The sequence below is a fragment of the Eptesicus fuscus genome, chromosome 2, assembly GCF_027574615.1.
Source record: "Eptesicus fuscus isolate TK198812 chromosome 2, DD_ASM_mEF_20220401, whole genome shotgun sequence".
NCBI lineage: Eukaryota > Metazoa > Chordata > Mammalia > Chiroptera > Vespertilionidae > Eptesicus > Eptesicus fuscus.
Genome location: NC_072474.1, coordinates 71,525,560 through 71,756,089, shown reverse-complemented (window position 1 = coordinate 71,756,089; position 230,530 = coordinate 71,525,560). Strand labels below are relative to the sequence as shown.

General features: G+C 38.6%; 2 protein-coding genes and 1 pseudogene across 6 annotated transcripts; 1 reads left to right on the top strand and 2 right to left on the bottom strand.

Moving 5' to 3' along the window:
* Positions 1–4,218: 4,218 nt before the first annotated feature.
* ANKRD17 (ankyrin repeat domain 17) lies at positions 4,219–169,631 on the bottom strand. 5 transcript variants are annotated; one of them, XM_054728424.1, is made up of 34 exons: positions 169,067–169,631; positions 101,490–101,643; positions 95,183–95,339; positions 90,781–90,928; positions 90,419–90,566; positions 89,533–89,766; positions 86,432–86,526; positions 84,123–84,360; positions 82,035–82,226; positions 81,539–81,648; positions 77,621–77,708; positions 76,376–76,503; positions 76,011–76,154; positions 75,493–75,595; positions 73,336–74,082; positions 68,943–69,091; positions 61,064–61,175; positions 60,776–60,921; positions 59,042–59,184; positions 58,256–58,469; positions 57,595–57,770; positions 56,199–56,361; positions 52,727–52,822; positions 51,347–51,463; positions 36,080–36,251; positions 34,518–34,968; positions 30,816–30,971; positions 29,005–29,154; positions 25,943–27,573; positions 17,096–17,293; positions 7,981–8,229; positions 6,770–6,948; positions 5,973–6,137; positions 4,219–5,267 (listed from the first exon to the last, which is right to left on the bottom strand). In XM_054728424.1, the coding sequence occupies exons 1-34, from the start codon at positions 169,484–169,486 to the stop codon at positions 5,208–5,210; spliced, it is 7,833 nt and encodes a 2,610-aa protein (XP_054584399.1). In that variant the 5' UTR covers positions 169,487–169,631; the 3' UTR covers positions 4,219–5,207. The 5 variants fall into 5 exon arrangements, with proteins under 5 accessions (XP_054584399.1, XP_027989702.2, XP_008155684.2 ...); XM_028133901.2 differs by having other exon boundaries at positions 68,943–69,088; XM_008157462.3 differs by lacking the exon at positions 169,067–169,631 and adding an exon at positions 134,812–134,857.
* Positions 18,949–19,645, top strand: LOC129151017 (proline-rich protein 3-like; annotated as a pseudogene).
* A 30,307-nt stretch (positions 169,632–199,938) lies between the features above and the next one.
* Positions 199,939–200,212, bottom strand: LOC129150798 (mitochondrial import receptor subunit TOM6 homolog). Its single transcript, XM_054723506.1, has one exon. It carries the CDS (start codon positions 200,210–200,212, stop codon positions 199,988–199,990), a length of 225 nt encoding a protein of 74 aa, XP_054579481.1. The 3' UTR covers positions 199,939–199,987.
* Positions 200,213–230,530: the final 30,318 nt, after the last annotated feature.

Genomic DNA, 230,530 nt, shown 5'->3' with positions numbered 1-230,530 from the left:
AATGGGGATGATTAGAACTTGCTACCTACTTCATAGAGCAAGTTGGGGGGGAAATATCTACTATAAAGCTCAGTACAAAAGCATTAATGTGTATGTATGTACTGGTCATCCAGCAGTGTTATCTTTTGAGTTGCAGAGTACAGTATAAATTCAACATACAAATATTGAGCAAACCAACCAAAACCCTGTTAACCCTAACACTTTGCAAATGAACTTGTGCAACATAGTAAAACATTGTTATATTATTTATAATTAATCAATTCCCATCATTAATATTACTATGTCACATGACTAATTTTTATTAAAGCTCCTTAAAAACAGACTATGTAATTTTTCTACAGCTTCTGAAATTCTTATCACAGTGCTGAACAAAGGACTGGAGCTCAAAATATGAATATAAGCCTAATATGCTTTCTTTAATGTTTGACAAAAGAAACTTTAAAAGTTATTTTCATGAGCAATTGTTAAAGTGATCTCTGGGATCAGATTTAGGTTTTTCTTTATTTCTTTAAGGCCTTACTTTGCAAAACCAAAACTGCCTAATGTAGTTAGCTTCTTTCTCTTTACTGAAAACAAAATCTTCTTGTATAATCTTGCTCATGATTAGTTTGTAAGCATTTAAGCATGCAAAATTGGCTTTTACCTTTCAGAAGTGTGAATTCATTTAAAAGCAATAATATGAAACCTCTTACATTAGTCCTGTATTCCAACTGTCACATTATGAAGGAATTCTTCCTCTTGTCAAAGCCACAGAGGCCCAGTTTTCTCTATATTCACTTACCCACATACAAGTGATGGTATTTTTGCCATCCATCAAGGTGTGTAATATAGGTAACATAGGTTATATTAAAGTACTTAATGATGCTGTCATGCTAAATTCCAGTCACCTGGAATTAACACCAGTTAATTCTCAGTAACACTAGCTCCTTGAGTATTGTGACTTAAGCATTTATCAATGGGATGTATATTTCCAGAGACTCAGGAGAATCCAGAATTTATAGAGTGTAACATAAGCCGAAACCGGTTTGGCTTAGTGGATAGAGCGTCGGTCTGCGGACTGAAGGGTCCCAGGTAAGATTCCGGTTTAAGGGCATGTACATTGGTTGCGGGCACATCCCCGGTGGGGGCTGTGCAGGAGGCAGCTGGTCGATGTTCTCTCTCATCGATGTTTCTCTCTCATGATGTTTCTAGCTCTCTATCCCTCTCCTTTCCTCTCTGTAAAAAATCAATAAAATATATTAAAAAAATAAAATAACATAAGTATACCAAACATTAATATTAAAGAAAAATCTGGACAGGTTCACTTACTCTGGTTAATAGAATACTGACTGCATGTAGTGACTTAAAACAATAAATTAAGACAATGACCAGGTGTAGATCAGTGGTTGAGTGTCGACCCATGAAACAGAAGCTCATTGTTAGAATTCCCTGACATGCATACCCAGATTGTTGGGTGGAGTTCAGTCCCCACTAGGAGGCCTGCAGGAGGCAGCTTATGGATGTTTCTCTCTCATCGATGTTTCTCTCTATCCCTCTCCCTTCCTCTAAAATCAACTTTAAAAATTAAAAAGAAAACAATGAATTAGTTTTCCTTTGATATTTTAATCATTTCAAACTAATTTTTATTTTAAAAATTGCTATTTTAAGTTTTGGCATGCTTTATTTTTTATTTTTTTTTAAATTTTAATTTCTTTATTAAGGTATATATTTGTCCTCGTCCCCCCATTCCCATCCCACCCCCCTGTTGTCCTTAACCGCCGGTTAGGCTCATATGCCTGCACACAAGTCCTTTGGTTGATCTCCCCCTTTACCCCCACCCTTCCCTACCCTCCCCCAGAGGCCCGACAGTCTGATCCATGCCTCCTTGTTTCTGGGTCTGTTCTTGTTCATCAGTCTATGTTGTTCATTATTTCCCCTAGATGAGTGAGATCATGTGCTATTAGAAATACACTTATAAGATCCGAAAATGAGACAAGCAATAATGGTTATGTGACAGGCAAATGAATCAGTGTGTAGTGAGTTTCTTTCTGGAAGTTTTGGCATGCTTTAAATGTTCTGTTCTGTAATGCCAGATCTGCGGGAATGTTTCTGAAAAATAACAAAATGAAAATAGATTGAAAAAAATCAAAGGATCTTAAAGAGATTTTGTGATTTTAAGTTTCCCTGTTTAGTCTAACACTTTATATTGTTTTAATAAAGTAAATAATGTAGGTTGCAAAATAATTTTTATGAAATGTGTATTTAGGGTCATTTGAATAAAAAAAAGATGGAATGGTATTTTCATAAAGAACAAGGCAGGCTCATTTAGTAAACTATCTCCAGTTTCCTTTTTTACCCCCTAAGAGGATAAATGACTATAAGTCCTTTTCAATTAGCAATAAAAGGATTTAACCCTTTGCACTCGCTTGCTTTTTTCTCGATTCCTTTATTCTAATGCTAACCGTGTCGAGTCACACTCGACATCCGAGTTTAAAAGGTTAACTTTACAGTAATGAGAAACAGAAAGGGAAAATAATTTTTCAAATAGATACCAAAATGAATTTTTGTGAATATGTTGAGTATTGTGACTTAAGCATTGTGAAATATGTTTGAGAGGCATGAAGTGGGTATTCTATTGGCACAGGTAAACAAAATCATTTCTAAAGTAAAATGGTTACTATAAACAGTTTACAAAACAACTACAATATTAACTATTTTGGGATATAAGGTCTAAACTAACTTAAGTGTTACTTCCAAGAATTAAGTAACTGTGAGAGACACACATCGATTGGTTGCCTGCCAAAGGCGCCCCGACTGGGGCAGGGGATAGAACCTACAGTCCAGGTACATGCCCTTGACCTAAGACCCTTCTCCCTTTGGTGCAAGGGGCCCATGTTCTAACCACTGAGCCATGCTAGCCAGGACTTAAGTCACTTCTTAAAAGAATTAGAGAAAAGAAGTACATTGGATCATCTGCAATTACCAATACCACATACTTTCAAAAGGGGGGGAAAGACCTGAATGGTCCCAAAAGATAATGCTTTGTAACGTTCAAATAAAAATGCACTGCATTACATCTGAGATTTAAAAAAATGTATTTGAAAAATGTGTCTAATACAGGCTTCTAAAAGCATGTTATTGTATATAATAAGCTCAATCTCCAAAATTAAATATGGTGCATCCCAATCTATATCCCCATACCAGAGCTTGAAACTTAAGAAAATATAAGACTTTTTCTCTTCTTTTTCAGTAAGATCCTGAATTTTAAGAAATTCAGTTTTGTGAATCAATAGCACTCATGTGTTGTAATAAATATGGCGTGGTATCTGTTACCTAGCAGGGTAATTTTAATTGGAAAATAACCCTAGTTAATACAGGAAAGAAATTAACCAAAAATTATAGGGTAGGGCCAAAAGTCATATATAAAACATTCTATTAAACAGCATTATATCCCTTTCTTAGTAAAGTGCTACAATTTTATTTCATAGCTGAATTTATTTGTAGGGTCGTATTTAGTCTTTCCTTTAAATTTGGTCATCAATCAGTCAGATATAAAAACAAATTTAGCTATTTTAAGACCACCCCCTAAATTATAAAATAAAAGTATGTTTGTTTACAGACCTCAAGATATGTTTGAGAAATTTTTTATTCTTTATTCATGCCAGAGGTTAAAAAAAATGTTTTTCATTTACTTGAAGAGCCAAGGAACCATTATTAATATTGTCAATGCTGGTGATTTATCTGAATTTTAGTTTGTTTGTTGTGGAATTTGTCTAATTAAAAAAACAAACAAACAGATTGATACATACATTACTTGACTTTTATGATTACCTTCTTTTACATTTCAACCATACAAATTTATTTTTCCATATGAGACAGGGTAGGACACATTCTTCTTGGATACGTTATTGTTTATTGTTTCAAGTGAATGGAATAAATTCCACTGAATAGTTTAGTGTGGCCCTGTATCCTATATAAACAGGTTAAAAGAAGACTTTATTTTATAATCTGTATATTCACATCTACCATAAATTGTCTTCATGACAAGTGCAGAATTTCTTTAATTACTTGCCCCAAGTTAGCTGTTGATCCTTTTCACTGATAATACACAAGTGTAGAGAACAAGAAGCCTTTAAAATTGGGGGGAAAATACTTTCCCCTATATTACTGAAAATTGGAATTTTATGTTGACTCTGGATGACCAGGAAAGCCAGTGTTAAGAATCAATATTATCCAATATAAAATAGTACACTGAATTGTTTAATAATAAACAGTACATTAAGAGCTTGTATATGCTGACTGGGAACCAGTGGTGGCTTTTAAATTCTCAGAAAGGCTAATAAACATTTTATGGTTAGCAGAAACCACAGGTGATGATGAAGGTGCTCCATGTCTCTGTAGCAGCCATTACATTAAAAATGTTTACAAATTATCTCATGAGCAGTAAGAGAATTTTACTGGTGTTAGTGATAAAGGTGAAGAGAGAAGAAAGAGTGAAGTGTGCATTAGTTAAGTGTGGCAAGGCAATAAAAAGACATAGAAAAGTGATAAATTTCTTCTATACGTGCTTTGCTGCAAACAAATTCAAGAGCAATATGGATATTTAAAAAGCCAATGTTGGGAAACATCCACTGATAATGCCCATTGTTTTACTCTATACTTAAATTACACAAGCAGAAAAGTTATGCTTATTAATAGTTTAATGTATGAAGGAAACATCCAGATTTCTGAATATGAAGGTACATATCTCACATTAATTTAAGTCTACATAAAGTAGAGCCTCTATACTGACATATTGAAATTTACTTTCTGCTTAGCCTTTTCTGTTATGTAAACAATTGTACATTTATTTGCCATTCTAAAACTTCAGGATCAAGTTTACATAATTTTGCTAAATTTCCGTGTTTGCTCAGAAGCAGTTTACAGTACTAATACCAACCAGCCAAAGAACAGCTTCAACAGAAAGTTATGTCCAAAGGGGAAGAGGGAGAGCAAAAAAGAAAAATGATAAGAAAAATGCTAACTAAGGTAAAACAGATGATGATGGGGAATGGGCAGTCACAAATGTTCACAGAAAATAGGTCAGTTAGTAAGTTCTTCTGCAAAAAGCCTACACACTTCAGTCAAGCACATCAGTAGAATGATTTGGGAGCATAAAAATAGTTTTCCGGCCACTTGTGATTTCCTCTGTATGAAAAGGAATCTGCAGGCTAACAAGCTGATCCTTATCAGCCAAGCTGGTTCATATGCACACTGTTCATGTGAGGTGCCCAGGGTCCAGTCCACACCTATGAATAAAGAACATGCATTTTATTAAATGTGTATTTAACATATAGTTGACTAAAATAAAACTCTAGCTATGGACTAAAATAGCTAAATCTCATTTAACTTGCAACATACTTGAAAACAGTGAAGAAAAACAATGATAAACCACTTTTACCAATTATTTCCTTGCCTCTCCTCTTATCCCTCAAAGAGGATCCATCATCATCATCATCATCATTTATTTATTTATTTATTTCATCATCATTTTTTTAAAACCATTACCTGGATACATAGATTTATGACTGTAGAAGGAAAATGAGTCAAAGATATTAAACATACACACACACACACAAAAAAAAACATCAACACTAGAATATACAATGTATCTATGAATTTGTTATAATTATACATAGTTTTGACATTTATGATTCTCTCAATAACCTCTATATGGCCCTTTTCATAACAGTAGTAAATTTTGATCTATAAAATTATAAAACTTTGCAACTTAAAATCTTTTAATTACCATCTACTGCCCAATGAAATACTTTATGCCTTTCATAATTTTAGCACAAATTATGTACCATTTTCATCATCCCTCTGCTATATTAAATTTCCTTAACTGCCCATATTCACCATAATATCTCACTACCGTGATTTACCTATATCCTATTTGTCCCAGCAACTCATACACATTAATACATAAATGTTCACTTAATGATCAGCCTTACCGTTTGAGGGCCATTATTTTCTGTGGAGCTTGAAACCATCTTTATTAGGGAGTTCCAAGAGGGGTCTGCAGCATGAGGGCCATTAAATATGGGTCCTGTAGCACCATCAGGAATAGGTGCTACTGAAGGAATCATTGCATTCCCATACACAGAAAAAGGCATTCCCTTAAAAAAGGAGGAAAACAATTATTATGCACATTCAAGTCACTTCTCACTTTCCCCAATATAATTAATAGACTTAAAATTAATATTTGAGCCCTGGCTGGTTTGGCTCAGTGGACAGAGCATAATAGGCCTGTGGACTGAAGAGTCCTGGGTTCAATTCTGGTTAAGGGCACATGCCCGGGTTGCTCAATTCCCAGTAGGGGATGAGCAGGATGCAGCCTATCAACGATACTCTCCCATCATTGATGCTTCTCTCTCTCCCTTTCCCTTCCTCTCTAAAATAAATAAAAATATATTTAAAAAAAATTAATATTTGAAACTTCACCTCAATTTGGAAAAGTGTAAGTTATCTAGGTAATCTAAAAATTACTTTCCATAATAATGATTTCTTCTAGCATTAGATTATACATAAGCCTATTATATCCAAAATATTTTGTCAAAAAACATTTCTCTGAATTGAGAAAAAAAATTAAGATTTATAAATATTTATATTTTAGCCAGATTTTGACCTATAATTGTAGGCCGAAGCCCCAGAATCATTCCACAAATGCTTATCCCCTCTTGAAAGTAAAATAAGACTAAGAAGAAAAACATCTGGAAATAATGAAAATGTTTATTTAAATCACCATTACCCCAACTTTAGGAAAGTCCATGTATCCTGCAGGAACATGCTGATGGAATGTGCCAGAAGGAGTTACAATTCCTGTACTCTCTCGCTCCATTGCTTGATGCTGTGAAAACACTCCTGGATCAGACATTGGCCTATGAATCATAGGATTTCCCATCCCAGGGTTACACCAGTCAACTTTGTCTGAGGGAAAAACAAAGAGGCAGGAGAAAATAATTGGTTACATCAGAAGACAGCAAAATAAAATGTTTTATATATTTCTAGTATTTACTCCATTAAATTATGAATTCCTTCAGAATAATGACCTACTTTTATATAATTACTGCAGTATTTCTATGTTTGTAGGTAGTGATGTAATACTCTAACAAAATAACTTAAACACTTTGTGTTACAAAAGAAAAAAAAGCCAACCTAAGGTAAAGGCTAAAGAACCCCAAAGGGAATATTAACATCTCTTTAATATGAAATGAAGAAAAGAATATGCTTACATTAGACCAAGCATGTCAAACATGCGGCCCACAACGAATATTTCTGCAGCCCAGCCAATGTAATGGTATATAAGAAACGTTTTAATAAAATTTTCATAACTTAATTTTTACAATATCCTGTTATACATAATTATTAACAGCGAACTACAACGTTTGCTAATGACTGATTACTATAATTGTGTTGCATTCATTTTCCTTACGCGCCTTAACACCCAGGCACACCATTTCTCTCCATTAATACTAGCAGCAAATATTTTAGCAGCCAATTGCCACGTCACTATGACTTGTTTTACTGTGCACAACAGGAAATATTTTGCTTTCAGAGAACAAGAAAAATAGGTTAATTTGCATTACGCTTATTAATCTGTGCAGTTATTCAGTGTCTGGCAAGTTAATGTTCAAGAAAAAATATTTTTATTAAAATGTTCTATTATTTTATGTTAACGATTACTCATTTATTTCAGCCCTTTGTATTCAGCATGTCTCTATAGAAATAAACCTACGTGTCTATGAAAATTGAAGCTTTTGTTTTTTTGCGGCCCACACAAACTTAAACCTTGTTTATTTAGCCCGTGTTAGCCTTTGAGTTTGACATGCTTGCATTAGACTATTTTCAAAAAGCAATGATAAATTTGATGGGAGGAGGTAATATGGGAATAGTAAGTGTTCTGAACTGTTAAATAAAAGTGATTACTTAATTTCCTGTAAGCAGAAAAGCGTATCATACCTTGATTGCCACCAATCCCTTCAAAAGACCAGATGCCACTATGCCCTACTGATGTGGACAAATTACTCCCAATAACAGATGGAGCTGAAGTTCCAGTTTGCCTGATACGTGCAGAACGTTCAGTCCCAATAGGGACTGGAACTTTTCTGTCCTGAGAGACGTTGCTGGGCTTTTCTGACCCTAAAGGTACTGATGATGGGGCAGGAGAAGGTGCACGAACTCCGGAGGATACTGACTGTGCAGGAGAATCTAGAGAAAAGATATTTTGAAATAGTATACATGTCATCTATATAGCATGAAATTTTGTAAAACCAAATCTTAAATTCTAAAGATGCCTTAAATATGCATTCTGAAGAAAAATAAAATATGAGAAAAATGTTTAAATAATAAGTAATGCATGTTAAAATTTGGTTAAAGTTCCATGACTTTATAGTCATTTTTTTAATGTGGTGCACCTGGTGCACAATTTTTCCATTTAGTTATTTGATAATTGAATGTGAAGATGTAAATGCTGCAACTACACATGTAATAAACCATCAAACTACTTAATATTTAAATTAATTAATCCTTGACATTGAGTAAAATATACCAGAGCAATGAGAAGAAAATGATTAAATATTTTTAAAAATGGAGGTAGGGAAAATCATGCCTATATTGGCAAGTCCCAATCCCGAGGATATTTTTCCATTGATTTTGAGAGAGAGTGAAAGAGAGAGGAGGGAAAGACAGAAATATCGATGTGAGAGAAACACATTGATTGGTTGCCTTCTGCAGAGGCCTGACCAGGGCCCAGGCCGGGGAGGAGCCTGCAACCCAGGTATGTGCCCTTGACCAGAGGCCAACACGCTATCCACTGAGCCAAATCACCTAAGGCCCTTGGTATCCTATATGATAAAAGCCTAATAATGCTAAGTGTCCGGTCATCTGGTCATCCATTCAACCAATCAAAGCGTAATATGCTAATGATATGCTAAGGCCACTCAACTGCTCACTATGGTGTGCATTGACCACCAGGGGGCAGACAGCTGACTGGTCGACCGGTCACTATGACGTGCACTGACCACCAGGGGGCAGATGCTCCGACCGGTAGGTTAGCTTGCTGCTGGGGTCTGGCCCATCGGGACTGAGTGAGATGGGCCAGATATGTCTGGAGCCCTCCTGCGGTCCCTCCCGGCTAGCCAACCTCTTGTGACCCTCCCCAGCCCTGATCATGCACCAGTGGGGTCCCTTGGCGTGGCGTGTGCCCTCTCGCAATCCAGGACCCCTTGGGGTATGTCAGAGAGCAGGTTTTGGACTGATCCCGGAGGCCAGGCCGAGGGACCCCACTGGTGCATGAATTCGTGCACCGGGCCTCTAGTATTATGATAAAAAACAAAGGACTCAGTTATCTAGCAAGTCTGGAAAAACTAGCTGAAGAAAAAAGTAAGTTTCTTTAAATCAGTACTTCACAGAATCTTAATACGCTTATAAACTATCAAAATACTATGTGGTATACCTGAAACTAATACAAATTAACATTGACTGTAAACTATAATTAAAAAAATAAAAAACAAGAAAAAGCTACCCAACTTTTACTGTATAGTGTGTGTGTGTATGTGTATGTGTCTATACCCAAAGGAATTCAGGTAGTTAATAAATTTGCAAAAATCTCTCTTTCTACATTCATGCAGAGAGACACAAAAGCATAATGCTTCTATTTCCTGAAGCACTTTCCCAGGAATTTGGAAGACTAAGAAAAATTCAGTAAGATTAGCCTGAATGTGTTTTAAAAAAGACTTCTCATATATAGTTTATAATCATACTAGAAAATACTGTGAAGATCAAGTCCATCTTACTAAGGCTTGCAGAGGTCTATTTTTTGGTTAAGTTGATAGGATCGCCTATCTAAGAGTTATAGTGACTATTAACTAAAAACAGTGAATGTGAAAGTACTTCATAAATTATACCTTATTATACAGATATTGTTATTATTGGGGACCAAACACATGAAACATGATAGGCTTATCTATATATACAGAAGGCTAATATGCAAAGTGTCCCCTTAGGAGTTAGCCTGGGAGACTGTGGAGTTGACCACCTGCCTATGACGAGCACTGACCACCAGGGGGTGGCGCAGAATGAAGGGAGGCCCCGGCCGGCAGCCAGCAGCTGGGGAAGAGAGGCCCCAATCGGCCCTGATCGCCAGCCAGGACTAGAGACCCTATCCGTGCACAAATGTTGTGCACCGGGCCTCTAATCCTATCTAATAATAGAGTAACATGTAAATTACCATCACTCCGCTTCGCCCACGATTGGGTGGCGGGAGGCTGGGGGGCAGGACTCGGGGTGGCCTATCCGGCCATTGAGAGGCGCAGGGGGCGGGACTCCCGCCCCCTGCGCCTCTCAACAGCAGGGTAGCCCCCCTCAGCGGCCGCGGACCATCAAAAGTGGGGGAGCTGGGTGCCTGTCTGCTCTGGCACCAGGCCTTTCAGAAGCCTCCGCTGAGCCGGAGGCTTCTAAAAGGCCTGGTGCACCAGCAGACAGGCACCCAGCTCCACCGCGAAAAGTGAAAGCGTGTAGGGGACCCTACACGTGCATGATTCAATCATGCACTGGGCCTCTAGTTATTTATAAAAGTAAATCAAGAAAAATGTTGTGCACCGGGCCTCTAATTATTTATAAAAGTAAACCATATTATCCTCTAATGACAAGTTGAAGTATACCTTGTGTGGTCATGGATCTACTAGCATTACTTGACAGCATTTACTTTTAACAAATCAAGAAAATAGAAAATCCTTGCCCTGACTGGTTTGGCTCAGTGGATAGAGCGTTGGCCTGCAGACTGAAAGGTCCCAGGTTCGATTCCGGTCAAGGGCATGTACCTTGGTTGCGGGCACATCCCCAATAGGGGGTTTGCAGGAGGCAGCTGATCGATGTTTCTCTCTCATCGATGTTTCTAACTCTCTATCCCTCTCCCTTCCCTCTGTAAAAAATCAATAAAATATATTTTAAAAAAAGAAAAAGAAAATCCAGGTAAGTATTTTTAAAGCAATTATAAATATTTGAAAATTCAACTTAAAATTATAATGGTATAAGAGGGAATTCTAGGATGATCTCTCCCATAAAATAAAATCCACTAAGTTAGCAAAGTCAAAACAAAAAACATGGGTAACATAAAACAAAACAGACAAGGTATCCAAAGTGAATCCAAAGATACAAGTGAATGGGGACAAATCACCAACAGCTGTAAGATTTATGTAGTATCAGCATCTGTGTGGAAAGAAGCAATATGAGAACCACAAAACATTCAAAGAAACTAAAAGGAAAGCAGGGCAGGCCAATATGAGAATAGGTGAAACTGGGAGAGTTCTGCTTATGTGTGGATGATTACAAGGGATTCACAATAAGGTCTAAAAAAGCTGGTGCAATATAAGCCCTATGAACTCTCAAAAGTACCTGCTGAAGCTTCCTTCCAGGATAAAGCCCCATACTGATAAGAAACTTCTGGGAACAGATTCCAAACTGAGCAGGAAAGGACAACAGATGCAAAGAGAACGTCCAGTCAAGAACAGGGCAGAGGGGTAAGGGTGGGTGGATAAGGACAACAAAGCCAGCACATGAAGTATAAGACTATATTTTTGCACACTTCCCTACAAGAGGGAATTCTGGCACCTTTAAGCTAGAAAACATATCCTGATCCACATATTGCTCTATAAATTCAGGAAAACTAATTTCATTTAAAACTGCAAAACACAATAGAAATCAGTCAAATTCCATAGAAAGCTATTATATGAAATAAAAGATAGGGGTTCTTGTAGACAACAAAAGCATGCCAGAAAGAAAGCTATGTCCTAATATTCCAAAGGCACATTAAAAAGAAACTACTCTAAAATTCCAAAGTGAGCCATAAGAAAAAAAATAAAAAAGAACTAACAGCATAATTCTAAATTAGTAAAACTGGAAACAAGATGACAAAACTCAGGAAAGTATTAAAATGAAAGACTCCAGAAAAGACTAATAAATTCAATTATATATAAGGAATGCAAGATGGTATAAAGACCAGGGATAAACAAAATTTTGTTTATTGTTTTTTATACCATGTATTGAAAGGGCATAATTACATTCCTGTGAAAAATGAACTCAGAACAATTAAAACCAAGACACAGTCAAAGGAAGCAGGCAGGAAGGATGGTCAGAAGGAGGGATGAATGAACCTTACCTTCCCCGAGGCCCATTCCCAGGAACCTGCCCTAACTCCTATGTATGATCTAATTTCTCTTTCCTTTCCTCTATCCTACCAAAAACAAAAGCAAAACAAAATGAGAGCAACTCCCTAACATTCTGTTTAAATAAACAGAATAACTAGGCTTGCCTGCTGACCTGCCCCATTTAGACATTTGCCCTTTTCACAGATTCTGCCACTACACTAATCATAGTTTTTAGCACATTACTGTTTTCTGCTTTCTCCCTGCAGGTTTACTGGACTAAGGACAAGCATCTGACTAAAGAATGATCCATTTCAGGCTCGCCAGCAATCAATGACTGACCTGGCCTGACTTGAACATATGAGCTGAACCAATCATATTTCTCATTCAGGAAGATGCTATTAATAAACAGAGAAAAACTGGTTAATTATGAACTGAATCTTTGAAAACCACACACAAGATGAGATTATTAAAAAGCATAGGTATAAAGAGAGTAAACAAAGGAGACTCACAAGAAACAACACGAGTAAGAGACCATAAATCCTCTAAAGAGAGAGATGGAGAGAATAGCTGTCCCAAACCCTTGATGGTTCTGACAATGTCCCTGCATAGCCTTATTTTTGTTGTTATTGTTAATCCCCTCCCCAGGATGTTTTCCCATTGATTTTTAGAGAGTGGAAGGGAGGGAAGAGAGACACAGAGAGAGAAACATCAATGTGAGAGAGAGACATCCATTGGCTGCCTCCCGCAAGCGCCCTAACCTGGCCAGGGATCTATCCTGCAACCAAGGTGGACGTCCTTAACAGGAATCGAACCTGGGACCCTTCAGAATGAGGGCTAACACTCTATCCACTTAGCCAAACCAACTAGGGACCTGTATAGCCTTAAAGTAAACACCATTTTCCTTAAGATTCCTTGGGTAGATCTATATTCCTTCCCATGAAAAGAGGCTAATTTATAATTTCTTTGATTAGAAAACAGCAAAATCTAATTCAGAGCCATGTTATTTTAAAATATGCCAGCTTATATATATTGGAGAAAAAACAGGTGTTAGAAGTTTTGTGGGGCCTTATACAATCTTGGGAACCTTTTTCAGAAAAATAATACAAAATTAAGTACAAGACCTTGTCAGGACCCCTTGCAAATGAGGTACTCTGAAGCTTAAGCTTCACTGGCTTCATGGTAAATCCACTTTAGCTTTGAAATGACAACAGAGTTCTGAATTCAAATCGAAAGAGCAATAGGACTTACAAATTGAAAAAGTGCTCCTGCAGGAAAATTACACTGGTTTTCTTCATTCAGTGTTTACTAAACTATAGTAGATCATGCGATGAATGTGGTTGGTCATGACTAGCATAAAAATTTTTAAAGGTTAAAGAAAACAGAATAGAAAATACCAATGTGAAACATACAAGAATAAGTTTTGTAAATATATTATTTCAACTATATACAACATGTACATGCATAGTGAATGTAAAATTAGTTTCTTCCTTTCAAAATTGTAATGCTTTTTTATTGCTTTTTGATCTGACATTTTTATAAGATTGAACGTCAAAATGGCCCATTGACTAATTTGCCAAGGACTGAAACTCACAGACCAGACCCAGTGATTAGTAATCAATGCACGAACTGGCTGAGTGTTGGTAGGATAGACTTTAGCAGTGTGAGTGAGATAAGGACTCAGCTCTGCCCATCTGGGATGCAGAGACTCTTAGACATCACCAATCTGTTGTGGGGCCTCAAGAAGGGGTTCTTTTCATGTGAACCAACTGCCTAAAGAAGAGTTGGGGTCAGACAAAACAAACTAAATAGTCATTAAAAAGCAATAATATTTAGATTTATATTAGGTAAGGAAAGTGAAAATTAGTTAAAAATTGAGTATCAGAGGTAAAAGTGCGAGGGTCTTGCCTGAATCAATCATTCTAAAAGTTGCAAAACGATGACTATAAATTCCTTGTACTTTTATGAGTCGTTATTATATTCTAAGGAATAGTGTTCCCTTCTCCTGCACTTTAAAATTTTATGTATAGCCGAAACCGGTTTGGCTCAGTGGATGGAGCGTCGGCCTGCGGACTGAAGGGTCCCAGGTTCGATTCTGGTCAAGGGCATGTACCTTGGTTGCGGGCACATCCCCAGTAGGGGGTGTGCAAAAGGCAGCTGATCGATGTTTCTCTATCATCGATGTTTCTAACTCTCTATCCCTCTCTCTTCCACTCTGTAATAAAATTAATAAAATATAAATATATATATATATAAAAATTTTATGTATAATCATTATGGACTCATGGATTGCTTTATCCAATGAGCTGCCATTATTCATTTTGGTGGTCAAATTGTCCTGAATTTGGCCAGTGGGACCCCTTCAAGCTGTCTCTTGTCTCCTTCTGACATGTCCCTATGATTCTGAGCATTTAATTACTCTCTGACATGATAAGACTTTGTTACATTATAAAGCTCTCCTTACACTTTCTATGCCCTAGGTATTTCTCCATGAAGCTCTAGCCTTTTTTAGTGGAAAAAAATTATTTAACAGAAAGATCTGGACACTAAGTATGCTCACTGCTGCTGTTGATTCATTGCTTTCAGTAGACAGAGCTAGGGGGAAAATTACAATTTTATATGATTCCATCCAATACATATATAACTGAAAAATCATGAATTCACATTGATCCTCTAATTCGATATGGTTTTGCTTGCCTTCCTCCATTTCCACACTTCTGTCTTCTCACAGTGAGAACCTTAGATCACATTTTCATCAGTATATTTATTTATTCATTTCTCAATCCTACATTATATCTCATGTAGTTTTAGAGCTGCATATCCAGAATATTACTAAAAAAAACAACTGTCCTAAGTAGAATTGAAGATCTGTTTGTTGAAATCCATTTGTCTTTTGAATGAAGGGTCCATTATTTTCTTCTTATACTGGTACATTATTTTCATACTTCTTACATTATTTCTGGCATGTTTCTATCACAATCACTTTGAATGCTTTCTTAAACCATTCTCATTTAGTGACATCTGTGCAAGGATAATCAATATTCTTTATTTGTGACAGTCCTCATTATTTGACAAACACAAAAAAACTATACAGCATGTAAATTAACAATTCCATGCTTTAAGTGGCAATGCACGTTTTAAATTTTTTATTTATTGACTGATTTTAGAGAGGAAAGGAAGCGACAGGGAGAAAGAGATAGAGATAGTGAGAGAAATAGAAAGAAATATCCATTTGTTGTTCCACTTATTTATGCATTCATTGGTTAATTCTTATATGTGCCCTGACCAGGTATTGAACCCTCAAACCTTGGCATATTAGGACAACGCTCTAACTAACTGAGGAACCCAGGCAGGGCCAGCAATGTACTTTGATATGCTCTTAAATATTTAATATTTTAAAAATATGTTTTTATCCAGTTTAGAGAGTGAGGAAGGGAGAGGGAGAGAGAAACAAACATAGATGAAAGAGAAATATCAACATCGATCAGCTGCCTCCTGTATGCCCCTACTGGGGATTGAGCCTGCAATCTGGCCATGTGCCCTGATTGGGAACAAACATGTAAGACCTCGTGGTGCATGGGTTGATGCTCAATGAACCACACCAGCTGGGTTAATTTTTTTTTTTTTTAATTCTATTAACCAGGCTCTCTTACCTGGGTTCTAACGCTCAGGAGAAATTCATAGTTTAAAAAATTGTTCTTACTATAATTTCCTCAAGGAGAAAGTAATTTGATGTCTTTATTCTCACATACAGAAAATTAAAAACCACAAACACAAAAACCCAATAACCTTACTACAGAATTCTGTTAATATGACTTGAATTCCCTATTTATGACAGATCTTCCTTAGTTTGAAAATCTAACTACTGCCTCCAAAATTTGATTACAATTAAAAATACACATGTGATAATGTGAAATCAGTTGGGCTGTTAAATACAGTAAATGAGACTTAACGGTGGACAAAAAACATACGATGTTTATACTTAAAAAATTTTTTAAAATCCTCAACCAAGGGTATCTTTGTTATTGATTTTAGGAAGAGAGAAAGGGGGAGGAAGAGAGAAACATCTATTGGTTGCCTCCCATCAGGGATGGAACCTGCAACCTAGATATGTGCCCTAACTGGAACTGAACCCACAACCCTTTGGTACACGGGACAATGCTCTAACCAACTGAGACATACAGCCCAGGGCATTATTTATGCTTTTAAGGTTAGAAATCTTTCTCCTTGGTAGCTGTATCCTCAAATAAAACTGAAAAGTTAAGGTAAATCAATAGGTGGTACAGTAAGATATATTTTTCCCCCTCAGATCCCTCTTATAAACGTCAATAAAATATTCTAGGTTTGATATAACTAAGGTTGATTTCAGTAATTTAAAAACGTGGAAATTCTATTGAAATTTTTCCTCCCATAGATGAATACAAATTACATTTTTTAAAAATCCTCACCTGAGGATATGTTTATTGATTTTAGAGGGAGAGGAAGGAAGGGAGAGAGAAACATTGATTGGTTGCCTCCTGTATGTGCCCCACGTGGGATCAAACCTGCAACCTTTCGGTGTATAGGATGACGCTCTGACCAACTGAGTCACCCATTCAGGGCCCAATTACATTTGTATAGTATTAAAATTATGATAAGGTTTAAAAGTTAAAAATTCTGAACTTTAAAAATTTAAATCCTTTTGTTTTTAAGAAAGCATATATGTTGCCCTGGCCAGTGTAGCTCAGGTGACTGAGCATTGTCCCATGAACTAAGAGGTCGCTTGTTTGCTTCCTGGTCAGGGCTTGATCCCCAGTAGGGGGCATGCAGAAGGCAGCTGATAAGTGTTTCTCTCATTGATGTTTCTCCCTTCTCCTCTCTCTAAAGACAAAGAAAAGAAAAAAACACAACAACAAACATCTTCTTAGGAAATTACAGTGTATATTACTCACCATTTGATGCTGATGAACCTGGGGTCAACAAACTAAGTGGGGAAAAATGTTGTCTATTAAAGTTAGCAGCTGCAGGTGCTCCTCCAAGGGGTGCCCCAGGTCCATACATCTGACCTCCTGAAAGGTTTGAGGCAAAGTTTCCCAAATGTGTAGAAGAAGGTGTTACAGAACCATATGGCGAGTCCATATTGACAATACCTATAATGAAGAAGATAATCATAATTTATAAGAGTTATCCCACCCCAGGAAAAACAATTAGAAAAACTTAAAATTCCAAGAATCCCCCTAAATATATAAAAAATGTTTAAATATATTTTTTATTGATTTCAGAGAGGAAGGGAAAGGGAGAGATAGAAACATCAATGTTGAGAATCATTGATCGGCTGCCTCTTGCACACCGCCCCCACTGGGGATCAAGCCTGCAACCCAGGCATGTGCCCCTGACCAGAATCAAACCCGGGTCCCTTCAGTCCGCAGGCTGATGCTCTATCCACTAAGCCAGTGGTCGGCAAACCACGGCTCGTGAGCCATATGCGGCTCTTTGGCCCCTTGAGTGTTCTAACGCCACTTCTTCAAAATATACTCGCCTAGGCCGAAAACCGACTTCTGCGCATGGGCCACGAAGTTTCAATCGCACTGTACGTGCGCGCCCGCAGGTGGTATTTTGTGGAAGAGCCACACTCAAGGGGCCAAAGAGCCGCATGTGGCTTGTGAGCTGCGGTTTGCCAACCACTGCACTAAGCCAAACCAGCTAGGGCTAAAAAAAAATTGTAGATGAAAAAGTCTCCTTGCTTACTTCTTTGTCCATTGACCACCATTTTCCCCTTTATTTCATAAACAACTACAAAAATAATTATCAAGAAAAATATAATTCTAATAGTTGATATTTTATTATTTATTATAAAATACATGCACATTTAATATCAACACTGGAATTTAAATAAGTTAATGGCCAAGGAGTTACATAAAATTTTATCTTTAAGAAATTTGGGAAAAGCCCTGGCCGTTGTGGCTCAGTTGATTGGGCATCGTCCCATCCACTGAAAGGTTGCTGGTTCAATTTCAGGTCAGGGCACATGCCTGGATAGCAGGCTGGATGCCTGTTGGGGGGCATGCAGGAGGCAGCCGATGATGTTCTCCTCTCACATTGATGTTTCTCTGTCTCCCTTGCCCTTCCTCTCTCTCTAAAAATCATAAAAAATATTTAAGAAAACAAACAAAACTTAGGGGGGAGGAAGGAGTGAATAGGCAAAACAGAAAATTTTTAAGACATGGAGAATACTTTGTATGATACTATAATTGTAGATTCTGATCATTAAACATTTGTTCAAATCCACAGGAATATACATCAGTCACTAACAGTGAATCCTAATGTAAGCTAAGGACTCTGATAAGGATGTGTTGATGAAGGTTCATCAATTGTAACAATGTTCCACTCTAGTGGGGAATGCTGATGGGAGAGGCTATGCCTTTGTGGAGACAGGGGTATACAGAAAATCTGTACTTTTCTCTCAATTTTACTGTGAACCTAAAAGTACTATAAAAATTAAATAAACTCTTAACAAGAAAACTATAGGGGAAAAAGAAAAAGCTGTAGCTATACTTCTGCAACAGAGAAATCTGATGGTTAGCACCTTAACTAATTGGCCATACTTTCCATAGCCAACAGTGGGACAATGTCATTGAGTGCCTCCTGATGTAAGGCAGTCAAAACATCACCTCTCTGATGTTCCTGCTAGAAATGTTTGACTTTAATGTAATCATGGATTGAAGAAACAGTGAATCTGAAATGTGGGACATTTTTTAGGACAACTGGGCTCTTCAAAGGATTCAACGTCAAGAAGAACAAAGGAAGGTAGTAAGATGTTTTAGACAGGGGAGAGTAAAGAGATATAGCAGGCCACAACCACGATGCCGAAACGAAAGAAGAATCAGCTGCAGCCACTGCTGTCGCAGCCCCAGATGCCCAAGCGGGAAGAGACTGGGGACAAAGATAATGCGAGTCCTGTGGGAAGGCCCTCCCCACATGGCCAATGGAAAGCCTGATGACCTCAAATCTGCCCCAAACTGGAATCCACCCACATGTCCAACATTAGTAGAATGGTAAGTTATTGCATGTGCATGCAATGAATGGGATACTACACTGCAATAAAAACGAGCAAACTCCTGTTACAGGCAACCTGGATGAATCTCACAAACATGATGTTGAGTGAAAGGAGCCAGAAATAAAAGAATGCAGATTCTTTTCACAGAGGTTCCCTCAGATCAAGGGGACTGATGATTCCACCACTGCTGAGTCCCTCACCTCCTCCCGGGACAGAGGCCCAGTTTGGGGAGGCTTAGGCCTCAGGTCTGGCCCATATGGTGTGGTTGGTGGGAGGTCAATGCTGAGTGCCCTTTTACTGAGCCAGACCATGGTAGTCTTTCACAAAGAACAGAGACATCCTCAAAGGCTCACAAGCTGGTCACTTGTCAAGATTATCTGCTCCCCTCCCTCACCCTAAGGATGAACCCCAGGATATAGAAGACAAATCTGACGGCCACTGTTGATATGAGGACCTCTGTGCCTTCTGCCACCAGGCCTCAACAGATCTCCTCTGGGAGACTGTGCCTTCCCAGCTCAGCAGGAGGGAGCCCTCTGTGATCTAGTAGCCATATATTTCCCTGTGGCCCTGTGACAGCTACTATGACAGTTACCATCCTTAGTCAGTAACACCCACCCCTGTCCATCACATCCCCCATATGGAGTCCAGTGTTTCATCACTGGGGTGAGGTGTACACTATTTCTGCTGATCCAGCCTCCTGGACCCCATCTTTGCTCCCTCAACTGCCTCCTGGGTCCTCTTTCCCCTTGCCAACAGACTGCTGAGCAGGAAACTTATTTGGTGCTGTTTCTTGTGCATCTATCCACACAGACCCCAGTACTGCCCTCAATTCCTGAGCCCTGGAGCAGTTTCCTTCTATTCCCTTCTTCTGGATGCTTGTTTTAAGTCTTTTTTATGTGATAACCCCTGCTCCCAATGTTGGCAGCTGCTCTGTGAAACTCCTCATGTTTTCTGACCTGGGGTCAAGTCTGGATGACTGGGACAGAGTCACTTCCTGAAAGGCCACTTTCCCTGCTTTTGGGTTTCGTAGTTTTGCCATCAGTAGCATGGCCGACACTGCTGTGGTCTGTGATCGTTGTGCTTGGTAAATGTGCAGTGTCTGTGGCATTTCTGTGGCTTCCCCACACTAGAGTGTTTCTGCCCAAAATGAGTGAGGCTCTTGGTGCCCTCGAGGCTCTCCCCACCTCCCAACATGGGAGAACTGGGAAACTTTCCACAAGACTTCCTCCCTGGCCTCCCCATTCTTCCGGTGTCACTTTTTCTGGGTTTGACACAGGCCCATTAGATGTACTCTAAAGCCTCTGGTGTGCCTACCCTATTTCCTCTATAGCCCATTTTACTTAAACTATGTCATTGTGAGGACACCAGCCCTTTCATTTGAATTTTGTGGCTCTCCACCTGGGCCTATCTTTGGGTGGAAGTTGAACAATCCTGACACGCTCTCCCAACCTCTGTCCCTGGGTCACTGCCACTGGTTGTTTTCTGTAAAAACGGTGTGAGCAGGCTCAGTATTGAACTGGCCCTGAGGAAATGGATCAGGAATTGTGTGGGCAAGAGGGAGGGATGAGACCCATTGGAGATCTGAAAATGAATTCTTTTCTTTTTAACAATTTTTATGTTAATAAATAAATGCAGTGGAGAAAAAAAGAAAAAAAGACATAACAGCCAAAGGCAATGTGTGAACCTAGATTTGATCTTGGCTCAAAAGGAAAGCAATCCCCCCCCCCCCCCCCCCGCACTCCCCCCCGCCCCAGGCATAAAGGATATATCTGGGATGAAGGTAATGCATATTTGGTGCTATTACTGAATTAATGTTAATTTTCTTGGTTGTAATAATAGTGAAACAGAGCTATAAAGGCAAACATACCTGTTTTAACTTGAATCTAATAAATTATCTTCTGATGGACTCTCAAGTTAAACTTCAATACTAATTTTGACTCTTCTCCACTGTACACCCCCCTAAATCTTGCCTCCCTTATAGAGCTTACTATATCTTTCCACAAAATAAGAATTTAATTCCTTTTTCTCTAAATCTTAATTTTACTCTTTCTCAACATATCACCTAGACTTTCATATTTTGAAAGGTCAAATATAAATTCCAATTATTAAAAATGAAATATAAAAACATTTCCAATACATTAATATATTATGATCTTTCCAAATCAAATTATAGATTCTATTATTTTAGTACAAGATAAATTATTTTTGAAAGTACACAGAAATATTTCAGTGAACCCCCAGCAAAGAAGTATTTATTGATGTAAATGTCCATTGCACTATAGTCACACGTTATAGAAATAGGTAAAAATAACAATCATTTCCCATTAAATTTAGAATTTTTTTGTTAGAGAATGTCATCCTATATAATAAAAGGCTAATATGCAAATCGACCAAACGGCGGAACCACCAGTTGCTATGACGTGCACTGACCACCAGGGGGCAGACGCTCAACGTAGGAGCTACCCCCTGGTGGTCAGTGCGCTCCCACAGAGGGAACGCCACTCAGCCAGAAGCTCATGGCTGGCAAGCACAATGGCAGTGCTGGGAGCCTCTCCTGCCTCCGCGGCAGTGCTAATGATGTCAGACTGCTGGCTTAAGCCTGCTCCCCATGGAGAATGGGCCTAAGCCATCAGTCGGGAGCAGGCCTAAGCCAGCAGTTGGATATCCCCCGAGGGCTCCTGGACTGTGAGAAGGCACAGGCTGGGCTGAGGGCCACCCCCACCAAGTGCATGAATTTCGTGCACCGGGCCTCTGGTGTCTTTAATAAAACAGATCAGGTTGGCAACCTTTCGGTAAAGGGCTAAATAGTAAGTATTTATAGGCTGTCATTAGAGCAGAAAAGCAGCTATAACAATCATAATAATAAAGAGTTAAGATGCTAATGGTCGGGATGCTGTAATGCGTAATGACCAATCGCAGGAGGCTGCCTGCGCATGCATGGTGGGGCACTGCTCCAGAGATGGGGCAGAAGTGGAGAGGCACCTGGAGGAGGAGGGATCATCCCGTGGCGGGAGGGCGGGGGTGAGAGCCCATAGAGCCCTCACCAGTCCTTCGCCACCCACCGCTCGCACTCAGAGCGCCCTGCCACCCACCTGCCAGGGGAGGGAGCACAGCACAACAGGCAGGAGGCTTCCACGCTCTCCTCCAGCACCATGACGGGGGCGGAGCCGCTGCATTGCTCCAGAGATGGGGCGGAAGAGGTGAGGCGCCCGGAGAAGGCGGAACCAGCCCAAGGCGACTCGAGGGACTGAGGGCGGGGCTTGAAGCGGCCAGAGAAGGCCAGAGGGGTCAGGGGTTGGGCCAGGCACAATAGAGCTCTGCATGGAGAGGATCGAGTGTTAAGGCAGGGCGGTGGGTGGGTGAGCAGGGCTGCGTGATTTCACACGCTGGGCTCCTAGTGTTAAATAAATGGGCATGGCTGATTTCAACAAAGCTTTGTGAAGACTAAAATTAAAATTTCTTACTTTTTGTGTTACTAATATTATTCTTTAAAAGTTTTTTTTGCTTTTTAAAATTTTTTTAAATATATTTTATTGATTTTTTACAGAGAGGAAGGGAGAGGGAGAGTCAGAAACATCAATGAGAGAGAAACATCAATCAGCTGCTTCCTGCACAACGCCTACTGGGGGTGTGACCGCAACCAAGGTACATGCCCTTGACCGGAATCAAATCTGGGCCCTTGAGTCCACAGGCTGATGCTTTATCCACTGAGCCAAACCAGTTAGGGCTAAAAGCTTTTTTCAAAATACACTTAAAAAATCTTATACAATCTTATATATTATATCTCAGTTTTAAAAAAATTACAAATGTAATAAAACAGGTAGCACCCTAGCTGGTTTGGCTCAGTGGATAGAGCATCAGCCTGCGGATTGAAGGGTCCCAGGTTGGATTCTGGCCAAGGGTACATGCCCGGGTTGTGGGCTCAATCCCCAATAAAGGGCGTGCAGGAGGCAGCCGATCAATGATTCTCTCTCATCATTGATGTTTTTATCTCTCTTCCTCTTCCTTCCTCTCTGAAATCAATAAAGAAATATATATATTTATTTTTAAAAAGAATGTGATTCTTAAAAAATAAAAAACAAAAACAGGTAGCCAGCCATACTTGGCCCATGGACCACAGTTTATCTATCACTAGCATGGATCCTCTTAAATTGCTTGAAATTTTCATATTAAAACATATAGCTCTAAATGCAATTTGGTATTATGGATTAAACACTACAACAGAGAAAGGATATCATTGAAAAAAACTGATAAAATCTGAACAAAGTTTGCAGTTTAATTATATTGCATATTATTTTCTTAGTTTTAATAAATGTGCCATGATTAGTTCCATAGATATTTAACATTAGAGAAAGCTGCAGTAGTTACAAAAGAACTCTTCTATAAATATAAAATTATTTCAAAGTAAATAGTTAAGAAAATAGTCACTCACAAATATACTCTATAAATATCAGCACTTTCTAACAGAAGTTTCTATGATAATGTAATGTTTTCGACATCTGTACACATGTACAGATGTCGAACACATAGTCCAATATTTTAACCACTAGAGATAAGTGCTTATAAAGCATTTGAAATATGGCCAACTTACAGCCACTAAGGAAAACAGTATGGAGGATCCTCAAAAAAACTGAAAACAGAACTACCATACAGATCCAGCAATTCCATTTCTGGGAATATATCCAAAGGGAACAAACAAACAAAAAAATTAACTCAAAAAGATATCTACAATCCCAAATTCATAGCAGCATTATTCATAACAGTGAAGATATGGGAAAATCCTAAGTGTCCATTTGGCAGATAAATGAATAAACAGGTTGTGACATATATACTTATATATACACTAGAGGCCCAGTGCACGGCACTTGTGCACGGGTGTGGGTGTGTGTGTGTGTGTGTGCGCGCGTGCGCTCGGGGAGGAGGAGGGGTCCCTCAGCCTGGCCTGCACCCTCTCGCAGTCCAGGATCCCCCCAAGGGGTCCTTAGCGCTGCCTTGGAGGCAGGAGAGGCTCCCACCACCACCGCTGCGCTTGCCATAGCTGAGCGGTGCGCCCCCTGTGGGAGCGCACTGACCACCAGGGGGCAGCTTCTGCATTGAGCATCTGTCCCCTGGTGGTCAGTGTGCGTCATAGCGACCGGTCGTTCAGCTGTTCGGTCGATTTGGATATTAGCCTTTTATTATATAGGATACACACACACACACACACACACACACACACACAAACACACACGAATCTTATTCAGCCATAAAAAAGAAAATCCTGCCATTTTTGACTACATGGGTGGACACTGACGGAATTATACTGAGTGAAATAAGTGAGACAGAGAAAAACCAATACTGTGAATCCACGTATATGTGGAATTTTAAAATAAACAAACTCTAGAAAAAGAGATCAAATTTTGGAGTAGGGTAATGGTAGGAGGTGGTCAAAGATACAAACCTGTAGCATAAGATAAATAAGTACTAGGAATGTAATGTACAGCATGATGACTACACTTAACATTGGCATATATATATATATATATATATATATATATACACACACACATATATATATATGACAGTTATTAACCCTTTGCACTTGCTTGCTTTTTTCATCGAGCTGCTACCGATGCTAACCATGTCGAGTCACACTCGACATCTGAGTGCAAAAGTCACACTCGACATCTGAGTCACACTCGACATCTTAAAGTAAATCCTAAGAGCTCTCAACACAAAAAAACTAATTTTTTGCTTTTTTAATTATATCTATCTACACTAATAAAAGAGAAATATGCAAACTGACCATACCTCTGCAACGGCCACCAGCCAATCATGAGCGAGTATGCAAATTAACCCAATAAAGATGGCAGGTTAATTTGCATGCGCAGACGCAAAGCGAAGACTGAAGGCTCCAGTCCGTGCAAAGACTGAAGACTGAAGACTGAAGAGGCTTGGCTTCTCTGCTGCAGCCGGAGTGGAGAAGCCAAGCCTCGTTGCAGCCAGAGTGGAGAAGCCAAGCCTCGCTGCAGCTGGAGTGGAGAAGCCTAGCCTCAAGGCTTGGCTTGTCTGCTGCAGCCGGAGCGAAGGCCTGGGTCCCGGGTGCCAGAGGAAAACCGGTGCTGGCAGCCAGGGGAAGGAAGGCCTATTGCACGAATCCTAGTGCAACAGGCCTCTAGTATGAAATGATGCATGCTAACTAACAACAGCAGTAATGAATTCACAATATATGTAAGTCAAACCATTATGCTGTACAGCTTAAACTTACACAGTAATGTATGTCAATTATACTTAAATGAAAATGGAAAAACAAATTAAAATAAAAATATGACCAGCTTGACTACCATCTTCAATTTTATTTAACTTTAAATAGTACATGTGGTTAGAAGCAACCCTATTAAACTATGTACCTGTATATTTTTCTCATTGTTTTAAAAAAAGACAATCAAATGAAATCAAATATTAAAATTCTTTTGTTAATTATATTTTATTTGAAATAAAATACAATTTGAAATAAAATGTAATTAACAAAATGGTATTACCTTATTAAATTAAAACATAAGAGACTTTTTTACATTGAGAGAAAAATATACCTGATAAATTTATGGGAAATTCAAAATAAAATCCACTGTACTTCTAAAAAGATTAAAACAATTTCTGTCTATCTGGCCCAGTCAGAGTAAAAATATTAGAAAATGGCTATGAGTTTTCATATCAGTTGTGTAAATGAGCAGCTGCAGAATATCAGAAAATACAAACTTACCTGAGGGACTTGGAGCAGGTCTCTGTAATGGTGGTCTAAAACCTGGAGCTTTGGAAGTATCAGACTGATGTAAAGGATCTGAATTTGGCAAATATGAGGATTTTCCTGATAGCATAGATTCTGGTGTTGACTGAGATGAAACAACAGATCCTCCCCAGAAGGCATGAGCAGAAGTAGGGCTGTTTTCAAACAATGTGCTAAAGGGCCCAAATGGTAAGGATGCACTGAAATTGGGAGCAATAGGCTTATTTGCTGGATGTACTGAATTTTGACAAGCACTTTGTGTACTTAAGGTCGAAGGTAGCTGAACAGAAGAGGGAACACTGTGAGGTCTTTTAATGTGATTGACACTGAGGACTGCAACAGATGAATTTTGAACTGGAGCTGGATTCTTATGAGGGGCAGTTGTGCCATGAGAGGGTGGTCTAATAGCAGGGGTTTCCATTTTAGGAGCAGGCTGGGAGCATCCCATTTGTGTCTGAGGCATAGGGTAAGTCACTGGGGCAGTAGAAGGCACTGCCACCGGAGCAGAACTTGTTGCTAAAGGAGGAACAGTCATTCTAACCTCCGGAGGAGGAGGAACCTGAGACTGCTGAAGAGGTGGTCTTGGCTCCTGAGAAACAGATCCTGGAGGTTGTTGCTGAACAGAATGAACTGATGAACTCCCAGAACTGCTGCTGTTTGAAGGTCTACTATTTACTGTTTCTACTACTGGAGGACTACCTGCTTCCTGTTCAGAGGAAGATGCCCCTTTATTTGGAGATGCTGTTCCACAGTCCAAAGGGCTATTTCTAGAAACCCCTCCTGGCTGAGCTGGTGGTGATGGGGAAGATGGGGATGATACGGGGTAGTGTTCTTTGGCAGTAGGCATGGGATATGTGGCATTTGTGGGTGCAGTGCTGTTGTTGCTTGCTGTGGTTGTTACTGTTGTGGTGGTGGCATTGGATGTCTTCACAACTGTGACAAAAAGCTGCCTTCTGACGGAAGGTGAACTTGGACTGCCATTTGTAGATGTACCAGGCACCGTTGAAGCTGATGAACTGGTTGTAGTTGTTGGACTTGAAGTTAAAGAACCTGCTGAATTCACCTGAGAACCACTGCTATTCTGATTGCTATGGCGAGGCACCATGTGAGGCTTAGGTGAGTTAGTAGCTCTGGCAGGGCTCAAAGGCCTGACAGGAAAAGGACCCCAAGTGGATTGAGCTGGTGGAAAAGTACCTCCAAAGTGGGTCATGGGCAACCTTGGTGGACGGATCTGCTGGAAAGTCTGAGCAGCAAGCAAAGCATGTGCAAACTGTGGAGGAGGATATGCTAATGGAAGAGAAACTGGAAAACCAGGCCTCACATTATTCACTGGATTCTTAATGGTTTTGTGAGTAGATGCAGAAGAAATTGCAGGCACAGTGAGTGCTGTGGCAGTTTGAGATGTTGATGACAGAGCTACAGTCGTCATTTTAATTCCCATTAAGGAACTGTTAGCAGCAGTGGTGGTAGGTGCTGAGGACCCTATTTTGGAATTTGCTGAGCTTTTCAAACGATTCTTTGGAATAAGTTCATCAATTTCTTTGTCTGGATCCTTGATCAGAGCATTGATCAACTGAGTTGCTTGTCTTGTTGATTCAGTGCCACCCCTGTAGGTTGACAAAAAAAATTAGGTCTATATTTAAATACGTAAAGCCTGATTTCATTAGCATGTGTGTATATACGTACATACAGAGAACAATAGCCAACTCTTGAGGTATTCTGCAAATAAAGCCATACACTGTTCTGACAAGTCACTATATTTTTTAAAGGCATAGAGAAATTCCATTTACTATTGTTTCCTTAGATTAAAAAATAATTTTCCTACGATAAAACACATTAGTTAGAAAAACCACTGCACTTAAATAAACATATTTAACCTATAATGTTTCTGTAAGTTAAACAGTTGATCGATACTAAAAGGAAAGTAAACAAGGAAAATAATACAACTGAGCAAGAAAACAGTATTTTATTTTAAATCCTGGTACTTAAGGTAACTCCATCTATGACATATTTATTGATGGTTTCTCTAGTAGAACAATTATTATAATTCCTCTGGAATGATGTCTCAAAATGAGAGGAATCCTGATAATACAAACAATGGTAACAAGGTCAAACCCTAAGTGTTGGTTCTTCAGGAAAATATTTGATAGCAAAACCCCTAAAGGGGCCCAGCTGGCGTGGCTCAGTGGTTGAGTGTCAACCTATGACCCAGGAGATCACAGTTCATGTCCCACTCAGGGCACATGCCTGGGTTGTAGGCTCAATCCCCAGTGTGGGCCGTGCAGGAGGCAGCCACTCGATGTTCTCTCTCATCACTGATGTTTCTATCTCTCTCTCCCTCTATCTTCTTCTCTGAAATAAATAAAAATATGTTTAAAAAAATAAACAAAAAAAACCTAAAGGGGAAATTACTTATAAAGGGTTTCTGCTTCCCTCTGCTCTAGATAAGGCAGGTTGTGACCACCGACCTATTCCAGGAGAGAGAAAACAAGATAGGAGAGGAGAATAAACACAGGTAAGCTATAAAACTATCAGTTCTCCTATCATTGTGAAGGGCACCAAACTTATGATTCCTTAGACTATCATCTTTATTTTAAGGGTATTCAGGTACACACATATTCAATTCAAGACAAATATCTATTTCAAGTTTAAATCTATTATGAGCTCATATTCTAAGGACACAATCTCAGAATAACAAAGCTCAAATGGTAACTTAAAAGAAAGATAAAAACCTACTGCTTAAAATGTGTTAAGAATTCCTTTTTTAAAGTCTCAGAATAAATTTTAAGAACGTCATATGAACAGTTTATGTAAGGAAAAAATAATCTAAACTTTTGCCACACACATGAAATATGCCTTTAAAGCCCTTTAAAATACTTCATGTGAAAAAAATTATAAAGATTATCTTCTAAAATTCCAATTTTTAAAAAGTATGCTATTAAATGCAAAATTCCATTGAAAAAATCAAATGCTTGTATTTCATTAATCTATAGTGCAATAAAACACAAAGGAAGAAAACATAAGAGACAAAATTTTGCCTTATAGTTATTATCCGGTCTCCCGTCTTGTCTTTCTGCTTATCAATATCTATGTGTGCACCCGTGAACTCCCGAATAGCATTAATATTACAGCCTCCTCTTCCAATCACTCTGGATATCACCGTTGATGGAACAGATACTTTCTTCGACCTGTTTAAAAGTTGCAAAGATAAATTAAAATAAATTAGTTTCAGTGGTTGTCATTAAAATAAGAGAGAGTACTACTAAAATATGTTTTTGAAAATACAGAATAGATTTTTGTTGAATAAGCGTTTCCTACCTATCAACTAGTAATTACAGGTAAAGGAGGGGAGTAGGGGATTGGAGGGAAGAAAAAAGGAGGGGAGGGGAGAAAGAGATAAAATATCATGACAAAAGATTGTTTTGTTGATTTTCATCCTTCATAAATATGTGTAAAGTACATACTATGTAGACATGCACTGTGCCAATGCAAATAAAATAGCAAATAAGAGAGACATGGGTTTCTGCCCATATGTATATTGACTATGTAGATACCAAGTTAGAGCTATAATACCATGCCATGAGTGACTTAATTAAGATATACTAAATAAACAGTGGTTAGAGCATCTAATCCAGCCCAAGGAGTTAAGAATGGTTTCTTGTGGGCACATTTGGGTAACTGGTTCACATTCTTCTTTTTATTCTCTAATATATAAGTGAAAGGATGACATTAAAAATTTGTTTCCCTGCATTCTTCTGGAGGCATTAAAATTATCCAGACATAGAGACTCACTAAAAGAATGTTCAGTAATATGAGAAAAAGAAGAGCCCACTGAGATTTCACAAAAAGCAAAACAGCCTGGCTGACATGGCTCAGTGACTGAGCGTCAACCTATGAACCAGGAGGTCACAGTTCAATTCCCGGTTAAGGCACATGCCCGGGTTGCAGGTTCAATGCCCATGTAGGGCGTGTGCAGGAAGCAGCCAATCCATGACTTACTGATGTTTCTATCTCTCTCTTTCTCCCTTCCTCTCTCTAAAATCAATGAAAACATATTTAAAAGTTATATTTGAAAAAGGTAAGATATTATCCCTGCCCTTTTATATATATAACTAAATTACTTGACAATTCCTTCTTCCCTAAAGTGAATAATGAGTCAGCGATTATTATTTGGAAATGCTAGGAATGTCTTTGTAATCACGATATAAAATGTACATGGAAAAAGTGAATTACTTTATTTTCGTACAGAGAGTACTCGGATGTTGTGATTTCAATGACTACAATAGTGTATGTGAATAAGTTAATGTGTATGTGTGAGACAAAACAGTGATAAAGCTGTTGCTTCAAACAATCAAAAGTTTAATTTTTTTTATGGAATTTCTAGGTAGTTCTTTAACATAGGTTATCAAAGATTTAAAATCCTTTCTGGGTGTGTAGTAAAGTTTAAAACCAATATTTACTCATTCTTCAAATACTTACAAGCATGCTTTAGACATTACCTGGGCTCTGAGATTACAAAGCTGAACAAAACACCATCTATCTATCACTTTAAAGAACTTAAATTAGTTCTCTACCAAATATCACTACCTATAAGGATTAAGCAGATAACAGTCATCTTTTCATGTAAAAAGTTCCCAACTCTTAAGAATATTAACATACTGTTGTGTGTTTTTATCGTCTAAAATATGATGTAGATTGTCTCTGTTAGCTAGATTCAGCCTTGGGCCACCAGTCTGCAACCTTTGAAATACTTGGGAGGAATTTAATTGTAAGGTAATAATCCATATTTCAATTTGAAATAGAGCATATTTAAAAACTGAGAAAAACAATCAGGTAAACCCTTACTCACCTTCTTACAACTTCTTTCCATCCTTCTTCCCTCTTTTGTCCTCGCTTAGGACTTGCTACGGTTAACTTCCCATTTGGAGAAGAAAGGGGAGATGGACCCGATTTTGTGCAAGTGGACAGAGAATTACTGGTCACTTCAGTGACAGTCTCTGACAATCTTTAACAAAGAAAGGAAAATTACATTAAATACAGAGCAGATGTAGAATTTTTAAATGATAAAGGCAATCATTTACATCATTTTATTGTTTTATTTATTGATTTTAAAATATATTTTTATTGATTTCAGAGAGGAAGGGAGAGGAAAAGAGAGACAGAAACATCAATGATGAGAGAGAATCATTGATCAGTTGCCTCCTGCATGCCTCCTACTGGGGATCAAGCCAACAACCCAAGCATATGCCCTGACCGGGAATCAAACTGTGAGTTCCAGGTTCATAGGTTGATGCTCAACCACTGAATCATACCCTCTGGACAATTGTTTTATTTATTTTTAGAATGAAGATGGTACTCAAATAAGAAATTTACTTTTATTTTTCAATACTTAGCATAAAATGAAAATATTTTAAAAGACAGTTTCTAGAAAATAACTATATGCCAACATATTGGATAATCTGGAAGAAACAGATAAAATTCCTAGAAATATACAATCTTCTAAAACTAGATCAAGAAGAGTCAGAGCATCTGAATAGACAGATTACAACTAATGAAATTGAAGCAGTAATTAAAAAACAAAACAAAAAAAACACCTCCCAATAAACAAAACTCCTGGACCAGATGGCTTCACAGATGAATTTTGCCAAATATTCAAAGAACTAACACCTATCCTTCTCAAACTATTAAAAAAATTCAAGAGGACGGAAGAGTCCCACGCTCATTTTATGAGGACAGCATTATCCTAATTCTAAAACTAGATAAAGCCATTACAAAGAAAGAAAATTATAGGCCAATATCCCTGATGAATTTAGATGCTAAAATCCTCAACACAATATTAGCAAACTTGATCCAGCAACACATTAAAAAGACCATACACCATGACTAGGTGGGATTTGTTCTGGAGATGCAAGGTTGATAAAATATCAGTAAATCAGTAAATGGGATACACCACTTAAACAAAATGGAAGATAAAAACCACATGATCATATCATTAGACACAGAAAAAGTATTTGATAAAATCCAGCAACCATCCTATCTAATAAAAAGGGAATATGCTAATAGAGCCTCATGCCACTGCAAAGATGGCGGCGCCCACAGCCAATAAGGAGGGAATATGCTAATTGACTGCCACACCCTCAAAGATGGCAGTGCCCAGAGCCACAAGATGGCGGCACCCAGCCCCCTCAGCCCCCTAGCCACCCAGGGCCGGCCCAAGGTGAAGGCAAGCCTTTGATGGCGGCTGCCCAGCCTCCCAGGGCCACCCAAGGCTTAGGTAACCAGGGCCGGTGGAAGTTTGCGCTGCTGGCAGTGGCAGCAGCAGAGGTGTGATGGGGGTATCTCCTTCCCCTGATTGCCAGGTGGCCTCCCGCCCCTAAGGGCCCCCAGACTGTGAGAGGGGGCAGGCCGGGCTGAGGGACACCCCCCCTCCAGTGCATGAGAGTTAGAGAAAGAGAGATAGAGAGACTTCCATACATAGATTGGTTGATTCCCCCACATACCCATACCAGGGGAGGGATCGAACCTACAACCCAGGTACGTGCCCTTGACCAGGAATCGAACCAGAGACCCCTTGATGTACGGGCAGACATTCTAACCACTGAGACACACCAGCCAGGGCTATGGTCAATATTTGACAAAGGAGGCAAAAACAGTGGGGTAAAGATAATCTATTCAATAAATGGTATTAGAAATATTGGACAGATACATGGAAAAAAAAGAAACCAGACTACCTTCTTACACCATACACAAGAATTAAACTCAAAATGGATTTAAGATTTAGATGTTAGACTCGAAACCATAAAAATCCTATAAGAAAACATAGGCAGTAAAATCTTGGACATTTCTCATAACATTTTTTCTTATAGATCTCTTAGGGCAAGGAAAAACAAAAGAAAAAATTTAAACAAAGGGGACTACATGACTAATTAAAAAGTTTTTACACAGCAAGGAAACCTTCAACAAACTGAAAAGACAACCCACTGAATGGGAGAACATATTCGCCGATATATCGGATAATGGGTTAATAGCCCAAAATTTATGAAGAATTTATACAACTCACCACATAAAAAACAATCCAATTAAAAAATGGGTAAAAGATTTGAATAGACCAGTGATGGCGAACCTATGACACGCGTAGCCATTTCTGATGACACGCGGCCGCTGAGGCTGCCGCATGCCGAGGATGAAACATTTGCTGCTCCTGAGGATGAAACATTTGCGAAATAATGTTTTTTCCTCAAAGTGACACACTACCGGAGTTATGCTCAGTTTTTTGGCGAAGTTTGACACACCAAGCTCAAAAGGTTGTCTATCACTGGAATAGACACTTCTCCAAAGAGGACATACAGAAGGCAAATAGACCTATGAAAACATGCTCAAGGTCATTAATCATCAGAGAAATGCAAATTAAAACCACAAGGAGATATCACCTCACACCTGTCAGAATGGCTGTCATCAATAAACCAACAAACAAGTGTTGGCCAGATGTGAAAAAAGGGAACCTTCGTGCACTGTTAGTGGAAATGCAGATTGGTGCAGCCACTGTGGAAAGCTGTGTGGAGTTACGTCAAAAAATTTAAAAAACCAAACTGCCTTAACACCCAGCGATTCCACATCTGGGAATTTATACAAAGAAACCTGAAACACTAATTCAAAAAAATATATGCACACCTATGTTCATTGCAGCATTATATTTACAATAGCCAAGATTTGGAAGCAGCCCAAGCGTCCATCAGTAAATGAGTGGATAAAAAAAGCTGTGGTATATTTACACAATGGAATACTACTTGGCTGTAAAAAGCTAACCTTACACTTTGCAACAGCAAAGATGAACCTGAAGAGCATTATGCTAAGTGAAATAAGCCAGTCAGGGACAGACAAATAGAATATAATTTCACTCATATGTGGAATCTAATGAACTTACAAGCAAAATAGAGACTCACAGAGAGCAGGCTGACAGATGTTGGTGGGGTAGGGACTGGGGGTGCTGGAGGGAATGAGCAAAAAAAAAAAAGGGAAAAAAATAGCCCTGGCCAGTGTGTTCAGAGGTTAGAGCATCAGCCTGAGCACCTAAGGGTTGTTGGTTCAATTTCCGGTCAAGGGTATATACTTCGGTTTAGGGTTCGTCCCCTTCCCCCAGTTGGGGCATGTGCATACAGGAGGTGGTTTTCTCTCTCCACCCCCCATCTTCCACTTTCTCTAAAAATCAATGGAAAAATATTCCCCTGTGAGGATTAACAACAAAAAAAGATGCTATCTAGAGTTAAAATTTAGCAGAGTTTAATCACAATAATAATCACTGAGTACCCATAATCAATACTTTGCATGGGCTAAGTTTAACAAAATGAATAAATTACATAGTAAAAATAATTTTATCTCTCATTAATATAAAATCTAAAAAGTAGCGTATTTTTCAAATCAAATGAAATTGTGTCGTCAAAACAAAGGCAAATTCTTGTTCTGCTGTTCTTTACTGGATTGATTTATAAAAAAATTTAGCAACAAGCATTTCATGATACTATAAATTATAAAAATAAAAATTGGAACTAACTTTATTGAAGCCTTGCCAGAAACAGATTTTCTCTCCTCCTTTGGAAATGTAACCAGAACTGATGGCTGTTTCTTGTTGGTCACAGTGGTAGTAACCACAGCAGGTGAATGATTGTCACTCTTTCGGCTGCTATTGCTGTTACTACTTTCATCACTGCAGCTGGAAATCCTCATGTTATCACTGTCCCCACTCTCGCTGGTACTGCTACTTTTTGACTCTCCTCCGTTCACCTTCTCTGGCTGACTGTATGAGATTGGTAGTGGATCATCAAATATAATTTGAACGTTTTCTGGAGTCATTTTATTTTTCCTGTTTTTCCTCTTTGAACTGGTTGTAGTTATGGTATTATTTCTTTTACCATGGGAACCTGCCAAAGTTGTCCAGGTTGCTGATATACCTATAGTAGTAGTGGTTGTGGCACTTGGAGGCTCTGTCAAGACTTCAGGCTCATCTATAAAAGTACCAATAATGAATTAGCAAATTCTAAGAATTCTTAGAATATATTTAGCTTTAAGCACTTCAAGAAAAAAAGAAAAAGAAAACCAGGAGTTATTTGCTTCTATTAGATATAAAGTCATCAGTCATTCCAGCATTCATCATAAGGAGATAAATATGACTGATCTATGTCCCTAAGTCCTAACTAAACAATGCATAGTAGGCAAGTGTAAGAATTATTTGGGGGACAATCTTATAAATGTGACTATATACTGTATATTAAATGTTTTATATAATTAAATTTCTTGGGTGTTATAATGTTATTGTGGTTATGTAAAATATGTCATTTTTCTGGGAAATACGTAATCAAGTATTTAGGGGCGGTTTCGCATGTTATATACATCTTACATGCAAACTGTTCAAAAAGAGAGGAAAAAAGATAAACAAATGTGCCCAAATGTTATAACAATCTAGGTGATATTCAGGTGTTCAACATACTAATCCTTAAACATTTCTTTAGTTCAAATTTTTTTCAAAATAAAAGGCTGGAGGAGGGAGAACATACACATACACACACACACTGCATACATAATTGGTAATTTAGTAGTGATGGTTCTTCCTCAGAATATCATTTCAAATAATCTTTAACTAGAACCTCATTAAAAATAATTCCCTCATTTGAGAAAAATCTGAATATGGTCTGGATTACAGATAATAATATTACCAAATTACTGTTAGTAATTTTTTTAGGTAGTACCATTATGTAAGCAAATGTCAGGTGTATGTTGAAGTTTTACAAGTACAATGTCAGAATGCAATTTACTTTCAGATAGCTTAGAAAAAATCTGTATGCATATTTATAGGAAAAGAAGTTGAAGTAAATGGGTAAAATGCTTATTTTTATTAAAATCTAGGTAAAGTGTATTCAGGTGTTTTATCATTCCTTTAATTTATCTTCATAATAAAAAAGCTAGGGAGAAGTCTATAAATAAAAATAGCATATAAATACTTTAAGGACTTTATAATTTAGAAATCTAATTTTACCTAAGTTACTGATATTTTAAAAATATAATTTTCAATAGAATGTATTATATGAAACAAATTAGATGGTTTGTAGAGAAAAATACCTTCAACTTTATGCTTTTCTTTTTCTTGAGCAGCTTGGAGTTCAAAGTTCTCTTTATTTTTCGCTTCAATTTCTTCTAGTTTTCTTCTTTGTTCTTCCTTTTTCTTTCTTCTCTTCTCCTTTCGCTTTTCTCTTTTGGCAGCCAACGCCAGCCTCCGGCTTTCTTCTCTTAACTGTTAAAGGATCAATAAAACAGAATAACACTGGAATTTACCATGGAAAAAAATTGTTCTATAATATCATGTTGTCAAAAACTGGGATATCATAAAATTCAAAATCATACAGCTTAAGTCATTATTTGACCGAGATCATATTCTAATCACTGTAAAGAGAAAATACTTTTAAAGGATCAAGATCAAATTAATGATAAAAATCTAATTTTAAAAGGGGTGCCCTGGACTGTGTTTCTCAGTGGTTAGAGCCTGCACACCAACCAATCTCTCCGGCTCAATTCCCAGCCAAGGGCACGTACCTCAGTTACAGGCTTGCTCCCTGGCCCAGGTTAGGCACCTGTGGGAGGCGGCCAATCAATGTGTCTCTCCGATCTATGTTTCTCTCTCTCTCATTCTCTCCCCCTTCTCCCTCCCTTCCACACTCTCTAAAAATCAATGGGAAAATATTCTCAGGTGAGGATATAAAAAAAAAAAAAGAATAAAAATAACAAGATACCATGGGTCATTCGTTAATTTGGCAAAAATAAAAAAGATATTGTTACCAGGGAATTGACAAGACCTGGGTTCTTATCTTCTTGAAGGAAAGATTTCAATCACAAGACAAAGTGTAGAAAAGCAAGCAAGAATTTATTGACTGCAACAAAAACACACTTAAGACAGTGCAATAAGGAAGGGCATAGAAGAAGCAACAGGAGAGCCTAGGCTGGGTTGCTTTGGCTTACAGGGAAGTCAGAGAAAGGAGAGCCTTGGAGACAGGTTCAGATTAGCCTGGGAAGAGCTGCCACTGCCAATTGCTTCCCTGGTTCAAAGTCTCCTGAGGTTCCTTGGAATTTAGGAGATAGGAGCCTGTGGGGGGAAAGGGAGAGGCAAGGGAATGGCATGGGCATCCTCACTGGAATGAGAGCTTGTTGGGATCTTCCTTTTCAGTTTAAAAGGCTGGCATTTTAGGGGAGGTCTTAAGGGAGCATATTCATCAACTTTATGTTGATAAACCAAAAAGTGAGATTTATTCTCTTAATTTTCTGTCCTTGGGTGTGGTTGGCAAATGGCACTAATTTCTGTTTCTGTCTCCCTGAGTATGGTGATTTAAACTATTTACCCTCTGGTTGGGGAGGAGAAGTGAAAACCTTTTACTAAGTAAGTATCCTTGGTTTAGGGAAGATAGAATTTACTAGGTGGCTGCAAACTGCCATTTAACTATCTTAGTTTCCCTATTCTGCTTGTCCTGAAATTTTCCTAGCTTCTTACTATCCTACAACATACTGTAAAGAGAAAGTATTTTCAAAGGATCAAGATGAAATTAATGATAAAAATCTAATTTTAAAATTGGTGAATGATAAAGAAATACGTAGCTTCCTAATTACTAAACATATACCCATAGCATGTGTCGTTCATTAATTTGGCAAAAATAAAAAAATATCACATATCAGCATAAGTTTTGGAAAATAAGTTGTTTCCTATACTGCTATGGGTATATATATTTACATTTTAGGAAAGGTAATTTGGAAACATCCTATGAAAATTACAAACTGTTTATCCTAAGAATTTATTCTTCATATAATGACTATCTCTGGTGAAAAGATATAGGTTCAATAATGTCCACCATAAAATTAATTATAATGGCAGTAAAAAAAAAAAAAGATAAATCCATCAAATGGTGGGGACAAATTAACAATACACCTTCACAGAATACTAGGCAGCCATGAAAAGTATCTAAATATATACTTGGGAAAATGCTCACAATTTATATTTGTTAGGAGAGAAAAAAGGCACAGTGGAGACGAATTCTCCCATTTATAGGGGAAGGCCACCTTCATGTGAGTCTATTTTTAGAAGTAGGAAAAAAAAAAAAACCACTAAGGATAAATATCAAAGGCTTACTAGTGACTATCTCTAGAGAGTGGGACTGGAGAGGTGTAGCTGAAAGATGGCGACTTTTAATTTTACTTTATATATAAACTGTACGTTGTTTCTATTTGTAAAAATGAGTACATATTACTTTCATAGGTAAAAAAAGTTAAGCATAAGTTTAAAAGTCCAATAATATCTCTTAAGAAGCTATTTTAACTATTACATTTTCCTCTTTGGTTCATAAAGTGGGAAAAACCTTCAAACTCCTTTTGTTTGTATATACTCTTACAGATGTTTTCAAACTAAAAAAATGTACTCCCTGCCCATAACCTTGCATTCTATATATTTTATATTTTAAATATTAGATGTCAAAACAATGATACTCAATTTATAGAAAATATCACAATGTCCTAACTAATGAAACCAGAGCTCAAAGACAAGTTCATAAGCCAAATCAACATTATTTTTCATCAGAAAATGTCTAACTTCATTCTTTAGGTCTTCTGCTTTTGCTAGATACTCATCCTGCCTTTTCTTTTTCTTTTAATTTTTCTTAAAAATTGATTTGAGAGAGGAAGGGAGAGGGGAGATAGAGATAGAAACATCAATAATGAGCCAAAACCGGTTTGGCTCAGTGGATAGAGCGTCGGCCTGCGGACTCAAGGGCCCCAGGTTCGATTCCGGTCAGGGGCATGTACCTTGGTTGCGGGCACATCCCCAGTAGGGGGTGTGCAAGAGGCAGCTGATCGATGTTTCTCTCTCATCGATGTTTCTTTTTTTTTTTTTTTTTTTTTAATATATCTTATTGATTTTTTACAGAGAAGAAGGGAGAGGGATAAGAGAGTTAGAAACATCGATGATAGAGAAACACCGATCAGCTGCCTCTTGCACACCCGCTACTGGGGATGTGCCCGCAACCCAGGTACATGCCCCTGACCGGAATCGAACCCGGGACCTTTCAGTCCGCAGGCCGACGCTCTATCCACTGAGCCAAACCGGTTTCGGCGATGTTTCTAACTCTCTATCCCTCTCTCTTCCTCCCTGTAAAAAATCAATAAAATATATATATATATAAAGATAAGGACTAATACATAAATCAAATTAAAAAAAAGAAAAAAAGAAACATCAATAATAAGAGAATCAATGACTGGCTGCCTCCTGCCCACCTCCTACACCCAGGTATGTGCCCTTGACCAGAATTGAACCTGAGACCCTTCAATCCTCAGGCCAACATTCTATGCACTGAGCCAAACCAGCTAGGGCTCACCCTTCCTTTTCAAGTTATCCCTATTTGGTGTCTGAAAGGTTTTGCACAGCTTTGAAGTTTTTACACCCTAGGGCAATGCACCATAATTACATTCTCTTTGGGGGTAGAGATAAGACTTTTATTCCTGAAAAGGAAAACAGTTAAGGAGAATCTGTGGAAAACTGATACTTTCTAAGGCAGATAGACTTCAGGAAAGAATACAAATGGAAGATGAAATTGTAGAAACTGTCTTAGCACCCCCTAGAAATTTTTGCTGGGCCTCTAGAAACTCCAGTCTGAAGAAGGGGAGAGGAACTTTTGACTTTTCAGAAGGACTAAGAAGAAAACAGTATTTGTTTGGTGACTTTCACTCCCTAGGTCACTGTCTGGGAGGAGGAGTAATATGTGATTGGTGGTTTTAAAAGAAGGAACTGAGCATGTGCTGACTCAGCTCATTGCTTTACTGGGGCTACCGGTAGATTGGTTGATTCTCAGGAAAAATGCTTTCTCCGCCTGAACTCCAGTGAGGGAGGCTGTTGTCCTCTTTTGCTCTGATTTTGACAGAAAGAATGGGTAAGTGCCAGGGGAAGAGGAAAAGTGGAAGTGGGGGTGAAGGGTGTGGCAGAAAAATATTTTCAAAGCAACTGAGGCTGTAGATATAAAGCCTCTCTAATTCAGTTAGGAATAATACATATTTTAATCTATATTATGTCTATATGAACAGAAAAACCTTGAGAAAGGTACAGGAAATAGCTTTTGGGGGATCAAAATAACAAGTGAAGTTCAAGACTTTTGACTAGGTCAGGATGGATGTGTTTTTTGGGGGGCTAGACTTTTAAATTTGTCCAGCGGCAGGAGATAATTGTAATTACTATTCAAGGGAGGGAAAGAAGTTTTTTGTTTGTTTGTTTTGTTTTCTATTGCATACATCTTCCATTTACTTTTTATTTTTTAATTTATCTTTATCGTTGTTAAGTATACAGATGTCCCCATTTACCCCCATGGACCCTCTCTATTCCACTCCTGCTCCCAGGAAGGACTTTTTAAAAACAGACAAGTATAAATCAGAAAGCAAGCTTTCATCTAAGCCCAGGTGGCCAAGATGTGGGGGGGATGGGCCAGGGTAGGTCTTAGTGTTAGGGTGTGGCTGTTTCAGGTATGCTAATGCCTCGAGCTTTAGAGTTCAGTGAAAGCTGGCCCTCTGGCAACAGGAAGAGCCTAGATAACAAACTTTTATAGTTTAGCCTTAGGATTAAGACTTTCTTGTTTCTCAATTTTGAAGTTCTAAAGCTAGTATTTTGATAACCTCATAGATCTTACTAACTTTGGAATCACTAAAAAATGGGGCACAAATTCACAGGTCCTAGTGAAATTCTTTTTCTTATTTTATTTTATTTTATTTATTTATTATTATTATTTTTTACAGAGAGGAAGGGAGAGGGATAGAAAGCTAGAAACATCGATGAGAGAGAAACATCGATCAACTGCCTCCTGCACACCCCCTACTGGGGATGTGCCCGCAACCAAGGTACATGCCCCTGACCGGAATCGAACCTGGGGCCCTTGAGTCCACAGGCCGACGCTCTATCCACTGAGCCAAACCGGTTTGGGCCTAGTGAAATTCTTTAGGGGAGACCTGAGACTATGACCGCAAAGGCATGGCGCACTCTAAAACTTAAGAATTAGACAAGATAGATACAGATTTAAGAGGCATCATAAATTTGTAGGATGTAGTTGAATTTAATGAATTAAATGAGGTTACTAAAAGGAAGAAATTATAGCTATACAAGTGTATAATTATGTGTGCCTGAGGAGGAAGGGGGAGAGAATATTCAATATTTAAAAGGGAGAGTAAATGAAACTATAGGAAGGCCTTAACAGGGCACAGGAAGACAATGAGAAGAAAGCAGCTTCAATGAGAAAAGTTTCATGAAGGAAGGCAAATCACAAAGTATCAATAAGAACTGAAAAGAGGTAAAAGGATTGGGCAATAAAGATGGCATTGGTGATCTCTGCCACAGTTCATTGGAAAAATGGGGGAGCAGGCAAATGATCCTGGACTGAGGATTAAAAATATATAGTAGAGACAGGCTAATAAGGCAGGAAAAGTAGAATAGGGAAAATGAGATAGAGCTAAACTGCAGTTTTCAGCCATCTATTAAATCCTATTTTCCCTTAAGAGTAAATGGTTTGCACTTCTCCCCAACCAGGGTAAATCACCGTCCTCAGGGAGACAGTAAGTGCCACTTGCCAACTACACCCAAGGACAGATGAAGATAATAAACCTCATTTTGGTTTATCAGCATAAAGATGATGAATATTTTATTGAGATCCACCCCAGGACTTCCCCTAAATGCCCAGCCTTTCTTTAGTGGAAGGGACAGGGAGGGGACAGAGAGAAACATATAGGCAGGATCTTACCTGCAACCCAGGTACCTGCCCTTGACCAGAAATCAAGCCCAGGACCCTTCAGTGTGGGGGCCAACTTTCCAACTACTGAGCCACACCAGTCAGGCTAAATGCCCAGCCTTTAACCCCCCCCACCAAAAAAAAAAAAAAACCCAAGGTCCAGCACAGAGCATGCTCTCCATCCCGGGAGCATGCCCGTGCCCCACATTGCCCCCTGTCCTTCCCTACAGGCATGCATCTCCTAAACTCTAAACAAGGCTTGCAACCAGGGCAGCAAGGGGCAGTGGCAGTTCATCCTGGGCAAATCCCTTGCTCTTGTCCCCAAGACCCCCTTTTCTCTGACTCCTTAGTGAAACAAAGCAGACCAGCCTAGGCTCATTTCCCCAGCCCTTCCTGTTTCACTGCCCCCAGCTTTAATACTAGTCCTCTAAAACTCACCCGGATTGTGTTGTGATTTTTTTTTTTTTGCATGAAGTCAAGAACTCACACTCTACCAGCTGGCCCTAGAGGCAGACCCACTCAGAGCCAGGTCCCCTTTCTGGTAACAGAGTCAGTGAGATTATTCTCTTAAAATATTTGGAGAAGGAAATAAAATATTAAGTTTGAGGTAAAGTTTCATTAGGATAGTTACTGTAAGTTGTAGGCAGAGGGTAGTATAGTACTTGATAAAATAGCAGATACTCAAGGTAAAGATAAAGGTGTATGGGGGAGGTGGTAAAAACTGATACAAGATCCCAAAGAGAACAAACAGATGAAAACCATAAAGACTCAAATAAGTCTGGAGGTACAGGAAAACAGTAAGATATTTAGTCTACATCCTAAATTTGTTCACAAGAAACCTGCCTGGGCCTCATTTCACTTACTGGGGATTAGGAGTGGGGGGGTGGGGGTGGGGAATTGAGGCTTTGAAGAGTCAAGTTGTAGAATAACCTCACTGTGGAAAAGGAAAAAACACCCGTTGGGTTGGTGCCCTTTAAGTGAGGAATCAGGAACAAGGTACCATTTAAGAGTTAAGATTTTTAAAATCAGAACGTAAGGATTTAGGAAGAGGTAATCCAGACTAAAGAAATGCCACCTGCACAAATGTAGATATATGAAAGTGAATGAGATATGCGAGTAGAAAACCACAGTGAATGATAGGCCTGGAAAATTAAGATAGGAGAACCTGAATGTTCGGAATGTCCCATGTAGACAATGAAGTGACGGAAGGTTTTCTGAAAAGGGAGTGAGGCAATCCCACCTGTGTATTAGAAAACTAAGGGAACTGTGAAAGAATTACACTAAGATGAAGAAGGATTAGAATGAAGGCAAAAGGTGACAGAGGCAAAACTAGTTATTTAAAAGCAAGACTGTTAAGAAGCCTACTGCAATAATGAGAAGGGATGACTCAAGAGGATGGAACAGAAGCTAATACAGAGATTGCCAAAGCTCAGTAAAAAGTGATGATGATGACATTGATACAGTTAGTATGTAGGGCAGTGATGGGCAACCTTTTGAGCTTGGTGTGTCAAACTTCGCCAAAAAACTGAGCATAACTCGGGTAGTGTGTCACTTTGAGGAAAAAACATTATTTCGCAAATGTTTCATCCACAGGAGCAGCAAATGTTTCATCCTCGGCATGCGGCCACCTCAGCGGCCGCGTGTCATCAGAAATGGCTACGCGTGTCAGTGCTGACACGCGTGTCATAGGTTCGCCTTCACTGATGTAGGGGGTTACTATGTTTTAGGCACTGGATTAAGTTAATTTACAACACTAAGTCATTAAGTGGATGTAGGGAATGGGAAGCAAGTAAGTAAGAAGATGAAAGTGACATTAAGAGTTCATTTCTGGCCCTGACCAGTGTGGCTCAGTGGATAGAGCGTTGGCCTGCGGACTAAAGGGTCCCAGGTTCGATTCCAGTCAAGGGCACGTACCTTGGTTGCGGGCACATCCCCAGTAGGGGGTATGCAGGAGGCAGCTGATCGATGTTTCTCTCTCATCGATGTTTCTAACTCTCCCTCTCCCTTCCTCTCTATAAAAAAATCAATAAAATACATATATTTTTAAAAAAGAGTTCATTTCTGAATAATGGGAAGTGTTATCAACAGAAAAAGAGATAAAAATGTGAGGAGCAAAATCAAACAAGAATTTATTGATAACTTGTATGTACTCAGCATGGTTCAGGTCTTTTAAAACTCTTCAGTAAACTAGACAAAACTATCCCTGCTCTCATGAACTGAAGAAGCTAACATTTAATTGGGGGTTGGGAAGGTATGTGGACGATAATCATAAAAAACATTACAGTTGCCCCTGGGTATTCTGGGTATTCATGGGGGATTGGTTCGATGACACGCTCCCCCCTACCTCCGGTAACAAAATCTGAGAATGCTTAAGTCCCTTACATAACATGGCTTAGTATTTGCATTTAACCTACACACATTCTCTCGTATACTTTAAATCATCCCTAGATGACTTATAATACTTAATACAATGTAAATGCTATGCAAATAGTTGTTATACTGTAATTTTTAGAAAATAATTATAAGGAAAAAAAAGCACGTACATGTTTGGTACAGACGCAACTATGGTAGGCCTAAGTGTGTACATATACACACTTCTCTTCCCCCTGTTCTAGTATTCCTGTTTTACATTATATGTAACCTCTTTAAAAACTAGGTACAGTGTATGTGAGCAACAACATAATAGTTCCCTCCACAAATATGTTCCATCCATAGTGGCTGTATTTACATATGCAAAATCTGCCCACTGTACCTAGTTTTTAAAGAGGTGTTACATATAATGTAAAACAGGAATACTAGAACAGGGGGAAGAGAAGTGTGTATATGTAAACAGTTAATCCTCACCTGAGGATATTTTTTCTACTGATTTTTTTTTTTTTAGAATGAAAGACACAGAGAGAGAAATGTTGATACGAGAGAGACACATGGACTGGTTGCATAGGTGCCCTGACTGGGCCTGGGGAACCTGCAACCGAGGTAAGTGCCTATGACTGGAACGGAACCCGTGACCCTTCAGTCCGCACACTGACGCTCTAACCACTAAGAAAAACTGGCTACGGCAAGGGGTTCTGATTTTAAACAGGGTGATCAGTGTAAACCTCATGAAAGTGAAGTTTAAGCAAACATCTACAAGGTATGAAGCATTTCAGGCAAAGAAAACAGCCAGTGCATAAGTTGTATTTTCAAGTAGGTCTGCAATGTTCAAGTAGGCCAGTGTAGCTCAGAATAGTAACTGACTGTCAAGAGTATTAGCGGGCTTGTTCACCTAAGGCCTGGCAGGCGTTTTAAAGAACTGATCTTCTTATTCTGAGGGTTTTGGCAGAAGAGTGATGATTTGATTTAAATGATGTCAGAGGATTACTCTAAGCACTAAACAGAGAATAAGGAGCAATAATGGAATCAGAAAGACCAGTTAAATAACTACTGAAGTAGTACATGTAAGAACTGATGTTAATGACTTCAACCAGGGTGAGGAGTGATGAAAAGTGTTTAAGATTCTAGATATAGTTCTAAGGCAAAGGTAACAAGATTTTCCAACACATTAGAGAATAGACAGAAATCAAAAATGACTTCAAGGTTTTAGCCTGAGACAAGACAGAGTTGTGGGTTAAGGATACAAGTATGAGAGGTCTAATTAAGTATCCAAATGGGCATGTTGAATAGCAAGTTTAATATACGAAAATAGTGTTTAGGGAAGGTGTCTGGGCTAATGAAGCAAATTAGGGATCAGCTGGTATGTATTTAAAGCTAAGAAGATGAAATGACCAGACGATAAAGTAGATCACTAATGAGCTAAGGGGCTCACCAACGAAGAGGGGAGACGAGGAGGAATAAGCAAAGCAGACGGGTATTATAATGAAAGTGAAATGAAGCAAGTGATAAGGATAGAGAAGTAATCACTGGATTTAGCTACATGAAAATCACCGGAGACCATAAAAGCACAGTTTATTTTGGTGGAATTGTGGGAGAACATGGCAGGAGTAGATTCAAGAGAAAGAATTGAAGATAGGCAAAATAGACAAGGGGAGTAAAGAAATGGGTTTGTAGCTAAAAACTGGCGAGAATGAGGACTGGAAGAATCAGTGTGTGTGTTTTTAATGGGATAAATAAGCTTGTGTGATGATAATAATCCAGGAGTGGGGGGTAAATGACATAGAAAAGATAATTGCTACAACAGTGTTTTGCAAGAGAGACCAGATGGGATCTAGTTCACAAATGCAGGGACTGGTCACAAAGTTTATTTAGTAACTGGTAGAAAGTATATGGGTACAGGGATTTGTGGTTGGGTAGATGGAGTGGGATAAGTCTTGGCAGTTTTCTGATACTTCAGTTTTCTCACTGATGTAGGATGCTAGGTTATTAACTGAGAATGAAGAAGAGGATGTACTTGAAGCCAGAGGCTAAAGAAGAAATTAATAAATAGTGGTATAGATGGCTGGGAGAATGAATCAAACTAGGGGAATACAGAATGACTCCTGGGCAGCATTGATGGGTTCGCTGTCACACATTTAGAGTAAAATTAGTCATCAAGGTTGAATGTTGTTTTTCTACACACATTTAGTTACTAAGGTACAGATGAGAAAAAGGAAAAAGAAAAGAATAAGGAACTGTGAAGGGTAGTAGGATAAGTGGGTCCTGTATTTTATTGGTAAGCAGAGTATTGCCAGAATTACAGGAGGTAGAATTCTAGAGGGAGTCAAGCTGAAAAGATAGGAAGCTCAATCAGAGAAAGAAATGTATAAAATTGAGATTGTGGGATGGGCATATTAATAGCTTTAGGTAATAGCAACAAAACAACTGAAAATATCTATTTTGAATATTTTAAAAACGTACCCCACATTTCTCCCTAAAAGGCTATGAATGTTTATAAAGAAAAAGGTAGGAAGAGCAACAGTAAGTAGTAAAGTGGAAGCGTGAAACAAATATCAAAAATGCAAACCAACAATAGACTAAGGGTTCTAACAGCCAAGAACAAAACCTAGTTGTTAATGTCCTAAAAGAACAAGCAATGAACTGTTCCAAAGTGGAGACTCTGCCACATAGTAGATGCTCAGTAAATAAATGTTTGCTGAATAATGATAAGGGAATGAATCTGGTAAATATAATGGGGAGCATGCTCAGCAGCAGTTCTATTAACCTATAAACCAAAATTTTCAAATTAGGCTGGTCAGAAAAGCATTTTTATATAAGCAGTAAGTTACCCATGTAGAAATTCAGCTTAGACCAAATAAGAACAACTCCAGTGATGTTTCTAAATCAGAAATGATGGAGCCTAAATGTACTATCTCTCAAAAGGCAGAAAGTATTATTTTCCTAGATTTAAATCATAACTAAAAAATAATGAACCAAACCCTATCAGATCCCAATCTGGTAATTCTTCAAATAGAAATACTGAAATTATAGAACCTTCTCCATAATTTAGAATTCTATGTACCACCTCCATTCAAAACTGTTTATAAAGTGCATATGGAATAATCAACTTAACGTTTAATTTATACGTTTAATAACGTTTAATTAACGTTTAATAATCAACTTAACGTTTAATTCTATGTACCACCTCCATTCAAAACTGTTTATAAAGTACATATGGAATAATCAACTTAACGTTAAATATTATTTATCACCTTTGAGGTTTAATATGATGGAAACATGTACAGTTTGAAAATTCCTTTTGACTTGCTTTAAATCTGAGGTTCTTGAAAGCATGAACATCAAGGTAAAGGTTGGCAAGAATTCAAGCCCCAGCTGATTTGGCTCAATGGAAAAGCATCAGCCTGGGAACCAAAAGGTCCCAGGTTCAGGACAAGGGCACATACCTGGTTGCAGGCTCCTCCCTAGCCCAGGCCCTGGTCAGGGCTCATGCAGGAGGCAACCAATCAATGTGTTTCTCTCACATAGATATTTCTCTCTGTCTTTCTCTCTCTCTTCCATTCTCCCTCTTAAAAAAAAAAAAAAAAAAAATCAATGGAAAAATATCCTCAGGTGAGGATTTAAAAAATGAATTCAAGACAGACACTGATGTATTGCTAATGGTATAGTAAGAAAATACTCTGAAAGTATAAAATTTAAAATACATCGGCCCAAGTGAAGAAACTTACTCTGTAAAAATAAAAGCACCAAAATAAAAGAAATTATGCATAAGGATGTTTATTGCAACATTATTTGTAGTGATAAAAAGCTGGAAACAAACTTACTCTGGGGTATATTCTGCAGTTATTTAAATCACTATCATTTGACAATATCCATCAGTTACTGAGAGGAGGAAAAGCAAGTATTATAATAATATGCTTGCACAATTCCTTTTTAAGATTTTTTTTATTGAGTTTTAGAGAGAGAGAAGAATGGAGAGAGAGTGTGTGTGTGTTTTGATGTGAAAGCAGAACACTTATCGGCTGCCTCCTGCACACCCTCACTAAGGATCAGCTGCAACCTTGACATATGCCCTGACCAGGAATTGAACCGGCAACCGTTGGATGCATGGGACGATGCCCAACCAACTGTACCACACTGGCCAGGGCTTGCATAATTTTTTTTTTTAATTGATTTCAGAGAGGAAGGGAGAGGGGGAGAGATAGAAACATCAATGATGAGAGAGAATCATTGACTGACTGCCTCCTGCACGCCCCCTATTGGGGAACAAGCCCATAAACCCGGAGGGCATGTGCCCTTGAACGTAATCGAACCCAGAACCCTTTAGTCCAAAGGCTGATGTTTTATTCACTGAGCCAAACCAGCGAGGGCTTGCATGATTTTTTTAAAAAGTATACAATCTCCATATATGTAAAGATTTAATTGTTCACCAAATATTTATTGAGTACCTACAACATGCCAGGCATCCTTTTGCGGTACATACATCCTAGTAGTAGAGAGAGATAAACAAAACAACTAAATAAAATACAGTATTTAGAATGTTCGAAAGTAAAAATAAGTTAGAAGAGTAGGAAGAGTATTTGTGGAAGGCAGAATAAAATATGAGGCATCTGCATGAGACATTCAAGGCAGAAGGCACAGCAAGGGCAAAAAAAGAATGGACAATGGATGGAGCAAAGTGATCAAAAGAAAGGAATAAAAAAAGAAGACCATAGAGGTGTAAGGAGTAGTGTGGGTGGATATACCATGTAGGCTCTTAGAAGACTTTATAGGTAATTATAGAGTTGAGAACTTTAGTTACCATACAAGGTTTATAACTTAAGTTATTAACTTATGATGACTATGTTTTTCGTTAGTTATCTTTGCATATTTCAGTTTACACTGAACACAATATTGTAATACAGAAAAAGGAAAAACAATGAAGTTGACTGAGAACAGACCTTAATAGATATCTCCTAAAAGCTGCTTCCTACTTTGTAATCCATATGTATGCAATAAATTCTAAATGTATTTAATGTAATGTATGAACATCAAAGGTATGAAAAAAATAAAGATTTTATTTAAAAATAGATGTCTATGTTCAGCTATAATGTTTTTTAGATTCACAAAAATGAAAGGAACTGTCAAATCTCAGAGGAAAGGTAGGGGTGGGTGGGTGGGTAGAGATCTACCAAAGAACTTGTATGCATATATGCATAGCCCAGACAATAGGGTGGTGGAGGCCTGGGGTGGGGGTGGGCTATAAGGGGCCAATGGGAGAAAAAGGGGACATATGTAATACTTTCAACAATAAAGATTTTTAATAAATAAATAAAATGTGAAAATAGGTCAATAATTACAGTATTTTTCATAATAATTACTCTAAATGTTCTCCTTTAAAAAAAAAAAAAAAAAAAAACTTCAAAATGGCCAAAAAGCTAACTTTTGATTAGAATCTAAATCAGAAATTTTTTAAAATGAAGAATACCCAATATTAAATACATTTTTCCAGAAAATAACTGGATATTTTCACACTTAAATTAGAATAAAGTGTCTAGAATACTTCATATTTTCTTTATTTTTATTAATTTCAGAGAGAAAGGGAGAGGGGACAGAGAGAGAGATAGAAACATCAATGATGGCTCTAGTCGGTTTGGCTCAGTGAATAGAGCATGGGCCTGTGGGCCAAAGGGTCTCAGGTTCAATTCTGGTCAAGGGCACATACCTTGGTTGCAGGCTCTTCTCCTGCCTGGGCCCTAGTCAGAGCTCCTGCAGGAGACAACCAATCAATGTGTTTCTCTCATATTGGTTGAAGATTAAAAAAAAAAAAATTTAATTTACATTTAATATGTAAAGATTTAATTGTTTACCAAAAATTTATTGAGTACCTACAACATGCCTGGCATCCTTTTGTGATTAAAAAAATCTCTGTTTTCCCTCTCTCTTGTACTCTCCCTAAAAATCAATGGAAAAATATCCTGGGGTGAGGATTAACAAAACAAAACAAAAAAATGATGAGAGAGACATCTCAATTTCTTGCCTCTTGCATGCGCCCCAACTAGGGCCAGGGATGGAGCCTGCAAACAAGGTACGTGCCCTTGACCAGAATCAAACCCAGGACCTTTCACTCTGCGGACCAATGCTCTACCCACTGAGTCAAACCAGCCAGGGCCATATTTTCTTTATGCAAAATGAAATAATGAAATATATAGCTTAACAAAGTCTGCAAATATAATAGTAAAAATGCACCTGACTCAAATCCAAAAGGTTGCAATTATCACTATTTATAAATTTAAACAGTATATGTTAAATTTTATAGAATTTTTAATTTTATAGACGATAAAATATGACAGTGTATATATTCCATAATATTCATGGCCAACCAATTCTTTTCCTGAATGATTACTATTTCTATTACATTCTTTTTTTTAAAATATATTTTTATTGATTTCAGAGAGAAGGGAGAAAGAGAGATAGAAACATCAATGATGAGAGAGAATCATTGATCGGCTGCCTCCTGCATTGCATGCCACCCATTGGGGATCGAGCCCGCAACTCGGGCATATGCCCTTGACTGGAATCGAACCCAGGACCCTTCAGTCCGCAGGCTGACGCTCTGTCCACTGAGCTAAACCAGCCAGGGCTCTATTACATTCTGGAGGACAGAGTTATTGATAGGAAGGGGGAGTAAAGAAGGAGCTATGAGACTGCCCAAACTATATGTTGTTTGGAGTATTATATTCCCCTTGGGAAGACGGAAATGATGTAGTCTGCCTGAAAGAGAAAAGTACATGAGAATTCACCCATTTAAAAAATATACTTATTAAACATTCCACCAAGTTGTATTTTACTAGTTGATTATGCCTCAGTACTGCATTTGGAACTTCTAGTAAATATATGGGCAACAAATTACAAGGTCTAAGATCATTTAAGTATAGATTTGGATGGGAATTAAGAGCTCATTAGTTGAGATAAGACTAAAGCTCAGCATTAGCAGCTAGGTTTTCTGACTTCCAGGTCAATGCAATTCCTATAATTTGATTACAAAGAAAATTCTTTTAATGATATTTAAAATACTCATAATTCTCTCTGAGCCAAACTTGGAGGGAAAACCATGTACATAATTTAAAGCAAAAGCAACAAAATGAAACAAGAAAAAAAGAAGTGATTACAAACTAAAGGGAATAAAGCAGAAAGGGGGAGAAAAGTAGGTATTTTCACATGTAAAGGTTATCATTACCTTTTCCAAGTCTAACTCTTCTAATAAAATACTGGCATTTTTGTTTGCTTCAGCAGCCTGTCTATCTTTGGCTTGTACTATTGATTCCATACAAAGATGACACTTCTTCAGCATCTCCTAAAATAAAAAATTAAGATGTTTCCAGCCTCAAAAAATAATTCATGTTTAGAGAGATTCCTGAAAACATTAAAATATTAATTAAGGTACTTCACTGAATGAACATAAGCTATTAAGATCAATGGTAAGGCAAAAAATAATGCAAATAAAAATACACAAGAGCCTCTAATGTTTTTCAAAATAATATAAATTTGACTGGTACTTTGGAAAGTAAAATTATTTACTCCTATAAATTGAATATAAATCATACAGCAAATGGAAGTGTAATAATTTATGTCAGCTGGTTAATAGGCTTAAGGAAAAGGTCACTGTTAATCAAGAAAACGGATTTTAAATTTTGTGAAGTTCTTAACTGATAATTGTCACATATTTAAGCTTTGTTGCTAAAACTTCATGTTCAAGAATCACTGATGAAAAGTCAAAGGCATATGTACTATAAATTTTTCTCAGTGATTTCATTCTCAGAACACTTTTTAACAGAAAAAAACTATTTCCCTATAAAGACAAAAAGTCTTAATTTTAATCTTCCCCTCTCCTCCAAAAAACCTAGTGGTACCCAGGAGTGTTAATTATCAGAGAAATCTAGAGGCAGGCAAGACAGTGAAAGTTAAATAAAACTTTCTATGAGAAAAATCTGCTCACTCTTATGTAATAACTGCTGAGAAAATTATATGTATTGACCTCTTTGGATTTCCAGAGTATGTCTTATAAACTCAAAATAAAAATGGCACCAGGGGAAAACCTCAATTAAATCTCTAATAGGAAAGTAAGATATTTTATCTTTCCTACCTTTTCAGCAAAAATCCTAACCAGTTCATTCTTAAGATGATAGTTACTCTCACTTTTATATCATGTTGAAGACATTAAAGTTTTCTTCCCACAATTAAAGGTACTGTGTTCATTTGTGTTTAGGTATTAAAAAAATCCACTGAGCTTGTTCTTTTCAGAATATATTATCAGTCTGAATACACATATATAGATTATAACACTAATAAATAATAACATTTGCTTTAATTGCTTAGTGTTCACATAAAATTAAATTAGTTTAGTACTTTTCAAAAAGATAAAGTAAATTGATCACAAAGCATGTTTTATTACTTCATTAGGTTAAATAAATAATCCTAAGAGTCTCTTAAACAGCATACTTCATTCCTAAATAATAGATAAATGAAAATTGTTATATAGCACATATTACTGCTCAAAGTAAGACTTTTTTCTTAGTCTCTAGCTCATATAGTGGGATGAATGTGATCAATACATTACCTTATCAGTGATGGTTGCTATGTATCTCATGCATTCAGAATCTGATGGAAACTGATTGACTTCTTTGACTAAGTAACGCACCACCTTCACATGACCCTAGAAAATAGATATTAATGTCAGATTTAAAACCCACACTAAAAGAATTCAGTAAATCTACAGTCTGTCTTTTTTGTTGTTATTGTTAATCCTCACCCGATGATATTTTTTCTATTGATTTTTAGAGAGTGGGAGAGAGACAGAAACGACAATGTGAGAGAGACACATCGATTTAGTTGCCTCCTACATGCGCCCCAGATGGAGCCTGCAACCAAGGTACGTGCCATTGATGGGAATCAAACCTGAGACCTTTCAAATCCTCCAGCTGACACTCTAACCACTGAGACAAACTGAGTAGGGCTGCAGTCTGTCTTATGTAAGATTCCTTTGGCATTCATGCTACAAAATGAAGACTTAATTGGGTATTTTTTTTCACTGTAAATGAAAAACAGGCTTTGGTTCCCATAAGTTAAATTTACACTGTTCATTTTCATCCCACTCTCCAAAAAGAGTAGAGAATAACCTGACTTAAGATCTAAATTATTCTAAATAATTTAAATAAAAAACCAAACCCAAAAATCAGTATGAAGAAATGAAGATATGTCTGAAAGGGAAAAAAACCCCCACAAACTCATCATTTTTTTTCCTCTAGCTAATTCAATAAAAATGAACATTTTGTTCAATTCTAAGTATTAAAAGAGTAGAAATATATATTTTGTTTTTTCAGATAAAAACTGAAAGCAGAGCACTATATTAGGTAGTGTGGAAAAAATAAAATACACTTTCCTAAAACATGAGCTATGATTATATTATTCACTATAATACTGTCCACTAACTAAGTGCAAAATCTTCAGACCAACATTCAAAAGGCTTTCCACTTTCTTCAATTACACTACTGCTTTCTGACACAGCACCTGTAAGTTAGCCAGTCTGGATAAACAGCTGTTTATATTTAATATACTTCCTAATTGCATTTATTTCTTTTCATCTGCAACTTTTAAAACTATCCTTATCTTTTAGTGCATAGCTCAAATGCCATTTGTATCACTGTTTGATATCTTGCCAAGACATCTACATTACTTAAATTATTTATACGGGGCAACTCATAGTTACCCGACTTTATGGTAACTATGTGTAGATTTTACTTCCCTGATTAAATCACTCCTTTAAAAAGTAGCTGCTGCACCCTATATAAGGTAATATCCCAACCATTACAGTTGCACATGGTAGGTACTACAAAAATAATGGAATTAATAAAAGATAAGCACTATTCTTAAGTAGCTAAGTCTAATTTAGAAGGATAAATTATATGCATTTCAGACAGTAGAGTAGTAAAAAGATATATATTTGTCAAATTGAATGATGACGATAATAACGGATTGCAGAACTTCTACAACTTTTAGATGATTACATACCTCAATGTGAGCTCAAATAGGATAGGAAGAGGTTTTGTAGAAGAGGAGATTTAAACTATATCCAAAGAATGAGTACATTTGGAAAAATTAGGAGGGGCATGGGCATTCCTGAGATGAGAACAAACGTGATGTGAGAGAGGGCTAAAGGAAAGACCAAGCAAGAAGACTTTCCACATTAGAGGCTCATAATGGGAGATGAACTCTGAAAGCACTAGAGTGTGGTGGCTTTAAATAACAAACTAAAAGTGGATTTCAGCGTATTACAGAAACTGGAGAGACAGAAGAAGGTTCTTGAGACTGAGGTTAACAAAACAGAGTGGTTAGAAAGATTAATTTGATAATGATATGCTAACTTGCTTAAAGAAGAGGTAGGTAGGCAGTGAGAAAGAGTAAGTTTGAATGCTAAGAAAAAAGAAATAGTCAGTGGCTTCATAGTCTAGAACAGTGGTTGGCAAACCGCGGCTCTCGAGCCACATGCGGCTCTTGGGCCCCTTGAGTGTTCTAATGCCACTTCTTCAAAATAGACTCGCCCAGGCCAAAAACCGACTTCTGCGCATGGGCCACGAAGTTTCAATCGCACTGTACATGCGCACCCGCACGTGGTATTTTGTGGAAGAGCCACACTCAAGGGGCCAAAGAGCCGCATGTGGCTCGAGAGCCGCGGTTTGCCGACCACTGGTCTAGACTACCAGGGAAGAGGTGGTCTAAAGCAGCAGTCGCCAAACTTTCGAACCTCGCGGATCACCAGTTGGCGACCACTGGTCTAAAAAACCAAAGTCAGAGAGAGTAATGAGAACAAAAAAGATGATTTCTTGCAATTTATACAGTAAAAGTTTTCAATACAACAAAATATTTGGAATCTAAAAGAAATTTTACCTACATGTCTCAGAATGACAAAACTCAAAATTATAATCCTGAAATATCAATCTCATTTTCCCAGCAACAAACTGAAACTGCATTTAAGAAATCAACCAAATCATTAAATTACTTATACACAGCTCTATACTATGCACTATAGAAAAAGGAAAAAGTTTCTCTCGCTTTCACAAAATGTATTCCTAATTCTGAATTCATATACTTGACTTTCAGTAGTTTTAATACTAGCAGCTGGGTTTTCATTTAATGCCTTTTTTTCTCTTTATTTTTTCTTTTTTTCCCCCCCACTATCTTTACCCGAGGACATTTTTTCCATTGATATTTTAGACAGAGTAGAAGGGAGTGATGAGAGAGAGAGAGAGGAACATCAATGTTTCGGGGCTGGGAATTGAACCTGCAACCCAGGTACATGCCTTTGACTAGGAATCGAACCCGCCACTCTTCAGTGTGCAAGACGATGTTCTATCCACTGAGCAAAACCAGTCAGGACTTAATTCCTTTTTTCTTAGTAATGAAAGTCAATGATAAATATAAAATCAATTTAAGGTAAATTTTTATATGTTGTACTAATACAAGAAAATATTCATAAACAAGTAATTTGTTACTCTTACTTGGATTTACATTTTATGCAAGATTAAGTTTATACCTAGATTCTGAAAATACTTAGAACAACTTTTTACACTTAAATAATTTTTCTTGTTGTTAATCCTCACCAGAGCACATTCCTCCATTGATTTTTTAGAGAGTGGAAAGGAATGGGAGAGAAATAGAGACACAGAAGAGAGAGAGAAACATTGATGTGAGAGAGACACATCGATTGGCTGCCTCCTGCACATACCCTCACCAGTGCTGGGAATCGAGCCTGCAACTGAGGTACATGCCCTTGACGGGAATTGAACCCAGGACTCTTCAGTCCACTGGCCAACGTTCTATCCCCTGAACCAAACTGATTTAAAATGTAGTTTTTATGTTCTATATGGGTTATATCTACCTTTCAATGTTGCCATCAGAGTGATTATTTGCTTATAATTTTATGACTTTCATCACTGTTGTTAAATCCTAAAAATGAGAGTAGTGATCACTGAACTACGCATTTCTAGCCTAAATGAAAAACACCCATGTGAATGAGGATAAAAGACTTCTACCTTTCTAAATGCTGCCATAAGAGGAGTTATCTTGCGGTTATCTGCTGCATCCACATCTGCACTTGCTTGCACCAATAACTGAACCACATCGAGGTGTCCACCATTTGCTGCTAGCCACAATGGAGTGTTCCCCTTCTTGTTACGCACATCAATGTGAGCTCCCCTAAATGAATGACACAGATATCACTGTTTAAAATGAAATGGAATGACATAGCTAACAATAACAATCAACTATTAACTTGTGAAAATATTTTGTAAAACTAAAAATTGTTTAACATTCAAGGACTAAAATTCATTTTTCTCTCAAAATAACATTACAAAGAATTTCCATTTGTTAAATTTAAAAACAATGGTACAGCAATAATTACTTTTTATTTTAAAGACTAGAAGCCCAGTGCATGGGCAGCTGCCGGCTGGGGCCTCCCTTCCCTGGCTGCTGGTCACCAGCAGGGGCCTTCCTTTGTCCCACACTACCCCCTGGTGGACAGTGCCGTCATAGTAAGCAATCGATCTCCTGGTCGGTCAAACTCCCAAGGGGACACTTTGCATATTAGGCTTTTATATATAGATATATAGATAATGACTTGGTATAATTATGAGTTTCAAACCCCGAGAAAACGTGAAATTTAGTGAAAAATAAAAGTACATCATGTTAATATCATAATCAATATATTAAATAAACAGTATCCTAGAAACACAAATAGTATCTATGAGGCAACTGCATCAGTTTCAGATTATTTGTATTCATGTATTTGTATTTAGCTTCAGAATAACATGTAGGTTTAGAACTCAGTGGGCATAATAATAGATAAAACTCACAGTGAATAATAGTTGTTAGTAGCTAGTACTACTAAATACTACTTCTTAAAACACCATGCAAAGGTTTTTAGGAAATCCAATTAAGCAGGCAAGCATTTTGGAAAACTGGCAGGCAACTTCTAACTGACAGTAGAAACGATCCAGGATATTTTCTGATAACTTGGAACAATACCTTAACTGTCATTTAAAAGCCCAAGTTAATTTAAAGAATAAGAAAATCAACAATGAAGACTAGATTATTGCCAGATTTTAGGACTTGAAGTGGTCCTCTTTGTAAAACTCAAACTTTGGGAGATGTAAATGTGGATGACAACAGCTGGATATTCAGATAGCTTATTATAGTTCTTTAAAAGTGTGTACACAAGAAAGGAAGAGAAATATTTCTAGGTTGCATTGAAATAAATCAACATAGCATAGCTCTGGATGGGTGGAAAATAACAGAGGTAGGTTTAAAAAATAAAACATGTAGTTTATAGAAGTAGTCATATTTTATTTCTTAATAGTACAATCTGCCCAGAGAGAACAGTAATCACTAGTAACACCAGGGTCACATATGAAGGGTATGGTAACATCATACCTGCCAATGAGAAGCTCACAGAATTTATAATGCCCTTTATCTGCTGCTATGGTTAAAGCTGTATCTCTTGAAGAGGGCACTGGAGGGGCATTAACATCAGCACCTTTATCCAAAAGAACTCGGCCCACCTCTGCATATCCACCAGAGGCAGCTTCCATTAGTGGTGTGAGTCCAGTCTAAGTTTAGTGAAAAATAAAAAACAACACACAAGAGAAAGGAAAGAGCTAAAATGTTAAAGAATAAAAATCTGGGAGCAATATAATATGTTACAAAGACTCACAACTAAATTTCAACACTAACACTGCTAGCCTCTCTGAGTTACAATGTGATCTATTAAAAGAAGATAATTCTACCTAATGACAATTTGTTGAAAAAAAAAAAATCTGTAAGATGCAAGCAAGCATTTGGCATATAACTGGCACTTAATAAATGTTCCCCATCTTCTCTTTCATAATGGTACATATTTACAGCTGGTAATTCTAATGTCATTATTACCTCTAAAATTTATTGTTGAGGTATTTTCAAGAGTTAATGTTTGAATGAGTTCTACAGAGTGATAAATGTTACTAGCAAATACTAAGATTATATTTAGCATACTGCTGCTAGACACCTTAAATATCAAACCAATAAATCCATGTACAAATTTTGAACTTTTTCTTACCTTAGCTCTGTGTTCCACATTTGCTTTTCTATCAAGCAAAAGACTAACCACTTCAGTTCTTCCTTGGAAGCAGGCTAAGGTAAGGGCAGTGTTCCGATTGGTTTCTATTTGAGCATTTATGTCAGAGCCCATGTCTAACAGGAGTTTAACTGCAGCTGTGTGCCCATTCATAGCTGCTAACATCAGAGGAGAAATGCCCAATTTGCTACCAGTTCTGGGGGTAGAGGTATGAGGAGAACAAAACAGAAAATACACATTTTAAATGTTCCAGAAAAACTGGATGGCAATATAAAATTCTATTTCAGGATATATTTAAGAATCTTTATTTTGCAGGATTATTTAAAATACTATAATCATTTTTTCTTAGCCCTAGTCTAATACTTCTTTGAGATAATATCAAGACACCATTAGAAATATTTTACCACCCAGATCTAGAATACTTTCTGTATCTCATTCAACATAATGACTTGGGCTAAAAAATAATTATTAAATCATTAGACTATTAAGATGGACTTTCCATTTTAAAGGACATACTTGCTTAATAAAAGCTCCTAAGATGTATTTACTTTTAGTACCATAAGAAATACAGTAATTGATAGTTTTTCAAGTTCTATGTCAACAGTTTTAAATATGTAAATAAAATTAATCTTAAAAATCTCTAGCAATTTAGATTCTAAACTTGTAATGAAGGCATTTCCTTTTTAATATAACAATAAGATAATTGTTCTACAAATACCATTTAACACAACACTTTTAAAGGTCTTATAGAGAGAGAATAAAACTTGCCTAGAATTAATTTCGGCTCCTGCATTTAGTAATATTTTGATAATGTTCACATAGCCGCCAGAAGCAGCCAGGCTTAGAGGTGTGTAATCAGAAACATTCCTGTGCTCTTTATTTGCTCCTCGAGCTAACAATAGCTCCACCACCTGGGGGGGAGGGAGGGAGAGAAGGGGGAAGGAAGGAAGAAATAGATTTTTTTTTACAGTGAGACAATTTGCAAGGTACATATTTAACTTTTTTTTTTTTTTTTAATTTCAGAGAGAGGAAAGGAAAGGGAGAGAGAGATAGAAACATCAATGATGAGAGAAAATAATTGATTGGCTGCCTCCTGTACGCCCCCTCACTGGGGATGGATTCTGAAACCTGGGCATCTTAATTTCTTTTTGTGTTCTGGTCTATGTATAACAAAAGAAGGAAAAACCTTCTTTGATCTTTTGCACAAACTCAGTCTCAAATGACAGCAAGAAGTCTTAGAAGCCAAAAAGAAACTTTTCAAGTAAAACCCACTTTGGAGTCTGTTGAAACGGCATTGTATTCATGAAATCTGGATCTCATGTGTTGTTGTACAATGCTATTTTGGAAATAGTATTTCTGTGTTATTCTACCAAATAGTGGTAAAAAAAAAAGCATGCAAATGTCTTTAAAATCTCACCACCTAGATTCTACAAATAATATTCTACTATACTTACTTTTTCACATTTCTTCATAATTTTTTTGCATTTCATCTCAAAGTAAATTGCAGACATTTGCCATTTTTCTTACATACATCAGCAAGTGTATCATCTAGACTTTTATGTACTTGTTTTCAGGTTTTTTTGGGTGAAATTTCACGTAAAGTTTTTTTAGGTGAAACAATAAATGCTCAAAACTTAAGTGTACATTCAATGAATACTGACATTCATAAACATAATGTAATTTAAATTCCTATTATTTACTCATGCCCTTTCCCAGTCAACCCCACCCACAGATTAATCTATTTTAGATCTTCATATACATGAAATCAGTGTTTGAGAGTCATTTGTGTATACTGTGTAGCAATCCATTAAATGAATATGTGATAAACTATCTAATATCCCAATGATGAACACCTTTGCCTTTCTAGTTTTTGAGAATTTTGAATAAAGCTGCTTAAAGTGGTTCTACTACTTACACTCTCATCGACAATGAGTGAGTTCTAGTTGCTCCACACCCTTGGCAACATTTGGTATTGTCAGTCTTTATGATCTTAGCCATTCTAGTGGCTGTGTGGTGGTATCTTAATTTGCATTATCTGATAGCCAAAAATATTTAGCATTTAAATGCTTATTGGCCATTTATAAATCTTTTGTCCGTTATGTCACTTAATGTACCAAAGAAGTCTAACAACAGGTACTAGTATTTTCATCTTCCTTTTACAAATAAGACCCAGAAGTTAAGGATTGTTTAAGATCATAACTCCTACCCTTGCTCTTACTATTAAACTATATCCTAAAATACTAACTGGAAAATAACAAATAAATGTTAATAAACAGACTGGCAAATATAGACTCAAATATATGAAGATATAAGATAGTATAAACCTTTTCCCAGTAGTTCAAAACCAGAGTTAGGAATAGTGGAGTCACTTAGGAAGGCATGCTTCATGCTCGTGATAAATCTAAATGTCAATCGATTGTTACCATACAATCATATAAGTTAAGGCATAAATTTACTAAATAAATAGATGGAGAGAAAAAGTTACACTGGAGAAATTGTTACCTCCTGCCTTCCCCCAGAACAAGCCAAAGATAGTGGTGTGTCCTTGGTTCTTTCCGACTGGGCTTCAATGTCTGCACCATTGTCCAGCAATATTTCCACAACACCAACATGACCAGCTGTAGCAGCCAAGATGAGTGGAGTAAAACCTGGAGAAAAATAATGATCTCACTACATACTAAGCAAAGGAACAATACTATTTTCCATCAAAATAGACCTAGAAGTAGTAGTATTTCTTCACATAACACAAATATTCCAGAAGAAAAAAGTATTAACAAAAGTTGGCCATACCTTTCTTATCTCGGTGCTCAATACTAGCTCCTCTCTCTAGCAATGTTTGTACCAGTTCCTCATGACCACCAGCACAGGCAAGTGTTAGTGCTGTGTCATGATTACTTTCAGTCTGTAAAAAATTAATTTTATGATTAGCTCAGTATATAATTTTAAAATGTTAACATCAATTCCATAATCTATACATGTACCAAATACACACAAATAAATATGTATCACTCTACTATAGCAAACATTGGATAGTAAAAGTTGTCTTTTATCCATTAGTGATCAACCTGTGACTTTTTTTAAAGGCTACAAATATTTGAACTTCATGAGCAATTCTTGAAGCAAACATGAAGAAAAGCAGCATGATTTTCAACCATATACTGTTTTCAGCTCCACAATTAAAAGAAATACTGTGGATTCACTTTCGATTCCAGCCATTAATGGCAGTTATGTGACAGTAATCCCTGAGGACAGAAATTATTTACTCAATTTATTGCCTAGAGTTTCCAGGCTTTAGTGCAGAAAGAGGGTATTCAAACACAGCCTGGCAATCTCCCTGAGTTGAGAAGACAGAGTTTGTAGAGGTTAAGGTGACTAGAACCTCTGGGGCAGAGTACTGGAGAGGAAATTGCTACAGAGAATGAAAACTACAAAGATCTGTAGAGGGTTTCCCTGGAGTCTTCAGCTGAGTTTTGATCAGCACATTTGCATGAAGTCAGGGAAAGACCACCAGAAGGTATTATCAGGCTGAACAACACCCAGAGCTTACACAGGGCCAGGAATAGTTTGGTTCCGACCAGCCAGAGTTGAAAGACTTCAAAACACAAAGGATATTAAGTAAAATCCTCAGCAGTGAGGCTATATTAACTGTTCTGGACCCAGTTAAAAAAGTTGAAATCAAGCCTTGTACTGAAAAAAATTTTTTCCACAGAACTTTACTGCATTAGAGAACAAAGCCCCAAAATACCTAAAGAGAAAAAAAGAAAAGAAAAAAAAAGAGTATTTGGAAAGGAAAACTATAATAATTGAGACAGGACACTATTTATACACAGTTGATCTCTGACTTCTGCTAATGATAGTAACCAATAATGGATTAGCCAGTTGTCATCTCTACCATGCTTAAAATGCTTATTTAGTGAACTAACAAAGTCCTCATATTTTTAGTACTCTAATTTGTGTGATATAAAAAAGGTAACTACTGGCAACATGTACAGTGTGAATGAGGAACTAAATTTTAAATTTTATCTAATTTAATATAAATTTTAAAATTGATATTTGATTTTGTTATTAGAAAGCTTTTTAGTATATGCCTGGAGCAATGTGAGTATATGAATCTACTTTTTCAACTTAATCAAATCTATGCAATCTACTTAATCAAACTGAAGTACAAATCAAATATTTCCAATGATGTCCAAGTTGAGATATTTTCTAAACAGGGTGACAAAACATCCTGATTAGTCTGGGACTGACTTATTTGATCACTTTAAGCTGTAAGTGTAACATTCACACCAAATTTGGAAGATTTTAGTATGAAATAAAAATGTAAAACAACAATTTGTTATATTGATTACATATTTAAATAACAGCGTTATGGATATATTAAGTTAAAATACATTCTTAAAATTCATTCCATCTATTTGTTTGCTTTTTTAAATATGGCTATTAGAAAACTTTAAATTACATATATATCTTACATTATTTTTCTATTATACAGTGCTGTTCTAAAACATCTTACATATGTACCTCTATTATAGCACTTAATGCCAATCTTACTTATACTAACATTAGTTATGTGTCTACCACCCTCAGAAGACTATTGATTCCTAGAAGGTAATAAACATGTCTTATTTATGTCTGTACCTTCCATCTATAATTGTTGCTTTGTTAGGGAAAAAAAAAAAATTAAGTTAAATGAATGGCAATAGGGTCACACATTCGAAGACTATTACTAATGAAATAAAGAATTAGAGGGTGGGGCAAAAGTAGGTTTACAATTGTTCATATGAAAAATAATAGATTAGTAAATGTTAATATAAAAATAAACTCTGCATTCCACATACAACTGTAAACCTACTTTTTTCCCATATGAACAACTGTACCTACTTTTGCCCCACCCTGTATATATGAAATACACTATATTTAATGTATTTGTGTATTTATATACTACTTATTATATTTATGTAATAAATATTAAAAGGAAAGGTATATTCTCCCAGAAGGTCAATAGCTCTAAAAAACAAATTCCATTACAAAAAAATAAAATAAAATAACAAGAAATAAAAGACAAAACTGATAAAGATTCAAGAAATAAGAAAAGCCTACTAGTCAGTGATGAAGAGGGAGACCGCAAAAGCTGCTCTGCAGAAGAGGCTGGCAGAGAGCAGAGCTACTGACTGCAGAGATCAGGGATGGCCACAAGGGAGAGATGCACCAACTACAACAACGGAGAAGGACATGAATACTTAAATGAGTGACAGCTCTGATTGTGAAAGTATTTGATCTTCATTTCAGGTTTATAAGAAGAAATTATTGTCTGATTTCAGAGAAAAGGAGACAAAGGCTCAGAGTAACAACCTTCCGATGGTCACACAAAATCCTGCTTTTCTATTACATCCCAGCTAAAACACAACTAAGGTCAATGTAACATAAGCCCATCTGTCTTATGTGCTCTCAATGAGTAGAAGACTCAATTTTATAAAGTTTATGACGTTTCTAAAAATCTTGGGGTTAAAGATTAAAGAGTAATTTAGGAAATTGGTATCAATCTTAAAAATAGAGAATGAAGAGACAAAATTTGAAAAAGATAAGCATGAAAATTTTAGGGGATTAATAAAATACTGGTTTTTTAAATCATATTATAAAACATCATTTCAACTGATATTTATTAAGTACCTTTTATATCAAAGTACTCTGCTAAGTACTCTAGGGTTGACCCTGATCACTAGAAACTTACTGGTTACTATACAGGGCAAATGTAGTGGCTCAAACTATGAGAGAAATATTGAATAATGTATTTTGAGATTTGAAGAAATAGTATATTTAAACCTGAGAAAGGAGGGTTGGTCAAATTCCTTGGGGAACTTAAGAGTTGGTAACTGCACTGTATAACATTTTGTGGCAATCATTTAAAGATAAGAATGAAAGTTTATTTTTGTTAATCCTCACTTGAGGATATATTTTTCCCATTGATTTTTAGAGTGGAATGGAGGGAGGGAAAGGGAAAGGAAGAAGAAAAAGAGAGAGAGAAAGAGAAAGACAGAGAGGCATCAATTGGTTACTTCCCACATGCACCCGAACCCCAGGGCCAGGGATCAAACCTGTAACCTAGGTATGTACCCTTGACCAAGAACCGAACCTGCAGACTGATGCTCTAACCACTGAGAAAAACCAGCCAGGGCAAAATATTTTTTTTTTTTAAAGAATAGTCTAGAGCAGTGATGGTGAACCTATGACACGCGTGTCAGCACTGACACGCGTAGCCATTTCTAATGACACGCGGCTGCTGAGGCGGCCGCATGCCGAGGATGAAACATTTGCTGCTCCTGAGGAAGAAACATTTGCGAAATAATGTTTTTTCCTCAAAGTGACACACTACCCGAGTTATGCTCAGTTTTTTGGCGAAGTTTGACACACCAAGCTCAAAAGGTTGCCCATCACTGGTCTAGAGAGAAGGGAAGGGAGAGAGAGAAACATTGATGCGAGATCATATCATCTACCAGCTGCCTCCTGCACGCCCTGTACCAGGGATAGAGCCTGCAACCCCAACATGTGCCCTTGACTGGGGATAGAACAGGTAACCTCCTGGTGCATGGGAGGACACCCAACCAACTGAGCCATACCAGCCAGGGCAAGAATGAAGTAATTTCTGAAATGAGGTTTCCACTCTCCCCGCCTCCCCCGCCAAATAGAGACCTACCCCAGCCCAAATTGATAAGGATGCTGTCAAAAGTTATAGTAAAACAGCCCAAGTAATTCTTTCAAACTATCATTTATGAATGTTTCCTAAAATAAATTCTAATGTGGTATCAATCTTGTTTTGAAAATATTCAGACCTGATTCAATAAAACCATTACATGAGAGTTGAAAAGCCCATGGTAAACACTTGCACACCTAAGGTTATTTCTATTTATGTAAGATTTGAGGAACCTTACAAAAAATATAAACTCCTCTCTAAAGCATTCAGCAATGTCTGGGAATTAAACATAATTTCTGCTAATTCTTGTTAAAAATATTAGTTCCTGAGCATCTGAATCAATAAAAGGAGTTTAAGGTATGACCATTTTAAGAATCATTAACATTTTAAAAAGGAGACATACTAGTATACTGAGGCTTTGAAAAAAATTCACATTTCTTTTGTTCTTTCTTAAATTAAGATTTGATATAAATATTCAGTATGGCCAAGGGAACATGCAGAAAAGATGCAAATATGAAGGACACATGATCTTTTGCCATGTAGGTGGTGGGCTCATTTTCTAGAATCTAATTCACCAGGTTAAAACAGATAGCATAGGCAATATTTTAAAAGCATAGATTCTAGAGCCTGAATGCAGGGGTTGTTTGAAAGCTGGCGCTACCATAAATTAGCTGTTGGGCAAGGTAGTTATTATCTCTTAAGTCTCACTTTTCTCATATGTAAAATGTTAATAACAGTATCTACTTCATGGGATTGTTATATAGATTAGATTAAATTAAAAGTTATAAAGTGAAAAATGTACATGTCAAGGCTTATTGAATAAACAAATAAAGGCTTGAATATTAGAGAATATTTCATCTTTCAAAACAGGAAGGAAGTTTATCATATCACTTGTCTATTATGGCACAGTACTTGCACACATAAACCAAAATATCCAGTAAGTAAAATCTCAAGGAATTTTCATTTTAGAATCTAGAAAAAAATTCAGACCAATTTAGTATAAAGGAATCTTTATCACTTAACATACCTGCTTGGTATCATAAAAACTAGATTAAACACAAAGTTAACATTAAAATTAACAAAAAAATGGTGAACAATTATTTCTGAATATTCATTTTATTTTGTTTCCCAAAGAAGAAATTTCCTAATGTCTAAGCAATTATGGTAAACTCCATGAAAAGTAGTATTAATTCATGCTAGGCTACTGGAAAAACCTCCATGTAGAGACCAGGTAAAGAAGGAGCAGATTCTTAAGGAACCACAGTTAAATCTTTTTATATAAGCATGTCTATGACATTTAAAATATAAATTACACTTTTTAAAATTAACTAATACTATTTTTTAAAGTATCTACGTGTCTAACTCCTCAGAGATTAATTTACAATACAATGATGGTTGGGTGGTATAGTCAGGTAAAATTTCACTGTCACTATAATAATTTCAAATTCAATAAAATCATGATCATATATGGAGGAACTATTCCTGTGGCTGCTTTATTGAAAAGCATTTTTTAAAAGAAATCCTTTTACTTTTGCTTATAGATTAATTCTTGATCCCACAAAAACTAGAAAATATACTTCTGGTTAAAACATAACAGCCTCTGCCCGGCTAGTGTGGTGCAGGTTTGACTTCTTGTCAGAGCATATGCCAGGGTTGCAGGCTTGATCCCTGGTGAGGCAGCAGATAGATGTTTCTCTCTCATCAATGTTTCTAACTATCTATCTCTCTCCTCTCCTATCTCTCTAAAAATCAATAAAAACGTATTTTAAAAAACATAACCTCAGGAGTAAAAGAAATTGGAGGAAAATAATACAAATTCAAGACCAAGTTCAATCCAATTCTACAACACTATCAATATTAAAAGTAAGCCATTATTGCCGAAACCGGTGTGGCTCAGTGGATAGAGCTTAGGCCTGCGGACTGAAGGGTACCGGGTTCGATTCCGATCAAGGGCATGTACCTTGGTTGCGGGCACATCCCCAGTAGGGGGCGTGCAGGAGGCAGCTGATGGATGTGTCTAACTCTCTCTCCCTTCCTCTCTGTAAAAAATCAATAATATATATATTTTAATATATTTTAAAAAAAAAGCCATTATAGTTCAAATAAATGTCTCATATTTTTAAAGAAGGCTGTATAGTATGTTATGTAAGAAGGTTGTCTTTGAAGTCAAACTGACCTAAGTATGACCCCCAGCCCCGTTACTTAGCTAAATTAAGTGATTGTAAGCAAAATGAATAATCTCTTAGCCTCAGTTTCTTCATCAGGGAAATGAGTATTTAAGAGCAGCTACCTCCCTTCAGCCATCAACCTATGAACCAGGAGGTCATGGTTTGATTCCTAGTCAGGGCATATGCCTGGGTTGGGGGCTCGATCCCCAGTGTGGGGTGTGCAGGAGGCAGCCAATCAATGATTCTCTCTCATCACTGATGTTTCTATCTCTCCCTCTCTCTTCCACTCTGAAATCAATAAAAAATATATATATTAAAAAAACAAGAGTAGATACCTTGTATATGCAGTCTGAAGATTAGATAATTCCTTAAAAACATTCCCTGACAATTTTAAGTGCTAAAAAATAAAAGTTAAAACAATAGAAAATAGAAAATAAACATTTGGGAAGCAAGTAAGAATGGAACTGAAATTCCTTTTCACAGTATTACCAAGAAGCATTTTAATGACAAGCTATATATTTTTATATCACAACAGTTTATTTTTTATTTTTTAAATCTTTGTTGTTGTAAGTATTACGTATGTCCCCTTTTACCCCTATTGACCTCTTCCAGTCTGCCCCTGCCCCCAACAAGCTATATTTTAAATAGGTTAAGAGTGCATGTTCTTAATGGTCCAATAACACACATACATACATCCTGAAATTCAAGTTTAATAAAAACTAATCATTTATAAAACAAGGTTTAATCATGTACGACTTCACCCCAAATACACATTCAATCAAAATATAAAACTAAATGAACTGGAAACATTTCTCAGTCCTAAAGTAGGCCATATACCCTTACCTTGCTCAACTGTTTTCTAAGCTAGATCTCTTAGCATTTCTTTAGAATAAAACACAGCTATCCTCTCCTCTCTAACCTCACCTTGCCTTGAGATTCCATAGTAAACTACCTTTTTTAAGAAGTGGGTTTGTTTGTTCGTTTGTTTTTTACTTAACAGTGTTTAACACACACACACACACACACACACACACACGCACACAGACTCACTACATGTCAGTCAGCAAGATCACAATTTTCAAAGATGATATAAATGTAACATTTTTTTACTATTTTATTTTTTAATTTCTCCCCCCACACTATTTATCCCCACTATGCCTTCTTCCACTTCCACTCACCCTCTGCCCCTGTCAGCACCACCCTCAATCTTTTCTTTTATATGCAATCCATTATGAATTTTAAAGCATATCTTTTCATTTAAGAGTAGAAAAAAAACACACACACACAAATCTTAAGTTATTTCTTTCTATATCCTCTGTAAACTAAAGTGTTTTAAAAGGATTATTTGATGACCTTAGAAATTAGACCATCACGTAATTATTAGTAATAATCCATATTTGATGCTTTTAATTTTTTTCTATCTTTTTAAAAAATTTATTTTATTGATTTTTTACAGAGAGGAAGGGAGAGGGATAGAGAGTTAGAAACATTGATGAGAGAGAAACATTGATCAGTTGCCTCCTGCACACCTCCTACTGGGGATGTGCCTGCAACCAAGGTACGTGCCCGCAACCAAGGTACATGCCCTTGACCAGAATCGAACCTGGGACCTTTCAGTCCACAGGCCGAAGCTCTATCCACTGAGCCAAACTGATTAAGGCTGTTTTTATTTTATTTTTTTTAATGTAGATTCTAATTTATTTCGAATTGTGGCTCAAGTCTCTGCCCAGAGACAAAGCATTCTAAGATCATTTAAATCACTGATTAATGTGTCTAATGAAGATATATACTTCCATCATTTGAAGCTTACCTGTGCATCAATATCAATGGCAGGGTAGATAGGAAGCATGGCTGAAGGAGAGATGATGGGACTTGGAGTTGGAGTCTGAGGTTGGGAAATGGAAGCAGCAATACTGTGGGTAGGAGTGTTTGACATTGCAGATGCTCTTCCACTGACTGCTGTTGAACAAAATAACTGCACTTAATAAGGATAAAACATTGTTAGGTAACAGTAAGAAATAATTATTGGAAAATATCTATAGACTTCTTAAAAAACAGAATGTCTAGAGGTAGACTGCCACAGTACTAGTAACTCATTATCCTGGTTATTTCTGACTTTGGACAACAGTCCAAAATTATAATGTATACTGAGAGTAACCCATTTTCTAATTAATCATCTGAAAAACAAATTCCTCTCTTATGGTATGTAATCATAAAAGCTTAATTCAAAATAACCCTGAAAATAAAAATATTTTTATGAATGTAAATTAAATATAAATGCAAATGGATTAAGTTGTCCATTATACTTTCCTAGTCAGAAAAGGAATAAAAGGTAAAATAGTCATGTTCAGAAGGAGAAGAATGTGATTTTTACTTGACAATTCCACACCTTATATTCTATAACTAATATAAGTAATATCACTGTTTGGGAGAACCTTGCTATCCAATCATTTAAAATGCTTCCTACTATTTAACTGCAGACGGGGATAATTATATTCTGAATTGTAGTCCTTACTACGACAGCATAGTCAAATATAAAAATTTGATCCTCGCACAGAAATACAGTTTCTCACATGTAGAAGTATTCTGAGGGGATAAAATGTCCACCAATCAATCCAGCAATCACACTGACTTACAAGGACAAAATTAAAAGATTAGGGTAGAAATAAATGTATGCACGCACACAAACATCCTTCAGATACAGATTATTGTTAGTTCTTCTAAGTATAATTTCACATGATATTTTCACAAAAATATGCAAATTGAGAGGGGCTAATTTAATTAGGTCAGTACTTGATGTGGGAGAATTCCAAAGGTGGTGGCTGTTAAGGGTACTTTATTCCTGCATCGACTCACTTCTGGAGTTGATATGTGAACACCAATCCTTTTTTCCCCTATGAAAAATGCTACAGCACTAAAGTTTGGGCATTAATCTTTGAATGATCAACAGTAGTGTAGATTTATGTTACCAACTTAGTTACCAACTACATCAGACAGAAAACAATCATGATACACAACTGGATCTGAAACCAGGCAAAAGAGGTTATAATCCCACCAAAAACAAAACTAAAATTGATCTCATAACAATTATAAACATGATTGTCAATTAAGAAATCTATTTTACAAAAATCCTTAGTTCAGGCACAAACATGTACTATACATTATAGTAACACACATTCTAAAATTACACATTTTTTAAGTCCACTTAAAAGCCAAAGGAAAAACAAAGAAGGGAACAAAACAAAACAAATCAAATCAAAACACAAAACACTGTTTGAAGCCTTATGGAATCAGATCAATAGAAAAAGGCTTATACTTAATTGATCATCTAATGACCTTGATATTATTACTCCATATTGATAGCTTGTACATTAATTTTTAAAAAATCAAGATAATTTAAATGTACATGTTCTATTTCAAAAATATAAAATTTATGGCTCTTACATTTCAATTGGAATAAGTTCCTTAAAGAACATACTTAAATTAGTTTTCTTATTTTTGGTCAAATTATTATTATCACCTCATCTAAGAGGAGATAGGAAAAAACAATTCCCTCATTTTCATTTCCTTATTTAAAACTAAATAATTGCCTTTCATCCATTCTCTATAGTTAAAAGTAATAATTATAAATATGTAGGTATGTGAAGAAACTCTGGTACAGATCTTTACATGTGGGACTTTACATTTAGGGTTAGATTTTAGAGAGGGAGACAAGATGTTTAGAAAATTTTTAATATCAGGTAAGAAAAGAGGGAACCTGAGAGCACAGCAAAGGTAAGGTACTAAGACTAGTTAAACAGAGAACGGATTTTGCTTTGGCAAGTACGTAGGGCAGGGAAGACAGAATTTGGCCACCCAAGTACTAGAGAAAAAGATACTGAACCTTATAAAAGCAGTCTAATAAATGGTCATAAGGGAAAAAGAACAGAGTTTAATCTGAATGAAGGACTACTGAGCCTAATGAGGTTGTAAGATATTAAGAAACCCAAAGAAACACAAAATGGTCATTAGTCAACTGAAAGAACAAGTACCACCACAAACTTTAAAGATTGCAGAAATGACTGCAGGAGTATATATGCATGTGCACATGCATGACAGGGATAGGTTTCACGTAGGTAGCTGGGCTTTTAAACCTGTTCTTCCTTCTGCCATTTCTTCTATCCCTATGCAAATAAGCATAATAAAGAAGTAAAGTATTTTCATAATATGACAAGTATTTGTCATATATCCTGAAAAGTTATGTGCTTAAATTTTTTTTTATATTTAAAAATCTGGAACACATAGGCAGAATCTAATGTTTTTGGTAAAAAAAAAATCAACAGAAAAACTATGTTACAAACCTCAAATAATTCTGATCAGCACAAACACCATACAACTAGCTGACAACCAGGGGCTAATTTAATTAGGTCAGTACTTGATGTGGGAGAACTCCAAAGGTGGTGGCAGTTAAGGGTATTTTATTCCTGCATCGACTCACTTCTGGAGTCGATATGTGAACACCAATCCTTTTTTCCCCTATTAAAAATGCTGTAGCACTAAAGTTTGGGCATTAATCTTTGAATGATCAACAGTAGTGTAGATATTGATCATAGACAACTATGCCCAAGAACATCAGGTAAATTCTGGTGGCACATAAAAAATATTAAATATTCTTTGATATACAATGTCCATTCTTCATTTAATTGGAAAAGTAACACTTAACTCTATACATTCATTGGTAGATCAACTGACATAACAGAACACCACTATGATCTAGATTAATGGCTAAGGAAGTAATTATCAAATTTGGAATTTGGGGCTACTGTGCTCCAATTTTCATAAAATACCTAATCCCTTTAAATTGTATTCCCAATTATTATAACCAGCTAATGGTGATTAGTAGTAATTTTCAAATCTATAGAAAAATTAAATTCTTATCAAGAGAAACTTTACAATTCTTAATGATTAATACCATTTCCCCCCAAGATAATTATTGTACCCTATAAGACTAGCAGAGACTTTCATTCCGTATATTACTGTTGAGGTGATATTAAAAGGGAACTGGGAAACTATAATGCAGATTTTAAGTATACAAAATCTGTCTCATTAGCTGGTTTCTTAGTTTCTGAATGTTAGCTAAATATGTCAACACTATACAATTTAGTTTATTCTTTCAAAAGGTCAACGTTAAATTACATAGAATCTCACCATAATATGTAATGCTACTAAATATAATTTCAAAATCAGAAAAATTCATGTCTTTTAAAGTACAGACCGAAGAGTAAAAATAGGGGGAAAGAACTATTTAACTCTTTGTTTTTCCCTTTTCCTTCTTCTTCAAATTTTCTCTTTTTCATTTATTTTTAATGAAGAAAATGATCTGTCTCAGTATAACATTCTTATAGTTTATAATCCTGTAAAATGTCACTGCACTAGTTTACAGAATTTATGAAAAAGTAGGTACCAAAAACGGAAACCATTAAAACAACCTTCTAAAATATTTCTTGCCAATGAAACTATAATGAAATAAAATTTCTCTGACTACACATTTTCTTTCTTCTCTGATTACACATTTAAAGAGATATTTATGATACTGTGAGGGAACCCGACCATACCTTCCCATAATACAATTAGAAACAGACTACACATTAACATTCACAGGGGATAAAATCACTGACATACAGTATAATCAAACCCTATTTGGTTTGGTACGTTATTATTGTTGTAAAGGTGTTTTAACTTTTTTTTTAAATATCCATCAGGTTAGAAGTCTGATCCATTAGGATATAAAGTATTTCTGTTTACAAATAAGCTTCCTAATATCCTACTAAGTTTTGCACTTCAACTTCTATCAATTTCCCAGTTTATTGGTGTGAATACAGAAGCAAAAAATATAAAATTCAATTTTAGTATTCTGAACTTAAAGAGAAAAAACAAAAAAGAAAACCAGAGATCAAACATCAACCCCACTCCTGAAAAACCTAGATACCCAGCCTACTCAGCTAAGTCAGAGTTTCAGTCACTTGTATTGAACGAGCTAATCTTTAATTTGACCTATATCCATTTGGAAACTTCTGAGATTGAACTAATATTTCTAACGATATACATGGGTCAAGAGTCCAAAAATAGTTCTCAAGTTGGGCAATGGCAAAAAATTGTGGCACACTCTTACTCGCCTTAAGCAAATCATATTTTGATACCTGCTCATAACAATATAAACCCACCTGCCATGATGTCATCCAGCGTGTCATTGAGGGTCTGAGCAGGGCTGGCTACCATTAACCCTTGCTGTGTTTCTGTCAGAATTCCTTGCCCCAGCCCTGCCAACTGTGCTTGGCCCAGTACTGGCTGTCCAACTATTACTCCTTGCAGTTCGGTAAGATTTGCGATGGACCCTGGAGGCAATGGACCTGCCGCCAGAGGCAAAGCTTGAGGCATGGCCAGAGGCTGGATTGGTGCAAAACCCATCTGAGCAGCAGTCTGCTGGGGATCATCTTGAAGCAAAACGGGATCCACTTGCTGTAATCGTGCATAGTCTCCTTCGGAAAGCTGTTCTCCAAGAGGAGTTAGTAATCCCAGATGTTGGCAAGATTGTTGCTGCTGCTGCTGAAGTTGAATTCTTTGAGCTTTAACCTCTAGATACTGCTTTTTTAGCTGCTGCTGAGTTTTCAGTTGTAACTCTCGTTCTACTTTCTGTAGTTCCTCCAAAATCTTTTGTTTCTTCTGAATTTGCTCCTCCCTTGTTTTGTTCAGCTCCTCGATCTTCTCCTTGGTAAGTTGATCAGCATGAGCCAGTTCCAAGGACTGCAGCTGTGCATTCTTTTCTATGGCTTCTTTTATCCTCTGTTCCAGTTCTGTTAACTTTCCCTGAGCCTCTTCTACAATGCTCTCTGGAGACTGATTGGTGATGTAACCCTGTACATCCTGGCTGTTTGCTGGCAAATGGCTGCTGGACTTTTGTTTAGAAGCAGCTGTGTAAAAAAGAAACCCCCTCAGAAGTGCACATGAATGGCATCCTCATTACAGAGTTACTGTTGGGAGGTTTAGTGCCAACAGTTATGCACCAAGTTATCATAGCCATAGAAGGTGAAAATGCACTGTGTTAAGGAGTTAAAAACAAATTCACCTTCTTTATCATAAACATAAAATGTATGTATTTTATGTGCTAGAGTCATCTTTGGAAAATTAATTTCAGAATTTTTAAAATAATCACATGGCTAAAATTAGACAATAGAGGAATGCAGGTTTGTGATATCTAAGGGGTGTAATTAAAGTAAAATATAAGACTATGTGTAATCTGGTCATGATGTAAAAATTTATCAGAAGAATAAAAAAATAATGCTAAACTAGTAAGATGTAGGGAAAATTTAGACCTCTAAGTCAAGGTTTTTCCACATTTAATAGTTGTGCCTTACACACACACATACACACAAAGAATACCCAAACCACTGAGAGGTGCCAGGAAATTAAAATCCAACTAAAATATGTCTTTGTTGGGGCCTACCATCTTCAAGACTGATAAAATCAAGACATAAATTCACATATTCCCACAGCTACCTGGCCAGTAGAGAATTGGGATTCAGTTTCTCTGGAAGAAAAGATGTTGGACTACACCATCCACTGTATCTTCTGATAGCCAGATGAAAAAAACAGACCTGGCTACAGGTACAGCAATCAGTATTGGTAATAGTGATTGGAAAGAGCTGGTGAAAATACTTAGAATTCTTGTTGGTAAAATAATATGGGTAACCAAAAACCAAAAATTAAAACCACATTGGTTCTTCAGATAAAACTCTTTAAAAAGAAAAACTGATTAAAACTAGTAGCTGTAAGGTTTTGGGACATAACTTATGAACATGCATGGTGTAACATCCACAAGTCAAATATGGACCTCCAGAATTCTAGGGAAACAAACAAGCATATCTGAAGTAACTCTGAGTTATTGGTTGAGAAAAGATATTCCAGATATGAAATATATATTATACCAGTTATTATAAAATAAATTTTAATCTAATTTTTTAATTTCATGCTTCATATCACTACAGAAATTTAATTTTACAAAAAAAAAACATTAATCAACTAATACCCAGCCTAACATTTTGACATGGATAGAAATGACCAGTTATTAGAGGAAATCATGGATAATCAGAACTGCATCAAAGATGAACATCTGAATCTCTCTTGCTAATACTTCTAATTCTAGCACAAGTTAGTGCTATTAATTATCTTCTCTTGCAATAAGCTTTTTTCATTGGTAAAAATTTTTTTAATTATGCCAATAAAATGCAATTTTATGCAAAAATAATTTTAAATGGCTAGGCTTTTGCAATCTTATCATTTTTACCTCAACAACATGTTAAGTCTTTAGAAGTATAACTGACCTTTATTCCTGATGGGAAGTGTAGTGGCAACATTGGCAGGTGGTTTATCAGGCTCCTGAGGGGGGACAACCATGGGCAGTGCTTGAACTGGTACACGAGGAGCCTAAGACAAAGGAAAGCAATTATGTTTCTGCTTTTCCTATACACGTCATTAAATAACATGCTTTAAATGAACAATAAGTTACAAAGACTTATTCAAAATATTTTTTCTTTTTTCAAAATATTTTTAATATGGCTTTATTCTCAGACAATAACATATTTACTTAAAATATGTTGATACCCAATTATTTTTCATGACATTTATGAACTTTAACTTCAAATGTTTATTCTGGCCTTAAAGAGAAAAATCCTATCAACCTAGAATCTGCATATTATACCAGATATTCATTAGCCACTTCAAGTATATCTACAAAGAGAACTACCTATCACAACAAAAAATAATCTAGTTTAAACTGAAACTCTGAGCAATAGGGGAATAAAGAAGATATAATATAAAATGCTTTTGTTTTCAGTCTTACCCTATTCAAATCGTGGGATGGGGGGGTTAACTGAGTGACATCTGGTGGAGGGGCTGAAAGCAAGTTATTAGGATAGTCCAAAAGATAGCAAACAACACTTGTATGGCCACCTTTTGCTGCTTCTATCAACATAGTCGAGCCATCCTAAAAGAGTAGATATGGAAGGGAAAAGAAACATTTTTTAAAACAAGTTAATTTACAGAACTATTTAAGGAAGATAAAGCCAAAAGTCCAGGACACAATAAAATCATAGATTTAGTAAATGAATACACTAAGAATGCCATTATAAATGCAACTTGTAGATATTTTCTAGTATTCAAGAATAAAGAATCCACAGTGCTACCTGAAACATATGAGTTACATACTTTTAAACGATGAGTAGGATCTGCCCCATGAGCCAAAAGTAGTTCCACCACAGCCAGATGACCCCCTGCGCAAGCCAGGGACAATACAGTATGGTCATTATTAGCTGTAGTTCTATTCACATTTGCTCCTGAAACAGACAAGTCACCGAAAATCGTATTATTAGTGTGTGGTTTCTTAAATTATGGTAAATTTCAAAATCATAAAGTAAAGAGAACAGTATAATAAAGCCCCATATAGCCATTACCCAGCTTCAATGATTATAAATAAATGGCCAATCTCATTTCACATATACATCAATTCTCCTCTGCCATCTTGAATATTCTAAAATAAATCCCAGACAAACGTGATACGATTTCATTTATAAACACTTCAGTATGTGCCAGTAGAAGATAATAAAAGAACATACTACTAACATAATCAGTTTTTAAAAATTAAGAAATGAAATTTTATTTACATTTTAAGTTATTCAGTAGAGAAGTGGACGAAAAACCAAGGGATAGCTAAGTGTGTAGAGAATGAACATGGCATAGAAAGTAATAATATCATCTTTTTCCAATGGGAATATCTGAGAATGAAAACAAGTATTCGTCTTGGATTTGGAGCATTGTGCTAAGCAATGTGGAAAATGGAAATAAAATAGCAGAAAAAAGCTGAAGTCGAATTCATTAAAATTAAGCAAAGAAGAGAGTATACTGAATATGCAAATAATTCCATTTTTGAAAAAACTATGGTATAGACATCCATCACAAGTGTAGTGTTCAAATAATTGAATCACAAAATATTTCTGATTTTTTGTCTTTAAGTATAAACAATTACAAACTGTACATTTCTTTAGTATTTTTTGGTAAACTGCCTTTTTAATTGTGTAAAGTCTTTCTATATACAGTCTTCCTCTTTTTTTCTTACCAAGTTAATCAGTGGCATAAATATAAAAATCCAGATTTCAAGATATATTATTACATGAACAGAACAGACTTTACTAGTAAGTTATCTAAACCCCTAAAGTATTACATAGAGAAATTTTTAATTTTTATAAAAGTGTTTCTTGACAAAGGTAATATTCATCATTCATAGTTTGGACCTATTCTATGTATTGCAGGATGTTTATCAAATACCCACTCACAAAATCTCAGCACACCAAAAAAAATGTCCTTTATCCCTTAATCTTTAAATACCTGAGTGCAGGGATAGACACCTTTGATTAAAAAACAAAACAAACAAAAACTATTTTTACACAAACCTACCTTTACTAATTAAGAACTGAACAGTACAAACATGACCGGCTCTTGCAGCTTTCATTAAAGGAGTTCTTCCACCTTCAGATTCATGCTCCTATTTAAAAAAACACATACTTAATTGATATTTAATTGCTAGTGAAGTTATTCTTTCTCATGATAGACTAATTTCTGAATCTAAATATATTAAACATCATTCTTCGAAGGAAATTAAGAAATACATATTTCAATTTAAGAAATCTAAATTTAGAAACATGTCCTATGGAAATAATTTAAGAACTAGAGATATATTCATGTGATTGTGATGTCCTCGTTTAAATCCATCTGGGTAATTTTTCCTTCTTTCTCTACAAAAAGAATTGTGAAACCTGAACAGTGAATGGCACTCTAGCATAGCCCTCTAGAAACGATCATTATTAGCATTAATCATCCACTCCAAGTGATTTTAGTTTCATGAGTTTTTATCCTATCTGTATGAACTTCTGTAAGTACATCTCTCTCTTTGACTTTCTATTATCTCTACTTTACCTTATACAAAAACAAAAGGCTAGGGAACTTAACTCTACAATCATCCTTCCTATATAATAAAGAGATAATATGCAAATTGACCGTCAATCCAACACACAAGATGGCTGCCCCCATGTGGTCAAAGATGGCCGCCCCCATGTGGATACAAGATGGCCGCCACAAGATGGCCGGCAGGGGAGGGCAGTTGGGAGAGACCAGTCCTGCAAGGGAGGGCAGTTAGGGGTAACCAGGCTGTAGAAATCCCTTTTCCACATCCCGCGTGGTCCAGGGTTCTGGTTCAGGGTTTGAGTTCTGGAGAAGGGCCGCACACAAATGAAAGGAGACTTGAAGAAATTCAATTTGGCAAAATGGGGGGCCAGGTGGTAGTCCAACTCTAGTGGGAGAACTACCCACTGCTCTGGCCCTGCCATCCCTTTTATTGAGGCTTTGGGGAAAACATCTTAGCCAGGATAAACAGAAATTTACATGGGAAAAACAAAGGTGGAGGCTGCTTCAGCTAACAATGTCTCAACTAAAGAGTGAGTGGTTAGAGCAATTAAGGTTGTTGACCAGCCTTCCTGGCTTCCTGTCAACATCTCTCTTAGTGAAACTGATTTGTTTCCGGCACCAGGCCGACAGAGGAGGGCAGTTGGGGACAACCAACCCTGCAGGGGAGGACAGTTGGGGGGGGGGGGGGGAGAGATCAGGCCAGCAGGGGAGGACAGTTGGGGGGGACCAGGCCTGCAGGGGAGGGCAGTTAGGGGCGACCCAGGCTGGCAAAGGAGGGCAATTAGGGACACCTGGCCCTGTGGGCGACCAGGCCTGCAGGGGAAGGCAGTTGGGGAGGGAGGGACCAGGCCTGCAGGGGAGGGCAGTTGGGGGTGGTGGGGGGGGCCAGGCCGGCAGGGGAGGGCAGTTAGGCATTGACCAGGCTGCAGGGGAGCGGTTAGGGGGTGATCAGGCTGGCAGGCAGACGAGCGGTTGGGAGCCAGCAGTCCTGGATTGTGACTGGGATCGGGCCTAAACGGGTAGTCGTACATCCCTCAGGGGGTCCCAGATTGGAGAGGATACAGGCTGGGCTGATGAACACCCCACCGCCCCTGTGTATGAATTTCATGTACCGGACCTCTAGATTATAAGATATTACTAGAGATTTCTAGATTTCAAAAGGATGGAGACTCTATTGCATCCTTGTGATTGCTGGGTAATTGAGAATGCTACAGGAAACGTTTTCAGATCTTAGAATATACAGGTTTGATAAAAATACTTTGATAAAGTTTTTTTTTTTTTTTAAATATGATTTTATTGATTTCAGAGAGAGGAAGGGAGAGGGTGAGAAACATCAATGAGAATATAAAGTATTTTATATATGTACTAGAGGCCCGGTTCATGACATTTGTGCACTGGGGGAGAGAAGAGGGATCCCTCAGCCTGGCCTGAATCCTTTCGCAGTTTGGGACCCCTCGGGGGATGTCCAATTGCCAGCTTAGGGCCGCTCCCCGCTGGCAGTCGGACATCCCCTGAGGGGTCCTTAGTGCTGCTGAGGAGGCAGGAGACTGCAGCTGCGCTTGCCAGCCGTGAGCCCAGCTTCTGGCTGAGCGGCACTCCCCTTGTGGGAGTGCACTGACCACCAGGGGGCAGCTCCTTTGAACATCTGCCCCCTGGTGGTCAGTGCACGTCATAGCGACCGGTTGTTTCATCATTCAGTCGATTTGCATATTACCCTTTTACTATATAGGATTTTTAAGACTCACATCTGATGAACAACCTTTGGGTTTTCTCTTAAGCCATATATTAGGTTATTCCAATTGCAATGAACTAAGCCAGTGGTCGTCAAACTCATTAGTCAACAGAGCCAAATATCAACAGTACAATGATTGAAATTTCTTTTGAGAGCCAAATTTTTTAAACTTAAACTTCTTCTAACACCACTTCTTCAAAATAGACTCGCACAGGCCATGGTATTTTGTGGAAGAGCCACACTCAAGGGGCCAAAGAGCCGCATGTGGCTAGCGAGCCATAGTTTGCCGACCACGGGACTAAGCAATATTACATTGCTGCATGTTTCATAGCCCTGTGGTAAATATTGAAAATATAGTTCCTAACTGAAGAAGCTCAAATTCTAATAAGAAAGTAATATACACACAACTAATTAGAATATAATGTGTTACAAGTGTTCTAAGAGTTCTACCAACACATGCAGAGCTGAAAGAGAACACAATAATAATCTAATTCAACCCTCTCCTTTCAAGGAGAAGTTAAATCAAGTTTGCAAAACTAATTACGGACGAGCCCATTTTAGCCTGTACGAGAATTTGTCATAAACTATGAACTTCTTCAGGAAAACTCATTTATTTGTTAATATCAATCCCAAGAACATATGAGAGCATGTATTTTAATTGAAACTAATACCACCTTTTCATGTCTCACTTCTAGCCTCTCATAGGCTAAATTGAAGACTAGTTACTTTCACCACGCACATCTGCTTTATGCTTCTCTACCTCCAAAGCTATACCCATCCTATACTATTTCTTCCAACTAGAATGTCTCTTTTGTCACAACATTGCCATATCTACCTTTCTTAATTTTACCCAGCCCCAAATATAATCTCAGATGACTTCTTTAGCTCTCCCGACCTTATTTACTCTCTGTAATTTCTCTATTACATCTCTTTATAATCTTAATTATGACCTCAATATTTAATCCTTCTTTAAAAAAAATATATGTATATATACTTTTTTTTTTATTGATTTCAGAGAGGAAGGGAGAGGGAGAGATAGAAACATCAATGAGAGAGAATCATTGATAGGCTGCCTCCTGCATGTGCCCTACTGGGAATCAAGTCCGTAACCCAGGCATGTGCCCTTGACTGGAATCGAATCTGGGACCCTTCAGTCCACAGGCTAGTGCTCTAACCGCTGAGCCAAACCAGCTAGGGCTTTCATCCTTCCTACTAATTAAAAATTATTTGAGGGAAAATATTCTTTATTAAATATACATCTTTTAAATTTCTTTTATTTAATAATGCTTTGAATAGTGTAAGAACAATTTATTTTCTAAGTTCAGTGAAATACCTCTAAACCATATTTGCCTTTTTATACCAAATCAGAAAAGCTTCTAGAAATAGTTAAATATCTAAGAGAAAATTATTTTGTACTAATATATTGAACACATGGTTTTCCCTTTTTTGTGTGTGTGGAGAATGAGAGGTAGTAGATCATATAGTCCTGCTAACAAGGAAAATACTAATGGACACCAAACAGTGTAGAAAGAAAAAACATGTCTAAATGAGATAATTATGGTAAAGAAGCTAACATAAAATCAGAAATAAATACCTTTTGTCTATATTCTCCATAAAATTTTAAATTAATTTTTTGTATTAGTTTTAAGTATTAGGATTTAAAATGTGACATAGCTTACCAGATCTGCTCCTGCCTGAAGCAACACATCTGCTACATCAGTATGACCATTTTCACAGGCATATGTTAGTGCTGTATCCCCTGTTGCTGTTGTTGCATGCACATTAGCTCCTGTAACAGTATTACACAATACATAGACTTAATAAAACAATCGTAAGATATAAATGAAGACACAGAAATTTCTTCCAGATAAGCCATATTTCCTCTAATTAGACAAAGTATCTTTATTCATTTCTAGAAAACTGAGAATATTGTCAGCATCTTTACAAGCAAAACAAACAAACAAACAAACAAACAAACATCACTGCTAGAAATTTAAGTTGCAGATACCTTAAACAGTAATAAGGTAATATTTACTCAGAATACACACAAATATTATCACATCATTTTTCACACACATATTAGTGTACCATAAGATCAGAAAAATTATTTGCATTATAACATTTTTACTTAAATAAATCATGTAAAAAACTCTTCCCAAATGCAAAAATGCCTACCTGCTGCTAATAAGTATTTAACTAACTCCAAATGACCCTCTTGAGCAGCTTCCATTAAGGGAGTAGAACACCCTAGTTCTATATCAGCTCCTGCCTTAATTAGAAAGTCTGCCACTTCCAGAAAGCCTCCACAGCAAGCCAGAGTCAAGGCAGTTTCTTGAGTTTCTTCTGTCTGTGCATTGATATTTGCTCCTAAAATAAGTATTTAAAGAAAGTCATTAATTTATTCCAGAGATAAGCAAAACATGTTTATTTCCTAATGAACTATAGTTTAAAAATGAACATTTACATTACTTTATTAAATAATAAAGTGCCTCTCCCTTACTCTGAGAAGCAGTTAAAAATAAACTATCAAAACCATATCCACTAGTGGATATTTGATGTACATAGCTGAAGCAAGCTTTATTCAGCCAGAAGGTACAAATCAGGTGCAATATTCAAAGCATTCTACATATTATTAGCTCCATTTTACACCTAAGAAAATTGAGGTTAATTAATTTGTCCAAGGTCACAACATTATCATTATCACTATTACCACCATCATCACAGCTAACACTTAACAGGTACTATATGATAAATAGTGTGTGTGTGTGTACCGTACTTTCCGGCATATAAGACGACTGGGTGTATAAGATTTTCCTGGGTTAAAAAGTCATTTTATACGCCAGAAAATACGGTATATTGGACTATATTGACGGGATTAGATATAATGGATTAGATATATTGGACTACCGTATTTTCCGGCGTATAAGACGACTTTTTAACCCAGGAAAATCTTATACGCCCAGTCGTCTTATACGCCAGAAAATACGGAATATATATCTATATATCTATCTATATCTATCTATACCTATCTATATCTATATCTATATATATATATATTTTTTTTCCCTCACAAAAAAACCCTAAAGATGATAAAATTAAGGCACAGGTTAGAAAGTTGCCTAAGTAACAAAATTGACAAGCAGTGGAGTTGTGATTCAAACCTAAAAAGTCTGCTGAAACTATGTTTTTAAATTTCTAGTCAATATTACCTCTCAATAAAAAGGTTTTAATAAAATGTGCCATTCCTCTTAAATTTGTCCAAACAAAAACCTTACTATTAAAATGTATATAAAAATTAGACTAAAAGTATGGATAGAGATGGGAGATTACTCTAAACCAGTGGTTCTCAACCTTTTTAATGCCGCGACCCTTTAATACAGTTCCTCATGTGGTGATCCCCAACCATAAAATTATTTTCGTTGCTACTTCATAAATGTAATTTTGCTACTGTTAATGAATCATAATGTAAATATCTGTGTTTTCTGATGGTCTTAGGCTCTACAGCAGCGGTTCTCAACCTGTGGGTCACGACTCACAGGATGAGAACCACTAGCAGGGTTAAGGTATCTTAATACAATAAAGTAACTCTTTTATTTTTCCCAAGAGAAGTCCATGTGTACTGGGCTCTTCGATACTTTTGTACATGCGCATTCTAGCATTTTTATCAAGTTAATTTTTATGGCAGGATTTCTCATACTGTTTCATGAAACAATAGATATATGAAATATTAACAGGTATCCTACCCCAAGAGAAATTTTCTTGTATTAGCTTGAGAAGTACCCCACCTCCACTTCTCTATTGTGGGTTTTGGTTTTTTTGTTTCTTTTAATCACCTGAGGATATGTTTTTATTGATTTTAGAGAGGGAGAGAAACATCCATGTGTAAGAGAAACGCTGATTGGCTGCCTCCTATAAAGGGATTGAACCTGCAACCTGGGTATGTGCCCTGACCAGGAATTGAACCTGAGACCTTTTGGTATATAGGACACCGCTCCAACCAACTGAGCCACACTGGCCAGAGCCAGTTCTCTGTTTTTAAAAACACAGCATTCAATGACTCTGAAAGCTTTATATTTAAAAAGTCTATTTGATTTTGTTGAGCATAGTATAGAAGCCATTTTCAAAGCAAATATTTTATCATTTGTTTTTGTGACAATCCTCATTTCAAATCTATTAGAAAGATGAAATACTGAATTTAATTTTATAAAATTATAATTTACATTTTGCACATTTATGCTTTAGTGTCATAATCGGAATGGTTACCTTGGCCTAGCAGTAATGCCACCATTTCTTCATGTCCTTCACGAGCTGCTTCCATCAATGGTGTATAACCTTCATCATTGACCTCTTCCAGGCTAGCTCCTCTTTCAATAAGTAAGGCCGCAAGTTCCACATGCCCACCACATGCAGCCAATGTCAATGGTGACTCAAATGAATCTGCAGGCATGTTCACTTGGGCACCACTGTCAAGAAGTAACCTAGCAACTTCAACATGGCCATCCTAATTACAATGCAATTAAAAAATTAAATCAACACCATTAAAGAAGCTTTAAATATGAATATTTCTCATTTACTATACAAATGAAACTTACTGATCTCCATTCAAATAAAAATTAATCTATACTTAACAGTTGAGTAAGCAAGTATTATTAAGACCTATCTATATTTCTTCAGTATAGAGTAGAAAAAAGAGATTGAGGATATAAAACATGCAGGAAAATGATGTATTCAATCAAAAAGTTTATTAACCATTAGGGGAAAAAACCAGTAAGCACATGAAACAAGAGACTACTATAAGATAATATCAACACTGTATGGTATAAACTTGAATGCTAAAAGGATAAAGATTAGAAAGCGAAAATTGGATTTTTTGTAGAAACCTTAAGAACAAGCAATCTTTAGATTAGGTAAAGAAAAATGCAATACTGTTAGGAGTGGGACAATTGTGCATGTGTTAGGGGAAGGGGAACACAATATGCATATGGGTACTTCCTTTGTTGTTCAACATTCAAATGCCAAAGAAAATTAAGAAAAAGGAAAAAAAGAAGTGCTCTCTGATTATCTTCTGTCCCCTTTACCATAGGTTTCCTAACTATTAGCAACTCCAAGGTTCCTTTTTCCATTACTTTTGTTTCCTTTTACCTTCTATGTATTACCTCAGAGGCATTTCGTCTTTTTTTTTTAATGTCATACTCATTTTTGCCTCCGTGTTTGCCATATGATACCACTTTAATGTCTTATTACTAAGGTTACTTTGGTGTTCCTCCAGCTCAGAATTTTCTCCCTCCATAGTCAAGTCCTACATTGCCTGGCCCCTACTAATATCTTTCACCTACTTAATAACACTTCCAGTGCCTACTGGTTAGATCTATAGAACATTCCATTTTAAATTCTTAATCTATTTATGGGTTGTTTCTTTAGTGGGAGTGGCAGATGTTTTAAGTTCCTTATCATGAGGATATTATTGATGTGTTTTACACATATTATCTTATTTAATCTTCATAACAACCCCAAAGAAAGGTATTATTTCTCATCATAGAAAATAAGTAACTCAAAAGCTTTGGAGAAAACTTATGTTTGTTTAAAAGAATAATTCACTAAAGCAAACACTGGCATGGCAATAAAAACAACAACAACAACAAAAACACACACAAAGATAACTCAAGTCTTAAATGGCTACCTAATATTTTTAAATTAGTAATTAAAAGTTAACATCCTTTTAACAATCATTCTCTGAAGGGAAGTTGAGAACAGAAACTTCAAATTCATTTGAAGCCTTTATCTATCTTGGGCATCTTTTTCTCATCAATCTGTCTATAATGTCACTTTGATCCATTTTTGTGCCACAAATCATAGACTGAGATACAGAAGTTTAAGAGTACTATTATTACCCATCCCTACGTACAAACTCTAAAACAGAGTTCTTACAAAAGGAACTCAGGGCCCAGAAAAACCATGTTAGAGAGGGAAAAACATAACACAAATAATAGTCTAATTTCAAATTTCTCATAAATAAAATTACTGGTTTCATGAACATGTTATGATTAGTAATATGTATATACTCTGTGAATTATATTCTCCTCTTTAATATCTTTGATCAACCTTCTTAAAAGTCACTTTTAACTTGTATGCATATATGCATAACCCATGGACACAGACAATAGTATGGTGAAGGCTTGGGGCGGGGGTGGGCTAGAAGGGATCAATGGGGGGGGAGGGGACATATATAAAAGTTTCATCAATAAAGATTTAAAAGCAAAATAAAAGATAAATAAATAAATGCAAAAACTACAAAAAAAGTCGTTTTGTGCCAACCACATAAAACCAGTATCGTTATGTGAGCCTAACAAAATGAAGGTAATGCTGTAAAGCTTCAGAAAGCACTTCTAATAGAAGTCAATGTTGTGTAACTGGCTCTGAAAACTATTGATAATTCAAGACAGCTGAGGTTCTGTTCCATAATAAGTCTATAATAACAGAAATTTTGAGCCCAAGAAAAAGACACTCAATGTACATTATATATTATTTATATAAAATATATAAATATATTTCATGTATTTCACCAATCTTACCATGCAAGCCTCCATTAGAGCAGTATGCATTTCATCTGTTTTATGCTCTTGATCTGCGCCTGCTTCCAAAAGAAATCGCACCATCTCTAGGTGTCCTAGACCAAAAGTGTATTAAGATAACTTAAAAATCTTATTCCAAAAATGTATGACAAATTATATTTTAATAAGTTTTATTTAAGTTATAGCAATACATTATATCAAGTCAGCTACAAGTTATCCTCAACAGCTGAATATAACTTATACCAGTGATCTTTGGTGTTCTACTCCTTACCCCATTGCCCTACAACTGTTGCTACTAGCATCCTTGCAGCAGATGGTCAAAGATGCCATTAAAATCCAACACCCAGAATACCCCCTCTACAACCTTTTAAGAGCCCAGGCATGCTATAGTTATTTTATTTATGGTGTGGAATAAATTAACTATCATGAACTAGCAGCCTAGGATGATTATAATCCTTGAAGTTATTTCTATGAGGAAATGTGTTTTAAACTTAAATAACTAAAATTTTTTAGGAACAACCTGCATATACATTGAGAACTGCATACATAATAATATTCTTGAAATAACAGCATTTATTCAATATTTATTCATTCTTTTATTTATTATTTTTGTTAATCCTCACCCAAGGATATTTTTCCTTTTTTTTTTTCGAGAGAGTAGAAGGGAGGGTTAGAGAGAGTGGAAGGGAGAGAGAGAAACATCTATATGAGAGACACATCGATTGGTTGCCTCCTGCACACATCCTGGGTGCATCAAGCCTGCAACTGAGGTATGTGCCCTTGACAGTAATCGAACCTGGGACCCTTCAGTCCCAGGCCGAGGCTCTATCCACTGAGCCAAACCGGCCAGTGCTATTCAGTTATTTAGATATAAACATACTATACCCACACACATACACATATTTATGTAGTCTCAAATAAACCATATGCTTCAGTTCAGATAAAGACAACACATAAGTAGTTATAAAGACAAATTTTAGAAATTACTTCAGATATAATAAATAGAAAAATTAATAATTTCCCCCCAAAATTATTTGGAATGAGCTTCAGTCAATTTTCAATCAACTGGAACTAGAGAGCAGTGGATGGTTGAATCACATATAAACAATTTAAACAAAACTAACTTGCCGAAACTGGTTTGGCTCAGTGGATAGAGCGTCGGCCTGCGGACTGAAAGGTCCCAGGTTCGATTCCGGTCAAGGGCATGTACCTTGGTTGCGGGCATATCCCCAGTAGGGGGTGTGCAAGAGGCAGCTGATCGATGTTTCTTTCTCTCTCATCGATGTTTCTAACTCTCTAGATCTCTCCCTTCCTCTCTGTAAAAAAATCAATAAAATATATTAAAAAAAAAAAAAAAAAAACTAACTTTGGTGAGTAAGTGCAATATCTGCCACATCTTGTTTTTGCTATCTTTTCTCTATCATTCTCCCTTCCCAAATAAACACGTCAATATTCAGCCTGAGTTCTATCCCATCTCCCATCTCTTCCTTGTCAATCTGTGGCCTAAGAGACCTCACCAGAAATAGAGGAAAGGGAGAGAGTTCTTGGATCATGAACCCTCTATATCCAGCTTCTAATTAAAGCGTGTAAGCCGTAACTACAGGTGCCCCTTTTGGAAAGCAGGGTGGGGCTACAAGCAAAGGAGAGAGGGAAGAGAGGGAAGAGTAGCTATATATAGCCCATCTCAATGCTCTTCTGGCTACCTGGGACTTAGTAGTAAAACACAACCAGGTTCAAAAAGTATTTGTGAAAAGGGCAGCGAGCCACCAAACCAGCCTGCTTAATTTTTCTCCTCCCAGAAGAATGGCCTCTGCCTAATTACCCAACAGAATTGGGGAACTAATGGATCTCAGCTGTGCTTCCTAATCCCCCTATATCTGAAAATTTGTTACTACCAGATAATCAAAAACACTTTAGATAGACTTTATTTTCATATTTAACTTCTATTTTAGTCATTTATGTATCTAAGCATTATCTTAACCATATTTTAAAGAAAATTATTCCAGAAGAACTCACACAATCTTGGGCACTCTGAAATAGAATGAAACAAAACACCAGGGCCAGGAGTAGGGTGAGGCAACAAAGTCCTGAGTACAAAATTTAAGGAGGTATTCACTCAAATGCTTGGGTAAGTGAAGATTCAGCCACTGGAAGTATCTCCTTAAACTTTATTTTCACCTTGCAAGAGCTTTTTCTTGATACCTCAAAGTCAAGAATTCATCACTTATTTTATGAAACAAGCATGGCATAGCTGTAGATATGGAGCAATGAATTGAATGGCTATGCAGACATCAAATTTCACGAAATTTGCTTTTTTAAAGTTTTAGTTTATAGCCATTTATCTGTCATAAAGGTGAAGTTTGAAAAATATCTGCTTCCGTGGGCTGTCTTTTTAGAATGCAGAATCTAGAGCATTGCTAGTTGAAGACTAAAGCATCTTTTCAAACAATTGTGTTGCCATCCCAAGAGTATTTTTCTGTATTATCAATATTTTCAGTTGGTTTACATCACTTAAAATATTATGAACCTCCTTTGTACAGCTATATATGGGGAGGCATTCTCAATCTCAACCAGCTCCTACTTCTAACTTTACTAAATGATACTCTAAAATTGTTCTTTTGAATTCAAACTCCCTTCATACCACTTCTCATTCTTCTTCTCATATCTCCTCCTTTTTCTTCAATTTTTCTCTTTTCTTCTTGGTATCATAAGAAATACCTTAAGTACCTTCTTATTAGGTCATTCTGGCTACTTTCATTATGTTTTCTTTTAAACTCACAGACTGAATACTTCTGGTTTCAATAGAATTCTTTTGTTTGAACCAGGAAAAATATTCTAACATGCAACACTATTTAAAAGTGCATATTAAAATTAAATGACTTTCTGATAAAGTAACTAGAATAGTCATTCTTTATTGATAATACTAAGTCTATAGTTTAAAAAAAGTTTACTTATTAGACTTTTACTTCAAAAGACTTTAAACACCTACCAATTAATTACATGCTATACACCATTACATTTTAATTTTACTTTTTATTTTAATTAAAAAAACAAACTGTTTACATTTAAAACTTTAAAAAAATATATTTTATATACTGTACCTTTATAACAAGCTAATGTAAGGGCACTCTCTTTAAATTCATTGGAATGCGTATTAATGCCAGCCCCATTTTCTAGCAGCAATCTGGCTACTTCCACATGTCCAGCACTTCCAGCTTCCATAAGAGGAGTGTGACCATTTTCATTGTGGTCCTCAATACTAGCACCGGATTCCAAGAGCACCTTTACAACATCTACATAGCCTCCAGCACAAGCATATGTAAGTGCTGTATTGCCTATTTTAGTGAGAACAAAAAGACATTAACATAAAATACTAAAATAAAACAATCTAATTAAGCATAAAAAAGAAACTGAAATGGGAGACTATAGCCTTTATACACTGAGTGGCCAGATTATTATGATCTCTGAAGGCATAATAATCTGGCCACTCAGTGTAAATTTAGATAATATACTTATATATAACTCTGTTCCTTACTGCATTTTATCTTACTGAAATCAACTTTCTACTCTTTCCATTTAAATTCAGGGTCAAATACATGTGGAAAATCAGATACACTCCACCATGATTGTAGAGTTATAAAAAAACTGAGCAATTCTGAAACTAACTTTTCAGATAAGAAATAGGTTATGTCCATTCTAACTTTAATCAGAGAAATGTTTCACAAGCTTTATTTTCTGGGATTTTAATTATTCATCATTTATAGACACACCTCATACCATTCTTTTAATCATACATATTTGTTTTCTCTACAATTTCAATTATCAGTTAACCAATGAAAGTTCAAGTAATTTAAAAAATATTTTTTCTCCCATATTAAGGGGGGGTGGGGGAGGGAGATAAAAAACCAACTTTCTGGGTAAAATAAGAATTTCTAAAATACCTTCAAACCAGAATCTATAGATCTTAAACTAAAAAATACACATAACCTGTTGAAGACTGTGCATTGACGTCGGCTTTATGAGCTAGCAACAACTTCACAATTTTGACATGTCCTCCATTAGCAGCAGCCATTAAAGGCGTAATGTCACCTTTGATTCCCCTATCTTCCACATTTGCATGCATCGCCAACAAAACCTTATGGGAAAAAAATGTTTAGAAAATAATTTCATTTAAAAATTTGAACATGTTTCTACTTAAATAGAAGAGCCAATAAACACAAAATGTAGCTAACAAAACTATTGGTTGAAACAATCATAATGGCTGCCTTTATTATTTCCCTACTAAGCAGGCCAGATTAAAAACAAAACAAAATTTAAAAACTCATGAGCTTTATTTTGATAATACAAACCTGTGCAAGCTCATAGTATCCAGCAGAACAAGCCAAACAAAGGAGGCTCTCCCCTTCCTCAGTGTGTTCATTTACACTTCGCCCTTCAATGAGTAACTTTCGCACAGCATTTACATCTCCTTCTGAACAGGCTTCTGCCAAACTGCGGCTATTAGGGAAAGAATATTGCAATATCAGGGTATGATATTATAAAACACTGAACAGCCTAAGTACATAGTGTTAAGCTAGAATAATTATTTCAATAGGATCTATAGGAAAAAAACTGAAAATAATTCAGTTCATTAAGTTTTTTAATCTCAATATAAAAGTCACTGAATTCAATTCTTTTAACATTATAAATGTTATCTGTTATATAAAAACAGAGGCCTGGTGCATGAAATTCATGCACGGGGGGGGGGGGGTTGGGGGGGGGGAAGGGGGGGTTGGTGTTCCCTCAGCCAGGCCTGCACTTTCTCACAATCCAGGACCCCTCAGGAGATGTCTGACTACCAGTTTAGGCCCGATAAACTGGCAGTCAAGTCAGGACATCCCTCTTGCAATCTGGGACCGCTGGCTCCTAACTGCTCACCTGCCTGCCTGCCTGATCGCCACTAACCACTCACCTGCCTGCCTGATCGCCCCTAACCACTCTGCCTGCCTGCCTGATCGCCCCTAACCACTCGTCTGCCTGCTTGACCACCCCTAACCGCCTCTGCCTAGACCCACGCCGTGGCGGCTTCATCCGGAAGGTCGTTCAGCTGTCCGGTCTAATTAGCATATTACGCTTTTATTATTATAGATTATTATAGATAAAGTCAAATTTACTGTAAGTGTAAAGAAACCAAAATTTTAAAACATAAAACTTTACAGAATATCACATGAGTAAAATAAAATTTATAAGTACACTTCATTTTGTTTAGGAACTGGAATTTGCTTCTTTTTTTTTTAATCGTCACCTGAAGACAGACTTCATGAGAGAAACACTGATGCAAGAGAAAGAAAGATCAGATCAATCTATCAGTTGCTTTCTGTACGTGCCCCAACCCCACCTGCAACCCAGGTATGTGCCCTGAGCTCCTTCAGGTTCTTTTGAATGAGAAAGCCAGAGATCTGTTTTAAGAAAAGTAGATCATGTCATTCCTGCTCAGAATCTTCCAATAGCCTCTAATCTCACAATAAAGGCCAAAATTTATACAACATCTGTCCAGTGGTAACATCCACACTCTTCCTTTTTATCTTCTTGTTTCATCACTTACTATACTCACTCTTGCTCTTTCTACTTTAGCCACATTGATTTTCCTGCTTGTTATAAAAAATGCTAATTAAGCTCCTTTTACCAAGAGAACCTCTCTCAGACACAGCTCACTCACTCCCTTGACTATTTCAGATTTTTACTAAAAGGCCACCTTTTTTTATTTTATTTTATTTTTTTAATTTCTTTATTGATTAAGGTGTCACATATTTGTCCTCATCCCCCCATTCCCATCCCACACCCCTCCCCCCGGATGCCCCAACCCCCTCCCTCTGAGGCCCGATAGTCCGATCGATGCCTCCTTGTTTCTGGTTCTGTTCTTGTTCCTCAGTCTATGTTGTTCATCATTTCCCCTAGATGAGCGAGATCATATGTCACTAGGTATATACTTATAAGAACTGAATGTGAGACGAGCAATAATAGTTATGCTGACAGGCAAATGAATCAGTCTGTAGTGAGTTTCTTTCTGGACCAACAGTTCTTTTGAGACCCAATTTCAATGTCCACCAGTTCCTTATGTGTACATGTCAGCACTGACCCCTCAGCTCTGGATGGTGGACAAATGGTGGTAACGGAGGTCCGACTCCCTCTGGTTTGGTCTCGGCCGGACCCAGGGGCACGGCTTCACCCGGACTAGGGGCACGTGGCCTCACCCAGACCCAAGGGGCGCGTGGCTTCACCCGGGCCCAGGACCCAGCCTCACCCGGATGGATCCAGGGGCACACGGCCTCACCCGGACCCAGGATGCGGCTTCACCCGTACCCAGGGGTGCAAGGCCTCACCAGGACCCAGGGGCACATGGCCTCACCCGGGTAAAAGGCCACCTTTTAAGTGAGGATCTCTGACCATTAAAAATGCAGTGTGACCTCCAACACCACACACTGCCCTAGCACTTCCCCACTCAATTACCTGACCCATAATTCTTACTATTCATTGTGTGCCATACTAAGTATTTCACCTACTTGTTAATTTTGTTTCCTTACCAAAGTCAGTCTTGAATAGCAGTTAGCAGTTAGTAAGCTTATCTCTTATCTTCCATTCTATAGGATACTGACTGTTCCTAAACTGTCAGTGTTCTCTATCCTTTTTAAACATATCCTTCCCACAAGACACTTTCTATATAAGAACATACCCTACCTTTCTCTCTTTCAAGTGGTCTCTTATTCTCTCCCCCCATCAGGCACACACCACCCTCTACCTTCCCACTTAAATTTCATTCAATTTCCACATGTGTTTGCTAGCTTTAAAACAACCTTATTGGAATTACTCTAGCAACAGCTGAATTTAAGAACTCATGACAAAGGGTATGCTAAATATGGCACATGATACTGCACTTACCTAATGTAAAATCTGGAATGAAGCACTCACTGTAGTCCACTATATTTCTCATGCCTTGCTGAATAAATATCACTGTCACAAACATGTTCTACTGCTTTGTTGATAACTTCTAGTATTTTCAATGCCCCAAAGATCTATAATTGTTTTTTTCTATTTTATTTCCAGTTTGAATTAACACATTAAGGTATTTTAATTTTCTCTTCAAGATGTTTTATAATTTTCTCATTTTCTCTCTTGCCAGTCTCAGCAGGCACCACATCAAAATATATCTAGAGATTGCCTGGCCGGAGTGGCTCAGAGGTTGAGCATCGACCCATGAATCAAGAGGTCACCGGTTTCTATTCCTGGTCAGGGCACATGGCCAGGTTGCAGGCTCAATCCCCAGTAAGTGGCGTGCAGGAGGCAGCTAATCGATGTTTCTATCTCTGCCTTTCCCTTCCTCTCCCTCTGAAAATCAATAAAGTAAAAACAATTTTTTTAAATATCTGGAAATCAATAATACTGTAGGCCAGAAAAACTGAACTGTTAACTAAGGAACAGAATCTGAGGATACCTAAAGAAGAATTAATATATGAGAAGATTGGTAAAGTAAATTAATAAGAACACAAAAATCTACATAAATAAAGACAATACAGAGTAAAGAGAAATAGCAAATTCATACTCTTGGTAATACTATATAACTTATTTTACATTCTTAAAAGTAGAACTGGCTTTGTACAGCCCGGTCGACATGGCTCAGTGGTTGAGCGCTGACCTATGAACCAAGAGATCAGAGGTTCGATTCCCGGTCAGGGCACATGCCTTGATTGTAGGCTCCATCCCAGGTAGGGGGCATGCGTGAGGCAGCCAATCAATGATTTTTCCCTCATCACTGATGTTTATACCTCTCTCTCCCTCTCCTTTCCTCTCTGAAATCAATAAAAATAAATATAAAAATATATTAAAAAACAAAAACTAAACTATTATACAAAAACCAATTCTTAAATGCTATTTTTAATTCTCTAAATATATATAAAAGAGAATATTCCCATTTTCTCAATTGTTTAAAGGCAACTGCTAAAATAAACAAAATAGCTTCCTTTTAAAGAAAAAAAAGGAAGCTTCTAAGGATATAAGGAACACGTATTAATGATTTTCCCCCAGCCATTTCTTTGGAGTTTACATCCATTTTTCACACTGCTATATATATAATTACTTTCATATATGAGATAGTGTAATTTTTATTGCATAGCATCATCAGAAAAACTTAAAAAGCTAAGTCACAACCAATTTAGTGAATGAGCCCTTACTATACTATATAGAAGGAATTGTAGAACATACAAAAATAAATGTACATGCTACAATGTGCTTGAATGTAAGTGTTACATTCAAGTAATGGAACTAAATCTATGACATTTTTTGTACATTTATAAAGCAAACAAATAAAAACCATGTCCTTTAAAACAGAACTATGTACATGAACTGGAAAATGGCATGACTAATTAGAAAGCATTTACTTCTTTGTCACCAAAACATTAAAAGAAAATCTAAATCAGCAAAATATCTTTTATAATGTTATCAGCTAAGAAGTTAGCTTTGCAGATCGGCAGACACAATGGTGTCCCAGCTCTGCCACTTGTCACCTATTTGAACTTAAGTTATTCACTTCTCTTAAGCTTTTCTTAAGTAAAATGGGTATAAAAACAAAACCCATGATTAAGACTTTTTGTTAGTATAAACAAGATAACACATGTAAAATGTCTAGTATAGTTCCAGGAACAAAATAAATGTTAATTATTCTATTATTTTTAAGAAAATGTTTTTTTATATTGATTACAATGAAAATGTACTTACTTGTCCGACTGCCCTGCATTGGCTGTGCTTTCAGCTCTCATACGGGTAAGTGCAGCAGCAGCTTCATCCAACGCACAACTAACAGATGATGTCAACCTCCGAAGCACTTCAGGATCTGCAAAGGCTTTACCATCAGCCGTAGATAATTTGCCTATTCCTATATATTATTGTCACACCAAAATGAATGCACCCAAAAGGAGAAATAAAGCAAAATTCAAGTTATTTAACTCTATATATGTTATCAAATAACCTACAAATGGTACATTATAAGTATATGTTGTCTGCTCTGAATCTTTTGGAAAAACACTCTTCTCCAATTCTCTGATAATCTTCCTATTCCTTCCAAGTGACCTATAACTGCTTAATTCCATGATTCTCCTGTGCCAGAAATGGGTGTTTGGCTTTACTGAGACAATTAAACAACCTATGTTCAAAGGATGTTAAATTGCTAAGATGAGGATCTTGAATATTTTGGTCACTTTTCTCACCTTAGTGAAAAAGACTACCCCAAAAATAAGTCAACAAAGAAAAGAACAGAACAGATAAGTAAGAAAGGAAACAGAATTCTGATAAAGTTATTTTGACTCAATGGTGCCAGAAGCCAGCACCAAACCTATACTTTTGGTAAATACCCACTTTTATTTAAGAACTAGAGGCTTGATGCACAAAATTCGTGCAAGGGGCTTGGCCCTTGCAACCGCATGGCTTGCCTCGGCCCTCGCAGCTCCGGGTTCATCCGGAAGGATGTCTGGAAGGTGTTCAGCTGTCCGGTCTAATTAGCATATTATGCTTTTATTATTATAGATGTTTAGTTGGGCTACTATCACGTGACTAAAAATGGACTAATAAAACATTATAGGCTATAATAACCTATATCTGAATACCTATTACCTATTTATTTCAAATTAGGACTGCAACTTATTATACTCAAAATCCTATCTAAATGTACCATATTTTCAAAATTCAGAATAACATTTCAAAAAGAAAAACATTTCAAAAGCAGAAATGGTTAGTAACCATTTCCACGAAATATAACTTGTTCTTTTCCAGATGTTATTATAAAGAAAGCTTATCTCTAACCTTTATAATTCTAACTTAGTAGTGCTTAATCCAGATTGTCCATCAGGGAACAAAGCTTTACAAAAATATAGATGCTGAGCTCTCCTATATCTAAAGATGACATTTATTAGGAAGTGGGGCGAGGGCATCTACATATTTTAAAAGCTCTAAGAAAATTCTGATACACAGCCAGGATTAAGGACCTTTACTCTAACTGTAAGATAAACATCTGATATTATGATGGATATTATAGAACCTCCCATTACTGAACATGTGGTACACGAAATGGAAGCACTGCTATCACTTAGGAGCTTGCTAGAAATGCAGAATCTCGAGCCCTAAGAATTACTGGTACAAAAACCTGCATTTTTTAAAAAAAGATCCTAAAGTGATTTAGATGCACATTAAAGTTTAAGAAACACTACTATAGGTTTTAAAACAAACTATTTAACTAAGATATAGACCAAAAAGACCATTCATCCAGAAATAACAAACATATTTGTGCAGGTTTCTCATAACAGAAGGGTTTTAGGGTTAGGATTATGTTATATGGCACAGAAGACCTGAAGACAGGGATTATCTTGGTAGGCCTGACCTCATCACATGACCCATAAAGAGATTGGCTGATTAGAATGGAGAAAAGGAAGTTAAGTCAGAGGTGCAAAGCACGAGGAGTCAAAGATAGAGGATGCCACATGTAAAAAAATGTGGGCAACCTCAAGGAAGTGAGAGCAGCCCCAGCTAATAGTCCATGAGGAAACTGGAACCTAAGTCCTACTACAACTCCAAGGAACTGAATTCTGTTATCAACAACAATAAACTTGGAAGCAGACTTTTTCCTACGGCCTAGTCAACTCAGGTGACATCTTAATTTCAGTCCATGAGACAATGAACAAGACAATCTAGCCCCACTGTGTGCCCTGATGTCTCATCTACAGAAATTAAAGGATAGTAAATGGGCACTGTGTCACATTGCTATGTTTATTGTAAATTGTTATGCTCCAATAGGAAATTAGTTATATTACACATATAATATATAATAAACTATATATATAGTAAAACCCACCAGTTGACAACATATTAATGTACACCTTTGAATTTATCTTTCAATGGCATTGCTACTAACTATAAACAAAACACAGGATTCATCAGGCATTTGAAATCTTAAATTCAAAATAAGATCAAAACCTTAAAATGCCAAAACCTGTAATGCTTTGGAGAAGGAAGAATAAGGAAAAATAGAGTTAGAAGAATATCCTAAATAAGTGTGGCATCAAACTTCTGAACTGCAATAGCAAAAATTAGGAGACAATGGAGAATGAACTTCAAAAGTTTTTAAAAAAGTGATTTTTAAACTAACCTTCTATGCCTAGTCAAACTATCAATTATGAAGATAGTGTAAAAGGCATTTTGGACAAGGTCTCAAAAACTTTTCTCAAGAGGCCTAAACTGTAATCAATCTCAACATCATTAAAAGAGAAACAACCAAAGTACCTATGTGATACAAAAGGAAACATAAACACCAGGAATGACTATTCTTGCCAAATGAACAGAAATCTGGTCAAATATCTGGATCTGAATTCTGATTCAGGAAATGATAACACACAGAGGTACAACTGGGAAAATCCATAGAGTGAGACAAATGACTCATTTCTTCAAAAATAAGTAGGAGCCCAGCCTGCATGACTAAGTGGCTGAGCATTGACCTATGAACCAGGGGATCACGGTTCAATTCCTGGCAAGGGCATATGCCCGGGTTGCAGCTCAATACCCAGTGGGGGACGTGCAGGAGGCAGCTGATCAATGATTCTCTTCCATCAATGATGTTTCTAGCTCTCTCTCCCTCTCCCTTCCTCTCTGAAATCAATTAAAAAATTTAAAAAATTAAAAAGTAGGATAAAAAGCCCTAGATGGTGCTGCTCAATGGTTAAGAGTGTTGACCCATGAACAGCAGGTTTAATTCCTGGTCAAGGGGATGTAAATGGGTTGCAGGTTCAATCGCCAGCTCTGGTCGGACAGTGTGCAGGAGGCAACCAATCAATATGTCTCTCTCATATAGATGTTTCTCTTTCTCTCTCTTCCCCTCCTCTCGTCCCTTCCACTCTCTCTCTCTCTAAAAAAAAAAAAAAAAAAAATCAATAGAAAAAAATATCCTCAAGTGAGGATTAACAAAACAAAACAAAACAAAAAAAAAGAGGAAAAAGGAACTGTTATGACTAAGGCACACAAAAAAATTCATTAACATAAAAAATAATTTCTGAACACTGACAGGATATCCGGCAATATTAAGGAATTACTGTTATTTTTTTCCTTAGATATGTAATGGTATTATGGTTTTATTTCTCTCTTTTTAAGACATTTTTATTGATTTCAGAGAGGAAGGGAGGAGGGACAGAAACATCAATGATGAGAGTGAATCATTGATCGGTTGCCTCCTGCATGCCCCACACTGGGGATCGAGCCCACAACCCTGACATGTGCCCTGACAGGGAATTGAAACATGATCTCCTGGTTCATAGGTCAACACTCAACCACTGAACCATGCCAGCCGGGCTTATTTCTCTTTTTTAAAGTTCTTAATTTAGAAGTACATATTGCATTATTTATATATAAAATAATATGATGCTTAGATTTGCTTTAAATTAACATGTGGGGTGGGTGGTCAGCAAGGAGGTAATCCTATCTAATAATAGACAAATATGCAAATTGACCGCACCTTCGCTATGCCCAAGCCACGCCCACCAACCAAGCCACGCCCACCAACCAATCAGGACAAATGTGCAAATTACCCAACAAAGATGGCGGCTAATTTGCATATCAAGACAGCACAGAAAGAAGCCAAGAGCTGCAGAAGGGAGCAAAGCTGCAGAGAAGCAAGCAAGCCAGGGGGAGGAGAAGGGAGGAGCGGAGGCGGAGGCGGGGCCGGGGGAGAAGGAAGTTGAGCAGGCGGGGCCGGGGGAGAAGGGGCGGGGCCGGGGGGAGAAGGAGGAGCGGGAGCGGAGGCGGGGCCGGGGGAGAAGGGAGGAGCGGAGGCGGGGCCAGGGGAGAAGGAAGGAGAGCGGGCTGGCGGAGAAGTTAGAAAAGCAGGGGGGCTGGCGGAGAACGCGGGGCAGGGAACAAGGGAGGAGAGCAGGCAGGGCGGGGTAGAGTGCAGCAGGAAACCCTATTGCAGGATTTTTCCTGCAATGGAAACGCTAGTGTGTAAAGATGAAACAAAGTGTCCATACATCCCAGCAGGTGAATGAGTGTCAACCTATGAACCAGGAGGTCATGGTTTGATTCCTGGTCAGGGAACATGTCTAGGTTGTGGGCTTGATCACTAGTAGGGGGTGTGCATGAGGCAGCCAATCAATGATTCCCCTCATCATTGATGTTTCTATCTCTCCCTTTTTCTCTGAAATCAATAAAAATATTTTTTAAAATGTGTCCATACATTGGTGGCTGTTGAAGCTGGATGATGGATATGCCAAGGATGTACTATGCTATTCTTTCTGGATTTGTTTATGAAATTTTTTCATATAAAAAGGGAAGGAGATACATGAGGAGGGAGAGGAGAAGTGAGAGAAAGAAAGAGAGGGAGGGGGCAGGCTAGCTTGTTAACTTCTATAAGTAAAATAAAATGGTACTCTACCTCCAAAAGTAGAGTACCTTTTGGCTGCAATCAACTTGCATGTAGCAACATCTTTGTACCTGATTTTGCCTCTTGGAGCCCCAGAAAACAAACATCCCTCTTCTATTCAACCTGAGTTTTCTCATCTTCAGGAGAAACAATCCCTGTTCCTCTTATGACATGTTTTCAAATTATTTTACAATCCCCATTTCCCTCACACAGACTTCTACAGCAACATCAATTTCTGGCAAATGCTAAATTATATCTCTACTATACTGTAACAAAGAGTTGTCTATACTCAAGGACAGGACCTTCCATGTGTCCCTACTATGTTTTCATCTGTTTCTGGCTAAGAAACTTTTAATACCAGGTTACGCATTCTAGAATTTTACCCAGGATAGAAAACTTAACTATGAGTCCTTCAAATATTTAGATGCTGTGTTAAAAGATATTTATTCAAAGGATTACCAAACAGTAGGTCAGTTTTATTCTATAATTAAGTAGCAGTTTACATGCATTGCATGTACAATATATAGCACAGCGAGGTGCTCAAACCATGAACACAGTACAATTATTTAAATAATCAAGAGTTACTATTCCCTTATAGTTAAGACATATATAGATATACACACAGCTAAATCTTTTATCATGTCATGTAATCTCCTATAGGAACAATATAATGATGATCCACTTTACAAAAATAATAATTCACTTCACAGGGTTTTAAGAGACAGTCTCTGACAAAAAAGTGGGGGGAATTATATACAGTCGATTCTCGTTATTCATGGTATTTATGTTCTGTAGAGTTGCTGGGAACCCTGAATTCATGAATACTGAACTACTGCTTCTACAGGAAAACAGGACTAGGTTCCTTCAAGCCTCTGATAACAACATTTGCATTAACTAGTCAATATATTTTTGTTTTATGTGTTTTTTTGTTTAAAGACAACCTTATTTAATATTTAGTTGATTCATTAACATTAAACTCATGACTAATAACTCGTGTATGAAAGAAGCTTATCTAACATGTATTTTTCTTAAGGCACATCACAGCCTTCTCACATTTAGAAACACTAGGCAGCATTTCAGCATTATACTTTGGGGCCATTTTAAACAGTGAAATTACCAACAAAATGTACACAAATTTGAAAAACGTGGCACTAAGTAGATTGTGAAAAGGACACTTGTTTACAGTATGAAAGCTGAAACAAGAAGGCAGAACATCACCTTATTCCACCTCAGCGGGGAACATGTGTGTAGGACGACTCAAATTTTTCACCATTCTGTGCATTTCTATGAAAGACTGAGAAAGTGCTGTGAGTACTAATTTTGGGGTACAAATACATTTTATCAAGTAGGCAAATTCACAAATATGGAATTCAGGACTAATGAAAATCGACTGTATAAGAAGTCCCTCTTTATAAAAAGGTTGACAACAACCTTGTATTTTACTCTGGTAATAAAAATATTCTTTAATGAAATGTTCCATGTAATTCTCTAAAAAATAATACATTAACCTTTATGAACAGTATTATACTAAATATCCAAGGTCATACATTGATAATGACAGAAATTTTTTAGATTTATTGTAACTTTAATTAGGTAGACTTAATACATATGTGGACTTTGTGGACTTACCTGCAGCTTCTAGTAAAGCTTCCAGTCTAGCTTGTGTTTCTGGATCTACTGTCCTGAGGTCTGCACCATCAGCAGTACCTGACAAGAGCAATTTGGAAGCCGTTTCCAGCATTGGATTTTCCAAGTCATCCTGATCCAAAATGAAAGACTCCACCTAGAAAACAAATACAAACAGAAAGGAAGGGAGGAATGAAAGGAGAAAGGGAAAGTGGAAAGAGAAATAAACAGAAGAAAAAGGGAGGGGAGAGAAAAAATATTTTAACATAAATATCAACGATAATAAATTCAATGCAATCCTAAATAAATTCAATGGGGTTATATAAGCCCACTGTATAACTAAAGGAGAAAATCACAATTGTAAAAGAATTTTAAAATATATTATTACCATGCAATCTAAATTTTTTACAGAAATCATAGTATTCTTTTCTATTTTAATTTGGTGGGATGAGGGTCATGCAGGAGGAGGATATAAGGTTAAACTGTGAAACCTTTGACTTAGGCAGAGGATCTATATCAGCTGTTCTTAGATTTTTTGCTCTCAGGACCCCCTTTACTACACATATAAAGTACTGCACTCCCAAGGACTTCATATAAAGGTTAAATTTATTAACATTTACCATATTAAAAATTAAACTACAATATAAAAAAACACAGCCCACATTCATTAACATCACCCACCACTGATTTCATCAGAAAAGATTTTAAGTTCTGGAAAGCTTTTAAGCCCAGGCAAATAAACTTCCAAAATTCTAATTTGTACTTAAAAACTTACTTTTATCATTGGCAAAAAAATAACCACCAATCATTTTCCTTAAAGTGACAGGCTCACTTCTATTATTTCCAAGAACTTTTGCCAAATATCTAAATTTGATCAGTGTAATGTGTCTGTCTGTCAGTTATGTTTTTCTAGCAAAAATGGCATTTCATGAGAGAAAAGAAGGAGCTAAAAGATGTCATTACCTGACACCTAAAATACACACAAATGCTTTATGTGTATTTCCCATTTTTGTCACACACAATATTAAAAGGATGTATTCAAAATGAAGATTTCATAAAATAAATATTTATTGCTTCAAGATTTTCTTGTTGTTGCTGTTAATCCTCACCTGAGGATATTTTCTTCATTGGTTTTTAGAGAGAATGGAAGGGAGGAGGACAGAGAAAGAAACAGATGGGAGAGAGACACATTGATTGGTTGCCTCCCCCACACGCACTGACCCGGGGCCTGGGATCGAGCCAGCAACCAAGGTATGTACCCTTGACTGGAAATGAACCCATGACCCTTCAAGTCTGCGGGCCAATGCTCTAACCACTGAGCCACAGGCTAGGGCTCAAGATTATTCTTAAAGTAAAACTGGCTTTTTTAAAACTGTGAGTACATGGCAGTGAAGAATATAATGATAGTAGTGCAAATTAAAGAATTAGAAAATAACAAACTTATAACACTCAGGGAAAAGTTTGTTTTGACATCCTTTGTCATAGTGCTACTTACAAATAGGTACTACAATATACTTTCTTAGTTTCTGATAAAACATCACTATTTAACATGATCAGGGAAACCTTATTTTAAAAATCTAAGGTACTCCTAACACTGCAATAACTAAAATAGATTTTAAAAAATTTACTAACCTATAACACAATTACATTCATGCCTAGTATCTAGATGTCAGAAATAAGGAGAAAAAAAAAAAACACCTTAAGGAACACATTCTTAACTTTCAAAAACATCAGAAACTCTGTATTGTTCCATCTTTTGAAAGTCATCTGTCTTGTAACAGGCATAACTGCTATATTTAATCAACACATTTAATATTAAAGGTTAAATTTAGAGGGAAACAATATGTTTCTCTCTAAATTTCCTAAGCTAATGCAGTTTACCATTAAGTAACATTTCAGATTTCTAATATTTCAAATACAAATACACAGAACACTCTGAAAATAATCTAAGTAAATATTTGAAGAATTTCACAGTATGTTAATTTTAACCAGCCAATACTCTTAAGAGCATTAAGAAAATGAGTTTCTAAAGAAAAGTTGCTTCACAATGAAATTTTCTGCTAAACAATATTACAATCCAATGGGAGGAGACAAAGTAAAGGAAATAAACATGGAAAAAGAAACACGAAAACAATATTTTAAAGTTTTAGAAAACCCAAGTTCTCAAAGAGTAGTGCATGGTTAATGCCAAATTAAAAGTTCAGGTCAGAGGTATTAAAATTGTTCAAAAAAGATACTGCATGCAGAAAGAATAATATGAAAGGCTTTTTACTAGAGTAACTAATTTGTATAAGATATAAGAGAAGAGAAGAATGTGTCACTGATAGACAAATATACAAAGTCCCCTATTGATAGATTGTACCTTCACTAAGCTTGGTAAAAATTTACTAAGAAGAATGCATGTCAATATCTTCATGAGGAAGACTAAGTACAGAAATAGTTTCTAACTGACTTAAAAATTTAATCCATAAACTCTTAGGTTGCTTTTTAAGTCCACTATTCAAACTATGTGAAAAATGTGGTAATTTAAAAAACAGTACACTTAAATGTCTAGTAAATTCTATATATGTAAATTTTTGAAAGGTATAAGGATAAAAAAAATAGGAATGAATATCCTATATAATAAAAGGGTGATATGCAAATCGACCAAACAGCATAACGACCGGTCTCTATGATGCACACTGACCTCCAGGGGGCAGACACTCAACACAGGAGCTGCCCCCTGGTGGTCAGTGCACTTCCACAGGGGGAGTGCTGCTTAGCCACAAGCTGGGCTGACAGTTGCGCTAGAGGCGGTGGCGGGAGCCTCTCCTGCCTCCACACCAGCGCTAAGGATATCCCACCGCTGTCAGTCCGACATCCCCTAAGGGCTCCTGGACTGCAAAAGGGCACAGGCTGTGCTGAGGGAGGCTCCCTCCCCCCGCCCATTCAGTGCACAAATGTTGTGTACCGGGCCTCTAGTCTATTATATCCTCCACACTCCCAGTTTAAGATAAATGAAGAAAACTAATTTCTAGGATACTGTTTGAATCTAAAGACCAAAACTACTTCAGCTGCTTCCTGTGAGATCTAACCAAGTCTCTCAAGTCATCTCTAGGTTTTCATTCTGCATAATTTTTCACAAATTCATCACATGACTTACTACATATATTTATTGCCTTTCTAACATCCATGGAAACAGGAACTTGTTTGGTTCACTGATATATATCCAGCAAGTAGAACTGTGCCCATCACATGAGAGGACTTACATAATTCTAGAGTAATTAAAGGTGGTTAGGGGATCCTTCCCTTTCTGATTATGAAAGGCTAAAGTGCATTTGGAGAAGAAGACATAGTTAGCTACAAAAAATAAATTCAAGGATATATTTATTACATATAGAAAAATTGTACATTAGGTAGCAGCTAAAGCAAAATGCTATCTTCATTGACTTATTATTCTTAGATTGATTACACTAGTCTCTATACTTAAGTGCATATTAAATCCTTTTGGGTTTGAATGATTAAAAGTGATGTTTTACTGCAGAGATTGTGTTTGTTTAAAAAATGATTCTTTTAACAGTAATACTATTAGATTAGCAAAGTAATTATAATCATTTTTTTGTTTGTTTGTTTTGTTTTTACTTTCTTCCCCCCCAAAAAACATAAAATAAACCAAGGTCTGGATTTGTTTGTGCCATTAATGGTACATGTCTATACTCAAAACACAAAGGCACATAGAAATTTGAAAATGCACGGATATCCATCTATACCAACAGTGAATATTAATTAGCATTACATTTCAAACTAACTCCTCTTCAAAAGACAAATTATCAATGCCATTACAAAAGAGCAGAACATTTTGTAGTGTAATAAACTGGCATTTATTTCAAAGAATAAAAATATAGTATATTCTGATTGACTGGACATCATATATACAAATTTCATTCAACTTACCAAATATTCATCACCAATTACATATTATATGAGAACAGTAAGATAGCCAAAAGAGAATGGAAATGCAATAGTTGTTTTATAATCAATTTTTTCCACAAATATAGGCTACAAAGTCAATTCTCAGTGCAAACAGCTAACTATATCAAACAAGATTTTAAAGTAGTACTAAACAGATACTAATACAGTGATTACACAGAGAAAAAAATCCTGAATGAGAGTGGTAAAAGAATAATGCTATGCCCTAACTAGTTTGGCTCAGTGGATAGAGCGTCGGCCTGCGGACTCAAGGGTCCCAGGTTCGATTCCAGTCAAGGGCATGTACCTTGGTTGCGGGCACATACCCAGTAGGGAGTGTGCAGGAGGCGGCTGATCTATGTTTCTCTCTCATCGATGTTTCTGACTCTCTATCCCTCTCCCTTCCTCTCTGTAAAAAATCAATAAAATATATTAAAAAAAAAAGAATAATGCTAAAGAAAGATGGGGCCTTTGAACACTGTGCTGGGAAGCTTAGAATATATACTAGAGGCCCTGTGCATGCAATTGGTACACTGGGGGGGAGTGGGGATCCCTCAGCCTGGCCTGTGCCCTCTCACAGTCCGGGATCCCTGGGGGGATGTCAGCCTGCCAGCAGTCAGACATCCCTCTTACAGTCCAGGACCCCTAGCTCCTTACCACCCACCTGCAGCGGAGGTGGGAGAGGTGCTCACCAACTGTGAGCCCGGCTTCTGGCTGCGCGGAGCTCCCCCTGTGGGAGTGCATTGACCACCATGGGGCAGCTCCTGCATTGAGCATCTGCCCCCTGGTGGTCAGTGCACATCATAGCAACCAGTTGTTCCACCAGTCATTCCACTGTTCGGTCGATTTGCATATTAGGATTTTATTAGATAGGATGCAATTTCATTTAATTGCACCTTGCAGGCACTGCATTTGTAAAAATATATATTTGTGGCAACCCTGTGTCAAGCAAGTCCATCAGCACCATTTTCCCAACAGCATTTGACTACTTCATGTGTCTCTATATCAAAGTTTGGTAATTCTTGCAATATTTCACACCTTTTTATTATTATTACATTTATTATGATGATCTGTGATCAATGACCTTTGATATTACAATTGTAATTGTTGTGGTATACCACAAACTGCATATAAATGGGATAACTTATTCAATAAATGTCACATGTGCCCTGGCTGGTGTGGTTCAGTTGCTTGGGCATCATCCCATGCACTGAAAGGTTGCCAGTTTGATTCAGGGTCAGGGTACATGCCCAGGTTGCAGGCTCAATCCCCAGAGTGTAAAGGAGGCAGCCAAAAAATGTTTTGCTTTCGTATCGCTGTTTCTCTCTCTTTCTCTGCCCCTCTCACTTTCTCTAAAAATCAATAAATATTTTTTAAAATGTCTTGTGTGTTATAACTCCTCCACCAACAATGTCTACTCTCTCCCTCTCGTTGGAACTCCCTACTCAATGAGATTTGGTCAATTAATAACCCTACAATGGCCTCTAAGTGTTCAAATGAAAAGAAAGAGTCAAAAACAGCTCTCACTGTAAATCAAAAGCTAGAAATTATTAAGCTTAGTAAGGCATGTCAAAAAGCCGAGATAGGCCAAAAGCTAGGCCTCTTGTACCAAACAGTTAGTCAAGTTATGAATGCAAAGGAAAAGTTCTTGAAGGAAATAATAACTTCACTGCAGTGAACACACAAATAAGAAAGTGAAACAGCCTTATTGCCAACATGGAGAAAGTTATAGCGGTCTAGATAGATCAAACCAGCCATAACATTCCCTTAAGCCAAGCCTAATCCACAGCAATGCCTAACTCGCTTCAATTCTATGAAGACTGAGAGATGTGAGGAAGCTACAGAAGAAAAGTTTGAAGCTAGCACAGGATGGCCCATTAGGTTGAAGGAAAGAAGTTGTCTCCATAATATAAAAATACAAGGTGAACAGTAAGTGCTGATGTAAAAGTTGCAGCAAAAACCCCCCACAAAACAACAAAAAAGAAATAGAAGTTGGAGGAAGATATCTAAAATATTTAGCTAATGAAGGCTGTTACAAAACAGCCTTACATTGGAAGAAGATGACATCTAAAACTTTCATAGCTAGAAAGAAAATGTCAATGCCTGACTTCAAAGCTTCAAATGACAAGTTGACTCCCTTGTTAGGAGTTAATGCAGCTGGTTACCTTAAGTAGAAGCCAATGCTCATTTACTATTCTAAAAATCCTAGGATTCTTAAGAATTAGGTAAAATCTACTCTGCCTGTGTTCTATCAATGGAACAAAGCAAGCCTGGGTAACTAACAGCACATGTTTACAACATGGTTGACTCAAACTTTTAAGCTAACTGGTGAGACCTCTGCTCAGAAAATAAGACTCCTTTCAAAATATTACTGCTCACTGACAATGCACCTGGTCATTAAAGAGTGCTGATAGAGATGTACAATAAGACTGATGTTGTTTTCTTTTTTCTTTTTTTAGATTGATGTTATTTTCAAACTTGCTAACAAAACATCCATTCTGAAACCCATAACTCAAGGAGTAATTCTAACTTTCAAATCTTATTTAAGACTAGAGGCCCGGTGCATGAAAATTCATGCACTGGAGGGGAGCTCCCTCAGCCCGGCCTGCCCCCTCACAATGCGGGAGCCCGGCGATCAGGGAAAGGCGACCCGGCAATCAGGGAAAGGCGACCCGGCAATCAGGGAAAGGCGACGCCCCATCACACCTGTGCTGCTGCCACTGCCAGCAGTGCAAGCCTCGGCCGGCACTGGTTACCTGAACCTCGGGCAGCCCTGGGCGGCTGGACAGTTGCCATCCGAAGCTTGCCTGTGCCTCGGGCTCGCCCTGGGCGGCTGGGCAGCCGCCATCCGAGGCTTGCCTGCACCTTGGGCTGGCTGGCCCTGGGCAGCTGGGGGGCTGAAGGGACTCTGGAGGCAGGCGCGCAGCAGAGGTGGGCCCAGCCTTGCTGCACCTGCAGCCCGGGTGGGGCTGAGGGGACTGGGTTGACATCTTGTGGCTGTGGGCGCTGCTATCTTTGAGGGCATGGCAATTAGCATATTCCCTCCTTATTGGCTGTGGGCGCCACCATCTTTGTGACGATGTAAGGGCCAATTAGCACATTCCCTCTTTATTAGATAGGATATAGATTCTGTAAGGCTATAGCTGCCTTCCATGTTGATTCCTCTGATGATTCTGGGCAAAGTAAATAGAAAACCTCTGTAAATGATTTACCACTCTAAATGCCATTAACGACATTCCTGATTCACAGGAACGGTCAAAATATCAACATTAACAGTTTGGAAGAAGCTGATTCTAAGCCTCAGGGATGACTGTAGACATGATGGAATCAGCAAAAGAACTAGAATTGAAGTGAAGACTGAAATGTGACTGAACTGTTGCAACCTCATGATAAAACTTTAACAGATGCTTCTTATGGATGAGCAATGAAACTGGATTCTTGAGATGAAATCTGCTGGTGATAACATAAAACGATTTAGAATATTACATAAACTTTGTTGATAGAGCAGCAACAGGGTTTGAGAGGATCGACTTCAATTCTGAAAGTCTGTGGGTAAAATGCTATCAAACAGCATTGCATGCTATAGCAAAATCCTTTGTGGAAAAGGAAGAGTCAATCGATAAGTCAAACTAAATTGCTGTCTTATTTTAAGAAATTGCCACAGCCATCCCAATCTTCAGCAACCACCATGATTAGTCAGCAGCAAGACCTTTCACCAACAAAAAGATTATGACTTGCTGACGGTTTAGATAATGGTTAACATTTTTTAGCAATAGAGTATTTTTTTCAATTTTTTTATTGGTTTCAGAGAGGAAGGGAGTGGGAGAAAGAGATAGAAACATCAATGATGACAAAGAATCATTGCATCCTACATGTCCCCAACTGGGGATGAAGTCACAACCTGGGCATGTACCCTGGTTGAGAAACAAACAGTAAAATCCTGGTTCACAGATCAACACTCAACCACCAAGCCACACCAGCCAGACAGCAATAAAGTTATTTAAGTGCTTTTTTGGACAAAATGCTATTGAACACTTAATAGACTAATGTAAATATAACTTTACATGTACTGAGAAACCGAAAAATTCACAACTATCGCGATATTCACTTTATTGTGGTGGTCTGGAACCAAAGTTGCAATATCTCTGAGAAATGCTATAGTAAGATAAATAAGCAGTATTTGAGAAAGGTAATATTAAAGATGGTTTTGGATAGACTGTTGACAAAAAAATCTGTTAGGAACTTATTACTTCAATATGTCAAATGACATATTATGCAAGGTGGGGATAGAAAAAAGGGTCAATCTCTGAGCATAAAAATAACTTAGAAAATGAGAATCCAGTAACTCCAGAATTTGAACTTCTTGTCCTGGAACACTCCCCCATCCTCCCAATCCACCCCTATCCACCAATTTATTATTGCTTCTGTTATTCTAGAAACTTCCCTGTTCATTTATTCTTGAAATTCTCTGAATTTCAAGAAGCTAATCTATATTTCAAGAAACGGTATCTAAATCTTGAATATAACAAGTGTTTGTAAAATAATAAAGACTTCCCACTCTTGCTCCAGAAAAACAAGATACCTTCAATCCAAAATTCACCATGCTTAAAATTTGAAGATTTCTTAATCCAGTCAATGAGAAAAATCTCTCCAAAAGAATTTTTGTTTTTTCATGATTTTTTCTCTTAGTAAATGTTGTTTTTATTTTATAACCAATTTTGTCATTTCTATGACATAAAGTGATTTTAAAGACATAGGTCATACTTGATACCCCTTTACCTACAAAAAATAGAAGTTCATTAGAATAACTTGACTTAAAGGCCATCATCATAATAAACTCAAGTGTTGTCACTTATCCAGTGACTACAGGCCCAGTGCACAAAATTCGTGCATGGGGGGGGGGGGGGGGAGGAAGTGTCCCTCAGTCCAGCCTGCACCCTCTCCAATCTGGGACCCCTCGAGGGATGTTCGACTGCCCATTTACAGGGATCGGGCCATGGGGGTCCCCGCTGGGGTGTCTGGCCAGCCTGGGTGAGGGGCTGAGGGCTGTTTTCAGGATGGCCACACCCCCTTCAGGATGGGGGTCCCTGCTGGGGTGCCTGGCCAGCCTGGGTGAGGGGCTGATGGCTGTTTGCAGGCTGGCCACACACCCCGGGGACCCAAGCTCCCAGCCCCTCCTTTTTTTCTTTTTTCAGCGCCTCCTTGAACGGAGGCCAGGGCTGGCTGGAAGCAGGTATCTGGGATTTATTTATCTTCTATAATTGAAACTTTGTAGCCTTGAGCAGAGGCCAGGGCCAGCCAGGGCAGGCAGGAAGCTTGGCTTCCTCCATCACTGGAGGCAACGCAAGCCTCCTGCTCGCTCCAGCTCTGTGGCCACCGCCATCTTTGTTGGGTTAACTTGCATACTCGCTCCTGATTGGCTGGTGGGTATAGCGGAATAATGGTCAATTTGCATGTTTCTCTTTTATTAGTGTAGATATTCAGAGAATAGCCTACATAAACATTAATTCAAAGCAACAATCGTTTTTGAATCTTGTTATTACTTATCATTATGAAAGTACCTGTTGCATATAAAATATATTGAAAAGCTGCATATAAGAAGGAGGGTATTAAAAAGTTGACGAACTTGAATCTATTAATTTATTAATACTGACTGAATAAATTCTTTTTTTTAAAAACATTATACTTTTTAAAATATACTTTTATTGATTTCAGAGAGAGACAGACAGACAAACATCAGTGATGAGAGAGAGTCATCAATTGGCTACCTCCTGCATGCCCCCTACTAGGGAATCAAGCCTACAACCTGGGCACGTGCCCTTGACCAGAATCAAACCTGGGACCCACTAAGCCAAACCAGCTAGGACAATAAATTCTTAATAGTTTACATTATGTCTCTCAAACAAGCCCAGAAAAATAGGGTATTTGTTCTTCCTTGTTTTTTGAATACAGACACACGATTATATGTAACATAAAACATTCATAATTATAGCCGTAATTATTTATTTTCTTTTGCACATGGCTCTGAAACCTAATAAAATCTTTGGTCTGTTCTTAAATACAATAAACTTCAGCTAAAATACTACAATTCTTAATAAAGAGTAAAATATTCAAAATTTAATATATTTTTCTGTACAATTAAGATAAAATCTTTAGTAGTTACTGAACGCTGATCTATGTATATACTGAAATGAGATAAAAACTGTCTTGTAAAAGGTGTCAATTCTGAATTTAGACAATTTATGTTTTCAACAACAAAAATTACTTGAAAAAAAGAGTAGCGTTGGAATAACAAGACTAAGCAGATACAAAAGAAGCTAGAATATTACTCTCTATCTCTAACATCTCAGGTAGTTAATAAAAAATGATACCTTGCCCTAGCGGGTTTGGCTCAGTGGATAGAGCGCCAGCCTGTGGACTGAAGGGTCCTGGGTTCAATTCCGGTCAAAGGCACATGCCAGGGCTGTGGGCTCCATCCCCAGTAGGGGCTTGTAGGAGGCAGCTGATCAATGATTCTCATCATTGATGTTTCTATCTCTCTCTCCTACCTACATCTCTGAAATCAATAAAAATATATTTAAAACAAAATAAAACATACTACCTTAAAATTAGAAAATTAAAAACTTATTACAATATAATAAAGATATTACTAAAATGTCAGATTACTTAAAAAATAGGAAAGTCAAGACTGAATGAAATAATGCCAAAAGTCTACTTTCAGAGAAAGGGAGCAACTAGTTACAAATACTGTTTAGTTCAATTTAATGCCCGCAGAAAAACTGGAATAAAACATATAGTTTTCAAACTAGAAATGAAACAAAATCAAGGAAACTCAGTTAAATTCAGCAAAAGACAAGGGATGGGATGGAGGATAAGAAAACACAATATCTATGCCATAGCCTTCAATGTCAGGAAAAAGACCAAAGGCAAAAAGATCAAGTTACTATAAAAGTCAGTGAGAAATCTTCTCTTGTTTTAAGAAGGAAAACAAATAGTTATGCAATGATACGAAAGATCCAGAAATAAATTAATAAACTATACTTCTATTTTAAAGTGACATGGAACTTAGTATATATGAATAGAAAATATAGTCTTTGAAAACAAAAACCTGACCATACCTTAAGGAAAGAAAAGTCTAGCAAATTAAAAATAATAACAACACAGATTATATTCTTGGTTTACAAAGCTAAAATAAACTAAAAATTAACAATAAAAAGATGATATTCTACTTGGAAAAAAAAAGTCTACTAATTAACTCACAGAGTACAGAGGAAATGAAAATTTAAATTGTGAGCATATCTCTTATGGGATTTAGCCAGAGTTGCCCAAAAAGAAAAAAATTTGAGTCTCAAATGTATTCATTAGAACACAAGAAACATTTAAAATACATAAAATAAAACACTTCAAAAATAAAATACAAACCAAATTATATCAATATAATTTATAATAAAAATAGAAATGAAAAAAACTAAAGAGGCACAGAATTAATAAAACCAAAAACTGATTCTTGGGTAAGTCTAGAAAGAGACAAGCGTTGGCAAATATGATGATAAAAATGAGAGAAAGAAACAATATTAAAGTTTGAAAACTGAACACTATAAAAATCAGTAAATACGAAACTCTAATCAAAATGGTTTTCTAAGAAAAAGAGCTATAAAAATTAACTAAAGAAAACATAGAAACATAATAGAATATGTCCATAGAAGAAATCTTAAGGATAGTCATAGATCTACCCTTGAAAAGAAACAGAGTATTAGGTTCCTTACAAAGTTCAGAAAACAGATGAGAAAACTCCCTAGCCTAAATAAGTATAAATAATCCTATTAGCAAACTGAAAAGGAATGGCAAAACAAAAACAAAAACAAAACACAAAAAACTAAACAAGAACTTAAACCAAATCATTAGAAAATTAAATTCGGCAGTTATATAAAAGAGTATCATACAACACATACAAGAAAGGGGATAAAGAGAATACTCAGAAAGACAATTAATTGTATATAAAGAAATAGTTATCTTCCCCTGCCTAGAATGCTTTTTCCTCTTTTCTTTTCTTTTTTCCCCTCTTTCTTTCTTCCTTATTTTTCTCTCTTTTCTCCCTCCCTCCCTCCCTCCTTCCCTTGCTCTCTCTCTTCCTTTCTCTTCTCTCTCTCTTTCTTTAGGTCATAGTTTATATTTTATCTTCTCAAATGATAGTATAAAAGAAAGTTCTTTCCTCACCTCTCTACCACACCATCCTGTTTTCTCCATAAAACTATCACAGCCTAAAATTATCTTATTCTTGGATACTTGTTTATTTTCTTTCTTCTCCATATTAAAAAAAAAGAGAGAGAGAGGAACCATTCAGACAAAGAGCTCTCACCAGTGTGAGGCAAAGTTCCTACCACAATACAATATCCAAATAAACACTAGCTGAATAAATATTAAAAATGAAAACATCATGATCAATATTAGGTAAATGTATTATGTAATTCCTTACATTAAATTATTAGAGGTGAAAAATAATATGTATCATTTCAGCAAAAACACATGATAAACCACAATACCCATAACCATAAAAATACTTGTTAAGCCAAGAAAACTGCTGTTCTTGATACTATAATCTACCAGAAATCTAAGGTATAAATAAATAGAAAAGTTAAAAATTAGAAGCATTCCATTTAAATCAGGAAAGATGCCCAAATGAGAACTATTAATGAACAGATCTGGAAACCTAATCAATGCAACATGACCAGAAAGAACAAACAAAAAAGCCCTAGAGAACTATATATATTTAAAAAAGGAAACAACTAAATGCTATCATTTTCAGAAAACATAATCATCCTTCTAGAAATTTCAAGAGAATTACTTGAAAACTAAGTAAATGGTAAGATCAACATACAAAAACCAACTGATTTCCTATTGACTAGCAATAACCAATTGAAAAATGAAGTGTAAAATGGAAGATGTAATTCAGAGTAAGAACAAAAATTATAAATTACCCAAGAATAAACCTAACAAGAAAAGTGTAAGACCTACATGAAAAAAAAAAAAACAACACTTTAAAACTTTACTAAAGGACATAAAAGAACACCTGAAGAAATGGAGAGGCATACCATGTTCCTGGATGGGAAGATTCAATAGTGTAAAGATGTCAATTCTCCCCAAATTAATCTGTAAATTCAATGCACTTCCAATCAAAATCCCAAAGGGATTTTTAATGGAACTTGACATGTTGATTCTAAAGTTCATCTGGAAGAGAAAATACACAGAAATTGCCAAAAAATTTTTTGAAAAAACAATTGGAGGGGTGCCCTACCAGATGTCAAATATAATATGACAATAATCAAAACAAAGTATTAAGTCTGGAATACATATAATTTGGACTTTTAAAATATGATAAAGGTAGTATTTCAAGTCAATGGGCAAAAGACATATTGTTCAATAAATTATTTTGGAAGAATGATTATGACACTGGGAAAAATAGTGAAGTCTCTACCACAGAATATATTTTTTAAAATTTCCAGATGAAATAAATTCTACTAGAAACAAAATTAAAGAAGAAGAAAATATAAGAGATTAAATTACTATAAGAAGGATTTTTCTAAAAGATACAAAACCTAGAAGCAAGGTAGGAAAAGACCGATAGATTTTGACTGTATAAAAATGAAAAATCCATAGACTATATAAAGTAAGACAACTGACAGGTCAGAAAAAATTATAAAATATAATGTACCAGTGTGTATTATAAACAGAATTATAAACAAAGCCTACAATTTCAGTAAGAAAATGACAAACCACACAATGGGTAAAATGAGTAGGCAATTTATATGAGAAATTGCAAATGATCAGTCAATATGCTAAGCTTCATTGGGAATCAGATAAATACAAATTAAAATGAGATATTATTTTTCATCTACTAACAGATAATGTCTAATGTCTCAGAGCATAATTTGGCAGAACCAAAAAGCAACATTTAAAAATACAATTTTTTGTGGATTCCTGCAACAGAGAGGAATTGACAGGAGTGCTCCAGCCATGAAGACAGAAGAGAAACAGTCCAGAGATGGAAGACACTGACCATGCCTTGCCATACTAGCAGTCAGCAGGTGTGCGTCACTGCAGATTGCCCAGGACCAAACCAGAGAGGGTCGGACCTGCATTACCACCATTTGTCCACCATTCAGAACTGAAATATCATTGCTGTTATGTACACATAAACAACTGTTGGACATAGAAATCGGGACTCAAAAGAACTGTTGGCCCAGAAAGAAACTCACTATAGATTGAAAACAAACAAACAAACAATTTTTCTTCTAGTAATCTAGTCTACAGAAATACTCATACACATATATACTCATTACAATATTGATTATAAAAAAAATGATAAATAATCCATATGATCACCAACAGAATCACTAAATAAATAATACTATGAAATAGCTATCTGAAGAAGTAGATCTCCACATAAAAGGTGTATACCACAACTACCAAATAAACCTGTCCTGCTCATTCTGTCCCATCACTTTTTATCTCTTTAAGCCTTCACTATTTACCTTTATGAAACATATCGATAGTGACACTTCCCCCAATTTGCTTATTGGCTTCCTCTTACTTGAATGTAAGTTCATTTGGGCAAGGACCCTATTTTATTCCTTGCTCTATCCTTTGCATCTAGAATAGAGCCTTATATATAAAGTACTTAAAAATATTTACTGGATTAATGCAAATATTGATACAGAAAGATATCCACATTTAGTGAAAAATGCAAGCTGGAAAAGAAACACACATGGTGTGTATCTAAGTTGATTATTTTAAAATATGCATATGCAAAAATACAAACAAAAATTTTCACTATGTACCATACCCAAGTTATTAACAGAGGGAATCGAAGAGTGAAATAAAAGAATTTTACTTTTTACTTGTCTGTACCCTTTAAAAAAATGACCACATACTCCCCTAGTGTGTGATTTTAGCAAAAAAAAAAAAAAAAAAAAAAAACTTAAAAATTAAAAAAACCAGTTTACACCTTCAAAGAAAAATATCAGGAATAACCTAACCATTTCCATATTTCTAACAAAAAAATTCCAAGAGCTATCTTAACTATTTGTATCATTTTGAGATATACAGAATTAACTTGCTATGACACATATATGTAATTCAGTATGAAGTATGCAATGTTTATAGCAATAAAGACAATTGAGCTGTAAAGCAATAAGTGCACCCTGACAATCCTCACATTATGCAAAATAGCACATCCTTCCTATATAATAAAAGCCTAGGTGGTGCCATGCCCTCACGCAACGTCACCACAAGATGGCCGGCAGGGGAGGGCAGTTGGGGATGAACAGACCAGCAGGGGAGGGCACTTGGGGGCAATCGGGCCAGCAGGGGAGGGCAGTTGGGGGTGACCAGGCCAGTAGGAGAGGGCAGTTGGGGGCGACCAGGCCTGCAGGGGAGGGCAGTTGGGGGGCACCAGGCCTGCGGGGGAGGGCAATTGGGGCAACCAGGCTGGCAGGGGAGGGCAGTTGGGGGCCATCAGGCCAGCAGGGGAGGGCAGTTGCGGGCGATTGGGCTGGCAGGGAGGGCAGTTGGGGGCAATTGGACCAGCAGGGGAAGGCAGTTAGGGGTCATCAGGCCAGTAGGGGAGGGCAGCTGGGGGTGATCGGGCCGGCAGGAGAGGGCAGTTGGGGGCTATCGGGCTGGCAGGGGAACAGTTAGGTGTCAATCAGGCCAGCAGGGGAGTGGTTAGGGGGCAATCAGGCTGGCAGGCAGAAATGGTTAGGGGCAATCAGGCAGGCAGACAGGTGGGTGAACAGTTAGGAGCCAGCAGTCCCGGATTGTGAGAGGGATGTCCCAGATTGGAGAGGGTGCAGGCCGGGCTGAGGGACACCCCCTCCCCCACCTCCCATGCACAAATTTCATGTACTGGGCCTCTAGTTGATAATAACATGGCTTAGACAAAATTGGACTAAGGACATTCTACTCAAAACTTATGCAACTCAAATCAAAACACTAGTATTGTATTAAAAATACTAGCATACTTGAAAAGACATTAAATTTCACAAATAAAAACATACTACAATAAATATTTCTTAACTTTTAAAATAAAAGAGAACCCTGTAACAAGCACTTTCAAAAGAGAACACAGCCAAATTGAATCAAGGCAAAGAAATTCAGGTAAATGAACATCATATTAAATATATTATTTACTGTTTGACTTGACATATTCAACTGTTAGTATTGTTAGTATACTTTGCATTCAGCTCCTGTTATTTAGTGGTACAAAACCTTAAAATAATGGAAAAACTGTGTATGAACCAATGTACCTTCAGAGTTAAACTGCCACCATTCCTCTAACTTTAGAGTATCAATATATGTATATAATGTAATCAAAAATTTCTGAAATTACCCCAGGAAAACAAGTGTAAACTAGAACTGCTCCAAGCAAACTGAAATGTGGTTACTCCAACCACCTACTAATTATATATAAGCATTCATTTTATAGAAATATTCAGTGGAACAGAATAGTGTTACTAAAAATATCACTGACTTAGATTCATTACCTAGAATCATGATGACAAAATATGAATAAAATGTCTTTGAAATATTATTTCTAGGCAAAATTTCATCCAAAATCCATATTTTTGTCAAAGAAAACTTGAATGTTATTAACAGTCACATGATTCAACATTAATATTTCAAAAAGCAATTCCTTTATTTGAAGAGTAATACCAGAGAAAGAAACAAATTAAACGATAATTTACTTAGCCCTGGCTGGTTTGGCTTAGGGGATACAGCATTGGCCTGTGGACTGAAGGGTGCAGGTTTTGATTCCAGTCAAGGGTACATGACTTAGACAAAATTGACTTATGGGCCATCAGGCAGCAGGGGAGGGCAGTTGGAGGCTTGATCCCCAGTGGGGGGCATGAAGGAAGCAGCCAATCAATGATTCTCTCTCATCACTGATGTTTCTCTCTCTCCCTCTTCCTTCCTCTCTGAAATCTATCTATCTATCTATCTATCTCTATCTATCTATCTATCTATATTATACATATATATATTTTTAAATAATTTACTTTAGTAATTACAACTTCGCCACAAATCACAAGATTAAACCAAAATTATAAAATTCATTTCATTGGATATCTGACATCTCTCACATATCCCCCATATCAAAGCCATCCTTTCCCCACAGTGATACCCAAATATGCTCTCCATGAATGACATAATAAATGAGTCATGAACAAAACAAATTACAAATTTTGTGAAAGTTAAACATCCTAGCTAAGGAAGGTGACTTAAAACTTGTAACATTAAAAAATATATATATAAAAATTTGGTAAGTTCAGTATCAAAAAACACAAACTCCTACTCTGGATGAAAATCCAAGAGAAAATGGCTATATACCACATTCTAAAAATTCCCCACTGTCTTCCCAACACATCTCATTCTAGTCATGGATCCAACTGCCTCAAATCATGTCTCAAAATTATGACTACAGGGCATCAGCAATCATACCACATGCTTGCCCTGGGCCCTTTCTAATAGGCTTTTCCATTCAATCTATTATTCATTCATTCATTTAAACTTTATTTTTTACTGTGGACACTTCTACAGATGTCCCCATTTCCCCCCTTTGTCCACCTCCACCCAGCCCCCATACTCCTCTTTCCACTGGCCATCACCACACTATTGCCTATGTCTATGGGTTTTATATATGTGTTCTTTAGCTAATCTCTTCACCTTCTTTCATCCAATCCCCTCGCCCCTCTTAATAAAGAGGCAACTTTACCTCCTTGGTGTTATAGACTAAATGTTTGTGTGCCCCAAGATTCATATATTGAAATCCTACTCTCCTCAATATGATGGCATTAAGAGGTGGGGCCTTTGGGGAGTAATTAGGATTATATGTCAAGAGGGCAGAGCCCTCAGGAATGAGATTAGTACCCTTATAAAAATCATGAGAGAGCATGCTTCCTCTTGCTCTCCATCACATGAGCATAAGGCAAGAAGTTGGCAGTCTACAACCTGGAAGGGGGTCCTCACCAAAACCCAACACCATGTTGGCACCCTGAGATCTCAGACTTACAGCCTCCAGAACTATAAGACATAAATTTCTGTTGTTTATAAGCCAGTCAAAGGTACTTTGTTCCAAGAACCCAAATAGACTAAGACACTTGGAAACTTTGGGGGCTCTGCTTTAAATTCTTTTGATACAGTCTTAAGAGCAGGGCTCTAAATTTTATATCTATACTAAAACTAATGTACTGATGCCCGAGTAACAATATCAGATATTCTGATTTAATCATTCTGGGGTATGGTTTGGGCATACGGAATTTTTTAAAATATGTTTTTATTGATTTCAGAGAGCAAGGGAAAGGGAGAGATAGAAACATCAATGATGAGAGAGAATCATTGATCAGCTGCCTCTAACATGCCCCCTACTAGGGTTCGAGCCAGCAACCTGGTTCATAGGTTGATGCTCAAGCACTGAGCCACGGTGGCCGGCCTGGGCAAAGGATTTTTAAAAGCTCCCTAGGTAATACTAATGCAAGACCAAGGTTAAACCAATGTTTAAAAGATAAAAATTAATATCTCTATCATGAAAGAAGTTTATTATATGAAGATAAAAATAACTTCTCTTAATTAAAAGGCATTTAGTCATTTTAACTGCTATTAGATTGGTTTATATTAAAAAAAATCCATTTTATAAGACACATAAAAGACATGAAAACTTTCCTCATGCTATTTCTTAGTTATTAAACCAACACATCTGAATACCTCAAATGTACTCAGCACTATGCTAGGCACTGATAGATAAAACTGGATCCCTGTACTCCTGTATCCATCTATACCTTTTAGGTGTCCCCAACTCAACCACCACTATCATCGCTTTCTCCTTTCCATCAGGGGTTACACTGGATCAGAGTACAACTGCAATGACAAATACAAATATACCTTTGGGGACCAATGTTCAGTTTTAACTACAGATTTGTTGATGTTTTTACTCAAGGATTATTCATTGGGCTTAGTAAGTCCTAAAAAAGAAATTCATTCTGTAAAGAACAGATATCCCAGAATATAAAAGGTATGATGTCAATAATTAATCTGCTTGCCCTAACCAGTTTGACACAGTGGATAGAGCATCGGCCTACAGACTGAAAGGTTCCAGGTTCGATCCTGGTCAAGGGCATGTACCTTGGTTGTGGGCACTCTCCAGTAGGGGTGTGCAGGAGGCAGCTGATCGATGTTTCTCTCTCATCAATGTTTCTAACTCTCTATCCCTCTCCTTTCCTCTCTGTAAAAAGTCAATAAAATATATTAAAATAAAATAATAATAATAATAATAATAATTAATCTACTTAAATGGTGCCAGGGAGTAAAAAAAAAAAAATCTTATCACATCATGTTTTACAATATAAAATAAAATGCTAGCAAGACTGAATTAAAAACATACAGATTAATATTATCTGATTTCCAGAAGGGAAAGATATTTCCAAGTATAAAAGAAGAGAAAATAATCACAAAGAAAAAGAGATGCTCATATAAAAATATTCTAAAAAATATCCTTTAAACAAGGGGTAAAGTCAGAAAAAAATTTTTTTTTATCACATTTGACTAAGATTCCCATCAATATATATTCTCTAAAAAAAAAAAAAAAAAATGGCCAAAGGACATTTAAAAAGCATTTTTGTAACAGAAAAACTAGAAATAATCCAGATATCCAATAATATAAATGCACAGTAAATTATTATTCAAGATAAAATAGTATGCAATCACTAGAAGTTATTTTCAAAAACATAAATGAAATAGAAAAAGTTCAAAACATAAATATGTTTCACAACATATTAAAAGTTAGGACATCAAATTCTCAAGCCTAGTAAAAATATTTTAGATGTGAGCATAAAGACTGGGATAAAATATTAAAACATTCATGTTTTTCCTTCATGCTTCAAAATCTTTACAATAAATATGTATTCATGTAATTAATAGAAAAAGTTTAAAGATCAATTTCTTTTAAGCTAGAAATCTACTAGACTTTTTTTTAAATACAGAGAAAACACAGAAAAATACTCAGTGCAGTATCCTATATAATAAAAGCCTAATATGCAAATTGTCCCCTGGACCAGGAGTTCTACTGGGAGTTCAACCGCTCGCTATGACGTGCGCTGACCACCAGGGGATGGTGCAGAATGTGGCGGGCATAGGCTACGTGTGCTGGCAGTGGGCGGCAGTGGAGGCGCTGCCAGCCCTGATGGGCCCCAACAAGAGCGGGACCATGGCGGGACGGTGGAGCAGGTGAGCAGGCAGCACCAGGCCAAGGCAAGTGCAAGCGGGGGCGCGACTGCCCCACCAATTGCCCTGCAGACAGTGATTAGCGGCAGTGGCAGGGGCAGGGGCCTGATTGCCCTGCCAATCGCCCCACAGATGGCAACCAGCAGGGGTGGCAGGGGGCGGGGCCGCCGCCCAGACTCAGGCGGAGGGGGGTACTCGGGGGCCCAGGTGTTGCCCAGGGCCCAGAAGTCAGCTGGGACCTGTCCTTCAACACGAGACGCTCACGCTTCGATCGCTGGCCAGGCCTAGGGACCGCACCCGTGCTTGCATTTTGTGCTATTATTTATAATAGCAAAAGAAAAAAGTAAAATTAATTTGACATATTTAATTAATATTTCCACCAAATATTAAATGATACAGAAAATATAAATGTGTGAGGGAAAACATTGAGATATATAATATGGTCCCAATGTTCAAAATGAGCATATATCTGTATTTGCATAAAGAATGGACTGAAAGAAAAATACCAAAATATAGCATCATTCATTTTAATTTTCTTTGAACCACTCTGCATTTTCCAAGTTTTCTATGAGAGTATATAATTTAAAAAGTTTTCCATCCCTTCCCTACAGAGTTAAAAATAGAGTGATTGCCATTAATAATAACCTAAAACATTTTATTTTAAATTGCTTCAAAATTCATTCACTTCTCTAAACATAGGCAAGTGCAATTTTTGAAAAAATTCACTAAACATGTTTAGGACTCCTTAAAATGCACCATGAAACATAAGTATATTAGATGCTGCTATACAAACATGGTATACTTTCAACAGTTAACATTGGCAGTCATCTGTAGTAGGAGCATCTGCAATGGAACTGCATGATACTGTGTAAGTTGAGTACACACTGCATGTGCATCATATAAAATGACTGTATAACAAAAAGATGAGAGCTACAAAGATGTGGAACTCTATTAGCTATGAAAAATATCTCATTGCAATTTGCCACAACTTAGTCTATTTTTCTGCTATATTTGGTCAAACATTTAACTCACCCCTATAGCCATGGCAGGGCCAGACCAAATGATTTCCAGGGCCTTATAAGGTTTGTGGGCTGGACTTCCCCACCCCTTGTTTAGTCATGACAAAGTAACTGGTACTTGACTAGGCTTCCTGTCTCTTTACAGACAATGAATACTAGGCAAAACAGGTATATGATAACACAACTCAAAAGAAACAAAGACCCCCATCCTCATGTCATATCCAGCAGTATTTGAGGAAAACATAGCAGAGCAGTGAAGTTTTACTTGTTCAGGAGATGAAGATCAGACATTGGAGCTGAGAAAGCTAAAATCTGTGGGGCAGAATCCTGGAAAGAAGAACTGGGAAAAGAACTACTAGGGAACTGTAAGATAAAAACTATCTGGAGTTCCTACAGGGTTGGGATGTATGGAGATCAAACCAGCCAGAGAAGAGGGATTTCATTTGGGAGTATTTGTAGAGAATCTAGAAAGGCCACATATAAGAGTAGGCAGATTACCTAACTGTACAGTACCAGGCTCCTAGAAAAGAATGCTTAAAAAGAATGAAGCTGATTCATACTGCTAAACAAAAAAACCCAATACTCTTTAAAGAAGGAAAATAACACTCAGACATTCAACAATGTAATATTATTATGTCCATCAGAAGGGGGAGACACATCAACTGATTGCCTCCTGCAAGAGCTCTAACCAGGAGCGGGGAGCGAACTCCAAACCCAGGTACATGCTCTTGAGCAGGAATCAAACCCACCACCCTTCGGAGCATAGGCCGATGCTCTAACCACTTAGCAACACCAGCCAGGGAGAACTTAAAACTCTTTTAAAACATGGTCAGAGATTTAAAGAAAAATGTGAACATAATGTAGACAGAAATAAAATATATAAAGATGAAGCAACAAATAGAATTTTCATAGTTGCAAAAATAGTCTTTGGTGCCAAAAATTTACTGGATGGCACTGCAGAAAAATGAACCTGAGACAGAACACAGAAATTATGCGAACTAAAGCACAAAGAGAGCAGAGATAGAAAAAAAATGTCCAGAGGCAACATTACCTTTAAAAGAAAATAACATCGCCCTAACCGGTTTGGCTCAGTGGATAGAGCGTAGGCATGCAAACTGAAGGGTCCCAGATTTTATTCTGGTCAAGGGCATGTACCTGGGTTTCAGGCACATCCCCAGTGGGGGGGGTGCGGGAGGCAGCTGATCGATGTTTCATCGATGTTTCTAATGCTCTATCCCTCTCCCTTCCTCTCTGTAAAAAAATCAGTAAAATATATTTTTTTAAAAAGAAAATAATATCGAGTGTAACTGTAATCCCAGGAAGAGAGTAGGTGAAAAGTAGAAAAAATATTTGAAGAAATAATGCCTGAAAATTCTCAAAATTAGACAAAAAAATATAAACTCACAAATCCAATAAATTCAACAAACTTCAAGCAGGATAATCCCTAAGAAAATTATACACAGGCATGTCACAATAAAACTACTGAAAATCCGTAATAAAAATATCTTTTAAAAAGCCAGAGGGGGGAAAAAAAGACACAATGTACAAAAGAAGAAAAGTAAGAATAATTGCTGACTTCTCATCAAAAGGAATGGAAACCAGCAGACATGGGTTAGATTCCCATTCCAGGGCACATACCTGGGTTGCAGGTTTGGGAATGGCGAGGCGAGTGTGGAAGGCAACCAATCATTTTATCTCTCTTACTTCAATGTTTCTTTGTCTCTCCATCCCTCCCTCTCTTTCTAAAATCAATGGAAAAATATCCTCGTGTGAGGATTAACAAAAAACAACAAGCATTTACTGTGTTTGAGATACAATGTTAAGTCACTGAAGACACCAAGAAGAATAAAACTATTCACAGCAGGTCATACAATAACACTAAAAGCTCAAGACAATGAAAAAAGAATGCCATAAATGTAATCTAGAAAATCATAAAAATCAATGGCAACATAATTCAGCATTCTCCCTTACCTATCACTTTATGAAAGATATACGTATGCTTTGTAATTCATAAAATATAAAATGATGATCCACCTGACAAGACTTATTAAATGACATATGTAAGGTTTAATGTTAATATTTTGTTTCTTTAAATGGGTACAGTCTTATAGAAGGGAAACCTTTCTATCTACTGTTATTTCCATTTATTTCATGAAGAATAATATAAACAATATAAAACAAACTCAGAAAAATATTTTTAGAAGATAAAGTATTATATAAATGTGACAAAATATTAAAAAGGAAAAATTTCCAATATGTGTAAACATTTAAAACACCAGCACGTTTTTAGAAAATCTTAAATAGTATTTCCTTATAAAATACAAGAATTTAGAAACTATATTTCTCAAATCTGCTTAACATTTCACACAAATATATGTTAGTCTTTGTTATGATGACAGGGCATAAACTACAAATGCAGACATGTGACAAGGACTGGGAAAGTAGACAAATTCAACGTTAGAGCCAGCTAAGAATAAACACTAGTTAGATGAATGCAGTCAACAAATGAGGTCTGTGTGAAAGCAAGGAGTTAGGCTGATCACAATATCCAAACATTAAGTAGAGGATCAGAATCTGGACAATCTATAGCTGGAAAAAGAAATCAAACTGAACTCGGCAGCAGGTATCAAAACTCAGAGAAAGAGGCTAAATGATAAAAGGTCAGAGGTTAAACAAGGAATTCAAGCAGCAGAAAACACCAACAAGCAGTTACACTAATCTCAACAGTTGCTTAGAAATTGGAGTTGGGAAGGGTTAATATTTGAAACATGGAAAGAGATGTGCAGATGTTTACTGACATTTCTCTTTTCCTATAGAAACACAGATTTCAATGCCAATTTCAAATTATGGCAAAAAATATAATACAAATATACATTTGTATATAAATATAAATACAAAAAGAAGGTACAGATTTTAAACACTTTAATTTTGCTACCAATCAAAAGAATTTGCAACAAACAGCTTACTTAGTCTTTAGATAACCAAGATATACATTATTGGAATCTTATTGTACATTTTTATAGACAATAGAAAAGATAACTAGTCTCAGAGAAAAAAAACAACCCTTGATTTATGAAAACCTCCGGGCACCTGTGATAGTATACTGAAAAGAAACAGGATTCAAATTCCTACACAAAGTTTTTCCCACTTCTTAAACCTGCTATATTGTAGTTGAAGGATAGAAATCATGGGGATCCCCACGAGTCTTTCAGAGGATCTATGAGGTCTACACACTTTTATAATCCTACAGTGTCATTTGTCTGTTTCACTGTGTTGACATTTACACTGTTGAAACAAAAGTAATGGTAGATAAAACTGTTGGCCCCCTTAATACAAATCATGACACTGATCATCATATTCTTCTCTGCCATGCACGCATAATTAAAAGAAAAAAAGGGGTGAAAAGGCTAGCTCCATTACGAAGTAGTAAAAAATACTAATTTTTACATTTTTAATCATGAGCACATGACTTTTTAATATTCTCTGTAACAAAATAAAAAAATTTCTACTGTATACCTAAGTACATAGTTATCACAACAAAAACACTTGTGTAAATGTAAGCTAAACCAGTAGCTTTTCCTGATGGAATAGAATTTTTACTTGAGACAGAGTTCAGACTTACTTGGCAGACATTTTTTTTTTGAAAATGAATGAAGTGAGCCTGTCATTTCAAGTGAACAACACTTTGTCATCAGTGATAAAAATTTCATTGGGCATTTAAATGGGTTTTAAAATTCTGTCATCCCAATGAAAATCAAGTGAACACTAAAAAGTAAATGTTAACCAACAGAATAGGATATATGATTGTGTTTTATGTGCTCTTAAATAAACTATCAACGAAAAACAAAATTAAAAATTTGGCAAACATATATGACACTGTGAATGTGACATCTTCCCAGTTTTTGACTTTTCTAAGGAGATCAGTGGTTATATTAGCAAATATGCTTTTTAAAAAAAAATATTGTAGAATAAAATACAGCAGTATTGGAAAGTCAGTAAGTAAACCAGTATTTTCCAAATGACCAATGTATGATGTTAGAAAATTGCCCTAGTCAGTTTGGCTCAGCGGTTAGACCGTTGGCCTGTGGACTGAAGGGTCGCGGGTTCAATTCTGGTATAGGGCATGTACCTCAGTGGCAGGCTCAGTGTCTGGCCCCACTAGGGGCACATGTAGGAGGCAAACATTGTCGCAATCAAGTCACTTCACATCAGAGTAAGTTCTTTGGTCAAGTGTCAGAACAAAGGCCCCTAACAATTCAGAACCAGGAAAGTGCATATGTTGTTGCACGTATATGCAGATAGTAGATGAACTTCCCTAATTCAACAACATGCATTAACCAATGAACTATGATGAATTAATGTGGGACTAGTGGCATTTGGACAACCTGGACTTTACTCTCATGTAACGGTAATAGATTAATTCATAGATGTCTAGTTACACTATCTTTTAAAAGCCATTTGAAGTCTTCATCCTCCACTAAAATATCAGTCTTCTTTACAGAAATAATTAGCTATCGTAAGTGTCTTCTACTACTTTTCCCACTTCCCCCTAAAGTTGGAGTATAAAATTAATGTTGCAACTTCTACCCCTCTCTCCAGGATAAACTTCACTTTCAAATAAGAGTATATATTCATAATGCGGACTATAGCAGAAACATGAATATGTGTATGGAGAATATATGTAAGCATATATGTGAGTGTACTGTATGTACATGTACATATACACATATATTCTGTATACTGATTTAAATGTTAATAGAAAAAACTTTAAGGATAAAAAGGTAAAAATGAGATCCAGGAAAACTTCTAGATAACCCAACATTCATGATAATGCATATTTACAAATATAAGCATAAAAAATATAACCTAAAGGTGCTTTAAAAAAAAAAATCTGTCTGTTGATAAATTCAGAATGCTGAAAACATGGGTTTCCAAATCTTCAGATTAAAAAAACAAAGTAAAATATTAGTATTCATATACATATCTGTAGGCATCCTAAATTCAAGAATGTTTCATTACCAATGGTAGACATTTTGTCTTCTGAACTTTTACCTTTGTGAAGCAAAAGTCAATCTCATTGAATTTCAAGTGCCTAGAACATTGAAGGTATTCAATTAAGTATTGGAATGGAATTGTAACATTCAATCTACCCAACATGGCTGACCTTTCCAAAACCTTTTAATAAATTGAAAATGTTATTTGTATCAATCAAATAATTTACATATTACCGAAACGTTTCTGTTTCTAATATATACACTTATGTGCAAAGAGGTGCTCTAACTCTTCCTAGTGAAAAAATGTCACCTTGGTTATACTAGTTTTAGTATAAAACTATTATACTAAATATAGGACTTTAACATTAGAAATCCACAGATTTACTGACATAATATATAATGTATATTACATAAGCTAATACATTTTATACAATAAAAATAAATATAGCAAGTATTTGTCAAAAGAGTCTATTTCAGGGAAATTTTATATCATTACTAAAAGTAACTTTATACTATCACTAAAATAACAGCAAGTGGATTTTCCCTGAACTAGAATGCACTACTTACCATTAGCCCATAATATTTGACAAATCAAAAAGAAGCAACATTCCCCTGACTCTTTCAATCTAATCCTACCTAATAAAAGAGTAATATGTAAATTGACCGCACCTTTGCTATGACCAAGCCACGCCCACCAGCCAATCAGGGTGAGTATGCAAATTAACCCAACCAAGATGACGGTTAATTTGCACTTAGAGGCGCCCTGAGCGGACCCCCTGTGACAGATCACAGGGAGCTGGGGGTTGCTTCGGCCTGGTACACGAGCGGACCCCTTGCGATTGATCGCAAGGAGCTGGGTGTGGTATCTGCTCCGGCCCCAGGCCAAAAGCCTCCAGCAGATGGAGCTGGAGCTGGGGGTTGCTTCGGCCTGGTGCACGAGCCAACCCCCTGCGATCGATCACAGGGAGCTGGGGGTCCGCTCCTGCCTAAGAGGCTTTCATTCTGGGCAGGCCTGGGCAGGGGCTGAGCCGGTGATCAGAGGGAGCTGGAGGGTCCGGCCCAGGCCTAAAGCTTCTGCTAGAGGCTTTAGGCCTGGGCAGGGCCCAGCCCTCGATTGGTGTGAACTATAGAGGAAACACCTTTTCTGACTGCACATTGGCTAAGCTTCCTGTATGCCACTGGTAATAGTCTTAGTAACTTGGGTAATAAGAATCCAAAAAGGTGATCTAGGGTTTTTCCACCACACTTCTGGAGAAAATAATGAAGGTCTGCTGCTGGAGGGCTAAGAAATGTCATACGCTGCCCTAGCCGATTTGACTCAGTGGATAATGCCTCGGCCTGTAGATAGCAGGGTCTGGGTTCGATTCTGATCAAGGGCATATACCTAGGTTGTAGGCTCCTCCCTGGAGGGGGCCCAGATCAGGGCTCATGCAAGAGGCAACCAATCAAAGTGTTCCTCTCACTTTGATGTTTCTCTGTCTTTCCCTCTCTCTTCCATGCTCTCTAAAAGTCAATGGAAACATATCCTCAGGTGAGGATAAAAAATAAATAAATAAATGCATATCCTATGAAAGACACATCTTGAAAATGCCTAAAGAAAGTTGTCATTTTTTCTTGGTGAAGGGATTTGAGTCCGTGTTGATGAAAACACCTTGGTGGCTGCAGCAGCGGGGTGATGGAGCTGGTACCTTCCCTTGATCAGCCCGGTTGCCTCCCACAAAGGGGATGTCCTACTGCAGCTTAGGCCCGCTCCTTGTAGGGCGCGGGCCTAAGCCATCAGTAGGACATCCCCTGAGGGTTCCCAGTACATGAGAGGGGGCAGGTTGGGCTGAGGGACCCCCGATCCCCGGTGCACGAATTTCATGCACCGGGCCCCTAGTATATATATATAAAAGGCTAATATGCTAAGTGTCCATCCAGGTAATGACCTCACATTATCAACGCCCAGCTTACTCTCGCTAGCGACTAGACTCCTTGCAGTTTCTTCAGCCCAGGGACATGACTTGCTTTATAGCAAGGTGGAGACATTTCATACTTTAACCAAATGTCTGTGAGGCATTTTCCCATGCCTCATCTCATTTGATCCTCACAGAAGTCCTGGAGTAGGTAGGCAGGAGACTCGGTGGAATCCTTTTTTTTTTTTTTCATTAGCCATAAAACGGAGATTTAGAAAGCTTAGAAACTTGACCTGACTAAAAAGAAGAAACGGTGGACCTTAAGAATGACTTCAGGTTTTCTCACTGAGCAGAATATAGGCAAACACTGCTGCAGTTAAATAGTTTACCTTTTGTTCTCCCTGCGTGATCTACAATAATAATCTGCTTCATGTTGATATTTACTGCTGTGTTGCTGACAATTACCTGAAAGAGAAGTCTGGATGCTTCACTGGGCTGGAAAAAGTTTAGCTAAATCAGAAAGCAGGTCTAATTAAGCAAGTTCATTCTACATACATAAAAGGCTAAGTTGACTCGCACATGCACGATACATATAAAGCTCTCGCTGGTACCAATCACATGCATGTATTTCGATCTGTCATTGTCGATTGTGAATTTGGTTGACACTTCTATTATAAAGGGCAAATAGCGATATTAAAATATTTCTTCTAATTAATTTTCTTTCAATGTGCACAAATTCGTGCACCAGGCCACTAGTTAAAAAATAAAAACCATCTGGTGTCAAGGCATGGTTCCATAATAAACCAAAAAGGGTTCAACCAAACCCTCCACCCATAGTATCTCTTACACAGCAACCATAAAGATTTGAGACTTTTATCATCTAGTAGAGGCCTGGTGCACGAAATTCGTGCACTCAGGGGGGAGTCCCTCAGCCCGGCCTGCACCCTCTCGCAGTCCGGGAGCCATCAGTGGGACATCCTTAGCACTGCTGCAGAGGCGGGAGAGGCTTCTACCACCACCGCTGTGCTCACCAGCCATGAGCCCGATTTCTGGCTGAGCAGTACTGCCCCTGTGGGAGCACACTGACCACCAAGGGGCAGCTCCTGCATTTAGCGTTGCCCCCTGGTGGTCAGTGCACATCATAGCAACCGGTCGTTCTGCTGCCGTGCCGAAACCAGCTCTCCGACATCCCCCGAGGGATCCTGGATTGCGAGAGGGCACAGGCCAGACCAAGGGACCCCACCAGGGCCAGGGAGGGACGCAGGAGGCTGGTCAGCTGGGGAGGGACCGTGGGAGGGCTCCAGGGCATGTCCAATCCATCTTCCACAGTGCCAATCTGCCAGACCCCAGCAGCAAGCTAATTTACTGGTCAGAGCATCTGCCCCCTGGTGGTCAGTGCATGTCATAGCGAGCGGTTGAGCAGTCTTAGCATATCATTAGCATACTGCACTTTGATTGGTTGAACGGCTGACTGGACACTTAGCATATTAGTCTTTTATTATATAGGATATTACAACCTGTAAAATCAAGTACAGATGAAGTCAGAAACACTTCCTTCAGCTGACAAAGGAACAAAACTGGGCATGAGAGTTGTCACTGTTAATTGTAAATATTGTTGTTTTCATAAAAATGTGCTCCCTTTTAAAGCAAACATATTATCAAATGTTATACCCTGAACAAAGATTCTGAATATAAAGATAGAAACATTTGTGACAATTTCTCAATTCTAAGACAAATCTTACAGAAAACTACTAAAACCAGTTAAATTATAAATAAAACTAAAATACAAAATAATTATGTTTCTGAAGTAATCTCTCGTTTCATGTATTCGTATAAATAAACTCACATACATATAAACTTCATGTTTATATACACAGCACTTCATTACACAAACTTGGAATACATACATACACACACACAAGCACACAGACAGTTTGGAGGACTTCCTCTTCTTATTGATCTCTCTAAAGTACTAAGATCCATCATTATATATAACTTAAAGGAAAAGTATCAAAATTCTAAAATTATAATCATGTCTCAGCAATATAAGAAAACAGATATATAAGCAGGCTCACAGCCCTTTTCTACCATTTGTATTTGACTACTTCCTTCAGTATTAGTTAAGGTTAACAAAAGGAACAGAAACACTTTGACTACTTTGCTTTGGAGGAGAAAATTACTGACTGGATTATTTGGATAACTTAAGTAACCGAGTTTTTCTATTTAACCCAGGGGTCCTCAAACTTTTTAAACAGGGGGCCAGCTCACTGTCCCTCAGACCGCTGGAGGGCCAGACTATAGTTTAAAAAAAAACTATGAACAAATTCCTATGCACACTGCACCTATCTTATTTTGAAGTAAAAAAACAAAACGGCAAAAACACCCGCATGTGGCCCGCGGGCTATAGTTTGAGGACGCCTGATTTAACCCATACCTTGGTATACCTGAGAAGCAATGATATAAGTTAAAATCAATCTCTTCCAGTTTTATAAACTCTAGACACATACAATATTTTACCTAAGTTTTTGAAGATCATTTAAAATTTCAAGTTAATGATGCTAAATAATCACCATGAACCATAGCATTATGCACTGTATTCAGTGATGATTCTGATTTAAGAATGCCTTTTAAAAATGTATGATTCAAAGAACTAAGCTACTCTGGAAGAGAAAAAAAATAGAAGGGGTCCAATGTTTAATGTAAATCAGAAGAAATCTACATAAAAGTCCATTATGTTCAATAAAGTCACAAAGATGAAAATTAAGGTAACAAACTTAAAATAGTTCAATATCAGGTACAATAATATAATTGTCACTGTGATATAAGAAGAACTTCATTACTCATTATTGACATCTGTATAAGGAGTTAATCCTTTAAACAATAATTTTCTGGAAAGCTCATTGTGTAATTGTATCTTTTCACTTGCAATATGAGCTACTTTAGAAAATGATACTTAGCTTCACAGAGTTATTAGCAAGTTTATCCTCTTTGAACTTTTTTTTTTTAACTTCTCTTTAAGTATGTTTTTATGATTTCAGAGAGAGGAAGGCAGAGGGCGAGAGAGAAACATGAATGATGAGAGAGAATAATCAGTCGGCTGCCTCCTCCATGACCCCTACACCAAGGATCAAGCCCACAACCTGGGCATGTGCCCTGAATGGGAATAGAACCATGACCTCCTGGTTCACAGGTCAATGCTCAACTACTGAGCTACACAGGCCAAGTTAAACTTTTATTTTTAGCATTAGGTCATTATAAATACTTACAACTTTAGGCATAAAAGCGTATTTTATTATTTGAAAAATTTTTACATATGGCCTACCAATATGAAAAAATCCTCAGTTAAATCAAATAATACTAAATAAAGAGAAAACTATTCAGTATGGTTTAATGCAACAGGTATATAGGAACCAAATTAAGAGATTAAAAATTAGAATAATTAAAATTACAGGCTATTTTAATAACTACTAACAATGAACAAATTAGGTACGGTAAAATCTTAACATGATATTAAACAATTTCAGTGGAAATTATAAAAAGAAAATGTATAAGATACCACTGAAAAACCTATACTTAAGGCACAAAACTATGCTTAAGTGGGTTTTCCTAGAAAGTAAATAATACTTTCAGAATCTGTTATATAATGTAATTTTAATGGCCAAAAAAAAGTCAAATAGTTCTATTAAAACCTATTAAGTACACTTTTTAAAAATCCAAAGCAAATTTTTAGAAAGCAAATGAAAATGTATCACTAGAAACTCATAATCCAATTAGACTTGTTTAAACTCAACCACTAAAGTCATGTGACCATTCCTATTTACTTAAGTTTCTTAATAAAAGTGTATATACTACTATTTCTAAGTAGATAATTCACCATACCAGAAATTTTTAAGGAAACTCACTAACAGTATTTAAAGAAAAAAAAAAAAAGGAAATAATGGAAATTAACCAGAGGATTTAAAACTCAGACAATGACCTCTTAGGAGTAAGGAGTATGTTGGCAGGTGTGTCTGCAAGAAGCTAGATAATACAATGGAATCAGTTTTCATTCTGCAGAACAACCATGAGGCTTGCTGCAATGTCAGCTCCAAGCACACACTGAGAGACTCCAGAAACTGCTCATTGATCATGCAGCACTTTATAATGCGCATAAGCTTTTTTCTCCTGCTAACCCCGCCTAGCTTCCTTTTGCAGCTTATTCTCTCAAGCCCTCTCCCCCTAATCAAATCACTTCCTGAACATAGGGAAATATTTAATAAATTATCTTAACAACTTGAATATCAGGACTACCATTCACCATCATGAAACCTCTTTATCTTAATTAGCCTGTCTTTTCTTAATGAGGGGGGGGAGGACCCTAAGAGGTATAGATAAGAAAATGGGTTTTAAATATCTATACCTATAAATACAAATGTTTGACAATATACTACACAACCAAGGCCAAAACCAATTATAGTTTCGCTCTGACATGTATTTCTCTGAATTGATTTATATACTCAAATAGGTTCTTATAAAATTGATACTACTAGGGAAAAGAGAAAACATAATTTAAAATTCTCATAACTCAAAATGTAGGTTTTACTGGGAGCTCTGAAGCTTTAGTTCCTTAAATTTTAGGATTCTTTACTTTTTATTTACTAATTTATTTTATAATAATCAAAGTCACATGAAAAATCTAGAACTAGATATATATATATGTACATATATATGTGTATACACACACACACACACACGCTTATTTTTACCCAAAAACTAAAATAACCAGCAGTTTTTAATAGTTAACTGCAAGCAGAGCTTTAGGCTTAGATATGTAAATGAATTCTAAGACATATGATACTAAACCTACTCAAAGCTTCTTTTCAGACCCCACCTTCTAATGAGTTAATCTAAAGGTCACCACAAGCACAGGCTTTTTATTAAGACCGAGGCCTGCTCTCTTTTTTAAATTTCTTATAAAAAATATATCTCACAATTTATGAAACATGAAGTTTTAACAAAACAATTCTAAACTTGTTTAGTAAACACATGAATCAGATTGCCACATTCTCACACGGGGTAAGGTCTGACTGTATCCTGCTTTTATGCTCTGCCTCTCTGCTCTCTCCTCTAATCTATTCATCTGAAAAATAATTCCGTCAGATAGACTTCTTTGTTTAGATTTCAACTTTCATTTCATTTACAAATCTAGCCCTACCTCAAGAATGTCTTCTAGAACATATGCTTCCATTTCAGCCGCTGTCTCCACCATGTTTTATCAAACTGCCATGTTTCTTACTGCACTATGATTAGATCATTGCCAGCAGGAACACTCCTCTGTGTCAGCAAGGGAACAGGAAATGGAATGTTCTATTACATGCCTAAAGCAGCTTAGCTGTTCAGCCAGGCATCTACCAAAAGAGCAGGGGGGTGACTCACTGTGTATTTTTTAAAGATACAGAAGCTCTATTCCAAAGCCAACTTCTGGCAAGTAATTTCAACAGACAAAATTGATAAAGTCTCTCACTTTATCATTTCAAAACTTAAAAATCTTAAAATTCCAAAAAAGACATAATTATATATATATATATATATTTTTTTTAAAAGCTATTTAACATGCCTGGCTTCCTGGTTGAACAAAAGAGGTTGAAGTGGGTTACGTAGTAATTTGTCCTTAGTAAAGCCTTGTAGTAAGATTAATGGCTGTATTAAATACTCAAAGGAAGCAAGTTAATACCAAATTAGGAATTTGCTACATCAGACAAATGCATTATATAACATATATACTACAGGTGTTAACATGAGGGTGTCAAAAATAATTATCTTAATGTAAATTTTTTTAAATGGCAAACTGGTTTTCTATAAACTAATCTATTTGAAAATATCTAAGAGAATGAGATCAACATTCAACTGATTTACAATTACTAAAGCAAGACATAACACATGGTTATATTCATTTTCTAGAAATGCCTTTAACTTCATTTAGTAACCAAAGACATGCTCCCGCCCACTTCATAAATAGTATAAAAGACTAAGATATTTCACATAACCGAAATTCAGAAACACTGAATCTGGACATTCAACAGCAAATACACTGAGTGGCCAGATTATTATGATCTCTGAACACATAATAATCTGGCCACTCAAGTGTGCAGTGAGTGAGTGAAGTAGAGCCAACTTATATTATATTCATTATTGTAACTGTTCCTCAGTTTAGTAAAGTTTGTTACTTTGTCAAATTTCTTCCCTATGTAATCTGAAATATGAAAAAATTCAATGAGAAAAGAATGATGTTTTATGCTCTTATGGGCATTAATAAAATAACCCTGCACTTGTAAGAGTACCACACAAACAACTGAATTTTAATGTGCAGTTTAACCAATATAATTATAATTCTAAAGTGAAGAGTTCTTCTGGTCTAAAATTTCCCAAACACACACACACACACACACACACGCACGCGCACGCGCGCACAAAAAGAAAAAAAAATTATTTTAAAACAAAAGAAAAAAATTAGAGGGAGCTGTTATTAACAAATACGGCCAAGTCTATGCTGAGAAAGATGACATGAATGACATTGCCAGTAATGCTTATGTACTGTTTATCAGAACCTGTTCAGGGTACAGTCAATAAGACATAATTTCTTCTTACAGGTTTATATGAAGATCAAATGAGATAAAGTATCTACTACTCAGTTTCTGATTATTAGGAGGCACCCAAACTGTGTCAGGCAATATGTGTTTTATTTTGTTTTTAAATATAGTTTTATTGATTTTAGAGAGAGAGGAAGAGAGAGGGATAGAGAGATAGAAACATTGCTTAGAAGCATCAATCAGCTGCCTCCTGCATGCCCCCTACTGGGGATTAAGCCTGCAGCCTGAACATGTGCCCTGACCATGGTTCATGGGTAGACAGACACTCAACCACTGAGCCATATCGGCTAGGCAGGCAATATGTTTATTTTTTCATAAATGTAATTTAACCCTTACAATAACCCTAAATGATAATTTAAAAGAAAAATAACATTAATAATTACATTGTGCTTACTATATGCCATATGCCATTGTATTAACTCATTTAATACTCACAACAACCCTAAAAGAAAGGAAGGTTTTATTATTATCATCTCTATGCTACATATATAGAAACTGAGGCACAGAGAGGTTAAGCAACTTACCCAACTTACTCCTAACTGAGCTAATTAAATTGAGAACCTAACATTTGAATCCAAGCAGTTGGTTCCAGAGTCTGTCCATCTGCTATACTTCCTCCAGGTGATATTATCCCTATTTTACAGATGAGGAAATCTAGTCTCAGATAGTACACAATTATATGGCAGAGTTGGGATTCACCCAAGAACAATCTGACTCCAAAACTGTGTGAAATTAATGGAAAACAAATGACATTAAAAATGTTTTCCTTCAGACTATATAATGCTTATGTGTGGGTATGTCTGGCATTTGGAGTGTTGTCAAAGTAATTTCCAATGTAAAGGCCTAGCTTACAAAGAACTAGCAAACTGGCTTTTACTATTTCCTGCCTTCCAGGTCAATTATTTTTATGCTTCAAATAAACTGCTTCACCCTTAGACTAAGAGAAGTCATCAATAAAGTTTCTCTTTTCTTAAACCTTCCTCTAACATAAACAAGCAAAGATAGGTTTGAGTTCAAAGAATTCTCATGTTGGAGCAATCATTTCCCATAAGCCAAAGTAGGTTTTCCAATGTTATATTACAAGAAATCCAGCACACTAGGCTCAAGTCAATCCAACAACTCACTCTCGCCTTCCCTTCTGTTCTAGGATCATTAGGGTACTTATATTTTCTGACATTTACTGTTAAGTTTCTTTCTTTCTTTTTTACCAATAAATATGTGACTATGGTTTTCTACAGAATTATAGGTGTTTATATACCATCTACCATCTCTCTCCCTTATCAAAGCAGAAGTTTGATGAAAGTAGGCAACACTTTGTTAACCTACGTATAGGCAGTAGTCTCTGGCACAGGCCAGGAACTTAAGTATTTGTTGATTAAATAACAAATGTATGAATAAAGGAATCATTTGATATCCAGTGATCTATCCTAATTCCTTTTAAATTATTTTGTTATCAGAATAATTTCTAATGACAAAGACATTTGTTCTGTGACTACTACCTATAGGTCACAACAAGAAATAGTCAATATAAGCAGAATTTATATTTTAGAATTTTGTAATTCTTTGTTACACAACAAATTATTTCCTCTTAATTTTATTATCTGGTCCGTTTGTTAATAAGATGACTTATGCCACAGCATAAGATACTCTGGGCACATAGGTGTGAAAGGAGATTCATACAATTCTGCCTTAAAACCCTACATTTTGGCACAGCTGGTGTTGCTCAGTGGTTGAGCCTCAATCTATGAACTGGGAGGTCGAGGTTTGATTCCAGATCAGGACACAAGCCCAGCAGGCTCGATCCCCAATAAGGGGTGTGAAGGAGGCAGCAGATCAATAATTCTCTCTCATCATTGATGTTTCTATCTCTATCTCCCTCTCCCTTCCTCTCTGAGCTTAAAAAAAAAAAAAAAGACCCTACATTTTAAAAGTGAGCCACCTTCCATTTCATTTTGCAGACCAAAATAACCTGTTTTTCCATTTGCCTAAAATGGATTTCAGTGTTACAGGATCTTTTATTTATGCTGATGGCAAAAGCATTAAAGGTAAATAGTAGTTAACACTAACAGTTACGCAAATACAAACCAATCCTATATAATAAAAGGATAATATACAAATTGACCCTAATGGTGGAATGATCAGGAACGACTGGTCACTATGACGCGCAATGACCACTAGGGGGCAAATGCTCAACGCAGGAGCTGCCCCTGGTGGTCAGGGTGCTCCTACAGGGGCAGCTCCGCTCAGCCACAAGCTGGACTGGTGGCTGCGAGCGCAGTAGCGGTGGCTGGGGCCTCTCAGGGCCTCCTCGGCAGTACTGAGGATGTCCCGAGCTCCCAGAGGGATGTCTGACTGCCAGCTTAGGCCTGATCCCCTGGGGAGCGGGCCTAAGCCGTCAGTCGGACATCCCCCAAGGGCTCCCGGGCTGGCTGCCAGAGGTATGTCTGACTGCCAGCTTAGGCCCGATCCCCCGGGGAGCAGACCTAAGCCAGCAGGTGGACATCCCCCAAGAGGTCTTGGACTGTGAGAGGGCACAGGCCAGGCTGAGGGACACCCTGCCTGAGTGCACGAATTTTCATACACCGGGCCTCTGGTACATCCTACCTAATAATAGACAAATATGCAAATTGACCGCACCTTCGCTATTCCCAAGCCACGCCCACCAGCCAAGCCATGCCCACCAGCCAATCAGGACAAGTATGCAAATTACCCCAACAAAGATAGCGGCTAATTTGCATACCAATACAGCAAATTGGATTTGCTTACCTTCCACATCCTATATCAGTGATGGCGAACCTATGACACACGTGTCAGCACTGACACACGTAGCTATTTCTGATGACACGTGGCCGCTGAGGCGGCCGCATGCCGAGGATGAAACATTTGTGAAATAATGTTTTTTCCTCAAAGTGACACACTACCCGAGCTATGCTCAGTTTTTTGGCGAAGTTTGACACACCAAGCTCAAAAGGTTGCCCATCACCGTCCTATATAATAAAGAGGTAATATGAAAATTGACCATCACTCCAACACACAAGATGGCTGCCCCCATGTGGTCAAAGATGGCCGCCCCCATGTGGACACAAGATGGCCACCCCCATGTGGACACAAGATGGCCGACAGGGCAGGGCAGTTTGGGCAATCAGGCCAGCAGGGGAGGGCAGTTTGAAGGGACCAGGCCTGCAAGTGAGGGCAGTTGGGGGCAATCAGGCCTGCAGGGGAGGACAGTTGGGGGCAACCAGGCTGGAAAGGAGGGAAGTTAGGGGTGACGGGGCTGGCAGAGGAGGGCAGTTGGGGGCGACAAGGCCTGCAGGGGAGGGCAGTTGGGGGGGACCAGGCATGCAGGGGAGGGCAGTTGGGGGGAACCAGACAGGCAGGGGAGGGCAGTTGGGAGGGACCAAGCCTGCAGGGAAGGGCAGTGGGGGCAACCAGGCTGGAAAGGGAGGGAAGTTAGGGGTGACGGGGCTGGCAGAGGAGGGCAGTTGGGGGCGACAAGGCCTGCAGGGGAGGGCAGTTGGGGGGGACCAGGCATGCAGGGGAGGGCAGTTGGGGGGGACCAGACAGGCAGGGGAGGGCAGTTGGGAGGGACCAAGCCTGCAGGGAAGGGCAGTTGGGGGGGACCAAGCCTGCAGGGGAGGGCAGTTGGGGGTGACCAGGCTGGCAGGGGAGGGCAGTTAGGGGGAACCAGGCCTGGAGGGGAGGGCAGTTGGGGGCGACCAGGCAGGCAGGAGAGGGCAGTTAGGGGCAATCGGGTGGACAGGGGAGCAGTTAGGCATCGATCAGGCTGGCAGGGGAGTGGTTAGAGGGTGATCAGGCTGGCAGGCAGAAGCGGTTATGGGCAATCAGGCAGGCTGGCAGGCAGGCGAGCGGTTGGAAGCCAGCAGTCCTGGATTGTGAGAGGGATCCCAGATTGGAGAGGGTGCAGGCTGGGCTGAGGAACACATGCCCCTCCCCCCCCCAGTGCACAAATTTCGTGCACCGGGCATCTAGTTCATTTCATATTATTCATTTTTAAAGTATAAAATTCTAAAGTAATCCTTCCAAAATCAAATGTATACTAAGAGGACAAGGCCACATATAAGCAGTTTTTATTAGCATAAAGATCCCTAAACAGTTTCTAGATATATATCCCAGGTCTAATTTTGATAATATTTAAAAACAATGATTAAACTTTCACCAGAACCTTTGAAATCAATGTTAATAGTTGGACACTCTTTTAAATACCTGTAGGAGTAATTAAAAGACTTAGGTAACAAAGAATTGATAATACATAAAACTATAACTTCATAAATAAAATAATACAGAGGCCATCATATACTATATTCTCCCCCCCCCCCCCCATCACGTAGAATATTGTAAATATGAGGTTAGGTGTGAATCTATGATAACAAAAGTGTAATACGCTAATTAGACTGGATGTCTCTAGACGTCCTTCCTGACAAAGCCGGGGCCAGAGGGAAGCCAACCCGGGTCCCAGGTGCCTGGGGGAGGCCCAAGGGAAGCCAGCCCAAGTCCCGGGTGCCTGCAGGCAGCCGGAGGAGGGAAGCAGTCCGGGTCCCGGGTGCCAGAGTGAAGCTGGTGCCAGCAGCTGGTGGAAGGAAGGCCTACTCTTGCACTAATTTTCGTGCATTGGGCCTCTAGTTATTTTATAATAATTTACTTAATTGCTTAAATAAAATTTTTCTCAAGGCTAATATTATTATAAGCCTAATAAACTCTTTTTTAAGATCATTATTATTTTTGATCATTCATTTATAATACAAACTAGGGGCCCAGTGCATAAATTCGTGTACCTTGAAAGGAACTGTGGGCCGCGAGGCTGCAGTGGGCACAGGGGAGGGTCTTGGCCCATCCTCCACGCCCCCACCTGGCCCCTCCACCACAGCCCCTGGTCCCCTCTCTGTTGGCAGCCCTGCCCCACCGCTGCTGCTCCCACATGCTGATGGCACTGGCCCCGCTCGCACCCAATGACAGTGCTGAGCGATTGGGGCTGGCCAGGCGCCAGCAGCAGCTGCAAGTAGGGTTGGCGCCGGCAGCAGGTGCAAGCACTGGGCAGGACTGCAGTGCACGGGAGCAAAGAATTTTCAATAACCACCAGAAGCTCATCCCGATGACAGCAACCGGCGCCCCACCTTGGTATGGTACCCCCCACTCACCTGCTCCACCATCCCACCGCAGCCGACGCCCACCATGTTCCACGCACGACCCCTGATGGTCAGCGCACATCATAGTGACCGGTTGTTCGGCTGTTCTGCCATTCGATCTATTTGCATATTAGGGTTTTATATATATAGATATTTACTGAGTGCTTACTAGGTTACAGGCTTTATACTATACAATGGATATAGAATGGCAAATAAAATCAGTACATCTCGAAGAGTCTATAATCTAGAAAAACTTGATCCTGATTCTAGACAAAGTTTAATACCAAAATTTTCAATAATTTTTCCTCTTGTCTGATTAACAGACCTTTTCATTTTCCTATAATCCAACTAATAAATAAAACCCAAAATGCCACTTGAACAATACAAAAATATTATATTTAAACAAAATATGTCATCCAAATGTGTCCTATGTACATAATGCAACACAAGCACAGTTTTGTCCAAATGTAACATACTAAGCAAAGTAAGAAACAAAGCAGCTTGCCTATCTTTTCACATCTCCAATTCTAGTCGTGCCTACTGGACATAATCATCTGTTGTCTCTACCCATGAATTAATTCTTTTCCCCAGTGTTTCACAATAGGTTCTACGTATATAAATTGATAAGATATACTTACTGTTTTTAGATCACATTCACCCCTCAAATCTGTCTGTATTATACATTTTTTAAAAAGTACATATATAACAGGAATTATTTTAATATTTTTGGTTTTACTTTAAATAGGCTATAAATATTGATAGGATAGCATTCTCCATTTGGTCAGCAATGCATTAACTATCTTCTGCTCCAAAGCAACAAGTATCTACAAATACACCACACATACCCATAGCCTCCTCACCTGCTATACACCTCACACACACACAGTGGTGGAGAGTGAAGGGACTGGGAATAAAAATACAAATTACAAGAGCCTGGTCAGTATGGCTCAGTGGTTGAGCATCTACCCATGAACCAGAAAAGAGCCTGGTCAGTATGGCTCAGTGGTTGAGCATCTACCCATGAACCAGAAGGTTACAGTTCAATTCCTGGTCAGGAGCATCTACCCATGAACCAGAGGGTTACAGTTCAATTCCTGGTCAGGAGATGACCAGGTAGCAGATCAATGATTCTCTCTCTCACTCTCTCTCTCTCTCTCTCTCTCTTTCTCTCTCTCTCTCTCTCTCTCTCCCTCTCTCTCTGAAATAAATAAAAACATATTTTAAAAAATACAAATTACAGGAAAACACTTAAATCCAAAGCCAATTTTTCAGAATCACTAATTTCCACCACCCTTTGAAAGGACAACTGTCCTACCCTAGGGGACTAAAAAAGAAGCTCCAGGAAACACTTAAGATAGCACCAAAGGCATAGAGAATAATCAGGATACAAAAACTATCCAAGTAACCTTAGATACTGTTACTGGCTTTCCTCCTGTTCCTTCAAGGTCTGGGTTTGCTGGTAACAGCTCCAATCAGTCTGGCCTCTCAAAATGCCTGTTACCACTATGCTATTTCTAGCCTAATTTATTTATACTAAATCTTGAATGGTTTGCCTGTTCCAAAGACTACTCTTTCAAACTCCTAATTGCATCTCCTAAGAAATATATTACATTAAATTGTATCTATCTTCCAAGGTCTAGGCCTAAAATTACAAAACGGGATACCATTCCCTTCTACTAATCTAATCCTGACCAGATAGAGGATCCTGAAGGGTCTTCACATGAAGAGAATCTCAGAGCCTAACTGTGACATTCCAATATTCCCAAGGTAGATATACAGAGAGGATTCCCACACAACACTCATGTAATTTTTTCATTCAATATAACTGTGAACTACCTCTTTAGCTATCATGTGGATATCTCACAACACAGCTATTTTAGAAGCAATGTTGCCATTAGCTTCAACTTCCCACCCACCTCCCATCCTGGCCCAAATTTCAGATACCCAGTGTTACTACCAAATCTCCAACAAAAACTAACACAATGTAAAAAATCTGAAGGCAATATCTACTAACTTTGATGTAAGTGATCTCACTAATATGCTTTATGAAATCAAATTTAACCCATATTCATATATTTCAACTCCTCTCACCAATTTCTTATCAGAGTCAATAATTTTTATAGAAAGCCTATTGACGCCCATCCTCTTCAAATATATAGAGCCATATCTCTCAGTGAAGATAGTTAATACTGTTTAAAGGATAGGCCACTGAATAATCTATCTATATAAAAGCCTAATATGCAAACTGTCCCCTCGGGAGTTTGACCAACCGGGAGTTCAACTGCTCGCTATGACATGTGCTGACCACCTTGAGGTGCACGCAGAACATGGTGGGCTCATCAGCAGGCGGCAGAGTTTGGAACATGGCAGGCGTCAGCCACGGCAGGATGGTGGAACAGGTGAGCAGGGGCGCCAGACCAAAGCGGGACGCTGATCGCTGTCATTGGGGCGAGCCTCTGGTGGTTACTTAAAATTCTTTGCTCCTGTGTGCCGTGGTCCCACCCAGCGCTCGCACCTGCTGCCGGTGCCGGCCCTGCTTGCACCCACTGCCAGCACCGGCCCCGAATACTCAGCGTTGTCAGCAGGTGAGTGGTAGCTACCAGCCTTGATCTCCCCTCAGGGCTTCTCCACCTACCCCTGCTCCTGAGGGGCGATCAGGGCAGCAGCCGCTGCTCATACCCACTGCTAATGCCGGCCCCCCTCGCACCCACTGCTGACGCTCGCCCCGATTGCTTGGCGTCGTCAGCAGGTGCGAGTGGCAGCTGCCGGCCTCGGTCGCCCCTCAGGGCTTCTCCATCTCCCCCTGCTCCTGATCGGGGTAGCAGCTGCCGCTCGCACCTGCTGACGGCGCTGGCCCCAAACGCCCTGCGCTGTCAGTGGGTACAAGCAGGCCTGGAGCTGTCAGCACGTGGGAGCGGCAGCAGCGGGAGCGGGGCAGCCAGCAGAGAAGAGACCAGGAGCTGTGGCAGGAGGGAACAGGTGGGGGCGCAGAGGATGGGCTGAGACTCACCCCTGTGCCCACTGCAGCCTCACAGCCCACAGTTCCTTTCAAGGTGCACGAATTCGTGCACTGGGCCCCTAATATATAACAAAACCCCAAAATGCAAATCGACCAAACGGCAGAACGACCCATCACTATGACACGCACTGACCACCAAGGGGAAGACGCTCAATGCAGAAGCTGCCCCCAGCCCGCAGACCCCAGGCCACCCAAGGTAGGTGCCAGCGGGGGTCCCCCAATCGTCCCACTGGTCACCCCACAGAGGGAGGCAACTGGTGGTAGCAGCAGGGGGCGGAGCCAGCAAGTGGGCAGCACCAGGCAGGCCAAGGTTGTCCCACAGATCAGCCCTGATCGCTGGCCAGGCCTAAGAACCCTACCCTTGCATGAATTTTGTGCACTGGGCCTCTATTCTATATATATAAAAGGCTAATATGCAAATTGTCCACTCGAGTGTTCAACCCAGAGACTAGGAGTTCGATCGCTCGCTATGACCTTTGCTGACCACCAGGGGACAGCGCGGAACATGGCAGGCACTGAGGGAGCAAGAGAAGGAGGAGGCAGGGAGGTGAGGGGAACCATGCAGAGAAGGAAGGAGGAGGCGGGGAGGCGGGAAGGCAGGGAACTTGATTGGCCCTGGTCGCCGGCCAGGCCTAGGGACCCAACCCATGCACGAATTTCATTCACCGGGCCTGTAGTAGCTTATAAAGTGCTTTAAAGCATATCTGATCTGCCAAACATCATTTTATACTTAATAATTTGTTCTTGTATGCTTGAGGAAACCATCTCCCTCTTACACAAATTCCACAATTTCTAGTAAAATGCTTAAAGTAGTTCTCATAATTAACTTATTTTAAAGGTAGCCATTTGTATAACTTGATTTTTTAGCACTCCAGCTTGCTTAAAAAAACTACATACAATTTAAGTAGATTATAGTATACCTAGGACATAGGATCTTTTCCAGTTCACATTTGCAATACTTAAAGGTGTATGATATCACAAAATATATTTTAAAAAATCAAATCTAAAAACATACAATTAGAAGTCTGCTTCCAAAACCATTATGTTTCTGATGCAACAATCCTAAAACTAAGTTTCCAAATAACATTTTACCTATGTAAAGCATAAACAGGATGCCAACCTGCCTTTAAATTGAAGTAGCATAAAAATAAAATTATTTCATTTAACAAATATTGTCTGCCTAGGGCCATAATATTAGTTTCTTTCCTTTAAAAAAAAAAAAAAAGATTTTATTGATTTTAGAGGGGTGAGAGATAGAAACATTAGTGAGAGAAACATCAACCGGCTGCCTCTTGCACACCCACCACTAGGGGCTTGAGCCTAAAACCTAGGCATGTGCCCTGACCAGTAATCAAACCTGTGATGCTCAATCCACTGAGCCACACTGGCTGGGCTCAGCTTCTTCTTTAAAAGAATTAAAAAGATCATTTCTATTTCCATCTTCTTCCTTTAAGTTCTTCCAGAAGATACACCCAGCCTCCAGTATTTGTGGCTCTCACTGACCACATGACTTCCTCCTTATGGATAAGCCAAGCTTCAAACCCAGGTCTTTGATACATCAAGAGAAAATGTCATCTTATTTAGAGGCATTGACAGGAGGAAGGACTCAGAATTTTCCCATATATCAAAATTTTTAACAATAAACTTAAAAAACAAAAAAGAATCATAGAAAGGATTCAGGAATTGACATACCAAATCAAGAATCTAAGCCAATCAAGAAATAATTATGCATACTACATATAAGTAGTCACACATATCGTATGCAACTTTCCAATTTCTGGAAAAGGTTGTTAAGAACGCAGTCATTTGATTTTCCATACATTCCCTCTCTGGCATTAAATGGGGATTTTCTTTTTATCCTTACAATTCTGAAATTTTACCAGATGTAGATCTTTTTTCATTTATCCTGCTTGGTACTAGATGGGCTCTTTCAATCTGAAATACATTATCTTTCTCCAGCTTATGAACTTTTCTTCAGTTGTTTCTTTCAATATTTTCTCCTCCGAATTGTTCCTGGTCTCTGCTTAAAGAACTCTTATGTACAGATGTGAAGACTTTGTGATGTATTTTCTATACCTCTTTAACTTTGTTTTTTCCAGATTTTTTTTTCTTTTTTGTGGCACATACAGAGTTCCTCTTTAGTTCCAAATCAACAATTCAGTCCTCATTCATGCTAAATTGTTATTTAGCCCATCCATTACATTTTTTCTTTATAATTTTCTAAATCTTTTCTGGTTCTCTGCCCCCTTTTCAGTGAAACTTTGATTAATCATTACAATACGTTCTTAAATCTTAAATGAAATACAATTGTACCTTTTCTTTGAAGTTTTCTTCTGAATTATATCTGAGGTCAATTGTTCTTTTATTATCTTAATCCTCTTCCATTGTGATTCTCCTCAATTGTCTGATTATCCCTGTTTATACTGGTGCACAAGAGACTACTTTAGAGAGTATAGGAAGCCAATGTGGGCTTTCTCTGAGGTTGTTCGGATTTATTTTCCCAATTGGAAATGTAGTACTTAAATGGAAATGTATACTATTTAAACAGACAGGGCATGTGGATAAGCAGGCACCACAGAGGAAGGCACACTTTCTATCTTCTTCAAAATTTTTGGTCCTCTAATGCAGGCGTCCTCAAACTACGGCCCGCGGGCCACATGCGGGAGTTTTTGCCGTTTTGTTTTTTTACTTCAAAATAAGATATGTGCAGTGTGCATAGGAATTTGTTGATAGTTTTTTTTAAACTATAGTCCGGCCCTCCAACGGTCTGAGGGAGAGTGAACTGGCCCCCTGTTTAAAAAGTTTGAGGACCCCCTACTCTAATGGTACCTGTAGTGGATTGTGAACTGTAATTTTACTGCTCAAACATGCTTTCCCCCAACCTCTTTTCTTTCACATAATCCCTCTTGTCTGTAGGAAAAATATTCCATGTGATTTGGGTGGGGTGATTCTTTCCAACCACCATAGGGATGGCCACATGAAGGTACCTGGACACAAAGTCGAGCTTGCTGGGTACCGCCAAAATTGGTTTTGTTCTGGAGTAACATGCTTTATTGCTTCTGCTTCTCTCAGGTTCCAACATCTCAGTAGCTGTCCTACTCAACTGTTGGTCTACATTGTTAAGAAATAGGATCTTAGACTTCAAGCCCAAGGATAGGCATCAATGCCACTGGAGTTGTTTATAGACTGTAGAAAGGGCATGAAGGAGGCCCACCTAACCTAGCACTTTGGAAAATAATTCTTTTAAAAATTCTTGATTATTACCCAATTGCCCACTACTACTCTTTGTATTTGTTGATTCCAAGCATGGAGCCTTTCTGAGATTCCCCTAGGACAGTGGTCAGCAAACTCATTAGTCAACAGAGCCAAATATCAACAGTACAACGATTGAAATTTCTTTTGAGAGCCAAATTTTTTTAAACAAACTTCTTCTAACGCCACTTCTTCAAAAGAGACTCGCCCAGGCCGTGGTATTTTGAGGAAGAGCCACACTCAAGGGGCCAAAGAGCCGCATGTGGCTCGCGAGCTGCAGTTTGCCGACCATGGCCCTAGGAAAATCTGAGCTTACCTCTGTTATCTTGGGTTCCAGTGTTGCTCAGTGATTGAGCATCAACCCATGTACCAGAAGGTCACCGGGTTTGATTCCCGGTCAGGGCATATGCCCGGGTTGCAGGGTCGATTTCCAACAGGGGAAAGCCTATAGATGTTGATGTTTCTCTCTCATCAATGCTTCTATCTCTCCCTCTCCCTTCCCCTCTCTCTAAAATCAATAGAAACATATATTTTTTAGAAATCCTCAGGACTTAAATAAGACAGAGTGACATCCAGAGAAAATAAATACTAATAGGGCTTGAAAGCTGACATTAGAGCTAGCACATCCTAAACCATTATGAAACCATTGTAGTTTTTAAAATATGGCATTGACATACATAATAAAATAAGAATTCCAGAAACAGACCAATGCACCACCTTTGGTCTAGCACTTTCATCACTGGGATGTACCTTACCGAAATATAGAAACGCATACACAAAGATAAAAGTCAAAAAGAGTCTACGGCAGTATTATTTGTAAAGGCAGAACACTGAGTACAACCAAAACACTGCCTACAAACACTGAATAAAACCAGGAAAGTCATGATACCTGACAAGGAAATCCTGCACAGCCATTAAGAAGATCTAACTTTAGGTGTATTAATATGGGCAGAGTCTATGATGAGTTATTAATGTAAAAAAAAAGCTTCAGAATATTTTTATCATGACCCCATTTTACACAAAACAAAATTTGTTTACATAAATATGCATGTGGATATATGTGTGTGTGTGTGTGTGTGTGTGTGTGTGTGTGTGTGAAAATGCAAAAAATGGGGCATGAAATATATACACTTAAAATTTGTACCTTGGGATAAAAAATAAGGGAGATTTTCAATTCTTACTGGTTTTCTTCTACTACAGTTTATATTTACTACATGTTTAATAAAAACAGGAAAAAAATGCAATCTCCCTTTAAGATTCATCCCACATAAAAGAATTAAAATAAGCAGAAATAAAACACCAGTCACACTTTAGTATCATTGCTGCATACTTTAGAATAGGTTTGGTTTAAAAGATCTATCATCCCTACAATAGAATTAAAACTCATATACCTCAGGTCTTATAGCAGCTCTTTTATTTTATTCAGGCACTTCCTGAATAGCAACTGTGTCGGTTTTAAAATATTCCCAGTTTATCTGAAATATATTTTTAAAACATGGAAACAAAACTAAAGAACACTGGAATAATAATGCAAAAGAACTAAACATATTCATAGAGTTCATAGGTCCTGCCCTAACAGTATGTAGAAATGTACAAGTCCAAAGGCAGCCCACTTAATACTAGTCTTAAGGACATTATGCTAAGTGAAATAAGGCAGTCACAAAAAGACAAAGACTGTATGATTATACTTGTACGAGGTATCTAAAAGTAAATTCATAGAAACAGAAAGTAGAATAGGTTGCCAGGAGTTGTTTAATGGGTATGAAGTTTCAGTTTTGCAAGAGAAAATGTTCTGAAGGTCTGTTGCACAATATGAACTGTACATTTATATGGTTAAAATGGTAATTTTGTGTGTTGTTTATCATAATTAAATGTTTTAATCATTAAAAAAATAAGAGGTATGAACCAAATTACATAAGCCACTTAAAAATCACTAAACTATAAAGAGATGAGATAAAGCACTTGATTAAACTCTTTTCTAACTTCTCAGTGGCCAATATAATTTAAAATATAACATGTAAGATTAAAAGTAAATATGATGCATATAAACTGAATCTATAAAGCACAAATCTTTATGAGACTGATATAAGGAAGGAAATTATTTAGTTTCTCCCAATAACTTCAAAAATATAATATTAAGTGAATAATATTCACAGAAAATATAAATTAAAATATTAACAAAATCAAATCTAACAGTGTGTTAAAAGAATAATACCATACTAGTATTTCAAAAACATTAATATTAGGAAATTTATTATTGCAATTCATTATATGAACAGACTTCAGGGGAGAGGGAGAGAAATAATCCTTTCAATAGATGCCAAAAATACATTTGATAGAATTCAATATATATTTCTGATGCTAAGAGAGATACACTAAATTGATACAGGCTATTTGCATTATACTTAATAATGGCACAACAGAACTCCCAATAAAACAAAGGAAAGAAAGACCACCTCTACTACCACTTTTATCCAATATTTAGGGAGTGTTCAAAACTGATGCAATAAAAGAAAACAAGAGGTATAAATGTTGAAAAAGAAGAGACAAAAGACAAAATCATTTACTGAGCAGTTTAGTCAGAAAAAAACACCCACAGAATAAACTGGCTTAACATGAGAATTCAGTTTAGTGGCCATATACTCAAGATGAATAGGTTCCTATACTCCAACTATAACTAATTAAAGAATGGAAGAAAACATACCATTCAAAATAGCAATAAGGACTACAAAGTAATCTAGAATAACCTTCACAAGAAATGTGAAAAACCTATATGAAAACTATAAAAGTTCATTAAAGACAGATGAAGGGCCTGAAAAAAAGAGAGGCATGCCATGTTTCTGGATACATACCTATTTCTTCCCAACTTAATCCAATTTTAATGTAATTCCAATCAAAATCTCAATGGGCATATTTTACAGCAATTTACAAAAGCTATCTGACAAGCTAAATACACAATAACCAAAAGTCTTGACAAAGGTGATCAATGAGGGAGAACTGCCTTCTAAGATATCAAAGCATGCTAACATATTAGATTGAACAATATGAAATCACATATATTTGGTAACTTTTGAGATACAAAACAAGCAATTTCAAAATGTCTACCTAATAACTAAAATTGGTACTGACTCCAGATAAGTTTACCTAGTAACAGGCATAATATGGAAGGGAGGATTGAGGAAGAGAAAAGGTGTTGAGGGGAAACGTTTCTTCTAACAATCCTGGAAAAGAAAGGATTTCTAACTTGAAACCTAAAAGCAGAGAAGAAACAAAGAGCCAAGGGAAGAACATCCCAGAAAGAAAGTAAAAAGACCTCAAGTGAGAAAGTCTGCATGTTCTAAGAACAGAAAGGTCAGACGGTAACCAAAAGATAGCAAATGAACTGAAAGGGATATAAAATGAGGATAGAACAGTAAGAAGGATCAGCCAGACAGTCTTACAAACTAAGGACTCTGGGTTTTATTCTGAGAGAAGTCAAATAATGAGTAATATTTCAGAAAGGTTAGCCTAGTTGCTGCATGAAAAATGAATGAAATATGGAGAGAGAGAAGAGCTAGGGCAAATTAGGAGGCTACTATGATACCAAGTAAGATAACAGCCTGGACTAGGGTAAGGACAGCCAAGATGGAGAGAAGTGGGAAATTTCAAGGTGTATTTTGAAGGTCTTATGTCCAATATCCTTTCCCTTCCCACTCCCCTACCTCACATTCTGGAAAAAAAAAAAAAAAAATTCTTTCTTTGGGAAACCATTCCATGAGGCCCAGGTGGAAATGACCTCTCCTAGACAGGGTGGGAAGATATGACCTAGACTAAATATGAGATGAGATGGATTGACTTCATAAAATAAGTCACAGGAATAAGTCTACAAAGAGCTGAGCAGAGCTGTTGAAGACAGGAAACATTAACGCCATCACTCATTCATAGGACTGCCAGGAGTCAGAGCCAAACTAAACAGCATGTAACACACAGCCTTAAGCAAAGCATCTTTTTCCTTAGTGACAGTGGCTGGTTCAGGAATGGACACATGACCCAAGCCAGGCCAATAAGAGTGTTTCAGAAGTGCAGAGTGACTTTTTTTCTTGTATTGATAGCAAAAAAAAACACCACACAATGTAATACTAGAATCACGTCAGCTTAAGACATTATCCCTCAATATCCACACTTCCCTTTCTTCCATTAAAACACTTCTCAAGCTCTGGCTGGGTATAATGGTCACAGAGCAAAACAAAGTCTTAGCTGTGCACATATAACTAAGTTCTGGCCAGTGTAATGTAACAAGAAGTGTTTTGGGGTTTTTTTCAATTTCTTGGTCAATTCCTTAAAAGGAAGCTCTCTGTGCTCACCTTTCTGTTTCTTATTTCACATGGGCTGTCTATTAGTTTGCTAGGACTGCCACACAAAATATCTCAGGCTAAGTGGCTTAAACAACAGAAATTTATTCTCATAGTTCTTGAGGTTAGAAGTCCAAAATCAAGGTGTCGCCAGGCTTGGTTTCTTCTGAGGACTCTCCTTTTGGCTTGCAGATTACCACCTTCTCAATATGTTCTTCACATGGCCTCGTCTCTGGTGTCCAAATTTCCTCTTATAAGGACACCTGTCAGATTGGATTAAGGCCCACCCATATCACCTGATTTAACCTTAATTACCTTTCAAACACTCTATCTCAATATTCAGTGACATTCTGAGATAACAGGGGTTAGGACTTCAACATGAATTTTGAGGGAACACAATTTGGCCCATAATAGCCTGAAAAATAGATGTGATACTGTTGAGCCATTGTAGACCTTGTAGATGAAGTTAACATCCTAAGGCAGAACTGTCCAAAAAGATTTCTGTGATGACAATGTTCTATATCTGCACCATCCAATATGGCAGTCAATAGCCACATAAGACTATTTCACTAAAATTAATTAAATTAAAAATCCAGACCCTCAGTTGTACTAGCCACATTTCAAGAGCTCAATAGCCATATGTGACTAATGGCTACTACACTGGACAGCACAAGTTAAGGGGTGATGTAACAAAACAGTAGAAACTTAGATCTACACGTGACCTGAAGACTATATCCCCAGAGCCGTTGTCGGCAAACTGCGGCTCACGAGCCATATGCGGCTCTTTGGCCCCTTGAGTGTGGCTCTTCCACAAAATACCACAGCCTGGGCAAGTCTATTTTGAAGAAGTGGCGTTAGAAGAAGTTTAAAAAATTTGGCTCTCAAAAGAAATTTCAATTGTTGTACTGTTGATATTTGGCTCTGCTGACTAATGAGTTTGCCGACCACTGCCCTAGGGTGATCATTCTTAGTGAGCCTAGTCCAACTCTTAAAGATAATGGGTTATTCCTAGCAAATTAGACTCCAAATAGCAGCTGAGTCTACAACTGCTCTCACTTCCTGGATCTTCCTTTCCTGACTGCCTATAGAGAACAGCATATGCCCATGGGTTCCAACCTGACTGAGATCTTCCCTTCCTGCGTTACAAATTTTGGACTTGCTTAGTCAGTCCCCAGAACTGTGTAAGCCAATTCCTTGTAATAAATCTCTTAATACGTATCTATCTATCATATTATAAATCTCCTTCTTCTTGTTCTGCTTCTTTCATTAAACCCTAACTGATACACTATTCAAGCCTATTATTTCAGATACCCTCAAGGTAGCCAGGTTATGGAGAGAGAGAAAGAGATTGAGAGAGAGAGAGAGAGAAACAGGCCTAGCACAAAGACTAGTAAGAGCGAGAATAACATTTTCAAAAATTATGACAAAAAGATATTGCTATAGTTATTGTCACATGGTACTGAAATAGAAATCTATGAAGCTTTTGAAAGTGTTTTACCACCAAACTATATTCCTGGCTTATGAAAACCTATGATTGAACTTTAACCCTGCAGCCCCTAAATCTATACTGAATGGTAGGAAGCTACAAAAGTTGTGCAATTTTTAGGGATGTCATATTTTTAAATGCCTACTACTTCAGATGTGGTAAAAGAAGATAACAGCCCTATCTGGTTTGGCTCAGTGGATAGTGCATCGGCTTGCAGACTAAAGGGTCCCAGGTTCGAGTCCAGTCAAGGGCATATGCCTGAGTTGTGGGCTCCATCCCCAGTGGGGGGGGGGGGGGGGGTGTGCAGGATGCAGCCGATCAATAATTCTCATCATTGATGTTTCTATCTCTCTCTCCCTTCCTCTCTGAAATCAATAAAAATATATTAAAAAAAAAAAAAAGAAGATAACAAGAAAGAATCACCTGAGAACAAAGCCAAGGCCACACATAATAGACAAAAGGGCAATTTCCCCCATAGAGCAAAAATCAGAGTTTAACCAAGTAACTTACACAGTTGCCAGGGCAAAGTATTCAGCCCAGATGGATTTCATTACTAATATGGACCATGACTGCTGTCTACCTTCTATTCTTCCCTTCTCCAAAGAAGCTTTTATTAACATTATCCTAATTCCTATTCACCACTCTACTACAATGGGTTGGGCAAAAGAGAGAGATATGTTGTTTATTATTTTACAGACTACTGAACTGAATTAGAATGAAAAGCATTATGTAGAGATTACTCACTTTGAGCTATATGAGTAACTGGATGGGACTTTGAATTGATTCTCTTGAGAAAGGAAGAGGATTGTGTTGCAAGGAAGGACTGTACAAATGTTGGGTGGCCAGTGGTTCAGGTTGGTACTCAAAAAGTAAGGTTTAAATTGGAGATTTTCAGTTGGGTCACCAGCAAATGCATGTATAAAGACAAGATTAGATAAAATCACCTAAGAAGTCAGCCCAGATACAAGACAGAAAAGGCCTAAGATTCAGCAAGGAGTTACTAAATACACAAAGGATATATAGTAAGAGAGTAGAAGGAAGCAAGAATTCCAACAAAAAGCAACTAGTAACACAGAAACAGGAGAGGGTGATATTAAAAAAGCAAAGAGAGTAGCACTTTTTAAGAGGCAAAAATGAATTTACAAAGTCAAATGCTACTGAAAAGAGTAAATAAGAAGTGAGCACAATAATTATTATACCCAAAAAGAAGTCCATGTATCTTTGGAAAATATTTCTAAAAGTTTCCTTTAAAAATATTGGGGTAGCCTGGCTGGCATGGCTCAGTGGTCACAGTTCGATTCCCCATTAGGGCACATGCCTGGGAGGAGGGCTCTATCCCCAGAGGTAGCCAATCAGTGATTCTCTCTCATCATTGGTCTTTTCATCTCTCTCTCCCTCTTCCTTCTTCTCCAAAATCAATTAAAAAAATTAAAATACTGGGGTAAAGGTCTCCAGAAGTCATCAAAGAATAATTCATTTGGTTATACAAAAATAAACATTTTTCTACATCATGAAAATACTGAAAACAGACAGAGAATATATGTAACAAATAGAACTGTGAAGAATATCCATAAATATAAATAACACCAACAAATCACTAAGAAAAAGGCAACTCTAATGGAATAAAGGATAAAACAGTAAATTTTCAAAAGAAAGCAAACTGAAAAACAAACATGAAAATTTACTCAATGTCAATAGTAATCAGAAAACTGAAAACAAAAACACTACTAGGTGTACCAGTTAATAATGCCGGATTTTGTAATCAATGGCAATAATTTCAAGAGAAACATCAAAAGTGCTTTATCCAAAGTAATGTCCATCGCTAGCTACACATTTCCCCCATCTTTCAGGTAATATGTGGATACCATCCCAATAGAACTTTTCTTGTTTTGAGGCAAACCATTCAGAGACCCAATTTTCCACTTCTTTGTACATTTTGAAGTGCTGCTCAGAAAGTGCATGTGCCATCAATCGGAACAAGTGGTAATCTGAAGGAGCAAAGTCTGGTGAATACGGCGGGTAGGTTACTTTCCAGGCAAGACCTTTTAACTATCTTTAACTGGTTTTGAAGTGTGTGATGGTGCGTTATCACGAAGCAAAATTACTTTGCTGTGTCTTCTGGCCCATTCTGGTCGTTTCACGATCAAAGCGTGGTTCAAATTGATTATTTGTTGTTGGTAGCAATAAGTATTAACGGTTTCACCTGGTTTTAGAAGCTCATAATACACCACACCTTCCTGATCCCACCAAATGAAGAGCACTGTCTTCTTTCCAAAGCGACTTGGCCTTGCAGTCGATGTTGATGGTTGACCTGGATCAACCCATGATTTTGTGCGTTTGGGATTCTCAAAATAAATCCACTTTTCATCGCCAGTCACAATTCAATGCAAAAAATGACTTTCTTTCCTGCTGTTGAAGCAACGTTTTACTGACGACTTTTCGGTTTTCCATTTGTCTTTTGTTCAGTTGATGTGGCACCCATTTTCCTTCCTTTAAAATCTTTCCTATTGCTTGGAAATGATCGGAAATTGTTTGCTGAGCAACGTTTAATCTTTCTGCAAGTTGTTCTTGAGTTTGACACGCATCTTCATCCAATAATGCTTGTAATTGTTGGTCTTCAAACTTTTTCAGTTGACCTGGACGTTTTTGTCTTTCACATAGAAAGCATCACTTTTAAAGCATTTAAACAAGCATTCAGAAGTATCTTGAGATGGAGCATGTTCACTATAAGCTTCCCGAAGTATACGATAACTTTTTCTTCCAAATAAAGTAACGAATTAAAACTTTCTGCAAATGCTCTTTTTTTTGGCATGAAATTCGACATTTTTAAGCGTAAAAATATCTATGATGTTAACACCTTCAGCAAATTTGACATATGAAATTTTGAAGCTTGCTGTCAATACAACAAAATAACATACATATCAAATTGCATATATATCAACACATGTGTAACTCCATCTACTGAAAAAAATCTGCATTATTAACTGGTACCTAGTATCTTTAAAAGATTTAAAAAACTAAGATGACTGATCATATCCAACAGCATTCTTACACACTTTTGATGGAAGTAAGACTTGGGAGTATTCCTCAAATTTAACATGTGCATAACCTCTGGTCCAGCAATTCCATTTCCAGAAATCCATCCCAAAGAAATGTTTTTATACTAAAAAATAATGTAAGAGAATGTTCAAAATTCAGCTTACATGTGCAAAACAATGTACTGAAAAACAAAACAAAACACATAAATGTCTATCAACATAAAAGATCAAACCCTGGCTAGCACTGCTCATTGTTAGAGTGTCCACCCTGAGAGTGGAGGTTTTGATTCCAGGTAAAGGGCATGTACTTGGGTTGCAGGTCTGATTCCCCGCTCCAGTAGGGGTGGTAGCCAGAGGCAACCAATCAATATGCAATTTGTCTTTCTCACATTGATGTTTCTCTCCTCCCTCTCACTCTCTCTAAAAATCAATGGAAAAAATATCCTTGGACAGGATTAACAAAACAAAAAAAGGTCAAGTATATTATGCACATTCATATTATGGAACATTCATAATAAGTTAGAATGAGGCAAATCCTAATGTACTCTCCTACACACACACACACACACACACACACACTTCCACCAAGAAAGCAGAACATTTGATATACACATACCTGTTAGCAGCATTTACACTGGGAGTGGGATAAAACCTTTTTGTATTAGAAGATTGTTTTTTAGAAGTATGAAAGCATTCATTAGTTTTTATAGTTGAATAAATATATAATCATTATCTGAAGGCTCGTCTCTTCAACCGATATATTTTGGGAATGCTCATCAATGAAATTCTTAGCAGACAAAACTTCTTTGTTAATCCTCACCCAAGGATATTTTTTTCCATTGATTTTGAGAGAGAGGGTAGAAGGGAGAAGAGACAGAGAGAAACATCGCGCACACACCCGACTGGAGCCAGGGATCAAGCCTGCAACTGAGGTACCTGCCCTTAACCAGAATCAAACCTGGGACCCTTCAGTCTAAGGGCCAACATTCCAACCACTGAGCCAAACTGGTTAGGGCAGCAGACAAAATTTCTAAGTGACAGTTCTGCTCTGTGTGATAACTTGATTAATACACCAAGAAAAAAGAAAAGACAATTTCAAACAATAATGATTAATTCTGGAGAGTAAGATTATAAGGTGATTTTTTTATTCTTTAGATCTTTTTTATCTTGTCAAATTTCCATAAATATGTATGTATAGTTTCTACAAGTATGTATGTTTAATTAATAATATTTAATTAATATTTAATAGGAACACTGTATTTAGAAATCTCATTTCAAAGCTATTTAACATTGTACCCTACCACTGTCCTTTAACTCAATTTCTCATATATTTTAACACATCTCTACCTGCAGCAACCACAAGTATACTAATATAGCTACCTCTTTAGTTACTACAAAATCTTCAGGGCAAAAATTAGAATAGATAATTCTTTGGTGTAATTTAGTTGTCAAGAACACTCTTGAGTATATCACATACAGACCTCATCTTAAAAAAAAAAAAAAACCAAAAATTATTGAGTATTCTAAAAGATACTCATAAAAAGATGTAAAGTGTACCCTACCAGTATTCTAAAACAGAAACAAATCAATCCTTGAGACCAATTTTAAAGACACACAGTTACACTGAAAACTAACATAGACTCCTAAGTAATTAATTATACAGGATTAAAATCACTTTCATAGTTTTAAATTATTATCGTGTTATCTCAACAAGACTTAAATTTTATAAAGCTAGGAATACTGTCTCATTTTCCTCAAATCCCTCATAATCTAAAGTGATTTTGCTGAATCTGAATAATGCTTCTTTAAAAAATTTAGTTAGAAAAGTATACTAATAGTGGCACTTCTAAAAATCATAAGAAAACAGAATTCCATCACTGTTCTAAGTTTTTATGTATATAAGTTTAAAAGTTTTACTAACTACAGCAGGCGTCCTCAAACTACGGCCCGCAGGCCACATGCGGGTGTTTCTGCTGTTTTGTTATTTTACTTCAAAATAAGATATGTGCAGTGTGCATAGGAATTTGTTCATAAGGTTTTTTTAAACTATAGTCCGGCCCTCCAACGATCTGAGGGACAGTGAACTGGCCCCCTGTTTAAAAAGTTTGAGGACCCCTGAACTACAGTATGCATAAAATCATTTAACTCAATACATAGAGCTATGACTTTAAATATAACTAACTTTTTCAAATTCATTGACAGGGAAATGACCGAGATTATGAACAGCCACACATAAGAAATAATCAATATTTATATCTGCCAAATAAAAGAATGAACACCTACATTGCATCTCGCACTAGTAGAAGCTATATAATCTGAGACTTTGCAACAGGACTATTTTTGTTAATAACCTGGAATAACAAATAAGAGGGAAACATGGCCTAGAGAACGGAGATAATAATGGAGTCAATGACTGAACTGGAAATACACCTGGTGCAACACAAACAAGACGACTTCCTTTTCTTCTCAGGTTTCATATTTAGGGTGATAGGAAAGAGGAAAAGAAAAATAGTACACCATGTTATTTATTCCAAATTCAAAACTGATGAAACCAATTTTTCCAAAGATCTGAACATTTCTCAATCAAAGGTTCTTTAATTAAAAGACAACCCATGCCCTGGCTGGTATGGCTAAGCAGTTAAAGAGCATCAGTTGGGCGTACCACATACCTGGGTTGCAGATTTGATCCCCTATGCGGAAGGCAACCATTTGATGTGTTTCTCTCACATCAATGTTTCTCTCTCTCTTCCCCTCCCTCCCTTCCACTCTCTCCGAATTAATTTTAGAATAGTTTTTTTTGTTTTATTATTATTATTTTTACTTATCTTTATTTTCTATTCTTTCTTTTTATTTTGGAGGGGGTGGGAGGATGATAAAAAAAAAAAAAAGATTAGATTAGACCCAATGACAGCTTAGGAAGGGATATGCCCTGGTAGAGATGCATAGCTATAGACAAGTTTCATAAAGTGTCATGTCTAGTCTGTGCTTTCAAAAAATCTCAAAAAAATGAGAAATAAGGAGTTCACTTAATTTCAAAACTGAAATATTCACTAACTAATACACCTCACATTTTTCTCCATGTTATGGTTCAGTTTGAGTAACTGATTAATTTGAACATTAATTACCTAGCAATCCTATAGAATAAAAGGCTAATATGCAAAGTGTCCCCTCAACCAGGAGTTTGACCAGCAGGCAGGCCGGCCAACCGCCCATGTCCCCTCCCCCTGGCCAGGCTGGCTGGACCCCACCCATGCACGAATTCATGCACCAGGCCTCTAATATATATCCTATCTAGTAAAGAGGGAATATGCTAATTGACCATCACTCCATCACAAAGATGGCTGCACCCACAGCTGAGACCAAGTTCCCACAAGGAGCCTTAACGAGCAATCAATAGGGACCTGAGGCTACGCCCTCCCCCACCCCTGTAGGGCTTGACAGGGGACCTCAGACCGCACCCCCTGCCCGGCAGGGCTTGATGGGGGACCTCAGGCCCTGCCCCCCGCCCCAGCACCAGGCCAGGGGACCTGAGGCTGCACCCCCCTGCCTGGCAGGGCTTAACAGGGGACCTCAGGCCATGCTCCCCACCCAGTAGGGCTTGATGGGGGACCTCAAGGTGCACCCCCAGTGCTGGGTCAGGGGAACTCAGGCTGCACCCCCCTGCCGGTGGGGCTTGACAGGGGACCTGAGGCTGCGCCCCGCCCCCCCACACCTGGTGAGGCTTGACGGGGGACCTAAAGGCATGCCCCCCACCCCGGTCTGGGCTGAGGGACCTCAGGATGTGCCTCCTATCCTGGCACCAGGCCAGGGGATCTGAAGCTATATCCCCTGCCCAGCAGGGCTTGACAAGGGTGAAACTGGCCAGGTCTGGATCTAGGCCAATGGGGGGGGGGGGGGGGTGTCCGGGTCTGCGTCACGTGATTTTGAGGCACATGTGGGTGGGCAGGGACTTGACTCTGGGTCCCATGGTGAGCCCCAGACTCTGACAGGAGGAAGGTTTTCATATACATTTTACTAATTTTCTTTCATCTCTGACACTTCTATTATAGAGAAAGGGCAAATAGCAATATTAAATTATCTCCTCTAATTAATCCCCTTTTAATGTGCACGAATTTCGTGCACCAGGCCGCTAGTCTCTATATATAAAAGTCTAAGCAACCAGAACAACCAGTCACTATGATGCACACTGACCACCAGGGGGCAGATGCTCAATGACGGAGCTGCCCCCTGGTGGTCAGTGTGCTCCCACAGCCAACCTCCACTGGCTGGCCAACCTCCCATGGTCCCTCCCACTGGCCCCAGGGCTGGGATGGGGAAGCGAGGGTTGGTGGCAGCGGATGCAGTCCCTTTCCCAGGGGGGCCGAGGGCCGGCTCCCTCCTTGCAGCCAGCAGCCAACCTCCCATGCCCCATTCCTCCCCCCCAGCTGGCAGGCCCCAATCAGCCCACCGCCTGCCCGCCCCGGCGGCAAGGGAAGAAGGGGGGGAGGCAGGAAACCACGCGGTGGTTGGGTGTCAACGATGGCGGCGGTGGCATCCAGCATCCGTTCCTTCCGCACCTGGCCCGGTGACCGTCACCTCCTCTCTGACCCAGCCCTGATCGGCCTGGCCCCCCATCAGCCCTGATCACCGGCCAGGCCTAGGGACCCCACTCGTGCATGAATTTCGTGCACCAGGCCTCTAGTAAGAACATAATTAAATATAACCTGTAGTCCTCCTTGTTCATGTTTTCCATCCCTAAACCTACAATCATTTGTAAACTATCTCTCTCTAGAAGCTCCCTAGTTTTAGTGGTCATTTTCATGGTACAACAGGCAGAAATATATATAATGTTTTATATAGCTGTATCATCACATTACTTAAATAAGGATTATGACATTTATTATCTCCAATATCTTATATAATCTTATTCAATATTATGCTTAACTTTTCCTTTAAAAGCATGCTTTGTTCCAGGCCATTTATCCAAAAAAGAACATTTTTTTTACCCAGAACTCAAAAAACCTATTTAAAATTTTCAATTTATTCCTAACAATCTTGTTATTCCCATAACCACAATTCAGTATGATCTATCTGCACACTTGGAGAGAGATTGCATCATATATCAAACTTGTTTTATAAAGAAACTAAGTAATACTGGCTCCAAAAAATATTCCTTAAGTATTGTGATTATCATATTTTTTTTCTACCTGACCCTCTTTTATTTATAGTTTCATCCAGAAGTAAATTTAAAATGTCAACTCTCTAAAAAACCAGGTAATGTTTATGAATTCTGTAAGATGACAGAAAGCAACCTCAGTTTTGCTTTCAATAATTATTCCTGTATTAATTTCGAATTTCATAGCATTCTTTGTGAAAATAAAATCCAACATGTTGCTTTCAATAATTAAAATCCCAAATTATAAATCAGGATAAATGATAACTATACTGCTCCACAATTCCACTTCCCCTCATGACTGTGTAAGAATAGTTAACAAAGACCCCCAAAAAAGTTAAGAAATTTACCACCACAAGTCAGGAAGGGTATTTTATTTCTGGATGGCAAGTGGATAAATGCAAAACTCTACTAGACAGGAAAAGTTCCAGGGATTTGAAGGGTATTCATATTTACCCATCACCTTCAATTCCCTAATGACTTGTTTTTTCCAAAAGGTGAAAGTTGAAAGTTGTTAGTCAGACTAAGCATAGTTTACCAAGGATAATGGTGCCCCCTACTGGTCCTAAAAAAAAACCATAAGTGGTACCAGCAGGTACTACTTCATATATCATTATATACCATTTTCATCTACGGTCAAGTTAAAAAATTATAAGGAAGTTCACTACATCCACATTCTCTAACACACTAAGTTATCTATCAGAATACTGTTGTATCTATCAAATACATTGCCTCAAGGACCTTAAAAAAAAATCCATCTCCTAGTCAACTGGATGCCAGTAGAAGTAGTCTAGTGAATAATCTAGTGAATTTCTGGGAGTCACATTATACTGACTTGATTATTATTCAACAATGAAAATTTTTACAATACCCCAATGAGGTTGGTGAGGTTTAACGATGACTAGAGTAAATTGAGTAAAGTCCAATTAAAACATCTGACAGAAGTCCACCATAAATAGCTGTAACCAAGTTTGGAACCTTAAGACTTGAGATCCTAAATATTTCCAGAGTATGTAAGTGGCTAAAGAAGAAACATTCATGAACTACTTCTACTTCATGAAAATGTAACAGAAGATGCTAAGACAAAGAATACACATGGTACAGTAACAGTAGGCGATATAAAGATGTATAAGACAAGGTTTCAGTCTTCAGATCGGATAGTCCATAGAAGAGAAGATGAAAACTGCTTCATTAATTAAAAGACAAAATATGACAGTCAGAGAAAGGTAAGTATCACATGATCTCACTCATATGTGGAATCTAATGAACCAAATAAACTGATGAACAAAATAAACCCAGAGACATAGAAGCATGAACAGACTGTTAAACCTCAGAGGGAAGGCAGGGGAGGGTGGGCAGGAAGAGATCAACCAATGAACTTGTATGCATATATGCATAATCAGTGGATACAGACAATGGGGTGGTGAGGGCCTGGAGGGGGCACTGGGAGAGATGGATCGGGCTGGAAGAGGTTAATGGGGAGAAAAGGGGAACCTATATAATACTTTCAACAATAAAGATTTAAAAAATTTTTTAAAAAGCCAAAATAGGAGAATTTAGGAGAAGAGAGTGTAGGTATAGGGCTAGTTTACCAGAAAAAAAAAAAAAAAGCTAAATATTTGACCCCCTACATCACAACACAAATAGACCTTCTTTGTTACCACATTACTTCAGAAGCAGTTTCCCAATTCCAAAATATCCACATAAATGCCTGCCTGGTTCCCCACTACCACTGCAGTGAGAATGTTTCAAAATAACATGGTGGGTGGGTGAGTAGGAGGGAGGGAGGGAGGGAGGGAAGGAGGGAGGGAGGGAAGGAGGGAAGGAGGGAAGGGACCATCACAGATTTCTAATGAAAGTTTTGCATACATACTATGAAGGTAAGGAAGAAAGGAAAAAAAAATAAGAACCTTCAACAAATCTTGTGTTTCATTTCAGGGTATTCACAGCCTATCAAAAACCCAAGAAACATCTCCTATTTAAAAAAGTATTTTTTAGCTTAATAAAGATAGACTTAAAAGTAAAAATCTTGAAAGGAAAGGAGAAGCAATAGGCTTCCTCTAGGGAGGGTAGTTATCACTATAAAATTTCATTATGATAACTTAATTCTAGATGGTGGGTATATGGATATATTTATTGGTACTTTTATCTATTTCTTTATCTCAATGAGTTTTTCAGAACAAAAAAAAAGGGAAAGAAAAACTCGGGATAGTCAATTTGTCTTCAGTGGTGGCCCTACTGCCAAAAAGTATATTACTCTATACTATCTAAATTTATCTTAACATTATCTGAAATGCCAATATCAAAGATGTGACTTTACACTCAACATACAGCATAACACACCAAGTAAATGAGTAAGTGAATGAGTGAATGAATGAATGAGCAAGCCTTGAATCAAACAGACATAGGTTAAGCCCCACTCTGCTATGTATTAGCTATGTGACACTAATGAAGTTACCTAAAGTCCTTCTAAACTAGTATCTTTGCCTCTAAAATAAATATCCCCTCCCAACATTTGTATACATCTGAAACATATACATATATCCAGTTAATATCATGCTTATACCTCCCCAAACCTATATTTAATCATTGGTACATTTTCATGTCAATGAGTCTTAAAAGTTTTGCTCACCATTGCTTACCCAGTATAGCAAAATGCCTGGCTTGTAGGAACTCCACTTACTGAATAATGAAACAAATATGATGACACCTATTTCATAGGGTAATGGTGAAAATGAAATGAGAATATATGAAAGCTGTATTAACTCATTTAAATCTCATAGCAATGCTGTAAGACAGGATCTACTATTATTGCCATTTACATACAAGAAAAATGAGGGGGAGAGAGTTTAAGTATCTTGCCCAAGATCTAGGTGGATGGATAAAGGATTTGAATACAAGCTCTAGGGCATGCTCTTAACCATTATGTTAGACTTGACACACAATAGGCACTGAATAAGTAATAGTTTTTATTATGTTTTTTAAATGTATATACACTGAGTGGCCAGATTATTATGATCTCTGAATGCATAATAATCTGGCCACTCAGTGTATATCCTATATAATAAAAGGCTAATATGCAAATTGTCCCCTCGACCAGGAGTTCGACCAGTAGGCAGGCCAGTCAACCGCCCATGTCACCTCCCACTGGCCAGGCTGGCTGGACCCCACCCATGCATGAATTCATGCACCGGGCCTCTATAAATATATATATATATATATATTGAGTGGACAGATTATTATGTGTTCAGAGATCATAATAATCTGGCCACTCAGTGTATATCTAGATGGCTTAAGGTACTCATCAGAAATTCAATAATCAACGTCTATTAGTTTAACTGGCTTTCCCCCTAATAACTATGGAAATCCAAACTCCAACGATTTGGCAGTCCTTGGATCCAAGAAGGAAAAAACACTATTTTTTCTCTTGGTTTCCTAAATGAATTAATGGAAAATGTTTATCAAGTATTGTGCTTAAACAGAATAGGAGACAAGGTAATTATGACACCACAACTAATGCTTCAAAGAGCTTTAACATCTAGTTTACAAATACTGCTTCTTCAATTAATAGATGAATATGGGAAACAAGCAAGCCTCTCAACTCTACCTCTTTCATGTCAATAAAGATTGTCCAAAATACTTTGGAAAGTCAGTACTAATTTATTTACTGGTTTCCTTTGTCTAAAATTTCTTCACTAGGTTTGTTCCTTAAATTTAAAGCCTTAAGTTACCTATAAAAATATATGGAATCCTGACCAACTTCTGTTAAATTTACATTTTAGGCACACGAAAATGTTATGTTTGTACATGAGTCCTACTTTAAAAATATATGTTTTTTATTTATTTCAGAGAGAGGAAGGAAGGGAGAGAGAAATAGAAACATCAATAATGAGAGATAATTATTGATCATCCCTCCTGCATGTCTTCTCCTGGGGATCAAGCCTGCAACCCCCAGCATGTACCCTGACTGGGAATCAAACCGTGACCTCCTGGTTCATAGGTCAACGCTCATCCACTGAGCAACACCAGCAATACCATGAGTCCTACTTTTAACGGCAAAATTTTCCTGTTTGAATTCTGCTTTAGCAAACACTGATGCAATTCAATTACATTTTAAAATGCATTCAGTAGAATGCAATGTTATGTTTTAAAAATATGTTTTTAATGATTTCAGAGAGAGGAAGGGAGAGAGAGGGACAGAAATAGAAACATCAATGAAGAGAGAGAATCACTGATTGTCTGCCTCCCGCACACCAGGCAGGTTTCCTGATGGGGATTGGTGTGTGACCTTCTGGTTCATAGATAGATGCTCAACCACTGAGCCATACCAGCTGGGCACATGCAATGTTATTTCTGAAATGGACTATCAACACTTGCCATTTCAACATGTTTCTCTTTGTAATATTAGAGTTAGAAATTTAACTTAGTCTACTAATTTGAAAAGAAGTGCATCACAGCAATATGGAAAACAGAAATGTATTTCCTAACATAAAAGCTGTTAGGAAATACATTTCTGTTTTCCATATTGGTCAGTTACCCACTGAAAGACAAGATAATTACACCTATTTCCATTTTTGATCTAAGGTTTTGTATCAAATGGGGAGGGAAGAGGAAGAGCTCTTGGTCTTATGTTTTTGTTTCCAGGTATATCCAAAGTTACACCAATTACCTAAAATATAATTATTCTATTCTGAAATGCTGAACAGAAAATCCCATTTCAATAACCTGTTTTAACATTTAATAAGAATTAGATACTTTTTCTTCGACACTCAAATAAAGCTATTTCCATTGCACTGCCTCTCCTTCCAACTTTTCCTCTTTCAGCAGACAGAATATACATCTAGCATTTCTTTATAGCAAATGTAGTTATGTTATCCTCCACCTTTTCAAATTAAATACCCCAAAACCATAACTTTTTATATTCCTCTTTAACCTTGTGATGATTTTTAATGGAACGATAATCTCAAGAATCATGTTATCCACTTTTTTCACTATGTAGCTAATAACATAATGAATTCGAAAAAGGACTTAAATACAAGTATTAGCCACAAAATTTCCTAGCACTAGAAATTTAAACTTCTGTCGATATGTCAATAAAATGATAATGAAGTGAAAAACATTGCACAAGTGATCCATTTAGCTTATAACATATAGTGACCATGAGGTTTATTTCTTTATTTAGGTCAAGGATGGAGGCAGCTGTAGACATACTGTACTCCTTTCTGTCTGCTCATCCCTCATCATGTATCTCTATAGATTAATGGTTGCACTTTCTTACATTTATCTTTTGACTCACTGTCATAACAAATGGCAAACCAACTATACAGAACAAAGTAAATTAAAAATAAACATACTCCTCTAATTGATAAAATTCAACATATACCCATTCCTGTGTTTTTTAAAGGAAAACCTACCTAACTCACAAAATAAGCACACCTACAAACTTAAGACTTTTCTATTTGATGTAAGAGATAACTCAAAGTTTTGCTTATCAGATCAAAATCCAATGGACTAAACTACCTAGGTATGTGAGGTTTGCAGCATAATATTCCAGTAAGTAATGCATTCAACTTGACAATGAGTTCCAAACCAGAGCTTGATATTTTGTTAGAGAATTTAAAATCTTAACATTGGTATTTTACCCACAATTACATGATTGTGTTACCATGCAATTCACTGCTTATTTTTTGAAAGAGGTCAGGAAGGGAATACAAAGAAGTTGCAAAAAGTGTCTGAACCATTAGAAAACTTTGATTTGTATTTTTGCTACTACCCACCACAATCAGTTTCCTCTAAGCCTTGTTTCTTAATCAATAAGAGTTGAACTAGGTTTCTCTAAAATGTTTCTCATCCCTGTGAAGAACCATGCAACTGAAAGTTCTACCTACTATAATAGATTTTATTGAAAACAGGATCCCATCACATCCCTCTTTTCAATGTTCCAAATGCAGCCTGAACAACAACTATCCTGAAACATCCAACTAGGTCAATACAATATCTATCAATACAAATCAATCCATAGAATTCAACAGGTTAGTGGAATAGCAGGAAATGTCCATCTCTTTGGTACACATACTTGAACTATTACTTCTCTACTTATATAACGTCATCCTGTCTGAGGTAAAAGAGAAACTGGTCTTCTACTAATAGACAAGTCTCAAGCTCTTTAAAGGGTATTTCTCTATTTGAACAGCATCCAAGATTCAATAATGCAATTTTCAGAAAAAACAGCCTTGCACCAAGTTAAGCTCTATGTTTGCAAAACAGAATAATTGGCAAGTGGTATTTCTAGACAATTCAGTTGTTCTCTCATAACTAAATTTATAACCAGACTTGAAAGCTGTTTTCCTTCAGCTGCCTTAAATTACAACTTCTTTACTCATATCAAAATTTCCTAGCTTCCATTTCAGAGAGTGCACAAGAGTTACAAAAAGAAAAGAAAAAAGAAAAGAAAACCTGCTAACCAGTAAGGCTAACCCTTAAGTTTGTTGTCAGCATGGTATGTTTTACTGAACTTTGGGGTTACACGGCCTCCTGTGAAGAACGAGGTCCTGCAACGCCGCCTGTCTGTGGACCCAGGAAAAATTACAAACAGTTATGAAACCAGATCACTAGGACAAACCAAGAGGCCTTCCTATTCCAACTCACCACAACCAAGCCTGGCTCCAAGTAGGCACTTTAGTTGCCCCATATCATCTGGAAAACATAACCTAATTCTTCCTCACTAAGGAAGCACTTGAAGAGGTAATGTGAATGCACAATGCAAGCATCAAATGTACTTTTCATCCTCTGCATTTTACATAAATGTATATGGACATAAGATCAGTTTATGCAAAAGCCTTGAAATATGGAGGAAGTGAAGGTTACTTCGGCAGCCACAATTACGAAAAAAACCTGTGGCAGAATATGGAAAAGTACAGCCTCTCACGTGCCTCTCACATACACAAACACAACTCTAAATCCATTACAAGCTTACCTCCCCCCCAAAACTGCTCCTCGAGCCTCACAATGGGGAGAAATTTACCAACTTCCAGTCATTCCCCCAGAGACTCGCCTATCCATCATCTTCCTCCTGCAGGTTTGCTCCCGCCCCCGCCCCAGGCCGACCCCACCGGGTGTTGCCAATAGGGAATCTAACCAATTTTTCCCATCCCAGGGTAATGAACTGTTCCCTAACTCCGTGGACTCTGAGGTCCTCCCACCCCCACGTGTCAGCTACCCTCCCCCACAGCCCCACACCTCACGATTTAGGCCGGGGAAAGAAAGAGGGCAGGGGAAGCCTGGTCCCCTAAGATAAATCAACCCGCAGGAATCTGTCCCACCGCAAGTGCCCTCCCACCTTCGGCCCCTACCCTTTACGGTCCCTTCCTCCCTCCTCCCTCGAAAGCAGGCCCTTGCCTCAGAAACCTCCTCCTCTTCGTCGTCGTCGTCCTCTTCTTCCTCGCTGTTGTTGCTGCTGGTGCCGCCGCCGCCTCCGCCGCCGCCGCCGCCGCCGCTGTTGTCGCTGTCGCTGCTGCTTTCGCTGCTGCTGGGGGGTCGGCAAGTCCGGTTTCGCTTGGCCTTGTGGTGCTGCTGCTGCTGCTGCGGCGGCGGCGGCTTCTTCTTGAGGAGCAGGTCGCAGACTCGCACCATCCCACGAGGAGAAGAGGCCGAGCGAGCCCCGCCGCCGCCGCCGCCGACCTCCGCCGCCGCCGCCGCCGCCGCGGGGGGGCCCGCCACAGCCGCCGCCGCCGCCGCCGCCGCCGGGGGGCTCCCTTCTCCTTCAGCAGCAGCCGCCGCTGCCGCCGCCGCCGCCACCGGAACCGTCGCCTTCTCCATCCCCAGGGAAAGAGGGAGGGCGCGGACGGGGGAGGGGCGTGGGGGCTACGCTCTACCGCGACTTCGGCTGCACCGGGGCCAACACAGCGCTCGGTGCCGCCTCCGCCGCCACCGCCTCGGTCACCTCTACTGCCGCCGCCGCCGCCGCCGCTCCGCCAGCTCTCACCTCGTCTCGCGATACTAAGGGCGGGGAGCCTGGCGAAGGGAGGGAGGAGAGAGCGTAAGGGAGCAAGGAGGGCGGGGGGGCGGTGAGACGTACAGGAAGACCCGGGTGTCGGGACACTCGGAGGAGAGGAGACTACCGTGCAGCGAGGGCAGCGCGCCTCGGACGACTTCCGAAGGGGGACAGAGCGGGGCCGCGGACACTGCCGTGGCGCCCGCGAGTGCCCCAGTTTCTTCTCTCTCCTCGCTGTTTCCCTCACTCCCTGCACTCAGCCGTCCCGTCTTCCTTCCCCACTTGAGCCCTGAACGCCGCCGCGGGCGGAAGTATTCGTGACGCCATCAGCCGGCGCCCGGACGGTGGCGCGCGCGTGGACGAAAGGGAGATTTCAAGGGCCAGTGCCCGGCTTCCCCCGGGCTGGCTGCGCCTCGGCGTGTGGCCCGGGCTGCGAGGAGCGGCTCCCGGCCGGGTCGGCGCTGGGGCGGAAGCGCGGTCCAGACACTGGGTTAGCGGGAGGCCCGGACCTCCAGATCCGGGAGATGGGGCCTCGTTTTGCACTGTTGTGCACAGTTTCGTTCCTGCCTCCTTCCCCTCCCCCCCCCCCCCCCCCCCCCCCCCGCCACTCGCGGCCAAATCGTAAGTTAGCGCTTTGGCTCTTGAGAGATGGCACTGGGGTAAGGGAGAGAGCCCTCTTTGCCTGGTTTAAGTCTCGGGCCACACTTCCTGAACCTGAGTTTACGCTTGTGTAATATGGAGGAGTTCGATTAGGTGATGTGTGATCACGACAAAGCTGAAAGTTCCAAAGGGGAGAAGAAAACAAGATCGATCGGGGCCAGACTTTGCAGACGATTCACGGGAGGACCCCCGGTTTAGTGCTTCCACCCTTCACCGAGTCAGCTTTTCCCTGTGAAGGGTGCATCATAAACACTCAACCGTGTCCCTGCACCTCTTTGAAGGAATATTGTGATGGGGGTTGTGAGGTTATGGTTGGTGTCTAAAGAACCTCCAGGACTTTCGAAATAATGGCGTGGTTTATTAAACACGGAATTACCGTTTTCTGATCCAGTAAAAGCACAGTGGCATAAGGTAAATGAAGCAAACATCAAAGGCAGATGTACTGGCACAAGATAAGTATGTCTCAGCTGACATAGTTGTCATCTTAAGACTGCTAAGTTTAGCAATTTTTTGGAGTTTTTTTTTTTTTTCTTTTTAACATTAGCATACCGAATGAAATGTGGGCAGTTGCCAGTCACTGTATAGAGTACTATGGCAGAATTGGCAATGACTGAATCAGTCCATTCAAGCAAAAATTCATCATGTGCCTACTGTGTGGATAGTTTAGGAAATCAAAGTTGGCTTCCAGAGGCTTTATAGTGTAATGAGTGCTATAGTAAGTTTACGCACCAAGTACTAACCATCTGCCTGTTCCTCTCCTACAGCGGTAGCTGAGTTCCTATGCAAAACAGTAGGGAACATTGTTTATCTTACCACTACAAATTTAAGTTCTATTAACCTCAGCTGGATTTCTCCCTCCTACTTTGCATATCCTTCAGCACCTTTATCTCCCTTCCCACCAGAATACTTTTTACAGTCTTTAAATTCTGGCCATATTGCATTATATGACTTTACTTCAAACTTTACAAGAAAATTAATGGTGTTAGGCACAAACTCCTTCAATTTTCCAAATGCTAGAAAATTAGATACTTCTTTGCTTTTCTCCAGTATCAGAGGAATGAGATACTCCCCGTTCTTATGTCAGATGAATTATTCATCTGTTCCCTGGTTCCATTCCATCTTTCTCTTCCATTTATTATCTTTCTGTCTTTAATCTTCCACATTTCTGGTTCCACTCGATTTCCTTCACAGTCAGGCTTTAAAAAATACTCTACATTCAATGTCTCTTTTTGCTATCTGAATTTCATTCTTAATTCTAAATTCTGTACATATTACGCTATCAAAAATACTCTCTTTAAAGTAATGCCATTATTTAAAAGAAAATGAGTTATTGCTCTTTTATATAGCAGTGAAATTATCTTGGTGGCACTAGTAGGATGAGGTCAAACTTAATAGATTGGAGTGACTTTCTGTTATTTTTATCTAGCATTTTTTTTCTTTTTAGAACCTTGTGACAGAGACTAGACCAGACATTCATGATACTTATTTCTTCTTCCTGGATATACAGCTAGAATAAATTTCCCAATTTTCCTTGCCATGTGGTTGACTTTTAGTCAACGAAATATGAATGGACATGATATGCTTATTTCCAGGCTTAATAGGGTCCTCCCTTTCCCGTCATCTTTCTCCATCAGATTGAAGCTAATGAGTATGGAAACCTTGAAAACTATATGTTGGAGATGTCGGAGCCAGAAGAGAGAAGGAGCATATGTGACTAAATCACTACTTGGAAGACAACCACATCCAAAATTAGAAAACACTCCTTTTGGACTTCTTATAGGAGAGAAAATTAAGATTTGAGAATTTATATCTTACAAGAACTAGAATGACCATAACTAATCCAGAAATTGGTATCAGAAGTGGGGTACTTCTAAGACAATTACCTAAAATATGTTGTATTGTTTTAGTGATGATACAGCAGATGTTAAAGAACTGATATCAGAGGCTGGAAGAAGGAAACCCATGCTTTGCAGTGGCAAAATAATTGGTAAAACTGTTACCTGTGATAATTGGAAAGCATAACACCTATCTATTGAGGCTGTAGTCCAGAGGAAATAGTTCAAAGTTATAGTGTATTTTGAATTTTACTTTTAGATAGATTTTACTAAAGAGATAAGCTTTGGAAATAATTACAGAAATTAAAGTGCATAAGAAATTTGGAAGGATTAGTAAAGATGACATTTTCTAGACCTCAAATGGTAAAAAAAAATGAAACGAAAAGGCCTTGAGTACAATTTCTTTTAAGATTTAGTTCTGGATCAAAGATCAAATGAAAGCTTTGGCCTTCCCATCCAAGATCATTATGTTGGCTGGGATGATGTTTTAGAGAAATTGACATGGGCAAGGAAGCAAAGAAGTAATTCAGTTTTGGCAATTATGTAAGAAAGAACTTTGGGAGTAATTACAAGAAGCAAATCTATATATAAAAGGCTAATATGCAAAGTGTCCCCTCTGGAGTTCGACCAGGAGTTTGATTGCTTGCTATGACATGCACTGACCACCAGGGGAAGGCACGGAACGAAGGAAGGCCCCGGCTGGCAGCGGGAAGGCCCCAGTCAGCCCTGATCCCTGGCCAGGCCTAGGGACCTCACCCGTGCATGAATTTCATGCACTGGGCCTCTAGTATATCATAAGACTTAATTTCTGAAGGAATTTTATTACTAATCAAATCATGAACCTGGTCCTGGCTGCTATTGCCTGGCCTATGCACCAAAGGGTTGTGGGTTGGATTCCCAGTCAAGGGCATGCACCTGGGTTGCAGGTTTGATCCCAGCCCCAGTAGGGGCACGTGTGGGAGACAACCAATCAATGTGTCTCACATTGATGTTTCTCTTTCTCTCTCCCTCCTTCCTTCCGGTCTCTCTAAAAAATCCATGGGAAAAAATATCCTCGGGTGAGGATTAACCCCCTCCCCAAAAAAATCATGAACTTGGTTCAAATAGTGTTCAGTTGTTAAACAGCAAGGCAACTGTTCAACCCCAAACTTGCATAAGTAGGAAATAAATGCTTTACAGCTCCCCGATACCTAAATGGGATGTGGCCATGGGAAATGATGGACAAAGAACATTTCAGAGGCTAGTATCAGGTCCGTACAGGCACAGAGAATCACAAGGGAGTTCCAAAGACTAGATTGAGGTCTCATCAAAACCTCCTCTACCCTTGAGGGAAATGCCTGTGAAATATTTCATCATTGCTGTTCATGTGTATTGCCTAGTGTCACATTTTTCTCTTTTCTAAATGAGCATTTTGTAGTTACCTGCCCATCATCATTGTGTTTCCTGGCAATGGGGTGATATGAGAGAGAACTTTTCTTTAGTTCATAGGTTTCATCTGAACCTAATGAAGATGACTGCATTACCTGAACATCTAGATTTTAGCCCAGCTGGTGTGGCTTAGTGACTGAACATCGAACCAGGAGGTCACAGTTTGATTCCTGGTCAACATGCCCAGGTTGCGGGCTCAATCCCCAGTGGAGGTGTGCAGGAGGCAGCGATCAATGATTCTCATCATTGATGTTTCTATCTCTTCCTCTCTCTCTGAAATCAATAAAAACATTTTTTTTTAATCTAGACTTTAAGCCTGACTTAGTGGCTTGGTAGAACTTTAGATTGGTGTGGGATGTGTTCTATGTATATGAAGAAGGGGAAATAAATAGTGATCATAATTGTGGACTCTTGTAGTCACTACATTCTTTTTCTGGGCACACATTCTATTTCTCAACCTCCCTTGCAATTGAGCTAACTAGTAAGATGTGCCAATTAGGTTCTAATTAACTAGAAATATGAGTAGAAGTAATGTGTTCCTATTGCAGCTCTGGTCCATAAAAGTATCACATGAGAAGTCCTCCAAGATCTCCCCATTCCCTACAACTTGAGGAAGATGAACACATTTGTATAGGAAGCCATGCATTGAAGATGGTGAAACCACAATGTAGGACTCAGGTTTCCTGAATCATTCATTACTTGGAGGATAGCTGCCTGCCTGTTAGGAATACTTATATTAGCATTCATATGCATTCTTTTGTGTTAAGCCACTGAGATGAGAGTTTATTCTAATACTAGAGGCCTGGTGCACAGCATTAGTGCACTTGGTGGTGGTGGTGGGGGGGGGGGGTTGTGCCCTCTTGCAGTCCAGGACCCCTCGGGGGATGTCCACCTGCCAGCTTAGGCCCGATCCCCCTTGGCCTAAGCCGGTAGTCAGATATCCCTCTCACAGTCGGGGATCCCTCGCTCCTTACTGCCCGCCTGCAGCGGAGGTGGGAGCAGCACTTCCCCCTGTGGGAGTGCACTGACCACCAGGGGGCAGCTCCTGCATTGAGCATCTGCCCCCTGGTGGTCAGTGTGCATCATAGCAACCCATCATTCTGCTGTTTGGTCGATTTGCATATTAGGGTTTTATTACATAGGGTAGACCTACCTTTCTTTCCCTGGGTGCAACCATCTATTACCTAGTCTTAACTCCCATACCACAGGGTGGGCCCATGAATCAGGCCAGCCAAAGTACCCTATTCCTCAATTATAATGATTGGTTCAGGAATGGGCAGGTTAATTAACAAAACGAAGCCAATCAGAGACAGTCTCATCATTTGGGCTAGCACTGTTGAGAGAAAAAAAAAAAAAAACCTCCCTCTGGAATTAAGCAAAAACTTCAACTGTGGCTTTGCCCAGCATGTGGAGTGAACTTGCTTGAGAATGAAATTATTAGAAGAAAATGGAAGCAGTCTCAATGGTATTGGAGGAGAAAAGAGTCCATGATTTGAGATATATTTTCTGGCTCTTAGAGTTGAAACCCTATGGAGTAAGGGATAGATATAGGCAGGAAGACTTCAGAATTCAAAAACAGGGAGCTTATGGCTTGTACCCAGAGTTCCACCTGGAAATTTGCCTAATGCAACAACAATCAAGTAGAAATGGCAGCATAATATGGTTAAGCTGAGAGGATCAGGCAGCATTGAAAACCACTCCTGTGTCTTACTTGACTACAGTGGGCTAAAAGGGAAATACGGAATTTCTTAGGAGGTTTATAAGTGTGATTCACAGTAAGAGCCCAATTGCTTTCCGGGGGTTTGCTGCAATACAGGATGGTGAAAACTCATGGCAGAGGCTATGGAATGAATCCATAGGTTGGATAAAGGATCCTATTGAGAGGACACTAACATCCCTCTAAGTTCTGAGCTAAGGGTAGAGGGAAAACGGCACTTTGAGAATAGATTGCAAGTTGTAGCAACAATGGACCTTTCAGCAACAAATTGAGATAGCATGCTGACCAGATGCCCCTCCATCAATGCCATGATGGTGAAGAACTTACCCTTAGCAACCAGATAAAATCTTACTAGTAGGTAAAAAGAGCCTAATAATACCTTAAACTTAAAATTCTCTGAACTTGAATCCAAAATTGATGTGAATTTCAAAACAGATTGTTAAACTGAAAGAGAGTACGAAATCTCAAAATAGCAAGGTTTGGATTTTTATTCCTGGCAAGTACATAAAATTGTTCCAATGTCAACAAAGATGCGCTGAAATGCAGAACTGGTGAGTCTAGGTGGGATGCACAGTAATAAAAACCCCTTGGTCCTTGGCAATATTTACTGTGTTGTAGCAAGCAAGCAAGCAACCCGTTTAATTTTAGGTCTTAGACAATGACTATATCAAGATTGAAGTTTTCAGGAATTTGGTATAAAAACGCCAGGATTTTGGAGTGTGTCCATTAGTGAGGTCCTACAAGAAAGAGATGCACTTCAGGTCAAGCTTAGCTAACTGAATGCAAAAGAAAGAATGTATTTTTGACACCCCGTTTCCACATGAACTCAGTAAGCCATGTGGCTGAGAATCAAATAAGCCTGCAGTTTACACGTTTGGAAAACCCACATTCTTTCTCCTGAGCTAAAGTTGATGCAAACAAAAATAGGGAGTTGGAAACACAGTAAAAGATGTCATTTGAACCCTGGAAAAAACCTGATCCAGATCACCTCATGCATCTCTTGCTGTATATAACCTGTCTGACAAAGGTTGTCAAATTAGTCCTATTGTGAGAAGCCATTCACTGAGATGGAACTTGGGGGCAAGGGACCAGATGTAAAACCTAGCATTATTTCCTTTAAACTCATTCTTCAGCTTATAATTTTGGCTCCAAAGGTCAAAAAAGAAATAGTTATGTTTAGTTGGCTGGAGGATAGACCTTACATTCCAACCTTGATGCCTATTGCTAAGGGATAGAAAACATTCACATACCATCTCTGTTTTTGGTTGCTAAACCACAGAGTTACTGAAAAACAAAGTGACCAGCAGGCAACTAAGATTGCAAGAGAATTTTACTGACAGAAACATGAAGCCTTGCAAACAAAGGCCTCTGATTGCTTAATTCCAGTACCCTTTATATGTGGGCAAGAGATAAGTGAGTGTCTTTCAGAGAGCAAACTCAAGACCACTATATTAACTAACCAAAGACCCCATCTACTAGGTAATTAGGGTACTCTTGCTCTTGTTAAGTCTATAGCACTATTTAAAATTATTTTTATTATGCTGTACCATAAAGAGTTACATCCAGACCTGACCAAAAGAAATGCAGATTATCCAGAACTCTTCGTTTTCAAGCAAGATGCAAAAATTGGATGAGACTTTGCATGTCTCCCACTGAGGAGAAGAGTTGTTCATGAGATAATTACATTGTCTTGGTCTAGGGCAGTGGTCGGCAAATCGCGGCTCGTGAGCCACATGCGGCTCTTTGGCCCCTTGAGTGTTCTAACGCCACTTTTTCAAAATAGACTCGCCAAGGCTGAAAACCGACTTCTGCGCAAGAGCCACGAAGTTTCAAACGCACTGTACGTGCGCGCCCGCACGTGGTATTTTGTGGAAGAGCCACACTCAAGGGGCCAAAGAGCTGCATATGGCTCATGAGCCGTGGTTTGCCGACCACTGGTCTAGGGCATTTAAAAAATTATATGTACTGAAAGAAGCACAATTATAGATGCTGGGTAGCCAAAGGGTGGAATGTAATAGACAACAGTTTATGTATGTCCATTCTTTCAGGAAATGCCTTCCTCTTAGCTGATTAAGCTGTTAATATGTAATTTTCCCCCTGCCCTAAAGATAGACATATGAACCAAGCTAATCTTTCCAGAGTCATCTATGAAAATTTTACTGAGGCTAGATCTGCTGTTGACTATCTTTGACACAACACGGAGAAAGCCTCTCTTACCTTATAGCAAAAACAGAAGAAAGCAGATATGAACAATAGAGAGTAGAGTCCAGATGATATCACTTGACATCCAGTATCATAGGCTCACCCATTGTTCTTCATTAATTAATTGGCCAGTGAGTTATGCCTTTTCTCCTACCCACCCCTGCCACCCTTGTTTAAGCCATTTTAAGGAAAATTTCATTAATTTGCTACTAAAATAGCACTGACTAATATTGTTCCCCTGCGAGGCAGTGTCCCATTCTTAGAGAATCTTACAGAACAAGGATTGGAGCAGTCGTTATAACTGTCCCACCCACACTGCTGGGGAGACATTTCTCAATTACATTCCTTAGAGGAACTAACTATTAAAGAAGAAACTAACTTTATTAAGGAAGATAGTGATTTGTGATTTACTTCCTAATTGCCATTAGCATCTTCAGCCCCTACTTCACCTGACCCTTGTGGGATTTGACAATTACAGCACTTTTCAAGGAGATCCCAATAAACTAATTCCTCTCTTCTTGCCCAGGTTCTGAACAATAAAACTAAGTGATATTGTTTATTGTAAAAACCAAATAGCCCTAACAACTGATTCCCATAATTAGGCAGATTTATACCTCCAATTCCTAGCAACACTTGACAAGAGAGCTTGGAAGATCAAATGAGAATTCAGACTCTAGACAATCTTGTTCTTGAAGGACAAAGCTAAATCAGATATTCTTCACAATTGTAGAGAAAGACCTGGAACTAGTTTCATAGGAAGAAAACATCAGTAGCAAGCAAGATGCTTTCTCTACTAGCATCATGGACCAAATCTTACTTGAGACCTACTCCCTTTAGTTTCTATGATAACCTCGTAGTTGCTTTCTCTTTCTAATCATTCCTACTTACGTATTTTTCCATATATAAGATGCTATTTTTTTTTAAAAAAATCATTAGACTGAAAATCGAGGGACATCTTATACACAGAAGTCAGCAGAGGAGGGAGCCATGAGGGTGCTTAGCTGCCCATACCTTGTCAAACAGGCTGCCTCCAATCATGAGCCTTATTGTTACTGATGTCAGCTGATGCCGTAGTTGGAGGTAGAGGTGGAGAGTGCACAGATGCAAATAGGGACCAGAACGTTCTGAGCCCATAAAGATGTCAAAAAATAAAAAGATAAATACAGCTAAGTGATTGTCTTATTCTGCAAAATTCAAACTGAATGTAATCAGCTATGCAAAAGAGCATGGAAATAGAGCTGCAGAGAGACAATTTGGACCTCCTCCCACTGAGTGTCTGATCAGAGAGTGGAGAAAACAGGAAGAAAATCTCAAGATGCCAAACAAGAAGAAGGAAAACCAGCAAAATGTTTACAATATTGATTTCTAAATTTTGGGTTGGAAAACTGGGGAGGCATCTGATACATGGGGTGTCTTATACATGGAAAAATATGGTAATTTTCTTTAGAGGCCTTATTCCTCTATCTGGCTTTTAAATGTTAGGAGTTCCCCATGATTCAGGCCATTGCCCTATTTCTATTTTATATATTCTCCCTAAGCAATGTCATTTAGGTTCACAATTTCAATTACCATGTTTAAGGGAAATAAATTTATAACCCTTATATCCAACCTATGTAGATCCAGGATTATCAATGGAAATAGCATGTTTAAGCTAATGTTTTCTTAACCTTTATCTTCACCCTAAACAGATCCAAGATGATCAAATCCTGTTCTTTTTATGTCCTCATATTGAATCACTTTCTTTGTTCTCACAGCCATTGCCTTAATTTGGCTTCTACCATCTTTCACCCTATTATTACAATAGTCTTAATCTCTCTGCTTCTGATACTACTCTACTTCATTTTATGCTCCATATTGCCACATAACTTCTCTACCTTATAACACAATGTATTTCTGAATGCAAAAACAATGCATGTTCATTGTACAAAATTAAGAAAATACAGAAAAACACACAGAGAGGAACATATAATTCTATCAGCCAGAGATAGTCACAGATGACATTTTTATTAATTTTTATTTTTAATCTTTACCCAAAGATATGTCTTTATTTACTTTAGAGAGAAAAGAAAGAAGAGAGAAACATTGTTGTGAGAAAGAAATATTAATCATTTGCATCCCATATGCCCCAGGACTGAAGATAGAACCCTCAACCTAGGTATGTGCCCTGACTGGGAATTGAACCCACAACCTTTTGGTGTATGGGATGATGCTCCAACCAACTGAGCTACCCAGCCGGGCTGCCACTGATGACATTGTGATACAGACATTTTCAGTGTTTCTGTGTATTTTAATTAAAATGAGAATGCTGCTGCTTTTTATTTATTTTTTATATATTTTTATTATTATTGTTACTGTTTAAAGTATTACATGTATCTCCTTTTTTCCCCCATTGACCTTCACCCAGCCTCCCCTACACCCTGTCACATGCCCTCCCCCCTCCCCCCACTGTCTTGTGTACATTATATGCATGCATACAAGTCCTTTGGTGGACCTCTCCCACTTACCCCCACCCTCTCCTACCTTCCCTCTGAGGTTTGAGCATCTGATCCATGCTTCTCTGTCTCTGGATCTGTTTTTTTTTTGTTTTGTTTTTTTTTTTTAATTTCTTTATTGATTAAGGTGTCACATATTTGTCCTCATCCCCCCATTCCCATCCCACCCCTCTCCCCACGCATGCCCCAACCCCCTGTTGAACTTAACCGTTGGATAGGCTCATATGCTTGCATACAGGTCCTTTGGTTGAACTCTCCCCCTCCCCCCACCCTCCCCTATCCTCCCTCTGAGGCCCGATAGTCCGATCGATGCCTCCTTGCTTCTGGTTCTGTTCTTGTTCCTCAGTCTATGTTGTTCATCATTTCCCCTAGATGAGCGAGATCATATGTCACTAGATATATACTTATAAGAACTGAATGTGAGACGAGCAATAATAGTTATGCTGACAGGCAAATGAATCAGTCTGTAGCGAGCTTCCCCCTGGACCAACAGTTCTTTTGAGACCCAATTTCAATGTCCAGCAGTTCCATATGTGTACATGTCAGCACTGACCCCTCAGCTCTGGATGGTGGACAAATGGTGGTAACGGAGGTCCGACTCCCTCTGGTTTGGTCTCGGCCGGACCCAGGGGCACGGCGTCACCTGGATTAAGGGGCACGTGGCCACACCCATACCCAAGGGGCGCGTGGCCTCACCCGGGCCTGAGACCCAGCCTCACCCGGATGGATCCAGGGGCACACGGCCTCACCCGGACCCAGGATCCGGCTTTACCCGTACCCAGGGACGTTTGGCCTCTCCCAGACCCAGGGGCACGTGGCCTCACCCGGGCTTAGGTGCACAAGGCCTCACCCGGATCCAGGGACACATGGTCTCTCCCGGACCCAGGGACGCTTGGCCTCTCCCAGACCCAGGGGAACGTGGCCTCACCCGGGCCTAGGTGCACGAGGTCTCACCCGGATCCAGGGACACATGGTCTCACCCGGACCCAGGGACGCTTGGCCTCTCCCAGACCCAGGGGCACGTGGCCTCACCCGGGCCTAGGTGCACGAGGCCTCACCCGGATCCAGGGACACATGGTCTCACCCGGACCCAGGGACGCTTGGCCTCTCCCAGACCCAGGGGCACGTGGCCTCTCCCGGGCCTAGGTGCACAAGGCCTCACCCGGATCCAGGGACACATGGTCTCACCCGGACCCAGGGATGCTTGGCCTCTCCCAGACCCAGGGGCACGTGGCCTCACCCGGGCCTAGGTGCACGAGGCCTCACCCGGATCCAGGGACACATGGTCTCACCCGGACCCAGGGACGCTTGGCCTCTCCCAGACCCAGGGGCACGTGGCCTCACCTGGGCCTAGGTGCACGAGGCCTCACCCGGATCCAGGGACACATGGTCTCACCCGGACCCAGGGACGCTTGGCCTCTCCCAGACCCAGGGGCACGTGGCCTCACCCGGGCCTAGGTGCACGAGGCCTCACCCGGATCCAGGGACACATGGTCTCACCCGGACCCAGGGACGCTTGGCCTCTCCCAGACCCAGGGGCACGTGGCCTCACCCTCTGGATCTGTTTTTGTTCATCAGTTTATGTTGTTCATTATATTCCACAAATGAGTGAGATCATGTGATATTTATCTTTCTCTGACTGGCTTATTTCACTTAGCATAATGCTCTCCAGTTCCATCAACACTGTTGCAAATGGTAAGAGTTTCTTCTTTTTCACAGCAGCGTAGTATTCCACTGTGTAGATGTACTACTGTTTTTTAATCCACTCATTTGTTGATGGACACTTAGGCTATTTCCAAATCTTAGCTATGGTAAATTGTGCTACTATGAATATAGGGGTACATATATCCTTTCTGATGTTTCTAGTTTCTTGGGATATAGTCCTAGAAGTGGGATTACTGGGTCAAATGGGAGTTCCATTTTTAATTTTTTGAGAAAACTCCATACTGTTTTCCACAGTGACTGCACTAGTCTGCATTCCCACAAGCAGTGCAAGAGGGTTCCTTTTTCTCCGCATCCTCACCAGCACTTGTCATTTGTTGATGATAGCCATTCTGATGGGTATGAGATGGTACCACATTGTCATTTTGATTTGCATCTCACGGATGATTAGTGACCTTAAGCAGGTATTTATATGTCTCTTTGCCTTCCTTAGGTCTGATTTTGAAAACTATTTAGGTCTGTTGCCCATTTTTTGATTGGGTTATTTATCTTCCTTTTGTTAAGTTGTATGAGTTCCCTGTAAATGTTGGAGATTAAACCCTGATCGGTGGTAACATTGGCAAATATGTTCTCCCATGCAGTGGGCTTTCTTGTTTTGTTGATGGTTTCTTTTGCTGTGCAAAAGCTTTTTATTTTGATGTAGTCCCATTTGTTTATTTTCTCCTTAGTTTTCATTGCCATAGGAGCTGTATCAGTAAAGATATTGCTACAAATGTCTGCTATTTTGCTGCCAATGGCTTCTTCTAGGATTCTTATGGTTTACTGTCTTATGTTTAAGTCCTTTATCCATTTTGAGTTTATTTTTGTGTATGGTGTAAGTTGGTGGTCTAGTTTCATTTTTTTGCATGTATCTGTCCAATTTTCCCAACAGCGTTTATTGAAGGGACTGTCTTGACTCCATTGTATGCTCTTGCCTCCTTTGTCAAATATTAATGAGCATAATGGCTTGGGTCAATCTCTGGGTTCTCTGTTCTGTTCCATTGGTCTATATGTTTGTTCTTGTGCCAGTACCAGGCAGTTTTGAATTCAGTAGCTTTGTAATATTTCTTGATATCTGATATAGTAATCCCTCAAACTTTGTTCTTCTTTCTCGAGATTGCTTTAGTTATTAAGGGTCTTTTTTTATTCCAGATGAAATTTTGGAGAGTTTGTTTTAGATCTTTGAAGTATGCCATTGGTATTTTAATGGGGAGTGCATTGAATCTATAGATTGCTTTGGGTAGTATGGGCATTTTAATGATGTTGATTCTTCCAATCCATGAACACAATATATCTGCCATTTGTTTATGCCTTCTTCTGTCTCTTTTTTCAGCATCCTGTAATTTTCTGAGTACAGGTCCTTTACCTCCTTGGTTAAATTTATTCCTAGGTATCTTAATTTTTGTTGTTGTTGCAATGGTAAATGGGATTGTTTTTTTAGTTTCTATTTCTGTGAGTTCATTATCTATAATAAGCTATAATAATAAAAGTGTAATATGCTAATTAGACTGGACAGCCAAACGACCTTCTGAATGACCTTCGGACAAAGCCAGGCTGCGAGTGCTGAGTCAAGCCACTGAGACTGCAAGGGCCAAGCCCCTTGCATGAATTTTGTGCCCAGTCGTCTTATACACCGGAAAATACGGTATATTATGCTAGAGGCCCAGTGCACGAATTCATGCACAGGTGGGGTCCGGCCAGCCTGGCCCTAATTGGTGTGGATCAGGGCCAGGCCTGATGGAAGAAGAAGATGGCAGGAGGTTGGCTTGTCAGCCCCCTCCCTTATTCGTGTGTGGGGGGGCAAGCAGGGGTGGAGCTGGCTGGGGGGAGGAGCCGCAGACTGATCAGGGTGGTGGGGGCTAATCGGGGGTAGGGCCAGCCGTGGGGAGGAACTATAAGTGGTAGGCTGGCCAGCCCCACCCTCGAATGGGGTGGGAGGTCCAATCAGAGGCCAGCAGCCTGCGGGAGGGGCCCTGCCCCTGATCGAACAGGGGGGCCAATTGAGGGCAGAGTTGGCTGGGGAGAGGGGCTATGGACCGATCGGGGTGGTGGGGGCCCATCGGGAGTGGGGCCAGCTGGGGGGAGGGGCTACAGGAGGTTGACCAGCCCCACCCCCTGATCGGGGTGGGAGAGTCCAGTCAGTGGTGGGGTTGGCTTAGGGGGTGGCGAGGGAGGTTGGCCGGTGGGCCTCACCTTCTGATCTGGCCGGTTCACTGGCTCCAGTGGGCGTCATAGCGACCGGTCGTTCTGGTCATTACGGCATTCTGGTTGCTGGCTTTTTATATATATAGATGACCTAAAAAATAGAGTTTTATTTTATTGGTTGAGTCACATAATAAGGTTCCATCTGACTGGTTAATTCTTGGTACCAGAAATCCTCATATACAAATATAGGCACTTGGTTTTTAAAAGTTATTTAAATTGATTTCAGAGAGAAAGAGAGAGGGAGAGAGGAATAGAAACATCAATGATGAAAGAGAATTATTGAATGGCTGCCTCCTGCATGCCCCCAACTTGGGATTGAACCCACAATTGGGACATATGCCCTGACCATGAATCAAACTGTGAGCTCCTAGTTCATAGGTCAACGCTTAACCACTGAACCATACCGGCAGGGCAAGGCATCTGATTTTTTAAAAAAATTACTTTGGAGCAAAAAGGGTAGGTAATTACTATTTATTTTTGTAAATCAATCAAAATTATACCTATTTTAGTCTGATCAGCAAAATGTATGAAATATTTTTTGATGTGCTGCAGAATTTTAGTAACTCATTTAAGTGTGCCATTGAGATAAAAAAGATTGAAAATCACTGGTTTAAGGGCACAGGTTCACCGGAGACAGACTTATATAGGACAACAGAACACTTGCCCTCTCCCCACATCTTACCATTACATTATTAAAGACCTATTTACCACAGTTTCTTTTACCCAGAATCATCAGAGAAATCACTGTTGAAGGCTGCTGTAGCCTTAAGAAATGTATATTCTTAAATAACTAGAGGCCAGGTGCATTAAAATTTGTGCTCTTGGGGGGTCCCTCGGCCCAGCCTGCACCCTCTCACAATCCGGGACTCCTCGGGTAGGGTCCCTAGGCCTGGCCTGAGATCAGGGCCTATTGGGGCTTTCCTCCCTCCTTCCACCCCCCACCACTGTGACTGCTTACCATCTGTGCAGCACTGCCTCCCCCTACCCTGCTACGGGTGGCCTCCCTCTACAGGTGACAGGCATGGGGTGCGATGACTTGGCTGACCTGGGCCTCCCACTGTGGGGAAATCACTAGCCAGCCATACACCTGCCACAGAGTAGCCACCGGGGGCCTGGGCCTCCCTCTTTCTTTGTGGGGGGGGGCAGCCCTGCAAGGGGCCATCTGCCTACCTGATTGCCCCTAACCACTCTGCCTGCCTGCCTGATCATCCCTAACCGCTTTCTTGGGGCTGGGGCCAGCCCAGTGAGGGGCCATATGCCTACCTGATCTTCCCTAACTGCTGGCCTGCCTACCTGATCACCTCTAACCCCTGTGCCTGCCTGCTGATAACCTCTAACTGCTTGCTGGGGGGCAGGGCCAGCCCTGCGTGGGGCCATCTGCTTACCTGATCACTCCTAACCACTTACTTGCCTACCTGATTGCCCCTAACCGCTGGCTTGCCTACCTGATCACCCTTAACCACTCTGCCTGCCTGCCTGATCGCCCTTAACCGCTTGCTTGGGGGTGGGGCCAGCCTGACCAGGGGCTGTGGTGGTTTTGGTCTCTGCTCATTCTGGTCTCTGGTTGTTCCGGTCATTATGCTTATAGAGGCTGGCCTTTTATTATATAGGATAAGACTTGAAAGTCAGAATTACTCCTTGATCCCTGGGCTGCAGAATGGATATTATGTTAGCAGGCATGAAAACAACATCAATCTCACTGTACATCTCCATCAGAGCTCTTGGGTGACTGGTTGCATTGTTAATGAGCAATAATATTTTGAAAGAAATCTTTTTTTTTTTCCTAAGCAGTAGGTCTCAACAGTGGACTTAAAAGTGTCAGTGAACCATGTTATAAACAGATGTACTGTCATCCAGGCTTTGTTGTTCCATTGATAGATCACAGTGAAAGCAGATTTCACATAATTCTTAAGGATCCTAGGATTTTTGGAACAGTAAGTGAGCATTGGTGTCAACTTAAAGTCCCCAGCTGCATTAGCACCTAACAAGGGACTCAGCCTGTCTTTTGAAGCTTAAAGCCAGGTATTGAATTTTTTTGAGCTATGAAAAGCCTAGATGACATCTTCTTTCAAAAAAAGGTGATTCATGTACATTGAAATTCTGTTGTTTAGAGTAGCCACCTTCATCAATTATCTTTAGCTAGATCTTCTGGATAACTTGCTGCAACTTCTTCCATACTTGCTGTTTCACCTTGCACTTTTATGTTATGGAGACAGCTTCTTTCCTTAAACCTCATAAACCATCCTGTACTAGCCTCGAACTTTTATTCTGCTGCTCTCTTACCTCTCTTCACAGAATTGAAGAGCGTTAGGGACCTGCTTTGGATTAAGCTTTAGCTTAAAGGAATGTTGTGGCTGGTTTGCTTTATCTAGACCATTATACATTTATCCATGTCAGCAATAAGGCTGTTTTGCTTTCTTATCTTTTATGTGTTCACTGCTGTGGCACTTTTAATTTCCTTCAAGAACTTGTTGCGTTCACAACTTGGCTAACTGGCACAAGAGGCCTAGCTTTCAGCCTATCTCAGCTTTTTTGACCTTAATAACTTTAATCACTTCTAACTTTTGATTTATAGTGAGAGATGTAGGACTCTTCTTTTCAGTTGAACACTTAGAGGCCATTACATGGTTATTAATTGGCATAGTTTCAATATTGTTGTATCTCTGGGATTAGGGATCCCAAAAGACGGAGAGAGATGGGAGAAGTGCTGATCAGTGGAGCAGTCAGAATACACACATTTATCGATTAAGTTCATTTTATATGGGTGCAGTTTGTGGTGCCCCAAAACAGTTATAATTGTAACATCAAAGTCACTGATCACAGATTATCATTACAAATATAATAATAACAGTTTGAAATACTGCAAGAATTATCATGTCACAGAGACATGAAGTAGGCAAATGCTGTTGGGAAAATGGCACCAATAGATTTTCAAGATGCAGGGTTGCCCCAAACCTTCAATATGTAGAAAATGCAATATTTGCAAAGCACAATAAAATGAAGTGTGATAAAATGAAGTATGCCTGTATATGCTTACTATAAGTAAAATGAATGACAACAATGATACAATGGATGGTAGGAAGGGATTAGGAATATTTTGCTATAAGGTACACTACAGATTAGTGTTATTTGAAAGTGGGCTTGGTTGTAAACGTATATTGCAAACCTTAGGAAAACCACTAAAAATGTTTTTAAAAAGCATAATTGATATGCTAAGACAGGAGAGAAAGTGGAATAAAATAAAATGGTCAATTAACACCACAAAAGAAAGAAAAAGCATGGAAGTCAAAAGATAGGAACAAAGAACAAAGGCAACAAATAGAAAATAATAACAAAAATGTGAGTATTAATTTAACTTTATCAATAATCACTTTAAATGTCAATGATGTCAGTATATCAATTAAAGCACATAGCTTGTCAGGGTGGATCAAAGAAAGCATGTAGTAAAATAATAGAATAAGAATAGAGAAATAGACCTATGCAATAACAAGTTCAGAATCAGAAACATACATACATGGGAACTTGGTACATGACAGAGAGGGTATTATAATTCATAAGGAGGAAATGGACTATTCAATAAGTGATGGGACAATTAGACAAAATGGGAAAATATTGAAATTAGAACTCCACTTAATACCATACGTAAGACCTAATCTAAAAAGCTCAAGTTTGAAACTTTAAAAATATGTATATATCATAGGGGAGGTTAGGATTTCTTAAGCAAGATACTAAAACACAAAAAAAGCATAATTCACAAGGAAAAATATGATAAATCTCACTAACTAAACAAGAAACATTTCACATGACCAAAGATACCTACAATGAATCTAGTGAATTTGGTGGCTCACCATTAATTCATGCACATAATGAATATTTACGTAGTCAATGGGGACCCTGCTATTAACTATTAAACCAAACTCCTGTCCATATTTAATTTTTATTCCAGTTGGAGAAGAAAACATAAAGAGATTTTTTTTAAAAAAGAGGGGAGATAGATCCCGGGTTGGTGTGGCCACTGGTTAGAGTGTCAGCCCATATACTGAAGGGTTGAGGGTTCAATTCCTGGTCAAAGGCACATACCTGGGTTGCAAATTTGATCCCCAGCCCCAGTTGGGGTACTTGTGGGAGGCAATCAATCCATGTTCACTCTCTCTCCCTTTGACTCTCTGTAAAAATCGATGGAAAAAATATCCTCAGGTAAAAACTACTTTTCCCAGCCTGCCTTGCAAATTGGGGTTCATGTCTGATATAGCTTCCTCCAATCACATACAAATCATGAAAGACTTGAAATCAGAATTGAGAAAAGGGGAGAGAAAGAGTGTAGGACATGTGCATTGCTAGTACAAATTTGGCAGAAACTTCTAAAACATAAACTTTAAGATTGTAACCAAGATGGTATATATATATTTTTTCACCCAGAAGCTTTAGCAGCAGAGGTATAATGGTTTTGGAGCCAGATGCTTCAGCTATGACTTAAATTTGGTAGGCACCTTCCTGATCTTGGCAGGAACAGTAGCTCCCCTGGTGGCCCTATTCTGAGTTGTAGACTTTAAGCTTTAATTCTGGAAGCTCACCTAAAAATCAATCTCATCTGTCCACTAAAATAGTTCTGTAAGTCACTTCATGCCCTGTAATACATCCTTCTGCTAAACTACTGTATATTCTATGCCCTTCAACTTAACTCTGACCAATAGAGTAGTACCAAAAATTGTTATAGACAGCAACTTCTCAAGAAAATGGGGTCCTGTGATTGGTTATCAGACCTGGATGGGTTTTACAGAAGCAAAAATACTCTAGTATCAGCAGGTGGGAAACCAGGAAATATTTTACTTAAGTAATCACTTGTGATCGCCAGGAATAAAGTGCCTACTGAAGGCAAGACTAGTAAACCATATGACTACAATGGGAATGGGGAGTACAAGTTTGTGGGGTGAGCTGTCTGTTTTTAAGTGTATCAAGAAAGCTTAAATATAGCTCATGACAAACCCAGGATTTTAAATCCCAGGCTCAAAGGCATGATTAGAGATTTGAGGAGCTTCTATAATTGCCCTATATGAAACTCTTGCATCTTTAGGTCCAAGGCAATCATATCTGAAAATAAAATGTAGAGTCTGATCTTCCAAAGTGCAGAATTAAGACGAAAGTTGAATTTACAGGACTTCTGGGGCTGATATGTAAAACAAAGTCTTGAGGTATGGGATATAATGGGACCCTGTGAACATTTGGGTGGATTCAGATAACTAAATGGTCCACAGAACATCAAACCTCAGTGTGTCTTCCTTGCCAGAAGACCCTCTTCCCTTTATGTTGAGACTCTCCTTTCCATGCTTGAAATCCATGAAGCAACCTCACTTGAGGGAGCTACCTCATGTCACACCACTACTACTTCTTGTATCCAGTCCAGATTATAACTAGAATCACAATCCATTAAGCGACCTTCTATACATTAAAGAGTGGCAAGATTTTGCTAATTTATATACAGCTCAAACAACTGGAATATATATAAAGATGGAGTCCATAAGTCTTAGCAAGGTCTTCAAAATTTGGCTGCTTCTAGCTCATTTTGTGCCACTCTCTGACTTTTTCTAGTTCAGTCACAAAAGCTTTCTTTCAGTAGTTCAAATTCTGCAGATACTTCTGCCTCTCCTCCCTCATGTTTTACTCTGTACTTTCTGCATCCTCCATTTACCTACTTAACTCATACCTATAATTGAGAGTTTGCCTTGAATGTCATATTTTTCAAGGAAATGGTCATTGGCTTCCCTCAATAAGTTAACTTTTTATGATTGTTCTCATAGGCTTAGACTTGCACATTAATATTAAGTAGATACTTGGTAATACATCAAGGTGTTAGGTTAAATAATTCCTGAGGGACTTTCCAATTATAAATTTATATGATTAGATAAAATGTGCATTCTTTTTAAAAAATTGATCTTAGCCTTGACCGGTTTGGCTCAGTGGATAGAGCGTTGGCCTGTGGACTCCAGGGTCCCAGGTTCGATTCCGGTCAAAGGCATGTACCTTGGTTGCGGGCACATACCCAGTGGGGAGTGTGCAGGAGGCAGCTGATCGATATTTCTCTCTTGTCGGTGTTTCTAACTCTCTGTCCCTCTCCCTTCCTCTCTGTAAAAAATCAATAAAAATATATTTAAAAAAAATTGATCTTAGAGAGAGAGGGGAGAAAAGAGAGAGAGAAAGAGAGAGAGAGAGAGAGAGAGAGAGAGAGAGAGAGAGAGAGAAACAGACAGACATGGATTTGTTGTTCCACTTATTTATGCATCTATTGGTTGCTTCTTGTATGTGCCCTGACTGGGGATTGAACCTGAAACCTTGCTGTATCTGGACGATGCTTTAAACAACTGAGCTACCCAGCCAGGGCTTATAATGTACATTCTTTAAAACAAACACATCATTTTGAAAACTATCTTACTTATTAAGACTATAGTATTTTATTAAATTTGATTATTGAAGTGTTGAGTGGGATCTGGTAGCATTTAACTTAGGCTTAAAATTGCCAAACCCATTGCACCTCATCTATAATTTGTTATTTGCAAATTCAACATACTGATTTGGTACTCATTATTACCAGAGAAGTAATATAAAATCAATCTCATTCCTCAAGAAAGTTAGTCTTTATTTAACGAGATAAGGCCTACATACAGAAAACAAAAGGAATTGGCCAATTATTTAAAAGATAATAACTAAATGCATATTAAGTTGTATATTCTATAAGTACTGCTCTTGCTACTTTGAGAGTGGGAAGGTTTAGGACATGTTGAGAGAAATCAGCCACTCAAGTTTAAGCTAGACAGGGAACTTCAGAGGCAATATCAGGTAGTTTAGTTGATTATCTGGAGTGGCTAGAAGGAAATAGAGGAAAAAATGAGTATAAAGCGTTGCCCAAGGTAAAAAGCTAGACAGCAAATTGATGAAATTGAATCTGTTGTCAGAAGCAAGGAATGGATATTGGGCCAAAGCCAGAAAATAAATCAGAGTCATGAGTTGTATCAATACCAGAATACAGTGGGAGAAAGGAACAAGACGGCAATGAGGCTAGAGTGTTTCGTACCCTAGATGTGAGAAGGGCTAGGTTACTTGAAGCTCCCTGTTAGTTACCAGAGAAGCTTGGGTGGGTCACACGCTGAGTATGTGAGGGGTCTGAATTAAAGGACCGGTTAGGAAGGATTTTCCCTCTGATCTTTACACAAACACCCAGGCTTGCCCTCTCAAGGAACAGAAGATTTTCCCAGGGCTTGCCCTGGAAGGTATCAGTTCTCTTTGGTCTGACGTTCTATTCCACCTGTATGTCTTAAATCAGTCATTTATGGTCATGGCCCCAGGCATTTGCCTGCTCTGATCTGTTCACTATAATTATAGTATACACAACTTCCTGGTTTCTGATCTACACTCATTCATTCCATAGTCCACCTGGACTCTGACAGTGGCTCCATTCCCAATTTATACTCCTGCTCCTGTCCTTTGAACTAGACTTGGTATTTGGTTTATTCTTTCTGATTCTTGGCTTGCTTTAAAAAAAAAAAAACATTCTAATGATCATTCCCACTTCAAATTACGTCATTTTCATTATTCTGTAGGGATTCAACCCCATTTCTATTGGGACCATAACCCCCATTTCTGGTTATGGAGCAGTGCCTCAACCAAAACCACTGGACCTTACAAGAGGGAATCACATCAGTGGATGTTTATATGTGTTTTCTTTTACTAAGTACTATCTCCACCAAATGAAGAGCCAGGGCTAGCTATGATAATGGCAAAGTCCAAATCATTGCCTATTGTGTATTTTGGCTCCTTGTCTCTGGCAGTTGGGGTAAGTTGCAAGGGTATATTGCTTTTAAAATGGAGTTCTAGGGCCATGTGCACAGGGATTAATTAAAATGAATTTAGGAGGCAAGAATAGTAAACCTAGAAGTGGAAGGTCTGTATTTTATGGGTCAGGTACTGTGTTCTTGTATAAGCTAAGAAGTAGTGATAGGTAGTACATATCTGTTATGAGAAGAGCCATAGAATCTGTTCTCTGTTATTGCCTCCTTCAGTATTTGAGACTCTCAAGTTAAGCTTTCATTTATTTAACAGATTCATGTTGAACATGAATATATGTATTTAGGCACTGGGCTAGAACTTGGGGATACAACGGTGAGCAAAAATAGACATGATCTCTATCGTTACTGAGCATATAAGCTAATAAGGACTATTTTACATTAGTCCAAAAATTAATGAAAATTATTTTACTAAATATAATATTACTAAAAGCCCAGTGCATGAAATTTGCACATGGGGGCGGCGGTCCCCTCAGCCTAGCCTGCACCCTCTCACAATCCTGGACTGCTGGCTCCTAATTGCTCACCTGACTGCCTGCCTGCCTGGTCACCCCTAACTGCCCCACCCTGCCAGCGTGGTTGCCCCCAACTGTTCCCCCCGCCAGCCTAGTCATCCCTCACTGCCCCCCCTGCCAGCCTAATTACCCCCAACTGCTCCCCCTGCCAGCCTGGTTGCCCTCAACTGCCCCCCCTGCCAGCCTGGTCATCCCCAACAGTCCCCCCTGCTGGCCTGGTTGCTCCCAACTGCTGCCCCTGCCAGCCTGGTCACCCCTCACAACCCCCTGCTGGCCTGGTCACCCCACGTAGTCTGCTGTTCAGTCGTTCAGTCATCCCTCACTAACCCCCCTGCCGGCTTGGTCACCCCATGCAGCGTGATTGTTCAGTCATTTGGTCATCCCTCAGGCCAGCCCTGGGCGGCTGGGAAGCTGCCATCCAAGGCTTGCCTGTACCTCAGGCCGGCCCTGGGTGGATGGGGGCGCTGAGGGGACTGAGAGACTCTGGAGGGGACTGGGTGCAGCCATCTTGTGGCTGTGGGTGCTGCCATATTTGAGGGCATGGCAGTCAATTAGCATATTTCCTCTTATTGGCTGTGGGCACTGCCATCTTTGTGAGGGCGTGATGGTCAATTAGCATATTCCCTCTTTATTAGATAGGATAAATATCGCATATAACCAAACATAAAAAAACAATCTATATAAAACCCTAATATGTAAATAGACCAAACGGCGGAACTACTGATCAATGGAACTAACAACCAGCTGCCGTGACGTGCGCTGACCACCAGGGGGCATGTGTGGAACATGGAGGGCATTAGCAGCAGGTGCAGAGTGTGAAATATGGTGGGTATTGACTGCGGCGGGATGGTGGAGCAGGTGAGCGGGGCACCAGACCAATCTGGGGTGCAGGTCGCTATCATCAGGGAGAGCCTCTGGTGGTTACTGAAAATTCTTTGCTCCCGTGTGCCATGGTCCCGCCCGGAACTTGCAACTGTTGCCGGCACCTGGAGCTGCCGCTTGCACCCGCTGCCAGTGCCCAGCACTGACCCTGATTGCTTGGCGCCGTCAGCAGGTGTGAGCAGCGGTTGCCAGCACTGATCACCCCTCAGGGCTTCTCCACCTTCCCCTGTTCCTGAGGGGCAATCTGGGCCAGCAGCTGCCTCTCACACAAGCTGCCAGCACTGGAGCTGCCACTTGCACCCACAGCTGGTGCCGGAGCCACTGCTTGCACCTGCTGCTGGTGCCTGGCGCCGGTCCTGATTGCTTGGTGCCATCAGCAGGTGCAAGCAGGGCAGGTGCCATCAGAGCATGGGAGCGGAGGCAGTGGGAGCGGGGCTGCTGGCAGAGAGGGGATGGGGGCCACGGTGGGAGGGGCCAGGGGTGGGGGGCTCAGAGGATGGGCTGAGACCTGCTTCTGTGCCCATTGCAGCCTCGCGGCCCACAGTTCCTTTCAAGGTGGACGAATTCATGCACTGGGCCCTAGTCCTAATATATAGAAACCCAGGGTCCATAACATCCAAAACTATTGAAGGCTCGACTGACTGCCATGGCTGTGGGAGCCCAGACCCAGCACTGACTGCTGAGGGGGCTGTGGATCAGGCCCCAAGAGAGGCCTGGAGAGAGAAGCAGGGTCTGATCTGGAGCCTCCGTGGCAGCTGTTGATCAGCACTTGCCTCTCTCTTTCCCTCAGGGCCTGTCCAGCAGCCACACCTCTCTTTCTCTCAGGCCTCCGCTGGGGCTGCAGATCATCCCCACCTCTCTAATCAGGCCCGTTGATAGGCCTGGAGATGCTGACTGGCATAGAAACCAACCAATCAGAACCAAATCTGGGTGAAGTGTGAGGAGCCAATGGCTGCCTAGGAGGTGGAGCTTTTGACGCTGACTAGCATAGAAACTGACCAATCAGAACCTAATCTGGGTGAACTGCAAAGGCAGAACCTAAGGTGGGGGCTGAGGAGGGGTTTTAAGGGCTACAGCTGTTTGGTGTAAGGTGTAAGCAAGTGGTTCAATTTTTTAATGACCGGTTTGGCAGTATAGTGCATATAGCTGGCTATCAGTCTAGATATAGGGATTATGTATTTTTGTCTGCCAAGAACATCTCCTCCTGATGGAAAAGGCTTTCCTACCCCATTTAAGCAATCCTATCCTATATAATCTATCTATAGTACTAAAAGGGTAATATGCTAATTAGACTGGGTTGACCAGCCATCTTCCGGATGTCCAACTTCCTTCTGAACAAAGCCATGGTGGTGGGGGCTGAGGCAGAGGCCGTTAGGGGTGATCAGGCCAGCAGGGGAGGGCAGTTGGGGGCAATATCAGGCCAGCAGGGGAGGGCAGTTAGGGGCAATCAGGAAGGCAGGCAGAGAGGTTAGGGGTGATCAGGCAGGCAGGCAGGTGAGTGGTTAGGAGCCAGTGGTCCCTGATTGGAGAGGGTGCAGGCTGGGCTGAGGGAGCCCCCTCTCCCCCCCTGTGCATGAGTTTTGTGATTGGGCCACTAGTACTATATAATCCTATATAATAAAAGGCTAATATGCAAATAGACTGACTGGTGGAACAAACGGAACAATGGAACAACAGAACAACTGGTCGCTATGATGTGCGCTGACCACCAGGAAGTGTGTGTGGAACATGGCAGGTGTTGGCCACGGTGGGATGGTGGAGCAGGTGAGCGGGGACACCAGGACAAGGCTGGGTGCCAGTTGCTGTCATCAGGGCGAGCCTCTGGTGGTTACTGAAAATTCTTTGCTCCTGTGCACTGTGGTCCTGCCCAGCGCTTCCACCTGTTGCTGGCACTGGAGCCACCACTTGCACCCATTGCCAGCGCCGGCCCCGGTCGCACCTGCTGCTGGTGCCTGGTGCCAGTCCTGATCACTTGCCACCATCAGTGGGTGTGAGAGGTGGCTGCTGGCCCTGATTTCCCTGAGGGCTTCTCCGCCTTCCCCTGCTCCTGAGGGGCGATCGGGGCAGCAATTGCTCTCACCGGCCCCAATCCCTCTATGCCATCAGTGGGTGCAAGTGGGGCTGGTGCCGTCAGCGCATGGGGACGACGGTGGCAGGAGCAAGGCTGCTGGCAGACAGGGGATAGGGGCTGCAGTGGGAAGGGCTGGGCGGGGGCGCAGAGGATGGGCCGAGACCCACTCCTATGCCTACCGCAGCCTCGCGGCCCACAGTTCCTTTCAAGGTGCACGAATTTGTGTACTGGGTTCCTAGTATAATTATAATTAAGGGAAAACTATAATTGTTATAGTGCTACTAGAGGCCTGGTACACAAAATTCATGCACAGGGCGGGGGGTCCCTCAGCCCGGCCTGCACCCTCTCCAATCTGGGACCTCTCAGACATCCCTCTCACAATCTGGGACTGCTGGCTCCTAACCACTCACCTGACTGCCTGCCTGATCATCCCTAACCACTCTGCCTGCCTGCCTGATTTCCCCCAACCCCTCTGCCTGTCAGCCTGATTGCCCCTAACCCCTCTGCCTGCTGGCCTAATTGCCCTTAACCGCTCTCCCCTGCAGGCCTGATTGCACCTAACTGCTCTCCCCTGCAGACCTGATTGCACCTAACTGCTCTCCCCTGCTGGCCTAATCACCCTAACTGCTCTCCCCTGCCAGCCTGAACACCCCTAACTGATTGCCCCTAACTGCCTCTGCCTCCAACCCCGCCACCATGGCTTTGTCTGGAAGGATGTCCGGAAGACATCTGGTCTATCCGGTCTAATTAACATATTACCCTTTTATTAGTATAGATAAGGAAGAAGCCCATGGTACTATATGAGAATATAATAATGCTTTCCTTAAAATTTATGGTTGACCTGAGATCTTAAGGGAAAGTAGGAACTAACTAGGTAAAGGTGGTATAAACTATACCCATCCAAAGCCCCTGTGGTAAAAGGAAAAATGGTGACTTCATGTAGTTGAAAGAATGTTACCATTGCTGTTGTGTCAGAAAGCTATAAAAAGCATGATGCCAGATGAGTTTAAGAAGCAAGTAAAGGTCAATCAGAGAGGACCAATGTAAGGATTTCTGTCTTCCCAAAGAAAGATGAGATGCCACTGAAATGTTTTAAGCCAGAGAGGGCTACGACCTGTGTTCAGAAAAGATCATCTTATTGTTTATGTGGAGGACACAAAAAGGATGTAGGGAGAGCAGTCAGAATGCTGATTTGGTATATTCAGGGAAGATATAATGCTGGCTTAGACTGCTTTTGGTGGAGATGGCTGGAAATGGTTGGATTAAAAAGATATTATGAAATCAGAGCAAATAATATATTTTTCTTTCTAGAACATTTATTTTATTAATAATATGCGAATGCACAAATGGACTAGAATAAATATATCATCATTTCAGCCTGCACAGCTGACACCACGGGCCCTGAGTATTCACAGATTTCCGAAGCCTAGGAAGGAGATGGAGAACGGAGGCCATAGGCCTTGACCCCATGTCCTGGCTGCTGGCTCAGTAGAAGGGCCCATGTACCCTCTCTCGCGCCCATGGCCATTCACCCAGGTGTCCCTGAAGCCAGGGTTCCCAGTTACAGAGGGGACAGGGCAGGGTCCCATGGCAGTGCTCCACAGCCTACCCACATGCCCGGTGCCATACCGCCAACCCCACCCCGGGGGCAGCAGTTCTGAGGCCTCAGAAAGGACAGCCAAGGACACAGTTGGCCTGCTGGGCCCCTCCCGCCACACAAGTCAGGGTGTTGAGTGACAATCACGAACAGAGCAAATAAAATTTGCTGATGAATTGGAAATGAGGGACAGCATTTTACTCTAATCTCTGACCATGCCCCCCACACACCTCCTTGGTCACTTTTAGAAGGTGATCTCATCTCATATTTTATTAAAAAAACAGAAGCCATTCAACAGGAACTTTCTCATTTACCTGCCACCAAACCTGCACTAGAGAGGGGCTTAGGAAAAGTGGTGTCTTCAGGGGACAGCCAGATTTCATTTAAACCAAGGGAGTAAAGTGAGAGCTCAGAGAAGTTTCTAAGGATATGGTGGAGTTTTCTGGATAAATCCTGGTAGTTGTATTGGGCTCTTCACTAAAGTTTGGAGGTCAAGGAAAGCATGGTGATGGATCTGAAGAAAGGAAATGGAAAGTGTTCTGGTGATGAATGTGAAGTAGAGAATGGGTGACCGTACAATTTGCCATATAAGCATGTGTGAAAGGTATGGTGAATTTCTTTGATGGGAGCAGATAGTGAGAAGTGGCTAAAGGATCTGACCAGGGTGGCCATAGCTATGTGAATTGGCAATCTATGTGTTAGAAGGTCTGGCTGTAGAAACTGAGAACTCACATGCTGCAGGGCATAGGTGATAGTGGAAACCACAAAGTAAAGTTTTGTATTGGATACCCATAACTCCTTTGTCCTGTTTTGGATTTCTTCCAGGAATAGACTTGTGGCAAAGGTTATGGTGCTGCTAGGCATAAAAGAAAGCGGTGGGCATGACAGTCCTATTTGTTGATGAAGGGGTACATAAAAATTGTTCAAGGTCAACTTCTCTGTTGAAGATGGATGGCCTAGTCATATTGTTTATTTGATATGTAGCCATATAAGTTTTCTTTCTATATCTAGTTGATCATTCTTTTAAAACTTCATTTGTGGATAGTGAGTAGAAGAGGGATAAATTCAGACATTGAAGAATTTGAGGAATGTACATTAGAAACATAAGACTAATTGCAATACATAGTCTCACTCTGAATTGTCAGGTACTTTATGGAGATGGAACACCTCCTTAATCAGCAAGGCAGCATGCTCTGAAGCAGAATATGATCCAACATAAAGTATACTTTGTGCCCCATCTTGGTGGAAGCACTAAGAATTATACTATATCTATATGAAAGGAGGGCTATGACAAACTATGGTAACAGTTTTTTAATGAGTTCTGAGGGATCAGACTATAATTTTTCCCCGGGAATCCTGAGCCTACTTTGATTCTAGATGCAAATCTTGTATATCTCAGAAAGTTTTGTCAGAAAAAGAACTACCAGATATCCTCATGGGTCATATTTTGGGTTTTGAATGGATCTCAGTATTCAGTCAGGTTAACATTTGTCTGGGCTTCTCTTTGGTGAAACAACACCTTTTAAATGTATTTATTTATTTAATTTTAGGGAAAGAGAGAGAAACATCAATTTTTTGTTCCACTTATTTATGCAGTCATTGCTTGATTACTGTATGTGCCCTTAACAGGGCTTGAACCTGCAACTTTGACCTACTGGGACAAAGTTCCAACCAACTGAGCTACCCAGCCATGGTGGTAAAACAACACCTTTATTTATTTTTTTTCTTTATTGGTTAAGGTATTACATATGTGTCTTTATCCCTCCATTGACCCCCCCCCCCACCCCTCTACTTATGCCCTCACCCCCCTGGTGTCTGTGTTCATTGCTTAGGCTTATATGCATGCATACAAGTCCTTTTGTTGGTCTCTCTCCCCCTTTCTCTCCCCCTCCCCTACCTTCCCTCTGAGGTTTGACAGTCTGATCGATGCTTCTCTGTCTCTGGATCTGTTTTTGTTCATCAGTTTATGTTGTTCATTATATTCCACAAATGAGTGAGATCATGTGATATTTATCTTTCTCTAACTGGCTTATTTTGCTTAGCATAATGCTCTCCAGTTCCATCCATGCTATTACAAATGGTAAGAATTCCTTCTTTTTTATCGCAGCATAGTATATCATTGTGTAGATCAGTGGTTCTCAACCTTTCTAATGCCGAGACCCTTTAATAAAGTTCCTCATGTTGTGGTGACCCCCAACCATAAAAATTATTTTCGTTGCTATTTCATAACTAATTTTGCTACTGTTAATGAATCGTAATGTAAATATCTGTTTTCCAATGGTCTTAGGCTCTACAGCAGCGGTTCTCAACCTGTGGGTCTCAACCTGTGCATTCCCACCAGCAAGGCACAAGGGTTCCTTTCTCTCTTCATCCTTGCCAGCACTTGTCATTTGTTGATGACAGCCATTCTGACAGGTGTGAGATGGTACCACATTGTCATTTTGATTTGCATCTCACAGATGATTAGTGACTTTGAGCATGTTTTCATAGGTCTTTTGGCCTTCCTTCTGTTCTCTTTCAAAAAGTATCTATTTAGGTCCATTGCCCATTTTTTGATTGGGTTGTTTTTCTTCCTTTTGTTAAATTGTATGAATTCCCTGTAAATGTTGGAGATTAAACCCTTATTGGTGATAACATTGGCAAATATGTTCTCCTATGCAGTGGGCTTTCTTGTTGTTTTGGTGATGGTTTCTTTTGCTGTGCAGAAGCTTTTTATTTTGATGTAGTCCCATTTGTTTATTTTCTCTTTAGTTTCCATTGCTCTAGGAGCTATTGCTTCGGCATATGTCTGAAATTTTGCTGCCTGTGGATTCCTCTAATATTTTTATGGTTTCCTGTCTTATGTTTATTTATTTTTATTTTTGGTGAGTTCAGTCTTTATTTCAGATAATTGTTAAAATACCATCAGGTTATTCCTCAAGAAAGAGCAAAGGTCACTCTCTACCGAAACGCAGGAATTATGTACAGAACTTTACAAAACAGTGGACAACACTTCTGCTGAAGCCTGACTGCTGACCAGAGAAGGAATTGTGAGTAGACTCAGAAGGAAAGCAGGCAGGAAACGGAAGGTAGCCATCTGTATCAAATTTCAGCTGCTATCAGGGAAAGTCTTGTGATGGTCATAGATTGGAGGCTCTGTGTTTGGAAGGTTCAAGTACATCTCGGTTCCATGTGTCTATTTGGCTACACCCCTGGCTGAGGTGCCATTAAGTCAATGTCACTCAAATTCCTGGCCAGCCAAACTCCTGCAGCGAAAAGTCCCAAATTGAGGATCAAGTTCCTCCAGAAATCATTCCTATCGGTGGCGAAGCGGTAGATGCCCTGAAGCCATTCTCCAAAGTTGTCTGGAATTTCTGGAGCTTCATTTGCTGAGCTGCCAGCATTCACACCGACCCCGCTGGAAGCCATAGCAGCACCTCCCCCTGTCTTATGTTTAAGTCCTTTATCCATTTTGAGTTTATTTTTGTGTATGGTGTAAGTTGGTGGTCTAGTTTCATTTATTTTTTGCATGTATCTGTCCAATTTTCCCAACACCATTTATTGAAGAGACTGTCTTGACTCCATTGTATGCTCTTGCCTCCTTTGTCAAATATTAATTGAGCATAATGGCTTAGGTTGATTTCTGGGTTCTCTATTCTATTCCATTGGTCTATATGTCTGTTCTTGTGCCAGTACTAGGCAGTTTTGAGAACAGTGGCTTTGTAATGCAGCCACTGTTATTGAGATCCAGTATTGAGATACCTCCTACTTTGTTCTTCTTTCTTAGGATTGCTGCAGCTATTCAGGGTCTTTCTTTTTCTTTATTAATTAACCCTTTTAGTGCCAGCGGGCCAATCTATCGGCCCATGGGGTATGTGCGAAGAATGCCACGGGCCGATCTATCAGCCGGGTGTTTTTACGCTCACGCCTTTTCTTTTCTGTGCGTCGCATAGGTTTTGTAGACATATTTTTAGTACCTGTCATGCTTCCTAATCATTATTGACTAATTTTCATTGTGAAAATTAAATATATGTTCGTTTTTTTGGCTAGAAGAACATAAGGTATTTTCTGCTTTGTAGCGTACCTGCTTTTACTGTGTAGCGGAATTTTCCACCTACCCGATACTAAAAATCTTGCTCGACCCAGTGAACCTGGATATGACCCATGTGCCAAAATCCAACCTCTCATAGATCATGCCAATATCTTGTTCAGACACCATTATACTCCACACATGCAGTTGAGTGTTGATGAGAGCTTGGTTGGAACAAAGAACCACACACAACTCTTGCAGTATCTACCAAATAAGCGGCACCATCGGTGGGGTATAAAATTTTGGATGTTGTGCGACTCTGTCGTTAACTATTGTTTGGCATTTTTTGTATACAGAGGAGCAAAATGTGTTGTAGATAAAACTGAAACCCAAAAGAACGGCCTAGGATATAGTGTAGTGATTAGATTATTGAAAATGGGGAATTACCTAAGAAAAGGTTATCATATTTTCATGGATAATTTCTTTATGTCTGTTCCATTGGCAAAGGACTTGTATGAGCTAGGTTGTTATGTTACTGGTACCATTCGTAGAAGTAGGAAATATTTACCCGAACAACTGACACAAAAATTTGCTGTAGGAGTGAAGAGGTATTTCCGCCAAGGTCCTATTCTCGCTACTGCTGTGAGGGAGAAGTCACAACGTTTTCCAGTAATATTATTATCCACCAAATCAAAAGCAGAAAGCAGTAAACACTTAAGAAAACATAGAGGTCAGAATAAAGAGGTAGTGAAACCATCAATTATACAATCGTATAATGATTGCATGGGTGGAATAGACACATCAGATATGATGTTGTACATGTATCTTGATGAGAGACTGACTGTGAAATACTGGAAAAAAATGTGTTTCAATATATTTTCACGAATGATCCTCAACAGTTACATAATTTACAAAGAAAACCTCCCCTCTGAGAAAAGCCCTATGTCTCATTTGGATTTTACTATTAGTATTGTTGAAGATCTTGGGAATGAATGGCTCCTAGAGAAAAATAACAAATGTGGGAAATCGGAGGAACATGTGAGACAAGACAAGAAGCTGTTAAAAACATTACCTGGAAAAAAGGAGAAGGACTGTTGTGTGTGCAGCAAAAGGTGTGAAACAGGGAGAGGGGAGCGAAGAAGAAGCCGTACAGTGTGTGGTAAATGTGAAAAAGGTCTTCATGGTGCATGCTATCCTGAACAGAAGTGCGCGTGTTAAATTGTGTGTGGGACATTTTAGTAAATTCAATGTTATTATTTAAAAAATAATTGCAAAAGCATAAAAATTTGTTGGTGAGCTAATAAATAGTAGTAGAAACTATTTATTAATACTGTCAAAAATATTAAAGAACAAATTTTCTAATCTGAATGTAAAAGTTTAAATTTTTTAATAATAAATTTTAAAATTTACTTTTCCCCCCATAAATTTATAGAAGAGATAACAACATAAATGAACTTTTTTATCATACCTGAAAGTATTAAGAGTGTATGTAAAAATAAACTAGCTTCAACAAATAAGTATTAAGCTTAATATAAATTTCTTAGTACAAACGTGCAAATTCGTCAAAAAAGCCGTGGCATTTTTCACGTATACCAGGCCTAAGAGGCTGGCACTAAAAGGGTTAATGTATTACATATATTTCCTTATCTCCCCATTACCCCCCCCCCCCCACCTCCCCACTCATGCCCTCACCTCGGAGTTTTTATTCCACATGAATTTTTGGAAAGTTCATTCTAGGCCTATGAAATATGCTGTTGCTATTTTAATGGGGAGTACATTGAATGTATAGATTGCTTTGGGTAATATGGACATTTTAATGGTGTTGATTCTACCAATCCATGAACATGGTGTGTTCTTCCATCTGTTTATGTCTTCCTCTATCTCTTTGTTCAGTGTCCTGTAGTTATCTGAGTACAGGTCTTTTACCTCCTTAGTTAAGTTCATTCCTAGGTATCTTAATTTTTTTGGTGCGATGGTAAATGACATTGCTTTTTTAGTCTCTCTTTCTGTAAGTTCACTATTGGTGTATAGAAATGCCATAGGTTTCTTGGCGTTAATTTTGTATCCTGCTACATTGCTGAATTCATTTATTAAGTCTAATAATTTTTTGATGGAGTCTTTCAGTTTTCTATGTACAGTATCATGTCATCTGCAAATAATAGTAGTTTTGGTCTTCTTTTCCAATTTGGATACCTTTTATTTCTTCTTCTTGTCTAATTGCTATGGCTAGCACTTCCAGTATTATGTCAAACAGGAGTGGTGAAAGTGGGCATCCCTGTCTCATTCCTGTTCTTAGGTGAAATGGTTTTAGTTTTTGCCCATTGAGTATGATGTTGACTGTAGGTTTGTCATATAAGGCTTTTATTATGTTGAAGTATGATCCCTCTATTCCCATTTTGCTGAGGGTTTTTATCAAGAAAGGGTGTTGAATTTTGTTAAATGCTTTTTCTGCATCAATTGATATGACTATGTGATTTTTATCTTTCAATTTGTTTATGTGATGTATTATGTTTATTGATTTGCAGACATTGTACCATCCTTGCATCCCCTGAATAAATCCTATTTGGTCATGGTGTATGATCTTTCTGATGTAATGCTGGATCCAATTTGCTAGAGTTTTGTTGAGGATTTTGGCATCTATGTTCATGAGGGATATTGGCCTGTAATTCTCTTTCATTGTGTTGTCTTTATCTGGTATTGGTATTAGGGTAATGCTGACTTCATAGAATGAGCTTGAAAGTGTGCCTTCCTCTTGAATTTTTTGGAATAGTCTGAGGAGGATATATTTTAGTTCTCTGAAAGTTTGATAAAACTCCCCTGTGAAGCCATCTGGCCCCGGGCTTTGGTTTGCTGGAAGCTTTTTGATAACAGCTCTAATTTCCTCCATAGTTATCGGCCTATTGAGATTTTTAGATACTTCCTGATTGAGTTTTTCTAGGAATATGTCCATTTACTCTAGGTTGTCTAGTTTGTTGGAATAGAGTTGATCATAGTATTTTTTTTTTTTTTTAACAATCCTCTGTATTTTTGTGGCATCTGTTGTTATTTCTCCTCTTTCATTTCTGATTTTGTTTATTTGGGTCCTCTCTCTTTGCTTCTTGGTGAATCTGGCTAGAGGTTCATCAATCTTATTTATTCTTTCAAAGAACCAGCTCTTGGTTTCATTGATCTTTTGTATTTTTTTTTTTGTGTGTGTTTTTTTGTTTTTTGGTCTCTATGTCATTTATTTCTGCTCTGATCTTTATTATCTCCTTCCTTCTGTTCAGTCTGGGCTTTTCTTGTTGGTCTCTTTCTAATTCTTTAATTTGTAGAGTTAGATGATTTTTTCTTTCTTTTATTTTTGAGGTAAGCCTGTAGAGCTATAAACTTCCCTCTCAGGATTGCTTTCACTGTGTCCCATAGATTTTGGAGTGTTGTGTTTTCATTGTCATTTTTTTCCAGGATGTTTTTAATTTCTTCTTTGATCTCTTTATTAACACAATCATTGTTTAATAGCATGCTACTCAGCTTCCAAGTGTTTGAATTTTTTGATTGTTTTATTGTCATTGATTTCTAATATTATGCCATTGTGGTCTGAGAAGATACTTTATATGATTTCAATCTTCTTAAATTTGGAGAGACTTTGCTTGTGACCCAATATGTGGTCTATCTTTGAAAATGTACCATGTGCACTTGAGAAGAACGTATATTCCTTGGCTTTGGGGTGAAATGTTCTGAAGATGTCAATTAATTCCATCTGATCTAGTGAGTCATTTAGGATTGCTGTTTCTTTGCTGATTTTTTTTGTCAAGAGGATTTATCCAGTGATTTCAGTGGGGTATTACAGTTCCTTACTATGATTGTATTGTTGTCAATTTCTCCCTTGATATCTTCCAGGAGATTTTTTTTTTAATGTATTTGGTGCTCCTGCATTGGGTGCATATATGTTTATCAGGGTTATATCCTCTTGTTGTATCGATCCCTTTAGGATTATGAAGTGGCCTTCCTTATCTCTTGTTATGGCCTTCACTTTGAGGTCTATTTTGTCAGATATAAATATTGCTACCCCAGCCTTTTTTTCCTTTCCATTTGCCTGAAAGATATTTTTCCATCCCTTCACTTTCAGTCTGTGTGAGTCCCTTGTTTTGAGGTGGGTCTCTTGTAGACAGCATATATATGGGTCATGTTTTTTTATGGATTCAGCCACTTCACTCGATGTCTTTTTTTTAAATTTATTTTATTTTTTTAAAATTACTTTATTGATTAAGGTATCACATATTTGTCATCAACCCCCTCCCCCCGTTACCCTCCTAATCCCCCCCACACGCAAGCCCCCCTCCCCCTGTTGTCCGTGATCACTGGCCAGGCTCACATGCAAGCACACAAGTCCTTTGGTTGATCTATCTCCCTTGTCCCCACCCTCCCCCACTTTCCCTATGAGGTCTGACAGTCTGATCATTGCTGTTCTTGTTCTTCAGTCTATGTTGTTCATCATTTCCCCTAGATGAGTGAGCTCATGTGATACTAGGAATACACTTATAGGGACTGAAAATGAGACAAGCAATAATGGTTATGCTGAGAGGCAAATGAATCAGTCTGTAGTGAGTTTCCTTCTGGGCCAACAGTTCTTTTGAGTCCCGGTTTCTATGTCCAGCAGTTGTTAATGTGTTCATAACAGCAATGATATTTCAGTTCTGGATGGTGGACAAATGGTGGTATTGCAGGTCCGACCCTCTCTGGTTTGGTCCTGGGCAATCTGCAGTGACGCATATCTGCTGACTGCTAGCATGGCAAGGCATCGTCAGCGTCTTCCATCTCTGGACTGTTTCTCTTCTGACTTCATGGCTGGAGCACTCCTGTCAATTCCTCTCTGTTGCAGGAATCCACATGTCTCGGAGTTGTTTTCTGAAAATATACAAACATATTCTCGACCAAAAGTTAATAAAGGAATATTTTCTATAAATTTGACTTGCGATCCTTTTTCATTTTTTTGCCCAAATGATTTTCCTTTGGCTTGTTTTGACACCATGTATGTTTTACCTGGGTGACTTGCTGTTAGCATTACAAATGAAAGTTAATTTTCTAAAGTAAAAATTTTCTAGATGTAATTTATTTGCAGGATATTTTTCCTTACATGATATTCTTCTACTATCCCCCCTTTTTTGGTTTAAATATTGGGAGGCTTTTGAAAATTTTATGCTGTAATTATTGGTAGTTCATCTCATGGTAAAATTGCATAACATATAATGAACCTAAAGCAGTCACATTTTAGTGCAAAAAAAGTAAAATTTAAAAGCTATCAAGATTACAGCACTCGATGTCTTTTGATTGGAGCATTTAGGCCATTTGCATTTAAAGTTATTATTGATAGGTACTTTTTTGTAGCCATTTTTATTTTTTGTGCCTGTGTTCCTTCTTCCCTTTTTATTTCTTCTTTTTACACCAGTCCCTTTAGCATTTCTTACATTGCTGGCTTGGTAGTTATAAACTCCCTTAGCCTTTTTTTTTTGTCTGTGAAGCTCCTTATTTCCCCTTCAATTAAAAAAATATATATATATTTTATTGATTTTTTTACAGAGAGGAAGGGAGGGGGATAGAGAGTTAGAAACATCGATGAGAGAGAAACATCGATCAGCTGCCTCTTGCACACCCCCTACTGGGGATGTGTCCGCAACCAAGGTACATGCCCTTGACCGGAATCGAACCTGGGATCCTTCAGTCCGCAGGCCGACGCTCTATCCACTGAGCCAAACCAGTTAGGGTTCCCCTTCAATTTTGAATGATAGTCTTGCTGGATAGAGTATTCTTGGTTTCAGTCCCTTGCTTTGCATCACTTTGTAAATTTCCTTCCATTCCTTTCTGTCCTGATGTGTTTCTGTTGAGAAATCATTTGATAATCTAATGGGAGATCCCTTGTTGGTAACTTTCTGTCTCTCTCTTGCAGTCTTTAAGATTCTCTCTTTGTCCTGAATCTTTGCCTTCTTAATTATTATGTGTCTTGGTGTGGGTCTTTTTGGGTTCATCTTGTTTGGACTCTCTGTGCTTGTGTGACTTTTTTCTTCCCCCCAACAGGGAAGTTTTCTGATATTATTTCTTCAAATAGGTTTTCTAACAGGAAGAGACTTGTGCCTCTTTCTGTCATTTTGGTACCTCTATTATTCGTATGTTGCTTCATTTCATGTTGTCCCAAATCTCCCTTAGGCTCTCCTCTTGTCTTTTAATTCTTTTCCCAATTGCAGTTCAATTTGGGTGTGTTTTGCTTGCCTGTCTTCTAATTCTCTAATTCAGTCCTCTGCTTCTCCTAGTCTACTGTTGAAACTTTCCATGGTGTTCTTTATTTCAGCTATATCACTCTTTATTTCTTCTTGATTCTTACATAAATTGTTGATTTTTTTATCCATCTGGTTTATGAACTGTATGACCTTTATTCTGAATTCTTTTTCTGACATATTGCATGCCTTCGTTTCAATATCTTGATTCTTCAAGTCTGCTTGCAGTAATTCTGGAGCCCCCTCAGATGCTGCTTGGCCCAAGTGTCTGCTTTTGTTGCCCCATGATGAAGCCATTTACTTCTATCTGTAGTTGTAGGGACATGTCAGTCTTTGAGCAAAGACTCTCAAACATTGATAGCCTTGTCAGTCAATAAATTAATAAGGTCTTCTTGCTGTATATGTAACTGGTATATACATGTTATGGAGTTAGACTTCCCAGAAGAATATGACATACTACTTAATTCTCTTGTCATTTGTGCTGTTCCTTATTAAGAATATTAGGTCATGGAAGAGTTTTAAGGTCTCTCAAGTAAGTGGATTTAGGCCTTAAAGATGCTATTTATAGTGATCATGTCCAGTCTTGTATATTGTATAAATAATTATTGTCATATCCAGCTTTTTCCAGAAATATGTACATAGGCAGAATTTACCTCACCCTGAGGTACCTTATGGCAGGCATTCATTCCTCCATGGAGATGATGGAGGCTTTTTTTTTTATGATGAGAAAAGAAAATGGACTGCAGAGTGTGATTGAGATTGAGGTAAAGAAACTCTTCCATTTTTGAAAGTAATTACCATTTGCAGACCATTGATGTCTGATTTCTTTAACTTGCTTGGCTGGAAAGGGTATCATTTAGGACTTTGTGAGGATAATAGAGCCACTATAAAATGTATGGGGATAAGGGACTTATTAAATGTGAAAAGAGCTGTGGAAATGAAATTCTGGAAGAGGGGAGTCAGAGCCTCAGAAAAATCATCACCAATTAGTACTTTAAAATACCTGTCTGGTGGACAAGTTAAAGCTTGCAGAGAAAAGCATGAAGCCAACTCCTGTAGGCTGTCAGAGTACCATAGCAAAGGGGGACTTGTGGTGAGGTCTATGGAAATTGCTGCCTCTTGGAAGTTGTTACTGCATGCAGCTATTGCCTTGGTAGGTCCACAGTCAAGCACCTGGTGGAGGGCCTGGGGTCACTGTTGGCCAACAGGGCCAGCATCTGGGAAAATGAACCAAATGCAGGGGAGAACAAGTGAGGACTTTCTAATATTGTGTGTGTTTGTCATTTTGACAATGACTTTCTGAGAGTAATGACTTCTGCCTTCCAAATTATATGCAGTTCTTCTTTCGGTGAACTCTAACCTAACACAATTCAGCATAGAAATTCAAATCCAAAGCTTTTAAAGATACATTTGTTGGAGTTACCTCAGAGGTAGAGATGGTATAGTAGTCCTAGGGCCACAAAAAACACACACACCAAAAACAGGGCATCATATGAGGCTACATTTTTGGACATGTTTAGATCATGGATAAAAAAAACCAATTGAGTGTTCCAGTGTCTAAGGGAGTATCACAAAGTACTTAGAAGACCATTTCTTTGATAACACCCTCTTGTTAAAAAATTTTTTTATTGATGAGAGAGAGATAGAGTGACATATTTGTTGTATCACTTATTTATGCATTCATTGGTTGATTCTTGTATGTGCCCTGACAGGGGATTGAATCTTCAGCCTTGGTATATTGGGACAACACTGTAACCAATTAATCTACCTGGCCAGGGCCTGATAATGCTCTCTTGAACATGATTTAGATTTTATACTCCCGCTGTTTAGTTTAAGGCCTTGGGGGCGAGCAGTCTCATACCAGGACAGCTTCGCAGTTGCGATAATTCCTGGCAGAATTGGGCTTTCTCATTTTTCTCTTAAAGAATACCAGGGCCCCAGCAAAAAAGGCAAAGAGGGTTGAGAGATTTCCATAGATATTTTATCTATGGAATTTTAAAGGACATAGAAACCTTCAAAGAGTGGAGCACATTTTATTTTTCTCTTTTGGATTTGAGCCACAGATGCTAAATAGATTATGCAGTCAACTGTTGATTCACAATTAATACTGCTTCCAGTTTTAAGAGCATCATAATATATATGTGTACATATATATGATCTCTTCTAGATATATCTGAGTGTATATATATATATATGTAAATGTTCGTTTGTTCAAAATATTAAATCTCTGAAAGTTCTTCACCGATTGCTTTGAAATTTTGACACAACGTTGCACTCGAATACGCACGTGTTTTTATATACCTTATACCTACTATTATATAGATGTCACACCTGTGACAGGTAAAAACATGCTTTTTTTTAAAAAAAACAGTGCCATCTGTTGGATGTAAAAGCAACACACACTATACTAAATATTTTACAATTCCATTTCAATGTTTCCCATTTACGATCCATTTACAATTTCCAATTTTATGATTCCATTTCAATGTTGATAATGATTGAAGATTTGTGCTTAGAAATCGTGAACAAAGTTCTCAATCAATTGGGAATGCCATCACCGAATAGATCTGCTGCTGCTTCGTTCGATGTAGAATTGCGTCGTGAACAAAATTACAACACGGGTGATCTTTTGTCGTATGTGCAATCAAATATTCCTAACGCTTGAGCAAAAAGGCATTTACGATCAAATAATGCAAACTGTCAATAACGGGGTTGGAGAAATCTTAGATGCACCAGGAGGAACTGGTAAAACGTTCCTAATTAGATTGATTCTGGCAGCAATTCGATCCCAAAATGACATAGCCTTAGCTCTTGTGTCATCCGGAATAACTGTGACATTGCTACCAGGTGGAAGAACTGCTCATTCTGCTTTGAAATTGCATTGAACATGCAATTCATTGAAACTCCCATGTGAAACATTTCCAAAGCATCTGGCATGACAAAAGTAATGCAGAAATGCAAACTTATTGTTTGGGATGAATGCACAATGGCACACAACAAATCGCTCGAGGCTCTTGATTGATCATTGCAAGATTTGCGTGGAAACATCAGACCATTTGGGAACGCATTAATATTGCTTGCAGGAGATTTCAGGCAAACATTACCTGTAATTCCTTGATCGACACCAGCGGACGAAATAAATGCTTGCCTGAAATACTCTACTTTGTGGCGACACGTAAAGACGTTAAAATTAACTACAAATATGCGTGTCCAGCTGCAAAACGATCGATCAGTTGAGATATTCTCACACCAATTGCTGGAAATTGGGAACAGAAAGGTGCTGGTTGATCTGACCTCAGGACTAATTTCATTGCCTCATAACTTCTGCTATTTAGTGATGTCAAAAGAAGAATTGGTTGAAAAAGTATTTTCCAATATTCAAACCAATTATAAAAATCACGATTGGATGAATGAACGAGCTATTCTTGCAGCCAAGAACAAAGACGTCTACGAACTTAATATTATTCAGTCTAACATTCAAAGCGAGGCAGTCACATACAAGTCGGTTGACACTGTTGTAGAAGCAGATGAAGCGGTTAATTATCCAACAGAATTTTTGAAATCACTCGATCTGCCAGGGATGCCACCACACATACTGCAACTGAAAATTGGCGTACCAATTATCACGTTGCGAAATATCAACCAGCCACGCTTTGCAACAGCACGCGGCTTGCAGTAAAAAAATTAATAAGCAACGTCGTAGAAGCAACAATCTTGACAGGACCTTTCAAAGGTGAAGATGTCCTCATTCCTCGCATTCCTATGATTCCAACAGATATGCCATTTCAGTTTAAGAGATTGCAATTCCCAATTCGATTGGCATTTGCAGTCACCATCAACAAAGCTCAGGGCCAATCTTTAGAATTGTGCGGTTTAGATCTAGACACGGATTGCTTCTCACATGGACAATTATATGTTGCGTGTTCTAGCGTTGGCAAACCAGACAATCTCTATATTTGCACAGACAATGGAACAACAAAAAATATTGTATATCCACAAGCATTGTGAAATTAAACATATTAGAAATGTGCACTTTCTCTTTTCTTTCTTTTCCATTTAACCAGACTGAGCCACAGCAATGCGTGGCCGGGTACAGCTAGTGTTTAATATAAAAAAAGTAAATATGGTAGAGTCATCTTTCTATCTCCCAGTGATAAATACAATGCCTGATTCATAGTTATTGCTCAATACATGTTTATTGGACTAAATCTTGTAGAAAGATGATCGTTCCCTGAGAAATAAAGAGAAAAATAGTTAATTCTTGCTACATCTGCCACCAACTGCAGTGACATCTCTGATTCAACATGCATATTTAGAAGATAATTACTCTGTGACTTGATGAGTAATTAGAAACATTTTTGTCTAACACATTCTTGCATCATAGGTATACCTTAAAATTCAGCTTCAAGCAAAGAATCAAATTATTGGTTAGAAATATGAATTATTAAAAGTTAATGTTTTTACCTAGTTCCAGATAACTTGTTTTGTCATTCAATCCATTAATTCATTACCTTTATTTGAGTCTATGATTCTAATTTGCCATCTATAATACTGAACTTTAAAAGTCATGGATTCTGTGTGTTATATATACTCTCTCTATGAACTACTATAAATAAATTCTGCCTTTAAATTTGGAGAAAGACATATTTGGATTATTAACTGTTAGAGATTCTGTTGCAGATGGTACTGCTAATTTATAACTATGAAGGCAGAGATCTTATTTGCCTTGTTTATTCTGTTTATCCCCAGTGAATGCCCAATACAGTCCTTGAACATGGTAGATGCTCAATAAATATTTGTTGAATAAATGAACAAAATAATGTATATTTATAGTAAGGTTAATATAGGACCAACAGTTTTGTTTATACAAGCTAGACCTTGCACAGTATCCTATTTTCAGAGCTATGTTGACATATTGTCACTCAAATAAATTGGCATCCCTTTCTCAAAGAATTTATTTTTCATTCAATAAGGCAATGTGCTAATGCAAATAAAGAAGAGGAAAGGGGTCAAGGGAACATGGAAGCAACAGATAGGTGTTTTGAAATACACCTCACTTTTTAATTACCAAATAATATAATTTCACCAGAGGTCCTTATTGCATTATGAAGTTTGTCAATAAACAGGCTGGTGGCCTGAGTAGTCAGAATACCTAGCTGCTTGCGTGTGTGTATGTGTGTGTGTGTGTATATATATATATATATATATATATATATATATATATACACACACACATATATACACACACACATATATATACACTCAAGAATGAAAGCATTGGGTAAAATGGTTATCCCATGACTTGTGGGATACTAGACTCAGGTGAAGTTCAGTGTCTAATTACTTCAGTTTATAACATGTTTATCTCTGTTAGTTGATAATAGCCTTCTAAAAGCAGTTGCCTAACATGTATGCCTAGACATATTCACCCAAAATTTTCTAGCTCAGTTTGGAGCTCAGTACAAACTTAGCTTCTTTTTCTTCTCTTCCACAGTCCTCCTCTCTACTTGTCTATTTACAGTGGAAATTCATCCTTCTTCTGAGAAGAAGGTTATAGCTACTAGATGGTATGATTAGGTTGCTATGTATGAAATTTGATTTTTTTAAAATTAATCCTCACTGAGGATATTTTTCCACTGACTTTTTAGAGAGAGAGTGGAAGGGAGAGAGATAGAGATAGATTGATATATATAGAGAGAAACATCAATGTGAGAGAGACACATCAATTGGTTGCCTCCTACATGTGCCCTGACCAGGGCCAGGGATCAAACTTGCAACCCAGCTATATGCTCTTGACTGGGAATTGAACCCACAACCCCTCTGTACTTGGGCAGACACTCTAACCACTGAGCACACCGAGCCAGGGTGAAGTTTGATATTTTTATCAGGTTGGCCTGGTTTTTTGGATAAGCAGTCCAGGCTATCTTTTCCCAGTATAGTGACATTGTGATATGCCACCTGGGTCTTCTTCAATGAAATATGAAGCCTCAGCTGCTGAAGGAGCTATGTACTGATAGCTTTCAGCTTTCAGCATCTTCAGAGATTGCCTCAGTTACAGAGTCACAGGAAGTCCTATCCCCAAGAGCTAATAGATGTGGAGAATAAGGGCCTTGCCATCTGAAAGGCCAATTTTAGCTCCAATGCTTTTCATGGGGTTGGTTAAGGCTGTTGCTTGACTTCTCCCCACTCTTGTTTCCTATCCTTCCTTTCCACAGATGTTGATCCCATGAATACTCCTTTGCTCCATGAGTACTCCTCATACACTGAACTTAATCTCAGAATGTACCTTTTAGGAATCCAACATACAGCAGCTGTATACCTTGAAAGTCTTTCTTAGAGTTGTGCTTGGAAAGATAGATGACTAATAGTCCCTCAATCTCCCTCTCCTGAGATACTGGCATTACGATGAGGTTATAGTTAAAAGTGTATTGTCAGAATAAAACATTTTCTATTGGAATTTAGAAGGAAGAAAGTGTTCAATGAGAGCTCAAGCAGTAAAGAAAGCCTTTTCAATGACTATGGTATTTATCTGGCCTTTGAAATATAGTAAACCATGTCATGATTGCAGGGCACAAGAAATGATCCTATTCTCCCTTTTCTTCTCCAATCCATTCTCTACCTTGCAGCCCTTAATTTTCAAACCAAAATATGGTCAGATTGTCTTTTTAAAAAATAAATCTTTATTGTTTGGATTATTACAATTGTTCCTATTTTTCCCCCATAGCTCCCCTCCACCCGGTTCCCACCCCACCCTCTGCCCTTACCCCCCCAACACTGTCCTCATCCATAGGTGTACGATTTTTGTCCAGTCTCTTCCCACACTCCCTTTCTTTACCCCCTAGAATTGTCAGTCCACTCCCTTCCTATGCCCCTGATTCTATTATATTCACCAGTTTATTCTGTTCATCAGATTTTTTATTCACTTGATTTTTAGATTCACTTGTTGATAGATATGTATTTGTTGTTCATAATTTTTATCTTTACCTTTTTCTTCTTCTTCCTCTTCTTAAAGAATACCTTTCAGCATTTCATATAATACTGGTTTGGCGGTGATGAACTCCTTTAGCTTTTTGTTATCTGTGAAGCTCTTTATCTGACCTTCAATTCTGAATGATAGCTTTGCTGGGTAGAGTAATCTTGGTTGTAGGTTCTTGCTATTCATCACTTTGACTATTTCTTGCCACTCCCGTCTGGCCTGCATAGTTTCTGTTGAGAAATCAGCTGACAATCGTATGGGTGCTCCCTTGTAGGTAACTAACTGTTTTTCTCTTGCTGCTTTTAATATTCTCTTTGTCTTTTGCTCTTGGAATTTTAATTATGATGTGTCTTGGTGTGGTCCTCTTTGGATTCCTTTTGTTTGGGGTTCTGTGCACTTCCTGGACTTGTAAGTCTATTTCTTTCACCAGGTAGGGGAAGTTTTCTGTCTTTATTTCTTCAAATAGGTTTTCAATATCTTGCTCTCTCTCTTCTTCTGGCATCCTCATAATTCAGATGTTGGTTTGCTTGAAGTTGTCCCAGAGGCTCTTTACACTATATTCATATTTTTGGATTCTTTTTTCTTTTTGCTTTTCTGGTTGGGTGTTTTTTGCTTCTTTGTATTTCAAATCTTTGACTTGATTCTTGCGATCCTCTAGTTGCTGTTGGATCTCTGTATATTATATTTTACTTCAGTCAGTGTATGCTTAATTTCTAGTTGGTCCTTTTTCATATCCTCGAGGGTCTCATTAAATTTATCAGCCTTTTCTAGAAAATTCTTGAAAAACCTTATAACTGTGGTTTTGAACTCTATATCCAGTAGTTTGCTTTCCTCCATTTCTTTCATTGGTGACCTGTTTCTTTGTCTCCGCATTTTGGCTGCTTCCCTGTGTTGATGGAGTGGCTTTGTGTGCTAGGTGTCCTATAAGGCCCAGTGGCTCAGCCTCCCCAGTTACCTGAGGTGGACATTCTTGGCACACCCCTTTGTGGGCTGTGTGCACAGTCTTATTGTAGTTAAGCCTTGATTGTTGTTGGTATCATTGGGAGGAATTGACCTCCAGGCCAATTGGCTGTGAGGATCAGCTGTGTCTATGATGGGAGAACTTCTGTGATGGAGACACCCTTATGAGGCAAGACTTGCTTCAGTGGGGCTTTGATGCTCACTGAGTCTGCCCCTTAGTGTGTCCCTAATGGATCTGAGGAGTTGTAATCTGGATGGTCCTACTCTGACCACTAGGTACACTGGCTCTTGGATCTCCAAGGAGGTGCTAATTTAGCCTCTGCCTGAGACCACCAGAAGGAGCTGCGGAGAGATCTGCAGATTCCTCTTCTTTGTTTGGGTTCTGGAGGTGCCCTGATGAGGCCCAGCTGTGAACCAATGCAAGCTGCTGAGGGGCCTGGGTCTTCTTTTGGATGTTCTGGGTCTCACTGACTCAGCTGCAGTTTGTTAGGTAAGTTTAGATTTCAAAGGACCAGGCCATTCATATGCAAAAGCCTCTGCACACAGCTTGGATGGGGCGGAGTCTCAGGGAGGAGCAAACAGCAATGGCTTCCTGTCAGCCCTGCCCTAAGAGGCCCCCGTGTCTCAGTGTACCAGGTAATCCCTGCACACACCTCTGAGAGTAAGCTGCCCTCGAGTTCCACCCGCTGCCAGACGGTCCAGTTTCTCCCCGTATGAGTCTGGGTCCCCAGAGTCTTGCCCAGAACTGGAGTTTAGAGTAGTTAGGAGTTTGTGTCTCCCTCCCACTTGAAAAAGATAGCCACGTACTCAGTTGCCAGCCCTCTCCGGGCGCGCGCCTCTGTACCTCTGGCTTTACTCCGCAGCTCTTCTGAGTCTCAGTGTGCTTTTCTCTTTCCTTTTAGTTGTAGAATTTCCACTCAGCCAGCCTTCTTGTGGTTCTGGATGATGTCCATTTTGTCTTTTAGTTGTAGTTTTGAACTTGTTGTGTGAGGCAGCAGTTCAGGTGTTTACCTATGCCACCATCTTGGTTTCTCCCAGATTGTCTTTTGTGCTTAGAAAAAATCCTCAAATTGCTTTCATTACTCTTGTTTTAAAGTTGAAACTCTCTTAAAGGATCTTTTGACCAGGATACTGCTCTTCTTCTCTGGCCTCATCTTGTATTCTTTAGCTCTATTGAATTTCATTCAGTTTCTTCCAAGTACCATATTAAATTTATTCCTGAGCCTTTCACAAAGATCTCTCCTTGCCTAGACCACTCCATCATCATGTTGACTCCAACTTATATTTTAGGACCTAGCTTCAATGTCATTTCCTCTGGGAAACCATTCCTGACTTTAAAGTAGTAGTTGCTTTTTTGGCCTTGTCATATAACCCTAACTTTTTCTGGAATAGCACTTACCTTATTTTGTTTTAATTTTTTGTTTGCTTTTCTTAAACACTATATACTCTCTGATAACACCTAACATTTGTTGAGGGTTTATTATTTGCTAGGAACTGTTCTTCGCACTTAACGTATATTATTTCCTTTAATATTTATAATAAACTTATACTATTACTAAGGTGACCAGACGTCCTGCTTTTGGCGGGACAGTCCCGATTTTTAACAATTTGTCCCGCATCCCGCGGTGTTTTAAAAAAGTCACGATTTTTGGAAAGAATGCACCACAAGCTAGGGAACAGCAGGAGAACAGGAAGGGAATATACGGTTTTCGGCGGCCATATGGCTATTTAGCCAGGATATGAGTTTTATATTATTTTTGTTAATTTTATAATGTTAAACTTTAATAATAACAAATAATTGTTGAGAACTGATTATCGAGAACTGCTTATCAAAGTTCGCATTGTTAATCAGTTGTTAGAATTCGACCACCATTGTTTGGACTTAATGAACAATGACATGTTTTGGGATTGGCAACGACGAAAACATTTTGTAACTGTCTCTCAGATGATACACATCGTACTGCGTGCTAGTAAGCTAGTTAAACAAGTGATGTCATTACAAATCAGCTATTCAGATAATTTAGGTAAGTAATTTATTTATTTATTTCATAAATACATAAATTTTCTTGAATTTAGCAGACAGTACTCATATTATTTATATTTTATAGTGGCGGCAAAAAGTCTAGCGCCGGCCTTGAAAGTGACACTTACGACTTAAGTTACAGCAAGTTCAGAGGAAAAATAATACAAGTTAGTAATGTTATTATTTAGAAAGAAATATAGGATTAAAATAATTTTTAAAATATAGTTACTTTATAACAATAAAATTAATTTAATTTATAAACTAACAAAATATGTTCATGTAATTATGTACCTACTTACTGTGTTTTTAAGCAATATGTATATAATAATTTATAATATAATTTTAAATTATTTTTTTTAGATTTTTAACATAATGAGTAAGAAAAGAGGATGCAAATTCAACGATGATCTAAGAAGTGAATTTCCTTTTATTAAAAAAACCAAAAGCGATTACAATATAGACCAAATTTTTAATCACGAACCCCCCCCCGGGCCGAAACCGGTTTGGCTCAGTGGATAGCGCATCAGCCTGTGGACTCAAGGGTCCCAGGTTCGATTCTGGTCAAGGGCATGTACCTTGGTTGTGGGCACATCCCCAGTAGGGGGTGTGCAAGAGGCAGCTGATCGATGTTTCTAACTCTCTATCCCTCTCTCTTCCTCTCTGTAAAAAATCAATAAAATATATTTAAAAAAAAAAAGACTCCCCCCCCCCACCCCCGGTCAATGGTGTCCCGCTTTACCAATGTTAAAATATGGTCACCTTAACTATTACCTTCTTTTGACAGATAAGGAAACAGAGGCACATGGAGGTTAAGAAACCTCATAGTAATGGTATTTTAGTCTGTGTTTTAACTTGTTCTGTTTGATTCTGGAGCCTGTGCCACCACTACATTGTGGTTTAGTGCCTTTCATCTTTGTTGCATCAATTTGCATATTCTCTTCTTATTGGCTGTGGGTGCCACCATCTTTGTTGCAGAGTGATGGTCAATTTGCATATCCCATCTTTATTATATAGGACTAGTGGCCTGGTGCATAAAATTCATGCACAAGAGGGGGTGTCCCTCAGTCCGGCCTGCACCCTTTCCAATCTGGGAACCTTGCGTGATCAGGCCTAAACCAGCAGTCAAACTTGCCTCTCACCATCCGGGACTGCTGGCTCCTAACTGCTCACCTGCCTGCTTGCCTGCCTGCCTGCCTGATTGTCCCTAACTGCTTCTGCCTGCCAACCTGATCACTCCCTTACTGCTCCCCTGCTGGCCTGATTGATGCCTAACTGCTCCCCTGCCAGACCGATTGCCCCCAACTGCCCTCCCTTGCCAGCCTGGTCATCCCCAACTGCTCTCCTCTGCCAGCCTGATCGCCCACAACTGCCCTCCCCTGCCAGCCTGATCGCCCACAACTGCCCTCCCTTGTCGCGATCCACCTCCTCTGCTGGGATCTGCCTCCTCTGCGGCATGCGGAGCCCCAGGCCTCACTATGCAAAGCAGCCACCGGGCCCCACCTCCACTGTGCCCGTGGCCATCTTGTGGCGGCCATCTTGTGATGACATCACACGCGAGGACCACCTAGGCTTTTATTAGTATAGATGACAGATTCCTCTTTTAAAAACTTTTCTTTCAATTAGGGTTTTAGAATTCATGTTAAATCTAAAATATTAAAATCAACTGTGAAAACTAAAAATAGTATTGAAGGTAAACTGTAATTGAAAAATAAAACTTAAAAAAATCAATTTTGACAATCTATAACTTTCAATACTTTTAGTTGGTTCCATGTTCAAATGGCAAAGAATACTTTTTTGTTGCAGACAAAGCCATCTATTGGCCCAAATGTTTTAACTGGAAAACTTTGTTGTTAATCTCTGTGTTAAATTCCACCTTCAAGTATGTTTGAGGGTGGTAAAGACTTAAAAATTATTGTTCTCCAAAGTGATTTGAATACATTGATTGGTTGAGTACTAGGGATCTTTTAAACACAGTCATGGGGCTTACCCAGGAATAGTGTATGTATCCTAATACTTGATTTTTTTCCTCCACCTCTCCTCCCCTTTTTACTCAAATTACACTGAGTGAGAAATTGTAGCACTATCTTCCTCTTACAAATGCTAGTTGTTGTCACCCCAAAGTGCCTTAATTATTTCAGAGCCCTTAATCTGGGATCTTTCACACTACAATTTTTTCTTTTTTTTTGCTTTCCATTTTCCCATACACCACTGATGAACATTATGACAACCTAGAAATACACATAAAAGTTTTAGTGAAACAGATGAAACCAGACTAACAGGAAAATACTTGTCTGCATAGTTGAAAGGCTTTCTTTGTTGCCCTGGGCAGTGTGTATCTAAATATACATTCCTGTTTTTAGAATTTTGGAATATAAGGGTTGGAAATTATAAAAAATCATACCTTACGGAATGTCTAAATGTGATTGAAACATAAGATAGTATTTATTCTCAGGAATGATGGAGAGCCTGGCATCTTGGAAGTGAAAACAGCAGTCATTTACAAATAATATCAGAAATACAATTTGTGCTTTAATTTATATGCTACAAAAAGTTATATGACTGTAACTCTCTTTCTCTTCTCTCCTTTAGTTTTCTATTTGCAGAGTTTGATAGCTGATGTATGTAACAGAGAGTATTTATTATACTATGAAGAATATAATTTTAAACTATTTTAATATGTGTAATGATTAGTTTTAGAATACCCTTAGACTGTTGAGATGCAAATCAAAATGCAAAATAATTAAGTGACCAAAAATATAATGTAATATATAATATGATATGATATGTACTCCCAAAAAGGAAACCTAGGAATACCCAGTCTAACTATAGATGGTCCCTGATTTACAATGGTTAACTTACAATTTTTTGACTTAGGATGGTGCAAAAGTCATGGCATTCAGTAGAAACTCTACTTCAAAATTTGAATTTTGGTATCTGGAGCTACGATACTTTCTCATGATGCTGGGCAGTGGCAGCAAGCCACAGCTCCCAGTTATCCATGTGGTCACAAGGATAAACAATCTATACTCTACAGCAGCGATTTTCAACCCTTTGCATCTCTGGGCACACACAAACTAATTACTAAAATTCTACGACACACCAAAAAAGATTATATTTTTTGCCAATCTGACAAAAATAGGTATAATTTTGATTCAGTCATACCAGACAGATATTGTTGTGTTAGCTATTGTCATTTAAAAAGAAAAAATATATATATATTGCTTTCAGAGAGGAAGGGAGAGGGAGAGAGAGATAGAAACATCAATGATGAGAGAGAATCATTGATCAGCTACCTCCTGCACACCACGCCCTGGTGGCTGAGCCCACAACCAGGACCTGTGCCCTGATGGGTTCATAGGTCAATGCTCAACCTCTGAGCCACACCAGCCAGGCAGCTGTTGTCATTGTTTAATTTGACAATCTAAGGGAAAAGAGGTCAGTCAGTGCCCCAATAGTCAGGTATTGCATGTTTTGAAAATTCTTGCAGCACACAGTGTACCATGTTGCCAGTGTTTTATGGACATTGTGTTCTTTTATGGGCATTGTGTTCTGAGCACGTTTCAGGTAGGTTAGGCTAAGCTGTGATATTCAGTAGGGTAGGTGTATTAAATGCATTTTTTACTTACTATATTTTCAACTTACAATGGGTTTATCAGGATGTAATCCATCATAAGTCAAGGAGCATCTAGAAATCCCTTTGTGGAGAGCATTTCAAAAAGATAGGCAGTAATTTTCTGGAACAACTGAAATTGAGGCCTGTTCTACTTGCAGTTGTGAGAGACAGGTCTTACATATTAAAACATCCTAAACGAAGAAAACAGACGAGAATTTTGAATGTGAGCCTCAATCAAAATTCACAAAGGAAGTAGTTTTGATTTTTGTCATTGAGTTGCTTCTCTCAGGGGCACCTCTATGTTGTATATGGTGGAATGCGAGGCTATAGGGATTTATTCATTATTAAGGATGGTTGATGAATCTCCTAATCAATACTGGAGAGGAAAACTAGCTCTACATAATTACTTATTACTAGAGGCTCAGTGCATGGATTCCTGCACATTGAAAGTAAATTAATTAGAAGGTGGCTGGTGGGGTGGGACTGGGCGGAACTGGGTGAGAGGGGCCAGACATGCCCTGGAGCCAACCTCCTGCCATCCTTCCCTGGCTGGCCACATCTGGGGCAGCACCTTGGCTCGAAGGGAGTGAACAAGGTCCTTCCGCAGGTGGGGTCCCTCAGCCTGGACTTTGGGGATCGGGCTGAAACCGGCAGCCCAACATCTCCTGAGGGGTCCTGGAGTGCTAGAGGGCCCTCTGCAAAGTTGTTGTCTCTTGGCAGCTCCTGTGTTGAGGGTCTGCTCCCTTGTGGTCAGTGAGCATCATAGCTACCGACCTTTGGCCAGTTAGCCCGTTGCTTAAGGCTTTGATATATATAGATTTTAACATATGACAAATCAGGTATTTTGAAACAATGGGGAATTGAATGAGGAAGATTTTATCAAAAAAGGAAACTTTAAAATATATTGATTAACCTGAACACAATTTGAAGAAGCTTTCAATACATGGAATATATCTGGATATTTTAAATTAAAACACAAATTGGGAAAATATTAGCTTCTATATCATATAAAGAGTTCATACAAAGTGATAAGCTAAATACCACATTCTCAAAAAAAATGAACATACAATTTATTTGGCTCATTTCACAAGAAAAAAATTAGTAATGGGACATAGAGAATGACCAGTTTCAGTAGTAAGAAAAATGCAATTTTTAAATAGCAACATGTTATAATTTTATTCCTATACTAAAACTTTTGGAGAATTAAAATGACTAATGGTGAAATTATTTTGAAATATTTATATTTTTCTGGTATCAGTATAAATAGCTCAAATCATTTTATAAAATTATTTGCCAGTAAATATAAAAGGTTATATAGTATCTTCTCCTTTTGATTTTCTAATATTCATAAAAATTTGTTCTATTAAAATTAGAAAAAACTTCTTTTTTACACCAGTGTAGTATTCCATCATGTAGATGTACCACAGTTTTCTAACCCACTCATCTACTGATGGGCACTAACTAGTAGGCTGTTTCCAAATCTTAGCTATGGTAAATTGTGCTGCTATGAACATAGGGGTGCATATATCCTTTCTGATTGGTGTTTCTAGTTTCTTGGGATATATTCCTACAAGTGGGAACTGGAGAGCATTATGCTAAGTGAAAGAAGCCAGTCAGAGAAAGATAAATATCACATGATCTCACTTATTTATGGAGTATAATGAACAACATAAACTGATGAACAAGAACAGATCCAGAGACAGAGAAGCATCGATCAGACCGTCAAACCTCAGAGGGAAGATAGGGGAAGGTGGGGGTAAGAGAGAGAGATCAACCAAAGGATTTGTATGCATGCATATAAACCTAACCAATGGACACATACACCAGCAGGGGGAGGTTTGGGGGGCATTGGGGGGATGAGGACACATATGTAATACCTTAATCAATAAAGAAAAAAAATTAGAAAAAACTTCCAAACAAAATAAAATGACATGCATTATGATTTCAAAGGTCAGAGAAGGCCAATGATAGAGAATTGCTTAAATAAATAATGTGCAGGAACTCAGTAGAATACTATGCTGCCATTTGTAAGAGGTATTTGGCATATGTGGGGACAATCCTACCTAATATAGACAAATATGAAAATTGACCATACCTCCGACACACCCATAAGCCATGCCCACAGGCCACGCCCACCATCCCATCAGAGCGAGTATGCAAATTAACCCAAACCAAGATGGCTACAGCCACAGAGAGCAAGGTTTCCTAGGTAACAGAGGAAGCCAAGCTTTCCGCCTGCCCTTGCCAGGCCTAAGCCTCCACTCAAGCTACAAAGTTTCAATTATAGAAGGTAAACAAATTCAAACAGAAATGGTGGCAGAATGGAGCTTGAGAGAGCAGGCCAGGGTTGCCCCCGGCAACAGGGGAAGCAAAGCGTTCTGCACACCCTGGCCGGGCCCACCCGCTTAAACTACAAATTTTCAATTATAACCCCAACAGAAATGGCTGCCAGCCACGGAGGGAACCCCAGGCTTGGCTCCACTCCAGGCTACAAAGTTTCAATTGTAGAAGGAGAATAAATTCCAGATACCAGGGCCTCCGCTTGGGTTGCCAGGGGGTGTGGCCAGCCTGCAAACCACCATAGGCCCCTCGCTCAGGCCGCCCCACGCCCCAAGGGAACCCCACCCTGATCAGGGACACCCTTCAGGGCAAACCAGCTGGTCCCCACCCCTGTACCAGGCCTCTATCCTATCTAATAAATGGGATCGGGCTTAAACGGGCAGTCGGACATCCCTCGAGGGGTCCCAGATTGGAGAGGGTACAGGCTGGGCTGAGGGACAACCCCCCTCTATGCACAAATTTCGTGCACCGGGCGTCTAGTAGTAAGATATTTTTCAATAACTAAGATTGAAGAAAAAAATATATTCTGTGAGAGTGAGGCAGTACAATCAAAGCTTAATGTATCAGGGCAGAAGAGGAGAATGGCTTCCAAGTCCATAGTATAATTATTATAAAAGAATAAACTTACTGATACATTTAATGAAAGACTATTAATGCAGATAGGGGGGCTCAGCAATGGAAATAACAAAAAAAGGAGAAGTCTTGAAGACAAAACAGGTGTGTCCATCCAGTGCTGATTAGGACCTTACCTTGTTTAGGAGTGCTTGAAGTTATTATGGGATAGGCATTCAAATTGCATTAGGCACCCTTTTTGTTTGTAAGTAGTTCATTCTATTTTTTAAAATAAGATTTTATTGACTTTAGAGAGAAAAATGGAGAGGGAGAGAGAGAAAGAAGCTTGGATGTGAGAGAGAAACATTGATCACTTGCCTTCTATATGCAGCCCCAAATGGGTACTGAATCTGTAACCTGGGCATGTGCTGTGACCAGGAATTGAACCAGAGACCTTTCGGTGCATGGGTCGATATTCAACCAACCTGAACCACACCACACTGGCCAGCACTGTAAGTAGTTCATTCTAATCAGGCAACCTCCCTATCATTAGCCATCCTATGTAGCTTGCTCAGAGGGACACAATGTGATAGGTGAAAGCAAATATGGGGATGTAGGCTTGTACCTTTACTTTTTATTGTAAACTAGAGGCCTGGTGCATGAAAATTCATGCACTGGAGGGGGGGTGTCCCTCACCCTGGCCTGCCCCCTCTCACAGTCCAGGAGCCCTCAGGGATGGGAGGCGACCTAGCAATCAGGGAAAGGCGACGCTCCATCACACCTCTGCTGCTGTCACTGCCGGCAGTGCAAGCCTCGGCCAGCCCTGGTTACGTGAGCCTCAGGCGGCCCTGGGTGGCTGGGCAGCTGCCATCTGAGGCTTGCCTGTGCCTCAGGCCAGCTCTGGGTGCCTGGGGGGCTGAGGAGACTGGGGGACTCCAGAGGCAGGTGCGCGTAGCTACCTTATTAGATAGGATTAATAAATTGCTGCATGCCTGCTGCCCTGATGAGACTGAGGGGACTGGGCACTGCCATCTTGTGGCTGTGGGCACTGCCATCTTTGAGAGCGGGGCAGTAAATTAGCATATTCCCTCCTTATTGGCTGTGGGCGCCGCCATCTTTGCAATGACATGAGTGTCAATTAGCATCTTCCCTCTTTATTAGATAGGATTAATAAATTGCTACCTTGGCTTCATCATATGTCAACCTCTTTGAGGTATATTAGAATTAATTGATATTCTGTATTCAATCAGTTCTAGCAGGGAACAAATTGAGTATCCCAGTCTGTAAAATTAGAGGACAGTGAAGAGTTTACCAAGGTGAGTGATACCTGTGGACATACTAGTTATGTGGCCTTCCACAGGTGATACCCTATCTCATTTTACAAAGTCTTTGAGTATCTACACAATAAGATGATAAATATGAATCCATGGAGCAAGTAGAAAAACAGTTTTGATATAATTTTAAGTGAAAAATTTAAAGTATAACATTTTGCCTATCATAAAAGCAACCATTTAAAATATACATGAATATGGGCACAATAATAAGGGAACAAAGGAAAAGAAAGTAACTGTAGAAAAGGGCATATCAAGAATATTTATTTTTCTTTATTTCCATTTTGTTTACTTCATAAATATCATGAGAAAAACAAAGTTCTGCATTATATGTGTGTAAAATTTTATAATGATACTTAATAGTATAAATAGTAGCATATCCTAAATAATAAGAGGTAATATGCAAATTGACCCTCATGCCTTCGCACAAGATGGCCGCCTCCCAGGTAGTCAAAGATGGCTGGCAGGGGAGGGTAGTTGTGGGCAATCAGGCCAGCAGGGGAGGGCAGTTAGGGGCAACAAGGCCTACAGGGGAGGGCAGTTGGGGGCGACCAGGCTGGCAGGGGAGGGCAGTTGGGGGTGACCTGGCTGGCAAGGGAGGGCAGTTGGGGGTGATCGGGCTGGCAGGGGAAGGCATTTGGGGGCAATTGGGCTGGCAGGGGAGCAGTTAGGTATCAATCAGGCTAGCAGGGGAGTGGTTAGGGGGTGATCAGGCTGGCAGGCAGAAGCAGTTAGGGGCAATCAGGAAGGCAGGCAGGTGAGCAGTTGGGAGCCAGCAGTCCTGGATTGTGAGAGGGATGTCCAACTGCTCGTTTAGGCCCAATCCTACAGGCAGTCGGACATCCTCCGAGGGGTCCCAGCAGATTGGAGAGGGTACAGACTGGGCTAAGGGACACCCTGCCCCCTCAGTGCACGAATTTCATGCACCGGGCCTCCAGTTTAATAATAATTAAATTATAATACATATTAAAAAATACTAATTGTATAGGCATTTTCATTTCTTGCTGACCCATGTATCTACTATGGTCAATACATGGTAACAGAAAACTCAAATTCAAAATTAAGGTCCAATAGGCACATAACTATATACTTCATATAAAAAAGAATATTTTCTAGACATGTGGCTTTCTAATTCTTACACAAGTGAAATTATATTGAGCATTTAGTCATCTTCTAAACATATTGAATACTTTGAATAATTTCTGCCAAATTACTTTATAATAAATATACAAATAGAAAGGCTGGTTATATATTGTACGCTTGCAATTTCCTTTCTAGCAAGTAGGTTAAGTTACTGGTTTACTTTATTAGTAAATTATTATGAAGACCTTCATAATTAAGAAGCTTATCATAATGATGATTTCCATCTATACCCTTAGCAGTTAAAAGTTTATTGTATAGAGTATCATAATCTATGATTTAAATATTAAATGAAGTTTATTGTTGAGGGCTACCAGTATTGGACTTATACAAAACGCAGTCAAATGTGAGCATTACACAAATGTAAGTTTGAGATTTAAATTTATCTTAAGTATTTAGGCAGTTTCATTCAAATAATGATTCAATATGAACAGAAGTGTTATTGCTCCAATTCTCTCCTTTCCTTTGTGTTCCTCTTTTCTTTTGATCTCTTTCTGTCTTTTCACCACTGAGTCAGCTTAGTGAAAGTCTGCACCACATTTTAGAGTATGAAAAGAGCAGTCACTTTTCTCTCCTGTTGAGGAGGAAATACTCTCCCCAAGAGAAATTTTGTCAGTGTCACCACAGTTCTGTTTACCATGGTTTAGCTTCAAAGCTATTCTTTTTTTAAAATTTAAATTCTTTATTGTTTAAAGTATTACATGAGTCTCCTTTTCCCCCTATTGACTTCTCCAGGGCCACCCCTCCCCCAAAAGCTATTCTTAACATTGCTACTCTCTTATTGTATTCCCCCTGGCTGGTGTGGAAGCTGAAGAAGCCACTGGGGCTGAGTCAGTCACTGCTTACCACAATCAACAATTTCTCAGAGATAACAGTAAACAACAAGAAATCATGGACTGAAAAGGTAAAATAAACTGCAGTAGTTTTCTAGAAAAACAATGACAAAGTATATTTTATAGTACATAAGGAATGTATAAAGCTGATTTCATCTATGGGTACACTTTGTGTTTTTATTTATTTACATTTAATTTCTTGAGGTGACATCCTATCTAATAAAAGAGTAATATGCAAATTGACCATCACTCCAACATACAAGATGGTTGCCTCCGTGTGGTCAAAGATGCTGCTCCCATGTGGACACAAGATGGCTGCCACAAGATGGCCAGCAGGGGAGGGCAGTTGGGAGGGATCAGGCCAGCAGGGGAGGGCAGTTGGGAAGGACCAGGCCTGCAAGGGAGGGCAATTGGGGGTGATCAAGCCTGCAGGGGAGGGCCGTTAGGGATGACCAGGTCTGCAGGGGAGGGCAGTTAGGGGCAATCAGGCTGGCAGGGGAGCAGTTAGGTATCAATCAGGTTGGCAGGGGAGTGGTTAGGGGGTGATCAGTCTGGCAGGCAGAAGCAGTTAGGGGCAACCAGGAAGGCAGGCAGGTGAGCAGTTGGGAGCCAGCAGTCCTGGATTGTGAGAGGGATGTCCAACTGCCCGTTTAGGCCCGATCCTACCAGCCTGATTAATATCAGGGTGCAGGCTGGGCTGAGGGACACACCCCCATGCACGAATTTCGTGCACCGGGCCTCTAGTTGGTTAATAAAATTATATAGGCTTCAGGTGTACAATTATATAATACATCATCTGTATATTGTATTGTATGTCACCACTCCAAGTCAAGTCTCCTTCCATCACCATTTATCTCCCTTTCACCCTCTTTTACCTTCCTAACCCCCCATTCCCTTTGGTAATCACCATACTATTGCCTGTGTGTTTTTGTTTGTTTGTTTTTGCTTAATCCTTTCACCTTTTTCACCCAGCCCCTACCTCCCCCTCCACCCCTCTAATAGCTGTCAGTCTGTTTTCTGTATCTACAAGTTTGTCACTATTTTGCTTGTTAGTTCATTTTGTTCATTAGATTGCATATATAAGTAAAATCATATGGTACTTATCTTTCTCTGATTGGCTTATTTCACTTATCATAATACTCCTCAGGTCAATCCATGCTGCCACAAAAAGTAAGATTTCCTTCTTTTTTACAGCCAAGTAGTATTCCATTGTTTAAATGTACCACAACTTTTTTATCCACTCATCTACTGATGGGCACTTGGACTGCTTCCAAATCTTGGCTATTGTAAATAACAGTGTAATGAACATAGGGGTGCATATAATCTTTCAAATTAATCTTTTGGGTTTCTTCAGATAAATTCTCAAAATTATAATCACTGGGTGATAAGGCAGTTACATTTTTAATTTTTTGAGGTAATTCCATACTGCTTTCCACATGGCTGCACCAATCTGTATTCCCAGCAACAGGGCATGAGGGTTGCCTTTTCTCCACATCTTCGACAATACTTGTTGATTTATTGATAATAGTCATTTTGACAGATGTGAGGTGTGGTATCTGATTGTGGTTTTAATTTACATTTCTCTGATAATTAATGATGTTGAGCATCTTTTCATATGTCTGTTGGCCATCTGCATATCCTTTTTGGAGCATATCTATTCAGGTCCCTTGGCCATTTTTAAATTGGATTTTTGTTTTTTGTTTGTTTGTTTGTTTTTGGTGTTGAATTTTATAAATTTTGGATATTAACCCCTTTTAAGATGTATCATTGGTAAATACGTTCTCCCATTCAGTGGGTTGTCTTTCCATTTTGTTGGTTTCTTTTGCTGTGCAAAAACTTCTTAGTTTGATGTACTAACATTTGTTTATGTATTTATTTTTGTTTCCTTTGCCTCAAGAGATATATCAGAAGAAATATTGCTACAGGAAATGTTTGATATTTTCCTGCCTATGTTTTCTTCTAGGACTTTTATGGTTTTGAGTCTTACATTTAAGTCTTTAATCTATTTTGATTCAAAAACACTTCGAACTTAAATAAGTAGAAATATTTGGTTAGTCTCTATGCTTCTCATTCATAGAATGGATAAATGTTAATTAAGAGTTAATTTAAAATTATTTGACCTTTGTTTGTTTCTACATGAATTTAGAAACAATGTCTTTCCCTTCCCTTTAACCATAGTAAGAAAAACATAAACATGTTATAAAATCAAGTAGGCATCAGAGGAACAATTACATAAAAAATGGAGAGATTAATACAGACAAAATGCATAGCTTTGAATACTAGTGGTTCCACCTATAATGTTATTTAAAAAAAATCTTTCAATTAGTTAAGGAAATACATTTAAAAACCTTTTCTATTGAAATAAACAAAAGCCTTTACCATTGTCTATAGATAGTTTTTATTTTCATTTTATTATTATTTTAAAAATATTTTTATTGATTTCAGAGAGGAAGGGAGAGGGAAAGAGAGACAAATATATCAATGATGAGAAAGAATCGATTGGTTGCCTCCTGGATGCCCCCTACTGGAGATTGAGCCTGCATCCCAGGCATGTGTATAACTGGGAATGAACCTGGGACCCTTCAGTCTGCAGGCGGACACTCTATCCACTGAGCCAAACCAGCTAGGGCTATAGAAAGTTTTTAAATGGTCCATCTTAAAACATGGTCTAATGCAAGTACTCTTGAAGTTATATTTCTCTATGAATTGGATTTATATTAATGTTAATGTAATCTTGGATTATATTAGTTCTTTTTAAAGCACTCACATAATATTTTAGTTCTTTTTGAGCCTGTGATCCATTAAAACCCTTTAATCTTTTTCAGATGATCATTATCCTATATTCTGAGATTGCATTTTTGAACTTCAGGGCAGAACTTTTTTATTAATGACTGCCAAATTTTATATCATTTACATCACTTTTTTAAATTGTAATCAGTTAAGGCAATTTTGAATCTTGATTCTCTTATTGGTTATATTATTTCCTGCATGGGTTGGCAAACTTTTTCTATAAAAAGCTAGATACTGTGCCTAGCTGGTGTGGCTCAGTGATTGAATGTTGACCTATGAACCAGGAGGTCATAGGTTCGATTTCTGATCAGGGCACATGCCCTGGTTGCAGGCACAATCCTCCACGCCGACCATTGATGATTCTCTCTCATCATTGATGTTTCTATCTCTCTCTCCCTCTTCCTTCCTCTCTGAAGTCAATAAAAATATATTTTTAAAAAAGCTAGATACTGAATATTTTAGGCTGTGTGGATCATAAGTCTTTGTTACATATTATACTTTTTATTTATTTAAAACAAAACACTCTTTTGAGTGTAAAGACCATTCTTAGTTCAAGGACTGTACATTGGCAGCCCTGAGACCAGATTTGGCCTGCAGGCTGTAGTTTGCTGACCCCTGATCAACTGTATTGGTTATCATTTGCTGTATAACAAATTATCCCACAACTTAGTTACTTAAAATACCAAACAATATTATCTCACATATGATCTATGGGTCAGGAATCCAGGGCATGGCTTATTTGGGTGCCTTTGCCTTAGCGTGAGAGAGCAAAAAAGAACATGCAGAATGAAACTCATAGTCTCTTTGTAACCTAATTTCAGAAGTGACTCCCATCACTTTTGCTGTATTATATTCATTAGAATTGAGTCATTAGGACCAGTTCGCACACAAGGGAGGAGATAACACAAAGG

Bases quoted from the DNA above. Each gene is read 5' to 3' on its own strand.
- LOC129150798 (XM_054723506.1), bottom strand. From the start codon at position 200,212: ATGGCTTCCAGCGGGGTCGGTGTGAATGCTGGCAGCTCAGCAAATGAA.
- ANKRD17 (XM_054728424.1), bottom strand. From the start codon at position 169,486: ATGGAGAAGGCGACGGTTCCGGTGGCGGCGGCGGCGGCAGCGGCGGCT. The intron at 59,185-60,775 runs GTAACAATTTCT...CCTCCCCCCCAG, and splicing joins GTTCTGGGGGAAGGCAGGAG to GTGGTGGAGCTATTGTTAGC. The intron at 51,464-52,726 runs GTAATGTATTGA...TTTTTATTTTAG, and splicing joins TAGCAACCATCACTGATAAG to GAGATGCTGAAGAAGTGTCA.